Source organism: Haliotis rubra, unplaced genomic scaffold, assembly GCF_003918875.1.
Source record: "Haliotis rubra isolate DU_JTF1 unplaced genomic scaffold, ASM391887v1 Scf118, whole genome shotgun sequence".
Classification (NCBI taxonomy): domain Eukaryota; kingdom Metazoa; phylum Mollusca; class Gastropoda; order Lepetellida; family Haliotidae; genus Haliotis; species Haliotis rubra.
The window spans coordinates 3,301-291,658 of NW_025765092.1; the positions used below are offsets into that span (position 1 = coordinate 3,301).

The following is a 288,358-nucleotide window of genomic DNA, read 5'->3' on the forward strand; positions in this document are numbered from 1 at the left end:
ACAGTTTTCTATACAGAACAGGGTTGAGTGTTGTAAAGACATATGGTTTTCTATGCAGAATACTGGTTTAGTGTTGTAAAGACATACAGTTTTCTATACTGTATACATAACACAGGTTTAGTGTTGTAAAGACATACAGTTTTCCATACAGAACACGGGTTTAGTGTTGTAAAGACATACAGTTTTCTATACTGTATACAGAACACAGGTTTAGTGTTGTAAAGACTTACAGTTTTCTATACAGAATACTGGTTTAGTGTTGTAAAGATATACTGGTTTCTATACTGTATACAGAACACAGGTTTAGTGTTGTAAAGACATACAGTTTTCTATACAGAACACAGGTTGAGTGTTGTAAAGACATACAGTTTTCTATACAGGATACTCGTTTAGTGTTGTAAAGACATATAGTTTTCCAAACAGAATACTGGTTTAGTGTTGTAAAGACGTACAGTTTTCTTGCTGAAAAGATTTCCATACAGAACACGGGTTTAGTGTTGTAAAGACATATAGTTTTCTATACTGTATACAGAACAGAGGTTTTGTTTTGTAATGACATATAGCTTCCAATACAAAACACGGGCTTAATTTGTGCTGTGAGAACATACAGTTTTCTGTGGAAAACATAACTTTTTGGTTTTCAAGACAGTATTTCAGGCAAATCGTTACTAAATCAAATTATATATACGGTAACAATTATAGATAAATTATAAAATTCTGTCAACGAAGGACAGTAAAACTACTAGATTATCACAGATATAAATTTAAAACTAGTACTTAAATCTAAAATCTTTTAACTATACATGACAATACAATATAAAAACAGGCTATAGATTGCCAACAACAGAAGGTAGATCACCATACTAGGGACCATGGGGACTTACAGTACATTTGCTTTCTGCATGGACCCTAGATGGATTTACACCATCCCTTCAGCCGTTAGCAAGGAAGCAAAGCTAGCCAAACATTAAAAGAATACGTATTCTACGATTAAAAAAGTGGAACGTTTAAATTTACTTCGAATGTTTTGGGACTTACGTACCCTCTCAGGAGAACAATAATTTTACAGTTCTTTACCCCCTTTGAGGATACAGCCACTAACAATCTGTGTTACAAATCTATTTACAAATCATTGAACAAATGCAATATTAAAAATGCAATAATTAAATGAGAACTTATATTATTAAAAAGATCCTTCATAGGTCTTAATTTGAAATAGTTATCCCTTGTGATGGAATATTCAACACAGTCAAGCAAAACATGCTTGACCATGATTCTTTCATCACAAGGGATGCAAAACGGAGGATCCTCACCTTTCAATAGGTATTCATGGGTATATCTTGTGTGACCAACACGACATCGTCGTATAATGACCTCTTCAAATCTGGACTGACAACCCAAGCAGGTGTAACCAATATAGGGTTATAAAAACATAGGTTTTGTTGTTAGGACATACAGTTTCCTGTACAAAACACAGGATTTGTGCTGTGAAGACGTTCACTTTCCTATGCAAAATACAGATTTTGTTCTGAAAGGACATACATTTTCCAATACAAAACACAGGTTTTGTGTTGTAAATACAATCAAAGTTTCCTTTACAAAACATAGAGGTTTTTTGCTGCAAATACATGCAGAGTTTCCTGTATAAACCACAGGTTTTGTGCTGTAAAGACGTACAGTTTCCTATCAAAACATAGTTTTTGTAGTGTAAAGACATTCAGTTTCCTATTCAAAACATAGGTTTTGTACAGTTTCCTTACAAAACAGAGGTTTTGTGCTGTGATACCATTCAGTTTCCTATGCAAAACATAGGTTTTGTACTTAAAGACGTTCAGTTTCCTGTCCAAAACATAGGGTTTTTTTACAGTTTTCTATACACAGGACAGGTTTTATGCCGCAAAGACATTCAGATTCCTGTACAAAGCACAGGTTTTGTTTTGTAAATACAATCAAAATTTCCTTTACAAAACTTAGAGGGTTTTTGCTGCAAATACATGCAGAGTTTCCTCTATTAAACACAGGTTTTGTGCTTTAAAGACATACAATTTCCTATACAAAACATAGTTTTTGTAGTGTAAAGACATTCAGTTTCCTATTCAAAAGATCGGTTTTGTACAGTTTCCTTACAAAACAGAGGTTTTGTGCTGTGAAACCATTCAGTTTCCTATGCAAAACATAGGTTTTGTACTTAAAGACGTTCAGTTTCCTGTGCAAACCATGTTTTTTTTAACAGTTTTCTATACACAGCACAGGTTTTATGCCGTAAAGACGTACAGTTTCCTATACAAAACACAGGTTTTGTTCTGTGAAGACATCGAGGTTTTTATGCAAAACACAGGTTTTGTGGCACACTAGAAGTTAAGCCATTCAAAATGCAAGTATATTTTTTTATCATAAGGCGACAGTGTTTAAGTAAAGGCTTTATCACTTCGATGCTGACAATTAGCAAGATAATGATTAATAAAAACCCAACGGTAAATGAAATCAGTCTATGTAAAGACGTAGTTACTAGTATGTTCATCCATTAAATATTACAGATGCAGTTGCAATCCTGGACAAGGGTTTTCCTCCTTACGGAGGATGTCAGCTTACTGTATCACCTTGTGGAACTCAGGATGTGCCGCCAGAATGGAAGAACCCCGCACCGGAACCTCAGGCATGTAAAGGGGCGGTGGAGTAGCCTAGTGGTTAAAGCGTTCGCAAGTCTTGCCGAAGACCCGGGTTCTATTCCCCACATGGGAGCAATGTGTGACAGCATTAAACAAAACCCAAACCAAATACAATGTGTGAAGCCCATTTCTGGTCTACCCCGCCATGATTGCTGGAATATTGCTAAGAGCGGCGTGAAATAATGTATCATTTTTTTCTAATATTCCATTTTTGGTTATATTTCCATTCATTTCAAAACAACAATATATATATGTGTTTATATATGTGCATATACATGTACACAAGATTGGATTTCATTTAAATGTCATATCTAAAACATTACACAGGGTTGCTGAAAAGCATATGTAGAGACGACCATAAGACCAGACGACGAGACATAATATAATGGCGTAAAGCTAAAATCAGTCACTCACTCCTATCAAGTTCTCTGATAGGTATTTGCATGTCTCTGAAACGGCTTCAGGTTCCTCACATGTGGATGTAGCAGAAGCGCTTTCTCAAACTATTCCAGTACTCACAAGCCACGGGCATATTGTACAATCCAATATTAATACAATATAGACAATTCATAGAGTATATACATATTTACATTAAGATCATATCCTTAGTATAACAAACAGTTCATAGAGTATATACATATTTACATTAAATCATATCCTGAGTATAATATACAGTTCATAGAGTATATACATATTTACATTAAATCATATCCTTAGTATAATAAACAGTTCATACAGTATATACATTTTTACATTAAGATCATATCATGAGTATAATATACAGTTCATAGAGTATATACATATTTACATTAAATCATATCCTGAGTATAATAAACAATTCATACAGTATATTACATATTTACATTAAATCATATCCTGAGTATAATAAACAGTTCATAGAGTATATACATATTTACATTAAATCATATCCTGAGTATAATAAAGAATTCATAAAGTATCTTACATATTTACATTAAATCATATCCTGAGTATAATATACAGTTCATAGAGTATATACATATTTTCATTAAATCATATCCTGAGTATAATAAACAATTCATACAGTATATACATATTTACATTAAGATCATATTCTGAGTATAATAAACATTTCATAGAGTATATACATATTTACATTAAATCATATCCTGAGTATAATAGACAATTCTTACAGTATATACATATTTACATTAAGATCATATCCTGAGTATAATAAACAGTTCATAGAGTATATACATATTTACATTAAATCATATCCTCAGTATAATAAACAATTCATACAGTATATTACATATTTACATTAAATCATTTCCTGAGTATAATAAACAGTTCATAGAGTATATACATATTTACATTAAATCATATCCTGAGTATAATAAACAGTTCATAGAGTATGTACATATTTACATTAAATCATATCCTGAGTATAATAAACAATTCATAGAGTATATACATATTTACATTAAATCATATCCTGAGTATTTATTTATTTATTTATTTATCAAATTACAGGTCAAGGTACAGTAAATAAACATTGATAAATCCTTAAGTGTTTTTACATTTGTTTTTGTTAACAATAGTGGAAATGTAGTAGTGTTCGGATAATTATAATAATATGATGGAATATATTTTTCTATACAAGTATAATGGACAACAAGTTAAAAGTGGTGTTCCTCTTCAATTAATTTTAAGTTACATAGTTTGCAAGTTCTTTTTTCTCGGTATATATTTGTATAACGGCCAGTTTCATCAAGGAGATAATGGACAACAAGTTAAGAGTGGTGTTCCTCTTCAATTGATTTTAAGTTACATAGTTTGCAAGTTCTTTTTTCTCGGTTTATATTTGTATAACGGCCAGTTTCATCAAGGAGATAATGGACAACAAGTTAAGAGTGGTGTTCCTCTTCAATTAATTTTAAGTTACATAGTTTGCAAGTTCTTTTTTCTCGGTTTATATTTGTATAACGGCCAGTTTCATCAAGGAGATAATGGACAACAAGTTAAGAGTGGTGTTCCTCTTCAATTAATTTTAAGTTACATTGTTTGCAAGAGCTGAAATTCTGTATGAATGTATGTTACCATAATGCGTTTCATGTCTGTTTATGTCATTAAAATTGGAATTTCAACATGCATGTAGCCATCTTTGATTGATGCATAATTTGAACAGTGAGATAGCCACCTTTTGTAGTAAACGTTTGTTGAAGACAATATATTCGTGATTAAAAACATAGTAAACATCATCTCAGAAAGCCCTAAACCAATGAAGCTGATACTTCAAACAATTTTCCCGTCAATGTTGACACCTGAATGTGTTTACAAATTTCGAATCTGATTTACAAATGGCCACGATGGCTGCTATATTGAAAAACCTATCTATGGCCATTGTCATTTCGCCTCAGTAAGCACTGCGTTAGTGGCTCTGTAAAATTTTCTCCTGAAATTGCCAGAACAGGATCGAAGCAAAACGTTGGCATGCTTTATGTTTTTGGCTATGGTATTACTTGAAGGGCTATGTGTTGCAGTATGTATTGCTTGTTCTGCAAAAATAGAACCACTCTTTAGAGATGACCGTTTTCAAGCATGTATAAGAAGCTAAACCGAAACGTCGCTATTCTGAAATTAAAGAAGTTGATCATCCATAAAGTCTTGTCATCTCTATACCATCATTTTCCAGAATGCCACTCAAACAAAAATCATTCTTGCCGGTTTTGAAACATTGAGGAAATGAAGTTACTTGTTTTCATATTTGTTAATATTGTTTTCATCAGAAGTTCTGTCGATACTGTTCAATACTGACAGCAGCTGTTTTGTAAAGCTATTATCCTTCCTGATATTTTATCTATTGCCAAAATATTGTACTGAGATGCAGCAACATAGCCTATTATTCAGTCAGTATTTCAGTTTATTGATACTGAGAAAATAAACCAATCCAAACACTACCCGTATACGTGAACGACATTGTTTTTTTCGCTAAAAGGTTCTTAATCTGAATGCTTATGTAACTGAAATCCATGTATTTGTTTAGGGTTTTCTTTCAACCAAAGGGCTACTTGTGTTTGCATAGGTGGCTGACAACATTTCAAACACAATTACAAATAAAATGTATAATAATTTAATATATGATATTAATATTATAATAAAATAAATTACAGATGACGATGCATTCTCTGAGTGCAAACAATGGTTCTTCATCCCCTACAGAAAATGATCGGCTTCGTCAGGACATTCCAGAAGAACCGACACATTTTGAGTCGATGAACTACAATGTGGAAAATCCGCAGACGCGGACGAGAGCAGGTATTTCTGAAGAATTCATGTCATTGAACAGGAACTATTCCAGCACAGCCGGAAGTCAACAGACTTCACATGGTTTTCGACCAAGATACCCAAATTATGTTCCTTACAACCATCCAGTATATCATCCGGGCATTCCAGGTCCTGCTCATCCACAACGGCCATTTTATCTTGTCGATCCAAACCAGTTTTACTACCGGCAACATCCTTACCAGTACCCACGTGTTCCTGTTCCAAGCTATCAGGGACAACCACCTCTGCTTGATTCAATTTATCCATATCCGCCACATTTTAGATATGGTCCACCGTCACTGCAACCTCCCCCGCCACCACCACCGCCACCGCAACCTCCCCCGTACAGAATGCCAGCATCGTCCCTCTCCGTCGACCACCCAGCCAGTTCCGCTAATGTGGCAAGACCTCTAGAAAATACCACACAGCATATAGGTGAGAACAATTCAATGAGGTCATCTATGTTTGTTTGCTTTCCGACCCTTAGAACCAAAAAAAGTCGCAAGTTATAAATGTCAAGAAGAGACTGTATGTGACCAACCCTTTGGACAATTTGTTGAGTGCTTTTGTCATTCCAGTGAAGTGACAATAACGTTTTAAAAATCCAATCTTAAATGGCAAAAGGAGAGTGTATGTGACCAATCAATTTGGACAATGTTTTGAGTGCATTTGTCATTCCCGTGAAGTGTAAATTACGTTTTAGAAAACCTAGTCTTAAATGGCAAAAGGAGAGTGTATGTGACCAAACAATGTGGACAATTTGTTGAGTGTTTTTTGTCATTCCAGTGAAGTGTAAATAACGTTTTAAAAATATCACTCCAGTTCACCAACTGAAGTATCCTGACGAAATGAATACAAGAAGAACAATTGAAGTCCATGGGTGTGACTTCGGTTCAGGAAGTTTGGATAAGTACAGGTTCTTTTTTGAAAATGAAAGACGAGGAGGAGGAGATATAGAAAACTTCCAACACGACGAGGAAAACAACATGCTTGTCATTACATTCAAAGACTCTGAAGGTATGTGTTCTTGATTTGATACTTTAATGTCAGCAATGCATGTACATGTAAGTATCGTGTCTATAATTTATAAGAAGCAGAGTTGCGTCCCTAGGGCGTTACTTACATATATGATGGTACTCAATGTCCGTTTTTTTTTGCTTATATAATAAATAACATGACAAGGGGCCTAAACCAAATCATTCAGCCGATTTAAGTGCATTTTAGATCATTCTGAGTGATGTCTCCTTCCTGTTAAGATTAAGGTGAGGTGAAATTGGGTTTTACGTCGTTCTTGAGAATATTGCGCTCATATGACGACGTGCATGCGTGTGTATGTGTAGGTGCGGCTGATTGTACTAGCCCAAACTAAAGCTGGTTTTATAGTGCTAGCCCACTGAGATACCATGCCGCAGTGAAGCACGATTATACCCCACTTCCGGGCTCGTTGCCATCGTTTCCTTTGTTAAAAGTGAAGGTGTATTGACCGGTACACCTGTCAAAAGTGTAGGTGTATCAGTGATACACCTACACTTTTTCATTAGGGTATACCGAAGCAATGAAGACACAACAAACGGCGAAATATAATTTTATTTCAGTGGACTCACATAGAGATTTCGATTGTTTCAAAATCTTCCATATCATCCAGGTCGAAAATGTGACGCTAACGAACTGTCAATTTGAGAAAGAAAATCCTCTGTCCACTCTTCAGCAACCATGGCCGACAAACGTGTGATCTTCAAAATGTGTTCTGTGCCACATGCGAGTCAGAGAACGCATGAGCATTGGTCTGCCCATACAAATGTCAATTATCAGTAATTTTGCGCATATTTTGAAATCATTCTTGCGCCCGAACTGGTTTTTAAATCGTGTGAAATCGTGCAAGCCCGTGCATGCACGTGCAATCGACTGCTTATAGTCTATTTGCAGTGACAACATACCGATGAATATCACATAAAAAAGTAAATCAAATAAAGTGAAACTAAGGTTGCAAATCCCCATAATTTTAACTTGCCTATTGAACATCAGTATCAACAACAACAAAGTGAGTGAGTGAGTTAAGATTTTAAGTCACATCGGCAATATTTTAGCCATATCGTGACTACAAACAAGTTATAATTTTACAATAGATAAAGGTAAATTATAAAAACCTGTCAACAAAGGACAGTAAAACACCTAGTATATCACAGATTTCAATCTAAAACTGGTATTTAACACTAAAATACTTTAACTATAGAGGACAATACAATATAAAACAGGCTATATATTGCCAACAACTGAAGTTAGATCACCATGCTAGGAACCATGGGGACTTAAAAACAACAAAGTCTTATAGGGATGGTGACGTTATTTCCTGTGGGTTTTATAGATGGAAACGACAAAACCGTTACCACTTTCGTTAGAAATTTTGTTAAAAGCAGAGTCGATTTACAATATTGACTATATCATGAGTATGTGTTTGTTTGACGCTGCATTCTGCAACGCGGTCTTCAAAGAATCGAGATTTGACCTGACAATCCAGTGATTGACACACTGATAAATGATGACTGAGCATCTGTTTATGAATCTCTATAAAATAGTGATGTTCGCGACAAGGAGAGTGTACCCTGCCTCGCCCGTGGCACTCATTATACACACACGGAAAAGCGTTTCATCTGTTCACCTGAAATTTGGTACAAGTATGAATTGCATCAGACATCGTTTTTGTCAAATTTGGAATGTTCTCCACATGTCTACCCTAAAACATTTTTAATTTTTACTGAGGCCTTGAATTTTGTTACCTCGATCGAAACAAATTCTGAGCAAGAGTCATATGATGGTCCTTGGAATCATGGAAAAGACATCATGCTCGATTGTACTTCAAAAGTTGTATAAACCGAGTCAGGATCTCTTGGAATATTGCTCAACATGAAAGGAAAGTTGACTATTGCAAGTTCAAAACATCCCAAGGATCTCTTGGAATATTGCTCAACATGAAAGGAAAGTTGACTTTGACAAAACATCCCAAGGATCTCTTGGAATATTGCAACAAGTTCAAAACATCCCAAGGATCTCTTGGAATATTGCTCAACATGAAAGGAAAGTTGACTATTGCAAGTTCAAAACATCCCTTTTGTCATACAGCCTGAATGTTTGGTACTCCCCAAATCCAGGATTTACTTTTACTTTTGTTTGCAGACGATATTGATACGTTTTCATTTATGGTAAACGGTTTGCAGAGACAGCTGAATATTCTTCAAACATTTTGTGACACATGGGGATTAGAGTTGAATATGGATAAATCTAGTATAGTTGTTTTAGAAACGGGGGTATAGTGGCACATTCTGAAAAATCTTCCAGTCGATATTAAATTGGTCCATGGCATGTAGAACCCTCGCAGCACAAGCTAAGAAGGCATTAATTTCTATTTTCAAACTTTTTGAAGTAAATAAGTTTATTTCATTTGATTCTGCTTGCTTACTTTTTGACACTAAAATAGCACCAATTTTGTTATACGGATCAAACTATTCGAGGCCATTAGAAAATGTCTATGCATCCTATTTTAAAAGATTTCTTACAGCAGGTAAATGTGCTTTCAATAAAGCTATACTTGGCGAAATAGGACGTTATATATATAACATGCATATTGAGAGTCAAATGAGAGTTATTAGATACTGGATTAAACTTATAAGAATTCCTGATTATCGCTACCCCCACCAAAGCTATCAACTATTGTTATCACTAGATAATTGTGGAAAGCATTATGGACTTCAGATGTTAGAAATATGTTATTTTCAAGTGGGTTTTCTTATGTTTGGTTTAAGCAAGATGTTGGTGATATAAAAATATTTTTGTCAACATTTAAACAACGAAAACAAGATATTTATGTTCAGAATTCGTACGCATCAGAAAATTTATCCAGTTTTCTTAGTCATTATTCAAAATGTAAATCGATGTTCGGACCTGAAAAATATATCAGTGTTCTTAATGATAAGTCCCTTTTAAGAATTTTTTGTAAATTTAGAATCTCTCTACGTGCCTTAAAAATACAACGTTTTAGAAAAGATAATAATACATTGGAAGATTTATCATGTTCTTATTGTTCTTCTGGTATATCTGAAGACGAACACCATTTATTAGTCTGTGATGCCTTCTCTGCCTGCCGAAAGAAGTATTTAAAATACTCTAATGATACCCCACAAACGATATATGATGTACTTAATTCTAATAGTGCTGATATTATCAAATCTGTTGCCATTTTCATAAAACATTTGATGTCCATCCGTAAATCGCATGTAAAACTATAATTTCATGTCACGTGACCAATAGTTGAAATTGTGCATCTTCAATTGTACTTTGGGCCACTGGGCCTTAACTACTGAATAAAACCTGTCTGTCTGTCTGTCTTTCTGTCTTGTGGAGAGTTTATTGTCACTCTAAATCTGTATGCGTAAATCTAAAATGAAACAGTTGAGGCGGTTTCACTTGCCTCCTTAATTTCAAGTTCAGGATCGTAAATCAGTGGAAGGGAATTGGCTGTTTGATGGTTATTGAATGATATCACGTCATCGCTCTACTTGAAGTGTAATTTAAACTTCTTGGCCAAATTACCTTGGTTTGATTTTGTCAACCTGAGCAGAAATTCTGATTGTATGCACAAAGAAACAGATCCGCAAGGAGGGGAGCACAATTGGTGCCCATGAGGATGCCTACTTCTTGTCGAAATGTTTTGCCCCAACATTTTACAATAAGTTATGGAGAAGTCCAACATTTTACATATTGTTTTATCAGTAAATTACATTTGCTTTAGATTTTGATCAAATGTCCCGCAGCTCTGAAATTAGATATGTAGGTATATCTTGGTTTCAATATGTTTATTTACAAATGCCCCATTAATTAAGGAATGAAGTGTTTCCTTACGTTTGTCATGTCGGATTCACATGGTGATAATTCTGCTTGTCTCAAACACTTTCTGTGATTATCGAGAAAGACCTTCCTTGATAGTATTATGGTTAATCATTGAGAAAAGGATTTGGTGGTAAATATGCTAGACCCAGCAATATATCTCTCGTTAAGATTTCGGTAATAAAGTATTGTCGGAAATAGAAAAAAACCCCGTTTTTAGACTGTTAAACAGTATCCCTAAAAGTTACATAATTGCAAATAGCATATGTCGAAATAACCCACATCGGCCTAACTGGGCATTCAGTGGGATGCGTAATAGGATATCCAGAAAAGCATGTTTACTCGTAAAATCGGGCAAAATTTACGAATAGCTGCTGAAAACAACAGATCAGACTATAGATGCCAATTAGGACAGACTGGTATGACGACGGACCGTCGACTCGACTAGCATGAAATGCATGTGCTTCCTACAGGCACAGTGTCATCTCAAAGATATTTTATGCTTTTTCTTGTGTGTTGAATATGTCTCATCTATTGATTTCCATCTTACGTGTCTTTCTTTCTTAAAGTTTATGTTCAGTTATGTAAAAGGAGTATGATACCCATAGAAAAGCTTAAATCAGCCATCGTATTTAATGTCTCAAAATATATAGGTGGCACGACAATCCGAAGATTTGTAAATTGTTATGACATGCCGTTTACTTCCCCAGTTTAATTCCCCTAAAGGACTATCTTATCTTAGCTGATATATCTATCCCCCGGCCCGACCCCAACCACCGTCTGCGACACCCGTTCTTGTTTTGCTTTTGAGACGAACCTCCTACCTGTTTGTTTTAATAGTGATAGTTTCAGTTTTAAAGTTATTATGTTTTCACGTCACCTATCATTTATGATGAAGCCATGTCTAATTTCAAAATTGGCATATAAAAATTGTCCTTTGTAGTACAATATCATCGCACTCTAATTTGCATAAAGCCATGGTCTGTTTCAATTAAGTCGATTTGGACCGCATTGCTCATTTCTGCACTAATCTCTACTCAGTAAAGTCCTTTTTTTGACGTTTCCCTTCTCCCTACCACTGGGACTATAGTTAGGCCAAACTTAGTTTATCAGAATATTTTACTTACACATATTAACTACATAAATTGTAGATGTAAATGTGAAAAAACCCTCATTTTGTTTTCTATTTCCGACAGTACTCTACGTTTGTTTGAATATTTACAGTCACACAGAGGCTCGTGGAGATGGGCAAAGTTACCATAGCAAATGAAGAAGCGGAAATAAAACCTTATACGCCCTTGCCAGTCTATGTGGACAAAGTTCTTTTGAAGTACCCGGGTGCACACCACGATGAGGGCTCTGAGGTCCTATCCATTTATCTTGAAGCAAGGGCCAGTGTTGAGGTGAAGAGCGTTAGGAAAGGAGCAAAAGATGATGCGTTGTTAGTAACGTTCAACAGCCCTGTTGGTAAGTTCAGTAACGTTCGCTCATAACGAACTGACGGATGTTACGAAATCCCACATATTTTAGTCGAAAAGCGTTTAACGAACTGCGGATACTGGGCATCCTTTTGCGCTGACGTTGAATATGTACGTGTCGACCTCTAGATTGGTCTGTGTTTATGTATATCTTTGTATATTATCATACTTGCTCATACAGCCTCTAACAAACGGGGCGGTGGGGTAGCCAAGTGGTTAAAGCGTTCGCTCGTGACACCGAAGACCCGGGTTCGATTCCCCACGTGGGTAAAATGTGAGAAGCCCATTTCTGGTGTCCCCCGCCGTGATATTGCTTGAATATTGCTAAAAGCGGCGTAAAACCAAACTCACTCACTCACTCACTCTAAGAAACGACATTATGCCCTTCTTTCAGATATACCCAAACTCCAGACAGCCTGTAACCTGAAACCATTCCAAACAAAAGCAGTCACAGTGTTCAAAGTACCTGCCACCAAGGTACTGATAGCTGAGCATGTCCCAGTGTCAATTGCCCCGGAAACCATTTCGGATTACTTCGAAACCCGAAAATGTGGCAATGATATGCAGACGGAAGTAGTCAAAGTTGAGGGATCAGGTCAAGATGGATGCTACCTTGTCCATTTTGCTGACCACAGAGGTGAGGAAAAAGACTGTAATACATAATCTGCTTAAGACCAATGGGGATTAAAGTTTATTCAGTCTTGAATTTAGTATTGATTACTGATATGTCCTGAATCACTGGTGACATGAAAGGCATAGTGATGGCTTCAATAATATTGATATCAATGAACATATAGAAATGAGGTATGAAAGAAACATATTTACCTGTTAAACGTAATTCGTTTGTTTTCTTAGTTGTTGAACAGATAAGCTCAAGAGTGCACACACTTGGAGAAGAAAGTATAAAAGTCCATCTCCATCACAAATGCATAGGACGGCAGTCTCCCGAGTTCACTGACGCTACATTATCCCAGATGTCAGATGGTGTACTTGTTGAAGGTGTTCATCAAGTTGTACCACGATTTCTTAGGAAGTCACCCAAGGTACTGAGAAACATTCAAGAAAAACTATGTGGTTACGGATTGTCACTGGAGTTGAATGAGTCCAACCAAGTGTTCGTTGTCCGGAAAGTTGGGAGTGAGTGTGAATCAAAAGCTGCTGGTGGAATAGATGTTCAGGGTTTGGCCAGGTCAGTCATAAATGAATTTGTTCTTCAGTTTTCGGTTCCAATTCCCAAAGAATTGCGGGACAACGTTGATACAATGGTAAAACAGATCAGTGTTGATGAAACAGAGGCAAAGATGTTCACTGACAAGCAGGTCCTAGCAATTGTTGGTATTCCCTCGAAAGCTAATGAAATCAAAGGAGACGTTGAGAAACACATTGCCGATAGAATATCCTCAAAAGGCCTGAATAAAATCGTAAATGAAGAAGTGTATTCTTTACCACCTCTTCAAGTCAAATTTCTTCGGGAATGTGCTTTTAATAAGGGAATGAAACAATTCTCAGGTGTGAGTGTCAGGTATGATGGAAATGTAATCAATCTGTCTGGTCCAGAGGCCTCTGTGAAAGAAGCAAAGATTCAGTTGTATGAACTTGCACATGGAACGCAAACTTCAGTGATTGAGCATATTTCCCCACAGCAGCTGGCTGTGCTTCAGAAAAAGGCAGTTGAGGAAAGAGTTAGGGAAGAACTGAAGAGAGATGGAATTGAAGCATCATGGCATACAAAAGAGTCATCACTAGAAGTAATTTCAACAAGTGAAGAAAACGTAGGGCAATTTACTGAAATGCTGCTTCGTATTGTGGTGGAAAGAATTGTTCTCCTCGAAGGCAAAATGCAGTTAGTCATGCAATCAGAATCGTGGGCAAGCTTACATAAATCGTTGGTTGATTATTTATCCGACACCTTCAGTATTCACAATGTCCAAGACAAAGGTTATCTTCTCATTGCTGGGTTAAAGGATGATGTGGAAAGTGTGTATGCTGAAGTCACAGAGTTCCTGTCATCCAACACAGTTAAGGAGACATGTCTTAAGTTTCCCAGAGGAGTGCACAGATTCCTTCTGGCCCACAACAAAGATGCGGTGGCAACAATTGCTAAAGATTTGAAGGACTGTCATGTCCGAATAGTATACCAGGAGAATGGAGCGGAATTTACCATTAATGGCTCAAAAGAAGGAATAGACCAAAGCCGAAAGAAACTGACCTCCCTTGCTGATAAAGTCCAAACCCATAAGGAACTACTACAGAAAGCTGGCATGGCCAGAATGCTGAAAACAGAGAAAGGTGGAAGGATTGTCTCTCATGTCGAGAAGATTGAAAGGTGTATGATTGAAGTTATTAATGGGGAGGAGAAGGAGGAGGAAGAAGAAAAACAAACAGGACAAAATACAGCAGCCAGCCCAGAGCCAACATCTACCATAGTGGCTGTCTCCAACATAGCTGGTGGAAGGAAGCTCTATGTAAGAGAAGGAGACATTACCACCACGAAAGTCAGTGCTATTGTCAATGCTGCTAACGAGAGATTGGATCACTGTGGAGGTCTTGCCAAATACATCGTTGACAAAGGTAATATCGAATTTTCAAAAGTAATAAAAAAATGTACAATGTCTAAAATTAGTTGAAGTTTAATTGTTGGTTGTATATTATAAAGAAACGATATTTACAAATGCATACATTGTTAAGCAAGTGTTTAATACGGCAAGGTGGATTTATCAGCCGTATAAAATCTGGCAGGAAAGAAAATGAATTTTGGACTAATTTCAGGTGGACAAGAAATACAAGAGGAGTGTGACAGGCATGTGAATTCCTATGGTCAGGTTCTGGATGGAGATGCTGTGTTGTCGGGTCCAGGAAGACTTAAAGGTAGCTGTGACTTCATTGTGCATGCAGTAGGGCCAAGATGGGAAGGAGGCAAGAAGAAAGAAAAAGAACACTTGCGAGAAGCTGTCACCAGAAGTCTGGAACTTACAGACGGACGTGGGGGTAGTTCCATTGCAGTACCTGCTTTGAGTGCTGGGATCTTTGGATATCCCACAGATGCTGCTACAAAAGTTATAACAACTGCAGTAAGAGACTACCTTCAGAAACATAAATCCAGTACAATCAAAGATGTATATTTCTGCACAGATAAACGCAACACTGTGGACAGCTTTGTAAAATCTCTGCAAAATGTCTTGGGGGAATCAAATGTACTCATTCAACCACGATCACAAGGCGGGGCAGGTGCTCAGATGCAGCGTTCATCCCGCAAATTACCGAAAAGAGTATCTGGTATGTACGCTTGACTATTGCAATTAATAGAAAGAGAGACCTCGGCATCTATTTCTTAATCATTTTAGTTGTATACAGTAACTGATTCATAAAAGGGTATATTTCTGACAAATCATATTTGCACATTTGTTTTATTCGTACTTACATCAATAATAATGTTGGCCAATGACTGCCATGATGAGCCATATTTCTATCAGTGTAATGAGAAGCAAAGTTGAATTTGAAGGCGACGTTCCTTTCATCCTTTGACGTCGCAGCAAGACATGAGTGTATATGTGCATAAAATCTATAGCGCCTCTCATCCCATGTTCTAATTGTATATATTTGTTCATTGTAGCACAAACAGGGATGGAAAGTGGATATAAAGTAAAGTTGGTTGAAGGGGACATTGCTCAACAAAAGGTATAACACTTTTAATTACCCGTATTTATCATCGTCTGAATATAAACTACCTGGCAAAAGAAAGTTATCACCAACTTCACTTGACCCCAAAAAATTAGAAACAAGAACATATGTGAGATTTATGATAATTATTTTTACAAACTTTGACTGAAAATTCATTGTAATGCTGGTCTTGCATTTGTCGTTATTCATTGAGAAAGAGTCATATGGTCAATGGTCAAAACTAAATTTTACACAAAGCAGAGTTCATTCAAAAAGTGCATAGAGAGTCACATAATGAGACAGGACTCAGGGGACACATCATCAAGAGCGAGTCCGACCACCATGGGCATCTATACAGACCAACACACATCTTATTGTCAGTCGGCGGAACACGTCAGCGGGAATCTCGCTCCGTAAGTCCAAGAGAGTCTGTTCCTGTCGGTTCACTGGAGGTGGTACACGCTGTTTCAGCTGTCGATCAAGATGATCCCAGAGAAGTTCAGTGGGGTTCGTGTCTGGAGAACGCATTAGCCAAGGCAATAGATTGACGTTAACGTTGTCAGGGTATTCATGAACAATTCTGGCGGCGTGAGGCCTTGTGTTGTCGTCCTACAAAATGACTCCTCTTGGCTTATGTCGAATATACAGCACCACGAAACACTTAATCCTTGCATCGCTGGGTATTCAGATTTCCTCGGATGATAACCAGTCTTGTTCTCTGGCCACAAATGCCGTCCCATACTATGACGCCTCTTCCGTTGAAAGGATGAAATTCTTGAACGCACTTTCGGTCGCTCTCCTCTACGTTGAAAAACTCAAACTCTGCCATCGTTTCTAAATCGACTTTCATCTGTAAAGATCACTCTCTCGCAGTCACGTCGCTGACACCATCACAGTTCGTGTCCACTGCAGTCTGCGTTGACGGTGTAGACGGGTAAAAGCCATTCCACAGAAGGGGCAGTAAGGCTCGTATTCCAGCCATACCAAGACGTCGAAAAATTAGAGGAGACAGAAACAAGATTAGTATAAACTGAATTTTTACTCTGATAAATACATTGTTCATTGTGTTCTAGGCAGATGTTATTGTCACCACAAGGAGCATAGACATGGAATTACAACATGAAGGGCCAGTGGCGAGGAGACTTATTGAAGTCGGTGGACCAGAATTACAGGCTGCCCGTGGAGACAGAAAGACAATAATTCTGGTCCAATTGTTATCACATCTGGTTACAAGCTGACCTGCAAAAAGGTGTATCATGTTTATTTGAAGCCATTCTCACTTCGAACACAAACGTGGTTTCGTCAGTCGCCGCCAAAGGTATCAAAGGTAAAGCTGTATTGGACAGAAATTAATGTCATTGGTGAAAGGTGTCAACATTGGTGAGCTTCAATAAGGATTGTTGACATTTTCCTGGATAATTAGAATTAAAAAAAGTGTACTGGTGTATGTTTGGTGGAACAGGTTTCCTATCCCTTCAAGTTTTGAGTGACATGTAAAAGGTCACTTTCACTTGAGGTCACGTCATCACATGAGTCTCAAATAACTTGTCTAATTAATTAATTAAAAACAAATCATTTTCCGTGCTCGAAGTACGAACTCATATATCATGGTTGTGCTAAGGTCACTTTGAATTTAATTCCCTCATAAAAAAACTCAAAAGTTGCATTCTGGAAGCAATGGCTGGATGGCAAAACATTGTTTTGCACCACCATAGTTTACCAGGGAAGATATTGTGAAAGGATGACGTTGAATTCAACACCAATTCAACAGTTCTCATCATATTTCATTTTTTTTCTAACTGCACACCTTCAGTTGGGAATAAATACATACGTCGCCATAAAGCGCTGGTGATATTACAAACAGTAAACATGCCATTAGATTTAGCGTTTATTCTGTTGATGACCATAACTGTGCCTGTCCTCACACAATCGTTTTGTGAATTTCAGTTGAACACAACGAATTTATTTTCCAGGATGTCACAGACATAGTGAAGGAATGCTTAACAACTGCTGGCCGACACAACTGTTCAAGCATCGCAATGCCAGCACTTGGTATAGGGAATGCTGGATATCCCCCAGATCTGGTAGCCGAAGCTATGTTAACAACTATAAGCGACTTCTGGGCCCAGAACCCAGGGACATCCCTAACAGACATAAGAGTTATCCTGTACCCTAAGAACAGGAAGATCATACAGGTTTAGTGTATTTCTATTCACATCACAATCTTTGTGTTACACCATAAAATGTTAAAGTCGGTCTTCAGTATTCATCGAAATAGAGTGTTTGTATTCAACGGGTGTATCATATGCTCAATGCACTTGTAGGATTGAGAATATATTAAACAGCCTCATTATATGTAAACGTTACCTTAAACTACCAATGGTTGATCATCAAGGTAACGGCTGATCACCTTATAACAAAACTAGGAAGATTTGTGATATGATAATTTTTTACATACCATCTGACCACATGACCCTTGTGAAAGGTCAACGTTAACTAGAATTCGAAAAGGCAAACGCCACGTAAAATATCTAAAGGAACATCATAGAGTATGACAAAATATATTTCTTGAATATCTCAGTAGCAAATATTTCATGTGGAGAATGACAAATTATGTTTATAGAAATACTTTCGATAATTGTATCATGGCATCGTTATCGTTCTTAGATGAATAATAATACAATTATTTACTATGTCGTAATTACTGGAATGGGAGATAGTTATGGGCACCAATTGTGCTCCCCTCCTTGCGGGTCTGTTTCTTAATGTTTAGCAGATATTTCTTCTGGTTTTGGCGCTTCTCTTTACCATATCGTAATTACTGGAATGGTAAACTATTATTTCAATGAAGCTGAGGGTAAAGTGATAAAATAGGCAAACCCAGGTAATAGCACGGTCTTGGTTTCCATAGTTATGATGCCAATTACACGCAAGAACTTTCACCAACAGCATTCTCACAGCCAGATCTCCAGGTCTCTACACTCACATATCCAAAATGACTATGGCCGACATACATTGTCAATTTCTTATTTTGAACCCATGGCTACCACCAAATTCATGATGCCAGTAAGTAATATAGCATTGTCTACTCACATCAGTGTTGGGTTACTTTGATGAAATGAAGGTCTGAAACCAACATGACATAAGCTAATTTGTTTACGTTTCTGATAGGAATGCTATATGTTGATTACACAGGTGTTTAAGGATAAAGCCCAGAAAATGGAATCGGATGGACAAAGAACTTCACGTGAGTTGTACACGTGTCTCTTTTCGTTTAGTGCCACTGTAGTTTATGTCTCCATAGTATCATGTATAAAGTAGATATCAAACATGTAAATACTGATTATTAGCTTGCATGAAATCCTGGACAGGTTCCCAGCTTCCTGTGATTGGTATTAGACTAAAAATGACATGTGTTGATTACACTATGTGACCATGTTTACCGTTGTGGGACCTTGTGTCATCATTTTTTATTAGTCAGCCACTTAGCGATCTGTCACAAACTCAAGCGCACACAGGCTGATCTAATGCATGAATTCTGATTGCAATCCAACACAAAATCAACCATATTCTAAAGAAAGAAAATTTATGCTTCAGATTCTCGGAGGAGGGTGATCCTTACACGTGGATCAATTACCAGGTTTAAGGTAAAAACACCCAAAACATATTATACAACATGTACACACGTATATATTTTAAGACGATTTGATACATTAATAGGAATACATGTTTTATTTGTAACAACATGTTTTCCCCCTCATACAAATGCACATTTGCAATTTACCACACAGGCAGACGTTATTGTGAATCCAACAGACCGTAAGCTCAATCTGACAAGAGGCAGACTATCAAAGGCTATATCAGATGCTGCGGGTCCGGCTATAGAAACCGAATGTCGAAGAATATACCAAACTGGATTTGAAAGACTGGCAGTGACTTCAGCTGGTCTTCTACAAGCGTCTGAAATCTACCATGTTGTCATACCTCCGTGGGACGCTGTGCAGGGCAGTGAGGTATTTAAATAAGTATGCCATCATATTCAGTATTCCAATTGTCATGTTATCTTTCTCCCAAAACGGCATTTGACTTCGCGTGCAAAAGCAATCAATTATGCAATACACGCTATCTGATTCTGCAATTACACACAGAAACTGAAATTTAACTCATTCTGCAATTACATACTTTACAGAAACTGAAATTTGGAACTCATAAAGACTGCAGTTTACGTTGAACTTGAAAAATATTCTATATCTGACACAATCACAGAAGTATAAATTGCATTTTATAAGGTACTTATTGATTTAAACCTGCAAATGTTTTTGTCACAGTTGAACAAATGTTTTTTGTCACAGTTGAACAATATGCTTGAGAGCAAGAAGTCAGGTAGCTGACACTGATGCAGTTTGTAATTCGCTTCCAACACTTGATATCTTTTGGTTACACTAGAACCTGCACAAGGCTGTTACTCTCTGTCTGGAGGAAGCGAGCAGAAAACAGCACACAAGTTTGTTGTTCCCAACGCTTGGGATAGGATTGTCCGGATATGATAAAGACGTGTCTGCCAGGATAATGTTCCGAGCCACAGACGCCTTCTGGAGATCCCATCCTGACACCAAGCTAACTGATGTCAAGATTGTCATATATGACAAAGACAATGATGTGGCAAAGGTAGGACACATCTGGAATCTAATACAGAAACTATAGCAAGAATCATTGTTAAATATGGCTAAGAATATACGAATGTCTGCTGATAGGAGGCAGTGGGGTTAGCCTAGCGGTTAAAGCGTTCGCTCGTCACAGCCGAAGACCCGGCTTCGATTCCCCACATGGGTACACTGTGTGAAGTCCATTTCTGGTGTCCCCCACCGCGATATTGCTGGAATATTGCAAAGAGCGGCGTAAAATTAAACTCACACACTCACTGTTGATATGATTATGATGATGCGGAGGTATACATAGTTCTTACCAAAATAGATAACAGCCAAATCATTCTATTTCCAAGGCATTTGAAAAAGAGAGCAGATCATTTTACGGCATGCCGACCTCAATCAGGAGGGGTAGACAACTGAAAACAGACAACGTATGCACAGGTTGGCGCTTTTTTCCGATATGTTAGACTCAGTTATACCAACCATAATTTAATCACACTCAACCTTTCTCGTTTATGACAATGTATAGATCATAACTGCCTAGTGTTTGATTTAGCTAAATGTCCTGAATAAAATAGCATAAACAATAAATGATGACATCATCCATATGTGAGTACCATAGATGGTTTTATGGGTATTTACTTGTATTAAATACTTCCTTTGACATATACACATTACAGATGAACCATATGACGTAAGTGGAGGAGTCACATTTGGCAACATCCACTTCATTCTGAAGCATGGAGATTTGTTACAAGAAAAAGTGGACTGTATCATAAATAGTGTGGATTCACAGTTCAATCTTCAGAAAGGTAATTCCGCTTTAACAATTCCATTATTTCCGAAATTTGGTCAATATTATTTTACTATTTGTTTGTATGTAGTTTTGGACCGAACTCAACAATAGCAATAATCCAGCTATATGGCGGCGGTCTGTAATAATCAAGTCTGGACCAGACAATCAAGTGACCAACAGCATGAGCATCGATCTACCATCCGATCCTGTTAGTCGCCTCTTACAAGCCTGGGTTGCTGAAGACCAATTCTAACCCAGGTCCTCAGCGGATTATTACTGATATCTACTACTCGAAAAGAGTTCACGAACATCATAACTCGGGGACTGTGTGTTGCTGTTGCCATTATTCTTCATTAAATACAGTCCTGTGGAAAAGATATATTTCTCGTTAACCTTTTTGGAGAAACATTTATAAAACGGCAACACCAAAGAATTGAGAACAAGTCTTAATTATCCCACGGATTCCATCAGTCATATAAGGCAAAATAGTGGTGAACTTCATGACACCAGTAATTTAAGAAAGGATAAACACTTTTGTCCTACACTTACCATGATTTTGTATGCTTGATGTTCGAAGAAAGTTTCATTATGAACACACACAAAGAACATGATACCAACCCATTTCAGAGCCTATTTTGAAGAAAGTATATTCCTTTAGCCATCTTTGTTGTTTGTTACATTTATATATCAGATGCAGATGTGAGTATAAGGGTTGATTTCATCCACGATTAAAGTGTGGGAGGTATAAATGGATTCAGAAAGTCCAGCGTGGTTTTTCAGAAGTTAAGGGGTTTCGTCACTGTGTGAAAGTGTGAGAACCAGAATACATTTAAGCATTTTTCTAAAACAGAAAATATGTCATCAGGATGGAAGACCATGTAATATTACTATTAAGAAAATTATCCTTTACATAACATATCTACTTTCAGGAATAATTAACCAGGCTCTCTTGCGAAAGTTTCCAGGCGTGGGAACCGATAACCGAACACAAAAGGGTGAGCTGGAAACGCTTCGGCAAGGCTTATGGACATATAGCGTCAATGTATTATAGAGTTGAAGGTTGTTTTCAGGACAGGCTGCTGAGCATAATTGTAGAAACTGATATATCTGACAGTTTTGTGTTGTTGACATCATTCTGCTTGATTGTATATCCCATCATGATTGTCATAGTTCTTCAGAGAACATTATATGGGTCAAATGTGTTGCATGCACAGAACTTTGGCAAATAGTCTTGAATGTCTACTTGTCAATATGTCACGGCCCAGAAAATATAGGATATGTCAAGCACAAGGCTTCCTGAATAATTACATATTCTAGAGAGAACAATAGAAGAGTTGCACTTGAAAATTTATTGCAATATTGTTTGAAAAACAACGGCTGTGAAAACTACATATGGGTTTCACATTCATAGTGATCGGTATATAAGTAGCTAGATTTAATTTCTATCCCATATGTTTTCGACATAAACCAGTGATACCAAAACTAGATATATTTATAAATTGGGTTATTTAAATTACTATCATATCTAGTCCATGTCCTAACAAGCATGATATTTGAACCTAAATTTAATTTTGATTATATACATGTATATTCTCATTACGTTTTCCAACAGAAAAAGATGTCCGTTCAAAAGGTTTAACAGTGTCACAAGTAGCAGGAGCGACATTCAACACTGTTATCCACTTTGAGGGATTTCACTTCGAACATGACGTTAAAAAAATACTGAAAACCTGCATCAAACAGGCAGATAAACTGTGCTGTTCATCTGTGGCTCTGCCAGCCCTTGGACAAGGTAAGCATTGTACATGTAGTATCCATTCTGGAATAGAGGCGTCACGAGTGGACACGTCAATTAAAGCGATGTAAATCTCTGTGCAGACTAACAGACTAACATCCCTTAGACATGATATTGCTGGAATATTGCTAAAAGCGGCGTAAGGCTAAACACACTCACTCACTCACTCCGCTGAAGCCCAAGCCCTAAATCAATTTTTATAAAATATCTTTCAGGGTGAAAATATGGAGATTATAGCTGTTACTTAGTGACTCGAACTAAAACATATTTTGCTGAATCTGTTGCATAAGGGTGTTTTGAAATGGTTATCCATCATTGTACTTCCGAAATACAAGAACAAAATCAGTCAATCGTTTTGGGGAAAATATATACTACTCAAATAAATAAACTGTTTTCAAAATTATTCAATTTGTCTAGGGCCTCGCGGGGGAGTTCCTGAACATCTGCTGATGGACTATCTGTATGATGCTCTGCAAGACATGTCGAACTTGAAGTATGTCACAGAAGTGCGACTCGTTCTTTACGAAGCAGACAGGTATGACCGATTCAAAGAATTTCTGACATCTCTGCTGAACAGACGAGGGATAGCTAAGAAGCCTTTCTTTGGTGACAGGAATAAAGGTATTATGACTGATAATGAAACAGATACATGTCAAATCTCTTTACACCTATATTCGCCTTCTTTCCTACATTTAGGGATAAATATTTCAATGTCAAAACAGTAAAGGACCTTTTTAATAGTGTTAATTATCATTTAATCATTGATTTTTTAAAAGAGATAGATTTGTTAAATGAATTTTGATATATGTTTTGTAAATAGATAAGGTTTTATAATTGGTAGTTTAGATTATCAACTTCGATTGTTAGTGGCTGTACCCTCAAAGGGGGTTGAAGTATTGTAAAATTATTGTCCTCCTGAGGTACGTAAGTCCCAAAACATTTCAAGTAAATTTAAGTATACCAGGTTTTTAATCGTAGTATTTTTGTCATTTTAATGTATGGCTAAATCTCAGTATAAACGCCAATGGCTGAAGGGATGGTGTAAATCCTGCTAGGGTCCATGCAGGTAGCAACGGTACTGTAAGTCCCCATGGTCCCTAGTATGGTGATCTACCTTCAGTTGTTGGCGATCTATAGTCAGTTTTTATATTGTTTTGTCCAGATAGTGCTATTAGTTTTAACTTTCCACACTAGTTTTAGTTGTAATTGTGTTATACTAGTTGTTTTACTGTCCTTCGTAGACAGGTTTTTACCATATACATATATTCCATTTCAATGTGAAATATGTTCTCGTCACGATATGGCTGAGGTATTGCCGATGTGACGTTCAATATTAACTCACTCACTCACTCTTTCCTACATTTCTGTAAATTGTATGACTAGGAGTAATGTTTTTAGCCCAGATATGCTAAATATGGTCCCTGTCCATGTGTTTTTCTTACAATGTTCAACATGACCAACAACTTCCTATTCCCCTGTAGGCCAGGGAGGCGCGAGGCCTAAAACGCAACCCGGATACCCTCAAGCTGGACCCCGACTCCACCATGTCCAGGAACACATTCATCCTGATGGGGTCGTAGTGAAATTCTTCTCCGACAACCGTGAATGTATTCATTCTGCAAAGGAGAAACTTGTAAATGCTTGTAGTGAAGAGTTCGATGACCAGCTTGTTCAGCATGACACAGTCAAGACCTTGGATGAAGAAAAAGTTTGTCACCTCCCGTTTTTTTAGTAAAACTACGAGAAATGTGTTGATTTCTTTCAAGGGCTTTCACAGTGGATTTGTTTGGGAAAAGGTGTTACAGTATTATAGATTGTGACACACTTACCACAACATGAATGCTCTCGGGAAGAATATTTCACTTAACTACAACCTTTTACAAATCATTTATAAAGTTTTCATTATTGAAACCATTTATTAGTATTCAGTTACACATTTGTTTTTGTCTTTTGGATCGGACAGGATTACTGTTAACTATTAGATTCAGTTGATGAAATAGATGACAAACAATGTTGTATCTTATTCAGATCTGCAGGCTACAAGTCATTGCGAAGCAGCGTGGAGTGTCCATAGATATCAATACACGCATTGGTAGAATTAGATTACAGGTAAGTCGTCACTCGGACATCTACATTTACCTTGGCATCTTTTTATGTTAGCTGTGATGTTCAGTAATATAGGTAATTTGAATTAACACTGAATGTCGGGGATGTCATCTTAGGCTTTCTTGGAATTCAGTTTCACATGATGCGTTTCCTAATCCAGGGTCTAAAGGACGACGTTGCTGCAACCCGAACATCTGTGTACGAAATCTGTCTGGAGCAAAAGGATGATGAGCATGCAGAAGCTGTCGGAGCCTGTGTGCAGTGGTTCTACATGGACGTCTTGGACAATGGGGACGAGGAGCTGGTGGAATACGACCAGAATACAAACAAACTCATTGAGAAAAGATTTAGAGGCAGCGAAGAAACCTATGAACTTGAAGATATAGAAGGGATGAAATACATAATAGACTTTAAGGACATGGTGGAATACAGAGACGATGACATGAGCACAAAGGTCACCGTTGTCAGAAAGGATCTCATCCAAGGTATGTTGCAGTGCACACTACTCAACCAGTAGTTGTTGCAGAATGTATGCGCATCCATCAAATATAGTCAAAGGCATTTATGTGGGTGATGGAATTTAGATCCACATTGTGATTCAACGACCGTCAAAATTCTATTATGTGACATATTGTTGCGTAGAAAGACTGAAAGAATATTCTTTAGTTCCCCCATATTTTCGGCATTAATTGAGTGGCACACATGTGTAATTAAATATATAACGTACACATCAGGGTGTAACTAGCACGACATCCTCTTCCCACTGAGACCACCTTCATAGTGCCGAGGAGCGTCTGTCTAGAGTGTTTCAATCCATATACCAAAAGGCGTTCCAAGCTGGTTCTTGGTGTTACCTTGTCAGCCGTTCAACATTAAGGGACTCAGCCCAGAACAGTTCGGTGAGGTGAAATTGGGTTAACGTCGTGCTTGAGAATATTTTGCTCATATGACGACGTGCATGCGTGTGTATGTGTATGTGCGGCTGCTTGTACTAGCCCAGACTGAAGCTGGTTTTATAGTGCTAGCCCACTGAGATACCATGCCGCAGTGAAGCACGAATATCCCACTCAGACACATTATACTGACTCCGAGCCGACCAGTCCTTGTTGTACCCATTAATGCCGACCGCCAGGCAGGGACCAACAAGTACCATATTTTAACGTCTTTTGGTATGACGTGGTCGGGGATCGAACCCGCGACCTTCCGCTCACTGGGCGGACGCTCTAACCACTACACCACGGGGACGGTCAGAACAGTTCGGTTTTGAGTCAGTAAACTGTGACTGAATGGGGTATATATGTAAAACTCTGGTACTTTATGAACAATCTAAATCTGTTCAAGCAGCCACGAACATGCACATGCGATAATCCCAGAACGCGCCTTAAAAACGTATTTTACTTCATCTTCTCCTCCTCTTTCCCCCTTCTCCTTGTTATCCTCAGTTCTCTCTTTCTCCTCCACCTTCTCCTTCCCTTTCCCCTTCTCCATGTTCCTCCCCCTCCTCTTTTTCTCCTCCGCCCTCTTCTTTTTCAGTAAATTATTCATTTTTGTAAATGTTAAGTGTTTTTTGTGGTCAGCTGCGGAGTTCGACCCTCCACACAATTGGGAGCCTATGGGTGCCAGTGAGAATCTAAAGGTCTGCAGGATAGGACACGACAGTGCGGAATACCGAAATATAGCTGGGTCATTTTCCAGCTCAAAGAGAACGATAATAAAAGTGAGTATTACACCACTTTTATACACGCATGTATTAAATTTTAAATCATATTCTTCCTGCTGCATCTGTATCGGTAGGTATGCGATATAAGTCATTGTTTGAAAACTGCAGTTGCCTAATTGTGTTGGGAAGTCCTAGGACAAGAGTACCCCTTTAAGTTACTATATCGAGTACGATCATTTCATTAACAGACAATAGTGTTCAGACACTTGTATTGCATATGTTTGGGATTATTCTCTTCTTACACTTTCATAGCCTAGGTGTTGACATATGACTATGAAGTTGTCGCAATCCATTTGCTTTCTCCCAATTGGTGAACTGAACTCTTGAGGTGTACATTGAGAAATTGGAATTTCTTACCTTTATTATGAATACGTGTGTATTTTTCACCCTGCTGTCAGATCGAGCGTGTCCAGAACAAGTCTCTGTATAAGCAGTACATGGCCAAGAAAGAGGAGTTCAATAAGAGACAATCCGCGACAAAGCAGGAAAGACAACTCTGGCACGGAACAGCTACAGAAGCCATACCTTCCATCAACAGTTACGGCTTCAACAGGAGCTACTGTGGCAAAAATGGTAAACTAATAAGATTTGTGACAATTTTAGTACGATTTGGTGGAAAGACACAAATAATGGTGTATGGCAGTATTTTATAATACTAGAACCAGTGGGTCGTAATGGAAAGGTACAAATGTTGTGAAACCATATGGAACCAAGCTACAACACAACATGTTTAAGATATCGGTCATTTAATAAGCAAATCACTACAAACTGATACCCTTTTAGGCTCTGTACACCACTTCGACCCTTACTTCACCTAGAGGGGTGGTAGAACTGGCCCGGTTCTATCAATTGGCTGGTCACGCCAAGCCCTGTGCATGGCTTTTACATAACTGCACAAAATTTTATTTGGAATTGTTTACATTTTAGTCTTGGCACCCTTTGTTATTGAACAGCATTTGACTTTGTAATATGTATATTATGAACTTTTCCTAGAGTCTTATGCCCAGAAGGCAGTGGCTCATGGGCCAATCTGGTTGAAAAATTAATCGTTTAGTTTTTCTGCTTGAGTATATCATCCGAGTATCCTTGGTGCTGCAAGTCGGAGACCCACTTGTTTTAGCATTGTCCTTGTGATACTCCGTGGTGGGTGGGGAGCTCAGATGATGAAATTTAAAAACTCAACATGGCTTACGAAACCCCACTAAAAAGAGCAAACGTCCTCTTGAAAATGATCCTCCGGAAAACGACTTCAGACTGCCCAAACAAATTGAGTACTGGCCATGTTTTGTTGTTATTGAAACAAAGATGACACCCCACTGAAGTTAAACCCTTTGCTGTGTCTAAGGGTATTCAAGGCATTGCCGGTGATGTAAAGAGCATTAAAAGATTGCGTTCTGGTGCGCTGTTGGTTGAGTGCAGCAAAACAACAGTCAACCAACTTGTTACCACAGATACTTTTGTTGGCATTCCAGTTACCATGACAGCCCATAAAACTCTGAACACGAGAAAGGGAATCGTGCGAGTCCGCGATCGCTTGCTTGCAGACATGTCTGAGCTTGATATAGTTTCTGAGATGAGAGATCAGGGTGTCCTATATGTCAAACGTTTTCAACCCGTAAAACAACACAACCATTAAAACTAATACCTATCTTTTTTCCTTCTCTTCACCCACTGCTCCCAAATCACTTAAGACACACAACAGAAGATTGTGACAGTAATGACAAAAATGCACTAACTGCAAAGGGAACACCCATCAATTCTCTAAAGACTGTCCTGTTTGGAAAGAGCAAATGGCTATCAACCAAAAATATTAGTTTTGCAGACGCAAAGAAACTGGCCCAAAGCTCAGAACAAACACAAAGCTATAAGCTTCCATTGCCAGAACGTCAGTAACACCATCTGCAGTCACCAAATCATCTGCGAGTTGTCAGACTAACTTAACATGGGTGAAAACAGATTCCTCCCAACTTATCTGACTGAGTTTAGTTTTACGCCGCTTTTAGCAATATTCCAGCAATATCACGACGGGGACACCAGAAATGGGCTTCACACATTGTGCCCATGTGGGGAATCGAACCCGGTCTTCGGCGTGGACGAGCCAACGCTTTAACCACTAGGCTACCCCACCGCCCCCAACTTATCGCACCTGCCATATCTACTCAAACAGCAGAACCACTTCCTAGTACTTCCCTGAATCCAATCAGAGACATCCTCTGATCACGAACCATCCTCACAGTCAACAGAAAGGTCTCAACAAATTGCTAAAACCAAAGGTAAAAGCCAGATTCCTTAAAAAGCTAAGTGGCAGAGCTCCAAAGGGGTCAGAAAATAGAATTAACTTGTACACCAAATATGGATCACTTGAGGACATGGACGTGTCCGAAAACGTCCGCCGCCTCTAGGGCACACAGCTTGTCGCCCTCGAAAACGGTGCGGGTAGATCCCCATTAATCCGCCTAAGAGATAGGTCTATCTAAACATATCGTGCAGTGGAACTGTAGAGTGACTACGGACAAATTTGAATGAAATACAGCTATTAATCCAGGATTTAACACCATCAGCATTCTGTCTGCAAGAGACGTATCTGAAACAGACAGATAATTTTAACTTACGTCAGTTTGTACCCGTATCATTATTTTTCCCCTCCAGTTGATAGAGCCACGGGAGGTTCTACTATCCTTATACGACAGGATGTTATTCACAGCCCTGTTACACTTAACACTGATCGCAAAGCTGTTGCAGTTCGACTTACTCTGGGTGTAGCATTTACGTTATGCTCTCTGTATATTCCGCCTTCATCGAACCTTCTTCAACTGACTGATCTTCAATCACTCTATGATCAACTCCCAAAGCCATGTGTTATTATGGGTGACCTAAACGGTCACAACTCCACTCTGGGGCAGTAATTTAATCTAATACTAAAGGCAAAATAATTGAAGATTTCATTTCCAATAATGACCTGTGCATATTTAATGATGATTCAAGCACCTATCTGCATCCTGCAACTGGCACTTATCTTATTCTTCTCTGGATTTGTCTCTTGCAGATTCTAACCTCCTGAATGAATTTGATTGGTCTGTTCATAATGACCTTTGTGGAAGTGACCACTTCCCAACTATCCTTTCTGAAATAACTCCATCTGATTCCCCATCGTATAGAAGATGGAACTTTTCGAAGGCTAACTGGTCTCTTATATCAAACTATATGTAAAATTCGAAACTGCGACCTGAATGTTTCAGTGATATAACAATAATTTAATAACGGGCAAATCTAAAATTGCAGATAAAATTGGCGAAACTCTTGCCCAAAAATTCATCATCGGCAAATTATGTCCCTGAGTTTCAGAGATATCAGAAGCAACAGGAAAAGACAAAACTTAATTTCAAATCACATAACGGTGAAGATTATAATGAAGTGTTTTCATTACATGAGCTACATACTGCTCTTGAGCAACCTCATGACACTGCAGCGGGTGATGACAATATACATTACCAGCTACTGAAACACTTCTACCTGAACCATGTCTGATTACACTTTTAGATATATTTGATCAAACATGGACGTCTGGAGAATTTCCTCTTTCGTGGCGTAATGCCATTGTAGTCCCAATACCAAAACCTGGCAGGGATCATACAGATCCGTCGAATTACAGACCGATATCTCTCACTAGCTGTGTCTGTAAAACCATGGAACGTATGGTGAATAATAGATTAACTTGGTATCTTGAAACCAATGACCTTATAACCAATATTCAACGTGGCTTCAGGAAAAATCGGAGTACCATTGATCATTTGGTACGTTTAGAATCCTTTGTTAAAAATGCTATGGTAAATAAACAACATGCTGTATCAATTTTCTTGGATCTTGAGAAAGCTTATGATACGACCTGGAAGCATGGCATTTTGAAGGATTTACATGCTTTTGGTTTGAGAGGCTGTTTGCCTCTTTTATATCACGGTTTTGAAAAGAAAGGCAATTTCAAGTCCGAGTGGGTTCAACCCTGTCTGATCATTTTAATCAGGATCAGGGTGTCCCACAAGGCAGTATTTTGTCTGTCACACTGTTTAGCATCAAGATCAATAGTTTGTCCAAGGTTTTAAAATGATTCAATTGATGGATCATTATTTATGGATGATTTCAATATTTCTTGTCGTGGTAAAATATATGCATACTATTGAACGGCAACTGCAGTTATGTTTAAACAAAATAAATAAATGGTGTCTTGAAAACGGCTTTAAATTTTCTAAATCAAAAACTAATTGTATCCATTTTTGTAGAAAATATAAGCCTCATAAGGACCCAGAACTATCTTTAAATGGCACTCCTATCAAAGTTGTAAAGAGTCCAAATTCTTGGGCCTAATTTTCGATTCCCATTTAACATTCCTGCCACATATTAAATCCCTTAAAGCTAAATGCCTGAAAGCACTTTTCGGATTTGTTAAAGGTTGTCTCCAATTCAAAGTGGGAGGGATCAAACTACCCTCCTTCACTTATATAGATCATTGGTCCGCTTGAAACTTGATTATGGCTCCATCGTATATGGTGAAGCCTGCAAAAGTGTTCATTCTGTCCATCACCAAGGCCTGAGACTTTGTCTTGGGTCCTTTAAGAACTTCTCTCTTGTTGACAGTCTTTACGTCGAGGCAGATGAACCTTCTCTTAACCAACGCCGTATAAAATTATCTTTACAATATATTACAAAATTATATTCTAACGAGTCTAATCCTGCATTTCACTGTGTCTTTAATCCTCTTTATGAGGATTTGTATAACAAAAACCTTTTCTTGTTCCTCCTCTTGGGCACAGAATTAAGCCATTAATTTCTGCTGCCGGCATTGAGCTGGAAAATATAGCTCCTTCCCGTCTTCTTTCTTCTCCTCCTTGGCAACTGGTGAGGCCTGAAATTGACCTAACTCTGACAAAGTTTAAGAAATCTGAAACTAATGAATTGCAATACAAACAAGAATATAATCAATTAAAAAAATAAATATAATACATACAAATCCTTATTTACAGATGGGTCCAAGGATGGTGGCGCGGTGGCATGTGCCATTGTCATTGGGTCCAGAACAATATCTTCGACTACCAAACAACAGCTCTATTTTTCACAGCAGAGGCTAAGGGCCATATTAACAGCTCTTCAATACATTAATAAACACCGTAAATATAAAGATTACATTATATTTTCCGATTCTCTTTCGTCGTCTCTTCCAGGCTATTAAAAATATTTCTTGTAAACATCCACTTTTATTAGAAATTATTGAATTGTATAATGAGCTTGCTACTGGCCAATGCGACATCGTCTTTGTTGGTTACCCAGCCACGTTGGTATTTCTGGGAATACAATGGCCGATCTTGCTGCAAAGGCAGCACTCAACAAATCTGTGACACCACTTCTATTTCATACTCTGATTACAAAGCTAGCATTAGAACTTACATCCGTGATCTGATGCAGAAGAAGTGGGACACCCAAGTAGGGTATCAATAAATTACATGAAATAAAACCCTATATCGGTTACACGTATTTGGGTTGTCAGTCCAGATTTGAAGAGGTCATCATGCGACGATGTCGTATTGGCCCACACTAGATACACTCATGCATACCTATTGAAAGGTGAGGATCCTCCGTTTTGTATCCCTTGTGATGAGAGAACCACGGTCAAGCATGTCCTGTTTGACTGTGTTGAATTCTCCATCATAAGGGATAAATACTTCAATGTGAAATAAGTTAAAGATCTTTTAACACTGTTAATTTTCATTTAATTATTGGCTTTTTAACCCTTTGTGCGATGTTGCCGAAAAATGGCATCTAAATATGTTTGGGGTCAAATATGACCCCCAGGTTGTTATCTCCATATTTGGGTTAGCAAAAAGCAATATGTTCAAAATGGCTTCGTGTGTGGGCAGCGTTCAAGCTTCGAATTGCTAAAGGAGGAGGCTAATGCCAGTGGCTCATTTCAATGTTGCCGGCTTCTAACACATATTTTGCTTCATCAGTGGCACCTCCAGGAAGGAGGTGTACAAGTATATGTATGGGCAACTAGTGGTATGTATGACACCACGTTTTACAATTCAGTTATAAAATCTGGAAGGGTCGTGGGGCTGCTGATCCTGCCCTTACTAACAATAACATTCTGTATATTGGCAGAATACTGAAAATAAAATAAATGGTGTTATTATTTATAACGTTCTAGTGAATGTAATATTGTTTACACACTTCTGGCCATGCAAAGCGAGCTTCAGTTAGTCGGCTTTGATCACATTCGGTGCAAACAAATCTGACCATGCCATGATTTGGTACTGAGGTTTTCCACCTTTGACAAACCGAACATGTTGGTTCGCTTTGTCATTGCAATTTTGACATCAATGTGGCGTGGGCAGATGTGACAACGCTGCCTCTTTGGTGGGGGCTCTAGTGAGAGGGCGAGCTTTACTTGCTGCAGTTCTACTGCTCTTGGATTCCACATTGGCGAAGTCCAGTCTTAGTGAGCGTCGAGCAGCAATGTTACTGTCAAAGCGCCGCTTTATCTGGTCATAAGCTGAGTTCTTCGCCCAGTTGTTGTAGAAACGAACGACGTCTACTGTTTCGTGTAGAAAACCAGTCTGGCTTCTTCATTATCCAAATGATGTATGCCGCCACACTGGCAACATCCAACATGTTCATCAGATAAACCATGGGCCACCGTTTGTCGCGTTTTTGGTCATATACTCTTGTGAACAAAGTTGATCCAACCGAGTCAACGCTGCCTTTGGTTTCATTATATTGCATAATGATTTCAGGTTTGTTGTGGTGGTTCTCAGGAACAACGTCTCCAGTGCTATTCATTGTGGACACAAGAGTAAGACAGACTTGTTCTTCTTGGGTACCTATGACAGAAGTGTTGATGTCTCCCGGAATCCAAAAAATAGATGATTCGACTTGTCGTGCTCTGTTGGGCAAGAAGTCTTGGGGCACAAACTTCCGGTTCTTCCTCACTGTTCCTTGCGGAGGGTAAGGCTACCTTCCCAAGATCACTGGCAAAGTCGAGTGATGTAAAGAAGTTGTCTGGGTTGTGATGTTTCCGCCCTGACCCTTTATATTTGACGAGATAGATCCTTGACAACAGTTCCTCACCTAGGCGAATCTGAACCTGTCCATTAACTTTACCAAATAAGGATAGCATTGCAGAGGATAAAATGTCTCAGCATCTACTAACCAGAAAAACCTGAGAGTCCGTATTTGTCTGGTTTCGATGGCATGTACCGCTTGAAGCAGCAACGACCTCTGAAGGGAAAAAAGCTGCTCGTCGACTGTGAGAAAAGGCCAGGTGAATAGAACCTCTTTAATTTCTTGTGTTGAATGAGTCAAACAACACTCTAATAGGGGCTAACTTGTCCGTCTGTTGACGTATTTCTTTGTCCCTTTATCGCCGAACCGGAGATACGTCATCAGGATTTGGAAACGTTCCCGTGACATCGCAGCCCGCAAAAAGAGACGTACCATGTTTGGGATTCCATAGTACCTCAGTACTGAGGTTGTTACCATGTGTTACTCCACAAGTGATCAGTACTCCAAGTAGACCAATGATTTCCACACTGTCCGTGTTCACCCATTCCTTACCTGATTGTTTACATACAGCATTTGCATACATGTTTCTGTTGTCTACAAATATACTGATGATGTCCTGTGCAAAATATAGCTTTAATACAGCGGAGATTGTTTTCACACTATCAGGGACATTTGTAATTTTGGGATCCGCTTTGTCTAATAATATTCCTGGGTGGTGTTTTTCGCAGCAGTAAATGGCTTTTTTCTTCCAGATAGTGCCATCCCTAGCAGCAAAGAATCATTTTCGTTCAGTTGAACTTGGTCTGATTCAGACTCTGAATCTGAACTTGAACATTCGCCTGAAGAGCAAGAAGTCGGTTGATAGTCATCATCTTCAGATTCCTCACTTTCTTTAGACTCACTGATCTGAATCTCTCTTCATCATCTAAAAATGTTTCGTTCTCGACGATTCATACTTGTTCAGTGCTGTAGTGAAGGTTGCAAGCTTCAACAACCATGTGCTTACTATTCCAGGAATTGAGAGTTATTCCCCTAAGTTTAGAGTGGGAAATGCGAACAGCGGTTACACTGGGGTCACTGATGACCCCAAACATATTTAGTGTAATATAATGAATATTTAGAGGGTGTGTGCAATAAAACAAATTCATATCATTATCGTATGTATATATCTATGCATTTTGGCAGAAATATTTTCAGAAATGTGTGATTGAGGAATACCAAAAATATCAGAGAAAATATTTTTAATTTGTTAATTATTTTAATGACTATTGAGCCCTGGGGTCATTTTTTTACCCCAAACATCGTACAAGGATTAAAAAGAAATTGATTTAATGAATGAATTTTGAATAATATGTTCTGTACATATATGTCTTTTAATTATTGGTAGATTTGATTAGTAACTTAGATTGTTAGTGGCAGTGCCCTCAAAGGGGTTGAAGTAGCGTAAAATTATTGTCCAACTGAGAAGGTACGTAAGTCCCAAAACATTCAAAGTAAATTTAAACCTACTACTCTTTTAATCGTAGAATATATGTTCGTTTAATTTATGGCTAGATTATCTAACATTGCTAATAGCTGAGGGGATGGTGTAAATCCAGCTAGGGTCCATGCAGGAAGCAAATGTACTGTAAGTCCCCATGGTCCCTAGTATGGTGATCTACCTTCAGTTGTTGGCAATTACTGGCCGATTTTTACATTGTATTGTCTAAAAATAGTTTTTTACTTTTAAAGTTATATGCTAGCTAGTTTTAACTCATTTTGTGATAATCTAGTGGTTTTACTGCCCTTCGTTGACAGGGTTTTATATATTATATGTATGTATTATAAATTTAGAACTAGTTTTAGTCACGATATGGCTGAAATATTGCCGATGTGACTTTAAATTTTAACTCACTCACTCACTCACTCACTGTACGTACACCAGTCTGGTTGCTGACAAAAGCTGTGCAGTTTTAAAAGCAGTTGCCAAAGTATTATTCATTCTGGTTCTGCACATTAATTTTATGCATTTAAAACTTACATTGCTTCCTGTGCCATACTGAACAACACTCATAGTGTGATGGGGTATGCATCGGGGTGTGATGCAAGGGGTCACTGTACATCGGGTTACTGCCCTAACGGTATTCTCACAATTTCTTAGCATTCATTCTGTATTGCCTCATTGTATCCAGTTGCTGTAGGACTGCAGTTGTGTAGTATATAAGACGAACCAGACCTTTCTACATTGTCTACAATGCTTCATGTTGTCTGTATGGGCATAATGTAAGCACATATCATGACATGAAAGCATAGACACTTTCTAAACTGCCTTTGACTTTAGTTTTGGTACACCAGTCCATTTATGGTAAGTTTATGGTAAGTGCAATGCTACTTTTAAAGTGATCATAAGGTATTAAGTGATCAAAATTTAAGGGATTATAAGTCATAATCAAAGAAATGTGATTCGCAGACATGCAAACGTGGCGTTAATTTATAGTTCATTTTCAGCTGTTGCCTATGGCAACGGGGTCTACTTTGCCGTCGACGTCAACTACTCAACACAGGACAAATACTCGCGCCCGACCCTCTCGGCAACAAGTATGTATACCTTGTGGACGTTTTGACAGGGACGTACACTCTGGGCAAGTCTGGGATGAGGGTTCCTCCTCCGTTAGATCCGGCCACTCCAGCAGTTCTCTATGATTCTGTTGTGGAAAACACCCAACAACCAGGAATGTTTGTCATTTTTAATGACACACAAGCATATCCAAAGTACCTAATCACATATAATTGAAAACGGTACAGACATGTAAGTGCTCCTTCAAAAGTAGCTTGCATTCGTCTAGCGAGAGAACTTGCATTCAGTTTTGGAAGTCAGGTTCGTGAAAATAATAGAGAACAAAGTTCAACTATTATTTGACATTGTTTTCGGATTTTATGTGTATTCTGAAATGTTTGAAGTATTTGAATGTGTAACATGTTCCCCTCATCACAAAAAACTAGGCAATCCAGTGCAAGCAATACACCTATATATGCATGGTTTTCTGTTATGTTGTAGCAATGAAATATGCTAGAAGTATTACACAGAGTAGTATGATCGAAGACATGTTTGGTATACCTGATTTTTTCAGTAATGTGGAAATGTACAAGAATGCATGCCATCTCAGGCAGGTTTTAGACATGGATATACGACTACTGACAATATGTTTATATTACAAAGTATTATACAGAGATACCCTCAACATCAAAGGTGGTAAACTCTATACACTTTTCGTTGATTTCTGAAAAAGCATTTGATTCAGTTGATAGACAAAAGCTATGGTCTATTTTTAATACCCATGGTCTAAGTCCTAAAATGAAAAAATGATTCATAATATGTATGAAAATGTTAAAGCTTGTGTTAAGAATAACAATGAATTCTCAGATTCGTTTGAACTACAAATCGGGGGTAAAGACAAGGCTGTATACTTAGCCCATTTTCATTCTCATTTTTCATAAATGAATTAGCAACCCAAATTGAAAACAATTGTGAGTATGGAATACAGTTACACCCTGACCTAGTACATATTTTTCTTCTGTTTTTTGCAGACGATATCGTGCTATTCTCAAGCACTGTTGCAGGTTCACAAAGACTTATACAAGAACTTGAGAATTATTGTGACCAGTACAAATTAGCTGTAAATAGAAATAAAACTAAAGTAGTAGTTTTAAAAGGGGACGTTTATCAAAAACGAGAAATGGTTGTATAAAGGTAAAGAATTAGAATGCACCAGTTCGTACAAATATTTGGGAATGTTCTTAGTAATTGTTTATCTTGGACAACACATGTTAATTACGCTTGTTTGCAAGCACAAAAGGTCATGATAGGTATCTTTAAACAACTAAATGTACTTGGTGACATAAATATAAGTTCATACTTTAAAATATTTGATGCCAAAATTAAGCTAAATTTTATTGTATGGAGCCAAAATATGGGGTTTGAATTATTACAGTGATATTGAAAGAGTTCAATTGATAGCATGTTAAAGATTTCTTGGTGTTAAATCCAATACGATGAATGCAATGGTGTATGGAGAATGTGGTAAATACCCGATGCACTTATTTACAAATATCAGAGTTATAAAAATACTGGTTAAAATTACTGAAGATGCCTTCTTATAGGCTACCAAAGAAATGTTACAATATGATGATGCTATTTGATAAAAATGGACACACAAATTGGGTTTCTGCTGTTAGACATTTTCTATTCTCGAAAGGGTTTGGTTTTGTATGGAACGATCAGTATGTTGATTCTGAGGGTAAGTTTATTTTAGAACTAACAACACAAAGATTAAAAGATATGTATTTGCAAGAATGGTTTGAAAAGATATCACTTTCCAGTAAATGTCTGTATTATAAGATGTTCAAATGTACTTTTGACTCCGAAACTTATCTTTCATATCTAAACGTAAAAAGTATAGGATAGCGTTAAAGCAGATTGAGATGTTCTTCACATGATTTATCTATCGAAAGTGGAAGATTTAAAAATGTCAAAAAGAAAATAGAACTTGCAAACTATGTGATCTTAACCAAATAGAAGATGAATATCATTTCTTTTAATTTGCCCTGCTTATAATTCCATCAGAAAGTTGTATATTAAGAAATATTATTGTGCCCATCCAAACCTTTATAAATTCTGGGCATTGTTGAATAACAAAAAACCATTCTATACTTCAAAACTTGTCCATGTTTGCTTACTATGCCATGTTGTTTAGGACAGAATATATCTCAGAACACAATGTAACCTAAAGTTGATTATTTTCCCTTCTTCATGTATATTATCCGTGCGTGTAAATATTGATTTATAAATGCATTGTACTACAGGCCTGTGGCCTTTCAGTACCGGAAACAAATATATATAGAGAGCATGGAATCACAATTATAAAATTACGAATAACTTCCAACGGCCTGACACTACCATGCAGTGGATTTTTACTACTCGTTAAGTTGTAAAGTTAGGTAAACATTGCAGTAGATATGGAAACAAATGAAGAGTTAATTGGTAGAGCATTGTGAACTTGGCTAAGGGGGTCAGAAAACCTGACGATCTTGTGATCAAACTTGCATTGTGAGAGATGACGTAAAACTACCTTCATACAACAATGCAATTAACAAAAAGGAAATTTGCTGACTCTTACATGTTTGCCAATATTATCATATTTCGAAGCCCTGTAAAAAGTGGTGGTACTTGTGAGCCATAAGCAATATTCCTGCAATATTGGGGTTGGGGACTCACGAAATCGAACCCGGGCTTTCGGCGAAACGAGTGAAAGCTGTAACTACTGACCTACCCATAATCTGTATAGGCTTCATCCTCTAATTTCACAGAATCATAGCATTGGTCATTGCTTAAGTGTACGATTGTATGTCACGGTGTTTGGCGACATTGGTAATCATTTCAGTTTTTACCCTGACGGTCTTCCATGCGAATATATTTGCGTGTATTGGTATGACATAAGTATGACACATGTATTGTCATGTACTTCCATTTGTTGTAAATATGATTCTGAGAACAATAGTCCCAGACGAATGTTTTATGATAGTATTGGTTTGTATAAATTTCGTTATCACGATATGGGAAATATTGCCGATGTGACGTTAATTCTGTGTGTACTCACTAATTTCGTACATGTACGTTGATTGGATGATTACTCAGGTCAGTATTCTTGGGTCGAGTTAGTGAGGTCATTATTAGCTGATATAACGTTCATAGGACCAACTGTGTTTAAAAACAGAAACTTGCTATGCTTGTCCAACGAATTATGGCGCCAGAGTTTCACCCTATTTTCAATATGGACGTTAGGGCAAGTACATTGAAAACAACGCTTTATGACAATTATTTCGTTGTTTTCCTAGATGTTGTTTTTTGTCAGGTATATGTTTTCCTTTACATTGTTTAGCGTATCAACATATTTACTTCTTGTATCTTATATCGGGAATTTGCCTGACTTTTCACTTAAATGTTAATTTTATTCTTAATTCGTGTTATGTGCGCTTCTTTTTATGAAGGTTTTAAGCATGAAATACTTAACAATTACAATGTTAAGTGTATAATAACAACACAGCTTTTAATAATTTGAATTATAAGTATAATATATTGTCAATTTCAAATGTCTTTTTTCGAATACTGTAGCGCCCTCCGGCCTATAGTACTAATACAGATCATAATAATGGCATAAAATCACAATGTTTACCAACGTATTTATTTGTACAAAAAGCATGGCGGATATACATCCCCCACGCAAATTATAATAGCTGTATTCTTAGTAAATTAACATTATTAGGATATATATGGTAATATTGCGGAAGATATATTTTCCTTAATTCAGTGTAGTAAGGACACGCTAACAAAAGTAACACTCATCTTCAATTACATAAAACTTTTCTTTTGGAATATATACTGAACCGCAAAAGAAACGCAAGTTTAAAAAGAAATCTCATGAAAGTAAGCGTTCATGTTTATGGAACGTTCATGATGAACTGGCGTAATGATCCCAGATGAGATGATGTCATGCAACTAGACGTCCATACGAAACACTCATACACACCCACAGTGCAGCAAAACCATAATTTTAGGCACGTGCATCTACGATTCTGGATGGAAAGCATGCATTTCACTCTGAGGTATCCTTTATAAAGGTTTGTGTCAACAACAGTTCGAGTATTGACGCTAGGAGGTGTACACGCCACACAAACGATGCCTAGACTAACGACTGAGCAGAGGGGAATGGCCATTGCAAAGTTGCACGGAGGTAGCTCTGCAACCGCTCTAGCTAGACAATTGGGCTGTCATCTTTCCAGCATTACACAACTTGCTCAACATCATCAGAAAACTGGGGTTGCTGCTGACCGTCCCCGTACCAGACGGCCAAGGGTGACACCTCCTGCGCAAGATCGGTTCATTCGGGTCACTCATCTAAGGAACCGAACTCAAGCAGCAACAATAACAGCAGCCTTAGTTCATGGGTCAAGGGGAGCAGTGTCCAGCGATAGGATTAGGCGTCGTCTTCGGCTGCTGGAATCCACTGCCGACGGCCATATGTTGGGCCAATTTTGACAGGTCAACAACGCCAGCGACGTTTACAGCCCTCACACAGCAAGGGTGTCGATGGATTATCTGGCTCAGAACAACATTAATGTTCTTCCATGGCCGTCTCGTTCCCCGGATATGGCTCCCATTGAACATTCTGGGACGAAATTGGACGTAGGATTGCTGCAGGTAGACTTCCACTCACACTTGCACAGGTGGAACAGAGATTGCTGTTTGAGTGGAACAACTTGCCTCATGCATTCTTTCAGACTCAAGTGGACTCAAGTGGAGGCGACATCGCACGGCCTGTGTGCAAGCTCAATGTGGCTATACGCGCTACTAAAGAGACTGTCACTTTTCGCGTTTCTTTTGCTGTTCAGTATAATATCTACCCCTTTCATAAGGTCATTTGATAAAAAACATCCGAATTTGGATAATGAAACGAATAACATTCTGAGATTGAAATCGTGGATATATTACTCTGTATTAAAAGCATAATTAAGATTACTGTAAAAAGTGGATTGGCTCGTCTGTTCTAAATATGAATTCAATGTCTGAATGTACAAATATTTTAATCTTTGGGTTACGGCATTATAAAAAGATCTTGTGCAAGAAATCGTTTGTGTCACAATTACATCACTAAAATAACAATGATAAAGTAAATCTCTAGCATTCAAAATTTAATTTCTCGGTTAGTGTAATGTAAACACATCATGTTGTATTATTTGATAGGAATTCTTGATAGAGGCACGTCCTAGATCTTTACCCTGTACTTGCTTACTTCTAACTGTGCTTCTAGAGAAAGTAGGAAACGACCCCATTCACCATATATTATCACATTTTGGGTATTTCACTACTAAAACTTTTTCCAATTCTTCCAAACAAGAAATCCACCAAACATCTGCCCCATATAGCAGAATGGGTTTAATTTTAGTATCAATATTTTGAAAAGTATTTTGAAATTTATGTTGCCCAATTGTTTTAAGTTCCTGAATATGCCCATACAAATCTGTAAAGCAGCACTATATATTAGTTACTTTCATGAGCTTACATTTTTTTCAGCATTTGTGTGTTTTTAAAATCAAATTCACATTTATTGTACAACATGTTGTTTTACATTCTCGAGCCAGTAAATACTGCACCTTTTATCAGAACCTGCTTAATATTTGGCAAAGCTGTAGGGTGCATGCTGTCTTAACTGGTCAAACTTGTCAAATAAGAGTTCGGTGCTCTTTGTGATCCTTACTCAGAGCACACAAAACACGGTTGACCAACCCAAAACAATCAACAAAGCTGATCAGCTTAATCACTCATAAGTTAACTTAAACATGCCATTATCCAAAAACGAAATCAATAGGCTTTCAAAAAAAAATATAAAAAAATCCAAAAGTTGCTAAGTAACTACCAAGCTTCAAATTCTAAACTAAAAACTCTACCCCGAAAAAATACAAAAATTAAAACTAAACTTTTTAATAAACTAAAAATCCAAACATATTGACAGGGCGATAACCAAATTACAAATACGTCTCACTAAATTCACACTTACATAAAAATTATAGAAAAGGAACACAAAACGGACACTACAACAAAACAAAAACACCCGAACATGTCCAAGTATACAGAATAAACTACAAACAACACAGAATAGTGCTCCAGAGTTCACTGGACACTAACACACTCCTAACAACACAGAATAGTGCTCAAGAGTTCACTGGACACTTAACACACTCCTAACACTACAAACATCACAGAATAGTGCTCCAGAGTTCACTGGACACTAACACGCTCCTAACAACACAGAATAGTGCTCCAGAGTTCACTGGACACTTAACACACTCCTAACACTACAAACATCACAGAATAGTGCTCCAGAGTTCACTGGACACTAACACACTCCTAACACTACAAACATCACAGAATAGTGCTCCAGAGTTCACTGGACACTAACACACTCCTAACAACACAGAATAGTGCTCCAGAGTTCACTGGACACTTAACACACTCCTAACACTACAAACATCACAGAATAGTGCTCCAGAGTTCACTGGACACTAACACGCTCCTAACAACACAGAATAGAGCTCCAGAGTTCACTGGACACTTAACACACTCCTAACACTACAAACATCACAGAATAGTGCTCCAGAGTTCACTGGACACTAACACACTCCTACACTACAACACAGAATAGTGCTCCAGAGTTCACTGGACACTTAACACACTCCTAGCACTACAAACATCACAGAATAGTGCTCCAGAGTTCAGTAAGTTCACACTGTTAAAATAAAAATCAAATACGACACGGAATAATTGCCATTTTAAAAACTTGGCGTGCAAACGTTATTTGAGCAACGATGTTAGATCAAAAAGCTTAACGGTAAGTTCATAGATTAGTGTTAAAAAGATTAGTGTACCGATCGTTTGTATATTTTAGTTAGATATAATGTATGTTTAGTTGCAGTAGTCATGGATGCATAATAGATATTATGTCCAACGTGGACAACATTTACGTCATGAAGTAACCGGATTGTCAATATGTTTCTATTATCTGCATATATATATATATCTGTCATGTTATTTGTCATATTATTTCACTGGAAATATTCCATGTACCAATATTACATATTTTCTATCGTTGTTTAGAATGCAATTTTGCAACGTAAAACTCTTTCTGTAGCTTACTGCACATAGCGCTTTTCGAGGTAGTGTTTTATGTTGTAGTGTAGTCATAAAAATACAGGCATTTTGGCAACAGTCTCTATAACATCTACAACATTTCCAATTACCAGCAATTCTTTTGTAAACACCTTTCCTCATGTTGTATGTAATTCACTTAAACCTTATTTAATGTTAAAATGTTTAATTATTATCTGTAGTGATTCAATGTTGAATAAGTTTCTTTAATTTTACCTGAAGCTGCTCGACGCTCGCTCAGCCGCACTCGCCATGACGACCGTCTTGAGCTCCCAGGTATTGTGACCGAAGATACCATGATAACAGCAAGTTTACTCTCACTGGAATGTTTACTACAGTGTACGAGCAAAGTATAATTCTTTCAACTTAGATTTTAAATTCAAACTAGGAGAAATGTAAGTTTATGAATGTTCTAAATAAGTTATTAAGTGAATGTAAGAATACGTATTATATTTACTATGCTGAATGTGTATTGCATCATGATAATGCCTGGTTTTGTTGTATTCACTATTATGTATTATGACTTCATGACCAAGAAGAACATTTTGAGGTGATTGTTTATGTTCACGTTTAAAATATAATTGGTTCAAAAACACTGAATGAAGTATGACGTCATTATGATTGTCGATAACAGCTACGTTATATGTGCATAATGTTTTATGTGATCGTTGTAGTGATGACATTGAATCATAATGAGTTATAAAACTAATTATATGTCTTAACATTGAATTATGAATTCAAATCTGTAAATCTTAATTCAAAATGCGTTCATTGTCTTCCCTTTTCGTAATTAATAAAGAGCCTGCTTTGCCTGAGACACTCTCTATTTGTTTTCCAAGATCCCGGAGCCATATCACACAACCCTGTTTCAATGCTGGGCGTCGGGGAGCTTTTGATCACCAAATACAATGTATTTTTGTTTTGCTGTTATACTGACAGAAACGTAAGGAAGTACAAATACATACATGAAACACCAACAGGATGTATACAGCCATCTTAAACTTCCTTGACCATAGAGGAAGTGCCTATAAGTTGATATCTTCCATCATAGGCGATAAGGATGTAGATTGATTAAATATTGTCTGAAGGACGGGGAGTCGTCGATTCGAGTTCGGGACAGAGAGAAACGTTTTAGTCAGGAGCTTAGTCGACAGCAAGAGTGGGAAATATAATATCCCGACTCGGGGCTGTTTCACCATGTGAATGAATGAGCGAACGCGTTTACCTGAAGTCTATCCCACTGCACGGCTCCACCATGTAGGAATGAGTCTGGACCAGACAATACAGTGATCAACAGGGTCAGCATGAGCACAGATTTACACAGTTGGGATACGACACTAAGTCAGCGAGCCTAACCACCTTATCGGGTTAGTCGACAAGCATGGTTACTGAAGACCAATATAACCCGGATCTTCACGTGGAGAATGTATATTCGGACTGCAATACAGTGCCGGCCAGAGACTGCCCCAAAAGAAAAAGAAGTATCAATACCCAAAGTATAGAGAGAACTGTCCAACCTGAAACATAGATGACTTGCGCGTGGAGACATAGATATGTTGTACTATATAAACAGAATATCTCACGGAATGAAGTTAGTTTGAAGTAATGTAATATGAGATGCTTGATGGGCATTTACAAGTTGGAAGGTAACATAACAACGTATGGTATGGATTTACAACTTCTTTAATATTTACAACACGACGTTTCTGGGCTACTTCTTGCCCCTTCATGAGGTGAAGGGACAAGAAGTAGCACAGAATATAGCTAAGATACATAGCGTTCACTGACATGACATTAATTATTTAATTCCTAAATTCTAATAAGTCTTATTAGTAAACTGTGTTTTGTAGGCAAATATTCAGGAGTAGTACAGAGACACCCATGGAACTGTGAAGGTGACAGCAATAATCTAATATTATATGAAGCATTGAAAACTCACCAGCAATTCCTTTGAAAACAGCTGTTGAAAAAGCAGTGGTGGTCAGTCAGTCTAGATTGGAAACGAAAATCTCCATACAATCGTTTTAATTGCCTAAAATGTATGAAAATGTGATGTCAACAAGCAACGCGGTATGGAACACGTGTGTTACTATTTTTGGGAGGGATATCCCCTTCGCGTCACAGGTCACGTGATTCAAAATGGCCCCGCTCATATGTGAGCGATCGACTGAGATGTTTGATGGCTTGTAAATATATATTTTTGGATATTTTGATAACGAAAATAGGGCGCACGTGTAGGTATAAGTCCAAAGAAGTAATTCATATAAGTTTTCGTGCGCAAAAATCGTAACGAGTGCGCGAAAGTGCGACAAAGGATTTCTACCATTGCGGCCTATGGAGATGCTGCATGGCGTTCATGTCAGTGAACGCTATGTATCTTAGCTACCCAGAATAGTGATATTGATAAAATAGTTGAATTGCTACAAAGTAACAATGTCATAATGAAATTGTACATAGAACAGAATATGTATTTGTACTTTGTAATATATTTAATATATTTCATATGATAGGTTACATCTCGTGATTAATTGTGGCGACACCAAATAAATTTAATTCAGGAAATGTCAAATATCAGTTTAGATTTGTTTCATGTCTTTATTTCTTGGCGTTTCAATCATGGCGTTGAAGACAATTTTTCCCCAACCACCACCCCAAGCAAATTGATGTTACCTAAATTCTTATGAATTTGAACAGAAGATAAAGAAAGTGTCTTGAAAATGTTTTCAAAGCGTACATAAAATCGCCACAAAGTTCCCACGATGTAATCCGTGTGTCGCTCACTTGTGAGAGATAAAATTATTTACTTAATATTTTCTCGTACTCTCACAACCTTAATATCGCACGGAGTTGTAAAAAAAAATCTTATTAAATGAACATTAGCAATTATATGCTTATTGCCAAGATACGGTTGTGTATGGAGAAAAACAGTCCGGTCTGTCTAGTAAAGTGACGGGGCGTAATATAGGATATATTATCTAGATTAAGCACAACTGTTGATGGTTAATAGACGTGAATTAGGCGTTCGTTTAAACCCCAAACAGGTCAGTATTGCCTAATGCGTCGGACATCAACAATTAGTAGTAAACAAGCCGTACATGACGCGGGGAGTAAACCTACTTTCGTTTTCGTTTTAAGGCAAGGTACATTTACTGGAATGGCGAGCACAAGCAGTCGCTGTTGGTTGTTGTGCTAGTGTTTAAAGTTCCAGCATAGACAAGGGACGTCCTTAAAAGGTGAGACACTCGTGTAATGGCAGTTATATGCACTCAGACTTCATAATGCAAGTTATAAGAGCATCCGCTTCATATGCCCGGTTGTTAATCGTGAACAGGATTTTTCCTATGGCCGTCATATGAGGATCCTATCTGATGGTATCCGCCTATTGTAACTGGTGATACCAGCTGGAGAATCTGTCATTTTGATTACACGTCTTAGGAGTATTGTGTATGTGAAATGATTGAATTCTATTCAGTTCGTTACTTCCTTGTTTATCATTATGTTGATGCATCTGACGGTAAGTCAGTTGAAGATTTGTATTCCATGCAGATAGCATGTGGCTGATAGGTTTACATGTAGCGTTTGTGATTTTGGGTTTAAGTGGATAGGTTTTTGGGTGGACTTTCTCTACTACTATAAACCATCCACCTTTCACTATAAACCGCTATTTATAGACCAAACGTCAACAAGAGTACACTTTTACTTTCGCTTTGGATTCCGGTTATTAACAGTCAATCCCGGGGAGTTGAGCAGTATTTATTAATTAAATAAATACCATCATTGCTAGATGTGGACGTAAATGAATGAGAGAGAGAGAGAGAGAGAGAGAGAGAGAGAGAGAGAGAGAGAGAGAGAGAGAGAGAGAGAGAGAGAGAGAGAGAGAGAGAGAGAGAGAGAGAGAGAGAGAGAGAGAGAGAGAGAGAGAGAGAGAGCTGTGTTTTTCCCCTTCATCATTGGATGTGAATCTCAACTCCTGGGGATCATACAACTCTTGCAGTCACCAAGTTATTGCGGCTTTCTCATCCTTACGAGGTACCCATTCACAGCTGGGTAGACTGGGACACCAGGGCCATAGTTAACTATTCTTTATAGGGGAGACGGGGTGAAGATGTGGGAGGGGTACTATCCATGTCCGAGTCCGCGAAGCATCCGAGGATCTAGGGGGCCCGGGAAATTTATAAATTTAGATGCTCTCAGATGCAATTCTGAAGGTAAAATGACTCTATATATGTAATTTCCAATGTTGTATGAACTATTTCCTTCCTGCTATGTTTTGACCATTTGTTCATGTTTTTTTGTTCAAATTTGTACCATCTGTACTTGATGTCCTGAACTAAACTTTCTAAATATGTTTAGACATATCTGTATATATGCAAAACAACTGTTTTGTTCAGTTTAATTATCAATATACAATAGTTGTATTTTTAAATCAGTTGACAGTCCAGAAATTACACATGAAATTTACATCATATACATATTTTCAGGTTTGTTCAATATTACTCACACACTCAGTTTACTCATTGCAACTTACCAAGATACGTCAGCCAGAAAGATTGTTTCATCTATGATCAACCATGAAATTAACACATTTACTGTTCCAAGGGAATATATAAAATGACTATACACTTTTAGCTGTATTTGAATTTCCTCCAGTCTGTCTTCCTAGAGTAGATAGTGCATGGACTTGGTATCAAAGGTGTGCAGTTAGATGCTCTGTGCTCATTGTTGCACGTGTCCACAGCTTGTGCCTCGAAGAGAGGAGATGGAAAGACCTTAGACAAGCCACGCTGCCGACTGGTATGGTCATGAACACTGTCAGATCAAGTTACCACATGATCATGGGGATAAGGGAATGGTTCATGATATAGCACAGGTTCATTCGGTTCATAGTTCCAAAAGTAAACAAAGTCGATAGTTTATATAATACTATTCAATTTTTCACCAATCAATGTTTGATTGTGTATTTATTGTTTTGTATGTTATTCTCTATTTTGTCTATCCTGTCTGGAGTCTAACGTATCCTGTAGTCGTGTGGATTGAATGCACGCCTTCTTCTAATTATGTCTTTTGTTCGTTAATTGTCGTTAGGTATTGCACAATATTGTCGTTAGGTATTGCACAATATGCCTTCAGTTCATAGGGTTCTGGGTAGTCTGTGTCATTGCCCTGGATTCCATATTTTATTTATTAATGGTATTGTAATCACATGAAATTAGGTGTATCATTCTGGTACCGATCATCTCGCAGATTGGCTGCCCGCAATCTTTGTGGCATTAATTGAGGTGTGGATTTCGGGGCTGCGGTGAGGGTATATCACTCATTCTCAATTCTCAATAACGGGGTGCAAATGCTTCCGCCGCCATACTTCTCTTAGCAAATGTTATTGTCAGTATGGTTGGATAATGGTACCAAACTGCCCAACATACATCGAGCATACACAGTATAATAACCCCCAAAGTATATTTGTTACAGCTCAGGTAATATGTCATTTTGAAATGTTTGTTTCTGTCGCCTGTAGTTTACCTGACTTTGCAGTTAACTTAACGCAGTTTGGTATATAAATACCTGGTTATTAGCGCATTAGGACATTGATATTGGTCCAAATACAACTTGATTATTTTTTCAATACTTTTGTGAGGTATTTGCATCCTGTGTTTTTTAGAGAGATCGATATGACACTCAAAAGAGTGTTATATCAATACTTTGATGTACCAAACATAATCTGTAAAAAAAATCTAGGGGGCAACTGCTATCGCATGGTGACAATCACTGAACTGTCTGGTCCAGACTCGATTTGTTTACAAACAACATCGTACAACTGTAATACAGCTGACACAAATATATACTCATGATATAGTCACAATTGTACAATCGACTCTGCTTTTAGCAAACATTTCGTAAAGATGTGGAAAGGGTTTTGTCGCTTCTATATAAAACTTACCAATACTGGAGCGGGTCACACAACTAGTAGCAGTGTTTGCCCTTAACCCTGAAAAGCTGCAGGCCTTAAGGGCCCAGAACCATACAGAGTTGTGGGGCCTTATCGGAATGTGTAGGCCCTATATTTTAGCTACAATATAGGTAAATTCCAGCAACTTGTTCGAGGTTAAAAGATAATATCTCAGTAATCTAAATTACTTCCTCGAATATGATATTCGTTTCACTTACAGAGAACAACCGCTGATCGAGATAAAAACTAGAAATTACAGAATGATATTTTCTGAAAAATAATACTTTTAGTTATTGGGGATAAAAAAGGACTGCAGAAAACAAAAGCTGTGGGTCCGAGTGTTTTTCAGTCGGCTTCGGGCCTACAACCGACGTTAATCTCGAACGCTGACCAGTAGCGGTTTACTTGCAGGTAATCCTGTGTGCATTAAACCCTTACTGTCGTTAACTCTACACAACCTACTTTATTGTTTACATCACAGTGTCAGTACAAAGTGATATGAGGTAGTATATCTCAACCCAACAGTTGGACAGAACACTTCAACACTATTGATTTGTCACCAGGTGTTGGCGTGCTATCTGTTTTAACAGGGTCAAACAAGAAGCTGTTCCTACACACGACGTTGTGAGTGAGCAGACGCAGTATAGGCCTTTTGTCAAACCCATTGAACTTGTTGAATACAAACACGCATAAACAGCCCTGATAGCGCTGTCTGGTTCACTGAGCGAGGGTTATGTCAGGTGGGCGTGTCTCTGTATGGAAATGTCAACTGAAGGTGATTTAAGTCGACAGAATGTGCAGTAATGGCTCTTCGTAAACACAAGGGGTGTCCTTACACTGCAATATATGTCGTCCTTATTTACATTTATCATTTGACCAAATATACGCGCAAAACAATAACCAGTGTATCTAGACTATCATCAGAAACATTAGAGTTTTACGCCGCTTTTAGCAATATTTCAGTCAGTGAGTTTGATTTTACGCCGCTTTTAAGCAATATCACGACGGGGGGACACCAGAAATGGGTTTTACACGTTGTACCCATGTGAGGACGAGCGAACACGTTAACCACTTGGCACCCCACCTCCCCTTATATGAATAGGCCTCCTAGTGATGACACCAGGTATTCGAGACAAAGCAATTTTTCATGACATATACCTAAAGCATTCATTTGACCTAAAAGAATGTTGTTCAAACTCAAAAGCAAAATTATGCAAATTAGAGAACTTGAATCCATAGTATTTATCACCGGTGCGCATTAATTAAGAAATACAGTTCGCTCTACCACCATGTATTTAAGAAATACAGTTCGCTCTACCACCATGTATAGTGTAATAAAGCACACTTTCGCCCTGAACTATTATAGTTAAAGCACGAGGACGCTTATTACACTATACATGGTGGTAGAGCGAACTGTATTTCTTTTCTAAGATGCCAAATTTAATACTTTCTAAGGATAATTACGATTAATTTAAGGCAGAAAACAAACGACGGTGTCGGTGACCTAAATTAAGAATCCTCGCACAGGGCTAACAGGCGCGCTGTTCTATTGATGTGTCTGTCCCCCTACGTTAAGACGAACGTTACCAGAAAAAAAAACAAATGATAAAAGTTTGATGACGGTTTACGTTCGGATTAAACCTCTTCTCTAAATTATTTTAATTACATCTGTCATTAACGTAAACCATATTGGGCAATATGAACGTCGCATTTCTACTACCAACGTAAGTTTAGATCAGTACATCCAGATGAAGCTGAGTAGTCAAGCGACATTCCACGATTGCATTGTGGGAATGTAAACATTGCGAATGTTACCGTGTCGCTGAAAACTTGTGAGTCGAATTGACACATTTTAACCGTCGGAAAACATAAACGTAATGTTTCCACCAGTGATGTTAGCTGCGTGAAGCAACTGCAAACCAAGAAACGGGATGCAACGGTGTAGTTTACTGTAGGAGGCTGTACGAGGTGATGACAACTGACATGCATCGTGACGTCGCTTACATTGTGACGTAATTTAAAATGGTTCGATTACGAGGGGGCAGACTAGAATGGCGCAGTGACGCCAATACATTTTTTGTGTGACGTAATGCAAAAAGTGTACATTATCGTCTGATACAGTACTGTCGGCGCCTTTAATCTTTCAACGAAGCATCTTAGAATTTGTGTTTACAGACATTGGAACAAAGTTGCATGAACACAACGGTCTAATAGACTAAAGAGTTGTTCTACAATGTTGACAATGTAAACATATTGCTGTCAAAGGTTACCAGATGTTGACACATCGATGTATCGAATTTGAAGTTTCGGTTATCCAGAGACATTCTAGTAGTCAAAACAATTTGCAAATCACTCCGCGCTTACACAAAAAGTTGAATAAAAACAATGATCCACTGAACTAACACACAGATAACTGATTACAAATTGACAAACAATTCTGTGAATAATTGGCGTGAAACATGATCAACACAAACAAGTATCCCAACAATTTCAGGCAGCATTCTATCGGACATACTGAACACACTTGCATCCGAACTTACACCTGAAAAGTCCGTGTCTCAGTTTAATTGTTGGCATTACCGTTATCGTAGATTCAAATTAGATATGTCACAACAGATCATTCAATTATGTTTTCAAACAAAACTAAAAATTACTTATTTCTCGTTGAATGGATTTTCCTAAAAGACGTTATCGAGTTATATGAAAAATAAATTATATTCACATTTCTTGTTTATATGTGAAGGAATGGATGATAACTGTTTAGGTTTAATGTTCATGTCACCTTTTGTGATCCTTTCATGCACGATAAGTATACTTTAACGTGCATCATGTCACACACACTATACACCGACGCTTATTATCTTACGTTCAAATGTCCGAAAAATGTATGATTGGGAACACAATAACATCTACCACGTTAATAGTTACGATTTACTTTTTGAGATTTTAAAAATGTCAACTGTTGATACCTGCAACAGGTCTCTAGGTCAAGACATCACAATGGACGAGTCTCCCGATGCCAGTCGGAGGAACTCAAGGGCCAATACACCTACTCAATCAGTGGCACCTGGCGGCTTCCAGCAGCAACAGGGGCCACATCAACAACCATTGCATGGAGGTCATGGTCAGATTCCGCCCATCCATCCTCAGGGAATGCCCCCGGGCCAACACACGGGCGGTCCACAGCCTCCACCACCTTACTACCAAGGGTACGGTGGATATCCGCCGACCCCAGGGTCTACTTCCTACCCACAACCTTCCAACATGCCAGCATATCAAGGGCACTATTCCCCAATGCATCCATTTCAACAGAGGCCAGTGGCTCCTCAAGGAGCACCTGGTGCTTTTTCTGGTCACCCGGAAGCTTATGGTAAGGGTCAGCATGCTCCACCCGGGTATTACAACACGCCACCCCAACAGCACCTGTATAGGGGGAATCAGCAAGGACAAGCTCTAGGCCTGTATGACAGAAGATCCTCTGGTGGGTACGCTTCAGTTCAGCAGGGGGAAGGCATCCCGAGGTATGAAGTATCTGATCCAGGAGAGGATCCTGTAGATACAAAAGGTACTGCTCTTTATTACTGACATTGATAAACATTACTCTCTCTCTCTATTTGATTCAAGTGCTACAAATACATATTTTACGAAACTCGTTTTAGAATACACGTGACGTCCTGAGTGAAGTATGCGTTGTATGGGCACCGATGTAACATTTTATTTATCGCCATGTGATTCCAGACTGTATTGGGGCGATGGGGTAGCCTAGTGGTTAAAGCGTTCGTTCGTCACGACGAAGACCCGGGTTCGATTCCCCACATGGATACAAAGCCCATTTGAGGTGTCCCTCGCCGTGATATTGCTGGAATATTGCTAAAAGCGGCCTAAAACTAAACTCACTCATTCACCAAACGGTATATTTCCATATGAAACTGAGTGTCCCATACGAAGACCGATTAGGTTTCCCATATTTGTACCCGTGGAAGTCCGGGTTAGAATTGGTTTTCAGTAACTCATGCTTGTCTTAAGAGGTGGTCAGGCACACTGACTTGGTTGACATGTCCATGTATCCCTATTGCGCAGATCAATGCTCGTGCTGTTGATCACTTGATTGTCCGGTCCAGACTCGATTATTTACAAACCGCCGCCATATAGCTGGAATATTGCTGAGTGCGGCGTAAAACTAAACTCACTCACTCCAGTCCCTGTTTCGTGTTTTATGTCAACGTCAAATTATGGACGAAGCTGTACTAAAATCCATATACCTACGGTGACTTGAACTTTACAGGTTGTATTGTTTGCCTCCAGATCCACCTAAGACTGTATTGGTTGAGGGAATTCACAAGAGCATGTCAAAGGACACCCTGGAAATGTATTTTGAGAGCAAAAAACGGTCAGGTGGAGGTGACATGGAAGATATTCAACTCAACTTAGATGACGGCACAGCACTTCTAATATTCAGAGATCATCAAGGTAGGATGAAGCTTCGACAGTGTGAATGGTATATACATGCAATGAAATAGTCACAGAATAGAATACCAAGAACTACTTCTAAACTGATAATATTTGGATAATCCATTTATCAATATTTATTTTATTAATGTATTAACGATGATTGGTTGGTTTGTTGTTTAACACCGCACTCATCAGTATTCTACCTATGGCGGCGGTCTGTATTAAACAATTTATACTCATCAGTCGATATAATACATATATACACTGTATACAGATGCAGCACAGGTGGCCAGCAGCGATTTATACTCATCAGTCGATATAAGACATATATACACTGTATACAGATGCAGCACGGGTTACAAGCAGCAATTTATACTCATCAGTCGATATAATACATATATACATTGTATACTGATGCAGCACGGGTGGCCAGCAGTATTTTATACTCATCAGTCGATATAATACATATATACACAGTATACAGATACAGCACGGGTTGCCAGCAGCAATTTATACTCATCAGTCGATATAATACATATATACACTGTATACAGATGCAGCACGGGTTACCAGCAGCAATTTATACTCATCAGTCGATATAATACATATATACACTGTATACTGATGCAGCACGGGTTGCCAGCAGCAATTTATACTCATCAGTCGATATAATACATATATACACAGTATACAGTTACAGCTGGGGTTGCCAGCAGCAATTTATACTCATCAGTCGATATAGTACATATATACACTGTATACAGATGCAGCACGGGTTGCCAGCTGCAATTTATACTCATCAGTCGATATAGTACATATATACACTGTATACAGATGCAGCACGAGTTGCCAGCTGCAAGTTATACTCATCATAATATTCAGTTACTACTTATCAGTCGATGTAATACATATATACACTGTATACAGATGCAGCACGGGTTGCCAGCAGTGCGACACACGATCACAGTGGACGCACCTTGAAGGTGTCTCTCTACGACATATCCAAGATCACTGACATCGTGGTGACTGGCCTTGATTCCTCTATCAGTGAGGACACACTGGAAATGTACTTTGAGAGTACCAAGCGGTCAGATGGAGGGGAGATAGGGGGGATGGCGTTAAAGAAGGGCAAGGCACGTATCACCTTCAAAGAAGATGGAGGTAATGGGATTGTAATCACTTCACGTTTTTGAGTTTCCTATTCACATTTGGTTAGTAGTCATACGACCATTACTGGGTTAGCTGATCCACTTTGATGATGACCTCCGGGTTGGAATGAACCTTCAGTAACCCATGCTTGTCGTAAAAGGCGACTAACGGGATCGGTGGTCAGGCTCGCTGGCTTGATTGTCACATGCCATCGGTTCCCAGTTGCGCAGATCGTTGCTCATGCTGTTGATCACTGGATTGTCTGGTCCAGACTCGATTATTTACTGACCACCGCCATATAGCTGGAATATTGCTGAGTCCGGCGTAAAACTAAACTCACTCACTCACTCATTTTGAGGATGTCATGAGAACGACGTCAGGAAACGGGATACTAATTGTTGTTGTTGGTGGTGGTGGTGTTTAACGCCTTACTCAGCAATATCCAGCATTATGATTATAGCGGCTCTCTGTGGATAATCGAGTCTGGACCAGACAATGCAGTGATCAACGGTAAAAGAATCGATCTACACATTTGGGATACGATGACATGTGTCAACCAAGTCAGCGAGCCTGATCATCCGTTGTATACAAGAAAATATAGATCGTTAAAAGACGCATTCGATTCATAGAATGAGGCGATAACATTGCCGTTTACAAGGGTGAGTGAGTGAGTTTAATTTTACGCCGCACTCAGCAATATTCCAGCTATATGTCGGCGGTCTGTAAATAATGGAGCTTGGACCAGACAATCCAGTGATGAACAGCATGAACATCGATCTACGCAATTGGGAACCGATGACATGTGTCAACCGAGTCAGCGAGCCTGACCACCCGATATCGTTAGTCGCCTCTTACGATAAGCATGGGTTACTGAAGACCAATTATGACCCGGGTCTTCATGGGTCCATGCTAATGGTAATGCGTCCCTTAATAGCTGATGATTACAGATTATCAACAAATTTTCATTTATGTTATAATATTGATATTTGCATATTTCGTGAATACTACACAACTTCAATAGTATCTGTGGCAAAGACAAACTGTACATTTGAAAGGTGAATATATAACCTTTAAAGGATATAAAACCTCCTGAGTCAATGTCTCTTCCAGTTGCACAGAGAGTCGCGGCAAGGTCACACACTGTTGCTGGCAGTGAGGTCACGGTGATGCTTGGCAAGCCGAGACAGAAGAAGCCTAGAACCATTGCTGTCACTGGCATTTCCAAACTCGATGTGGATACCGTCGAGATGTACTTTGAATCCAAGAAGAAATCTGGTGGTGGTGAAATAGAGCACAAGGAATTCAACAAAGAAAAAGGCATCGTGTATATCACGCTCAAAACTGAGGAAGGTAGGATGTTTCTTCCGAAAGAAAACATTTCTGTTATCTGGATATTTCAGCACTAATGATAGGACGCCAACAGTAGGTTTCACACATTGTACCACTGTTAGTAATGGAACCCAGAGCTTTACCCTGTAAGCTACCTACAACCCTTATATAACGTGTGTTTGTTAATATTTAACGCCGCTCTCGCCAATATTCCAGCTGTACGACGGCGGTCTGTAATCTAGTCTTGACCAGACAATCAAGTGATTGACACCCTGAGTATCGATCTATACAATAGGGTGATATATTCGGGATAGGATGACATATGTCAACCAAGTCAGCGAGCTTGACCACCCGATCCCGTTAGTCACCTGTTGCTATAAGCACCCAACCGCCCGATCCCGTTAGTCACCTGTTGCTATAAGCACCCAACCACCCGATCCCGTTAGTCACCTGTTGCTATAAGCACCCAACCACTAGATCCCGTTAGTCACCTGTTGCTGTTCAACCACCCGATCCCGTTAGTCACCTGTTGATGTAAGCACCCAACCACCCGATCCCGTTAGTAACCTGTTGCTGTTCAACCACCCGATCCCGTTAGTCACCTGTTGATGTAAGCACCCAACCACCCGATCCCGTTAGTCACCTGTAGCTATAAGCACCCAACCACCCGATCCCGTTAGTCACCTGTTGCTATAAGCACCAAAGATACGTGGACGCACTTTAAATTGTTTCATTTTATTATGTTTGAGCTATTCTTTCCACATCCAAATATTATCAAAGCAATGGCCTGTTTCGTTTGTTGTGTGAAATATACTGGACAAAATAAGTTAGGGATATTGGTATTTTTATGATTGATATTTTATCAGTGTTTCAATGAATAAATAGATCATTATTCATAATTTCAAAATTTACATTTATCCCTAACTTTTTTTGTCCAGTATATTATGAAGTATTACATCCATTTAATCGCTTTTCTTTTGCTCAAAGCTCTGTGGGTCCGGTATATTTAGTCTTATGTTGACAGTTTTTGAGAGGATACTTAAGCGTCCATCACACAGTATCCAGGGGGAGCAGTTGAAAGTTGTAAAAGCCGGGGAGGAGGAGCTTGGGGATTCTACACCCACGAACAGCTCTGACGAAGAGGACACAAAGCCTTCAGCTGCCGTTGAGATCCGTGGGTACTGTAAGACTTCCTCAGACGACGCAATCACTCTGTACTTTGAAAATGGCCGTAAATCTGGTGGAGGATCCCTACAAAGTTTCACGCGTGATGACAAAAAGGGTGTTATCACCCTGACATTTGAAAATCATCAAGGTAAGACTGGAACGTATTTATGTTTTCTAATTTTCTGAGTAAACATTGTACGTAAAATGTACAAAAACATATTTAGCTGCAAAAATGCCTCTCTACAATCTTAGGAAATCTCACAGCATTACAACTAAATCTTAAGCATGCTTTGGTGGATTAATGGATATCAACTGACGAAATTAAGTGATGACTGTATCCTGCTCCATGAATAGCACCCGTCACAAACACATGCAAAGGCACAGCAAGTGTTCGTCTGATGAAACATATATATAACATGGTACGTAAATAAATGTTCAACAAAGCCACTGATACGTATGTATATTTTCATGTTATAGTGGCCGAAAAAGTTGCCGCTCGTCAGCACAAGCTTGGTGGTCAAGAGTTGCAGGTGAAGGTGTCGGTACCGGCAGTGATGTATCGGGACAAAGTCCTTCTCTCTGGAGTCCCTGACGGGGCGTCTGAAGACAAAATCAGAAACTTTGTAGAGGCCAAGACACAGGAAACCGTGCATCAGTTCCTTTATGGGGAAGAAGAAGGGGATATCCTTGTGTTTTTTTCGGAGCCATTCAAAGGTATTTCATCAATACATTAACAAGGTTTGAGATGTATAATGTATTCCTTAACTGCTAGTGCCAAATGACATGTATTGCTCAGTGACATGGAAAATGCTCTTTCAGATTTTACAAGGCTCAGTGAATCAGTCAGGAAAAGGAGTTTATGAGAGCAACTGTACAGGTCAGAGAAGTTCCACAGACTACCAGTATCACAGTAAGAAACATTCCAGAGAATTCAACCGAGGATGCTGTGTCCATGTATTTCGAAAACAGCAAAAGAAGTGGTGGTGGGGAAATAGAGGAGGTGATCTTGAATACACCAGAACGGTCAGCTGTTGTCAGATTCAAGAAAAGTTCAGGTACTACACGTGATGTCATTTAATTTTTGTGGCAGTGGCGACCGCCTCTGTGGTGTAGTGGTTAGAGCTTCCGCCCGGAGAGCGGAAGGTCGCGGGTTCGATCCCCGACCGCGTCATACCAAAAGACTTTAAAATATCATGGTACTTGTTGGTACCTGCCTGGCGCTCGGCAATAATGGGTACAACAAGGACTGGTCGGCTTGGAGTCAGTATAATGTGTCGGAGTGGGGTATTCATGCTTCACTGCGGCATGGTATCTCAGTGGGCTAGCACTATAAAACCAGCTGAAGTCTGGGCTAGTACAAGCAGGTGCACATACACATACACACGCATGCACGTCGTCATATGAGCGAAATGTTCTCATGCACGACGTTAAACCCAATTTCACCTCACCTCACCTTGTGGCAGTGGCGAAGCCTAATGAGTAAAGCGTTCGCTCGTCACTCTGAAGACCCGTGTTCGAATCCCCGCATGGGCACAATGTGTGAAGTTCAATTCTTGTGTCTCCCGCCGTGATATCGCTGAAATGTTGCTAACAGCAGCGTAACAGCCAACTCACTCGCTTATTACATTTTGAGGCTTTTTTTCAAATTATGCTCATTAGGTGTATAGTCATATATTTGTTTATATTTGTTTTCTGAGTTACAATGCTAATTCCAGATGCTGACTCGGTATCAGAGCGTCCTCATACTTTGAGTGGAACAACTGTGGATGTGAGCCTGCATTTTGAGTGTCTTGGAGAGTCAGGTGGCTCCAAAGAACCGCCTTCTACAAAGATTCCAGATCCAGAACACATCAAGGTTGATGTCTACAAGATTAAATATCTTGTAGCAAATAGGTCCAGACTGGAAGAAATCAAAGATGAACTTTCCAAAATACACAGTGACGTTGAAATAGATGTTGGCAAAAAGGAAATCACACTCACCCCAACTTTTACCGCTGAGCAAACCAGAACCATCAGTCGAACTTGGTCAAGAGATGTAGTAACGGCAATGGAGAAACAGCTGGACACAATCGTGGTGCAGATGATTGATGTCAATACTGAAGTGTGGCCCGATGTGGAGTCTAAAGTGAGAGAATTTGAAGGGGGAGATCCGAAAGTTTTTACAGAGGAGTCTGACTGTCGAGTCGTTGCAGTTGGGTCGAAGGAACTGGTAGCTGAAACCATCAGAAAGATGAACGAAGTTGTTAAAGACATACAGGCAGAAAATGAAAGACGTAAAAATCAAGTAACTGAGAGAAAAGGGTAGCTGGACCAAAACTTCGTATTTTAGAAGCAAAAGGTTTTCTGAACAAGTTTACCCAAGAATATATTAGGGTAACCATCGACATTGAAGCAGGCGAGATTGTATTTGTCGGCCCAGCAGAAGAAGTACAGAATGCACAAATGCAGATGTATAGTGAACTAAATGAAATTTCATCACAAACAATAACAAGCTTTTCAGGGAATATGACAGAGCTACTCAAGCGTCCCACTGTACAGGAATACCTCCTACAGAAACTGGAGCAACAGAACATGGCTGCTGAAGGATCCTGGGAGCCTGGAATGGACGGCATCATCATATACTACACCAGCAGTTCAGGTTTGGAGACATTGGTACAGTTCTTGAAAACCTCAGTTAAGGAAGGAACTGTGAAGCTTGACAGTGAGCAAACGCCTCTGCTGACGTCACAAGGTTTTGTTGAAGAAGTTGAAAACCTAAAACGAGATCGACAAGACAGATTGATCATCACTCCTCTGGTGGACAGGAAACGTCTCTGCATAACAACTGTCTGTGAAGATTACAGCTATTCCCAATCGGCAATAACCAACTTCCTTCAAGTTAATACCATCTACACAGAGGAAATGACTTATAGTCAATCCATTCTAAAGTTTCTTTCTATGCACTGCAGAGCGAACTTAGACAGCATCACCCAGGACCTGAAACAGTTCAGTGTCCGCTTCGTTTGCAAGGAAAGTCCACAGTTTTCTGTAACACTGAAGTCTACCCAAAAGGGTGTCACTCAAGCTAAGATGTTTCTCAAGGGTATCACTGACACGATTTCATGTCAAAAGCGTGTTCTGCAACGACCAGGTATATATGACTTCCTTCACTCAGGAGATGTCATACAACAAGTAGAGAAGAATGCAAAATGTGTCATCTCAAGGAGCGGTGCCGATTCTGATGAGGCGACAAATACTCGCCCGTCATCTGATGATGTCTCAGAGATGAAATACGAACTGGCTTTTGATTGTGCTCCATGGCCAGACATGATGAAGAAGATCCATGTTGTGGTTGGCAGTATGGTTCGATTGGCGTCTGATGTTGAGGCAGTGGTGGTTGTGTTGAAGAAAGACCTGAGCCCAGATTCAAAACAAGCTGCAGCTGTCATTGAAAAAGGTATTCTTTTTAGTCACATTTTAATGTATATTTGTCTATTGCTCGGGACGATGGTCTGTAAGTAATCGAGTCTCGGCGAAACAACCCTGAAACTGATACAGAGAGAATACAGAGCTACACAATTAGGACTCCAACAATGTCATTGAGCCTGACCACCCAATCCCTTAGTGGTCTCTTTTGGCAATTATGGGTAGCCGAAAATCAGTTCTAACCTGGAACGTTATGTGTGGTTTATTGCATAATATATATTTACTTTAAACAGATATGATGGCTGTATTTCGCGAGACGCTATTTCCGCATTTGATTGGTAAATGATTATAATGGTTATGTCCGATTTATGTCTTTAGAATTGTGACGAAATGTGGTATTGTGGTAATGTTACAGCTGGAGAAAGTGTAATGGCTACAGTCAGATCCTCCGGAAGATGCAGCATGGAAGGAGATGTAATGGCAACACCAGCCGGGCGACTTCCCTGCAAGCGGCTTATCCATGCAGTTGGTCCTGACACAAACAGCACGTATGATGTGCAGGAAATTATCAAAGCAGTTGTCATTGCTAGTCTGGATGAATCTGATCAGCAACGTTTGACCTCAGTGGCACTCCCTGCTTTCAACACTACAGTCACACACAGGTCAATGTCTTTCGATGAAAGGATCAAGTTCATCTTCGAAGGAATAAGAAGCTTCTACAGCAACAGCAACAATGTCCAGGATGTTTATATTTGTTTGGAAGATTGGACGGATTGTCAGCCGGCATGGAAACAGTCTGTCGCTTTGTTTGGGGAGGAACGTGTTTTTGCAAACCAGAAGGAAGAAGAACATGTGCGAATGCCCTCCCTTCGTGTCCGTAGACGACGAGGACACCCTCTTGGCGGTACGAATCCAATGTCCTGTTTTTTATTACCAAAGGCCAAATTTGCGTGAGCTCTTCATTTTATTGGTTAGATGCGGTGTTAAAGGTGTTCATCTAATATGATAAAAGGTGTATAAATGTTATAACGTCCGCGATGGTTGCTATGAGCAAACATTGTAGTTCATGGTAATATGTTCAAATTCCTCAAAAGAAAATTAGAAAAAAAACCCAGTATGGTTAAGTAATAAATATGATACGATCAGAAAAATAATTGATAAGTGTGTTAAGGTTGAAACACTCCAACGACGTGGCTACATAATGCCAACACGACGTTCGATTTAAACTCACCCATAATATCTCTTTACAGCAAGTCAGTCCCAGCTGAATCTGTCGGCAATGGTTCCACCTGAAAACGAGGAGATACCAGCTGCAGCAGCTGCACCGGTTGCTGAAGCACCTGTTTCCAATATGCCCAAACCTCGAATATTGTTGGTGAAAGCGGATATGGGAGTCGAGGAGGTAAGCATATATGTTTCCTATCTTCTTGGATAGACGTTGTTTATATATGTTTCTCTATTTCCCTCGACCAAGTCAAGAAATAACATTATGAATGATTTACAGTGAATCATGATTCAAAACCTTATTGGTCGTCAGATTCAGTGCTGTTACATTTCAGAAAGATAAAAGGTCGCAGTACACTTATACTGCAATATATTAATTTATAACATAATACACAACAAGGCTGGTGGGGATGTGGGTCGGTGTGTGGATGGATGACTTGTGCAGAGTTGTTTCCCTTGTACCTTACAGAGACCACCATTACTAAGTTTCTAGGTCACGTCAGTAACACACCTTTGTGGGTTTCACTGCAGTGGTAACGTTTAAGACCAACGTTACTTCGGGCTTTCCTCCCATTTCAAACTGACACGCCGTAAAGTAACTGAAATAGTGTACAGATCGGCGTTAAACAAACACTCCCTCGTTAATTTTCAAAGACATTAATGCCTAAAAGTGAATATAATGAGTTTTGACTTCACTTCATTTATTTAAGATAGGAATTTGTGTGTTTTCAGCTAAGAAAATACAAAGTGATAATGATACTGTGTTAACTGTATATCATTCAAGGAATACAGTAAACCACGTTTATAATGAATACGCTTATGGCGAACAGACGGATATAACGAACTGTTTCTTTATCTCGACCAAATGCTGTATATTTTAATGGACTTGCGTACAACCACGGGCAAACTGTAGCGCACAAATAGGGTTGCGCAACAAAGAGAAAGTGACCAGTCTTTCTATATATGCGAGCGAAAGACTGGTCATTTTCTCTCTGTTGCGCAACCCTATTTGCGCTTTAGTTTGCCTGTGGTACAACGAACTACGGTTATAACGAACTAAAACTAGTAGTCCCTTTGAGTTAGTTATAACCGAATTTATTCAAAGTTGTTTTCTTCCAGGCTGACGTCATCGTAAGCTCATCTAACACCAACCTGGATCTTGATCGTGGCATGGTGTCGAAATCACTTCTGAAACATGCAGGTAATGATAAACGATTGTCGTAAAATGTATGCATGATGCCATACTAAAATACCTATGATCTAATTCATTTAATGCTCTTTCCTTTTATGGGAGTGAGTGAGTACGGTAAGCAATATTCCAGCAATATCACGGCTCGGGACACCAGAGTGGGCTTCCCGCAATGTGCCTATGTAGGGAATCGAACCCGGGTCTTCGGCGTAGCGAGCGAAAGCTTTAACCACTGGGCTACGCCACCGCTTCTCCTTCTATGGAGCGTTGGGGTAGCCTAGTGGTTAAAGTGTCGGCTCGTCACGCCAAGGACCTTCGTTCGATTCCCCCACATGGGTACAATGTGTGAAGCCCATTTCTGGTGTCCGTAATATTCCTGCAATTTTGCTGTAATAAAGCGGCGTAAACCCCCACTCACTCACTCACTCACTCACTCACTCACTCACTCACTCTTTCATGTTATGATGAACGAAGAAGTGAAAATGATGAAACTATATACATATAGCTCTGATAGATCGCTGGAAATATTATATATTTTACCTCAGAGTACAAATATCCTGAGGTTGTTAACAATACTGTAAACAAAATATGTATCGTCTTTTTAATTACCTTAACAGGCCCGTCCATTCAAGCTGAGTGCAAAGAGAAGTACCCGGATGGAATACAATTGGGTGACATAGCAGTAACGAAGGGAGGAGACATGCAGTGTGTTGAACAGATTTATCACTGTGTTTTGCCCAACTGGGATGATGGTACAGGGACACAGGTAGGTAAACCAAGAGAGTTTTTGTATGTCCGCCATGCTGATTTGTATGTTGGTCATACAGGGTGTTGTATTTCCAGACACTGATTGACACTTTGAACGCCCTGCTCCTGAAGGTCCACAATGGAGGCTGGAGGTCCATGGCCATACCTGCTCTTGGAACAGGAAATCTTGGCTATGCCAGAACTCTGGTTGCCAAGGTTATGTATGAAACGGTGATCCAGTTTGGGAAGGACAATACCGACACTCCCATCAGAGATGTCCTGTTCATTGTCTACCCTGGAGATAAAGAGAGTTGCAAGGTGAGAGACAAGCACAGAAATGGCGGGTACATGTTTCTTCACGATTAAAGACGTTAGAAGTTGTTCTTGTTGTTTTGGGTGTTTTTCATTGAACTATGACGTAAAAAATCTCTGCTTTATACTAAAATACCTATAACCTGTTTCATTTAACGATGTTTCCTGTTATACGGCGTTGGTGTAGCTTAGTGGTTAAAGCGTTCGCTCAACACGTCCAAGCCCCGGGTTCGGTTCCTCACCTGAATCAGTAAAGTTTCAAGAGTGTCATTTGTTCTGTTAGACACGTATTGTGTGATATTCAGATATCTATATGATGTTTACAGCTCATGTTTCAGTATTTCTTTCTGTTTGTAAATACTACAATGTTTCTGTGTATTTCCAATGTTGATATAAATATTGTTTGATAAAACCATACATTTGTACAGTTTGAATTACCAGTCTCCCTGTTTCGCGGTGATACATTGTTGTGACAAACTCCAAACTAAACCTATCTGAAATACAGCCTCTTTGTTGCTTTTTTTAGGTTTTCGAGGCAGAGAACAAAAAGTATGTGGAATCTCTCGGTGGAAAGGTTGCTGACTCTCAGAATGGTACGAATATTACTTACTCTCACATGTTGGCTGTAACAGAAAGAGTGTCTTTGTGAGTTCTTAAGGGTTTAAAGTGAGTGAGTGAGTTTAGTTGTACGCCGCACTCAGCAATATTCCAGCTAAATGGCGGCGGTCTGTAAATAATCGAGTCTGGACCAGACGATCCAGTGATCAACATCATGAGCATCGATCTGCGCAATGGGGAACCGATGACATGTGTCAAGCAAGCCAGCGAACCTGACCACCCGATCCCGTCAGTCGCCTCTTACGACAAGCATGGCTCGCTGAAGATAATTCTAACCCGGACCTTCACGGGTCTTAAACGACTGAAGCTACAACTACAGTAAAAATGGTCGCCCGACATGTGCGCCTCCATCCCATTGTGCTGCAAAACGAGCATATTTCTTGTATGTTGTTTCTTTTGATTCTTCTTCTTTACTTTACACAGTGGACGTTATATTTCTATTTTCAAGAAATCATGAAATGCGCTCTCGTTTCAACGGATTTTAAGGTTTGTCACATGATTGTCTGGTTAATTTACAGGTTATCGAAAAGGCACTGGATGCTTCTAAGTGTGAATATATTGGTTGATGTTTTTCTCCAGAGATCGATGCCGAGAGAGAGCTTCAAATGGAACTGTACAGGGAGAATCTGAAAGCCAACAAGGAAAAGAGGGATAATCCAACCCAAGCACCTGTATCTGGCAATCCCATATCTGGATTCTTTGGGGGAATTAAAAATTGGTTATCTGGCAAGAAAACCGATGTTCCAGCACATGGTCAACCGCATGAACCAGATTTCAGCTCACACAGCACCTCCAAACCTTCAGACAGCAACTCCAAACCTTCTGAGATGTCTCTCTGGTTCTATACAGATCAACCAACAAATGTTCAAAAAGCTGTTGACATGATATACAGCGAGTTGGATAAGGAAGAACAGTGTAAAGTTATCAAAGAGGCCTCCCTAAAGAAATGGAGTCAAGAGCAGGTATATTTTATCAGTTCTTCACTTGAATGAGTGAGTGAGTGATTTTTGCTTAACCCCGCTTTGAACAGTAACTTTAGACCGTATCAGCCTGATTTGAGATTTAATCCAACGTTGGAAGGGATACAGTAGACGTTTACGCGTAAACCAAACGAGCACATGTATAGTGCTCGCAAATGTACCGTCGGCCAGGTTTTGATTTACGGGTTGTAAACTGAATTATTTATAGGGGTAGAGTAGTTTAATATTATGTTTCCTTGCACGTGCGTTTTAACGGTGTATCTAAAGAGTAACCAGCAGTTACTATTAATAGCCATTGTATTTTTCGTTGTTATATTCTATCGCATCTTTTGTCAGATACTGTATCACACCCCATGTCAGTTTGTTTCAATGTAGACTAACTTCATAATATATATTTCCAACTTATATATGCCTTCTAAGAAGTTAAAACTAGCATCTGATGATGGTTGGAATATAAAATATATACAATGCCAACCATACATTCATCTACTCTTCTTTTCGTTTCAGATTGACAAATTGAACAAACTCCAACATCAGCATGGAGTACAAATGAATGTGAATAGGCATATGGGTCGCATCAGGGTAACCGGCCTTTTGTCCAACGTATCGGATGCGTGTAACTCTATCTACCAGATGATCCGAGAAGTTGACAAGGAAATCAACGAACAACAGTATGCTGAGGAGCTACAGAAGGTGGTCCAGTGGTATTATATTGAGACAGACGAAGAGACGGCAAATAACGTCATGACCAAGTATGACCTTCTGACGAATGCGGTGCTGGAGAAAGCCTTCAAGAAAGGGCAGACGAAGAAAGTTGAACATGATGGTGTCGTGTTCGATTTCAATGACTGGGTTGAATATCCTGTTGACGATGACCAAGACCAAGTGAAGATTATTAGAAAAGATTTTGTGAAAGGTGGGTGTGACGTTTAAAAATGGTTCTCTACAATTTCCTACAGTCACAATGTTGAAAAGGAACCCATACTATATCATTATATGTGATCGTTGTACGTTTGCCTATAAATTGTGTATTGTTGTTTACATGCGGGTGTCATAGAAATAGACGATTGCAATTTCTTGCATATGTCACTTTTTCCTGGGTACATTAAATCACTTCCCGAGAAAACAAGTTGAAAATATTTAACGGTTCTGTGTAATGGGATTCTAACACAAAGTATCTACTGTGGTATCCTGAAGCTACCAACCCAACACTTGTGCTCATGCCCGTGAAGATTCGGGTTAGAATTGGTCTCCAGCAACCTATGTTTCTCGCAGGAAGCGACTGACGGGATCGGGTGGTCAGGCTCGCTGACTTAGTTGACACACGTCATCGTAACCCAGTTGCGTAGATCGATGCTCAGGTTTGCAGGACATTGATGACTCTATCTTTTTTAACTACCACAGGTTCCTCTTCGAAAGTCCCCGACACGTGGGAACAGGCAGGTGATGAAGTTTCGGTCAAACAGGTGGCTGCAGGGACTCCCGAGTATCAGAGCGTTTTGAAAACTATCACAGACTCGTTTGGTGGAGGAACACTCCAGGTCATTAGGGTAAGTCAAATGGACTGGGAGAAAATGAACTTTTCTTCACATGAACGCAAAGATTCTTCATGTATCATAGGTCGCGTATGGTTGGAAAGACCCATGAAGGTCCAGGTTAGAATCAGTCTTCAGTAGCCCATGCTTGTCGTAAGAGGCGACTAACGGGATCGGGTGGTCAGGCTCGCTGACATTGTTGACACATGTCATCGGTTCCCAATTGTGCAGATCGATGTTCATGCTGTTAATCACTTGACTGTCTGGTCCAGGCTCCATTATTTACAGACCGCCGTCATATAGCTGCAATATTTCTGAGAACGGCGTTAATCGACAAGCCATCAAATGGTTGTAATATAAATGCTCTGTAACAGATTTGGTTTGAGAATTGTAATGCTTCCTTTCGGCGCTACAATTAAACCGTGAAATATCTTTAAAGACACATTCCCGGGTTAAGAGATCTAGACTGGCACCACTGTAACAATAAGGCCTCCACATATTGTTGTAGTAGTCGGCATAGCTCCAGATAAGCTGCGTATGTGCGTATGATACGCTGTAGAAAAGTTGAAATAGGCAAGAAAAATACATGCCAGTGTATGAAAAAACACTAAATATTTACGTTTACGCTATTTCAAAATACCAATGCGTATTTACCAAATACATCATAATCATGTTGCGTATCGTATCAATTCAAGCCAATGGAAATAAACTTAAAGATTTTCCATCTCCAAATTTTCGCGATTAAAAGAAGCTTGAATAATTGAAAACGCATTTAAGATGCGCAACACAGATATAATACCAGTCATGGTTTGTTAACCCCTCACTAATTGGCCCATCTATAAATAGCGACCAATCAAATAGCTGTTGTCTTTCTACATGTAATGTAAACAACTGACAATGTCGAGCAAACGTTGTCGAAAGCTTAAATAGTATTGATGTTCGTGTTGTAGATTGACCGAGTCCAGAATAACGTCCTGTACCAGCAGTTCCATGCTAAGAAGAACCAGTTGGAGAACCAGAACCCTAACGTTGTTGTAGAGAGGTATCTATGGCACGGAACCAAGCAGGAACACACAATGAATATCTGCAACTATGGATTTAACAGAAGCCACTGCGACAAGAGCCGTAAGTTCTGTCATATTGTCCTATCACACTCAGGCGCAGTGATGACTTAGCATAACATCACTGCCACAGGCTAATTTGCATATCACGTGACCGGACTTTTCTCTTGTTTGTAAACAAGTGCGCATATTTATAATAAGAAGAGACTTGCCTTACCCAAGCTTTTCGGTGCGCTCTTCACAATGTTTTACATTGTTACATATATATTCTTCTATAACTGCGACAGTCAGGTACATATTTAGATGACAGTACATATTTAGATATCAAACTGGTTCATCGTTTGCTCTCCGTCGGCTTCTATGACAGCACGTGGAGCCGTACAACCTATGTAAACAAAGGATCGCTACGCAAATCGAAATAGTGTTACATGCTTTAGGATATTTTCTCAGGAAAACTAAACCATTTTATCAAAGACGTTTAATTAGATGTGTAGACTCGTCAAAAATATAGGAGTTAAGAAATATGTAGATTATATTGAATGGACGGTGCAAGATGTGACGAATCATCACACCTTTCTGGCCAGTGGCAGAGGTACTATGCTGGCTAGCCGCATGAAACTCTGGGTAGGAGAGTGATTGTCCTATGTTCTTTAATCAAGAAGCTTCTCATTTTGAGGTTGTGAATATCTAGCATTAAAAACCTAAACATGTTGGATATGTAAAGAGCCCTGCATCAGAAACTGTAGCATCAAATGATAATGTTTTCATTTGTCAAAGTAGTTTTGTGGTTGACCAGGCTGCATGTAAGCTTAGAAACCTGAACCCACAGAAGCAGAATTAAAAGCTTCATCTGTTAACAAACCGTGTGTTCCCTGAGATCTGGTTTAGAATAAGTGTCCAGAAGCCAAGCTTGTCATGGTCAGGGTCGCTGACTAGGTTGATACATATAATCGTTACTATGCTCATGATATCAGTCACTGGATATGTTTGTCCGGATTCGTCATAATGGAATGCTAAGTGCGGCGTTAAACAAACAAAGCAAGTAATGCAAAGTGTGATAATCATTGTTTTATACGAATATGTGTTATCACTTGTGTTTGCAGAGCGAGGATTATGTGTTATCACTTGTGTTGGCAGAGATCGAGGATTATGTGTTATCACTTTTGTTGGCAGAGAGCGAGGATTATGTGTTATCCCTTGTGTTGGCAGAGAGCGAGGATTATGTGTTATCACTTGTGTTGGCAGAGAGCGAGGATTGTGTGTTATCACTTGTGTTGGCAGAGAGTGAGGATTATGTGTTATCACTTGTGTTGGCAGAGAGTGAGGATTATGTGTTATCACTTGTGTTGGCAGAGAGCGAGGATTATGTGTTATCACTTGTGTTGGCAGAGAGTGAGGATTATGTGTTATCACTTGTGTTGGCAGAGAGCGAGGATTATGTGTTATCCTTTGTGTTGGCAGAGAGCGAGGATTATGTGTAATCCCTTGTGTTGGCAGAGAGCGAGGATTATGTGTTATCACTTGTGTTGGCAGAGAGGTAGGATTATGTGTTATCACTTTTGTTGGCAGAGAGTGAGGATTATGTGTTATCCCTTGTGTTGGCAGAGAGGGAGGATTATGTGTTATCACTTTTGTTGGCAGAGAGCGAGGATTATGTGTTATCACTTGTGTTGGCAGAGAGTGAGGATTATGTGTTATCACTTGTGTTGGCAGAGAAGCGAGGATTATGTGTTATCACTTGTGTTGGCAGAGAGTGAGGATTATGTGTTATCCCTTGTGTTGGCAGAGAGCGAGGATTATGTGTTATCCTTTGTGTTGGCAGAGAGCGAGGATTATGTGTAATCCCTTGTGTTGGCAGAGAGCGAGGATTATGTGTTATCACTTGTGTTGGCAGAGAGTGAGGATTATGTGTTATCACTTGTGTTGGCAGAGAGCGAGGATTATGTGTTATCGCTTGTGTTGGCAGAGAGTAAGGATTATGTGTTATCACTTGTGTTGGCAGAGAGCGAGGATTATGTGTTATCCTTTGTGTTGACAGAGAGCGAGGATTATGTGTTATCCCTTGTGTTGGCAGAGAGCGAGGATTATGTGTTATCACTTTTGTTGGCAGAGAGTGAGGATTATGTTTTATCACTTATGTTGGCAGGGAGCGAGGATTGTGTGTTATCACTTGTGTTGGCAGAGAGCGAGGATTATGTGTAATCACTTGTGTTGGCAGAGAGCGAGGATTATGTGTTATCACTTGTGTTGGCAGAGAGCGAGGATTATGTGTTATCCTTTGTGTTGGCAGAGAGCGAGGATTATGTGTAATCCCTTGTGTTGGCAGAGAGCGAGGATTATGTGTTATCACTGTGTTGGCAGAGAGCGAGGATGTGTTGGCAGAGAGTGAGGATTATGTGTTATCACTTGTGTTGGCAGAGGAGCGAGGATTATGTGTTATCACTTGTGTTGGCAGAGAGTAAGGATTATGTGTTATCACTTGTGTTGGCAGAGAGCGAGGATTATGTGTTCATCCAGAGAGCGAGGGGATTTGTGTTGGCAGAGAGCGAGGATTATGTGTTATCACCTTGTGTTGGCAGAGAGCGAGGATTATGTGTTATCACTTTTGTTGGCAGAGAGTGAGGATTATGTGTTATCACTTATGTTGGCAGAGAGCGAGGATTATGTGTTATCACTTGTGTTGGCAGAGAGCGAGGATTATGTGTTATCACTTGTGTTGGCAGAGAGCGAGGATTATGTGTTATCACTTGTGTTGGCAGAGAGCGAGGATTATGTGTTATCACTTGTGTTGGCAGAGAGTGAGGATTATGTGTTATCCCTTGTGTTGGGAGATAGCGAGGATTATGTGTTATCACTTGTGTTGGCAGAGAGTGAGGATTATGTGTTATCCCTTGTGTTGGCAGAGAGTGAGGATTATGTGTTATCCCTTGTGTTGGCAGAGAGTGAGAATTATGTGTAATCCCTTCTGTTGGCAGAGAGTGAGAATTATGTGTAATCCCTTGTGTTTGCAGGGAGCGAGAATTATGTGTAATCCCTTGTGTTGGCAGAGAGTGAGGATTATGTGTTATCCCTTGTGTTGGCAGAGAGCGAGGATTATGTGTTATCCCTTGTGTTGGCAGAGAGCGAGGATTATGTGTTATCCCTTCTGTTGGCAGAGAGTGAGAATTATGTGTAATCCCTTGTGTTTGCAGGAAGCGAGAATTATGTGTAATCCCTTCTGTTGGCAGAGAGTGAGGATTATGTGTTATCCCTTGTGTTGGGAGATAGCGAGGATTATGTGTTATCCCTTGTGTTGGCAGAGAGTGAGGATTATGTGTTATCCTTTTGTTGGCAGAGAGTGAGGATTATGTGTTATCACTTGTGTTGGCAGGGAGCGAGGATTATGTGTTATCACTTGTGTTGGCAGAGAGCGAGGATTATGTGTTATCACTTGTGTTGGCAGAGAGCGAGGATTATGTGTTATCACTTGTGTTCACAGAGAGTGAGTATGGGGAGGGAGTCTACTTCACCACTACCGCCCCTGCAGCCGCCCAGGACAGGTATGCCCCTGTAGACGCCAACGGGAAACGGTACCTCTTCCAGAGCAGAGTCCTCACGGGATCCTTCACGACGGGCCAGGCCCAACTGAGAGTCCCACCTCCTCGTGATCCCGCTAAGCCAGAACTCCTGTATGACAGTGTGGTCAACGATCCAGCCGACCCCAAGACCTTTGTCATTTTCAGCGATACCCAAGCGTATCCAGAATACTTCATCACGATCAAATGTTAGCTTTTCATGTCACAGGATGTCAGTCATTGATGTTTTCTCTGGTCTTATACAAATATTAGCAGTGGTTGCAAATATATATTTGTGGCTTAGTTTTAGCTATATAACTTGAACTGTACCTTGTTTTTTGTTGATTTATATGGTAATGCACCTGTCTGTAAAGTATAGTACTGAAAAGGGATTTCTCGTAGAGGCACAAGTGTTTGTGTTCTACCTTTTTTCATAGATTTAGGTATACTATATAACTTGTAATGTGAAATAAGAGGTTGTAATATTGTGAAATAATATTGTTTTATCATGAGTAAATTTTGGTGGCCATAAGTATGTTTTGACACATTATTATATTGACAGATTGTCACATTCTGCCTTTATTCCCATAATAAGCGTCCTTTTCATTCTGCATTTTCTTCTTGTGAGCACAAAAAATCATGTTCCTGTCTAGATGTTGTCTTAATGTACAAATGCGATAATTTATTGCACTACGAACTGTACAATACAACATTAAGGTTTTGATAGGGGAACCTTGTATATTGTATGTTTCATTGTAAACTATATTATAAATTCAACTTACAAACTTTCAACCTTACTTGCCTATTCAATATGGCCTCGATAACGTGTTTGTGTATGGATCTTATTGAAACATATCAGATTTTGTATATGTCCAACTGGGCTGCTGAAGGAGCTTCAAATACGAGGGTCCGTCTAAAAGTACTCGGTCTCACCTAGATATTAACACAAATGCAGCTGTTTTATGTTATATTTTTCTACATGTTATCTGTCAACCTCATGCAAATTAGGTTTTGCTGTGTTCAAGCAGGGAGAATAGAAGACGTGCTGTAGATTATCCCTGGTTCAAGCCTCACGATCCCCATTTTGACTTTTTATCTTGGTACTCCCCAAAACGCAAAATCTGCAATAAATGCATCACTAACTTTAGGAAACAAAATATGCAATAAACATTTTGTGTGTTTGAGGTAGGAAGAAGTCGGCTAGAATCAAACTTAGATATTAAAGTGCATATGCAAACAATTTAAAACTAAAAATGTTTACTGAAAGAGCATGTTTTGGAGACACTACCCACCCCTTTTCAGATGACGTAATCATAAGGACATAACTTCTTTTTTTTCACTTATCCATACATGATGCCAATGGTTCAAACTCAATATTGAATGGCCACACACCTGTCAGCTCTCGATATATTGTAAATAGGGCCGGCTTGAATATCTGGACACAATGTTTTTGAAAGACTAAAATGGGGGTGTCCTTAAAAACAGCCCCGTGTAAATCTAAATTAAGCAATTCAAATATTTGACTGTTGATTATGACGGGAAGTCTTCCAATACTACACTGAGCATATTTTATGATATTATCTGAGGGCATACCATTATCCAAGAGGTGCCAATGACAGATCGTTTTTCATTTTCTGCAATTCTTTAGAAACATATTCCAATGTGTTGTGATGACTAATATCTCGTTAACTGCATTACCCACATAAGTGAAATTTTGGTTATGGCTTTGCTAATGATGCCTTCCAACTAAGGAGGAAGCTTTTCAAACATTGGACATCGAGAATATAGTTAAACCGAGTACTTTTTGACCGACCCACGTACACGGAGACAAGATGTTTCAGATAGTCGGGAAGGTTATCGTTGTAGAGGCAGACATGAGTCAGAATGAGGATTTTGAAGGTAATTCTTGCAGAGCATAAGAATCACAATAATCGAGACAAGGCATTCTCTGATGTTCATGTTTTATGTACTTTTTTCATTTTAGCGAAAGAGCAATGGTGCACCTGTACTGACCTGTAGGCAGTTTGTAACAGTGATTATCATGTGACAAGTTTTAATGAAAGGTCCGCCGTGTTATTGCTGGAATATTGCTAATAGTGTAAAACTACACTCACTCATTCACTTTTAGAAAAGGCCAAGACGTTATATATTTTGAAATACTTCATCATGATCACTAGGATTACAAGTCTAACAACGTGATAGAATAACAATACATAAGCACGACCTTTGCTGACAGTCAGAACATAGAAAATACGAAGTTTAGGAGGAGTATGGCAATACAACACAACTGATGTGTATGACAGTACGGAAGAAAACGTGCTCTTCATCTGTAAGACTTCCTATTATAAGTCTGTCATAAAGTGTAAAATGAATTACAAGGAAATCATTGTTTTCTGGAAATCAGTGCCTCACAACGTTGATTCTCTTATGGGTGAGTGAGTTTAGTTTTACACCTCGTTTAGCAAAATTCCAGCAATATTACAGCGTGGACACCAGAAATGTGCTTCACTGATTGCACCCATGTTGGGAATCGAACCGGGTATTCTGCGTGACGAGCGAACGCTTTAACCCCTAGAGCTACCCCACCGCCCCTGATTCTAGTCTGAGACAGTCAGGATCGGGTTTGATTCCGTTGTAGACGTAAGAACAATGTCTCTTGTTTTTAATTCTTGTTACGCACGTGTAGGTTGCACTGATCACGTGTTGATCACGTGTATTATTACAGACTCAACGTCCCATTGTGACGCTTCTTTGATTAACTCTATCTGTGATATGGGCAACCGTTGGTATCTTCACTTCTGGGCACAGGATATGATAAGGGACCACTTGAAATGATTATTATGATGACACGTAAAGACATTCCTACATTGGTTATGACACACAGCTCGTCTAAACCCAATGTTTCGATTTTTGGACTTCAAGTCGAACCTTTGAAAAATACTTCCTGGACCGTACACATATTTTAACCCCTATTTTGCCTTGTAATGTGCATCACAAAGGTGGGGGTGTTTTAATTTCCATTCATATGAGTACATCAGCTATGATAATGTTGTCTAACTATTTCGATCATGTGTAGATCACGTGGGCCAGGAAGCACCTGTGTCATACCTTGTCTTTAAGACATATTGTATTTTTCCTTATATACAGCGGATTGGTGATGATCGATTACAGTAAATACAATCTGAATCTTATGAATTATAACATTCCTATGCTGACAGATTTTACAGTTATTTTAATCATGTAGGTTGATTGCCTGTTATGTATTTACTGAATGACCTATGTCACCTTTGATAATACGAGGAGAATAGTGATTTTATCCCACAGTATGAAATTGCGTTTAAAATGATATTGTGTTAACATTTGTAAACAGTCTGCGAAAATAGCTTTATTTTGTACATCGTGTATGGTATACATTAAATTTGAATGTAGGTTTATTTGGATATATTTGCATGTCAGACATAAATAACATGGTTATCACGGCCGTGTTATTAGTATGATGATATTAGTAGCGATATTCAAAAGATCTGATTGAAACTTAAGGCCGTATATAAAAATATTCTTGTTTCTTATTACCGCCTGACCCAAACACCCGACCCGACCCTATGATTTTATAATTTCTTTACACCAGAGAAAATGCTTTGACTCTCAAAATGTGCATGACTTTTTCTACACTTCTAAGTTTTGATTTTCTATCGGAGCAAAGGTGTAAATTTCCACAGAAATCAAGGGGTTTTGGACATAAAATAAAATAAAATGTAAAAATAAAATCCGATCATATGTCTTTTTAAAAGTAATGAGAAACAAGTATATTGTTTATGTGGCCCTTTTTTGAAAACAGATGTTCAGGCGAATGACTCTATCTGTGTGTACCTTGATTAAAGAATAAAGGAGAATATGTGTGTCCAGCGTGTGTTCATTTTAGAATATAATCATGATGTGTGAGTGAGTGACCCTGGTTTAACGGCGCTTGGAGCAGTATTCCGGTTATATCCGGGTGTGTCAGCTTGATGCAGGAAAGTATCCCGGGCTGGTTTAATGGTTTGTGGTATATCTGTCTCTTCAAAGACAGAAGCCCATCAGTTGGTCCACAACACTTTATTTGTCAACTAAGTATGTAATTACATGGTAGTGCAGTAACGGCCAGGCAGCATCACAGAGGCGATCGTCAGCCCACCTGCCTAGCCGCTGTCCGAGGGTCAAGTCCCGTTACATTAAGAATTCATTGTCTATATACTACTGACTGTCAGGCTGCCCTGTATCGTATTACGATACATGTATGGTCAACCTGCAGTATCCAGCATGCACCTCATCCACAATGTTATACTTCCGTGGCCAACCGGCCATACTCTAAGGTTCATTAGGGTTAATTACACGCAGGCAGCTTATCTGTACATGGCTGTGCTGATGGTCATGATAATATAAGCTGCGGATATTTCATGTACATGGTCAGCACTGTGATTTAGATTTAGATAACACAACTTTAACTTAACTCAGAGAATATACAAACATGTCTATATTTCCCGATAAAACCCATACCCCATCAAAGTGCCTACGACAAAAGCCTAAACTGACATAGGTCTCTGACGTGTACGACTTTGGGGAAACTCTCAATAACGGCAATGGTGCGGACAATCAGAGATATATAAACGGGATTCGAACCCCAACTATCATTTGCCACCCTTCATAACCACATGCGCATACAGGTCATTTGTTCACCTGCGAAGGAGAAAGGGGACATTTAGTACAAGTCAAAACAGGGAATTTATCAGACATAATGTTGGTAACCGATGTGTCATGATGAGAATGTTTTCAACATGTCCACTAATTACATTTCGTAACTTTATAAAGGTATTCAGTGCTTTCACTCTGATAAACGTTTTGACGCCTTTATTGTCTAATGTCATTCTTTAAAAAATCTTCATGACTTACTGATTTGTTAAAGGAACTAATGCTGAATACAATGTTAGACTGTAATTTGAGTGAGTGAGTTGGGGTTTTAGCAATATTCCAGCAATATCACGGCGGGGGACACCAGATATGGACTTCACATATTGTACCAATCTAGGGAATGGAACCCGGGCCTTCGGCGTGACGAACGAACGCTTTAACCACTGGGCTACCCCACCGCCCCTACTGTAATATGAGAATCTGCTCTCCATGCCTAGTGTTAGTACATATACTGTAATGACGAAGTTTTTTATCTGTTTGTTTGATTGTTGTTTAACGCCACACTCACCAATATCAGAGCTATATGGCGGCGGTGTGAAAATAATCAAATCCGGACCAAACTAAATAAAACATGCATATAGCTACCGAACTGTGGAATATACTAACACTATAAATTGAAAACCCGGATTAAATACAAACTTTTTCAACAGAACACATTAAGTCACACAGACCGCAATTATTTTATAATTTAATGTGCGGGCATCGTGTCCTTACAATGCCAGTTATATGGGTATTGTGTCTTGGGTATAAGTGTTGCTATTTCTATTTGAAGTGAAATCCATCTGTTTCTGGGTAGTGACACTTGGAGAGGTAAGGGAGGCAACTCAAGGCAGTTTCTCATGGTGAGTTACTTCCTGATATCGGCGTGGCTGAGTCATGTACTATTCGCGGTAGCCCAACACATGTAACGGATGAGGACTGTGGCAAATCGACGTTACACATATATTCAATAGGTGATCGAGTGTGGATACGGTGATCATAGTAAGTTGTTGTTCACTCCTTGTTGTTTGGTAATAGGGTACCAAATAGGGAAGAGTGTGTGTCTCATATGTCCCGGAATACTGAATGTTAAATGTCTCTAGAAAATAATTAGTTGTCGTTCAACAAGTAGTATTTCTCTGAATCGAATGTGAAAGACGCCCAGCTTTTCTCAGGGAATTCCCCTTATGTGACGTCACTTCCTTACTAACAATCCACCCTGTACGTGTTATTACCACAGTAACCAAACATGCATACATTCCATGAATACAATGCGCTGGTTATCCAAGGTACGGAAACATAGCTTGGTACACTCAATGGTACACCAGGCAAGTGATATACACTATAGCTGAAATGGCAGTGTCGCCTACAACTAGCGTCGCAATAGATGCTATTTATATTCTAAATGGAATTGAATACGTTTGAACAACAGACCACCAGAGCAGACTTCCGCATACGTCAAGCTTTAAAACGAAATGAGGTAAAAAAGACACATATGTGTTCACGTTGATGAGATAACATAAACGAATGATTCAATTGAATTCAACCATCGAATTGTTATCACCGATGTTAGATAACAAAGCACAAGGCTGTTATTAAATTACTTGGGTAACATAATACTTAGTTCAACGTGAGTCATACATTCCTGTACGTACATAACATAATACTTCAGCTCTCCACCTACCCAATGAGCTGAGTCGGATATAGACGTGGTGGTATACTCATGCCAATAATGGTCGTTCCCCCCCCCCTATAATCATGATGTGTGAGTGAGTGACCTTGGTTAAACAGCGCCTAAAGCAGTTTTCCAGTTACACCAGGGCGTGTCAGCTTGATGTAGGAACATATTCTAAAGTGATGCAGGCCTATAAAACCCTGATAAGCAAGTTGACGCCTTTATTGTCTGATGTCATTCTTTAAAAATTCTTTATGACTTACAGATTGTTTTTAAGAAAACAATCTTGAATACAATGTAACACACTGTAATTTGAGTGAGTTGTGTTTTTACACCGCTTTTAGCAATATTCCAGCAATATCACGGCGGTGGACACCAGATATGGACTTCACATATTGTACCCATGTAGGGAATCGAACCCAGGCCTTCGGCGTGACGAACGAATTCTGTAACTGCTGGACTACCCCACCGCCCCTACTGTAATTTGAGTATCCGATCTCTAGGCCTAGTGTTAGTACATATACTGTAATGACGAAGTATTTTGTCTGTTTGTTTGTTGTTTAACGCCACACTCAGCAATATCACAGCTATTAATAATCGGGTCCGGACCAGACAATCCAGTGATCAATAGCATGACCATCGATCTACGTACATGGGATATATGTCTCACCCAAGACTACCCGATCCCATTATTCGCCTCTTATGACGAGCATGGGTTGCTGAAGACCAATTCTAACCCGAATCATCACGGGTATTATGACGAAGTAGGCATTGCATCGATGTATGATGCCTAAAACAGTTCCTGCCTCGTGGCTTCATCTGCATATTGGTCATGAGACCAGGCTAATATGGATTGGTTTATCGCGTTTATAACACTATCCGTTATATGATAAAAGGAATATGCAGCACTTTGTGGAGAGAGACAGCATCACACACAGTTAAAAATAGAATTATTGCATAATATAATGAAAAGAAATATTTGAAGAGAAATCCATCTGTTTCTGGATAGAGACAAGCAATTCGCTTAGAGAGGTAAGGGAGGTAACTCAAGGCAGTTTCACATCGTGAGTTACTTCCTGATATCGGCGTAGCTGAGTCATGTACTATTCGCGGTAGCCCAACACATGTCAAGGAAGAGGACTGTGGCAAATCGATGTTACACATATATTCGATATACGGACATTCGTGTGATGAATATTACCGCAAGACTAAAGTCTCAGATTTCTTTTACAGTTAGGTGATCGAGTGTGGATGCGGTGATCATAGTAAGTTGTTGTTCACTCCTTGTTGTTTGGCAATAGGGTACCAAATAGGGAAGAGTGTGTGTGTGTCTCATTTGTCCCGGAATATTGAATGTTAAATGTCTCTGGAAAGTAATTAGTTGTCGTTCAACAAGTAGTATTTCTCTGAATCCAATGTGAAAGACGCCAAGCTTTTCTCAGGGAATTCCCCCTTATGTGACGTCACTTCCTTACTAACAATCTACCCTGTACGTTTTATTACCACAGTAACCAAACATGCATACATTCCATGAATACAATGCGCTGGTTATCCAAGGTACGGAAACATAGCTTGGTACACTCAATGGTACACCAGGCTAGTGATATACACTATAACTGAAATGGCAGTGTCGCCTACAAGTAGCGTAGCAATAGATGCTTTTTATATTCTAAATGGAATTGAATACGTGTGAACAACAGATCACCAGAGCAGACTTCCGCATACCTCAAGCTTTAAAACGAAATGAGGTAAAAAAGACACATATGTGTTCACGTTGATGACATAACATAAACGAATGATTCAATTGAATTCAACCATCGAATTGTCATCACCGATGTTAGATAACAAAGCACGAGGCTGTTATTGGGAAACATAATACTTCAGCTCTCCACCAACCCAATGAGCTGAGTCGGATATAGAGGTGGAGGTATTTTAGTTCAAGGTGTGTTATACATTCATGTAAGTGTAGGAGTGTGACAGGTAGTATACACTGTATAGATGCTAAGGTATTTCATTGATAGACAGTCTGTTCATAGACCAACGTGTGTTATACGTTCCTGTAAGTGTAGGAGTGTGACAGGTAGTATACACTGTATAGATGCTAAGGTATTTCATTGATAGACAGTCTGTTCATAGACTAACGTGTGTTATACGTTCCTGTAAGTGTAGGAGTGTGACAGGTAGTATACACTGTATAGATGCTAAGGTATTTCATTGATAGACAGTCTGTTCATAGACTAACGTGTGTTATACATTCCTGTAAGTGTAGGAGTGTGACAGGTAGTATACACTGTATAGATGCTAAGGTATTTCATTGATAGACAGTCTGTTCATAGACTAACGTGTGTTATACGTTCCTGTAAGTGTAGGAGTGTGACAGGTAGTATACACTGTATAGATGCTAAGGTATTTCATTGATAGACAGTCTGTTCATAGACTAACGTGTGTTATACGTTCCTGTAAGTGTAGGAGTGTGACAGGTAGTATACACTGTATAGATGCTAAGGTATTTCATTGATAGACAGTCTGTTCATAGACTAACGTGTGTTATACATTCCTGTAAGTGTAGGAGTGTGACAGGTAGTATACACTGTATAGATGCTAAGGTATTTCATTGATAGACAGTCTGTTCATAGACTAACGTGTGTTATACATTCCTGTAAGTGTAGGAGTGTGACAGGTAGTATACACTGTATAGATGCTAAGGTATTTCATTGATAGACAGTCTGTTCATAGACCAGCGTGTGTTATACGTTCCTGTAAGTGTAGGAGTGTGACAGGTAGTATACACTGTATAGATGCTAAGGTGTTTCATTGATAGACTGTCTGTTCATAGACCAACGTGTGTTATACGTTCCTGTAAGTGTAGGAGTGTGACAGGTAGTATACACTGTATAGATGCTAAGGTGTTTCATTGATAGACTGTAGTCTGTTCATATAGACCTGTTCAACGTGTGTCATACATTCCTGTAAGTGTAGGAGTGTGACAGGTAGTATACACTGTATAGATGCTAAGGTGTTTCATTGATAGACAGTCTGTTCATAGACTAACGTGTGTTATACATTCATGTAAGTGTAGGAGTGTGACAGGTAGTATACACTGTATAGATGCTAAGGTATTTCATTGATAGACAGTCTGTTCATAGACTGACGTGTGTTATACGTTCCTGTAAGTGTAGGAGTGTGACAGGTAGTATGCACTGTATAGATGCAAAGGTATTTCATTGATAGACCGTCTGTTCATAGACTAACGTGTGTTATACATTCCTGTAAGTGTAGGAGTGTGACAGGTAGTATTCACTGTATAGATGCTAAGGTATTTCATTGATAGACAATCTGTTCATAGACCAAAGTGTGTTATACGTTCCTGTAAGTGTAGGAGTGTGACAGGTAGTATACACTGTATAGATGCTAAGGTATTTCATTGATAGACAGTGTGTTCATAGACTAACGTGTGTTATACATTCCTGTAAGTGTAGGAGTGTGACAGGTAGTATACACTGTATAGATGCTAAGGTATTTCATTGATAGACAGTCTGTTCATAGACTAACGTGTGTTATACATTCCTGTAAGTGTAGGAGTGTGACAGGTAGTATACACTGTATAGATGCTAAGGTATTTCATTGATAGACTAACGTGTGTTATACATTCCTGTAAGTGTAGAAATATGCATGTATGGTGAGTTTTAATAGTATCCTGCCAATGCATCGCAAAGAGGTATTTTATGAGCACTTCAAGGTATACCCTAGATTTTTTTTGTGGATTAGAAGATTTTTTAAATATGAAATGTTATATTTGTTTAGAGGTCTACAGTTAAGCTAAATGTCCTGGGAAATTCTTTTCCCAATTATGCAAATAAGCAGTAGTATTCATATAGGGTTTAAACACATTTTTAAGAATTTTTAAGTGAAATGTACGAGTGTAAAACTGACCTTATTTCAGCATTCAGACTAGATTTGTTTTTCAGCAGTTTCCTGTTGGGGGGATATAATCGGATAAGCATGGCGTAGTGTGCCTAATATGTGATATGTAATTAAATATACAGTATACACACTATTAAATGTATTAAATACTGAAATTTTACATTTTGTTTCTTCAGCTCCTACAGTGAATAATGATCTTCCTCTTTCCTATACCATGCTCCTACAGCAACACTTCCTCCAGAACTTTATATTGGTTTAGAAGTACTGCCTCGTTATTAGGGCTGGGGCGATTCACCGATGCATCGCGATACATTTAAGTGTGATACAGGCATCGTATCGTGGACTGGTGTATCGATACAAAACGATACACAAGTTTCATTCAAAACGATATTATCTTAAACATGTTACAGTACTTATTTAGAGAAAAATACTCAAGTATGATGAGTTACTTGTATATTTATTACAATAATGTTATTGTTAAACACAAATACCTTGATATAAATCATTTTAAATCTTGATACCGTGTCATTCTTTCAAGGCGTATGTATCGTGATACGTATCGTATCGCAGGTAAAATATCGCGATATGTATCGTGTCGTGACATAGTGTATCGTCCCAGCCCTACTCGTTATGCCTGGTTTTAATATTGTACACCTATCCTCAGTGGTACCCCTTCCATCTAAACGGTGATGACATCGCCTCATTATATATTCTATGAATCGAATGCATCTTTTAACAATCTATATTTTCCTGTATACAACTAGCTTAAAGGGATTTTATTGGATTTTCGTGATCACTGGAAGGGTGAGTGAGTTTAGTTTACGCAGCTTTTACCAAATTAATATTCCAGCAATATCACGGCAATGACTGAAAGAAGGTTTGGACGCCTGTGGTTCGTGACACAATTATACAGAAGTAGAGGGCCAAGAATCAGAGGAAAACTAAGGCGACAAATTCTTTAAAGAATCGACAGTTCAGACACAATCGCACTCTACGCTGAGAATTATATCTTAGTATTTCACAATCATTTTGAACAAGGATAAACATTAATGTCATCGATGCGCCACAGTTATTTGTTTTATCAAAAATCATCATTGTATAACATGTGACGTTTTAAAATTATTCCGTAGATTGGTCTTTAAATATCAAGTTCACTTCTAATCCCCGTCGTGATATTGCTGGAATATTGCTAAAAGCGTCGTAAAACCGAACTCACTCACTCACTCTGTCATGCTACCTAATCATGACCAATAGCACAGTGTGAAGGGATGATAAAGATCTAATGTGATGAGTAAGTGAGTGAGTTTGTTGTGAACAGTATCCCAGGTATAATATCAGGCTGTGGAGGAAATCTCTAAGTCATGCAGGTCTCAGAGGAGGTATATGGTGCCGACAACCCCAGAAACGTAATGAGGAGGAACCGAGATTTGAATCATACATTTCTGGCGTGTTATAGGGACGGGACTACGTACCTTGGGCGATTGGGCCTTTAATGTTATAGTGAGTGAGTAAGGCTTTACGCCGCTTTTGGCAATATTCCAGTAATATCACGACGGGCGACACCAGAACTGGGCTTCATTCGTTGTACCCATGTGGGGAATCGATCCCGGTGTAGCAGCCCAGAATAACCCCCCACCAGATTATACCCCGGGGTAAACTATAGGCTAGCCCAGTTTATACCCCGGGGGCATATTCTGGACCAGGCCAAAGTATACCCCTCCAGCCCAGACTTAACCCCTAAAAAATATGTTAACAATTCACTCAATATGAGTTTGTGACTCAGGGCAATGGTCTTGGTGTCATTTAAAGGAATTTCTAGGTGCATTTCATTTACATTACTGCATAATACAAATTTTTGAAGCATTTGTTTTGTGTCTCTCTGCGATGTGATATTTTCGACTTTGCGTAACCGAGCCATGCTGATATATCATCAAGGGATGTGGTCGAATTTTGGGCAGTACAATCATAAGCCTCAGTTCTACACCATCCACGGTGTATGTATTAAGCTACAAGACACTGAATATACGTATTGCCTTGTCACTTTCAGATGGATAGTGCCTGCCCATGTTGTAGACGTGTAAAATGTTCCTTCGGGGAGGTATCAAGCGATCCGGTTGTCATTGTGTTTCATACCAGCAGATCTGTGCTTATTGGAAGGAAGAGCAAAGAGAAAGTAAATCTTCTTAAGAAACTAGCGGAAAGAGCAACTGCTCTTAGAAATGTATCAGGCGGTATTCTGCTCGTACATGTTGAAGGCCAAGAGGCCTGGGATAGAGACCTGGAGATATTTGATGAAGCGATTGGGAAAAGGTTTGGAGAACTCATTGAGGATGGTTCCTTATTCACAGACTGCTTCTCCCGTCTATGGCTGTCCGACATTCAAAATTTTGAAAGGGAGACTGACTTTCTTGTATATACAATCGCGGAAACAAAATGTGTATCAACGTTGAATTTCAATACTAAAATACGTAATGACTTCGAAAATGAGAGACCATCCTTTCTCAATATTGTTAGAATGTTGTTAAGAGGTAATGCCGACAAGTACCCATATTTACGAGGATTACAGAGACAACACATGACCCGTGTCCCCAATTCCATTCCTTTGTTTGAAAACAGAGCAATTGAGCTGAAAGCTTTCACTCAACATCAACTCACGAAAAAACCCGTGTCTGTTGACGAAATAACTGACTACATATGGAATGACCTTAAATTGAAAGACAATGTCAGTTCAATGTCTAAACTGCCAGAAGGTGGCTCGTTCTATATTGGAGTGACGGAATCAAGTCATAAAACTGACCAGTACAAAACGAAGATAAGGACGGCAACAGGCTTTAATCCTCTGGTGGACATTGACCAACTTACATGCAGCCTCTACGAGAAAACTCGAAGCGACATGGTAGTCCTCAGTGCAGGCGACAAGGCGTTCCATGAACCACCTCCTGACCTTATAGATGTGTTGGTACACTGTGTAGATGACCAGGGACCACTGTATGTACTTCAAGTGGTCATCAACAGTTTCGATGGTATTGTTTTCCATGACAAACAAGGGCCTGAAGCGTATACCATTACGGATGGTCAGATCAGCATCATGGCAAGGGATGAGTGGCTCAACCGACTGATGAATTGTGAACTTTGGAAGGCATGTGAACGTTTCACCAAAAAAGTGATACCAAAAATGCCGAAACAAGAAATTCAATAATAGAGAATTAATACCATTGACTTGATAACATCTTATAACGTAACAATACAGACAACTGTCTTGTCATTTAACAGCTGAAAAATAAAATGGACGTATGTTAAACATAGCATTTTTACAGAATTCATTCTGGTCGTTAGAAAAAATAATACCGCGACGTTCATAGGCACTGGATTGCCTGGGCAGTTCCCATGGTACTATAAGACACGTGTTGTGAGAATATGCCGTTCCTTCTGTTCATTTAGACACGCGTTGTGACAATATGTCGTTCCCACGTCTCAATAAGACACGTGTTGTGACAATATGTCGTTCCTTCTCTTCATTATGACACGTGCTGTGACAACATGTCGTTAATTGTGAACAATGTAGAGACTGTGACGATATCTTGGGTGACGAGATCTCAAATGATGAAATCTTGAATGCAATTAAGAATCTGAAAAATGGTTAATCTCCCGGGGCAGATGGTATTCCGACAGAGGCCATTAAGGAAACTTGTTTGATATTATTACCTATTTATAAACGTCTTTTCAACGAGATTTTCAACACTGGTAATTTTCCAGATTCTTGGAACCTTGGTCTTATCGTTCCGTTATATAAAGCTGGGGATAGAGAGGATCCCAATAACTACAGGGGTATTGCTCTACTTGATATAATTAGCAAAGTATTCACAAGTATTCTAGATACACGTATAAAACTTTGGGCTTCAACACAGGATATCATTTCCGAGTCGCAAGCAGGGTTTAGAGAAGACTACAGTACTATTGACCAACTATTTGTTCTAAATTCGATTATTCACAAGTACATAAGGAAAAACGTGGAAAATTTTACTGTATTTTTGTTGATTTTAAAAAAGCTTTCGATACCGTTGACAGAAACAAGCTCCTATATATACTTCTCAACAATGGTCTACATGGTAAAATTAGCACTGTTTTACGTTCAATGTATACTCATGCAAAAGCAGCTGTTAGGTGTACGAAGTACAGTATGACTGAAATATTTAACCCAGTGACTGGATTACGACAAGGTTGTATCTTATCTCCAGTCCTATTTATTATGTACATTGATGAACTAGTTAACGACATCATAAACAGCGACTATAGTGGCGCTTTTATTGATGAGACTATAAATGCACTGTCAATTCTTCTGTTTGCGGATGATGTCGCTATATTTGGAGACAGCGTTGTGAACCTACAGAAAAAGATAGATATCTTAGAACAGTATTGTACGAAATGGGGATTGTCAATAAATACAAATAAGACAAAGGTCATAGTTTTTAAAAAAGGTGGTAGAATAGCAGAAAGAGAAAAATGGTCAATTGGAACAGAGAAACTAGAAACTGTCTCCTATTATAAGTATCTTGGATTAACGTTATCTTGTAGAAATGTATTCACAAAAGCTTGTGGTGTTTTGTGTAAGCAAGCAGAGAAAGCCTTATTTCCTATTAAGAAATTCATGTACAGATATAAAACAATTCCGTTCGATATATTTTTCAAAATCTTTGACTGTAAAATCCAACCTATATTATTATATGGAGCAGAAATTTGGGGAACTGTTATCCGCCATGGAATAGAAAAAGTACATTCAAAATTTTGTAAAAACGTTCTAAACGTTGGCTATCGCACATCGAACAAGGCAGTTTTAGCAGAATGTGGGAGATACCCTTTACATGTAAATTATATGACACGAGTTGTTTCGTTCTGGATACGTCTGCTTCGGCAACCAGACACACGTTACTCACGTCGCTCGTATGATATGTTGAAACGTTTAGACGACAATGGAGATATTAACTGGGCTTCGGCAGTACGATCAATATTATTTCAACATGGATTTGCTTATGTATGGATATATCAAAATGTCGGAAACTGGGAATTGTTTTTAAATCTTTTCAAACAACGTTGTAAAGACATGTACTATCAAGAATGGACACAAGATATAAGAAACTCAAAATCACTGCATATGTATTCTGCCTTTAAATCTGATATTGTTCCGGAATTGTATTTGATCGCACTCTCTTCGTTACATCTGCGCAGAGTCTTAACAAAATTCAGATGTGGCTCCACCAATTTAAAAATAGTTTAGTACAGAAGATCTAAAGACAATGACGTTAGTGTAGCTATGTGCGATTATTGTAAAAAATGTACCAGAAGATGAGTATCATGTGTTAATGAAATGTCCTTTATATGCAGCGGAAAGAACTCACTACATACCAAGTATCTATATTTTGAACCCAAATAAACAAAAATTTGTACATCTTCTAAATACTAAGAACCATAACATAATACTCCGTCTAGCAATTTTTGTAAACAAAATCATGTCCATGCGCTCTGTAAAAATTTAATCTAAGTTGTCATTTTGTACTATTGGCCTCATGGCCACATCTATGAAATAAACCTGTCTGTCTGTGCACTGGATTGCCTTGGCAGTTCCCTTGGTACAATAAGACACGTGTTGTGAGAAAAATGCCGTTCCTTCTGTTCATTCAGACACGCGTTGTGACAATATGTCGTTCCCTCGTCTCAATAAGACACGTGTTCTGAGAATATGCCGTTCCTTCTCTTCATTAAGACACGCGTTGTGACAATATGTCGTTCCCTCGTCTCAATAAGACACGTGTTGTGAGAATATGTCGTTCCTTCTCTTCATTAAGACACGTGTTGTGAGAATATGTCGTTCCTTTTCTTCATTACGACACGTGTTGTGACAATATGTCGTTCCTTCTCTTCATTGGGACACGTACTGTGACAACATGTCGTTCCTGCTTTTCATTAGGACACGTGTTGTGACAATATGTCGTTTCTTCTCTTCATTACGACACGTGTTGTGAGAATATGTCGTTCCTTCTCTTCATTAAGACACGTGTTGTGAGAATATGTCGTTCCTTTTCTTCATTACGACACGTGTTGTGACAATATGTCGTTCCTTCTCTTCATTGGGACACGTACTGTGACAACATGTCGTTCCTGCTTTTCATTAGGACACGTGTTGTGACAATATGTCGTTTCTTCTCTTCATTACGACACGTGTTGTGAGAATATGTCGTTCCTTTTGTTCAAGAAGACACGTGTTGTGAGAATATGTCGTTTCTTCTCTTCATTACGACACGTGTTGTGAGAATATGTCGTTCCTTTTGTTCAAGAAGACACGTGTTGTGAGAATATGTCGTTCCTTTCATTCAAGAAGACACGTGTTGTCAAATGATTTCGCATTACACGTAGGTAGTATAAACGTGCTTTATATCAGAAACACACGTGTAATATTAGCCCAGAGGTCAAAGCGTTCTCTCTTCATGCCGATGGCCCGGGTTCGATTCCCCACATGGATACAATGTGTGAAGCCTATTTCTGGTGTGCCCCGCCGTGATATTGCTGAAATATTGCTAAACGAGGCGTAAAACCATACTCACTCACTCAAAGTAAACGCAACACTGGAGCCAATGCTGTACGTGTTTATTCCACCGGTAGGTGATGTCAAGTATGACGGTAAAACAGGTGCATATATTCCCAAATACTAGTGATACAACAGTTTATAGTCTATTTACGGTGAAAACGTACCTATGAATTTCACTCTAAACAAAAAGGTAAATCGAATAAAGTGAAATTAAGATTGCGAACTTGATTTACTTTTTTGTTTAAAGTGAAATCCATCGGTACGTTTTCATTGCAAACAGACTATAGTCATGACTTGATAAAAACATCAACATTGACAGTAACACTTGAAAACATTCATATCACTTCTACTTCACATTATACAATATTCTTCAATGCATCACGGTTTGTGCGTAAAGACAATAATGAACAAAATCATATCTGTCCAAGTCCTTGTGTGGATAAGTCGTTCATTCTGATCCATAAGACGTACGTTGTGAGAATATATCGTTTAGTGCGGTCTATAAGTCCTATGTTGTGAGAACACAGTACTTAGTGGGATCAATAAGGCCTGTGTTTTGAGAAGACATCGTTTAGTTTTGTCCGTAAGTCTTGTGTTGTGAGAATAATGTTGTGGTCCATAAGTCCTGTGTTGTGAGAATAATGTTGTGGTCCATAAGTCCTGTGTTGTGAGAATAATATTGTGGTCCATAAGTCCTGTGTTGTGAGAATACATCGTTCAGCCGTGTCCGTAAGTCCCATGTTGTCACAATACATCATTTAGCGGGGTCCATAAGTTCTATGTTGTGAGAATACATCATTAATCCGTGTCCGTAAGTCCCATGTTGTGACAATACATCATTTAGCGGGGTCCATAAGACCTACGTTGTGAGAATACATCGTTTAGCGGGGTCCATAAGTCCTACGTTGTGAGAATTCATCGTTATGTCGTGTCCGTAAGTCTTATGTTATGAGATTACATCGTTCAACCGGGTCCATAAATCCTATGCTATGAAAATACATACAATACAAGGTCCATAAGATATTTATGTTGTATAAACGTTAGTAATTTAGTAGAATCGTCAACTGATGTATAGCCAATTTTGAACGTCTACATGCAGTATATATGTTGGTAAAATTAAGCTTTGAAATAGAAACAAACCTATCTGGTCATGACATTTGGAACACCATGCTTTCTTGTTTAAGGTTAAAACACTGAATATTATACAATAGTTATTGTTGGTTTTCCAACAACCATACACAGATCATGACAGTACACAGTGTGAGTGAGTGATAGTGTCATGGGCCGCTATAAAAAGTGCTTCAGTTATCACGGTGCGGATGACTGACCATAAGTGCATTACAGGTTGAAGCAGAATTATAAGAAAGCATGTTACATTTCATATCTACAATAAGGCACTTCTTGCAACTGAGATCGTGATAGGAAATACCTGGGGTTTCGCAATCACACAATAATAACATCTTGACAAATATAAACAATTGGTTTGTACACGAAACATACACATACTACCGACATCAGTCATGTAAAGTGTCTCTACACAAAGAAACACTACATGGGAAAGTAGTGTTTGAATACACTGGTAACATGTTTAACACTGCAGCCGTTAAAAAATCATAAAGGAATGTTTGTAAAACATATACTTTGCTCCAGGAAAAGCTAGGAAAATAGTTTTGATTCACTGGACATGCGTAAAGTCTAATCTGTCCGTCTGTGAAGGTACTTACATTTAAATAATACAATATACGATACTTTCATGTCTATAGTGATTTAATCCTATATTAAACGATGTCATTTCAGTAAATCTCAGGGGCGGTGGGGTAGCCTAGTGGTTAAGGCGTTGGCTCGTCACGCCGAAGAAACGGGTTCGATTCCCCGCATGGGTACAATGTGTTAAGCCCATTTCTGGTGTCCCCCGCCGTGATATTGCTGGAATATTGCTAAAAGCGGCGTAAAACCAAACTCACTCACTCAGTAAACCTCATCCTTGAACTTCTTGATATGGTGTCTGGGTTTAACGATTTTACATATTTCCTTGTGCGATTTTGTTCTTATTTCTGACTACATAATCCACATCTGATAGAACAAAAAGACAAAACACAAAAGCTAGACAAAAGATTCCCGTCGACCCAATAGAAATAGCCGAAGGGCGTTCATCCAACACGCTGTAGAAGCGACGTCTGAACTTGGACACGTTTCTCTTGTCCACAGCAAGATTCCTGAGGTCCACCGTGGAGATGACTCTATTGGTCTCGTTGGGGGCCTTGCAGTAGCAGGAACACAGCACGATGATGGAGTTTATCTGGGTGGTAAACCCCTCACTCAACATATCCACGCTCTCAACTGGTTGGATGGTTGAGTAGAAGAAGGCGAGGTCTGAACCGGAAGTGGCCTGGAGCCCTTGGCTGGATGGTTGGATTGTCTGATCGCTTATTAGTGTACTTGGTTCAGTTTTAAGGATCATATCGGTTTTGGGTTCTGCGGATGTAGGTGTTGGGCTGATGATTGGGTCATAGATTGAAGTGGGGTCTGTTATATGAGCTGTGTTTGTTGGTACAGTTGTTGGATATGTTGTCCATGCAGGAACATCAGCCGTAGATGGATCGCCATGTGGAACAGATGCTGTGTTATCTGGAAGCAGAATTGTATCTATAGAAGGAATAATTGATTCAAAGTGGTTTTTGCGTTAGTATAGTTGTTATAGTCTCTGCTGTGAAGTCATTTTGACTGACTGACTGACTGAGTTTAGTTTTACGCCGCTTTTAGCAATATTCCAGCAATATCACGGCGGGGGACACCAGAAATGGGCTTAACACATTGTGCCCATGTGGGGAATCGAACCCGGGTCTTCGGCCTGACGAGCCAACGCTTTAACCACTAGGCTACCCCACCGCCCCTGAAGTCATTTTGTAAAACATTGAACGGTATGGGTTTGTAACACAATGGCTATCCAAAATGTACAATATTATGATATTTGACCGGTGAACATCTGAAGCTCGATTGTTTGTTTGGTGTTTAACGTCGCACTCAAAAATATTCCAGCTATATGCCAGACTAACGACTGATCAACATCATCATCAGGGATCTACGTAATTGACATGTGTCAACCAAGTCAGCGAGCCTGACCACCCGATCCCGTTAGTCGCCTCTTACGACAAGCATGGTTTACTCAAGACCAATTCTAACATAGATCTTACATGACTGACTGACTGAGTTTAGTTTTACGCCGCTTTTAGCAATATTCCAGCAATATCACGGCAGGGGACACCAGAAATGGGCTTCACACATTGTACCCATGTGGGGAATCGAACCCGGGTCTTCGGCTTGACGAGCCAACGCTTTAACCACTAGGCTACCCCACCGCCCAGATCTTACATGAACGATATGTGAAAAGTAATTAAGATCGTGCATTGCAAAACAACAGGACATGTAAGTGTGATGATAAAACACTTTCCTTCAACGATTCTGACAATATCACAAAAATGTGTTAATGAATCTCCATCATTCGATGTCCAGTAATTAAACCCAGCCGGAATATTGCTGGATAATTGCTTAAAGCGGCGTAAAACCATACTCACTCACTCATTAGTTAGACAATTATGTTCCTAACTTACCTGACAGACTATAACTTGGGGACGTCACATAGTCGCCATGTACTGTTGTCGTAGTCTGATTTTCTGATGGAGTTGGTGGTTTGGGATCAGTGTTTGTTTCTGTTGTCGTGGTGGTAGTAGTAGTAGTCGCCGTCGTCGTTGTTGTTGTTTCTGAAGTTGTCAGCGGCGAAGAGTTATTTGAAGATTCTGTTGAAGAGTCATTATGGGAATTATCAGCTGAATTAGTTGCGGTGCTGCTTGATGTTGTTGTCGTTGTCGCAGCTGAATCGGTTTCATTGTTCTTCGGGGTCGTTTCATCGTTCTTGCTGCGGGGTGTTGTCTCATTCACGGTGGTGGTGTTGTTGCCTTGGGTCGTTGTCTCGAGTGTTGTGGTTGCGTTGTTGCCTTGGGTCGTTGTCTCGCGTGTTGTGGTTGCGTTGTTGCCTTGGGTCGTTGTCACGTGTGTTGTGGTTGCGTTGTTCTTTTCAGTCGTTATCTCATGTGTTGTGGTTGCGTTGCTGCTTGGGGTCGTTATCTCATTTGTGGTAGTTGCGTTGTTGCTTTGGGTCGTTGTCTCGTATATAGTGGTTGCGTTGTTACTTGCGGACGTTGTCTCACTGGCAAATGTTGCGTTGTAGCTTGTGTTGGTTGTCGGAGGTGAAGTGGTTTCGTTGTAGCTTGGTGTTGTCCAAGTGTTGTCGGTAGTATCTGTATCCGTGGTTGTCGCTGCATAGGTTACATTGTCAGTTGATGATGTAGTCGTAGTTGTCTGGGCTGTCGTAGTGGGATCTGCAAATAAATACACTACTTCAACACCACGTCGAAATTCACCAGCAAACGTCAACGTTGACCATAACGTCAACGTTCCAGTATAACCAGTATCAATTATTCCTATGCAAGGAAAACTATTTTTGAAAATTATGGGATTGAGTGAGTGTGGTTTTACGCCCCTTCATCAATATTCCAGCAATATCATGGCGGGGGACACCAGAAATGGGCTTCACACATTGTACCCATGTGGGGTATCGAACCCGGGTTTCGGCGTGACGAGCGAACGCTTTAACCACTGGGCTACCCCACCGCCCCTTATGAGAATGAGTAACTGAAAATCATAATGTCATCAGTGTTCCCATGTCCTGTCCTATAGTTACCGGCAGTCCATTCCACTCAAACTATTTGCATAATGAGTGTTTGTAACTTATATAACAAGACTGTCGGTCGGCGGCCTGTTAACAATCGAGTTACCCATAATCCAGTGATTTAATACCGCGTTTTCTAAATGTTTACAACCTTAGATATCTTCACTTACGCCGACCAATATCTAACATCACATAATTACTACTTCGAGAGCAGTAGTAAGCTTTAACCATCGTGGTTAAATCACAATTGCATAAAGAACAACATTTGCGGTTAAGCAGTGTTTGAATGCGCGGGCATAATTATTTAGCACAAAAAGCTGAAAATAATGTCACAAAGAAAATTCTGTAAAATATATCCTTTGTTCCAGGAACATCTAGGAAAATAGTTTGACTCACTGGACATGCTTGATTAACATTGCAACGTTGTGAAGTTTAGACGGTTCTGAAAGGGGCATTAGCGGTGTAAAAGCATACTCACTCACTCACTGAAAAAAACTCACTCATAACCAATATTAGGTATTAAAGATCAGTTGAGTTTTTTACAAAACTCCTATACCAAGCGTCCACCACCTATATAAGGGCTGTACCCGTGATGATCAGGGTACAATTGGGTCTTCAGCAACCCATGTGCACGATAAATTACTGTTATAAATTACCGTGTATCAAAGACTCGTTAATACGAAATTTGTTAATCCGAACGATTACATTGCATATTACAGGATAAACAAGGTTTCAGTGTACATGTTGAAATACCAACCATTATATACCATAACTTGGACGTCACACAGAGTTAATATGCCATCTTTCTTCAGAGCAATTTTAACGTATCTTGCAGTAGTGTTGGCGCCGCAAGTCAGGTAGAAGTGATCCCCCATCTCTGTGCGTTCTCCACATACGTTGTAGCAAACTTGATCAGGCCAACAATCAACCCCGACGTACACTGTGACGTTTTCTAGGGCATGACCTGCAAGAGAGAAGGTTTCTTATGAATTTTACACTCTGCGTTTCGTTCCATATATTCTTCATATTTTAAGATATTGACTGAGCACGATTTAAGGTTTCAAGTTAGTAATAGTGAGTGACTGACTGAGTATGGCTTTACGCCGCTTTTAGCAATATTCCAGCAATATCACGGCGAGAGACACCAGAAATGGGCTTCACACATTGTACCCATGTGAGGAATCGAACCCGGGTCTTTAGCGTGACGAGCGAATGCTTTAACCACTAGGCTACCCCAGCGCCCCAAGTTAGTATAGACCTACTTCTAAAACATACTTATTCTTTCAAAATGTGCACTGGTATAGTAAGGATGTACATTTACACTTCAAACAGAATCAATCTTAAAGTGAAATAATACCAATTTGATTTATGTTGTCTAAACACAGGTTACTGTAATATATAAAACCCTTTTTACTTTTCCAATACAGATGTTCTGTAGGAACATACTCGTTTCACACCAGTAATGAATAGGTATCACAATTACATATGTTTGGACAACTTCTGAAACAATTAAGTAACCAATGTGAGGCTTCGTACCATGAATAGCCAGTAATTCAATCTTTTTCTCCGATTCCAGGTCAACTTGCCACCAGGGGTCGCTAGTGTTCCTGGTTGCGCTGCAATACGACTCGTTCTGGTTATCGTTCCCGTCCACAGCGAGCCAGCCGGCCCTTGAAAATGTCGTGTCCTGCACTGAGCTCTGATGTGTAGCCTGGTTCAAGGCAATGTTGTGCGCCATAGCTGAATTACAAAATAAAAGACAACAATAGCAAGTTCGGAATATTCAGCCTGTAAACATCTTAAGTGATTATCATACGTGAGTGAGTTTAGTTGGGATACGGAGAAAACGGACCACAGTGAAAACGGACTCCCAAAAAATCGAGAAAACGGCCACCGCGCTGGAGAGAACCGCCACCGTTTAGTTTTACGCTGCACCCAGCAATATTCCAGCTCTATTGCGGAGGTGTGTAAAATCGACCAGACAATCTAGTCATCAACAGCATGAGCATCGATCTGCACAGGGGTACACAAGTGACACTACACAAGGAGCTCACCTTACACTGACACTGGACACATACATGCAGTCGACTTCATCCCCACATCAAACTGACATTTGACACATACCTTCAGTGGAATACACCTCCACTTCACACACGGAAAGTCGCCTCTTCAAACTGCCCAATAATCGGATGCGAATCTTTTTAGCATAAGTTCCTCCAGTTGTTCCACCTGTAGGATCACATTGTATCTGGATTGTTTCCCCTGGTGGCACAGTTTTGTTAGTCTGGTAGCAGGGAATGTAATCACAACCACCGTTAAGGCAAGACGTAAATTCCACGACAAAGTCACCAAGGGGGTACTCTGTAACAGATGAAAACCCAATGTTTTATTAGGGCTGAACATTTGCATATTGCATATTTCACGTGTCTTTTAAAAATCTTAGTTTAGATTGGTTGATGATTCGATGATAGGCCAGAGAAACACACATATCCCCGTTGTCTTAAACTCTTGAGGATCTTGAAGATCAACAAAAGTTTCCTGTCTTTGATGTTTCACACAGTCTTTAAGCTACTAAAAGCGATACAGGTTTTTTCATGATTCCGAGTTCGAGATAGAACGTATTTTTGGTCACAAAATAGAGTGTGCTGGGACTGGTGAGTTCCACTGTGTCGGATATTCGACACATCCATTTGGAAACATGTGGGTTGGAATAGTGACATTTAAGATAGAGTTTGCTCGGACTGGTGTGTGCCTGGTATTCGACACATCCGAGTTGAGACAACGCAACACACATTATTGTAACCTGTGTTTGTGAGATGATAATGGTAGCTCCTTACCATATGACGTCGTGATGTTGATGGCGTAGATGGGCTTCTCAGCGTCAAAGGTGACTTTCCAGGAGGAGTTCGTTTCTTCTTTGGTCGTGGAACAATTGTGAATGACCTGTGCCCACTCTGTGTCTCCTCCGTCCACCCCTAGCCCACTGTGGAGCTGAGTGTAGATGGTCATTACCGAACTCTGCGTTGTATTCTTCAGAAGGGCGGCGTTGTACGTATCTAAAGTTAAACAAGTAATATCAGTAAACATTATTGCGCTTCAATCTTGAAGTAAACTAAGTTTTACGCCGCTTTTAGCAATATTCCAGCAATATCACGGCGGGGGACACCAGAAATGGGCTTCACAAATTGTACCCATGTGGGGAATCGAACCCGGGTCTTCGGCGTGACGATCTAACGCTTTAACCACTAGACTACCCCACCACCACTACAATCTTGAAAACTGTAAAGATACCATTTTGTCTCAATGCTATCGCACCATAATTCATTTTCAGTCGTGAATCACAGTGCATAGAGAAATCCCGAAAGCCAGAATCCTAAGATACAGAGAACATACAATACGCCTAGAAAAGTAGGGGATAATATTCATGTTCATACCAAACATCAGAACAAAGATAAGTGTTTATATTGACCAGCTGGATAACCATTTATTTCGTGAGTACGACGTTTTGATACAGATTCTTGTACCGTTGTCATGCAGGAAAGGTAACTGTTGAGAGACATGGAAGGGCGTTTATTTCAGCAAAACGTAAACCCTTAACACATCCGACAGTTTGCACGTTGCGCACACAGTAGCGAACACACACATATAGTTTAGTTTAGCTAATACGTTTTGGGTACCGTCAATCACGCGCGGTTGACGATCGACATTTGACGGTGAATCGGCTGTGCTGTGGGGATGACATCAATAGGACTGAGCAAATCCCTATCCATATCGTGCAAAGACGGGTTACCATACATGCACTGATTGCAAGTCTGGTGACTCTTTTTATTATTTCCGTTAATGCAGATGGAGTTTAATGGCTGTCAATGAAATCATCACCGGTGCACCTCAATGAACTCATGCCATTTGAGGGCACAAGTAACGCTCAACGGTACCCGCTCAACTGATGTTATGAACACAACTACGAAATCCATTAAAATAGAGTTTTAAACAATTATTTAAACATATTGATATTTTATGCTTTTTAGATGTAAAAAGCCTCTAAGCAAATTGTGTTAATCCTCGTACTGGATAAACACGAATCGTACGGAATTAGAATAAATCTATAAATACACGTAGATCCCAGAGTGCGTAGATCAACGCTGTTAATATCAATCACCGGATTGCCTGGTCCAGACTCGAGTATATACAGGCCGCCGTCATATACCTGGGATATTGCCGAGAGCGGCGCTAAACAACAAACTGGGGCTGAGAGATGTTTCACCACAAGAACCCGGAACCATCTGAAGGCGACACATAGCACCTTAGTATTGATCGCCGTTCTAACATGAAGCATTGAATTACTCGTAAAATATGGTCTGAAAGTGTTCACAAGGGATGTGAATGACAACACAATCAGTTTCAGGGTGGGTAGTTTCACGTATTCGATGAACTAAGTTTTCAAGGTCTTTTCTGTGAAGTTTTGACTTTGTTTGTTTTGGTATAGAAGAGTTCACAGGAAACAAGCTCTGTCATAGGTGTTTCAGTGTATCACATATTGATTTCCTCAGCAATCACGATGGTTACAGCGAACACACATTTTGATGATCGATCTATCGATCTGAGCTATAAAGACCGAATTATAAGACAATTTAACCAAGACAATGTTCGTCCTATCAGGGGATGCTGACAACTGTGACAACATTCATATCACTGTTTGTTTGCATAACCGCTATTGGTTGCCATATTCCTATGGGCTCCTATTGTTGACGTTTCCATATCTACAGATAAAGACTTGCACAAGTTCACGGAAAGTAGAACGTTTAAGAGGAGGTGGTAGACAGAGTCCTCTTTTACCTCAAGAAAATGTTTAAGTTGGGGAAATCTTCGATAATGGGGATAATGGTTCGAACATTATCAGAAGTTTCTTTCTATCATTACATCTGGCATGTTCAAGCACACAAGAATAGCTGAACGGAGCAAAAAAAAGGAAGTAGCCTTTGTAATAATGGTTAGAAAATTATCACACATGAGTGAGTATGGTTTAACGCCGCTTTTAGCAATATGCCAGCAATATCACAGCGGGGGACACCAGAAATGGGCTTCACACATTGTACCCATGTGGGGATTCGAACCCGGGTGTTCGCCGTGACGAGCGAACGCTCTAACCACTAGGCTACATGCTAAAATGGTTGATGACTAGCCATTTGTTCCTTCTTACATTAGCAGGGCGGTGGGGCAGCCAAGTGGTTAAGGCGTTCGCTCGTCACGCCGAAGACCCGGGTTCGATTCCCCACATGGGTACAATGTGTGAAGCCCATTTCTGGTGTCCTCCGCCATGATATTGTTGGAATAGTGCTAAAAGCGGCGTAAAACTAAACTCACTCACATACTCACTCTTACTTTAGCTATTCTATTATTTATGGCATGAATGGAGCATAAAAGAAGGAGTAGCCTTGAGGTCAGCCACGCCAAAGGCCCGGGTTCGATTCTCAACATGGGTACAATGAGGGCACAATTCGGTTTGGTGTCTCATGTCGTGGTATTGCTGGAATATTGCTACAAGCGGCATGAACATATGCTTAGATTTTCTCCAAGTTTTACAAAAGAAAGCCTAAGAATGCCTAAGTGAGTAAGTGAGTTTAGTTTTACGCCGCTTTTAGCAATATTCCCGCAATATCACGGCGGGGGACACCAAAAATAGGATTCACACATTGTGCCCATGTGGGGAATCGAACCCGGGTAACGAGCGAACGCCTTATAGGCTACCCCACCTCCCCGAATATGTTAACGAGTATGCACTAACAAATCATGCATGCCTGACATGACCGCCCCTCGAGTTTGCATGTCACGAAACAAAAACATCTGTGTTTGTCGGCTATCAGGCTTCATGATTAGTTCTAGCTACACAATCCACACTCTCGTGGCATTTCATCTGATGTCGCGCTGTCGGCGAGTCAGGTTACTCGAGCGTTGGGTCACAGAGCCATATTTGATGACACCTTGACCCCACGCCCAGCCTCGCTATCGCCCTCCGCCCAACGTTATTTATAAACATGTTATCTGAGCAAGAGAAATTGCACATTTCATGACACGGCAGCGATAGCAGCAATTATTGTTGTAAAAACTTTACAAGAGACTCAGGTTACGTAATTTAAAAATCGGCGGAGTGAGAAGGTGAAGATGGGATCCATGCAGCCGAAATTTGGTTATTTTGGATGCAAAATGTTTTTAAAAGGATCTAGGCGGGCTGGATAGTCTGTGAGAGGTGACAGAACAAGTTGTCAGGCCGACATTTTTAATGTCACAATTTGGTTTCACCTATTGTTCGTTTAACATTTCAAAAATGTATGTTATGTGATTGTTGTCACGTGTTTGCTGCAACATGTTTTTGAGATTGTCCGACCCAGACTGCATTATTTAAGGACGGCTGTCATATCTCCTGCTTGCGGCGTTCAACCATAAAGAAAGAAAACATTTACTTGAAAACTGAAAAATTGTTAACACTTGCTGTGTCATAGAAAGGTGAAGACAGAAGTTTGAAGAGTGATGTATCAACAGAAGAAGGGAAGACGAAGGGTTTATTAACGAAGGCTTTAAGGGCTTTCGAACTCTCAGTTGTATCCAAAGGCTACAAGGATTCACATTCTACACCGTGTCTAATTCTTTGACATATTGGTTTCTGTTTGGTAGGTCTACCAACCAGGCCTCCCCGTGAACATCCGGGTTGGAATTGGTCTTCACGGGTTTGTCGTATATACCATGGGGTCTGACGTCAAATTAACATGTTTTGTTTCTGCATGATAATTTAAATATTAACCACCGTGCAAAATAAACACAAATGGTGGTGGTTAATATGAAACAAGCACGAAAATGTTACACGATGGCGATGTATGTGAAGGATTTAATCAGAGATAGTACAGGCATCACACCCATGCTAACCCCACCAAAGGTCAGCCAAGTGAGGTTTTGATAACGTTGTAACGTTTTGGTGAAATCTAGTTTTCAGTTACGTGCCGTCGAAAGGACGGCGAGTACACATCGTTGAAATCTTACAAACAGTGAGTTACATGATAGTGACTTATACACCGAATAATGCGATACACCGAATGTGATCCTTACAACTGGGGGTTGAAGTAATGGTTTAGTCAATGCATGTTAGTCGTCAAAACACGCTAATGACATGCGTAGGCCTACTGAGCCTTCATACCTGATATGGAAACCAAAACAATCGGTGAAAAAACTCTGAACAATAGATGATGTTCTTCAAAAAGATTTTTGAAACCGTCAAATCAATTTTGCTTCATTGCATAGAGAGATTTGTTTAGTCAAAACAAAGCAAATGATTGGGTTTTTTGTTGCTGTGTTTTTGTTGTTGGATAAAACAAATTATATTTAGAAGATAAAGCGTCTTTGTTTTCAATTTTGCGGTTCTTTATCGTCAATTTAAGACCCCTAGAAACATTTAGCGGTCTCGAAAACACCAAAGATGCTGCCGAGGTAGAAATCGCCGATGTCCGACATGTTTGTTTGCAAACAAAAGGGTCAACGAGTTCATTGTATTCATACGCGGTGAATCGGTCACTTTAATTAGCGGTCTTAAACTGCCATTTAAGTACAGTTTTGATGAGCTCTCAGCCAATCAGAATCGAGTATCACACAATGTCGTGCTAGAATATCAGTTAAAACTCCCCTCCGAGAAAAGTCCATGGAACAAAAACATTTAATGGAATGTATACTTAAAGGTTGACTTGACCTGACGTCATTGCATTTGTCTGCGATGTGGTTTACGACTATTTTAACATGAACCGGTTTTCGAATCATGTATCCCGCCATGATAAATATCAGAACGAGTGATGCTGACAGTGATGACATTACACAACAGGAACTCGGATCTGGAGGGGCTTCTGTGCGTGATACTTTCAATTACCGGAGAGAGCATTAATAGAAGCCCGTCTGAAAGACAACACACCTGGGGAGATGTTCTGAGACTTGTAATTCACGTTGGATGTCGAACACGTTGTTTGTCGTAGTGACGGAGTTTAATGGGTTCATGTATGTCCTTGGCATGTGACATGTTTATATATATATGTTTATTTATATATGTTTCCTGAGATATGCAAACAACAGTGGTACGTTTAGAATAGGCATCACCTTACAACCAGTCGTGATCAGTACAGACACGTTTCCTGCACAACACGTGGATGGTGTTGAAATTCCCCAGCTTCCAGGCATATCACCTGGCTGGGGCTGCTACGTACGTAGTATTGTGTTCAAGTAGTGGCCGCGAATGTACGTATGAGTGAAGACACCTTGCAGGATGTACTCAAGCATTTTACTATTCGGCAAACTACATTAACAACAGTGGGTGAGTGAGTATGTTTTTATATTACACTTTTTGTAATATTGAGTGACATCCCATGGAAACCTAAGAAATGAGCTTCACACATTTCACGCATGTAGGGATTCGAACCCAGGACTCCGGCGTGAAGGGTGTACATATTGAAGACCAGGGTCTCGATCCAGAAAGCATTCATAACGTTACGACATGTCGTAACACTATAGTTTACCATGTCGCAACTCTACGAACTCTTTGTGGATTGGGACCCAGGGCCCCGTTCCAAAAAAAAGCGATCGTAGCGCTAAGGTGATCGTAACTTCCATACTTTAACATAGACTTACGACAGTCGTAGCGCTACGAATCGCTTTGAGGAACGAGGCCCTGGTCTTTAATGTGCACAACATTCCACCGCCGCCCCACAATCACCAAGGAATTTACCAGGCGTAAATGTCTCGTTTGTTACGTCCCCTATAAGTTCATCGCGTTGGATGTTTGGGACTTCTGAAAAATACCCTCTTTTTTTTACTACTTTTGACTATCTGTTCTCTACTATTGTAAAGGTATTCCTTCCCATATCGAAGGCATAGATGGCGATGATTTCGAAGGTTGAGTTTTTCTATATACGTACTACAAATGCCCTTGATTTTATAGGGATTCCGAATAACAAATTGTGTGTGGTCTCACTAATGCAATGCTAAGTGTCCATGTGCAAGTTCATATAGCCAATGGCAACCCTATACCTCCCGAAGCATCCCAATCAAGATCAGTGGGAGTCTGTACCATAGTGCTCCTTACACAGTGGAGTTGCCCTTTGTGGCGTGACTCACTGTTATGATTCATCGTTGAAGCATCATTTCAGTACCTCTGCTTGAGTCTGTTTGGAGGTTTGTGATACGGTTAAATGTTTCTGATACATCATAGTTGGTGTTCTGCAGTCAGAAATCTGTAATTATGTTATGAATCTGGTTGGCTTCTAAAGTGTGCCAGGTTGGATATGAAACCTTAACTCTTCTGAACTAATTTGCACGACAGGTTGAATATCACAACCTCAGTTTGATCTTGCTGTAAAACTTTAAGTGAGCAGTTCTTGTAGGTTTTTAACAGTAACGCCAACTTTTAGTACATGGTAAAGTGCTACACAGTTTCCACGTATATACAATGTCCATGGCATATGTAGTCAATAATGCGGATGTTATTGTATATTTGATGTTGTTTGCCAACAGACCTTATTGTATTCTGGGTATACGGGAAATAAGTGACTTGGATAATTTCCGTGTATGCTGTCAATATTTGATTATAAGATTACATGCTTCAGTTACTAACCTTACTATCAGAAAGCAATTAATGCATTCCTGGAATAAGAACGGCTCCAGTGATTAAGTCAGTACGTGTGAGTCAGTGATTTCAGCAATATTCCAGCAATAACAAGGCAGGGCCACCAGTAATGGGCTTCACATATTCATACCCAGGTAAGGTATCGAGCCCGCTCTTGTTTGTCTCACTTTTAGTCACATTTCATACCTGTAGACTTTCTTTTGCCCGGAGAGATGTCTGACAGTGTACTCCTGACATTTGGGACATTTTGTTTGTCTTGTTTTTAAAATATGAAACGAGCGTCTATTTACCGTTTCCGTCATATCCCAGCACGCTGTTGTAATTTATTCCCCAGACTCGCTCTGAAGATTAAATGACATTTTCGCGAACACGGACGGTGTCATATGAGGACGTGTGGGATGTTGGATGGTTTGAAGAAGTAAAATTAATCCCGTGTGGATTCTCACAGATTAATTCTGAAGATCCAAGGATTTGTGTTATCTTTTGTAATCTCAGAATATACCCTAATTAATTTCTGTAAACTTTATACATCACTAACCAACACGCCAAACGTACGACAATACGTTATACCTTGAGCCATGGGTCAAGTCACAAAACGTGCTGAGCATAGTCACATCTCTATCTCAAAACGGTCAAGAAAACTTGTGAATAATGTAAGCCAATGGCATCTGATGCTAACTTATAAAGCAAATTGTGAAATGCTGGATTTCGTCATTGATAACATCCATGGACATCAGTTCTGCTCACTTCCTTGATAATCTCCTCCTAAAACAAGCAAATTGTTTCGCCAAGAATCTAACAAACGTCAAAAAGCCAGTCCCTTCCACTGAGTTACTCTCCCAAGCTTGAATATTATAGAGATCAGTAAAATCGCCTCTTCTGTTTGACATTTACATCTATGCAAAAGTTGGATAGTGTCAACGTGGAGGACGTTGACTTGGCTTTGCATGCGTTTGTGACAGATGCCACCGGCGGGTCATTATATGCTCATCGTTTCGCTGACACCGGATCTCAGGGATATTTAATAGTGATGCATAAACACATTATACATGATAACACCTCAATCGTGCAATAAGAGATTTAGAAGAGATTCTCAAGACGTTTGTCACAAGTGTTTATCACATAGACCTCCCGTGCGGCTAAAGCTTAATTCCACTTGTTCCACTATTTATCCCGTTCCCATGAAATACAACTTCATCATTCCTTTGTTTATATTCTGTCACTGCATCTCGATCTATTTAAGTCATATCCCGGGATATTGGCGGATGTTACGTCGGGGTGTTCGTGCCTGTCACTGAACAAAGTTTTATCAAGGTTGAAAAAGGTATGTCTTCAGTTATGTGCTGTTCATAGGATTCACACAAGGGGTTGCTGTTAGTCCAGTGATTTATTACAACGAACGTGATTAGTCCATGAATACACACTGTGGTCGTAATTGCTGCACAGGCATAGGCGGATCCAGAGGGGGGTGGGGGGTGCAGGGGTGCGCCCCCCCCCTTTTGTGCTGAACGTTTGTTAAATGACCGTTGAAACTCAGGTGAAAATGAAGTGTGCACCCCTCCTTTTCTCAATAGTGTGCACCCCCCCTTTCTCAAAAAGCTGTATCCGCCTCTGACAGGCATCATCCACATAGATCACCTTTCACGAGGAACTACGATGGCTGAAGAAAGTGAGACAGTCCATCAAGGAGAAGCTCCGAGGTGGAGTTCTTCTTCATCAGGACAACGCTCTAGTCCATACCAGTCGTGTTGCCCTGGTCGCTGTCGAAGAATCTGGATCTGAAATCCTACCTCACCCACCCTATTCTCCACACCTGGCACCAAGTGACTACCTGTTTCCTAATCTGAAGAAGCACCACCGTGGTAGGAGATTCAAGGAAGATCATGAACTCACTACAGCTGTGGAGACGTGGCTATAGGACCAAGAAAAGGACCAAGTGCATCGACTTACAAAGCGATTATGTTGAGAAATAGATGGGGATTGGATCGATGTTTTGCCTCTAAATATTTTAGGTTCCTTGTACAGTCAACGAGTGGCTGAGTGATGGTGTATAGCTACATCATCATTGATGTTGTCTTTCGTTGTAAAGGTCTCGTGTATGACTGATCCCATGTTCTCACCGGAGACATTCTCACCGGCACGTTAAAAGTGATAGGTGAATAAGGGATTAGTGACATAAAAACACCCTTTCCTCCAAATTGCCACAAAGTGCCAGTGTTCAGGTAGCTACACAATAGCACCATGATACTGATTAGAGACACTGATGCACACACACAAGTGGTGAGAGAAATGACACACGATCCAGTAGATGCGTATTGATATTAAAGTTCTTGAAAGGCATTCAGAACTTTGACGAACATGAATACATGACACGTTTTTATGGATAACAACTTCTTTATATTCTTTGTACGACGTTTCAGAGCATATTCTTGCAGAGAATTACCCTGAAACAAAGAATAAAGAGAAGTTGTTATCCATAAAAAAACGTGTCATGTATTCACGTATTGATATTATATGCCCTAAAGCTGAAGTGCGAAAGTGCTGGTTGAACAATGGCAATGGGTATGTTTGAATGCATATATGTTTAATCTAACAAGCATCGTGCTGACATGAGACATGACTGTATACGGTGTACATAACGGGTGTTGATATAACGTTCGCCGTTACTTTGAGTCACATTTGTGTACATATTCCAAATGCGATATTTCAAACCAGCGACATATTGTTCCAGCAGGATCGATGTTTGTATTGTCTTTTAGCAAACTCTTGAGGTTTAATAAGATATACTGAGGTATAATCCAAGGACGAATATGTTTACATTGTTAAAACTATAGATTTAGGACAGTTTACTTTTTGTTATGCTTCGAGAGTTGGTTACGACTTGAGTCGTCTTTCATGCTGCTTTTAATGGAACGAAACTTAACTTCAGTCCCAGAAATGTTCAGTATTTAGAGATGCAAATCTAGCGCCAGGGTATGACTGACTGACTGATTGAGTTTGGTTTTACGCCGCTTTAAGCAATATTCCAGCAACATCACGGCGGGGGACACCAGAAATGGGCTTCACACATTGTACCCATGTGGGGATTCGAACCCGGGTCTTCGGCGTGACGAGCCAACGCTTTAACCACTAGGCTACCCCACCGCCCCGCCAGGGTATGAGATATACAACGCACAAACAAATATCCGGTCATCGTGGTATTAGATTCCAATGGAAAACTAGTTGTGTTTAAAGTGCTTATCCATGCATGTAGGGTTCTGCATGTACCTTGGTAGTTGGCCGAACTTAATGAAGACCACAAACCCACAGAATCTACGCTCTACTGTCCTGGTAAAGAGTCTTGGTCTCGAAGTTCTATTTGTTGCCATTTATGACAGAAAAATATAAGTAATGGATAATTACGGGAAGCATAAATTTCTTCTTTTTATCACTATATTTCTTTATGATGGGTACATAATTGTTGCGTTTGTGGTACATGTAAATATACAAAATACGGACACAGGTGGTAGAGAATCATTTGGTGGTACAAAGCCGGAACACATTTTTATTGTAATTTATGTGAGGTTATGGCAAGATGACCAAAAGGTGAAGAATTTACCGTAGTTACAGTGCGAAAAGGCAGTACATTTGTCGATTTCATGCAGGTTGTGTAGGTAATGTTTTAATCCAACAAGCTCTGGATCATCTAGAACATCTCTTTGCATATATATAGTATTTTGTTGCGATGATAATCAGGTTTAATACATCATTTCGTTTTTCTTTATAACCAAAGATGATATGTTTTGTATCCAGAATTAATCTTGTGCCTGTATCTTGTTCAATCCAGTGCCCCGTTCCTCAAAGCGATCTTAGCGCTACGACAGTCGTAAGTTTATGTGAAAGTATGGAAGTTACGATTATCTTAGCGCTACGGTCGCTTTGAGGGACGGGCCCAGGCTTTTTAGTTGCTGCCACAACGTTTTCACATGTACACATTCACAAAACATGTGAATAATTGATTCGATTAATAACATCAATTTCTTGATAGATGTATTCCAGTAAACTATGGTTAAAACAAACCCAACTACATTTCGTTATAACCGTATTTCTTTATACGCAGTTCTACTAAAATGCACAGAACGTTGTCGAGGCTAAGTTCGTTATATTCATCAGTTATGAGGGTGTTCGATATAACCGTAGTAGGTTGTAATACATTTTAGTATAGGCGACGTTTCGACATAGATTCTAATGTCGTTGTCAAGGAAGAATATATGTCGAAACGTCACCTATATAGAATAAAGAAGTTGTATATCCATAGAAATAGGTGTGGGGTAGTCTAGTGGTTAAAGCGTTGGCTCGTCACGCCGAAGACCCGGGTTCGATTCCCCACATGGGTACAACGTGTGAAGCCCATTTCTGGTGTCCCCCCGCCGTGATGTTGCTGGAATATTGCTAAAAGCTGCCTAAAGCCAAACTCAGTCAGTCAGTCTAAAATGCCCATCAAACAAATTAAAAATCTTGAATCTTTGAATCTTGCATCAAACCTGCTAGGACTGCCAGAAAGTACAGATCTGGGTATGAACACATTGCAGTCATTGTAAGGTAAAACGTATGACGCTTTCCAATCTTTACTGCAGAAAATCGAGACTGATCATTCTCTTGCATTGACGTTTTGAACCACTTGACCTACCTTTTCAGCAGATTATGTTTATGAACAGTGACTGATACCACCAGCTCGTCTCAGTAGCTACAAGTTGACAAAACACATGTTCTGGTTGATTGTACAGGAACCTGTGTTGCATACGTATTCGTGAACACCTGGTGTCATCGCTATTTGATAGTGATTCATAAAAAAACATGCTCCTGGTGCAGTCGGAATCGACTTTATTTTCAGATTTCTTGTGGTTTTGTCGCTTTAATTTACACCTGCTCCCGTTTGTCAAGCGATACTGCATGTAATATTTCTTTTCTGTATAGATTTGTGTAAAAGCTGGGTTGCATGGATCGATTTTGCAGACACAATGTCATATTTGAACAGCGTGACATAAACGACAGATGGCTCCTGTGCCTCCATGGAAAGATTATTACACTGCAACGAAGTTCAAGCTGAATACCTGTGAAGGCTGGAATTAACGCACAAATCACTGCGATAAGACGTCGCAATGAACACAGGTGGTCGCCATCACACCATCAGATGAAGAGATTAGTCATAACATGCACAATGCCCATGCTGTCAGGTAGGACTTGTGTCTATTCCTCCTTGCTTCTTGATAATGGTGTAACTATAGAAAACTGTCCTTGAATAATATCCTGAATGCCCATATTGCTTCGTTTCAACATTGTTGTAACTTCTTTGATTATATAATACTGTGAATATATAGTAATACCGTTAAGTGGTGGTGGTGGTGGAATTGGGTTTAACGTCGTGCTTGAGAATATTTCGCTCATATGACAACGTGCATGCGTGTGTATGTGTATGTGCGGCTGCTTGTACTAGCCCAGACTTAAGCTGGTCTTATAGTGCTAGCCCACTGAGATACCATGCCGCAGTGAAGCATGAATACCCCACTCAGACACATTATGCTGAGTCCGAGCCGACTAGTCCTTGTTGTACCCATTAATGCTGAGCGCCAGACAGGGACCAACAAGTACCATATTTTAACGTCTTTTGGTATGACGCGGTCGGGGATCGAACCCGCGACCTTCCGCACTCCGGGCGGACGCTCTAACCACTACACCACGGAGGCGGTCGTAATACCGTTAAGATTTCACATTTTAGAAAACTCTTTATAAACACTGTTTAGAAAATGATCTTAATAATGAATGAGGTGTGATGACAAGATCGTTATTGATTTTTTGGTTAGTTAATAAGTCGTCTGCAATTGTCTTCTACGTTGATTCATGAATACTGTTCTATATGTTTGAGCTCCTACACGTGTTCATAATCTTCAATCCAAATAAAGTCAAACTAAATGTCACTGCACCCGACCGTTCTTAGATTCATTGCTGACAACTGGCGGTATACATCGTCAGTTGATTACAGTGGTCAGTAGTGTTTTTCTGTATCGTCGTTCATCTCCACTTACTGTTTTACCGAGGTACTGAAGCTCACATTTCAGACAAAGTAAGTTAGACAAATCCTATATATTCTAGTCTATATTCTATATATGTCCTGATCTTGGTACCAGATACTTTGCACTGGATTTTATTTAGATTATTTAGAACTCATATTGTTAGAAATATCCATATACTCTGGACTCGATTGTGCGATTCCGATCATGTTTACTCTAAAATAGTGATGACACCAGGTGTTCGCGAGAGGGGAAGGACTATCCTGCCTCACCCGTGACACCTGTCACAAACACAAGCTAATGTAAGCCACTTGTTCGTCATAAACTTTTGTTCAAGTCAAACTTATTTTGAACAGATTTTGGACATTTTACTCCAAACTGTCCTATTGTTTATGCGGTCGCAACTGACCAGCTATCAAGGTGAAGGTCGACCAACATAACATCGTTAATAAATCATGTAAGGGATACTCGTTTTGTGAAACATTCGAATAAATATTTAACAAGAAGAACTTAGCAACTCGTGTCAACATTCGCCGACCTCACGCACGGCTGAATGTAAAGGGGAGGTAACTTTTACGCCCTCGGTCAAATTCAGAGAATAAATTCGGGGCTCTGTTTGGCTGAATCGCACGTACTTTCAGGTAGCATTCACGCTTGTTGATGGCTAAGCAGTGTTCTCGCTAAATATTATAACCTTTGCTTCCTGTTGACTGTTTGGATCTTATTGTTCAATTATTTTCATTATTTGTAAAGTTGTCCCAAGAACCATGACGTCATTTGAACGGATATCACATACATTTAAAATGATGTCATCAAATGTATACTTTGATGGCGTTCATGACGTCATGCATGAATTGTGCGGTATTTGGGGATTTAGACTATAGACTGACTGAGGTGATGCCCCAATTCGAGGCCAGGAAACAGCCATTCTTGTACGAATATTATGGTTGATGTGTAGGATAACCTAGTAGCATCCCGGGAAAATGGGTTGTCCTGTCCATTGTTACAAACGGTGTCCGTATCTCGCCAAGATTCGCGACTCATCAGTAATTCCTCGTAACATGTTGGTTATTCTCTAAATAATCCTCACGACGAAGTGGTGTGATTCTCATTCATTCATGCAATAAATGCTTGAAAGTTGTTGAAACTGGTTTACAATCACAACCAGTGAAATATTGTGTCCGTGTGATACCCCGAACTAGTTCCTCTCATTATGTCTGCGCAGGGTGGTGGGGTAAAAAGGTTGTTAAAAGTTAAAAGGGTGGTTAAATAGCTAAAAAGGCCTACATATGTACCATGTGTTAAGCCCGCGTACTCCATCATTATATTAGTGGAATATTGCTATAGCCGACGTAAACCCCAACTTACTCACTCACTCACTCACTCACTCACTCACTCCATGAACAACACACGTTTGATCATAGCGAACGCCCACATACCTAGGTGTGTGTTCAACAACCCACCTGGGTGTTCATGTCGGTTTAGACAGATCTCCCGTTCATTTCCACACATGTAACTAAACATTGGATCAAATATCAATGAAGGATAGCCGTAGATATAGTTCAGGCCCAGTCCGTACTGAATTATTCACAGGACTTACTGAGGCTGACGCTGTTGCCAAAACATTCCAATACAAGTATGTGTCAATACCATGGAACACATATCTGGCATACCTCTGGATAACAATTGACATGAAGGACCAGGAATCCTACTGCCATCTGTCAAACCATGTATACAGTCAAATACCATTGTGTCGAATCTGAAGGGATCTACGTACATGCTCGAGTAATCCAGTGTTCTATTCAACCGTAAAATGCAAATGAGGCGACCATGCGTTTGCTTTGAGTCTATCGTAATTTGGACACAACGTCCGAAACAACGGTGTTTGATTGTACGTTTATACAAAATAAGCTACAACAAACTGAGTTTTGCTGGGCGGACCCACTGCCTCTGCTAAGTGAGTGAGTGAGTGAATTTAGTTTAACGCCGCACTCAACAATATTCCAGCTATATGGGGCGGTCTGTAAATAATCGAGTCTGGACCAGACAATCCTGTGATCAAATGCATACGCAAATGGCAACCGATGACATGTGTCAACCAAGTCAGCGAGCCTGACCACCCGATCCCGTTAGTCGCCTCTTACGACAAGCATGGGTTACTGAAGATCAATATTCTAACCCGGATCTTCACGGGTAGCCTCTGCTAAGGCTCAGAGAAGGAAAACATTAATAGTCATCAATATTCTGCTTTGTTACAAAATAATAATGTTGTGCTTCGAAACCAACAAGGCTATCACTCGTTTCCTTGTTACTCACTATTCTGAAACATTGAGTGTATGTTCCTTAGTGCCATGAGGTATAATGACCCGGTCGTTCATCAGAATTCCGTTGACGGAAGTACTCTGAAACCTCTCCTTGCTACTTCTTATCTAGACTGACATGACAGAACTAGCGGACCATGCAGAGTACATTCTTGATTACAGTGGGAAATGGAGTATGGTACTTACTGAAACCACTTCCGCACGTTACAACCGGGATCGAACACAGGCACAGTAGCTGTGTAAGCATTGTTACTGCAGAAGACGCTGTTCATAAAGTCCGTGCACTGTTTCCTACAACATAAAGACATCTTTCAAACAGAGAGTACATGCACACTTAATAGTAGGTTCCTCTATACAAGGCAGATATTGTTCCACTTCAGACGAGTGATTTGCACGTGCCTCGACTATACCGTACACATTCTGGAACTGGTTTGTTATGAACTTAAGGGACGCTCGAAGTATTAACACGAAATTTTAATTTTGATAAGTTATTTCATTCTAAAAAGGAAGATATATGGGGAGTGAGTTTAGTTTTACGCCGCTTGTAGCAATATTCCAGCAATATCACGGAGGGTACACCAGAAATGGATTTCACACATTGTACCCATGTGGGGAATCGAACCCGGGTCTTCGGCGTGACGAGCGAACGCTTTAACCACTAGACTACCCCACCACCCGGAAGATATATAAAGGAATGGTGTAACGGTGTCGTTCCTACGTTTTGCAGTCGGTACAACATATGCTATACTGGTATGCTAACTGGGTGTGATGGCATCATGGTTCTGGACTCCGAAGCAGGTTCCAGCCCGTCTTATTAAGTTTATGATGCGTGTTTGGCCCTTGTAAACATAGGGGAGATACATAAACAACATGGTTTTACAATATATCGGCAAAATGCTGTGTGTTAATTCACGTAGAGGGGCACACATATAACGGTTATGCTTAATATGGAATAAATTTTATGTGTTTACACAAAGGGATTACACTTTACATGAACATAAAGATAGGTACATAAACAACATGATTATGCTTTATATGGCCTAAATGTTATGTGTTTATACACTGGGAGGTACATAAACAACATGATTGTAGATATGGCCTAAATGTTATGTGTTTATACACTGGGAGGTACATAAACAACATGATTGTAGATATGGCCTAAATGTTATGTGTTTATACACTGGGAGGTACATAAACAACATGATTGTTGATATGGCCTAAATGTTATGTGTTTATACACTGGGAGGTACATAAACAACATGATTGTAGATATGGCCTAAATGTTATGCGTTTATACACTGGGAGGTACATAATCAACACGATTGTAGATATGGCCTAATGCTATGCGTTTATACATTGGGCGGTACATAACCAACATGATTGTAGATATGGCCTAAATATTTTGGGTTTATTCACTGGAAGGGGTGTAACATGATTATACTTTACATGGCCTAATGTTATGGGTTTATTCACTGGGAGTGGTATTACATGATTATACTTTACATGGCCTAATGTTATGGGTTTATTCACTGGAAGGGGTATAACATGATTATACATTACATGGCCTAATGTTATGGGTTTATTCACTGGAAGGGGTATAACATGATTATACTTTACATGACCTAATGTTATGTGTTAATTCATTGGAAGGGGTATAACATGATTATACTTTACATGACCTAAAGTTATGGGTTAATTCATTGGGAGTGGTATAACATGATTATACTTTACATGACCTAATGTTATGTGTTAATTCATTGGAAGGGGTATAACATGATTATACTTTACAGGACCTAATGTTATGGGTTTATACACTGGGAGGTACATAAACAACATGATTGTAGATATGGCCTAAATGTTATGTGTTTATACACTGGGAGGTACATAAACAACATGATTGTAGATATGGCCTAAATGTTATGTGTTTATACACCGGGAGGTACATAAACAACATGATTGTAGATATGGCCTAAATGTTATGTGTTTATACACTGGGAGGTACATAATCAACATGATTGTAGATGTGGCCTAAATGTTATGTGTTTATACACTGGGAGGTACATAATCAACATGATTGTAGATATGGCCTAAATGTTATGTGTTTATTCACTGGGAGGTACATAAACAACATGATCATATCTTATATTCACTATATGGCCTAAAGTTATGGTTTTATACACTGGGAGGTACATAATCAACATGATTGTAGATATGGCCTAATGCTATGTGGGGGGCAGTACATAACCAACATGATTGTAGATATGGCCTAAATATTTTGGGTTTATTCACTGGACGGGGTGTAACATGATTATAATTTACATGACCTAATGTTATGGGTTTATTCATTGGAAGGGGTATTACATGATTATACTTTACATGGCCTAATGTTATGGGTTTATTCACTGGGAGGGGTATAACATAGTTATACTTTACATGGCCTAAAGTTATGGGTTTATTCACTGGAAGGGGTATAACATGATTATACACTACATGACCTAATGTTGTGGGTTTATTCACTGGAAGGGGTATAATATGATTATACTTTACATGACCTAAAGTTATGGGTTTATTCACTGGAAGGGGTATAACATGATTATACTTTACATGGCCTAATGTTATGGGTTTATTCACTGGAAGGGGTAAAACATGATTATACTTTACATAGCCTAATGTTATGGGTTTATTCACTGGAAGGGGTATAACATGATTATACATTACATGGCCTAATGTTATTGGTTTATTCACTGGAAGGGGTATAACATGATTATACTTTACATGACCTAATGTTATGTGTTAATTCATTGGAAGGGGTATAACATGATATAACATGATTATACTTTTACATGACCTAAAGTTATAGGTTTATTCACTGGTTTTATACTTTACATGACCTAATGTTATGTGTTTATTCATTGGAAGGGGTTCATGGGTTTATTCACTGGAAGTGGTATAACATGATTATAGTGGTTTAACATGATTATATTCACTGGAAGGGGTACAAACTTTATACATGGCCTAATGTTATGTGTTAATTCATTGGAAGGGGTATAGCATGATTATACTTTACAGGACCTAAAGTTATGGGTTTATTCACTGGGAGTGGTATAACATGATTATACTTTACATGACCTGAAGTTATGGGTTTATTCATTGGAAGGGGTATAACATGATTATACTTTACATGGCCTAATGTTATGGGTTTATTCACTGGAAGGGGTAAAACATGATTATACTTTACATAGCCTAATGTTATGGGTTTATTCACTGGAAGGGGTATAACATGATTATACTTTACATGGCCTAATGTTATGGGTTTTTTCACTGGAAGGGGTATAACATGATTATACTTTACATGGCCTAATGTTATGGGTTTATTCACTGGAAGGGGTAAAACATGATTATACATTACATAGCCTAATGTTATGGGTTTATTCATTGGAAGGGGTATAACATGATTATACTTTACATGACCTAAAGTTATGGGTTTATTCACTGGGAGTGGTATAACATGATTATACTTTACATGACCTGAAGTTATGGGTTTATTCATTGGAAGGGGTATAACATGATTATACTTTACATGGCCTAATGCTATGGGTTTATTCACTGGAAGGGGTATAACTTGATTATGCTTAGTATGTCCTAATTGCTGCGTGTCTACACAGGGAGAGGGGCACAAGTAACAGCATTATTATCACGTGTTTCCTCATGGGTTTGTGTTTACTCTCATGGAGGTACATAAACCACACGATTGTTACTTTACATTGCATAACAGTTATATTTCCCTCACGGGGATGTACATAAACAACTCTCTGTCACTGACTGCCGATCAGGTATGTTCAGGCCTTCGCCCACCTTCCCATAACCAATAATTACCACCTTATTAAAATTAGGTTTCTGGCAATTAATGATATATGATCAGAAACATCTAACTATAATTTGGATAAGACTCGATAAATATTGACAACTGTCTCTTGATTATGCAGGCTATGCAACATTTATCACTTCATCAATAGCCATGTGCAAATTAGCGAGTTATAAAACACGTCGCTCAAGGCAAAACACAGAAGCTACACGAACAAAACACGGAGCAAAACGATGAAGTTCATCTCGATACATCCTGCACAAACAGAAGGACACTGGATGTCGTCATATTCCGGGTGCATGATGATTTCCAAAACACTTATTTGCCAGATAAAACATATATTGGATGTTATTGGTAAACAGAGAAATAAGTCTATAGAAATGTTTCATATCACCGATAATAAAGTATTCTATTTTATTTAGATCAGTCACTGTGCATCATGTAAACAAGGTCACGTAGCGAGAAAATATAAAATACAGCGGAAGAATATTATAACTTACCGACAAAAGTCATAAATAATATATTTGAAAATATGTAGTGCGCAAAAATGTTATTTATCTATCCTGACATATAAACATATGTCAGCATTTGCAGATTCAGCTTTCGTCCTAACTCCCAGACTCTCGTACAACTAAACAGAAAATATGCCATAATATACAGCTTTATAATGCCGTAGAAAGCACGGTATTACCGCTTTCAAACGATACGTATTGCAGTGTTTTTCTCAGAACCGGTATATTGAATAACAAAAAATATATGAAGTTTTGTAATTATCTTTATGGTTTAAGTCCATATCTACAGACTTTCATTCACACTGACGTTTTCCATTGTAATTGACTGACAAAATAGCATACTTTACATACAATACATTTTATAAAAAACGAAATACAATCCCTCAAAATCAAATCTAAATTCGATATTTCTGTTATCACAACCATTAAGTTTATTTTTAAGGCTAGCCTTTAGCATGTTGAAAATAGGCTCTGCATGTACAATCGATGTCACCCACTGTGAAACACTTAGGCTCCCAATATATCGCAATACAGTTATTTTTTAAAATAAAACCAAATGATAAGAGGCCAAATGTTAAATTTTTGGTTTTTAATCCACCACACAACATAGATTTTTGTGTGGGTTTTTGAAGATTAGTATTTTTGTTAAACCTTTCTACTGACCAAACGTATATCAAATGGTCGACTCTTAACCACACGCCCTTTAAAGTATTTTGTAGCCCTGTGGAAATATTCTTTCTTTTATTTCAAGTTTGTGCTCTTTCTGACATTTTCTGGTGATAATCTTTTCCTTGTACTTAATATTGATTCTTGACACTAATGTAAGTGACAGTGTTTTTAATGGAATCAATAACTTTGAAAATATAGATTATCTGATTGCCTTCACAATTGTCAAAACAAGATAATGTGCAAAATTTGCTCAATACTCCTTAATGTGTACTGTTGTTAGGTTCCTTTTGATAATAATCTTTTAGGTTTGCAATTTGTTAGTCATAATTTATTTGGCAAGTATAACTCAGTGATGAAAGTAGAAATTTGTAATAGATTCAACAAAGCTCTTTCCATTATCATAGGAAATCTATGTTAAAAACAAAGTCCACTCGACGATTTGGAATATGTAATAAGGATTGTTTACTTGTCACTGACAGATAGTAATAACATCGTCTTCGTACAAAATGTCACGTATCCTGTCACGACGGCGGTATCCGTCACAAACACACGTAGAGGCAAGTCAAAAGTAATACAGAAACATACAGTATGTCCTTAATCCTTTGTCATAATGAAATTCGCTTTCGTTGGTGTCACCATTGTATAAACTTTTGCGACCTTGTATGACTGGATACTCTCCAACATCAGGCTGATACTGTTCAAAGCTTCAGCATCTCTTCACTCCTTCATTCTCTGACAGACCTGACAATTACGTCTTGTTTTACAACTATAAACATCATAATAATAATAATAAGTGTTCTTGTATAGCGCACAAATCAAACTGCAAGGCAATTTCTCTAGGCGCTAAAAGATAGAGTGATCTGAAGAAAGGATTAAAGTTCATAAGCTTGTTTAAAAAAGGAAAGTTTTCAGTTGGGACTGGAAAGATTCCACGGACGCGGCTTGTCGGATGTGTGAAGAGGCAGTGAGTTCCAGAAAAGGGGAGCTGTGTAAGAGAACTGTCTATGTCCATATGACTTTAATCTGACCTTGGGGACATTCAACTGACAATTAGAACTTGATCTTAAAAGCCGTGGTGGGACATATTCACTGAGGAGATCTTTCAGATAGATTGGAGCTTTGTCATCGAGGCACTTGAAAGCGAGAGTGAGGATTTTATATTCTATTCTCTGTTTCGTGGGCAGCCAATGTAAGCGTATCAGCAATGGTGTAATGTGACTGCGCTTGTTGACTCGGCAAATCAATCGCGCCGCAGAGTTCTGAATCCTCTGGAGCTTGGACAATAGATCTTGGCGGATATTTACAAGAAGACTGCAGCAATAATCCAAACGTGAGAGAACAAGTGAACGAACTAGGTGGTGAGCTGCATCAAATGTCAGAATATCACGAATGGAAGCAATATTTCTGAGATGAAAATAGCATGACTTACAAACAGAGTTTACGTGTGTTTCCATGGATAAATTTGAGTCTAGAAAAACACCAAGGTCTTTCACGGAATCACTGAAAGGAACTTTCTCATTACCCACTACCAACGAAGACACATCCACCTACATCAGTATCTTAAGGGAGCTTGGCATCGTCGGCATTTGGTTTCCAAGCAGTTTGGTTAGAGATGTACACAATGTCTTGTCAACTGTCAAGTCAATAAGATACCATGTTGTGTCAGCCCAGCCTTGAATACAAGATATTCTTGTGTTTACAAATTCTCGTTACGTGTCGATCTTATCGCGAATTATTGATCGGTCAACACAACCTCTGCAGAAAACAAGCAAGAAAACACTCAAAATGTCGAATTAAGATAGTTCTACCCATTCAGGTTAATGCTAAATTCATTTTGGCATTTTTATTTGGTTTTACACATTGGAGATGCAAGTCAAACATGAATCCATTTCCCCATTGTTCCTGGGTATTGCTTGCACTGCATTCATAACGAACTGCTTCTTGTATCGATCTGAAAACATGAACTAAAAGAGGTGTTCAAGTATAACTGTTTAAGTCACGTAGTGTTATAATTTTCAAAAATCTAGAAAACGTTTTATTGAAAAAGAAAACATAGACTCAGTGGGAGAAATTTTCATATATCTGTGAGGACATACCAATAATGTATGTACCTCTTAATGTACTTTGTTGTTGAAAAGATGATATAAGGTTTGATTGGCAATGACTCCTTTCAATTATTAAAATATTCAACATCAGAATATTGATAGGTAATGAATTGTAGTCTTCAGAAACAGGTTTCCAGAGAACTTGATGAAGTCCTCATTTGCCAAATATATATGAATATATATATATATATATATATATATATATATATATATATATATATAGTCCTCATTTGCCAAATATATATATATATATTCATATATATATATATATCATTTGCCATATATATATATATATATATATATATATATATATATATATATATATATATTCATATATATTTGGCAAATGAGGACTATCTTTTCTGTCTCCAAAGAAAGATGCCATCCATCTAAAGGCGATTCGTTTTTTTAACTGAAGGTTAAACTGATAATATATTAAGTTTCTGACGTCATGAAGTTACCTGTGGTCAAATGATTGATGACATTCCGAGCGAACTGTACATGTCATCTTTAATTTTGAATTAATTACATACGGTTTTCCATAGCGTCTACTGCAACCGTTTTGGTGAATTTACGTTCGAGGAAATCGTGCAAAATGTAACATATTAAAACACAGACATGTTTTCTGTAAAACCGCTCTTGATGAGTGAGTGAGTATGTAAACAGGTAGTTAACAGGCAGGTTAAATCTCAACGCTGATTACATAGTAACCATACTGTAAATATAAGCATTAAAAGCAATATATAATATTTTGATTTTAAGCATCCGTGATTAATTAAAACCGGATAATTAAAGTGAGTCAACAACGTTTCAGCTAATTGTTTGATCGGCTTTCCAGAAGTTGGCAACTAACGAAGATAAGATAACAAAGTAAGAATCTACATCGGAAATACGTTGTTATCCATGAAGTCGTCGGCTTGGTAATATTTCAGAGGTATCACGCGTGCTGGAAGATCTGGACCCAACCACCTGATCATTGCTAATCAATCTGTTGGATCCGGAATCCCCAGTGACAGTAAGGTGTTTGTGTATTGCACCAAACATGTATGTACTACATGTAACGGGAGTTCTATAGTAAAGGTTTGGTTCGGGAAACACAGTGTATGTATATGAAGAAAATATTTCGCACTTTACTTGAATGATCCAATACTACGACTTGCATCACCTGGACAGTGCCTCTGTAACTAACCAGGAGACTTGTCAGATTATCCAGACTATATCCGTGACAACCCTGGCCACATAATCCAGTGGGAGGAGGATGAGTGAGTGAGTGAATTAAGTTTTACTCCGCACTCAGCAATAGTCCAGCTATATGGTGGCGGTCTTTAAATGATCGAGTCTGGACCAGACAATCCAGTGATCAACATCATGAGCATCGATCTACGCAAATGGGATACAATGACAAGTGTCAACCAAATCATCGAGCCTGACCACCCGATCACGTTAGTCGCCTCTTACGACAAGCATGGGTTACGGAAGATCAATTCTAACCCGGATCTTCACGGGTATGATGATGACGATGATGTTGATGATTTGGAGATTTAACGTGCGCTCTCCGACATAATGCGTATTTCGCACAAGGTTCCAGTGGGATGAAACCATGTAGACCCAACGACTTAAACACACAAGAAACAATCCTCCAACCGCCAAATAACAGTGATCTACATACCTACTACATACCTCAGCTCACCATCAAACATTCCCTTCAGTCGTTACTCTTCTGCTGTTTCCTTTTGTTTATACGATTGATTTCACCTGCTAGAACATCTTACCTAAAATCAACTGTATTGTGTACTTAACAGGCGTCTTGACTCTATTGTAGCCACGACCCAATCTACTGCCGTTTAATCACTTCCTCATACGTGTATATATGCCACTCAACCATATCGGGATAACGGTGTTCGATCTTACAAATATTTGTAATAAAGGAGTTGTTTATCCATATATCTTAACCTTATTTGTTACTGCATCTTCTACATGCCTCTCAAAGAAGTCTGCCAGCTGAACAATGTAATGTGCCAGCCAATATCACATCACTGGGTTTATGTAGCACGAATCATGCAGCTTCACTGAACAGAATGATACCAATGATATGAATACAGGACTCGAAGCGTGATTTAAACATGAATTAAATCGGATGTCACTTTCTTTGAAGTCCCATTTCCTTTGAATAGGTTCTCTCAACGAAAGATACAATATCATGTCCAGTGTCTTTGTAGTGGATCACTAGAACAAGATATTTCCAGGTACCTAAATTTCGATCTCTCATTTATTAGTGTATTGTATTCGTTAGGCATGTGAATAGATGAATAGGAACTTCTGATTGGCAAAATGACAAGTGAATTTGCCCGGCACATTCAGATATATCGATGGTCTGCTATGGCTCAAAAATGGTCACATAATGATTTACCGATTTGAACTAGAATTAAACGTCACCAGTCAGCTTGTTTCATATATTTCAGATTGAGAGCTATGCATAAATATAGCAAGTAAAAAATCTATCCAGAAAACTGTGGACTGAAGGGTGAATTCAACCTTCCAATAATCAATTTTCACTTTCAGTCGAACAATATTCTATCAATTCCAGCCTTTCACAACCTTTAAGGTACAATAAAGCATGTTCATTCGGGGAAGATTTCAAAGAGTATCACACGACTATTGCACAAAAGGTGTTTGTTCATGATTACACCATTCAAGAACATTTCCAAATTTCAGACACAAAAATAATGCCACATGCAATTCCTCATTTTGACTGTTACCATATGAGCCTATGGTTTTTTCAGTTGAACAAAAATAATGCCCGATACAATTCCTCATTTTGACTGTTACCATATGAGCCTATGGTTTTTTCAGTTGAACAAAAATAATGCCCGATACAATTCCTCATTTTGACTGTTACCATATGAGCCTATGGTTTTTTCAGTTGAACAAAAATAATGCCCGATACAATTCCTCATTTTGACTGTTACCATATGAGCCTATGGTTTTTTCAGTTGAACAACTGACTCGCCTTTGCATGTGTTTCTGTCAGGAAACTTCTACCTATTCGGGTACGCCTGGTGACATCACATTTTGAAAGTGCACTGACACACTCTGGATTGTACAACGGACTCTTTGTTTTGCTCTTTTAAAACGTTCTTATTATTTTTGAATGGATCATGTCGTTATTATATGAGTGAGTGAGTTATTATTAAACGTCACATCGGCAATATTTCAGCCATATCGTGACGACCGTTATTATATAGCTGGGTTTATGAATATATGATACAATGTATGATATGGACAAAACAGCAGGATGCTGACTTTCAGTTACTTTATGGTCAAGACAAGCAAATATTAATAATCTATGGATTCTGGTTCAAAGTGTATGGTACGCTTCCACGCTGTTGGAACACGGTGGCACATAACAGCCATTCACAGTTATAACAACCCTATCCTTGTTCGTCCTCACCGATGACATGAATCCACCTCTTAGAATATCGATGTGACTTTCCACGGGCTCTCAGTGGTATCAGGCACATGAACAAACTGCGAACATACGTTGATTCTTTGTGGCAAGGAAATATATACTACAAACAAAAAGTATGGGAACACCCTAAAATTTGATAGTCATACATAAACTTAAACGTGGTGAGGTCATTTATACTCTAAGGTAAATGCAACTTTTTGTGTGCTTAATGGGCACTTTAAACGACATGTCAGTGAAGCAACTGATTCAATATCCGTTAAGTTTGAGTGAAATGAAATATTGTCAAATACTGCGAAAACCAAGGGTGCTGAAACACACCAACACCATGTTTGATTCAAACGCCCAAACACAAGAGCCTAGTGCAGGTGGAAAAAACAGACTTCCTGTGCAGCTTGCGGCAACTGTGCACTGGCAGTTGTGAATCGGTTCCGAAGGGCTTGGAGCACAACGTATCGGTCATCTGCCCTTGGTGCTTTTTCTGGGTCTTCCAGAGAGAGGTTTGTCTAACAGTGGCCTGGAACCTGTCCCTAAGTCTGTGAATGACAGAGGGAGACACTTGAAGACGGCGAGCAACATTTCTTATGGAATCACCATGCTGTAACCATGCAATGGCTCTGCTTCTGTCGTGGGTGCCAAAATTCTGCGCTGTGGCATGGTGAAGAAGTTGTGAGGCTTCAATACTGTCTGTAGCTTGTTTTAAAGGAAACGTTGCCACAAGCTGCATGGGAAGTCCGTCGTCCATATGCACTTAACTGTTGTGTTTGGGACATGGTGCTGGTGTGTTTAAGCACCCTTGTTTTTCACTGTTGTGACAATATTTCATTTCACTCAAACTAAACAAATATTGAATTAGTTGCTCCACTGAATGTTCCAACATGTCGTTTAAAGTGCCCACTAAGCACACAAAAAGTTGCATTTACCTTAGGCTATAAATGACCTCACCACGTTCACGTTTATGTATGACTATCAAATTTTAGGGTGTTCCCATACTTTTTGTTTGTAGTATATATCCATGTTATGTGTCCCAGAAACTAATCTTTCCACCAAGGCTAAATCGTTGGCAAAATGGAGAAATTTACTCTTTCCGGACAGGGAGATACATGTGACCAGTGGCCAGGAAATGATATCACATGTGGAGACGATACCACTCGACACGACGCGACACGATAAGAACTCGTGTATTGTAAAACACTTAAAACATACTCACGGACATAGGAAAATGTTCCATTTAAGAGACAAACATACTGTGTTGGAAAATCAGAGGTATGTAGTGAAATTATAATAGCTATAAATTTTATTTAAACCCAAACGCGTAGTTTGTTTATCTCCATTCTACCGCGTTATTAAGATTTTTTAAACATACATACTGTGTTGGAAATATATATTGTAACGTGATTGTATAACTCTGAATGACTTTAATTAGCTAATCACAATCCAGTACTTACTGAAGTCATTGTAGAATGAGTGTTACATGCTAACTTGTGGTGGTCAATGTGTGGGAGAAAACCTGACAATAATGCAGTTCGTAGGAAGTTGAATATTTTGTGAGATGCTCGAACCCACTGATGGTACTGACAGAGATTTACTACCAAACTCGGATTGGCTAATACACGGCGATTTGGGAACATGACGTGTCACACAGAGATTGGCGCTGTGAACAAACATGTCCCTTAAACAGTCCATGATTGAATCTCCCGAGTATATAGTTCAATACTATAAAGAAACTTACCAGGGCCACGTATCACAGAGCATTATGACCATGTAGTTCGTTAAAGAATTGTAGTGACGATGAACATATCTAATATAGTATTGCAGAAAGGTTCCAAGGAACTATTCGCTGTTAAAGTAACTGACAAGTTACATTCACGAGCGAGTAAAATTATGTGCTAGGTTAGTGATAGGCGGGATGGAGGTTGTGACGTCACTTTCTAAACGAAGCCACGGGTGCTTGATATTTATCAAAACAAAATGGAGATGCAATGGTGGATAAGCAAGGGTGTTAGAGGTTATGAATATTTCTCATCGATAGTTTGCTTTTTTATACGCAATACTCACATTCCAGCTGTATGGCTACCTCTTACCACAAGCATAGGTTGGACATATCGGTAGTCCATGAGTGAGTGAATCCGTTTAGTTTTACGCCGCTTTTAGCACTATTCCAGTAATCTTACGGAGTGGGACACCGGAAATGGGCTTCACATATTGTACCCATGTGGGGAATCGAACTTGGGTCTTCGGCGTAACGAGCGAACGCTTTAACCACTAGACAGCTCCACCGTCCCGGTAGTCCATAAGGCGTTAAACTGGGCGTTGAGAGGATTTGTAGTTCAAAGTCAATATTTGGAACACGGAAACAAACACGTCCAGTTTTATGGCGAACCATTCTGTTGATACCATAGTGAGTGTGTGAGTTAATATTTAACGTCACATCGGCAATGTTTCAGTCTTATCGTGACGATAATACCATAGTAGTGTGTTTAACATTAACACTGGCGAACCATTCTCTGTGGTGAGGACATTTAACGTCACATAATCAGACGATAATACCATAGTGTGTAACATTAACACTGGCGAACCATTCTGTTAATACCATAGTAGTGTGTTTAACATTAACACTGACACCATATTAAACCTGACATTACATCTGGGAGGACATTTCAAAATAATCAGAGCAATGTTAATTCGCCAAGCACGCTTCCGTTGGTCTTTACGAATTCCAGGGTTTCAATAAAGAGGTAAATATTTGTAACCTAAGCCTATCCGGTTCATCTTACACATTAGGTTGACCAGTGGTGGGAATACGCAAAGATAGCTCAAAGCAGCATTCAAACCAACGTACTCGTTCAAAAATATAATATGTGTTAAATTGATGTCCAATTTTGACGCATCTGTGACAGAAATGATGTCAGACGCAATTTCCTGTTTTGACTTGAACCATGCTTACGGCTTTCTAATAGAATAGGCATGTAAACTATTTCAAAGGGACGAGACTTGAGGTAGTCGGCAGTGTTTCAGTCTTCATGATTTCAAATGATGTAGTGAGGGGAAAAGAAAGTGTACGCCGAATTGTTGTCATTGAAACTTTGAATACAGACCTATTAGTAAGTGGGCAAATGTTATGTACATTATATTTGGGATTAAATTTTCTCACTAAAGTACAGATTCTAGTAGTGTTGGGGTGAGTTGCATCTGGGATTTGAACTTTCCAAATGGTATTGTGTGTTCACAGCGTTCGACTGTGGGAGCCGTGCCAATTTACACTTGTCAGAGGTACGTACGTTAGAAAATAGTTTAGTTTTGAATTGATGTATTACAAGATACATCCTACCTTTTCTCAAGAAAGCATGTTAACGAAACCGTGAGTCAGACAGGGCAACTACAAGTACCATCTTTAAAGTCTTTACGTGGTCATGGGATCAAACTACCGACCTAACGCTCTCCGGCAGACACTCCATTTACTAGGCCACAGGGACTGCGCTATTAATCGGACTCAGACTCTTTATTTCGTGGATGATGGCCTGTGAGGTCTATAGTACAATTACCACCCGTGAAGATCCGGGTTAGAATTGATCTTCAGTAACCTATACTTGTCGTAAGAGGCGACTAACGGGATTGGGTGGTCAGAGCGCGATGCTTATGCTGTTGATCGCTGGATTGTCTGGCCCAGACTCGATTATTTACAGACCGCTGCCATATAGCTGGAATATTGCTGAGTGCGGTGTAAAACTAAACTCACTCACTAGAGAATAATTACATAAATAAATCAAACATAATGGTTTGTTATACAAGCGCAAGGTTTACATTACGGACATTAAACATTTTAGTTACATAGATTGATAGATTTTCAAAAATAGTAGTATCATGGCTGGACAGTAATTGAATGAATTTTTGTTTAGATGGATGCTTATGGTAATGTAGTGGTATATACTTGTCTCTTAGATGTGTGTATAATGGGCACTTTAATAAGGTATGGTATTCATCTACAAGACCATCCCCACAAAACGGGCACATTGCATAGAGTATATTAAACGACCATTAAACGAATCGAATACATTACATTTCTCTCTTTAAAGATCATTTCAAAGAATTACACTGAACGCAGTAATCCAGAGCGTTCAGAGTTCCTAAGAAAGAGAATGTCAGTATGTTCATCAATTGTCAACAACTATCTACACGTGTATACATACCCCTATTTTGCCTGGGACGGGAAGCTACTACAACACGACATATTTCTTCATCATCTCCTGAGTCTCTAGACTGCCGCTGTAGCGTTTCTCTATTAAAATATGTATCTTATAAGTGCTCAGTGGGTTATTACCCATAGCAACATACAAACTAGTTTTGTTGACGGAGAGTCCACTCGTAAGCTGCCAACGGCGCGGGCCTTCGATCCAAGTAGATGTCATAGGGAATAGCGCCAGCCTTAAACTGGGCCTGATAATTTACATGGTGTTTATATTCATGAATCATTTATATTCCGACTGCATCAAATTGTGATTTGTTTATATGTTCCCAGTGATTTCTCGGTTTCTTTGTCACAGTAGCGTTGATACTGCTTTCCATGCAAGCATTGTTTTACATCACAATGACGACTCTCTTCTTTGGCCTCAGTGGATGATCAAAAACACACCTTACCTTTGATCTTTTAGTTCAAAGTACCTTCAGGCTGTTTGTCCTAGTGGAGAAGGTTAAGAACTCGATGTCGAGAGAGTGAAGTTTTCTAATGACCACTCATCACAAGTTGCAAATAATTTTAACATACGACAATTGATAATTGATTGAATGCCTTAAAGTTAACTAAATAAATGACAAAATAGATAAAAGGGAAGCTATTGAATGTATAAGTGGACAAAGATACGTTTTGGTACTAATAATATTTACGAACGTATCGACTCAATAGCTCTACATATGACAATGTGCGTGTTTCTGTCCAAGAGCGTTAGTTTTAGGTGCTCTCTGTTCGTAGATGAGGATGGTAGACGCACGGAAGACAGAATTCAACGGTAGAATTGAGATTTGTATGATAGAGAAAAGGGAAGATGTATTTACAGAGTGCGTGAGTATGGTTTAAGTCAATCTTAGCATTATCACAGCTGTATTATTTCTGGGACATGGTACCCATGCAGGGAATCTAACCTTGGTCGTCGGTGTGACGAGCGAACACAAGGATGTCTCAGAGATAAGTGAGACTGACTGACTGAGTTTTGTTTTACGCCGCTTTTAGCAACATTCCAGCAACATCACGGCGGGGGACACCAGAAATGGGCTTAACACATTGTACCCATGTGGGGATTCGAACCCGGGTCTTCGGCGTGACGAGCCGACGCTTTAACCATTAGGCTACCTCACCGCCCCAGATAAGTGAGAGTGTCAAAGGGATAGACACAAAGTTATAGGAATACATGGCCATATAACCTGACATTAATAAATATGTAAAATGATGTAACAATTATAAATAGATTCATAATCATCAAGATGGAGATCGGGTGGTCAGACTCGCTGACTTGGTTGACACATGTCATCGTATCCCAGTTGTCTAGATCGATGCTCATGATGTTGATCACTGGATTTTCTGGTCCAGACTCGATATTTTACAGACCGCCGTCATATAGCTGGAATATGTGTGTGGAACAGACCAGTAATCAAACCTGCTCCTTTGCCTTGATGAAGTCGGCTGGTCTTAAATGTGAAACTGAGGGCTTTCATTTTTGCTGCTCAGGACCAGTCACTTCCCACTCGCAATCGCCAACAAAATGTGATTCTGAAACAAAATAACAATATGAAACGTCGACTTTGCAATGAATTTACAGAGACTGTCCAACACCTTGTCAGTGGATGCCCTCCCTTGGCACAAACAACATATCTTAAAAGACATGGCTCGTTGCTTCTACTATCGTCTTGGACATGCCTGTGGCTATGGTACGACCCTGAACATGTCCAGGGCGTCATGGAAAACGATGCTTTTAAATTTCTTTATAATAGGCCCATATACAGCCTCAGAAAGATTCCAGCCAACAAACCTGATCTTGTCCTTTTTTGATAAAACTAATGAATTTATTTATATCATTGAATTTTCTGTCCCTTTTGACAGCAATGTGTTTGGCAAGATTCAGGAAAAGCATGCTAAATATGCGGACCTCGCCTTTGAGATTTCTCGCTTCCATCCCAAGTACACTGTCGTCAGGCTCCCCATTGCTCTCGGTGACCTTGGCTTGGTACCTCCTGATCTCTTGACGCAGATCAGGAGAGTGCCCGGATTCTCCACCGGGAGCACAGCCCTTCAGACTCTCTGGGTAATGCAGAAGGCTGCAGTGTTGGGGAGTCTACATATTCTCCGGAAAGTTCTTGGTGGGTTCGACTAGACAGCATTTCCTGGGAGAAGTCCCAATCTCTGTCTGGGCTGCGTGTAGATTGGGCAAGGGCCCCGAGCTGATGATGAGCCTTACCAGCCTGACTGTGCCAGGATCACCCGAACCCTTTCTACTGCATATTTCATTCTTAATCGGTAAAACATAACAATAATGACTCCATTTATAAAGCGCCAAACTCCTCACCAGGTGTGCTTATATCGTAACAATCAAAGCACGGCACATTATTACCCAGGGTAACCTAAGCTGCCTGTTAGGCGCGAGAAAGATATAGTCACATGACTTATCCCACCCGGTACCCATTTTCTCTTAGTGAGCAGAGGCAATTTTGAACAAACTCACTTGCCTAAGGTGAGACCACATGTATCACATATGCATTGTTGTGGGGCAGGACGGAAGTCCTAGAACTCTCAGGGGTCAAGCTGCCAAACACTGTCACCCATCCAAGGACTCTCCGCACCCAACATTGCTTAACTTCAACTGGTTTGTGACCTGAGCTTATGCCAAGGACCACACACTGGGTGCAACGTTAAACAATAAACAAAGAAACAAAAACATCTGTATCAATATATTTCACCATGTCCATGCCTAGAAAGAACGAACACTTCCTAATATAAAACACCTCAGTCAACGAGCAACCAAGGAACTGTGCACCATCCCGTGGCATCTACACCTTCTCCGCGTATATCTAAGTTCAAACCACTGCACTAAGCCCTCAACGTTGAACCCATGTAATATAGGAAGCAATTGCTTCATCGAGGCGTCACGAATCGATGACGACGGATGAAGTACTCTTATAACTTTGTGCAACGTTGTCACCTAAGTATGCTTGTTATCTTCAGAATCTACTGATACTGTCACAGAACATGGTCACTTGTCATGGTTGTCCTGGCAACCAGGATACTCATGCCACTCAACGTAATGACTTAAGTTTGGTTTCCTGTGGTATATTTGATGTGTTGACTGAAATGTGTTTTTGTGGCTGGAGAGATTACAAAGAATGGGCTAGTGACGTCGATGGAGAGATATTTCTAAAACATCAATTTGGAGCTTGTTATAATTTGTTTAATTAACTGTGGGACTTCCAGGCAAACAGAAAACTGTTCGTAACCGAGTTATTTAGACATCGTGAAGGAATTGTAATAACTTATCGAGGGTTGTTAAGAAAACATTTCTTGCTGATCTGAATTTTTGTCCATTTCGCAAAGTTGATTATAACTGCCTAAAATTACATTGACAGTGCAACGAGTATCTGTATGTTCGTTGGAGTGAGTGAGTGAGGTTGCTTTTACGCCGCTTTTAGCAATATCACAGCGGGGAACACCAGAAATGGGCTTCGCACATTGTACCCATGTGGGGAATCGAACCTGGATCTTCCGCGTGACGAGCGAACGCTTTAACCACTAGACTACCCCACCGCCCCGAATGTTTATAGGAATGTCATCATATATGTTGTTGCCCTAGATAGACTTCATAGGTAAAGAAGAAACAACCCAGTCTATGGTCAAGTTTTCTTCAGTCGTATAAACTTATCGGGTTTTCTAAAAGAATATGCAAAAAATGTTTATCTGCAACCGAAAACGTTCACATTTTATTTATGTTTTAGGTATGCTTTTTACGCCAATGGGCGTGGAAGGTCATTGTCAGTCTTGTTTGAATGTTTCCAAGGAAACAGCTTATTGTTCCAGGAACGTTTTGGGCCCGTTCACTGAATATATAGTCTACAATGACTTTGATGGACAATGCACGTCAGTTTCTTAGTACGTCTTCGAAAACATGTTTTCAAACTATTCAATAGTGTACCAGTGAGGAAACGGAAATATCGGTCTCAAGGTGTTCAAGACCCGGAGTAGAATTGATCTTCTGCAACTCATGTTTTTTGTATTTGTTTTTGTATAGGGCAACTAATCAGGTGAAAAGGAACGATTTATATTTTATGGATAGACAACTTCTTTATTACAATGGATGTGTGTAGATGATAACACTATCAAGCAAGTGATATACAATATCAGAAACAAGGAGAATATATACTTGTAGGATATTAGAGTTTATACAATTAACGATGTTGATGTACAGTGTGATGACATTACTAATAGTGATGCTTACTGTGAAAATGAGTGGACCACTGAATTCAGTGAAGACAGGGTTCGCGGAAAGGGTGCGCATGCCCTGCCCTACCAGTTACCGTAGCACCAGCCATTCACACAATTTGCCAGAAGCAGGTAATACAACCAGCCTGGTTCCCTGGGTCTGTTAGCACAGGCGCAACAGACCCAGGGAACCAGGCTGGTAATACAACCTGACGCCTCATCAGTTCTCTTGGCATGCGACGGCGGTCTGACAGCAAGCCAGACAATTAAGTGGTGAATGGGCTAAACAATTCCAACAGGAATCAAAGTGTTTGTGTGTGTTTGTCTGGGATATGTTCACCTTGTGACTATATATGATGAGAACCGATATGGTGAACGTACTTGTTGCAATGGTTCGCAATATTACACTGGACAGCTAGTTGTGTATGGACTCCTTGAAGGGACATTGTCGCGTTGTCGCATTGTCGGGTTGTCGCTCATTTTTAGGCTTTTTTAACACATCTTAGATGGGGCGACAATGCGACAACGCGACATATTTTGACCTTGAAAATTGTCGCTATGTCGCATTGTCGTCCTTTGGATGAATAGAAAAATATTATTCAAAACGCGACAATGCGACAAATGGCCGAAATGTCGCGTTGTCGCATTGTCGCGCTTTGGTGAATTTTGCCTCTTTTTGCTACTTTTTGAGAGGGCGACAATGCGACAACGCGACAATGTCCCTTCTAGGATTCCATAGTTGTGCAATGCAATGTCAACGAAAAAGAGTTACGTCCCTTACACGCCAGTACAGCATAACCCTATCAGTCTCAATCGGTTCCGTCAACATTGGTTCAGTCATCTGAGACTGTACAGAGTTACACCCCTAACAAGCCAAATTCAATTAATCGATAGTTTCAAATCAGTATGAAGATCCTTGTTTTCTGAAAGCAATACCCATTATCTGGGTGTTCAAGGTCTAACATGTATGCTAACACCACGTAACTTCAGGAAACCTTTCCACGCGTCAAACTCACTCACTCACCCACCCACAGATGCTTTTAGTTTTCACTGTAAAAATGGCGATCTCTATTTTAATTTTAAACATAGCACCAATAGCTATATCAGCTACAGTTATACCCCAAAATAGCACATAACTGATATTTACCTCACGTCACAATGTTACTTTCATTTCATCATTTAATTATTAAACCTTCTTCAGGGGCGTCACTACCATTATAAAAAAAACCGGGCTTACACATGATTTTTGCTATAATAGTTGGGCAAAGCCCTCAATACTATGTAAATATAAAGCTTTGCAACCTATCGGGCTTAAACGGGGAAAATGGCTTGATATGCGCCTGTTCTTGGCCCCGGGCTAAAGTAAAAACCTAGATGAATCTTTTCACTGTTTTGACGACGGAAGACAATGTTTGCACCAATAACAATGCAGAGGTTGACATATCTGGTAATTCTTGTTGTACATAGTTCTTCATCTTTCTATCTTCTACTTGTGATGTAAAGTCTTGTATATATATATATGAGTAAGTACATATAAGCGATGACGAAAAGGAAGTACAGATGTCGGATTGTACAGATAAATAATGTCATTGGGACCAGAAAATTGTGTCGGAATTCGGAATGTACAGATATCGGATAATTCAATGTTTAAATGATGATAATATAGAAGAACGCTGCCGGAACCCCAAAAATATGTCGGAATTCACAGATTGTCGGATAATTCAGATGTCGGATTATACAGAGTCCACTGTTTAAAGGTTGCTGAAAACAAACAAGAAATGTTTTTTTCACGGTTATGCATTTGCCACGAGTATCGGTGTTGTTTTCTGGATCTAACGTTTTCAGCGTTTCGGCGAATATTTTCAGCCTGGTGTTTAACTTTTATAATTGTAGGGTCAAATCCAATTTCAAAGTTTAAAATATAGAATTGCGATACCAGATGTTGCAAACATACATATTGCCACAAGACACATTCATCGGATATAGTTATTGACATACACAGTTCATTACAATCAAACATCGTAAATTTAGTAATTGCTGAATGCCATAAATATACAGCAATAAAGCATGTCTTGAAGTAACTGTGTCGAGGTGGACCTTACGTCATTATATACAACATCCAAATGTATTGTTCCAATCAACACATCCAATGTTTATTAGTGATTAATGATCTCGTAAACATACATCCAGCCATCTACAGACATCTTTATAAGGGACTAAACTCCAGCACAGGTATCACAATCTCACCTCTCTTCACCTGCAGGCTAGGCTTCGGAAAGGTACAAAGACAGGTACGTTAAATTTCATTTAAAACATTTACCTTCAAGTCTCTTGAAACCAAGTTCAGTTAAACAATGTTCTATAAGGGTAGATATAGACATGTTCTGTTCAGTTTGCTAATGAGGCACGTGCAGGTTGCGGCATTATTCCTCACGTGATATGCTTCACACATTGAATTGCGAGTAGTGTTGGTTTTGTTCGGATTCGCGGAATATTCAAATAATGCAACGTAATAATAGAGATATTTTCGTCAAAACGTTTTTGTAACGCTATGAAAATGTTTCACAAGGATTAAGATGTCATTGACATGCTTTTATAAATGGTATTCGTGCTACAACATGGGCGAAAATATTTCATAACATGTTGCAATGTTTTTGGGCTTCACGTACTGTACCTCTATGGGGATTCGAACCCAGACACTTGGCGTGGCGAGATAACTCATTACCCCAGATGTCTTTTTGGAATATCATCCTCCACAGCTTTTGGATTAAGGATTAAAAATCGTCCAATTAACCTTAGATATGGCAAGATAGTTACAGTGTACATATAATACATATAGGAGTGAAATTATGTTCCAGATCTGTAAACTTAAAAAGGTTTGTGACTTCATATATCAGTCATGCATCTGAAACACGCCCTCATCCTCCTTGTCGTCGCTGTCGCCGTCGCGAGCGCCTACAGAATGCCCAGCTATAGGTCCACATATCCATACAGCTATGGCTACGACATTGACATGCCAGATATCCCAGACTTCGAATACCCTATGTACATGTTTGGACGTGGTGGTCGACGTGGTGGACGTGGAGGACGCCGGTCACAGAACATCTACAACAGACTCGCCAGACTTGCAAGAATGGAAGCTTACGACTTGATCTAAGGTAGTACAAAACGTTATCCAGAGTCATATCTCTTTGCATTTGGCCTCAATGATCCAGAGTATTATATCTCTATGCGTTTTGGTCTCGATTATCCAGAGTGATATCTCTTTGCATTTGGCCTCAATGATCCAGAGTATTATATCTCTATGCGTTTTGGTCTCGATTATCCAGAGTGATAGCTGTTTGCGTTTTGGCCTCGATTATCCATAGGGTTATATCTATTTGCGTTTTGGCCTCAATTATCCAGATTTTTATATCTCTATGCGTTTTGGTCTCAATTATCTAGAGTTTTATATCTTTATGCGTTCTGGCCTCGATCAAGAGTATCATATCATTGTGCCTTTTGGCCTCGATAATCCAGACTGCTACATCTGTATGCGTATTGGCCTCGATTATCCAGAGTATTACATCTCTGTGCGTTTTGGTCTCCATTGTCCAGAGTGTCAAATCTCTATGCGTTTTCGATTGTCCAGAGTATTATACATCTATGCGTTTTGGCCTCGATTATCCAGAGAATTACATATGTATGGGATTACGATAAATGCCTTGGACAAATGCCACACAAATGTTTCGTTCTGAGTCGCTACCCAATCAAACATACTGAGAAACTTTCCTGTGACCTGCAAGTAGTAGTGAGCCTGTTGTAATGGCCCTTTACATACAAGGTTACTGTGTTGCATAGCTGTGGGAGATAATGCACTGTACCGTATATTAAAACACACCATGTGATAAGATATCAGGGAGACTGCTCAATTTTCCAGTGTCGCCATTGTTAATCGCATACAAGTGAAATAAGTTATATCATAATTCGATTTCCTTTTTATTCAGGGTTCATCTCATGAAGAGTGGATTGAGGAGTCAGGCGCCCATGGGTTTATAGGAAAACCGATAAAAAGATGTTTCATGAACACTAATTATTAAAACTAAAAGTACCAGATGCACGCCTTGTTGTTTGTAGTTGACACCTGACATAACATTATCAGGTACAATGATTTCTGATGTACGGTCAATATACTGTAGAAGAAATTCCTTCCACTCGCTGTTGGGTCGGTGGGGTAGCCGAGTGGTTGAAGCGTTTTGCTCGTCCCGCCTAAGATAGGGGTTCGATTCCCCACATGGGAACAATGTGTGAAGCCTATTTCTGGTGTCCTGCGCCGTGATATAGCTGGAGTATTGTAAAAGCGGCGCAAAACTAAACCCGCTCACTCCACTCATTGTAAGAAAGAACGATGACATGGGTCGCGAATATGTGACCATTTCCTGCACCTCCAGTCGCCATCTTCATGTGACAAGTGGTCAATATCACGCAGCATAATGACTGAGAGCAACGGTATCTTTGGCGCTTTCAAGAAACCGATCTATTACGTTACCCCAAAAATACCCCAAAAAGCATTGGCATACAGCTTTGGCGTAATAATCATAGCTTCTGCAGATTTGGTGTACATAATAATAGTGAGAGTACCTTTATAGCGTCTCATCCACGTCACTCAGGGACATGCTCTCAGCGCATAACATGTATACACTTTCGATGTACAGGAAAGTTGGTGTTCAAAGATATTTCTTGAAAAATGAGTTTTGAGCTTGGACTTTAAGAGTGGCAGCGATGGCGAGGTTCTAAGATCTGATGGTAGAGAGTTCCAGAGAGTGGCAGCAGCTTGAGAAAATGAATTTGCACCAAAGATTTTGAGTTTGTCCACGGGGACAACTAGCAAGAGTTGACCACTGGAGCGGAGAGTTCTTCCAGTTTGTTCTGTGTTGTCACGTCTTAGAGGTAGGCTGGGCTAATGTTATTACGTCTTAGAGGTAGGCTGGACCAATTTGTTCTGTGTTGTCACGTCTTAGAGGTAGGCTGGGCTAATGTTATTACGGACGTCGCATTATTCATATAAAAGTACCATTTAACCATGCATAAAACGTATTGACTGTGTCGACACGACGTGCATAATTAACACTCGGATATGACCTGCATGGAATATATAAACACACTGGGCAGAACAATGACTTGGTCCGGTATATTACCGTAAAACAATAAGCAGGTCATGTATTGGACAACATTAGCGTGGCTTATCTCTTCAAGCCAGTACACGCTTCGGGATTACACTATTTATGGTGATTAATTGACTGGGATGAAGAAGTTATATAAATGACAGGGATTTCTGGTGAGTATGTACACGACTGACGAAGAAATCCAGAGACTAGATCAATGGATGACGTGGAGTAATGACTGACTTGGGTTTCCGGAGACTAGGTCACCGATTGACATACATTTCCAGCGAGCATGCAAATAGTTGACCATGACTAGTGCAGGTAAATAGCTGACAGGGTTTTCCTCTAAGTTCTTCCGGTAACGGTTGCCAGGTACAGTTAATGGAGTGATTATAATCAAAGATTTTGTACATCATGTAAATCTAAAGGCCTTACCTATATTGAAGATTGATTTCATATACTGTTCATTTGTGAATCCTATTCACAACTAAGAGAGAGGTTTATTACAAAATGTGTTAAAAAGCCTTATACTGTATATTCTTTAGCAAATATTTTCAAGAATACTAATGTAGACACTGTAAAATCTGTTGCCTTGTATCTATTTTATGTTAAAGGGATTATTATAAACACACTTGAATGAGCATTGTGCCCCTGACTACACTGGATTTCCTTTTGAATGTATTTTGGGCCTACGGCCTTTTACTGGAAATAAACTCTGTCTGTAAGTCTGTTAATGGAAGCAGCCTTGATATGCCCACCCCCAAGACCGATTGTAGCCGGTTTGGCCTTTGGTTACCACCATAGTATTACTTGGTGTCTCATTGGAGAGCTAAGTATCCCCTTTCCCTGACATTATATTTAATATTTGTTCTTTAACCTTACTTATAGGTGGCACGGACCTGACATTATTCATACATTGATGTGCTTGGAGAAGTCATGCCAGTATTACCTTGGAATTCTTTGGAACCTCATTTCACTTACAGAATTCGAAGAACAGAATGTCTAACTTGTAGGTCACATATGTCCATGTCAGTTTTACTCTAAGCAATACAACGCTCGGACAAAACACATCTGTTTTCCACTAGCATATAAAATAAATAAAATATGTAGCCTTGCTTCAAATCAGTGCTGAATGATAGGTCCATGGATGTAAATTACATTAATGAACTCTATCCCTTAACGAGGCAATCTTGAGAAACAGGCAGTACACGATGGTGTCTTCTGGGGAATTTTTATATATATTTTTTAAATCTAGAAAATATGATCTAAACTAATAGTTATTGCCTTAGATACTTGTGCCGGTCTGAAACGTACATCTATGTTAAACAAATCTAACTGTATTATTAAACTTGTCACTGTACATATCCTTACTTATATTCCAATAGAAGTTGTTTTATGGAAGTGTGCTGTTTGTTTTAGTTTGTTTTCTGAAGTGGTGGCAACTGGCCCATAGTACAGAGAAGATTAGTGAGTGAGTGGTAAATCTTCTTAACAATGCATAATGTACATACATCACGAGAGTTTACTGACGTTCATAATTTGTTAAATTACTAAATATTTAGAAATGTGACAAATACAAATATCTAAATTACTTGTAAGGATGGGGAGAAGATTGCCAAAAGATATAACATTTTCTGTGACAATTTACAAAAATACCAAAACGATAATATAATTCCAGTACCAAAGTACTGGCTTCAGGCTATTTGCTGTCTCAGTTTACTTGGTTGAAATATGAAAACAAGTTAAAAACATGTTGTTTGTGTTCAAGCGATGAATGCTATCAATTTAGGACTTATTATTACCATAGAGATATGTCTGTTTCATATAAAGTATTGATTCCAACAATGTACAATGGTTTAGCGACCGCCACGCATACGGCCCCCTAAGGCACCTCGGCGCAAATAATTGATTCACTTTGACCTCTTGGCGTCTTTTGTGGGTGAAAGTCCTCGGAATGAAGACATCCGGTCATGTTCAAGTGTGCACTCTGGCGGTGTAGTATATAGGTCAGGGGATACATATGTGTGTCTAGCTGGATGGCTCGAATGGCGTGGTTGGGATAACTCCGTTGAGGTGAGTTGACGAGTTGTGAATGTGTGCCGGAGCTCCTATATCTTGACAGAATGGGTGCACATGGTGGAAGTTACGAAATTATCCACTTTCTATGATACCACTGTCCGCTGTGCAGAGTTTTGTCCCTTTTTCCGTATCAGGATCCGTTAATGGATACTATACAAACTGTAGTGCTTAGAAGGCACCGTTGTTTGACACAATAATATCTGATGCAATAAACATTTGATTATTGTATCAGATATTCTCGGTACAATGTCTTCAATGACCGCGCTACCAGTGACTCAATGTGGTTGTCACATATTTGGTTGGATTCCAGTTTTTTCAGTAGAAATCGCGTTCGCGGTTTACATTCAATAGTGCCATGAATAAGTCAACTACATTTATACTCAAATAATACAACACGTCAGTATTAACCTCAGAACCATTTTACTACATCACTACATTAATAAACCATAACGGCTCCGGGCTGTTGTGAAGCAATACCTTGAATCTATTCCCGATGGTAGTTCGGTAGCTACAATAATGACGTCAGTAACCGTTTCCATACCCACAGGAAATCTCTGCTGAAGGCAGGGTCGATTGTACGATGCCGACTATATCATGAGCAGGTGTTCATGAAGCACTAAAATCGTGCACCCGTGAAGATCCGGGTTAGAATTGATCTTCAGTAACCCATGCTTGTCGTAAGAGGTGAGGTGAAATTGGGTTTTACGTCGTGCTTGAGAATATTTCGCTCATATGACGACGTGCATGCGTGTGTATGTGTATGTGCGGCTGCTTGTACTAGCCCAGACTTAAGCTGGTGTTATAGTGCTAGCCCACTGAGATACCATGCCGCAGTGAAGCATGAATACCCCTCTCAGACACATTATACCGACTCCGAGCCGACCAGTCCTTGTTGTACCCATTAATGCCGAGCGCTAGGTATGACGCGGTCGGGGATCGAGCCCGCGACCTTCCGCTCTCCGGGCGGACGCTCTAACCACTACACCACGGAGGCGGTCCTTGTCGTAAGCGGCGACTGCAGTGTGCGACATAGTTTCCAGATTTTGCTAGCCAGTTGGGATAGCTGTGCCTGAAAGTTACTAGCCCACAAAACAATTTCACAAGCCGAAATTTGAATGTAGACACGGGTTTGATCATTAAGCTGCTAATATGATGAACATTTTTATCAGGCCATAATCGTGCATTATTTAAAAGTGTATAATAACTTAACAAGTCGGAGAGAGTGATATATTTACAAAATGACCCCATGACAATGCACTAGCCAGTCGGACCAGTAACTGTGGAGATTTACTAGCCCGACTGGATGTTTACTAGCCACGGGCTTGCGGGCCAGTGGTTATTTCGCCCACTGGGCAACTGACGGAACTAACTTTGTTGACTCATGTCATCGTATCCCAATTGCGTAGATCGATGCTCATGCTGTTGATCACTGGATTGTCTGGTTCAGACTCAATTATTTACAGACCGACGCCATGTTGCTGGAATATTGTTGAGTGTGGCGTAAAACTAAACTCACTCACTCACTACAAAATCGTCCTGAAGATTACAGATCACTCTTGACCCCTAAAACATCTAAATATGGCAACTTCCACAACGCTCCTTACATCAGATAGTAACACATTCCTGACAACTTACTGTTCCTAAATCACAATGCCATGAACTTCTCGTTATTCATGATCTCGTAAACACATATCCATTCATCTACATATGAAACTACAGACCAGGAGCAGTCTCAGTTACTGTAAGGTACAGGTAAGCTACAGGTAAGCTACAGGTAAGCTACATTTCATTTTGAAAACATTTACCTCTGAGACTATTGAAACACTTGTTGAGCTAAACTATACTCTGTCATATTCGATATACAAATGTCCTGTATGATTGCATTTGCAATTGAGTAACGAGAAACTTGTGGCTTTGTTGTTCACATGAAAGAACTCCCTTGTACAGTGAATGGGTCTGGTTTTACGCTGCTTTCACCAATATTATAGCAATATCAGGGCAACAGACACCAGAAATGGGCTTCCCACATCGTACCCATGTGGGGAATCGAACCTGGGTCCACGGCGTAGCGAGTGAAAGCTTTACCACAAGGCTCCCCCGCCACCCCTCCCATCGAATATATATAAAGTACAGTTTTGACATAAACGTTCCCCTGTACATTTACTTTACGCAGTGTGTTGATCTATACGTGCGTGCGTGCGTGCGTGTGTGTGTGTGTTGTGGTATAGCCTAGTGGTTAAAGCTTCCGCTCGTCACGCCTATGGCCCGGGTTTGATTCCCTACATGGGTACATTGTGCAAAGCCCATTTTTGGTGTCCCCGTGGCGTAAAACCATACTCACTCACTCACTCACTCACACTGATCTATACGGGTGCTGAATGTCACAGTTTCCCTTTGACCACGTGTCAGTGGGTCGTCACTATCCGTAATGATGTACTGTGTGACATGCGCATTGTCAGTCTCCACCGGTCACGCAGTTCCAAGGACTGAAACAAAGGCCGTACTGAGTACATCACCCCGTTATAACAACAATTATCATATGCACTTGTAAACTCGGATGCAGACAGTTATTTAAGACACACACTTGTGATCGTGTAATGCATTATGAAAATAAAACTAACCACTTATATGTTAATGTAGTAGACGAAAAAAACAAACGTTAATTAATCTATTGCGCGTTATGATTATTGATTAAATAGTGTAACGTAATAAATAATGCTGCATATATTAACAACTTTGATGCCACCAGATGTGACCATTAATCCAACACATGCTATACATACTTACACATGCGCATAGAGAACAGCATAGAGAACGTGTTCAGGGGTATGCTATGGTTTGTTTTAACTGTATTTCCTGATACACCAACGTAAACAAATTGTGTCAGGTATATTATTTTGTACTATGTTGTAAAGGTAGGAATGATGTATGTTGGTAATTACAAACATGTAATCAATGGACAGATAAACACCATTGTAGCGAAGTAGTGAGTGAGCATGGTTTTACGCCGCTTTTAGCAATATTCCAGCAATATCACATGTCCCAAGCCGTGATATTGCTGGAATATTGCTAAAAGCGGCGTAAAACCACAATCACTCACGCGCGGGTTGTCGCCCTGTTGATGGCTATAAGTTTGTCACCGCCATACCCAGTCTCTCTCACAGATGCTAAAGAATATATACTGAACCGCAAAATAAACGCAACTTACTTTGTGAAAAACATGCGCTTCAAATAAATTTATTATAGGGGAAAAAACTATCCCATGGTGAAACCACTCATTCAAAGATGGTTTTGCCGTTGTTTCCGGTTATTCTTGACCATATCGCCCGAATGCGATTTTTTTTCATGCTTTTGGTGTTTTCTGCACGATGTTTTCACATTTCACACAAAAATGCGTGCATTTCCATCAAGTTGAATCCTTTATAAGGCCGGTCATTCAAAAAATACCATACACCACAAAATCGACTTGAAGAACGCTGAAAAAACATGCCACGTCTAACGCAACAGCAGCGAGGGATCGCCATTGGAATGTTGCTGGCCGGATCAACAGAAACTGCGGTGGCCAGGCACTTCGGGTGTCACGTGACATCAATCACCAGACTCTCCGCAAGGCATCGACATACCGGAAATGTTCAAGACCGGCCACTCTTAGGACGTCCGAGAGTAACAACGCCAGGTCAAGATCGTCACATCCGGGTTACTCATCTGCGTAACCGACAACAGCGAGCATCACAGACGGCTGCAACCATTCAAGGGCCACACCATAACATTTCTGCAGACACCGTTTGTCGTCGACTGAGGGCAGTGGGGATCAGATGTCGCCGTCCTTACGTCGGACCGATACTTACACAACGTCACCGCCACCATCGTTTACAGTGGGCTCGACAACACCAGCGTTGGCGACGTCACCAATGGCAACAAGTTTTGTTTTCTGATGAGTCGAGATTCCACATGTCACACGCCGAAGGCCGATTCCGTGTATGGAGACGACGTAATGAGCGTTACGCCAACTGCTGCGTCCTGGAGGCTGACCGCATGGGAGGAGCTAGCGTCATGGTGTGGGGCGACTTCAGCTTCCACCAGAGAACACCTTTGCACGTGTTGCGTCAACGTGTGGGATGCCATAGTCTATAGAAACGAAATTCTTCAAAACCACGTTGTACCGCTGTTCCAGGCCCAGCCTCAGCTCCAGGTTTTCCAGCAGGACGATGCTCGTCCTCACACAGCACGGGTCTCTATGGACTTACTGAGAGGGAACAACATTGCTGTAGTGCCCTGGTCTTCTCTGTCCCCGGATATGGCACCGATCGAGCATGTGTGGGATGAAATTGAAGACGGATACAGGCAGCTGGTCCACCTCTAAACCTTAGGGATTTGGAAGCCAGATTGGTCAGAGAATGGAATCAAATGCCCCAAGCCTTCTTCCAGACACTTGTTGACTCAATGGGACGACGCTGTACTGCTTGTATTGCAGCCAATGGGGGTCACACCCGCTACTGATGGAGACACTGTTTCATGACATTTTTTGTGTTTGGGGGTGGTGTGGTGACAAGTGCTTTTTCAATAAACATTAGTGTTTTCACCAGAGACCACAACCCATTTCTTCAACGTTTACTTGTCTGTTGTTTATTCATAATGTTCAAATTAGGTGTTCATAAATTAACATTTGTTGGCATTTGCAATTCAATTTGCGTTTCTTTTGCGGTTTAGTATATTGTAAAGGACTCGAGAATGTTTTGGCAGGTCGCGATTGCCTCAGCCCGAAATTAAGGATTGTTCTGGGTTTAATTTGGACATATTTCCATTTAGTAGATACGTATTTTTAAATAAAATATCTTGTTTTCTGGCACTTGATCTCATTCTACACCATACCCTTGTGGTTTAGTTCTAAGACATTCACTAAAGCCATGACTCCCGGTTGTCCTTCCGTACACAGAGGCTGGTAACGCAAAAAAACTAGCATCAGGGTACATACTGTCACTGACGGGGTTTTAACACTATACATGTTACAGTCAGATTGTGAAATCAGTCATTTCGTGAAAAAACTAAAAAATTCAGTCATTTCGTGAAATAACTAAGAGGGTCAGCCATCCAACTATCCCTACTGCTCGTTCTCTTTCTTCCTGGGTTAACCTTGGCATTCTCTCTGTGTGACTTTATGTGCAGTGATATTGCAGTGTTGGACAGGACATTTATACTGATTTTTCGCACTATCTTTCCCAAGTATCCGACTAAGACATGTGTTTCGTGTTTCCGAGAGTCGGGGCCAGAAAATGCGTTTTGGCGATTTGTTTCGTGCATCACGAACATTGGCAATCGTTATCAAGCACATTTGTAACCATCAAAGTAGATGGAAACGTCCAAACCTATTAATATAGCCAATAGAGGAAATGGCTGATCCTCTTAGTCATTTCACGAAATGACTGATTTCATAATCTGACTGTAACATATATAAGGACATGCCCCTGTGCCTTCATATAGTATGGGGACGCCGTCTAATAGCTATTTTTTTACATGCTAATTAATTAACTGCCTCCACCGATGTTTGTACATATTACAATAACCCAAAACCAGGTAAATATAAATTATGAGATACATATTTTGTGTCAACGTGTTTGTGGTATTAACCTGTTTCCAGGGGAACTGATGATGTTAGCTGTAAGTGTTTCCGAACAGTCATACACGGCCATTGTCCCTGAAGTCATTCATTCCGCTCTGGGACGCACTCTTTCCGCTGTCCCGAGTACAGTGTGGAGTCTTGCGGGATATATCGTTAACCCTTTCACTGTGATTGATATGATTTACTCTATCACTGCACATAAATGGATCGTTCTCGTCACTCTTACAATCGCGATTGCGAATGTCAACAACGCTCGACCACTTTCATTCAGCAGTTACTACTGAGTGCTTTTATTTCTTTATCAATAACCGATGTTCTCTGTTGATACACAATGTATGTATGTCAATATATTGGTAGGGATCGGTGAACAACTACAGAATGGGGATAGTCACAAATCGTGTTTTATAATATATAGAATAAGTTCTGTGTCTTGAGTCAGGGATGATTTTATGGTCTGGCGCCCTCTACCGGTGAGTCTCGGCCTCAAGCTGCCGGGCCAGTATACATTCATGGTATTGACGTTAGCATTAGTGACCTTTGGTAGATGGAAACTTCGCCTATGTGTCACAGGGGTAATCGTTATCTGATATAGATTCATCATTACAGGTAAGATGGTGTTTAAACGCTGTGAATGTGTGATTTATAACACGCGTTATGGTGTCATTTTACAGTTCAGCAATGTGGTGTTCGAATACTATGAATGTTTTAATAAATGAACAGTGACATTCGATGCTTCACATTTCACAATATTCAAATATAAAGGTGCAGAAGCAAGAGATAATTGCCTTATTGTCGATGGTTTGTTCACATACGTTGTAGCTCATTCTTTTGCATTCTAAATAGTGACACATGAAGGTCCGGGCTCGAATGAACCCTCAGTAACCCATGCTTGTCGTAAGAGGCGACTAACGGGATCAGGTGGTCAGGCTCGCTGGCTTTGTTGACACATGTTATCGGTTCCCAATTGCAAAGATCGATGCTCATGCTGTTGATCACTAGATTGTCTGTACGAGACTCGATTATTTACAGACCGCCACCATATAGCTGGAATATTGCTGAGTGCGGCGTAAAACTAAACTCACTCACTCTAAATAGTGATGTTGGAGTGGGAATATGGAAACTTGCTTTTGAGTGTGACATTGTGTTAATGATGGACATGTACACATGTGGAAATTTCGTCTCGTCGCTATGTGGCTGAAAAAATGTGAAATATCAAACCTCACCTCACCTCGGAATGTTTTATCTAATATTAGTAGAAACTGAGTTGGCCACTATTCCTATAATCTGATCCTAACCCATATCGAAAGGAACTTCCCCATTGTATAACGGTACTTATACTTGCAAGGTGAAGGATAATATTCCCTACAGTGTGAATTATATCCCCTTAAAGGTAGAGTGAGCGAGTTTAGTTTTACGCCGCTTTAGGCAATATTCCAGCAACATCACGGCGGGGGACACCAGAAATGGGCTTCACAGATTGCACCCATGTGGGGAATCGAACCCGGATCTTCGGCGTGACGATCGAACGCTTTAACCACTAGACTACCCCACCCTCCCTTAAAGGTAGAAGTATGGGAACAATCTATACTTACAATACAGAATCTTCAGGTCAATGCTTTTCGGTTGTGTGCAGTGTGTAAAATGTATACATGCCACTTTTTAAACCATGTCTTATCATATCGATTCCACTGCAAACAGTAGTCATGTTATTCCATGCATATATGCGTATTCAAGCAATTCCAGTATAAAGTAAACCAATGCAAGCTTATGTAGTCTGTAACAGAGATGTATAGACTGTCAGGTGGACAGGCTGCACAACCTGGCGTTCTCCTATCATGGTGGGATCTTCAAGTCACTTCCTTCTCTACATTGTCTAATATGTCAACAGGTGAGAATATGAAGGTATGATTTATAGAATATTATACATAGTTTTCCTTAATTGCATGGGGATAGGCTTAGGGTTGGGATGTTACGTGACAACCCTTCAAGCTCTGAAGATCTGTGTGCGAGTGAGTCATGTGTAACATGTATATAACGCCATGCGTGTTTCACACACCCCATACCACACATCTACAGCTGATAATCTGTAGTGTATCACTGATGACATTCGTAGCTCAAACGGGCGGTGGTGTAACCTAGTGGTTGAAGCGTCCGCTCGTCACACCGAAGACCCGGGTTCAAATCCCCACATGGGTACAATGTGTGAAGCCCATTTCTGGTGTCCACCGCCGTGATATTGCTGGAATATTGCTAAAAGCGACGTAAACCTAAACGCACTCACTCACCCCGAGCTCAACCAAAGAAGTAAAGAATTCCACTTGCAGCACAGCTTCCTGTGGGTGATAGAGTCTGGTCCAGGGTTACCACAGCCCGGGGTTGATAGTTCTTGGTTGATTGCTTGTTGTTTTACGCCGCACTCAGCAATATTCCTGCTGTAGGACGGCGGTCTGTAAATAATCGAACCTGACAATCCAGTGATCAACAGCATAAGCATCGATCTACGCAGTTGGGATACGATGACATGTGTCCGATCCCGTTAGTCACCTCTTACGACAAGCATGGTTACTGAAGATCAATTCTAACCCATTGGTTTCGAGCTCATGCATATGAAGACGTACTCTAAAGTTCCACGGGTAGTATGAATCCTTCGACCTCGTGTCGTACCTTGCCATGCTACCTGGCGAATACCCATGTCTACATTAGTATTGTGACTTGAGACTTCTACTGCCGTCAGCTCGTGTCTGCGACCTATATTGTGAGAGCACCTGTTCAGGGTGTCAGTATAGTACCTAGTGTTAATGCCTTTCAATCGCTGGTTAAATAATCATTAATCGTTTCAGTAGCAATTAAGTTTCATGTATTAAAAACTGTAAGAGTACTTGAAGTACAAAATCTTAATCCTTCGACATATCTAAGATTTAAGCCCCAGCTCCGCCTCATCTGTCCCCTGTAATGAGCAACGATTGAAAACGATGCCCCTCCCAGCTGATATTTGAGTTGGCCTTTAACAGCAAACAAACCTGCTCCCCATAGCAAACACGGCAGTCGAATCGGGAAAAGCGGAGTGGATCTGGACAGCTAATACCACTCCCATCGTGCCCAGAATAATAAACCCAACAGTGCAGCTAAATATAGCGCTTTCTATATATGGATAAAGTTAACAGTGAAAGGTGGAATCCTGGTTGAGTTCATCCTCCTTAACTCCATCACAACAAGCGTTAATTAGGTCGACTTGACACCATAACAATACACCGTAATGATCCCCTGTGGGGTCGACAGTCGCCACAGACGGGTTGGGCTGTGAAGGTAGGTAGTGTGGTTGTAATAGAATGCGTTCAAACTCTGAGTTAATTGGTGGTTGTTAATTAAACAGCTACTGTAACAAATCACAGTTCTTGTGTGTCATAAGAAAACAGCTTTTGGCGAATGTAAGGGGTGTTGCATTCTGAGCTTTTCAAGTGTGTGCGTCAGAGATGTTTTGTGGATTTGTTATCAACGAACGTGTATGGATTAACGAGTGTCCGGATAAACCAGTATGGTTGATGGTGACTTAATTTTTAACTCTAAGCTGACTCTTTTCACACGTGCTGTAAATATGCATTCGGTTATAAATGTTTGTGACACAAATTGCACAACAACAGTGTACATGTAGATCCAGTGTTTTAATACACAGTAAGGTTAGTCGTACTTGTTTGAGACTGTCAGCTCATGCCCATTTTAGGCAGGCGTCCATATACCACATAGCGAAACATGAATTGTAGAACGTGAAACAATGCATATGCGACTTGTTTGCGTTCTACACTTATGTTTCAAATACATTTATACGTCCATGATGGTACATGGCTGAAAAAGAAAGAAATAAGATACTGATTTTCCATGGTGATGTAACATGATACGGGTGTCACAACAGTGTTGGGGACATAAAGCTTGCAGTTTACTTAACGACACTATAAGAAACTGTTCTCATTTTAGTAACTTAATTAATGCATTATTCAACTGACATCGTTCTTATTAGCACAACAGAGTAAAGTTTCCTATGGAATCCTGGAAGGGACATTGTCGCGTTGCCGCCTCTCAAAAACAAGCAAAATGAGGCAAAATTAACCACAAATGCGACAAATGGCCGAAATGTCGCGTTGTCGCGCTTTGGTTATTTTTGCCTCATTTTGCTTGTTTTTGGGAGGGCGACAACGCGACAATGCGCCACGCGACAATGTCCCTTCCAGGATTCCATAGTTTCCTGCACTGATTGATGTTTAACTATATGATGCAAATATAACCCCAGAAAAGGTCGATGTATGAATCTGGGGTTAGGGTTACTTAATATTCTAGACATTGTGATATAAAGTAATACTTATTGTCTTAGAGACTTGTGCAAGTCAAGGTAGTATAAGGACATGAATGCGTTAGTTGAATGCCAAATTTTCATCCAGTACCTATACAGTATGTGCCATGTTTCGTACCTACTTTACTTTATACTTTATACAACCTCAGGTCATCCAAGGGCAGGGGTGGTGCATAGGGTAGCCTAGTGGTTAATGCTGAAGACCCAGGTTCGATTCCCCACATGGGCACAATGTGTGAAGCCCATTTCTGGTGTCCCCCGCCTTGATATTGCTGGAACATTGCTAAAAGCGGCGTAAAACCATACTCACTCACGCATTCTAATGTACGCATATGGGTTGGCGGGACTGCCTATAGTGGTTAAAACATTCGCCTGTTACGTCAAAAGCCAATGTGCGATTCCCCGCGGGGGGAAGATTTGTTGAGCTCAATTTTGGATTCCCTCCATTTGACATACTGCTTAAATATTACTCACTAAACATGATGTTATGTTTAAGTAGAATGGAGATCAAATACCCTGGATATATCGCTCTGTATCCTGTCACATATTGGGTGACGTCATTTGATAGTGTGTGAGTGAATGTTATTTGATGACGCAGTCAGCAAGATCAATGCTATATCAGGGTGGTGGGGTAGCCTAGTGGTTAAAGCGTTCGCTCGACACGTCGAAGACCCGGGTTCGATTTCCAAAATTGGTACAATGTGTGAAGCTCATTTCCGGTGTGCCCCGCCGTGATATTGCTGGAATATTGCTAAAAAGCAGCGAAAACTAAACTCACTCACTAATGCTATGCTATGATGCGCTGAAGACAAATGAGTACGGACCACGCCGACCAGTCACAGAAAGCACGAGCATGCACGTGTACGAGCCCTGTATTTGTGATACGATCAGTTGTCTCCGTGCCAGAACACCCTATCCTCCCGTCGGCTATTGGGGTAAACACCAGTTAACTTTTGGGATCTAGTTTATTAAACTGGTTTTGTTTCAGATATGCATATGCAACTCTGCTGTAGAAATGCTTAAATGTCTTAATAAAGAACTGTCAAACTAAAAGGACTGAACACATCTCCCTAGCCTTGTAAACTCTACACTGGCTTCCAATTCGCTTCAGAATCGAGTACAAAACCCTGCTCCTTGTTTTCAAGTGTTTAAACGGTCTAGCTCCAAAATACCTCTCAGATTTCCTGACACCATATCACCAAACTAGATCACTCCGGGACCAGTCTCACCTTGAAATACCACGAACTAGAATTCAGTCATATGGGGACAGGTCATTCTCTAGAGCAGGACCCTTCCTCTGGAACAATCTACCAGCCACCCTTCGTTCCGAAATCGAACTGTCAAGTTTTAAAAGTGGTGTCAAGACGCACCTATTCACCTCTGCATATGGATAAAATGGACTCAGATAGCGCCTTTGTGCAATTACATTGATAAAAAGCGCTTTATAAATATTGGCATGCATGTACAACGAAGTCTGTTGTTGCTTATTTGCGGTTGTATTATTATGTTCGCAACAGCCGCCCTGATATGTATTATTAAAATAAGGAAAACCTTACAGCTGTACATGAATACTGGGTTTTTATGACGGTTGACATTATCCTGTAACAATAACAGTATTCATATGTATGTTGAAGTCCCGACTTCAAGGCCATGTGGTATAACTACGTATATACACTGTCTAGTCCAGGGCTTATTGTTCATGCTACCCCATTATTCTAAGTGTATATTTATACCATGTAATGATACACCCTGAACAACGAAACACCAACATCGTACAGCTAACGGGAATGGCTCTCTGTCCTCAACAACACAACTCGGTGAGGCTTTAAGTCCGTTTATTATTAACAGTATTGTAGGTTTGTAAACACGCAAATCTGAAATAACATGTATGCTCAACAAAACAGTTAGGACCACCCCAATATTCAATATTTAAGTATTATATGGATCATAATATATATGAACTATTAAATACTCTAATATTGAAAATGGGGGTGGTCCCTTACTTTTGTTGTTGAGTATATATCATTATGTCTATTTTATCAAATCTCATTGCACATTGGTTTGATACTGAATAACAATTGCATGATTGCCACTGAACTATTAAGTTTTGTGATTTCCATTTGTTTTGAGCTTGTTTTATATGTACAGTGGCAATAATAGTGTAAAAAATCTGCCCTTGGCAATCGTCTGGTCGGTGCGCATGTACGGTGTTGATGTCATTGAAAGAAAGGTTCATAGGCTGCGTTCTTTTTCTGTGTGTTTTTTACGAAGACAGACTTTCTCTGTCATTTTGTATGACAGACAAAAACAAGTGGTCGATAGTATAAGTATACGCGCTTGGTCAGGGTATAGAACAAACAAGTACCTATACAGACATGCAGGGTTTGTTGAAACATCACAAACAGCCCTTGGGTGTATTCAATAGTTTTGCAAATGTTCGAGATTTCTTCAGTTTCGGGAACGAAAGCTATTCTCTGGGCTCTGCTAAACATTATTCCCCGTTAACAGAGTTGCTTTTCGGAGACACTAGCCTGACAATCGTAGTGTTACAGCTATTGCAAATCCAATACGTTTGAACAGATTTGCAATAATCGTAACGCTACGACCGTGTGGGGCGTAGCCTACAGAACCAGCTTCATGGAAAGGGGGTTTCTCGTGTTCTCGTTAGACATAATAGTCAAGGCTATTAGCTAAACATAGAACTGGCCCAGCAACCCATATGTTTGTCGTAAGAGGCGACAAACGGGATCGGGTGGTCAGACTCGCTGACTTGGTTGACACGTCATCGTATCCCAATTGCGTAGGTCAATGCTCATGATGTTGATCACTCGATTATTTACGCACCGCCGTCATACTTAGCTGAGTGTGCAATCAAATAAACAAAGCAAGCTAGTAGTACCCGGATGCCTACGTATATTAATGGTAAGCTTCTGTATAAAGGTACGTTTAGGGGATTAAATGTTTGCCAAACAAAGATTGAGGTAAGTTGTTTTTAAAAATTGAAACTGGTTGGATTTATAAAATCTATAAAACCCACACAGATTTGGACTCCAAGATGGGGGGTTCGAATCCCCACATGGGTACAATGTGAAGCCCATTTCTGGTGTTCCCCCGCCGTGATGTAGCTGGAATATTGCTAAAAGCGGCGTAAAACCAAACTCAGTCAGTCTGTCAGTCCAAGATGGGCTCCGAGATTCAAAATGTTGCATACAACTGCTGAGATCAATGTTTCAGTGAAACAGAAATCTGTATAGCACAACACATGTTAGAACAACCATCGGAACCACCGAGATCTGATTAATGCGTTTATATTAATTAAATGCATTTGATTTCGTCGTGTTCAGCTTGGTCAAACATCTGTGTTGCAGCTGGGAGCGCACCGAAAAGGGACGTAACTCAAACCTAACCATAGGTGGCGTTGTTAGTTATGGCGACCAACAGACTACAACATTATTTCAACGGGTCTGAGTTTTGCTGTTATAACTGCTGGTAGGATATGTCTTTAACTTATGTCTATGCACACTAACTTAGTATTCAGCGGGCTCTTCGCAAGGAACGATATAACCCTTATCGCTGAATGTTGCGTCAAAATTATGTAATGTTACAGATGTGCTGTTTTGATTTTTGGTCCTGATCTGAAGATGCATTGTTCGGTAGGTACTCGACTTTGTTGCACGTTACACTGGCACACTGGGGACACAGAAGAAACTTAGTCGACTGAGGTTAATATTTCATTTGTGAATAGATCGGATCTAGTTGCACATCTTGTGCAAAGTTAGTTCACGAAAGAGCTGCGTGTATATTTTCTGGGGCCTCAGGAAGTTTAATATTCATCAGGTGATAAAAACAAGTTTACGCTTTATCTATTTTGAATTGAAACTATTTTAATATGCTGTGATAATATTCAGAATGCGTCTGGTTTGCAAGCACCAATATGTGTGAGTGGCTGGAGCAAGGAGGCCAAGGGTCATTTGAAGGTCTATTAAAAGGATGAACAAACCTCAGGTTCATGTTACAATTCACAATGTGGCATTGGTGCAGTCCATGGGAAACCTCCAGATATATATATATATCCTGAATTAAACATAAATATTTATGGACCTAACATATTCAGACCATTTATATTGAACAAATTGGCAGCAGTCTCCCCAAACCATCAGGTCACTAAATTCTTGCATAGAATTTAATGGCTATGTAAATAATAGACTGCTTTAAATAAATATGAGCAGATCAGTTTTGTTACATATTTATGAAAGACTGTATTTAAAGTGAGAAGTTTTTACCTAGTTGCAGTTCTTATCGTTCAATAGTATGCCTTCCAGAATGATGGGGAACATATAGGCACCTACCATGGATGCATTCATTAGATTTAAATGAACTAATATTCCAGCAGTGACAAATATCATGTTCAAGATTTAAGTTGACATATGCAGTTCTCTGTTCATCTTCAAGATTCTTTTTCTACCATGCATATTTCAGAAGCGGTGATGTTCAAACGAAACCTGATCTGTCAGTGCATAAATTGTGCACCACATACATGATCAGATGGGGTTACCATAGATATAATGGAGTGTGAGGGGGTTGTTAAGCAAAACAAACGTTTATGTGCTAATCATATCATTGATATTACTTGCTAATATCTGCATACCTAGGTAGATTTGGCTTGAATTGAACTTCAGCAGCCCATGCTTCTTGTAAGGGGCAACTAATGGGATCGGTTGACACGTGTTGGAGAGTCCCAGTTGCGAAGGTCAATGCTTGGGATCAATCACTGGATTGTCTGGTCCAGGCTTCATTATTTACAGTTATAATCCTTTTAATATTGTTGAATGCCATTAAAACATTGAAAGAAACAAACCAAAGTTACTTGTTCGTGCTTATGGTGTAAAATTTATACATGTAGTGGGGGAGTTTCGAAATTATAACATTTACTGAACAATAGTGTAGATGTATCACATATAATGAATTAAAAAAAACTACATTCATTAATTTAAACATGGTTAACAGGTTCCTTAAATAATTCTTCAATGAGTGTGACAGAAATCTGGTCAAAAACATAGAAAATGAATGTGTAAACAAGGTTGATCTTGTTAATTGACAGTGTATTGATTCCCAAAGTAATCCCTGGGATTCAGAGAAAAGGGTATTACCAACTTTTGTAAGGATTATGTCATGTATATTGGGAATGTGTTGTAACCCAAACCTTCTGGAAGGATAATCCAGAACATACAGAAATTTGAAATAGCAAAGACCTTGGTTTGGTTTGGAATTTTGGGAAATAAGCCATTACTAAATCATATAATCTTATCTGCTAAAATATAGAGAATACTACACTCGGTCTCATTACATACGAATTATACGAAACGATTGTCCTTCCTATGGTATCTGACCGAGCCAAAGCGAGGTCAGATAACATAGGAAGGTCACGAAGTTTCGTGATAATTCGTATGTAATGAGACCGAGTGTGGTATTTTATTTATTACCCGCGGCCTTTACGTGCATTAAATTGACAAAATAGCGTATTTTTGTTAATATTTTGGTTCCAAACCGAAACCGATTTCATAAAGAGGTTATGAAGAGTTTTGTACTGTAGTACAATATTTGCATGACGCCACACTGTAATGACGCCACTGCCTTGGTAACCGACGCCCGATGCATGTCAGTTGTCATCGCCTTGTACAACCTCCTACAGTAAACTGCCCAGAGCACCCCTCGTTTCTTGGTTTGCAGTTGCTTCATTCGCTAACATCACTGGTGGAAACATTGCGTTTATGTTCTTCGACGGATATAATGTCTCAGTTCGACTCACAATTAAACAGCGACACAGCAACGTTCGCGATGTTTACATTCCCACAATGCATTTAAGTTGAAGAATGAAGGAATTCACGTGTTTGTTATGAATGAAAAAATAGTTACGTCAAAATGTGACCTAATTGAGAGGTCAACGGTTATCCAATCAAATCATTAGAATCTCAGGTCAAGTCGTTACGACACAGGTCAATGCGATACGACACTCGTGTGACGTACAAGATTAGTATGCAACTACCCATACGTTGACCACGTGGGTAATAAATATATATACTTGCACTTTGAAGAAAATATTTCCAAAAGTTAATAATTTCTTAATTTTTTTTAAAGACATTTATACGGTTGAGAATTTCATATCCACGGGAACAATGTTTATAAATGTTCAGACAAATGGTTTCCTTTTTTCTCAATATTTAATTTCTGACTTAATCTTTGATCAAAGGGAAATAACTTTACTGGATTATAATCTCTTTATGCTATCAGTTGATCTAACATTTTTATTGAACCCAATGAACTTTGATCATGTATATGACATTTATTGCTTTACTTTATATGCTTGTATTCAATTATGGGAGCAAATAAAAAGATTTTAAAAAAAAAATTGTAAGGAAGGGGGAAACCAGTTAATGATGAAATGACATTTATCAGTGTCCAACTTGTAAGATAGATGATCTGAACTATTTTTGCATGACCAGGACATTTCTGGTGTCCCCTGCCATGATATTGCTGTAATATTACTAAAAGAAGTTTAATAAACTACACTCAATCACTGCATGCCCAGGAGTACATAATATATTCTATCCCTGCATGATTTTATTGGGCTGTTTTATTTTGTTAAAGAAAAACAGCTGATCATGACATTGTCCATGTTGTGGTATTCTCAGATCATGAAACTGTCACTTATAACACATCTGTCATTCCTAAATTACTCAGTAATTATTTGATGGGTTCTAATGATGAGAGGATTCATTAGTCATGCTAATTGGTGGAATTAACTGTAATCATTGGTAGTTGTAGTTATTGTCAGCTATCAAAACATGGGTTGCCAGCGTTGATGTGTCATATAGTTCAACTTGGATTCGTCATCTGATGTGGGTGCAAATCTCATTTATCATGTTTGTTGATAAACAACTTTTTCATCCACAGTTGACTGATCTCAATAGAAACTGACCTTAATTCACAGATACGAAGATAATAATGATCACAATATTGTTTGGAATTGTGTCTGAAGTGAGATGCCCATGCTCAAAGGTTTTTGACATTTCAAATTATGTGTAGTTGAATGTTAACAGTAAATATCTATTTTTTTATGTTCAGTTGGTTGGTGCTCAGCAGTTTTCGATATTAAGCAGGTTTTTGTGATTTTCGTCTATAGCATTCAAATATATCATGTCGGAGGACCCCCTGTATCTAAAACATTTAACAATTATTCATGACAGCATGATGTTTACAAACCTGTTTGTGATTGATATTCATCACCATCTCTTTCAACCATCAGCATTTGAATTTAGCGGGAGGGGTTTTGAAAACCCATCAAAATAATTCTACTCTTTTCTGAAGGCGACCGCCTCCTTGGTGTAGTGGTTAGAGCGTCCACCCGGAGAGCGGAAGGTCGCTGGTTCGATCCCCGACTGCGTCAAACCAAAAGACGTTAAAATATGGTACTTGTTGGACCCTGCCTGGCTCTCGGCATTAATGGATACAACAAGGACTGGTCGGCTTGGAGTCAGTATAATGTGTCTGAGTGGGTTATTCATGCTTCACTGCGGCATGGTATCTCAGTGGGCTAGCACTATAAAACCTGCTTAAGTCTGGGCTAGTACAAGCAGCCGCACATACACACGCATGCACGTCATATGAGCGAAATATTCTCAAGCACGGCACAAAACCCAATTTCACCTCACCTCACCTTTCTGAAGGCCACAAAAACTTCAAAGCAAATGTCCCTACATAACTGCATTGTTACAGCACAGGCACATGGTCACAACAGCTTATCGAACATATGATGAAATCCATTTCAAAACAATTACAATCAAGCAAAACATACAGGAACCACTCTGTCAGCTTCACACCCGTAACATTTCTTTCACATCATAGTTTGAAATGTCATGAAATTGAAGCTCATAGGTTTATGTTATACAGTGCAGACTCCTCTGCAGCTAGGAATATGACTCAAGAAAAGGCTGTATTTAATGGTTCCATTGGCAATCAGCAGTTTGTACCATCAGTAAATCTACAGGTTGATATTGAACCATGTCATACATAACAAACATAACATTTGGGATTACACTTTCTCAAAATAAAAAGATTCTAGTACTTTGGGGGGGATGTCAGTCCAATCTGGGATTCGAACCCACATTCTCAGAGTCAGGCACCTAATTGCCAGCACACAAAGTCAGTGATCTAACCCACTCAGCCACTGCAGTTTCCACAGTCTGACAACTGGTACTCAGTACTAGTAATGTAGATAATGTACATTTTGTACCTCTCTGACAAACCGCCTCCGTGGTGTAGTGGTTAGAGCGTCCGCCCGGAGAGCGGAAGGTCACGGGTTCGATCCCCGATCGCGTCATACCAAAAGACGTTAAAATATGGTACTTGTTGGTCCCTACCTGGCGCTCGGCATTAATGGGTACAACAAGGACTGGTCGGCTCGGAGTCAGTATCATGTGTCTGAGTGGGTTATTCATGCTTCACTGCGGCATGGTATCTCAGTGAGCTAGCACTATAAAACCTGCTTAAGTCTGGGCTAGTACAAGCAGCCGCACATACACATACACACGCATTACGTCGTCATATGAGCGAAATATTCTCAAGCACAACGTTAAACCCAATTTCACCTCACCTCACCTCTCTGACAAGTGTGACTTGGTCAAAGTCAAAAGGGTTCATGAGCAATAGATGTTTTTTGTAAGGCAGTGTTACTTATATATTCACTTAGGACAAGCTGGTCTTGGGGCTGCTTCTGTTTTTGCATGTCATGAAACACCTTCTTAGTTTACATTACTGGAGTCTCCTATCTTTACAGCTAACATTATCATTTATCATTCCCAAACTGGTTTCGTGTTCAGTGTTGAATTATCATTTTAATAGCGCGTCATGCAGTTCAAGTTTTGATGCAGTGCAGGTATAAGCATCACTAGTTGAGTGATAATCAGGTGAAATGAAAATAGAATCTCCTTCAGGAAAAAATAAGTCTTTTAGGGTTTTACGTGACACAGATACATATGTGCAGTACACACAAATGTTATGACCGGACACAGATAAAATACATATTGCATCCCAAGGGACACACATTTTTATTCACTGTAATATTCTTTTCTTTTTTTTTGTAATTTAAATTTTATTTCTGAATCCCTGTTACAGTCAAAAATAAGCAGCCGGGGACAGCTCAGTCTGAAGATATACAGTAATGTAATGGGATACAGGTGGAATATTTTAGGAAATAAGACAATCCATTCACTCACCATTCACACAAGTACAAGAATATTTTTAATTATAAACATATTAATAATATAATTAATTCAGTCGTCTTTGAATAAGCTAGATATAAGAGCCATTTCGAATAAAATTCGCCGTTACAGCTTTTGTTTAAAAAAAAACATTTTCAATAGAATATCTCAATCTCAACTCACTTCTGAACTGAGCAATATTTGGTAAAACAGAATTGAGCTTGCATTTGTACAAATAATATTTTCCCAATAATATGAACAAGTCAAAAACAGAGTGAGTAAAAACATTTTTCTTACAGCCAAAAATTATCAGTTCCATAGTGAGATTGAGATGATGGATGTGGTCACAACCTTCTGTTAACCATGATAAAAAATTTGACCAAAAGGTTTGCACAAATTCACATTCCCATAACAAGTGACAAATAGATTCCGTTTCTTCATTACAGAATGAACTTGATATTCACTGTAATATTCTTAACAATAAACCTAACACTACAATACACTCACTACTTTATTCCTTTACAACAACCTCATATTTCTTGTAAGAACCCTTGAAATTCGTAAATGGGGGTCCCCTGGAGCCCTAGGTTTGTAGGCGATGGTAAAACACTAATGTTGATCCATAAATCCAACGACTGTAATGTCCTCGAGCATAGTGTCTGACATATCAACATAATCAAGTACTGTTACAGACTTTATAGCTTCAATATCCTGTGTGAATCGAGGGGTTAATCAAACTGTCATGTCTCAGTTGATCTTACAACTATAACAGCACTGTGTTTGTTGTGTCTGTGATGAACACAAATGGCTGTGGGGTATGAGGCCAAAAGTGTATTTTCATATGTTTGTATGTCTGACAGCCTGAAAGACACAACATAATCTAATATAGAATCTATTAAATATGTACACATGTTTAAGTTACTTGTTAAGTTTTCAAAATACATATGTCTGTTTATTTCAGTGTTAATAACCTTATGTCAACACTATCTAGTTGTATACATCTGAGCTATATATGAAGTTACAGTGCTACAAAATATAAATACAATTATATAATGAGCAAACAAAACATACTGTACATATCTCTTAGGGAAAATAGTTTAATTAGCATGATCATAGAGTACATATGGTGCATCTGCTATGGAGTTAGAACTTAGATACTAGATTGGTGAAACCCAAGCTATGACCATATGGACATGCATCTTTGTTACCAATCTCAAAACAGCGCAATGAATATGTATGTATGCAGAAAACAATATATATATGCAACAAGTGATATGATATAAAATAATGTTTAAGGGTGAAAATGCTCTAGTCACTCAAATCAAACATACAATGCTCATGTCATTGACTCCTACACATGCACTTACCCATTATGCTGCAGATATAGAGTTATAGGTGCTAAGTACATAGGTTAGAGTTTACTATTGTATTTGTATAGGTAATCATAACTCACTGAATTGCAGGTTCATCTGCAACAACAAGATATAACATATTTTAAGTAAATCATATCTGAATTGCATTATACATTACATCATGTTTCTAATTATAATGAACTAGAAACTATCCATAAAAACATTTGATACAATATGAACCCACCTCAAGTCCTTGCATGATAGAAATTCAATCTCGATAAATGTTTGAGAACAGTGTGTGTTCTTTCAGAAGAGAGCAAGTGAGTTTAAAAGCTGAACATTGAAGTTAAGCTGTGGCCAGCTTGGCCTATCAGTGGGACAATAGAACTGGACAATAGAGTGTTGTAAGCATGCAGTGTGACAAGTACTGGATGTTAGACTAAGAGTAAAGCTTACTGAGCAGAGTTATGGAATGAATGTTTTAAGGCATAAAATGTTAACTTATAAAAAACATAACTAATATTCTAATACACCAATAAAAATATTCTAACTATTATTCAATTCGTATTATTAATTCTAAGATGCCTATCGGTTAGAACAATCGAAACAAAAATACATTATCAGACAATAAAGGCAAGCGTCCTCATACTTACTGATGTTCTAATTCTTACATTAAAGGTCACATGCAACCAAAAATCAAACATAATTAAAACACAATTATCACTTATTCATGACATATAATATACATTGCTGATTATGAAAAAACATATCAACAAAATTATAAGCCGCATAACAATCTCAAATCAAAAGTGCAAAATTGTGTACTTCGGGTTTACTTCCCAAGAAATGAAGCAGTCGGGATAACGAACCCAGTCAGAGCGGGTGGGTGTGCACTCAAGTGTAACGGCTGGTTCATTTGCAGATGCCTTCACGGCTAATTGTGTGTGTGTGTATATAGAGATGTTGGGTTTTGTAAATACATGCTCATTTTTTGTGTATAACATTTTGCAATCAACAGACATCATAACATGTCATGTGTTCAAGTATCACACCTGCCTGTCTGTGTAATTACATAATGTGACAGAGACCGAACTCGGGCCATAAATCAATGCATTTTGTTTATGGTGTATAGCCTGATTGGTGTTAAGTTCAACTTGCATGTGGTCAGTGATAGCAGCTGTGTATTGAATATTGTCATTAGCAGACAGGCAGGCAGACACACAGGTGTCAATAAAACAAGACATTGAGTTTTGTCTGTGACAACGACATATCTATATCACAGTTAGAAATTCTGTCAACGCTAAATAATTACATTGCTTTTAAGCATCGAACTGAGAAAGTGTCTCCGGTAAGAAGAACGTGTGGTGAAATAGACAAAATGAAATTATATAAACAGTTAATTTACTGTCATAACATATAAAAAGCTCACGCCTGTGAGATATCAACAAAACATTAGCAAAATAGCTCACACCAAAGCCTTCACCGAAAGTATTCACCCGACAACCCGCCTTCCAAGCTACCTATTTACTTTATGCGCGACGTGCTATGAGCACAGCCCAGCTGTTGAAACCCGCTTTCCCCAGAAAAGTCTGGGGAAAATTAGTGAAACGCTTGAACTCCGATTTCGCGCTTTTTCATCGCGTTATTTTTCAACTTTATAAGTTGAATTTGCATTTTGACGATTTGTTTCGGTAAGTCCATACCGAAGGTATCAAAATCTGCAAAGTTGTGTTTTACGTTGCATTTGACCTTTAAAGTGGTGTATGTTGGTTGTTTATCAACTTTATTGCTCAACAATCTGCTGCCTCATGAAAAGATCAATATCCAACAATTGAAACTATAGTGAGCAGATGGCTGAAAGCTGGTTGGTCCAGATGTCACAATATGTCAACTTTATCATTTTGTGTTGTAATTGAATGTTTTGAGCAGAATTTTTAAAATCTATGTTATTATTTTCAACCTGATAAATGACTCACTCCTCATATCCTGCTAGTACTAATCATTTCCATGTTTAATTATTTATGATACTGTTTGCCGTAGTAAGTGCCATAGGTATTCAGAGGCTGACAAGGGGATTGTTTATTGATACCATACACATGTATACTATAATCTGTTTTCAGAAATAAAACAGTATTGAGCATACTTATTTCATTTGTTATGTAACACTGTATCAAGATACCAAAACATGATAATGATTATCATAACAATAATGGGGTGCTCAGTAAGTTCAGACATACAGCAGACCGTGACAGGCTTACATCATTATCATCCAGTGTGTACGTGTCATGATAATGTGTATATGTCATTATCATCCAGTGTATATATGTCATCATCCAATGTATATGTCATTGTCATCCAGTGTGTGCATGTCATTATCATCCAGTGTGTATATGTCATTATCATCCAGTGTGTATATAGAGAATACTACACGAGGTTTCATTACATACGAATTATACGAAACGAGTGTCCTTCCTATGGTATCTGACCGAGCGAAAGCGAGGTCAGAAACCATAGGAAGGTCACGAGTTTCGTATAATTCAAATGTAATGAGACAGAGTGTGGTATTTTATTTATGACCCACGTCTTACATGCATTGATTTGACAAAATAGCGTATTTTGTTATTGTTATGGTTTCAAACCGAAACCGGTTTCATAAAGAGGTTGCGGAAGAATTTTGTTCTGTATTACACTTTGCATGACGTCACACTGTATTGACGTCACTACGCCATTCTCGTCTGTCCCCTTTTCAACCGACGTCACGCTGCATGCCAGTTGTCATCGCCTCTCGTACAGCCTCCTACAGTAAACTACTCCGAAGCACCCCGTTTCTTGGTTTGCAATTGCTTCACTCAGCTAACATCACTGGTGGAAACATTGCGTTTATGTTTTTCGACGGATATAATGTCTCAGTCTGACTTACAAGTTAAACAGCGACACGGCAACGTTCGCAATGTTTACATTCCCACAATACAACAAAGTTGTAGAATGAATGAATTCACGTGTTTGTTATGAATGAACAAGTAGTTCCGTCACAACGTGACCTAACTGAGAGGTCATCGGTTATCCAATCAAATCATTAGAATCTCAGGTCAAGTCGTTACGACACAGATCAATGCGATATGACACTCGTGTGACGTACGAGATTAGTATGCAACTACCCATACGTTCACCACGTGGGTAATAAATGTCATTATCATCCAGTGTGTATATGTCATTATCATCCAGTGTGTATATGTCATTATCATCCCACAAAATCTTTTACTTTGAAGGTGCTAACAATGAAAACAGTGGACAAGTACCCATTTGCATTGTTGTTCAATATTTTCAGATATTGTGTTGATTTGTAGACGATTGTCAGTTTGTCTTACATTTCAGGACTAAGCATCATAAACAAGGACAATTTCTTATGGATCACACCTACTTCTAAATGTCAAGCAATAATTAATGCATACAGGCATCATTGTAGTGGTTTATGGAACAGATTGCATGAACTTTATTACAGTTAATAGTACTACTGGGTCATTATGTGCTTATTTCACTGTTAACAACTGTTAGATGTGACAGCAGTCGCACAACAAAAAGTGTCATCACTGGTAACAGGCATTGCTGCTCAAATGCTTATTACGGATGTTTTATGTGCATTGGTATAAACAATTATTCCTGAAAGCTGTTACAATCTTTCCCTGCATTTCTTTCCTGTTCATGAGATTCATTGCTCATGGGATTATTCATGGCTGTTTCTCCCAGGAGAATGTGTGCTAGAGCAGATCAAATCCTGCTGATTGTGGTTGTGTATCACTGCATTTGATTCCTAGAATATGATATATATATAACTTTATTCAGTAGAAAGGCCACAGGCCCATGTACAATATATATTACAATACAAAAGGCACAATAACTAGAACATATTTTTATATATTCACAATAATAATGCGCTATGTCGCATAAACGCTTCCTTAATATAATTTGCATACATATATAAATAATTGCTATTTTCATTTTGAAGAAGGCAAATGAGAGAATTTCTATCTTTACAGTCAATATTTAACATGTATCCTGTTCTTAAATTATCATATTGTGGGCAAATAAACATAAAATGAACCTCATCTTCTAAAATGTTCTTACAAAATGGACAAAATCTTAATTCTCTTGAGATATTATTTCTTCTGCCTGTATTCTTCATAATATTTAATTCACCAAATCTTAAAAGTGATAAAAATCATCTTAAATATTGATACATCATTATGATGACACTTCTTGTCATTGCAGCTCTGAACGAAAGTATCCAGAGCCAGGAATAACTATATGAACACACTATGTTCATTATTCATTTGTATCAGAGTATAGTTATGGTGTACCGGTGTAGTATTTGAATCAAGAGTTTCCAAAACAATTTTGCTTTTATAAAATTAGTGATGTGACAAGACAATTATAGTGTGATAATATGGCAACACAGTGTTGTTTCCTGGTGTGTATTTGTTTTTTAATGCCATACACAGCAATAATCCAGCTATATGTCAGCGGTGTGTTCATTATCGAGTCTGGACCACACAAGCCTGTGATCAACAGCATGAGCATCGATCTATCAATTTGGATAGTTTCCTGGTTTGCGGTTCTTGATGAAAATCATTGATTTGTTTCTTAATTCAAACTCAGAACAGTGTTAATATGGTACAAAGATCTTTTCTAAACCATTGCATCGCAATAATGATAATAATATGAAGTAGTTGTCATTGATAAACTATCTTGCCTTTAGTGTTAAAATGCCTAAAATATATAATATTATGTAAAATTCCAAATTTTGAACAAAATAACAATCTTTTTCACCAATTCACCTGCCAGATTCACTATAGTTAAGAATCCAAGACAAATTCCTGAACATTGAACACTCTGCAACAGACAACCTTTTAACATTTTGAACTGCTCAGATAAAGTAACTCATGATTACACGAAGCTGTTTTAATTACATAGTATCATGGGATCTTCGATTTTTGCTTACCAATTCCCTTTAGTAAGACAAGTTGCAAGAATTTTTTTTTTTTGTGCAACTGAACTTTATTTTTTAGACCAGTCTGCTTTAACATGATCAAAATTAATGCTTCATCTGTTATAACTTGGGGTGGTGGGGTAGCCTAGTGGTAAAAGCATTGGCTCGTCACGTCGAACACCGGGTTCGATTCCCTACATGGGTACAATGTGTGAAGCCCATTTCTGGTGTCCCCTGCCATGATATTGCTGGAATATTGGTAAAAATGGCATAAAACCATACTCACTCACAAACTGTTATAACATTTATAAAAGGAAGTCTTGATGTCACTTTTATGATTTTAAGTAACTTGCAGGGACCAAAAACTTTCATTGATGCATTAAAAAATTACAATTTAAAAATGTTAGCAGCAGGGGTGGAAATAACCCATTGGCCGACGCCGAGTCCAGTGTTTTTATCTGTCGGGCATGCAAATTTGTATATCACACTGTACTGGTGTCCAGTTGACTTTCCAATATTAATTATGTTGTTTATTTAAAAAATCAACAAGAAAACGGCCTGTATAGTGGAAAAATTATCAGGGCAAGTGATTTTACATGTGCCACTGTACCGGAGTACACTAGCAATTTTAAAGTTATTTCCAGCCCTGTAGCAGCCTTGTTTTGTTTGATTGTTTTAGATATTATTCAAAGCAGAACGCCAGCTTTGTGAGAACATATATTTTCAAGCATATTTTATGAGAAAGGTGTGTTAAACATGGTGATAATCCTGCATCAATCAAGTCAAAGAGCTTAAACACATTTAATTGTTGCATATCCATCATCTGGCATTTCTAACTTGACAAACCAATGGGAATAATGTACATAGTGGTTACGAGGTAAGAGGATTATTCATTGACAAAAAAAACACAGGTTTTCTTGTTGGACATTATCCAATGACGTGTCTGTTTCCTTATCAGTTTCTACTTGTTTTAAAGTGGTGTCTGAGCCATTTAGACTTGTCACAACTGTCGTACCAGAGTGAACATGGTTGGAAGTTTGAGTGAGTGAGGTTAGTTTTACTCTCCTTTTAGCAATATTTCAGCAATATCACAGCAGGGGGACATTAGAAATGGGCTTCACGTATTGTACCCTTGTACTTGTAGGAAAACGAACCCAGGCCTTTAGTATAACGAGCGAACGCTTTAACCACAAGACTACCCAACCGCCATGGAATGAGAGTGAACATTGTTGGAATTTTGAATAGCCTGACTGCATGGTTTTGTTTCAGATGTATGCTGTGATGGAACTGTAGTGGAAGCTGATCTTTGTTCGGAATATAATCATCATTAGCCATGACATCACGCAACACAGCACGCGGGGAAGCTCTACCCCTCTCAACGTTCGGGAAACGGGGCGGGGAGGAAGAGAATACCCACGTTGTGACCAATAGTCTCTATGCGAATCCGTGGAAAAATCCACCAAACCGAAATGGCACACCAGGTGAGAACGATTTTGTAGTTTGGTTTTTATGTCTGTAGATTTTGGTCTCAGTGTATGGTATAGAATAAACTGTTCTTGCTTAAAAAACAGAAGAAATGTATTAGACAATGGATTCAACTAATGAACAAAAATGGCAAAATGATGATGCTGAAAATTGTAGTCATGAAGTTAGCAGTTGCTCTTTTTGAAAAGGCTCTGAAGTTATAACTTGACAAGGTTTTGACATAGATGCCTTGAAAATACATGCCATTAATTTATTGCTTTGACAAGGCTTTAATATATTATTTATCATTTATTTCCAACATCATTGGTAACCTTCATGTGAAATGTATTGACAGCAAATGTAAACATTTCCTTATTTGCCAGTAAATGTAAACGCAATAAACCTCAAAGTAACAATTGTATATATTTTTGCTTCCTGTTACTTGTAATCTCTTAAAATTTAAGCATAATAAGTGTCTTATTGATTTAGCTCTTAGCTGTTAATTTCTGCCTTTACAAGAAGACCCTTGACCTGGTGGTGTAATTGTTAGATGAACTTTGCATGTCCATGTTGAGCAATATATGCTGGAGGCAGATTCATGATTTATTGTGATCCATCAGCTATATTTATTCATAAACTGTACAAACTGACACGAAGATTGTAAATTTATGTTGACATGGTTAAGTGAACAATTAATACTGGAGGCATTTCTGGATGTCAAACATGTAGTCAGTTAACAACTCGTGTATTATATACATACATGATGCTGAAACTTAGAGACCTTTGAATACATGTTTGCCCCATGGCATGTGTGCAAAAAAGCCTACAGTTCTATCCCTGTAAGTACAGACAAGTAGGAAATCATTATGTGTAATAAACTACACTTGATTTCTATACTGAATCCAATTCACAGGGACTTAACAACATTCGGATTGCAAGGAGTCAATAACTTTTTAGAAATCATACCCTCAGCTACCCTGAATGAGTCGATATGTGAAAATTAATTAGATCAGGCATGTGTGAGCTTGGACAACTCTTAAACTATAATAGTTTTCTAGTCAATGTAGACCCACACATTTACAGGCCATTTTGTGATTGATGTCATTTATGTTCAGTCAGTTAGTGTAGATTCAGTTGACAATGTCATCTTGTCCAAGGTCTTTTGTGTAAAGGAAAGGAAAATTAAGGACTTCATGCTACAAACACAACCACACATGAATGATTAAGAAAGAGCTTACTAGACTGAAACCTTGGTGCACTAAGGGGAGGATTCATACCCTGTAACCATGCATTGCTTGTCATCAGGAATATGATGAAAGAGAGACCCTGCATGGAATCTAGGTTAAAATGGGGCTTAATTATCCAAGTATCCCAGTTTCCTGTGCCTGTCATAACAGTTGACTTGGAAAGGATGTCTAGTCCGGCTGTGAACTTGGGTCATTGATTTTTTGTATCATGAAAGAGAGACCCACTCTGGAATCTAGGTCTTCACTATCCCCGTATCCCATACCTGTGATTAAAGTTGACAAGGGCAGGCTGCTTAACTTGGCTCATTGTTGTCATCATTATAGAGATGCTGGGGGGGAATCTGCGTTCGACTAGGTCCTCAGTATCCCAGTATCCCAGATCTGGGTTAGAGTAGGTCTTCAGCAACCCATGCTTGTCTTAAGAGGCGACTGACAAGATTGGATGATCAGGCCTGCTGACTTGGTTGACACATGCCATCATATTCCAGTTGTGTCGATCGGTGCTCATGCTGCTGATCATTGGATTGTCTGGTCCAGACTCGATTATTTACAGACTGCTGCCATATAGCTGGAATATTCATGATTGCTGTGTAAAACAACAAACAAACAGTATCCCAGTATCTCATGCATAGCATGAAACTTAAATAGGTCAAGATGTGTAACTTAGCTCATTGCTAGTCATCATGATGGAGACGCTGTGGGAAATCTGGGTTATAATAATGATAATATGTCCTCAGTATCTCAGTATCCCCAAATCCCAATATCCCAATATTCCATGCCAGTTTTAGCTGTTAATATCGAAGGGATGTATGATCAGGCTGTGTTGCTTGGCTGATAGCTTGTCAGTGTAAACAGCACTGTGGGGATCAAGGTAAATAGGACTGATGAACAGAATGATAATTAATGTCAGATTAAACGAAGAAAATAATGAAAATTTGAAATGTCTTCAGATGGTGGCACTTCGGAGGAGCGGCTTCGTTTCCTTCCGCCACCAGTAAAACTTGACCCAGGTTGGGAGGCAACGGATCGCAACCCTGATGAACTCAACTTCCGCCTTCAGACTAAAGTGGAAGAACTAGAAAAACGGCAGCCATCGGACAGGTAGTTCAGGCTATTCAATTAATTTGTTTGTGCTTGACAGCTTTGCTACGACACAATATGTACAACTGGTCATCAAGTTGTGTTTTACATTTTATATTTTGTGGTTTGTATTGAAAATTTAGACAGTGAACATGAATTCAGAAGGAGAATTATTGTAAGATATTCATATATTCATGTCTTATTTTTTATCAATGTTTATAGATTACCCTGTCATCTAAGACACTGCATATTAGTTGTGTCCCTTAGGCAGATCACATGTGATCATTGGTTCTAGTCCTTGGTCTATCCATAGCAGTGTACATGGGGTTTTCCATGTCGTACATCTGACATCTGCATTACGTCTTTCACTCACTCACTCACTCACTCACTCACTCACTCACTCACTCACTCACTCACTCACTCACTCACTCACTCACTCACTCACTCACTCACTCACTCACTCACTCACTCACTCACTCACTCACTCACTCACTCACTCACTCACTCACTCACTCACTCACTCACTCACTCATACAATGCCAATGTTATGATGTTTAAGTAAATTCTTCCCTGAATCAATCATCTTCCAGAAAATGTTATGATTCATTGTGAATCGACAAAAAAAACTCTAAACCTGGTAAACCCAGTTTATTGGCCATTGGATACTTTGTTTGCCCAGGGCCAACAGACATGTTTTTCATATTGTTGTAACCAGATCTGGGGCGGTGGGGTAGCCTAGTGGTTAAAGCGTTGGCTCGTCACGCCGAAGACCCGGGTTCGATTCCCCACATGGGCACAATGTGTTAAGCCCATTTCTGGTGTCCCCCGCCGTGATATTGCTGAAATATTGCTAAAAGCGGAGTAAAACTAAACTCAGTCAGTCAGTGTAACCAGATCTATATAATCAGCTGACATTTAGTGATGTTAACTACACATGTATTATATATGAACTATATTCTGTTGCAGGTTTTTCCTTGTTTACATTATAATGGTTATTCATGGGTTAGCAATCCTGATGCCTTGGAACATGTTCATAAATGCCAAAGCTGTAAGTGCTGCCAATTGTCACTTGTTTGTTATATGCTCAGATGTACAGTTTGGCTTTTGGTTTTTGGAAACAGCTGAATCTAAGTTTCATTTGCTTTGCAGAAGTTTCATTAGAAACAAACCAAAACAAACACCAAGACTTTGCTAAAATACTGTATTCTTATTTACCATGTTTGCAACATGATTTACCTGCTGTTTGTTCATGAGCTAAAGTGTCTCAGATTAATTCACAAACACTTAGAGTAAAATTGATTTCTCTGTTCCTGTGTTTATATATCATCTTGAATGGATTTTATTGTATTGTTGATCTTAAACAACTGAGCCACACAGACATACGTTTTAATATCTTTTAAATAATGGTCAAATTATGAACATTTCCGAATCAAACATTTCTATTCCAACCTTTCATAATGCACTTTAACTTCATATCACATGTTTAGAGTTGTACTTTTATGAATTATTGTTAAATGTTTCAACAAGTTTATTCCAAACACTATTCCTTCATTAACATGACCGTGAAGATCCGGGTTAGAATTGATCTTCAGTAATGCATGTTTGTTGTAAGAGGCAACTAACAGGATCAGGTGGTCAGGCTCACTGACTTGGTTGGCACATGTCATTGTATCCCAATTGCATAGATCGATGCTTATGCTGTTGATCACTATATTGTCTGGTCCAGACCCGATTATTTACAGACCGCTGCCATATAGCTGGAATATTGCTGAGTGCGGTGTAAAATTAATCTCACTCACTCACTTCATTAACCTGGTTACGATGCCCTCACTATTGTCCACATCATTCACATGGTAATAATCATCAGTTTACAACTTGAGAAGTAGACACGACACTTGCTTTGGAAGTAACAAATAACAAAGAAACATGATACTATACTATACCTGAATGATGTAGTCAGTATATAGTGAGTATAAGGCAAGTTGATGAAAGACAAATACCTACGGGGCGGTGGGGAAACTAGTGGTTAAAGCGTTGGCTCGTCATGCCGAAGACCTGGGTTCGATTCTCCACATGGGTACAATGTGGGAAGCCCATTTTGGTGTCCCCCGCTGTGATGTTGCTGGAATATTGCTAAAAGCGGCATAAAACCAAACTCAGTCAGTTAGTCCGTCAGTCAAATACCTACACTTTCATCCTGTCTATGGTGTGAAACTGATCCACTATTCTGGGTTTATTTTCAGTATTTTGAGAATTACAAGTTAAATTCAACAGATGTCTCAAATGAAAGAGTAGTTGAGTACAGTAAGAACTTCATGAGCTATGTGGGAATCTTCTCCCATGTGCCCAACGTCTTGATGAGTGCGTTCAACCTCTTCTGTCAATGTGGAGGGTAGGTACAGCTGTTGTGCTTCTTTTGCTGATACCAGTTTGTAGGGATGCCCACGATACATCAATGCATCGATACTTTTTCTAAGACGATACAATTATTGATACATTCAAAACTGTATTGATATTTAGCTTTGAAAGAGTTGGTTTGATTATGTTTTATGTATCGTTTACATTTTGCAATTGTATCATGTTTTTTGATGTTATGAGAGTTATAAAATGATTATTTTTCATGCACAAGGACGGTAAATTAGAACTTTTTAATCTCTGAGAATAAGAAATGTTGATGTTTTCATGGGCAATTATGAAATGTTATTAGGTCTTCAGACGAAAGTCTGGAAGAACTACTGTTATTATCCGAATATTATTCTTATTCTTCTTCTTCTTATTATTATTTGTACAATTTTTGTGACAGCTCTCCTGACCTAACCGCTGGGCCGATTTTCATGAAACTTTCAGAGGTGATAGCCTGTGTGCTGAAATTGATACATAGTCGAAAAAATCCAGACTTCCGGCTTCCGGTAAGGGCAGAGAACCCAAAATGTCAAAATATTTCAAACTTTTTCAACGTCTATATCTCCAATACTATTAGAGATAAATTGACCAAATTTTCACTCAATGTAGACAACAACCTTCCCCATGGATTCAAACCATAGCCGAAGTTTCGCGGCAGAATAAATTTTCCGCAATTTTGAAAAAACTGAAATTTTTGCCGATTTCCTCGTTTTGACGGTGCCTGTCTTTAAAAAACTTCTTCTCCAGAACGGCATATAGTACAATCGCGTTCGATATATCATTTTAAAACCCACACTCCGGACTACTTAAACCCTTCAAGGCATATCGATATCTTGAATAGTTTAAGAGTTATCGCCCTTGGAAGTCAGTGAATTTTTTAAGACGCATTTTTATAAGGTTAAGAAAGAGGTCACAACTCTGCGGAAAATCAATGAATTCCATCTTCCATAGTATCAAACTGTAGGTAATTGGATGGGAAACATTTTTGGTTCACATCATGGTTATGAAAAAATCAATAATAACGTCACCATTACGACGCAAACACAGCCTTCGCGATTTCGCAAATTTCTGCACCTTTTTGACGGTGCCTCTGTTTAACAATCCTCTGCTCCTGAACGGCAAATAGTACAATAGTGTTCTATATATCGTTTTAAAGCCCACACTCTGGACTACTTAGGTTGTTCAATGCATATTGATATCTTGAATAGTGTCGGAGTTATTGCCCTTGGAAGTTGGTCAATTTTTGGCCAAACGCATTTTTATAGGGTTCACAGCTCTGCGAAAACACAATGGATTTTCTTTTTGAAGGTACCAAACTGTAGACAGTAAAATGTGGAACAATTTTGCTTCACATTATCATTATGTAAAAGTCAATAGTTACGCCACAATTACGCCACAAACAGTGAGGGACATTAGGATTTCGCATTTTTTCAGTTGTGAGATAGCTGCAGGAAGTGTCGTAAAATCTAGCACCACTGCCCGTGTCCTGGTTTTCCAGTGCCCACAGAAATAGTTCCCTCTTTAACAGGCCGTAACTCTGTTGTTCATAGGTCTACATTCAAAAGAATTAGTGTTCTGGAATTGCCAGGATGTGATCTCTCCAGCAGTCTGCAACATGTACCAGTAATCTCTCTTATAGTATATGTTTTTCTGCAGTTTGTGAATTTTCCGTTTGTGTCAGCAGCATTGAATCAATGCCAAATTAATCTCAGGTTGGAACCCCGGCCTTTAACCGCACCACAGTAATTTTTTTAAAGGTTGGGTTGAGTTGAGTTGGGCTTTACGTCGCTTTATTCCAGCCAGCCATATAGTGATAAGAACAAGTCTGCATTAGTACACATGGTAAGTACAGAGTCAAAATGAGTTTTATTTAAAAAAACATCTATTCATTACGTTGTCATTTAAAAACAGAAAAAGTCATAGCACTAAATTTAAAAGCAGGCAGTTTGTTAGTCACATCACACAGTTGCAATTTATAATACAGATAAACTTCCCTCAGGTGGTTCACTATCAGATGAGCGCTCACGCGGGGAGAACATATATCTCCTATAAAGAGACTACCACTGCAAAGCGTGGTCCACGTGCAGATATGGGAGACGATGTCAATTTCAACGGCAGATGTAATTGACAATGACAAGGAGCTGTCAAATCTGAGTTGGAACGTCATCCAATGCCCAAAGAAATAGCGTTACATCGGCATTATCCTTCACAAGTGCAGTATTTGCACATACGTGTATGCGTCAGATAGCTAGGATCACGGCGATTCCAGAACACTAATCGTTTGGACCGTAGGCCCAAGGACGGCGGAGCTACAGACAGTTAAAGAAAGAACTATACCTTCTGTTGGAACTACTTAAAGGTACATGACCCCGCGACCCGGCTGCATTTCACCGATCCGCTCTCGTGTCAAAAACGTGTTCTGCCTGGGTTTTGAACGCTTTCTAGCCCTTAAATACTCTTCAAACACCCGTAACTCCGAGAGTTAAAATTGACGGTCCAGCTGGCGTCCAAAGAAACGGTACAAGTAAAGGTAGCCACGGGGGGTGTATGGGGGAAGTCTGAAGACCGTCAGTATTGCCCTTGAGGCAATCCTAGTTTTATGTTTGTGTGATTGTCAGCTTTAGTATATTCATAAATATAAATGTGTGTTTGTTTCAGGGCCAGAAGCTTTCTTCTGGATCACTATGGCATCTGTAGCAGTTTTAAACAGTAGGTTGATCTGTATTTGTATTCGTGGTTGGTTTTTGTTTCAATATTCAGGCGTTTTGTATATTTACATGATTGGTGGACCAATTGCTTTGTTCCATTGTTGTAATTTAGATAACTACTGAATCCACTATGATTCTGAATCTGTCATTGAGGGGATATACATTGTGGACAGGCAGCTCATACAAGCGGAGTTTCACCTTAATAATGATTTAAATGATTGTCCATAGGTAGGTATGTGTGTGCGTGCTTGCATGCGTGCGCACACACTCATGGTAAGCTTTCAGATATCAGAATTTTTCACCTGAAAATGAACTGAAATATCCAATGCCCCAAACAGCAACAAGGCTGTGAGAGTTACTCCCCTTTACAAACTTTGTCACCAGTGTTATGGTTTAGTACTTCATTGGTTTTGTCTTCCAGTGGCATGTGGCATATACCAGAACAGCATGTATGGTGTAGCAGCCAATCTGCCCATGAAATTCACAAACGCCATCATCCTTGGAAATGTAAGTGTTGAAAAATTCTCATTTAGATTCACTGAAGTATATTATCAATGGACCATGTTGTCATTAGGGAGAAAGTATGGTGCCAGTGTTAGGATGGACACCATACCTGTATTAGGTTGCAATAAACAGCCTTGAATATTAGATGATTTTTTAAACTTTTCATGATAATAAAAAATGAATGTTGTTGTTTTGCTTAAAACAATTCTATAGCTCAAGTTGGCTTTGCATAATTATTTTTTGTATTTTCTTTTTTTCAGAATGTATCTGGAACTTTAGTTGCTGCCTTCAATATTATATGCATTGTCAGTAAGTACTTCATAGAGGTGCATCTAACTGACTTTATTAAAATATTATTAATATCAAAATATTATTGATATCAAAATATTATCCAGGTTATAGTGAGACATTTCTTGCTCATGTATGTGTGGCTGCTAGAGGTAGCCTTGACATATGTTTGCCCACTGAGATACCATGCTGAAGGTTAGATGGATATGTGACATTGTACAGACTCTGAACTAGCTAGTCCTTGTCTTACCCCTTGTACTGAGCAGCATGTTGGGTAACAGCAGATATCATCTATTTTTCCTTATCCTGACTCATGCTTATTGCTTGTCTCCCTTTCCTTCCGAATGCTAGTGGAACACTTGAATCCCCTTTTGAAGCTCCCTTCAAAAAAGCAAACGTAAAATCACTTACCAGGAGTCACCTCCCTTGCCAGGTTTTGGCGGGAACTGCGCCACCCGTCTCCCATGCTCTTCACTCTCTCCTGATTCGCCCGAGTGGGCGGTTGTGAGAGCACCTGGTCCCCTATACGGCTTTATATCCTTTTATTATTTAGGCTTTTCTTCTAAATTAGCTGTATAAGGCTTTAGTTAACATTTACCTACAATATTGTACGGAATTAATTCTCAAATTTCTCCGTTTTTGTCACGTTTTTACGTGATTATTCACATTGTTTACAATTGATGAAATCTTGTTCTGATTGTAGGTATCGTTTGTCTGATGTTGATCCGCATAACCTATGTCCTAATTGCAAGCCTATATGTTTATCTGACACTCGTTGTCAGTCGTGTTTTCACCTGTCTGATATTGCACTTTACAAATATTCATATTATCTGTCTAGACGTGCGAAGGACAGGTCCAGACGAGAATTTCACGACATGTCTAAACCGGCTGAGCTTGCAGAGGACCGGCAGTTGGTGTCTGCGCAGATACACTATTCCAGTGGTCTACCGGGGTCGTCTACGGAGGAGGTTGCCGCCTTACACAACGCTGGCTCGAGGAAGAGGTCATCTACATCTGAGACACCCTCTTCGTAGTCTAAGAAGACTAGGGCATCGTCTCCCCAGAGGAAGAAGGCAGCTACAGCTAAGACTTCAGCGAAGTCTCCACACGGGGCTAGCAGAGCAGCTGAGATCGTCCCTCTGGAAGAAATAGATGTCTACTATGAGCCGCCCATCCTCATCCCTGAGATCACACCTAAGAAGAAGACGAAGACGTCTTCTACAGTGACCACGCAGGACATCCTATCAATGCAGACGTTAGGCCCTTCGGAAGAAGCCTCATCCGTCTCAGATGCGTCGTCAGTACAACAGACAACGCAGACCTTCAACCCGGACGCCTTTATGCAGCAATTTACCCAACAGATGTTGGATCTGATGGAACAACGGTTCGCACGCGAGAGAGCTGCGACGAAGACAACGTCTGCAATGAACCCGAGTGAAGGTCAACTGAGCAGCACACCACGTCCGCTGGGAACCAACGTCCTGCAGAGCATTCAGGAAGATTCCAGCTCAACTACAGCGTCCGCACGAATACCTGGCAGCCATACCACCAACTACGTCCGACTGAAGGACCAGACGTTCGCCGAATCCACACAGATCATCATCGACGTCAGATACGGACGTTCGTCACGAACCTGCGCACAATGGTTGTTACCAAGGAGAAGAGAATCAACATCCGTACGAAGGCATAGAGATTTGTCACAAGACTTCAACCCTCGACAAAGCCGTTCACCAACACGCAGGTTCGCTCGAAGGCACGCACGGTCATCTCTATCTCCACGCAGGTCCCCACGTAGGATGTCAAGAACACATTCGTATGGTTCACTACAAAGGTCACCAAGCAGGTCGCCTTACAGATCGCCTCGCAGGTCACCACACAGATCGTCTTACAGATCACCTTACAGATCTCCTTGTTCAGACGACAATAGAAGAAATCCATCCTCAGAGCAGGAAGATGACGGCGGAATTATATTTTCAGACTCGGAAGTCACGTCATGGATGGCCAATGGTTTGGAACTCGCATCACCCTCTAAGGAGACCAACGAAGCACTATCATACTTGATGGTGAATGATGATATAGACTCATTCACGATGCCAGCTATCGACCCAGTCTTAGACCTTCCAGACAACCTCAGCACAGCCTTCAAGAAGGCAACTAATACCAGACTCAGAGTATTCCGTCGTTCAACGCTAAGAAGTTCTCTCTACACCACATGGAACCCTTCATGAAGGCCCCAGAGATAGATGAGAATTATAAGATCATCAACGACACTCGGACTAAAGCTTACAAGATAGAAGATAAAAAGCTTGCACAGTTAGACACAGTAACCAGACGGACCTTCTTCGGCCTAGCCAGGTCAAACGCTATCAACGAGACTCTCATCTTGAAGTTTAAGAATTCAACTTCAGAGGAAGATAGAATGATTTATTCAGCTCTACTTACACAGAAAAAGGATCATCAGTTCATGTCTGAACGCCTATCATCCATTTCTGCAGGCTTAACATTATCAAGAAGGCAAGGATTGTTATCTTCATGTACTTGGAGCGAGAAGTTTACCAAGACACTCTACAGAGCCCCTTGGTCAGCACCATCCATTTTTGCAGGAGAAATTGGTGAAGTCGCCAAGGAAGTCGCTAAAGATTCCCGAGAAGTAATGATGATCAAGTCTATCGATACACTGGCCAGTGTAATACGTCAGACCTCCCAACATTATTCCGGCAAATCGAAGATTGCAGAGCGCAAGGGATAAGAAATCAGGCAACGCTAAAGGAAATAAGGATTCTTTTAGTCGCCCATCCGCAGCTCCAAGAGGTAACTACGGAAGAGGTCGGCCCTTTTGAGGCGCCAGAAGTTCCAGACGATGAAATACATGTTCGGAACGACTGGAGTCTTCCACCCTCAGCCGTTCCAGTACAACCCTCACAAGTGGGTGGACGTCTGCAACTCTACTGGAAGAATTGGGGAATTCTTCAAGACGACTTCATATCTCAGATTCTATGCACAGGTTACAGGATACAGCTACAAGCAGTACCACCAGTAACAAATCAACCCTATCGTTCACAACTACGCTGCAGACCAGAAGGGAAATCTACTAGAAGCCATCACATCTCTACTAGAGAAAGAGGCAATAGAAGAGATAAAACACTGCGTCACACCAGGTTTCGACTGCCCAATTGTTCTGGTACCAAAGAAAAATTCAAAAGAAAACTTCCGACTCGTTTACAACATGAGGAAATTCAACAAAGATTACCTCCTACCACCTGCAAAGTTCAAGATGATACATCTTCCACAGCTACGACAGCTCATACGTCCGCTAGACTATCTCGCTAGCATAGATTTACAGGATGCATACTTACACATCCCGATCCATCAGGAGTCAAGGAAATATCTACGATTCCTGTTCAACGGACGTCATTTCCAATAGAAGGTCCTGCCATTTGGAATATCGTCGGCCCCCTGGTTGTTTTCTCGAGTGACAAAGCCCATCAATATATATCTACATCGTCGAGGTCTCACGCGAGTCGTTCTCTACCTAAACGACGGATTCAAGGTCAGCAAAATCCCAGTCAACTCAGACTGCAACTGAACTTCACCATCAGACTTCTCACTCAACTAGGATGGCTAGTAAATCTCCTCAAGTCGGAACTAGAGCCTACTCAGGACTTGCAATTCCTAGGAATACAGCTTATAACAACGAAGAATCACATTCTCGTTCCAGAGGATCGTTGGATCAAGATTCAACAAATGATCTCTCAAGTTCTACTCTCTCTGTTACCACTATGAGAATGGCAGAGCCTATTAGGTCTCCTCACGTCAGCTCAAGACATGACACGCAGAGGGAGACTACAACTGCGTCCACTAAAGAGATTTGTGAACGCCCACTTACACAGTCTGGATCCCTTCGAAATACCAGACAGGCTAAAACCATATCTACTATGGTGGACTCAGAAGTCGAATGTTTGCGGCGGAAATTACTTAATAGAGCTGGAGTGCAACGTCCACCTCTACACAGACGCATCACTGCACGGTTGGGGAGCACACCTCGACAACGAAGTGGTTGCCGGGAAATGGTCGAAACAAGAAATGAATCTGCATATCAACATGCTCGAGATGAAAGCAGTAGTAAATGCCCTACTACATTGGTCCAACTTACTAAGGAACGCAAAATTGATGATCCATACGCACAACTCAACAGTGGCATTCTACATAAACAAACAAGGATCAACAAGATCTTGGAATCTTCTAGACCTCAGCTTTCAACTATTCAACGTAATAGACAATCTCAACATTTATGTGAAAGCATGTCACATTCCGGGAGACAGGAATGTAATAGCAGATGCTTATCTCGACCACATCAACCATCCCCAACAGAATGGATGTTACATCCACAAGCGCTCAGATGCATCATACAGACGATAGGATCTCCACTTCGAGACCTATTCGCCACGCGAGATTCAACAATCAACTGGCAACATTCGGTCCCTCCAATTCCCTATCCGCAAGCATGGGCTTACAGACGCTTCTAAGCATCCCATGGGAAGGGCTAAACGCTGCACGTTCCCTCTGCCACCGTTAATACCACAGGTATTACAGAAAATCAAGCAGACAAACAATATACAACTGATTTTGGTCGCTTTTACTGGCCAGCAAGAACGCGTACCCGCTTCTCTTACAAGAAATCGAAAACCAGCAATGCAACTTCCAGTTTGGTCGAACCAACTAATTCATCCTCACACCAAGCAAGTTCACAAGTATACCAGATTATTCCACCTACACGTATGGGAACGATCACGCAATTGCTTGTCGAAAAGAGGATACTCTGCCAGAGCAGCGAAAGCAGTTACACTAGCTTTACGCAGATCTACTCGTAACTTGTATGACGACAAGTGGCAAAGCTTTGAGAAATATGCATCGAGGAAAGGTTTCACTGCAGTGAAAGCAACACATCCTCAAGTGGCGGAATATCTTTGTCATCTCAGACAAGTGAAGAAATTAAAAGGTTCGACATTATCTACATACCTAGCGGTTCTCAGCTCAGTTATCACTATGAAGACAGGTGTGAAACTGACGAAAGTGCCAGAGTTACTGGCCTTGCTACACTCTTTTAAACTGGAAGACCAACAAAGGGAATTTAAAGCACCGGCTTGGGATCTCAACGTGGTATTACGACCCTCTCACCAGTGATGTGTACAAACCACTAGAAAGAACTTCTTACGAATTTCTTACACAGAAAACGCTATTTCTGATCGCCTTGGCAACAGCGGCGCAGATGTCAGCAATACATGCGCTGGACTTTGAACGGATACGGTTTGACACATGTCACAACATGGTTCATCTAGGATTGAGGTGGGATTTCACAATTCCACATCCCAGCATTATCTACAATCCTTGGTCCGCAGGATGTACAAGATTTATCCTTATGTCCAGTCAGCACGCTGAAAATATATCTACAAAAGTCTAAAACCAGGAGACGAAAATTCAAATGCCTTTTCATCCCAATATCGTCAGCGACACCCACAGAAATCTCACGTACTACGATATCAGTTTGGATGAGAGCATTCATACTACAAACCTACAAGGTAGCAGGACTTGAGCCTCCTCGAGCCTCGAATCCGCACGAAGTTAGAGCACTGGCATCTACACTCGCTCTACATGGAAACTGCTCAATATCCACGATCATGGAAGGGTGTTTTTGGAAATCGGAGACTGTATTTGCTAACCACTACCTCAGAGACATTGCTACGGAGGATGTCGCTGGTATCCACCTGTTTGGACCTCTGGTTGTAGCTCAACAGCTGACGGTCCCTCAAAGGCGCTGAGATGTATCTCGCCCTTTTATCGCATGTCATGCAAAGCTCGTACTCAAAGGAATAGAGCTTATAGTCCATATACACGTCTAGAACAGACTAGCATGAATATTGGACCCTGTACTTGTAAGGAATTACTTGTACATGGATAGGGTCACTACTCCACTTGATACGAACATCAAGAGTTGGAGTTATTTAAATCCACATGTACGGTTACAGAAGAGTTTGATATATTGTGGTCCCCCCAAATTACCAAATTATTTTGACATATGGATCAACAGCAGCAGTGCTATTTAAAGTTCCCATGGGGGTATATAGTACGTAAATTCATCACTAAGGAATCCAGAGGTGGCTTGACCCACCACCTATACCGTCGGATTCTACAAGCAATAAGCATGAGTCAGGATAAGGAAAAATATGTAATTTTCTGAATAAAATTGATATTTTATACTTATCCTGACTCATGAGGTAAGCCCTCCCAACCTCCCCTCAAGTCACTCTGGATTTCCCAGTAAACCAGTGTGTCGGGCTATAAATACAGAGAGAGTGAAGAGCATGGGAGACGGGTGGCGCCATTCCCGCCAAAACCTGGCAAGGGAGGTGACTCCTGGTAAGTGATTTTACGTTTGCTTTTTTGAAGGGAGCTTCAAAGGGGATTCAAGTGTTCCACTAGCATTCGGAAGGAAAGGGAGACATGCAATAAGCATGAGTCAGGATAAGTATAAAATATCAATTTTATTCAGAAAATTAAATGTTTATATCTTACTATATGAAATGACAATAGGATTAAACATGTAGCCTTTTGCGCTATTATTTTAGAAGATAATCAACAGGATAATAACATAATAATGGTGTAAACATTACCTCAGGATTATGGTTGCCTTATTCCTGTGGTTACCACAGACATGAAAATGAAATTTTTATCTCTAAGTCATACCTATCTCAGTATAATAAGATTTTGAAGGCAAATGACTGGAGATTTATATTTTTTTCCATATCAGCTGATATTTAGGCTCACATAGCAACAATTCAATATAGATACTTGATCATGTTATGGGAAAGATGTAATTATCATATTACATGTACCTCTTAAGAATATTTGTGTTGAATATGAACAAGTGTCTGCTGAAGAATAAATTCAGGGAACAAAATTAATGTATTTTAATTGCCAGTGTTCTCTTTTTCTACATACCCGTGAAGATCGGGGTTAGAATATTGATCTTCAGTAACCCATGCTTGTCGTAAGAGTCGACTAACGGGATTGGGTGGTCAGGCTCGTTGACTTGGTTGACACATGTCATTGGTTCCCAAATGCACAGATCAATGCTCATGCTGTTGATCACTGGATTGTCTGGACTCGATTATTTACAGACCACTGCCATATAGCTGGAATATTGCTGAGTGCGACGTAAAACTAAACTCACTGACACTCTCACTCTATTTCTACAGTTGCGCCAAACATCAGGACTTCAGCCATCTACTACTTTGTGACAGCCATAGTGTGTCTCCTCATTGCATTTGATGCATACTACATCTTGCCATTAACTGTAAGTTGACGTGTGTGTGTCATTAACACTTGGCCAGCCACAGCCCCTTATAGCTTGTGTGGCAGGTGATGGTTCTACTGGTGTTGGTAGTCAGGATGAGCTGGATTGTTTGTTCATATACCATATATTACTGTAGATAAGCCAAATTTTGATGACAAAAACCAGTCTGTAGAAGGGCCTCATCTTATCTATGGGTTACACTTTCGTCAGATTTCAGGGGGTAAGAAAACCACATCGTATTGCTTCATGTGAACAAACAAACAAGAGAAGATGACTTTGTCAGTAAAGATGTCAAATTTTCAATTAAACTTCACTGGACAAGATTATTTAACTATTCAGTTCTAAATTGATTTTGCTAGGCATTGTCTTCTATGCAGAGATTAAGCTTACCATGTGTAATTGTCTGATACTCATTCCACTCCAGTTGCTGGAATATAGTCCTAGGCCAAATGCTAGAAATGTCCTCAAAACTCACGAGCCTGAGTTGTTTTTTTATTTATTTCAAGCTTTATATGTAATGTAGCTTAACTGACTTGGATTGTCTTGGAGTGACCCTGTCAGCCAGGTCTTGATTTTGAGTTGAGTTTGAGTTTGTTAGGGTTTTGTGACGTTGGTTGAGTGATTGTTTGCACAAACAAAGATGATCAAAGTCTCACTTATCTTTATAAATTATCTATGTACCCCATCTGTACAGCAACCCTGAACAAAGCACATCATCAGCACATACATGCTGCTTGATCGTGTAGAACTCATGGCACCATTTTATGTGTTGACACAGTGCAATACGAAATAGGTAACAGTAAAACAGTCTGCTCATTTTCTGGCTCCTGCATCTTAACTTCATTTGCTTAAAAGCATAGTATGAACAAAGGTTTCATGGAAGCCTATAAACCAAAACTAATATAGTTCCCGGAACAGTATTGGACAAAATGTGAAATTTTACTTACAAAAAACACAGTGTATACTGAACGCCTGTAATCCTGGGTATGAAAAGCTTGTCTTATGTTAACGATATATGGTATGTAATGCTATAGATGGAACCAGTTGTTGCATTATCCTGAATGCTAGTGCTTACTAGAGTTACAAAAGTGGTAAGCTTGGAAAAAGCAAATTGCAGCCACACAACACACAATTATCATTCAGCTTTGATGGAAACTGCTTTGCTGAATACATTAAAGTCTGTTTTGAGACAAACCCCAGTTTTTTTTCGTATCCAATGATGATCTCTCAGGGGAGATAATCCTGTTCATTTTTGTACGAGGTATGTTCAAGGCCTTCAGGGTTTTTTCGTATCCATTGATGATCTCTCAGGGGAGATAATGCTGTACATTGTTGTACGAGGTATGTTCAAGGCCTTCAGTGGTCAGTGGTCACAAGGGTAAATCTGACCCGAGATCATGCACGTCAAACACCTGCTTACCTCACCTGTCAGACATTACATCAATTGAACACTCACCTGGAATGAGTAGATCAAAACAATCACGAATAAAATAATGATAGTTATATAGGTAATGTTTTTAATTAGGCAATCATCATGACATTAAAAATAGGTTCCTCTTAAGTCACAGAGAAACATGAATGTTCATTTAAACAATTTTACATTGAAACGAATAAAATGAGAGGTTGTTAGGTTGACAGACTATACTTGAATCTAGAAGACCCTTCAGATGTTTAACTTGTAATGTTGGGGTAATGACAAGCACCGTTTGAACTTTCATTTTCCATAATTTCAAACATGGTACAACCATGACAGGAAATTGATAATAAAATCGATGTGTATCCTGCATGTTGGGTTCAGTAAAAATTGTTTTTTTTTTTTAGATTTTACCGTCACTTCAAAACGCTGGTGAAGTTGAAGAAAGAAGCATCTCCTTCTCAGAACCAGAGAGAGTCCTGTGGTCAGACGATCCGTAGATACTGGTCTGTGTTCAAAGAGGTATGTACCATGGTTGAGTCTCTGTGTACAGATGCTGCCATTGCTCATTTGATCTTAAGATGTTAGCATGTATTTATGGTGTTGATGAAGCATTTCCCTTTTCATATACAGTGAAGCCTCGTTAATCTGGACGGTTGCGTTTCTCAGCAAATTCGTCCGGTTTGCGAATAGTCCGGACTACTGAATCAAGACCAAAGTTCAAGCAATAGTTGCTTCCCTTACTATTACAAAAACGACACGAATCTGGATAAAACAAATAAGCATTTAATGTAAAGCTTATAAAACAATGAATAGCAAGCTCAACAATAATATAGTGATAGCAAAAGGGGTCTTTCATTGTTGTTTGTGTTCGTTTAACCTTCCTCATTGAAGTCATCACATCAATAATTTTACCGAGTGGCATCTGCATATTGATCCGACGTGTCTGATCACGTCCTTCCTCAGCACAGGTGAGGTAATGGCTAACAAGCGATCTATTGTAGTATGCCTTGAATGTCCGAATTATTCCTGCATCCATCGGTTGAATATGAGATGTGGTATTTGGTCACATTTCACAAAGTTAGCGAAGCAAAATCACTTTAAGTCCACGGACACCGCATCTGTCTGTCAAAGTACATTAACCAATCACAAAACAGCTCACTTGTCATCCACGTCTTTGTATTGTGGTGTCAATCAAAGTGTAAATGTACAGCATCTTCAGTCGGGAGCTTTTAATGTCTAATTAAAACAACAACCCTTAATAGACATTTCTCAAAAGTTAACAAGAGTTCATCTTGTGAACTCCATGACACCGAGTTTTTATTGTTTATGGCCAGTTAAGTAAACATCGCCGGGGGTGTTGTTATGGTTCGTGAACACGACTTACAGCATCCGGACTGTGAAGCAATTTACTGTTTATTTTACTGATTGGTTACAGCTACTTACCGTCCGGTTCCGGAAACCGAATTTCCGGATTATCGAGGCAAATTAAATAGGCATAGATTGGTAACAAGCTCAAATCGTCTGGGAGCCGAGACATCCGGATTATCGGAGTCCGGACTAACGGGGCTTCACTGTATTGACGTTTTGCTTTTGTTTCAAAAGGATTGTGTTATTCCATCTGATGTAGTTATTGCCATCTCTGGACTGTCAGTGTATTGTTTAGGTAATACAATGAAAACATCATTCAAAGCAGCATAAGCTTCATTAAACATATTACTCAACCAGAAAGGGAATCAGTTGTTTTTGTTCAATGTGCAGACTTAGTCGTGTCACGGTCTGGTGGTTATGGGTGTGTATCCTGGATTCACTTGGTTGTCATGAACGCTCCATGTGCACCTGGTTGTCATGAACTCTCCATATTCGCCTGGTTGTCATGAACGTTCCATGTTCACCTGGTTGTCATGAACTCTCCATATTCGCCTGGTTGTCATGAACGCTCCATGGTCACCTGGTTGTCATGAACGCTCCATGTTCACCTGGTTGTCATGAACTCTCCATGTTCACCTGGTTGTCATGAACTCTCCATGTTCACCTGGTTGTCATGAACACTCCATGTTCACCTGGTTGTCATGAACTCTCCATGTTCACCTGGTTGTCATGAACGCTCCATGTTCACCTGGTTGTCATGAACGCTCCATGTTCACAGTTAGTCATGAACACTCCATATTCACAGTCAGTCATGAACATGTGGGTATGCTTATTGTGGCATTAAACGACAAACACCAGTAGTTGATGTCATGATACATAAAAAGTTTCATGTGTAAAGAATTCAGTGACTACACTTTGTAAGCTGGCATCACACTCCTCTGGACAGTATTTTAGACTCTTTGTAAGTTGTTAAAACATGTACTCATTCCATCCACGTAAACAGAAATCTGTGCATGTGATATTTACAAGAATGAGTGAGTTTAGTTTTGCGCTGCTTTTTGCAATATTCTGTAATATCACGATGGGGGACACCAGAAATGGTCTTCACACATTCTACCCATGTGGGGAATCAAGACCTTGTCTTCAACGTGATGCAGAACACTTGAACTACTAGGCTACGAAGCCACCCCTATATTAACAAGACCATGTGTTTGATGTGTTACAGATCTGGGTGTTGATACTCTGTGTGTGGTTTGTGTTCTACGTGACATTGATACTCTTCCCTGCCATCCAGAGTGACATTGAGAGAATCCACTTCCCCATTTCAGGTGAGAGCTTATATCCTGTCCATGGACAAAACATATTGAATTCATTTCCTTACTGTAGTGGGGACATCTTTGAACATTTAGTCATATGTATTATTAATATCTTTAGATGTTATACTGTTAAATGTACAGTTAGAGTATTATGTCATGACACCGGGGAAAGGGGCAACCTATAAATTACAGTCTTCCTGTTGCTGGCCAAAATGTATGCAACACGGTGACTTTAGCCATGATTATGAAAATACGAAATGGTGAAAAACAATGAAAATTTATTACAATTTACAGTATTAGCAGTATTTGTTGTTCTTTCCCATGATTTATTTAACATAAACTTTTCATTGTCTTTAAATATGATCTTGACCTCTTGAGATCTGCTGACTTTGCTAAGGATGTGAAGTAACATTTTGATCTAATCTACCATCCTTACACAGGGAGCAACCACAGTCAAAAAGGACCTGTCTTACATACCAAGGGCGTGAGACTGATGGAATGGGTACTTGTCTTCAGGGAGGGTGTTGCTGTGTCCTGTGTAGAAGTTTAATTTGTTCGTGTAATCTTATATGAAACATGTTCATGACATGTAGCACAGATTTAAATGATTGGGGATTTCAGGAGAAGTGGTTGGATCTTCTGTCTTTTCTCATGATGGCACTTATGTATTAAGGAGACATGTTTTTGTGTCAGTGCCAAACGTGGACATTGTTTTACATTATCTACTTCCTTTCAGATACCTATTTCAAGCCAATCTTCTGTTTCCTTAACTTCAACTTCTTTGCTTTACTTGGAAACATAACAACTGAAGTGGTCAAAGTGGTAAGCATCGTTGGTCATGAGTTGGGTTCGCTTTGGCAATGTTAGTGGAGATGGTCAAGTTGTTCTGTGACCCATCATATCTTTTCACAATGAACTAAATCAACTGTCTTGAATTTGGCTTGAGGCAACTGATGATGTACCAACTGTCTGTTGTCCTGTATATTTCCAAACTGCCCACATTGTGTAGTGATAAATTGTCTGTCCAGAGAGTGCAAGCAGAGACCATATGTCGGTGGTTACGTCCCTACCTGAGTCTTGCCAGAAGACATTAAAATATGGTATATGGTCTCTGATATCACTATATACAGTCAAATCCCGATGAGTCGAATGCCGGTGTCTCGAATATTATGCATAACTCGAAAAGTACCTGTCGGTCCCGACCATTCCCTGTTATAGTTGTCATCATTTGAATACCGGTTACACGAATTCGTCTCATAAATACACACGATGACTCGAGAAGAAATTTGGACCCATGAGATTCAAACAACAGCAATCTTGTATACATAAGCCGAAGTCAGTCAATGAGAAGTTGATTGGTGTAGCAAACTGATCTAATTAACAAACCAGCCCGGCTCACACCTTTCCGCCATTGACGGGTGAGTTCAAAAGGCAGATTAGTGATTTTACGGAAATCACTGTCTGTGCTAATCAGACAGGAACTGATAAGGTGTCCCTATTAGTGATATGGAAATCATTAGATAAACAAATGCTTAGGCGGAAGAATTAGGACTGGATCATCTTTTTTTCTACCCTCATAGACATACCTATGTCTCGAATACATCGATAAGTCGAATTTGATACTTGGTCCCCAGCGATTCGACTCATCGGGATTTGACTGTATGTGCAATCGTCATGAAACATGATGTTCAAGCCCATCTCTCCCCGCTCAAGATGTATACGTCCTCATCTTGTAAAAGGCAACTAAATACGTTATCAGGCATTCCAGTGCTTCAAAATATCAGTTCACTCCAGAGCTCTAAGCTAAGTTGGCCCTGCCTGATTTACACCTGCTGCTGCCCTTCTCTAGTTCTACACTTTGTAGAATTCTGTCATTTTGGTGCTATGTGGTTACATTTGATGTAACTCACTACAGAATTGCAGTCCCTTTCGCATATGTCATAATTTGATTGATATTTGCCCCAGAAGAATATTCAAGAACCTTATAATTGTTCTGACAAATACTTGTGTATCATTTAGGAGTTTTGTGCAAGTTATCACTGTTTTCACTTTCAGCCTGGACCTCCCGCTTTGTGTGGATTCCAATCCTTATCCGTGGGCTGTTCTTCATCCCATTCTATATGCTGTGTAACTTTCGCCCAGAAGTTCGCACGATCCCTGTCCTCATCAACAATGACTATGTTTACATCATCGGTGCAGCTTTGATGGCATTCACCAGCGGCTACTTCAGCAGCTTGTGTATGATGTATGCACCAAAGTAAGTACAAGGGGTAATAATAATGAGGGTATTTATACTGCACACTACTCCACATCACAAAGGGGCATGCTCAAAGCTCAAACAGCACAACATTATTAGGCGCTAGAAGGTTATAGTCACATGACTTTATCCAACCGGGTACCCATTTTCTGCTGGATGAACAGAGGCAATTTTGAACAAACTCACTTGCCTAAGGTGGGACCATATGTGTTTCATTGTGGGGCAGGACTGAAGTCCTAGAAACTCTCAGGAGTCAAGCCGCCAAACACAATCACCCATCCAAGCACTCTCCGCGTTCAACTTTTGATTAACTTCAACTGATTTGTGACCTGAGCTCTATGCACAGGCAGGGATGGAAATAACCCATTGCCCGACATCCGAGTCCAGTGTTTTTTTCTGTCGGGCAAGCAAATTCGTATATCACACTGTACCGGCGTCAGTTGACTTTCCAATGTTAATTATGTTGTTTATTTAAAAAATTCAACAAGAAAACAGCCGGTATAGTGGAAAAATTATCAGGGCAAGTGATTTCACATGTGCCACTGTACCGGAGTACACTAGCCGTTTTAAAGTTATTTCCACCCCTGCATATGACTTACCCATTTTCTGCTGGATGAACAGAGGCAATTTTGAACAAACTCATTTGCCTAAGGTGAGACCACATTTGTTTCATTGTGGGGCAGGACTGAAGTCCTAGAAACTCTCAGGAGTCAAGCTGCCAAACACAATCACCCATCCAAGGACTCTCCGCGTTCAACTTTGCTTAACTTTAACTGATTTGTGACCTGAGCTCTATGCACAGGACCACATGTTTGGACTATTTTCTCTCATGACTAGAACAACTTTTATGATTAATATCAAACACTGTTTAACCTGTATTAGATACGAGCTTTTGTTTCTCAAGTCTACGTAGCGTTCCGATCAGTAGTGAGTGAGTATGGTTTTACACCACTTTTAACAATGTTCCAGCCATATCATGCGGGGACACCAGAAATGGGCTCCACACATTGTACCCATATGGGGAATTTAACCTTTAACCACTATTCTACCCCACCACTCCTATCAGTAAAGCGATGTTTGTATTATGATGTGTATGAATGTTTTTTTGTCCTGTCATCAACAATATTCCAGCTATATTAGTGATGTATATGACATTCCTTTTGTGATTTTGGGACATATTTCAAAAGGCGAAGATTACTTGGTGCTACTGCTGTTTTTGATTTAGTTAGACTGACTGACTATGAGTATTAGCAATATTCCAGTAATATGTACAAATTGTAACCATGTGGGGAATCGAACCCGGGCCTTCGGCGTGACGAGCGAACGCTTTAACCACTAGGCTACCCCACCACCCTGATTTAGTTAGATATATTTCTTGTTGAAGATAGTCCATACTGACTGGTTATATAAATGGTGTTTTCATTATCTTTCAGACAAGTAGCACCAGAAAATCGCGGGCACTGCTGGAATGATGATGGCATTCTTCTTAGTTCTTGGCATTTCCTGCGGGATCAATTCCTCACTGGGACTTGTCAAACTAGTTGAGATGTTTTAAGTTCAGATCCAAGGAACATCACGGTAATCTGCTGGGTTATCATGTCAGTTTGGAAGCACAATTACCTGCATTAACACTTCATGTGGTAACGGCCCTTCAGTTGTATGTCCAACAGCCATCATATGGGAATCATCGTTCAAAGGGAGATTGACAAACATGGTTTTACTGTATAACAAACTGCTTTGAAAGGTTGTTTAAGGTGTATAAGTCTGGAGTTGGCTTCAGCATCTGTGAGGAGATATACCAGCTGATCTATACAGCATATTGAAACTGCTTAAGAGAAGGGTATGTCCCATGTGTTCATCTCTTTGAAGAAGATGGTGAAATGAGGAGCCGGACTAAATATTTTTTCATTGGACTCATCATTGGTAAGTCCTACAGTGTGGCGTGTGGAGTTCACTCTCATCCTCTCAAATGCATAACATTCCTCACGGATATCATTCACATTATACCGGATGCTACGCATTTTACAAATGAATTATGAACTGTATGTAACAGTTTGTTCTCATATTTTGAGAACTGATAGCAATTAATGATGTATTATGATTCAGTGATTGAGAAACAGAAGTGTACTGAAATATGAATGATTTGAAAAATCAATATCCACCATATTAAATTGGTGAAAAGAAAAGAAAGGTCCTGTACAACATACATTAAAAGAAGACTGAAGAATAACCAGTTGAAACTTTTGGCATTCACAAGTACTGTATCAACAGTTCAGAAAGCAGACAGTGACGTGTATGTGAATAACTCTGCCATGACCTGCTATTATAGTCTGTCATCATCTGCTGTCATGTCATCTCATAAGTGAAAGTTATGAAATCTATCTGTACCAGCGCCAGTACGAGTTCATTATACATTCTTGTCTGTAAACTATTTCCTTAGACTGTTTGGTATGCTGCTGAATCCCGGAAATATACTCAATAGTTTTTGCATGTTTTTTTGGGGGTCATATATTAGTCATTCTCTTTTTGTCAAGGGTAATGTTCTTGACATGCCGCTTGTTTTTAACTGATGGCCAGTATAAAGATGTTTTGCAGTGAAGTAGAATAGTGTAAGAATACATTTGGGTTAGGGTTGCTGGAAAAGTTACTATATATTTCACACACAGCAGGACGATATGGACAGTGTATGAACATGTCTATTCATTTCTAATGATACTGAGAGCCAAGTTAGAATTGGTCTTCAGCAACTCATACTTGTCATAAGGGGCGACATACAAGATTGGGTGGTCAGGCTTGCTGACTTGGTTGACACATGCTATTGTATCCCAACTGTGTAGATTGATGCTCATGTTGTTGATCACTGGATCGTCTGATCTAGAGCCGGTTATTTACAGACGCCATCATATAGCTTGAATATATAGCGGCGTTAAACAACAAACAAACAATGAAAGCTAATGATATTGTCAGATGAAGGGGAGAATGAAGAGAAACAAGCTGAATATGTTCCAGTACAATGATGACCACATTACAGAGTTAGTATTACAAAGTACTGCTGTTGATGTTTTGATGACACTTGATGTTTTAAGATTACAGTGACTACAATAATCTTACCGGACACTTTTTCAAAACCAAACAAACAGCATTTTTGTTTAAAGATTCAAAATATTACACTTCTCTATTCTGCATCTGCTCTTGTTGGACGTTAACAATCAGTGGCCATACCAACTGGGTAATTGAGATGTGTCAATACACTCATATTTTCAACATGTTTGAAATGTTTCAGAGTGCATTTCATTGTCATGTGATTTCATTTGGCATTTTTGAAAATGTTGGCTGAATGTCTTCTGTTAGAGAGTTATGAAGACGGACACAGGATTTTATAATTTATCACATGGATCGTTTATAATTGAAGTTGTTTTTTGCCATGAAGTGTGATAAGTGTTTGTTGAACTTTTTTATGGTGAAATGATTATGTTATATTTTTAGCAAATTCCTGGTGTTTTTGTGTGTATAGAATACACGCAAACTGGAATATTTATGAACTTGTATTGCTAGTCTAAAATTTTAACTGCTTTAAATACACTTAAGTAAAATCAAATCTGTATTTTCTCAAATATATGCTCTCTTAAATATATTTATTCATATATCTGAGATATATCATTGTAGCACATTGTTGACAGATTTCACCGTTTTGAAAATATGTGAAAATGTTTTTACAGTTGTAACACATCACATTATTTAGTAATATAACCACTGTTTATCACAAATGTTCCTAAATTAATATGGAAGATACTTCAACTCAGTTTCAGTTGAAGTAGCCATGACAAGCCATGAGATATGAAATGAAATTAATCTGTGCCAACAACAATGCACCATGAGGGCATTTATGGGTTTTATCTCTTATTTTGTCTGTTACTTTCTTGTTCCTTGTATAATATCAGATGCTTATGCTGTTGATCACTGGATTGTCTGGTCCAGACTGGATTATTTACAGACCGCTGCCATACAGTGTCATTTAACAACAAACAAACCAAAATTATAATGTCATATATCATGTTGGTTGAGTCGAAGGAATGGTGTAACATAGTGTTGTAGGATGATTGGAGATGTTTTGTTTAGAATCGGACTGTCTCTGAGGCATGGACTGCACAGTCATCTGATCTTTGGGCATACTTGAAACATAATTACTTTTCCAAGTTTGCTGTGATTTGTTTGTCACCAACCTGGTGAACAGCTAAGACTGGCATTATGGGTTTTCAAGCTACATCAGTTGACATGCAGGAACATATCTAAATTACTATTTACATGATTAATGGAACATTTAACCCAAAGTCTCTGTTGTGAACTCCAGTAGAGTGATACTGTCACCAGATATAGAAACAACATAAGACGATTTGTCGGCTTTATAATATGTCTGTAAGATTTATACTTGCTACATGTACGTTACTACAGATAAGAACATGGCTGAAGCACACAGAGGGCAACAAGTATTTAAGGTTTTAGTGCAAGTTGAACATCTCACACATGGTTAGAATCAGTATATTCTTCTTTTGGTTCAAAATACACTGCCTTGTTCAAATATTTTCTTGCGTGGTTTGGTTCCAGGTTCTGTACCTGAGAATAATTTTGCCGCAAGACGTTGAATTTACATTGTAGCCTGTTTTGATTTGTGTGCAGGTTTTGGTGGTTGTCATGTATCCTGCCAGGGGCGTAGCCACCATTATGAGAAAAGGCCCAGGCTTACACATGATTGTTGCGGGAAAAGTTCGGCAGGTCCTCAATACTATCTAAATACAAAAAGCTTTGCAACCTATCAGGCTTACACGGAAAATATTGGCTTGCTACGCACCTGCCTACCTTTAAGCCATGCCATTGCTACAGCTTACCTGTTATTAAAGATACTCAGTCTAAGTAAACTTCGGCTCAGTATTATTCGTTACACTGCTATACTGAGTCTAACAAAACCTAGTGAAAGGGCGCGTCAGCTAACCTTTTGGACTGACCAATCAGAACACAGCTTACCAAATCGCAAAAGTTAACATTCGCACATACCGTTTGAACCTTTAGCCCCAAAACGATTCCGAATGCTATTTTCCACACGATTGCTTCCGAGTGATACACGTGAAATGAGTAAACAGTCGCTGAAAATATCGTTTTTGTCGATATTCAAGGATGTTATCTTACTATAATATAATAATAATAATAATATTAATGTAATTAGAAACCCATAAGCATATATATACTACATGGTCAAATATCTGTGTTTTATGTGGATTTTCGTTTGTTGATAGATCAGTGTCAACGACCAGGGAAGAGAAAATTCAAAAAACGTTTTGTAAGTCCCGCCTAACTCTAACAAGTAGTAGTTGTCTGATTGGTTAAATCCGTTCGGCCGTCTCGCCTTTGATTGGATGGTCATAGGTCGCTCAAAGGTTAGCTGACGCGACCTTCTACTAGGTTTTGTTAGACTCAGTTTAGCAGTGTAACGAATAAAACTGAATAAGTTTACTTAGTCTCTACAGATGCTGTGCAGGGTCGTATTTGAGATTCCGGGGTTCTAGTCTGTTAATTCCCAAATTGAAATATGTTATCATTCTTGTATATTCGATCACAGTGCTGTTAAAGTGTCTTACCTCTTTTGACATGTCAACACAAAAAGGCTGATAGTTAGATTTGTCAAGGATTAATACATTTCTTCTAATATTCGGTATTTAAACTTTTACTTTGAAATACAGTATACAAGGCTGATGAAGAAAGACCAGAATCACAGTCAGTCAAGAGCAATCAAAAACTGCATCGAAAACTAGGTTATATTTATCCAGGCTTTGTATATTGAAAGCTTGTGCATGTATGTACTTATCCTTGAAAAGGGCAATACATTGATTGAACACAGGAGATCAAACAAAGTCACAAGTGTCCTGAGTTTTGACTTGCGTGGACTATGAAAACTGCTGTGTCAATCTGTACATAAGGCAACTTTGTTTTGTTTTTCAACTTTTATTTTACACCGATTCTTATATTTATTGACATTTCATTGCTATTTCAGAACAGTTTGTAGAATATGTTTGATATCTGGATTGTTTAAAATATGTGAATGGTTTTCATTACATGAATTGTCCATTTTAACTCTTCCGTTTCAGTGTTTTTAATTTAAGTTTACTGATACCCATTGTCCACTTGACCAAAATGCCATTAGGAGGAACGACCATGAAGTGGATCATGTCTGACTGGGTAGTGTCAGCAAGTGGTTAGCTAAAACTAACATGTACACAGACTACATGCCACCAGTTTATCAGTGTTTATGTTGTGGACCACTAAGGAAAAGGTAGATTTGCCCATGCATGTAACCTGTTGCTGCAACTGTTCACTTGTTTTGAAACTTGTTGTTCTTTCTTACCTAACACCTTGCATATTTTTATATGATTTTATCTTCCAAACATTCTTGCATATCCTATTAACTTGTGGCAGAGTCTATTTTGGAAAATATGATGTATAATGTTCTGTACCAAGGTTTTCAGCATTTTCATATGTCTAATTTCTCTTTTTATAAAAGCTGTGTGTTATCAAGAAACATGGTGTTGGCATATCTTATTGAAACATATAATTTCATAAAATTATGTTGAAATTTGATGTAAAAAGCAACAATCACGAAACCAAAGAGTAAGTAGTACCTTTTGTGGTCATTTTATTGGCTAATTTTCCTTTCATAAACTGTTTCAACTGTCCAAGAGTCTATTTTCCTATGCTATCTAACTATGCACACTGCAATACTTCTTTATACTTCTGCCATTCCCTGGTATCTGGAAGGGTACCATGTGTTTTGTCTTTGTTTCTCTATTTTGTGTGTTGACCTACCATGGCACTGCTGCCATCCCCCAGTTTTCAATTTGAATGAAAACTAAACACAAACACACCATCTACAACATGGTCGTTAGCTTGTGTGACATTGTGTCAGTGAATCATATAGTTCCAGAACAGATTACCACTAGCTATATATATATATGTATACACACTAGTCAAAATAAGTTAAGGAACACCCACAACTGAAAGGCTACGTGATGCAAGACCAATCAGCCATGACAAATTTACTATAGTTATAGGAAAAGATCAGGTGTTTTAAACTAGTTTTGAGTAGTGCATATTGCGAAAGCCATATGATGAACAGTTGTGTGAGTTTGCCAATGATTTGATGAAGTATTGTTACGTCTTATGTCAATCAACCGTCCGGTTCATGTTATATATAATGTCTTCAGCACACACACATCTTAGGTTATTGAATCCCTCTTGCCGTATCTTCCCTAGCATTTCCATGTTAGTAATAGTTTGGTCCAATACAAGGTTGCCCTTTCTGTTTTCCTTACTAATAAGCTAGATGCTATTTCCACACTGACATATTGTTTGTTCATGGTTATACTGCACTTGTGGAATGTCTTTGAGTCTGATACTGTTGTTCTGTACGAGTCATTATTTTGTACAAGAGGTTTTGGTTGTTCGATGGATCAGGACAACAACAAACTTGTTGTGTCGAATTTCTTGTGTATTATTTGTCTGGAGTGATTTTTCCTCTGCACTCTGTCCATATTTGATATTAACATCTGCTCCCTGTGGGAACACTGGTGTATAATATATACCATTAAAAAAAAGTAGGGGATATTGGATTTACAAGATTGAGAAAATGCAAATGATGAAGCCAAGGAGGAAACAGCTGATGAAGAGAAATTATGGGAAAATGTGACAATTTATTCCATTCCTTTGGAAATGTTTCATCTGTATGGATATATATTACTTTTTCTCATATGCATTGGCATTGGCTAGTGGTATGCTCGCTAACTGGAATACCCCCTACCTTTTTTCAATGGTATATAACAGGGCTGATTTTGTTCATGTACAGATATGTTTTTCTCCTTGTCATGACATTAACTAACTTGACATGTTTACTTTAAAAAATCAAACAAACAAGATACCTCTAAAGTATATATTAATAGTGTCCAAATCCCAAAATCATAAATCAAGGTCTTCTACAAACTTTGGGTAGTTTATTTCTAACAGATCAGAAATTGTATACACAATTTTGTCAAATTTGATCACAGACTGTATTTATTCTCGTGAAACAGGTAAAGAGGATTGTTATGATGTGACCCGACTATTCTTTATGTAAGGGTTAATTCTCTAACTTCCTAACAGCATTCCGCCCATCCCTTCTGCAGAGTGTAAATCACTTTGCCTCTTCATGTACTGTGAGGTGATATTTTGTTTGTGAATTTGTTCCTTATATTGATGTGATAGACTAGGAGTTCCTTTATTAGGTGCAAAGATGCAATATATTCACATGTCACCACCTTCTATCACTGGATAGTATGATCTTAGAACAGTAGGCTATTCCCATACTAATGAGTTCCACACATGACGCAACGAGCTGCTAAACTTCTTGAGAAGATGCCATTGATGAGGAACTTGTAGGAAAGACTGTGCAGTTTGACAGTTGATAATTTTAGACATGTTTTTCGTCAGTTTTAGAGAAATTTTGAGAAAATGTAACTACAGATATAGGAGCAAAACCAAGTTCTATGGATAGTCAACTTCTTTATTGTAGTGAATGTGACATTTCGGTGTAGATACTTACTTGCTTGATAACGGTGTTAGTATCTACACTGAAACGCCACATTCATTGCAATAAAGAAGTTGACTATCCATAGAGCTTGGTTTTCCTTCATCTTTACAACTTCTAAAATGCCGCTCAAAGAAACTAAAGATATGGTTAACATGTTATCCAACTTTTTTAAGTGTTTGTTGACTCATGTTTAAGATTGTAATGTGATTCCAATATGCAATGATTATTCTTAGAGATTCCATAATCTAAATTTGACATGTATAAAGTTTGAATACATTCTCTTTTGTATAGGCAATCATAGCAAATTAGTTGATATATCTTCAAACAGTATATTTTCCAAATTTCTTTGAACTATTGTCTGTAATGTAGTTTGTATATTTGATGTTGATAGTATGTTGTTTAACCAATACTGAGCAATAAGATCCTTACACTTAAAATTTATGTACATAATTTGTAATTTGCCAGGTTTTTTAAATGATATGACCTGAAAATGTGTGATATGTTGCTGGTAGATATGAGCAGCCTCACTGTTTTATTACTATTAGGGCAGGTAGGTTTATAGTAATGTTTTGCTTTTCAAGGGCAAAATATATATATCAGCATTTTACAATTCGGTGATTCTCAGGGTTATTTATGATTCTTAAACTTCAGCTTTGCAGTAAAGTAATTTACTGATCAGCGTATTTTGTATTCATTGCTGTTTTGGAATTTGATAACTGTTACGTGGTGATATATTGAGTTAGGATAGTGATAACATTACTGAAGAAAATCAGCAAAATAGCTTGGCACTGATGCAAACAACTTGATCTAACAGCTCATCAAATGTTTTAAGAGGAAAGGTGTCACAGAGGTTAGTGTGTTTGGTATTAATGTAGATATACGGGTTATGTTTCCTCCTTTGGGTTTGGGGCGGTGGGGTAGTCTAAAGGTTAAAGCGTTGGCTCATCACTCCGAAGACCCGGGTTCGAATCCCCACATGGGTAAAATGTGTGAAGCCCATTTCTGGTGTCCCCCGCTGTGATGTTGCTGCAATATTGCTAAAAGCGGCGTAAAACCAAACTCAGTCAGTCAGTCAGTCCTTTGGGTTTTTTGTTTGTGAAATATGTATTAAGGTGTAGTTTGACTCACGTTTGCATTCATGATATAGAAGTTGTTTTACTTCTGCCAGCACATTATGGAGTACGTTGTACATGAAACATGCTTTGGGCAGCACAAACCAATGGAAAATGGATTCCTTAAATGGGTACAAATCTATGAATTTATTAGTGGTTTCATTTTTGTTAACATGCATATCATATCAAGGCCAGATTAATGTTTTCCCTCTTTTTAGTGTATAATATGTCGGAGTCAAAATTATGTAATGTATATTTACATCTTTTGTCCAAGACCTTTTTGCTCAGTTGGATGCTGCATTGCATATTGTCATAGTCAGTATCCAGCAAATCGGGGCGGTGGGGTAGCCTAGTGGTTAAAGCGTTGGCTCGTCACGCCAAAGACCCGGGTTCGATTCCCCACATGGGCACAATGTGTTAAGCCCATTTCTGGTGTCCCCCGCCGTGATATTGCTGGAATATTGCTAAAAGCGGCTCAAAACTAAACTCAGTCAGTCGTCATAGTCAGTATCCAGCAAATCAATGGGGTAGCCTAGTGGTTAAAAGCGTTGTCTCGTCACGCCAAAGACCCGGGTTCGATTCCCCACATGGGCACAATGTGTTAAGCCCATTTCTGGTGTCCCCAGCCGTGATATTGCTGGAATATTGCTAAAAGCGGCGCAAAACTAAACTCAGTCAGTCAGTCCAGCAAATCATTGCTGATCAACCAGCAGAATTTCAATCTAATTCCAGTTTATAATGGCCTCAATGTATTTGCAGTTAAATTTGAAATGATTTAAGACACAAACATCAGACTTTACTTTCAATAAACAAACTTCTGAATAAACAATTATTAAAAAAAGGTGCATTCACACAAAGTCATGAAGTTACATTTGTGCATGCAATCTTGATATATTGTCGTTTGTCAAGGTGCATGTCCTCTTCACTTGAATGATGGTCAGAAAGAACTATATATTTTGTGAGAAAGGTTTAGATTCGGTGTAGTGTGGACTTTATGGTTCCTTTCAAGTGTTTACCCATAGAATAAACTGACCATCCCAATGTGCATTAACTTGTTTGTGTAGCCAAGACCTTTTCCATTGTGGTGTTGACTTGCTGATTCAATATTGTCACTTCAGAGCTCCTGTTATTGGTTATAATAAATCATCACCATATCTTAGGTGTCTTGTGTGCTTCTTTAGAGGCAGTTTTGTGTTAATGGAAAACTGAACATCAAAGTGATTGCCATTTCCTCAAGTCCAACAACTTGCGGGACATGACAAGGGTCAACAAGACCCCTCAAATGAAAACAAAAGAGACAAACAACAAGCACCATCCATTGGCGGATCCAAGGGTAGGGTTCAGGGGGTTCGAACCACCACCACCACCACCCCTTTGAACATGACTAAAGACCACATTGAAGTTAATGTTTCGCATTGGCGGAGCTAAGGGGAAGTTGGCTGAACCCTGAAACAACAACAACAGCAACAACAACAACAACAACACACACACACACACACACACACACAAGTTAATGTTACGCATTGGCGGAGCTAAGGGGAAGTTGGCTGAAACAACAACACACACACAAAACACACACACACACACACACCTCTTTGGAAATTCCTAGATCCACCTATGCCATCATTGTTAACATGTGTGCGTCAGCTGTCAGCTTTCAGCACCAGGATGCCCATGCATTGCCATGTATGTCTGGCCTGGGTCACTTATGGGTTTCTTGCCAAGTGCAGTGAAAGTCTTACCAAACAGATCATACTAATAATAATGTGTGTAGTTCATTTTCACTTACCTCCAAACGTGCATGCTCAAAGCACCAACATTACACCTGTACTTCAAACAATTCAAGTATGTTAAACAGATGAGCTTACTTTCGCCCCAATGTTCTGAGCCACCACCTGAAATAACATTGCCTGACCTTATGTGTTACCTGCAAAACAGGATGACAAATATAGTCACTATTCTACGTATCCTGGTCACTTCAATGCCTTCAGTATCTGAAGTAACAAAACCACATGATCTTAAGAAGTCAATGACTTGCTTAAATGATAAATGTTATTCATTTGACTTTACAGGTTGACAAATGATAGACTTTGGACATGACCTTATAAACATACTGAAAGTTGTCTTTCAGTGGCATTTAGAAGTTGTACATTGATGTCCAAGATATTTTTATGGATTAAACTTCTTTGTAATTTCTCTCACGACGAGACCATTCCAGGTCCCTTCATCCAGTTCACCTGATGAAGGGACCTGGAATGGTCTCGAAAGTGAGAGAAATTACAAAGAAGTTTAATCCATAAAAATATCTTGGATACTGAATATTGTTGGTTTACACCTCTACATAACATACACAGAACCCAGTATTTCTTTATTGGGCACGGTTTGGGGTTTTTCGTGAAAATCCTTGCAGAATGGTGGAAACGTGAAATAAGGTCGTTTCAGTTTCTTCAAAACGGTTGCCGAGTACTTTGCCATTAGAGCAACATTCAAATTGGACACGCGATTTCTTTAAGCAACTAGGAAGTTTACATCCAGCGGAATAAAAAAAACCTGTTTTTCGGATACTATATTGTCCACTGTTATTATTTATGCATTGTCAGAATTGTCTGGTATATATGTGGTAGCCGGCAAGGCTGCGATCCTGAAAAAATATGAGCTGTTCGGGTGTGGTATTTCTTTGTAAGAGATACAGTGCACATAAACCAGTCCTTTTAGCTGTGTATAAATGTATGAGCAAATACAATGACAATACCCAGCAGATGAAGAAAACACATCACATAGTATCTCTCACACCGTGCTTAAACTACAGGTTGGTTAATTGTTTAAGGCCACACTTAGCAACATTACAGGTATATGGTGGCGTCTGTAAATAATCGAGTCTGGCGTCTGTAATCGATCTACGCAATTGGCAATTGGGAACCGATGACGTGTCAACCAAGTCAGCGAGCCTGACCACCCGATCCCGTTAGTCGCCTCTTACGACAAGCATGGTGTGCTGAAGACCAATTCTAACCCGGATCTTCACGGGTAAACTACAGGTTAAGCAAGTTAAAATACTTTTTTCTGGACACTCAAAGTAGTTGGTCCAGTGAAAACTCAAACGATTAACTGGTTATTTTAGGCTAAACTCATACATGTGGAGCTGAACAATTACTGCTCCTACAAACCGCCTAAATATAAAACCAATCTTCACATAAAATGCATGATTTTAAAGAGAAACATGTTGGAAGAAACATTTATAGTTGGTAGAATGCCTCAAGTTATGAACATACATGAATACTAATAATTTGAGACACTACTTTATATTTTAAACTAATTTGCAAGTAAACCTAGAAATTTATCTGATTCATATAACCATATACACAGGCATACACAAGATACAAGACTATTCACACAACACAAACTAACCTTATTTTTCTAAATCCTTTTAGCAACCTTTCGGTTCACAACAACGCAAAACCCAAGTCAACCATAAACTGATAAACAATATTCCAGCAACATACAACTGAACTGGGCTTCCCATGTGGGGATTCGAACCTGGTATCTGACCAACTCGCTTTATCCATTAGGCTAAGCCCTCAACCATAAGACATGTACAACTGAACTGCAAAAGTATCTGACCAACTCGTTTATCAAACAAAGCTGAAACAGAAGAAAAGTGTAATTGCATAATTAGAAAGGCAGAAAAAAGAGAAGCTGTTGTGTTCTTGGTGACTCCATTAGAGTGAAAAATTAAAAAATAAACTCTATTATAGTGGTTGAGTTAATCTATTGATAGTTTTTATGTTGAACAAGTAATATAGCTTGAGACAGAAGCTAGACATTACAAGACTTCATTAGACCTTCAAAGATTTGACTAAAATGTTTACAAACTATTATTTAAATTGGCCACACACTCGCTCCCTCCCAAACAATGACTCCCTCGTCAGTTGATGCTATCAAGAAATTACATAAATGCACTCCACTGGAAGTAAAGTCTTGCAAAGTCCGAGATCTCCCCACCTGTCCTGGTCCGTGACCTAAATGTCACCCAAGAAGGTTAAACTTTCCTGGTTGACCTTCTGGAACACTGCAGTACTTGTGTCAGAGTAGTAGGGTAGAGTACATCCTGCCAGTTGCTGAGCAGGTTAACCAGATGCTTCTAACAATTCCACAGCTGCCAGCTTTTGATTATCAGTTATTCTTGGAGCCCTAGATGTCTTAGATTGCGAGTTCTTGCACAGTTCCATGACCGAATTCTTCATGTGGATTTTCTTTCGCGAAAAATAACAATTATGGCGACTGCTTGTCACCACCAGAAGAAGGTTCCGATGCCACAAGAAAAGTCTTCCATCCTGCCAGCACTTTCACTGTTCATCGCTGTCGAGTCATGATCTTCAGCTGTCTTATGGAATGCCCGAGCAGTCGCTAAATACAATTCTTTCTCCTCTGAATCTTCATCAGAGTCTGATATGTTGTCATCGAATCAAATTGAAAGGTCAAGACACTAGATGGATGTATCAAACCCATGACTTCTTGACTTAAAGAACCTCTCTCGGAAACATTCATATTTTAGACTTACTTACGGAGTCCTGCAGACACCTACAGTATGAGAACTGAAGAAATATGTGCCTTGCTGTGAGGGAAATATTGGTCCAGACAATTTATTGCTAATAGACATGGGCATCAAGGGAATACACAGCATATTTCAATTGGTTGTACATTATTTGGAAAATGCTTGATCCCTTCGTGTTGAATTTTTGTTGATGTATTGTCCATATTAACATGACGGTGAAAGTATTCACAGTCGATAGCTGTAAAAGAAAACATTTTACATTAAGTATGAGATATTGATACCAGTCAAAACAGTGCAGGCGTTTTAATCAAAACGATATTCCTGTCAAATAGTATTTAATAAGACTATTTTAATGCTATTTGACTTTAAATTTATCATTATTTATATTTATGTCTTATCGAAAGCTGACTAACAGCAATACAAATTATTTTGAAGAACGCACAATGTTCTGTCACATTTGAAGAAGTTTGTCCGGTAAAGGTTTGGTCTGTGGGGAGTTTGCTTTCTTGCGACGAGTTCACAACCAACGTAGCACGTGCTTGAACGTTCACTGAGTTTTCTTCTGCACGTACCCCAGTTATGTGTTCTTGAACAAGGTAGTGAGGTGCAAAGCGATCACAGCGCAAAGGTGATTGTAACTCCCATACCTTAACGTAGACTTACCACTTACGACTCACACAGGAACACTTACACCCCTCCCAGGGTTTGTTCCTTCACGGGAAGAGGCAGTCGAAGCGCCAAGATGGTGTGTACGGAACCAGGCGTACATACGCATGGAATGGATTCCCTAAAAACAAGAAATTGTATGTTCTTTGAATCAACACTGATCCCATCTTGTTTTGTCAAAGGTAAGTGGTTCATTTACTTCAGTGGGTGCTGCTGAAAAACGACCATCACATTTTTATTTTTTTTTAACAAATCAATTACAAATGTGTCAAATTATTCCAGTTGAGATGACCAACCCGTCAGCGTTGGATTGGTTCAACATTCCAACTGAGGGATAAAATCTCAAATCGACATGTCTGTTGACGCCAGACCGGCAATAGGTTTATCTAAATTTCTTAGAGCATTACCTTGCAACTTGTTAATATGTGTAATGGCCGTAATTCAGTCTTGGGGACTGTGAGAAGTTTTATCTTTACGTGTGTTTGAACATTTGCCAGGAGTTAAGTTACTGAAGCGTTAGTAAAATCACCATCAATAGGCACTATCCTTTCACATGAAACTGACACACTGTGACATGACGGAAGTCCAGACCGCCTTTGAACCCATTCATCCATTATGATGAGGTCACACCATTGTTGTCGCAGTTTATTCTAAGTCAGCAAATGGCTGATCATTCCTAACCCTGAAACACTGATACAGCTATGGGTCAGTGAGCAAAACTTTTAGAGCATTAATTGTTCAACCAATACATGGTTTAAGTCAGAGAATTTTCTCAAATTTCCCCATTACATCACTCATATGAATATAATTTAACATTTAATATAAAGAGGTACTGATCATTATAATCCAGGCTGCATCAATATTTCTTAAACATGGTGGTATTGTACCCAAGACATTAAGAAATGTCACCGAGACATCTTTACCTTCATTCTCTATTGAATGTGCATGAATTGCCCATTTGTTTACTCATGAAAGATGAACATCTTTACCTTAACTCTCTACTGAATGGCTGCATCAATATTTCTTAAACATGAATTGCCCAATAATGAAAGACCGCCATCTTTACCTTAACTCGCTATTGAATGTGCATGAATTGCCCAATAATGAAAGACAGACATCTTTACCTTAACACTCATTTCATGAATACACATGAATTACCCAATACATTAATGCATGAATTACCAAAGACATAGACATATTTACCATAGGCTTTCTTATCCTACTTCAGCGAATTTTCAAATGCAGGGTTGGACTTGACCTTCAGCAACCCATGCTTCTTGTAAGAGGTGATTAGGGCGGTGGGGTAGTCTAGTGGTTAAAGCGTTGGCTCGTCACCCCGAAGACCCGGGTTCGAATCCCCACATGGGTACAATGAGTGAAGCCCATTTCTGGTGTCCCCCGCCGTGATAATGCTGGAATATTGCTAAAAGCTGCGTAAAACCAAACTCAGGCAGTGTAAGAGGTGATTAACAGGATCAGGTGGTCAGGCTCACTGACTAGGTTGATACATATCACCGTGTCACACTTGTGTAGTCAAATGCTAATGCTGTTGATCACTGAATAGTCAGTTTCAGACTTGATTATTTACAGACCTCCTACATATAGCTGGAAATTTGCTAAATGCAGCAAAAACTAACAAACTATACGGAAGATATAGCATTATTTAAGCAGAGACTATAAGCCTGGATGTTCTGGCCAAGCTTCAATTACATGTATTTACAGTAGTGGTGTTCCGATTAATTTAGATAATCGAAGATTGGTCGCAGTGACCAAACGACCAAGCAATCGATCACATTTTCTCATAATCGAACATAAACGATTTTGGAACTACTGTTTTAGTCTTTGAAATACTTGACAATGGAACATATCGTTGAAGTTGTCAGGGCCTGAAAACATGTTTAATTCTTAGAAAACTCACTTCACTAACTGAAAAACCATGACTGAATATTTCTTGAAGACTCCGGGAAATTCATGTTCATGATATCTTAGTCAACACTTTAAAGTAGCAAGTTGCATCAAGTTATACATATCTGCAATAACAACCTGGATAGGAAAATCTGAAAAATGACGCTAACCAATTTTTGTCGATGATTGTTCATTGGTAATGAAGCAATCATCAATTATGAGATTTCAACCAATTCCTAACACTAATTTACAGATAGTCATCACATAGTGCGGTGTTAATCCACAAACAAGCAATGAGTCTTCAACATGTCAGAAATATTTCATATGTCCTTCAATGTGTATTATGGGGGGCAGTGGGGTAGCCTAGTGGTCAAAGCGTTGGCTTGTCACGCCGAAGACCAGGGTTCGAATCCCCACATGGGTACAATGTGTGAAGCCCATTTCTGGTGTCCTCTGCCATGATGTTGCTGGAATATTGCTAAAAGCGGCATAAAACCAAACTCAGTCAGTCAGTCAGTCAGTCAGTCAGTGTATTATGGGGCTACGCGAGATTTGAAGAGAGGTTAACAAATACTGTCATAGATAATTTTGGCATCTGATGAGTCATTGTATTCATTGTGTTAAGTATATATATTGCAGCAGTATCAAGGTGTCGTGTAAATACTGAAATCTGGACCATAGCTATGGTATACAGTTAACATGTCTGTTAACACGTGTAGTGCCTTATACATGTGTATCTATAAACTGTATTATCTTGTCTAAGACATTCATGATATTTTAAAATTCAACCTATTCAATCTATTATTTTGCAAATGTTTCAGGAAAAACAAATGAACTACAGATCCTCATGCCTCTTACATTTTTATCACCACCTTGAATATTTGAAAAAACATTTATTGAAATTGATTCTCAAGCTTCAGCAAACCAATGCAACAGATCTGTCACCAAACATGCTTGTTTGTGGTCAGTATTTACCTTCCAGACTCAAAATGTTTCATGTAAATTGACAAGTATTTCCATATTGTAAAATACAATATTTTCTATTGTCAGTGAAGCTATTTTTATTGTGAAAATATATATATGAACTTGGACGTCATGTCTTAACACAATGGTTATTCAGGAGTTGTCACAGAATTTTAATTGATGAATGCAACTTCCTTGTATTTCCCATCATGACTTGGCCTATTTTTTTGTTGCTTCAGTGAAGTGCTGAGAATGGTTGGAGACAGTTAGACGGCTTGCTGTTTGTACCCACTGAACAAACCCTTGTTACACATGACAAGCGATACACTTGATAACCTGCACTGGCTTCTGTAAACATTAGCTTGGCAAAGAAAGACGCATGTTTTGGATGGCAAACTTGGATTTAATTTGAACCTTCTCTCAGATAGCAGTTAATCTATAATCTACATTCAATGAATAGAAAACTGTCATTTGTGTAACATGCCTCTTACTCTTAGAGTACTCAGTGCAGAATATGATCAATGCAATTTTGTTGGAATGTTGTTTGGCACTTTTACTGCTTGGGACATAGTTGTATTTGATTTCATTTGATGGTCATGAGGAATAGTTGAACACCAAGCTTGTAGGTTTGCCAGCACCATACCAAGAGACCTACATCACTGAGAACTTTCTTACATTACGCTGGTATGCCAGGATGTATAACTGAAATGCTGTTCAAACCCAACTAATTCATTCATTCATTCATGACCGCCTCCGTGGTGTAGTGGTTAGAGCGTCCGCCCGGAGAGCGGAAGGTTGCGGGTTCGATCCCCGACCGCGTCAAACCAAAAGACGTTAAAATATGGTACTTGTTGGTCCCTGCCTGGCTCTCGGCATTAATGGGTACAACAAGGACTGGTCGGCTTCGGAGTCAGTATAATGTGTCTGAGTGGGGTATTCATGCTTCACTGCGGCATGGTATCTCAGTGGGCTAGCACTATAAAACCAGCTTAAGTCTGGGCTAGTACAAGCAGCCACACATACACATACACACGCATGCACATCATCATATGAGCGAAATATTCTCAAGCACGACGTTAAACCCAATTTCACCTCATTCATTCATTCATTCATGATCAAAAGACATCTCTACAGATTGTACAATTCTGACTATATTTGAAGCATGTTTTTATGAATCACAGTCAAGGTACTAAGTCAGTTGTTCAGCTGTAAAAACACTGGAACATAAGATACCACGCAACCCATGCTTGTCATAAGAAGTGACAAATCGGGTGGTCAGGTTTGCTGACTTGGTTGACACATGTCATTGTATCCCAAATGGGTAGATCGATGCTCATGCTGCTGATCACTGGATTGTCTGGTCCAGACTCGATTATTTACAGACCACCGCCATATAGCTGGAATATTGCCGAGTGTTATGTTTAACAACAAACCAACCAATCAAATCATGGACAAAAATGTTGTTGTGATGCTTCAAATTGGATGTTTTGATTATATAATCGTTTGACTTGCATTGATTACTTCAAATATTGTTTGGCAAGCAATAATTTGGTTAAAGCTGTTGTTAGATCCTGTAGAACACCTGATAACAGCTCTGTAGCTACTACTGGCCTATAGTCCGTCAACTTAACTTTTGGCACCCTGTTTTTTACAATTTACATAAAACTCCTGAATATTTTAAAAACATTACTCTGTTCATATAGCAATTGTATCCCGTGACCTAACAAGATATCGAGTTTAGTCATTTCAAAACGGTTATTAAAGAGTTTGCTTTTAAACCTATCATATAATAATTGTAAAACTGTGGAGAGTTTTACGAGGGGTTAACACACGTGATGAAAAAGCCAACAACATTGTAAAATGTGTGTCAGCGTGAAATGTACATGCACAGGTTTTTACATCAGCACGCTCAAGTGATGTCATAGATCGTCAGCACACAGGTAGAAGAGTAGTAGTGAAAACGATGTTGTCCAAAGATGCCCGGCAAATCATCAAAAGAGTTCACGTGCGAGGCAAAGCGAAGAAAAACTCTTATCTCAATTGAGTGTTTCACCAAAAGAGCAATTAATGCCACCAAGATCTGCAAAAGAACTTTGCAAAGAGTTATCTCCCATGGCACTATTTCAGAGCCTGATGATGACATGGCAGTTAAATCGGGGGCCGTCTCAAAACATGCAAAGAAAAGAAAGCTTATTGATGAATTGTATCGATAGAAGGGTTTTGTGATACTAGTGTTGGGGAATTGGTTGACCTCATATGTCGGTTACACCAATCCAATGAGTCCATGTCGTCAAGTAAATTTGAAGAAAATATTGAAAGAAAATGATGACATCAATGTAACAAAGTATACCACATGCAAGCTGTAAAATGTTTGTGTTCTCAGATTTGGATATAGATACAAGAGATTGAGCAACCAGAAACTGACTCTGTGTGAAAGGGCAGATATCACTATGAGAGCCCATTATCTGAGAAGAATACATCGACAAGAGAATCAAGAGGGACGAGAGATCGTGTGGCTAGATGAGACATGGGTGAATGCAAACCATACTTCCTCTTATCAGTGGCAACATCCAGAAGCAGCCAACAACAGGAAGATTCCATTGGGGAAAGGCGAGAGACTTATCGTTGTTCATGCAGGCTCTCATTTAGGGTTTATTTCTGGTTGTAACCTTGTTTTCCGTTCCAAGGCCACGGATGGACGCGACTACCACTCAGAAATGAACTCAGCTGTGTTTACTGAGTATGTGACAGAGCAGCTTATTCCAACACTACCCGCTAAATCTGTCGTAGTCATGGATAATGCTCCTTACCATAGCTGCAGAGAACCGAACAACAGATGCCCCACCTCTGCATCAAGGAAGGGAGATATGGTGCAATGGTTGGACGGACTTGACATTGAATATCCCCCAAAGGCAACAAAGGTAATACTGTATAAAATCATCCTTGGCAAGAAACCACCGCCAGTGTATCAAATTGACAACTTGCTGAAGCTTCATGGACACGAGGTCATTCGGTTGCCACCTTACCACTGTGATCTAAATCCTATTGAACTTGTGTGGGGACATATAAAAAACAATGTGGCCAAGACAAAATGTTCCTTCTAATTAAGAGATGTGAAGAACATCGTTCATGAAGAAATCAGGGACGTTACACCAGAGTTGTGGAACCGTTGTGTACAGCATGTGCTAGATATTGAACAGCAGTACTGGAAAAAGGATGGTTTGCAAAAGGGGTGTGTTAACCCAGTGATTGTGGATTTGAACTCAGACAGTGACACAGACGTAGAACTAGGTGCATCTGACACTTCAGGATCAGATGGAGAACAGTGACATTCTTCAATCATGTACTCACATGCTTTACCCGGGTCTTTAAAGACTTCAATACATCAACATGTTTAAAATGGATTTGTGATGATTATACAGTCCCTGTAGATTTGCTTGCAGGCGTAACAATGTAAACAAGATGCACGCGTGTCACACCATGTTGTTGGCTGTTCCATCATATCATTTTACTCCCTTGTATAACTACTTCTATTTTTCATATTTTTATATGATGGCTTCTTAAGAAGAAGCTTTAATAATTGACATAAAATTATGAAATTTAAACCTTAGATAAGTCATAAGATATAAAGAGCGTATGCACAAAAACATTTTGAAGGCATTTTTGGTTAAAAGGTAAATTGTGAAAAACAGGGTGCCAAAAGTTCAGTTGACAGACTATAGCAACAGCTAGGGCTGACAGTTTGTTCCAGTTTGTTTTGACTGTATAAGATGAAAATTGTCAGAACATGTCATGTTGTCTGAAACAACCCCAAAAACTCAACAATGTGTGGAATGATGCTACAGATATAGAAAAGTAACATGGACAGTGCCAATTGTCAGTCCATGGTTTTTGACAAGCCAGGGTCAGTTAGTTAAATTCTGTCAACTTTCAGCTCTGGAATAGCGCCAAGTTAGAGCCACCAAAAGAGGATTGGAGGGTGAGGCTCATGACATTTTCTGAATGGGAGCCGACACACTTTGATATGATTGGGATATTGTCTAAAGTGATCTGAACCTCCTTCCCTTCCTTCCTCAGTCGCCCACTAACTCACTCACTTACTCAGTCATTTAGTCTTATCCAACCTAAATGTATCCTGTTCCATGGTATAACTGAAATATATCCTATCCAGTAAGGTAGTTATATTTGGGCAGAAAGTCTGGACTGATTGTTCTCTTGCATTGATGTATTGTGTTTACTGCAACATTGAACAACATTTATTCACTTGCACAGTTTGCATTACTGCAAGGCTCAGCTTGGCCTGAATAGTTATGGAAATCAATTCTAGAGATAAATGGGGAATTAAACTCAATGAATATGCTTAACTGAACACTATGGTGATAGGAGTGTTTAAAGGAATATTAAATTGAGTAGTTTAAACAGAAATGCATCTTTAAATTCATAAAACCCTGATGAGTGCATTTTAGTTATTAAGGATCCTCTAAAGATTGATCAATTACCCAATAATGTTTTGATTAACAGTAAATATCAGTAATCAAATATTGAGAACTATTCATTTCAAATCCAATATTTATTTCTGTTTCTCATACACAAATGGATGCATAAAAATGAACATGTCAGTTGACAAGTAACAAAGGGGTAATGAATATTGTTCTAACATCAAAAATGTTCTTTCGACCAGAGTAAACGGAACATCAGCTGTCCACAGAAAAATGTTTTTGTTTTACAATCAAGCAACATTTTGTAGTGTACGTCATGTCTCTGTTCAGAAAGGGTCGTCATCATGGTTTCAAAACCAGGTTCACCCTGATCATGTTTTTAGTATTTTACCTGTACTCATGGGTTTAACCTTGGTGATGAACTTCTTGACACCTGCATCACTGCAGGTATTCCTCATATCTTACACTAATATACCATGAAACAGCTGGAATACTATTCAAACATTCAACCTGTGAAAATTAGAATTTGTCTTCAGTAACCCATGTATGTCCTAAGAGGCGACTAGCAGGATTGGGTGGTCTGGCTCGATGACTTGGTTGACACAACTGCATAGATCAATGCTCATGCTGTTCATCACTGGATTGTCTGGTCCAGACTCGGTTATAAACAGACTGCTGCCATATAGCTGGAATATTGCTGAGTGTGACGTTAAACAGACACTCAGTTCAGAGAATGAGTTCAGGTATCCTGAGTACATTTTTCCTTCATCTTTGAAAGCCTGTCAAGTAAGTCAATAATCACAAGTCAAAGGCTACACACATTCACACACTGATCTGAAGAAAGTATCTTGGTGATAACTTTGTCAAATGTGTAGGAACTGTAATAGATTCAAATTTAACTTATAAGCGTCATTGACACTCATTGTCAGAGGGGCGGTGGGATAGCCTAGTGGTTAAAGCGTTGGCTCGTCACGCCAAAGACCCGGGTTCGAATCCCCACATGGGTACAATGTGTGAAGCCCATTTCTGGTGTCCCCCGCCGTGACGTTGCTGGAATATTGCTAAAAGCGGCGTAAAACCAAACTCAGTCAGTCAGTCATTGTCAGAGGATCTGTGCTGTTGGCTGCATCTATGAAACCACCATAGGAGATATCCACACAGGTCAGTGAGTAAGGTTTCACGCTGCTTTTAGCAATATTCCAGCAATATCATGGCGGAGGACCCCAGAAATGTGCTTCACATATTGTACCCATGTGGGGATTCAAACCCGGTTAAAGTGATGGCTTTAACCACTTGGCTCCCCCACCACCCCATCCAGACAGGATCTCTGGCTATAGACATATCATATAGGGTTTGTTTGTTGTTTATTGCTACAACCAGCAATATTCCAGCTATGTAAATATTCAAGCAGGCAATCTAGTCAATGACATGTACATAACACATTATATTTGGAATTACTCTTTTTCAGTAAAGTACAGATTCCAGTACTTTTGTTAGGTTGAGTCCCTCCAGGGTTCAAGCCTGTGAACATATGTTACATTTGACCACTTTCTAAATGGCATTTTGGTTTTCAATGACATGATCATTGATTTATGCAACTGGGATACGATGTCATATATCAACCAAGTCCACCTCATCATGTTAATCACCTCTAACATTCGAAATACCTGCCTGCCCGACCGTCTGGGATGGGTTATTTTCAACACAGACTGCCAGATTCTCAAATTCACCTGCCCGACGGTCGGGTTAAAATGTAGCCATGTACTGGTATATGAAGATATTTTGTGGGCAGGTAAGTTTTGGTCAGGGCTGGCAAGTTTTACATCTGACCAGCCCTGTGATCTGGCTGAAATGTTTGGGAGTTTCATACCCTGAACTTATATCTTCATGGGGACATAAGTATTCCTGCTTCATTTTCTATCTGAGCATTGAAGCATATTATGTTGGTCTGTTACCTCTATTCATTCGTTTCCTGAAGACCATTCTGTCAACAATCATTATTGGGGAACCAACATGGGTTGCTGAAGACAGATTCTGAAACTGATTAATATATTTGTGACAATCATTTGATTTATCATTCTTTAGTCAAAAACATACAGTTTATACAAAACATTAACTTGAACTTGAACATTACTGAGTGAGTGAGTGAGTTTAGTTTTACGCGGCACTCAGCAATATTGATAACAATGATGATTGCAAAGGTGATTACTTTGCCCCACAGGTGAGACCAGGTAATGTGAGAACAGTGGGTCAGTAGGAAGACTCACTGAAAACCATCAAAAACAAACAAACGTCAACCTTTACTCATTGAGTAGGAAATTAGAGACATTTGTAAAAGATGGGAACAGAAGGAGACACTTATACATATGCTAACCTTTGATTAATTTTGTCAACAGTATAAATTGTGTAGTACAAGTCTATCTGTGCAAGGTATAATTTTTTTGGGTACAGATTTGTACATGAAACTGACAACAATGGTTCCAGTTGGGTCTGAACAAAAATCAAATTTTGTTTCCTGCCAATGCAAGAGACCATTAATTCTGGAAACAGGAAGTGGCATGTTTTGCCAAAGGTTTTAACGCAGCTGTGTAAGATTGATACTAGTTATTACCATTTTGGATTTATTTTGGTCTTAGTCTAGCCTGGTCTATGATTGTATTGATCACAGTGTACAAGAATGTACAATAGTTTGGATTATTCAGATCAAATATATTGAGAAATGGACAAAAAGATATCTGAAGAAGACGAGATCCATATTGCATGCCATCAGCAATGGCTTTAATGAAAAACCTTCTTTTGCTTGCTCCTAACCTTTGGCGCCTTTTGTGCCTGTAAACTCTCTCATTAGCAGAAGTGGAATAAATCTTATTGATACAGTGCCAGTGGCAACATTGTGTCTAGGACTACTGCACTGAAGTGGGATGATTCTCGACAACTGTCTTTGGCATGACCTTGCAGAAGTCATCAGTAACAACATCTTCTACAGTACTTCAACGGTAGACATGGGAATAAATTGAAGGGAGACAACTTGTAGTGATCTGTTGGTTTTGAAAGCTGTCTTGACGGTATCAAGATGAGGTCACAATATGTTTTGAAGCTCTGCCAACACACAGTGTGTACCGAACTTGTTCAAGAGAACATATGTGGTAGTTATCTATTTGCAGTTAATGCATTTTAGGAAATGTGTGGCCAAATTAGTTAGCATGGAACATATTTGTTTGAATGGCTACTGTCACCATGCCCTTAGGTTCTCTCAGAAAGCATTATGTTGTAATAGTCTTCTTTTAAAACTGCTGGACTGATGAAACAAACTTGGCATGCATGTATATTCCTGTAATGAGACTTCCATTTGTTCAGACTGTTTATGGGTCTACAGGTTCATTAAGGGTTTAGGCATCTTTCAACAACCAAAATACTCAGATGAAACTTATTAAGTGAGTTACAATGCTTGGCCATTTCACATGTTAATTTGAGTTGTCATCAATGCAATAATTTCATTGTGTGTATTTGAATGATTGTCCTCGCACCCCAAACCAATTGTAAGGCATGACAAAGGTGGTATCAGTGATGACCCGGCTGAGGGTCGGGAACTGTGACACAGATCATTATTTCAGCATCAGTTTTGCCTGACCATGGCTTAATTTTTATAGGCTTATCTGACACAGCTGAATGCACCGTAACGTTTACTTACAACCTGTTTTCATTATCTACCTATACTTCTATTTGTAATCCTGCTCAGGTTGGCTTTGATGTCTGCCTTGTGACAACTTGTACCATGTTTTCCATCATTTATCAAATGTCTGTCTGACTGACTGACTGAGTTTTGGTTTTACGCCACTTTTAGCAATATTCCAGCAACATCACGGCAGGGGACACCAGAAATGGGCTTCACACATTGTACCCACGTGGGGATTCGAACCCGGGTCTTCGGCGTGACGAGCCAACTCTTTAACCATTAGGCTACCCCACCGCCCCTTATCAAATGTCTAGCTGGGTTGACATGAATTGTCGCATCGATGTATCGTTTCATTCAGTACCATGACTTGTCTAAATAATGAGTATAAAGCATTACAAATCTCTCTACTGGGACCACTTTGGGTACACTGGGAAAGAATAGGTCCTCAACATGCTTACCGCATGAGACAACTTGATGGAGAGGTTGAGCAGGTTCAGTGACTTGGTTTCACCCAGACAGCATGGATCATTGCTCATGATGTGTCTTGTCCATACAGACTGGATTATTGACAGACTGGCCTCATCAGACTGGAATAATGTTGGAATAATGTGGAATGTGTGTTAAACAACTAGCTAACTAACACTGCGGCAGTTCAATCATTAGCATTGCAATAAGGGGACTTACTTTATAAGGGTGTAACGATGCCTTGAACTATCAACGGATTGCAATTGTTTAGTCTCCGATAGCAATTAATCAATGGTAGAAATGAAAAACTATCGATACATCAATAGTACGTGCGACTATCGATAGTTTAGTAATTGACTTCAATTGATAAATGTGCAGCACAAAATACAGGTAGTACCACATTCGTTCATTTAGAGTTATCCGCTCCTGTTACCTCTTAAACAAACATGGCTCAAACACGGCATGTGTCTCGGAGTTTGAAATTGTGAATCACAATGCTGGATGCAGACTTGCAGCTTCATTCAGTTTATGTTTTAACTGTTTACTTATCTGGGTTTTAATTTTCTGTCAGTTATTAAATGAGACTGAAACTACTTCAACTTGTTTTTATTTCATATAAACTATACAAATGACTGCAAATGAGACAGTTCAAGGAGAACAAAATTATTGCAGTAGTTGGTCACAATAGCTTATCGCTATCGCAATAGTTGTTTCCCTCTCAATAGTCACCCCTTATTGTGTGGAGCACAGTGGTGTAGTGGTTAGCTTGCTGGCCTCTCATGTATGGTTGTGTCCCTGGGCACAAAACTTTGTCCACATTGCACTCAGTCCACCCAGTTGTTTAACATGGGTACCTGAGATGCGGATGTACGGACCTATACGGTGCTCTTAGCGTTCAGTTATTACTATGCAGCTTTGAAAGTACAATTCCATCAGGGTAATAATGTAACGCCAGAGAGCAGCATCGTGTTGGATTCTAGGCACAAAAATTAGCATTATTATTATTATTGCAATTTTATTATAATATTTTATTCAGTGTTTACATTTCACAAAAATAGAACTTAAATCGATTATGCCCTTTTTATTATGATTTCAACAAGCATGATATGACTCATGCTCAGAAATTGTTTAATGACGGTTACAGCATTAAAGGTCTCAGAAAAGCTTTCAGAAGGTTTTATGGTAGACAAGTGGAGGACCTCTCCCAGTTCGACATATCAGTGACAAAAATGATGTTTTTATGCAACTCCCTATTTTGGCTTCGACCAAGTGTGTTCTCATGCTTTTTCAGGTTAACAATTGATTAGCCTTTGTTCTTATGCTTTTTCAGGGGCGGTGGGGTAGCCTAATGGTTAAAGCGTTGGCTCGTCATGCCGAAGACCCGGGTTCGAATCCCCACATGGGTACAATGTGCGAAGCCCATTTCTGGTGTCCCCCGCCGTGATGTTGCTGGAATATTGCTAAAAGCGGCGTAAAACCAAACTCAGTCATTCAGTCAGTCTTATGCTTTTTCAGGTGAACAATTGAGTAGCCTTTGTGTTTTTTTATGATGGGTGCCACCAATGTGGCAGTGTATGTTCACCTTTTCACAAACACTTGGTATCATCACTATTTGATAGTGATTCATAAACACATGCTCATGGTATAGTCGGAAGTGCACCCTACGTTTAGATTTCTTATGGATGTTAAAAGTGTTTTGTGGCTTTTATATTTATATTTCAGTGATGTTTATAAACATATTTTCAAATGTTAACTGTTTTTGTCATAATCTGTATTTACTGTTGATGTTCTTCGTGTGATAGAACTGACACACTTCTGGTGTCCCCTGCCTTAATATTGCTTTAATATTGCTAAAACGGCATAAAAACATACTCACTCACTCATAACTGACATGTATGTTTACACACCTTGACATGGACTGCTTGTATTACACTGAACCTTTGCATGGATGATCTGAGTGTGTAACTTTATAGCTATGATATAACTCTGACTGACATTACTCAAATAAGCTTGCTTGGAGAGATTTTGGCATTGATGGACAATTTAGGAACAGGAAGATGCATCCATTGCTATGATTTTGCTGAAAGGTTGGCAGATTATTTTGTGATGAGTAAAGTCAAGTCAAACAAGATTTCTAGTAGGAATATTTAAAAAATATGTAGCATAATTCAGGTCAATAGCATTCATCTGGGCAGAGTCAACTACAAAAGAAATGTTTGGTCCAAGCAATTAATACTGAACCCCTCTGTGTTGTGAAACAAAGTGTTTTGTAGCAGTTTTCTACGCTTGTAAGCAGTGGTATCTCTGCACTTCTACCAACCTCTTGTAATTCAAAATTAACAACTAGATTTTCTACTAATTCAATCACTTGATTGTGTGGGGCAGCGGGGTAGACGAGTGGTTAAAGTGTTCACTTGTCATGCCGACAGCCAACGTTCGTTTCCCATCTTGTACTTTTGGGGTAAATTGTGTGAATGGCGGACATGCTTTTTTCAGGAACAGCTGTTGTCATCAATTATTGACAGTGGTCCATTCACAAGATTTCAGTTATTTTGCCCTTAAAGCCAAATGGATTCAGTTTCTGAGAATAGTCAAGAGTGGGTGTCATTTGTACTGACACCTTATATTTATGGTTCCATTATACAAGACAAAAATGAAGAAAGAGTATTAAATTTTTGTTTGTGCCCTTTTGGAATATTGAACTAAATTCATGCATCTTGCTCAACTGATGTAACTTCCATGTTGTAAAGTCTTTAGCATTAATTCCATTACTTTAACAAGTCATGAATGTTGGAATTCTGAAACACTTAATGATTGGAAATATTGAAATGTTGCTCTTGTCAATCTTAAAATCTGACAGTTAACATTAATCATTATTGTGTCTTCCAGAAAAACAACAACATAGTTTGAAATTGAAGGAAAATGCTGAAATGTAAGTGTCAGAAATTGCCACATGTTGAAATGATTTGTGATTTGTAATGGCAATTATGTCATTGCTTTAAAAGAGAAACGTCAGGTTAAGCGGTGATAAGCATACCCACGTACATCCATGCTACACACATGCCTGTGACACTCTACATGTTAAATCCATTAAAGCCGCCAACTGCATTGATTTATCCATTAGAGTCATGTGAAAGATTATGTATTGCATGGCAAGATCACAAGCATATCAGCAGTTGGAGAACTCTCTAGGCAAAAGAGAAAGAAACAGAAACCAAACAGGAAGTTGAGGCGGAAAAGCACCACTGCTTTTGCAGGATAGTTGATCACTTTGCTGATTTCATGCATTTCGCGATAAAAAACACAATTTGTTAACAGGTTTGCGACAATCATTGTGCTGGTTGATAGTATCTTTATGGGCAATAAACCCATTTTTTTTGGTTTATTACATCGCTGGTGGCAAATGTTCTGTACTCTATAACTAGGTTGTTTTATAGGTGAATAGGAAAAAATTACTTGATTTGCAGGAATCATAAAATGTCTGCATGCCAAGTTGGAGAAGATGATGCATTCAGAGCAGACTATTAGAGAACATGGATGCGTGTTTATTGTCTGAGGTGTTGGGTCTTGGAAGATGGAATAGAGATGCAAGCCGTGAAACCTACATTCATTCTGGGATTTCTTCAGTAACTGTTTTCTACAGGATGGTAAAAGGTCTGAGTATATGTTACTCTATCTGACAAATTGTTAATAAATCATTCGTGGAAATAATTCCACAGACATAGTAATCTTGATAATGTGAATATCATGTAAATATTTGTTCTGGTAGATTGTCTAAAAGCACACGATAAAAATCTTGGCATTAATTTGTTATTGACACATTGAATATTTGCCAAATCTTTGGGTTAAAGTAGCCACATGAGAGGTCACGCTGTATGTTATATGTCAAATTGAACTTGACATCAGGTCAGTTTTGTTTGAGCCCAGCAGGACATAACAAAGGCCTTGCAGTGCACATAACATTTTGAGGACAAATACATTATATCTCTTACCTATTGTGTATCCGTGAAGATCCGGTTTAGAATTGATCTTCAGTAGCCCATGCTTGTCACAAGAGGCGACAAACAGGATGGTTGGTAAGGCGCGCTGACTTGGTTGACACACGTCATCGTATCCCAATTGCGTAGATCGATGCTCATGCTGTTGATCACTGGATTGTCAGGTCCAGACTCGATTATTTACTGACCTCCACCATATAGCTGGAATATTGCTGAGTGCGGCGTAAAACTAAATCACTCACTCACTCACACCTATTGTTGACATATGTTGATGTACATGTTCCTGCATTGATTATCCAACTCAAATACTTTTCAAAGTGACACCAAACCATCATCATTCATTAAACTGCACTGGACCCATCAAAATCTTAGAGTTGGTCTTCAGCATGCTTGCCGTAAGAAATGACAAACTGGATTGGGTGGTCAGGCGAGATACATGAGCTATATTTTATTTACAAGAATGGAATAGCATGGGGTGGCCACAGAGAGTCGGTACAACCCTCTGGGCTGAGGGCTAGAGCTGACCTGTGTAGGGAGTCTAAACCCTACTGACAAACATTTGATTTTCAAACTATTTATTTAGAAATAAAACTATAAAGAGATTACGACTGATTGACTGGTTGACTGATATAAATAGCCTATAATAGCCAATGAAATACAGAATGGGGTGTGTCCTACAAGAACAACTTAAATGACCAGACACGGGGAGTACTTAATCCTGCTAACTGGCACTAATCTTGTTGGCACATTTACTGTATGCTTGGATGATTACGGTATTACAATAGGATGCTTGGATTACAATAGATGCTCTTACTCTGGGCCATGTCTTAATGAGCCTAAATTGGTGTTTGCTTAATGTTATTGTAGTACAGGTGATGACATGTTTACTTTATCAAAACAGTTTATTAAACCGTCCAGACATAATGAAAGGTTTGTCTAACAGTTGAGTGCTTGATACCTTAGGCTAGGATTTATCTTGAACATCTGTGAAATTGTGCAGTCGTAACTTTAACTTAAACCTTATCATTGGTTGGTTTGGTGTTTAACACCTCACTCTGATATATTCCAGCTATATGGCAGCGGTCTGTAAATAATCGAGTCTGGGTGAGACAATCCGGGATCAACAGCATAAGCTTCGATCTATACAATTGAGATATGATGACATGTGACAACCAAGTCAGCAGGCCTGACAACCCGATCCTGTTATTCGCCTCTTATGACAAGCATGGGTTGCTGAAAACCGATTCTAACTCGGAACTTCACAGATGTTCCTTACCAAGTTGGAGGAGTCTGGTAAAATGCATTTTTGCCACAAACTGTATTCCTTTTTCTATCTGTGTGTTATAGCTGCCAAGAAGTTTTACATAAAGTCATTGGTATTATTTCGCCCTTAGGTAAATGTAATTATTTGAAATGTTTATCTTTGACCTTTTGCTGCAACTCAAGTAAATTGGCATGTATGCTTGAGAAGAGTTCAGCTCCTGATCTTGCCACCTCGTTTACGCAAGTGTTGACACACCCACTTATATCTGGCATGGTCTTGTCTCCTCAAACACTGGGCCATCTTCCTCCATCTTTTTAAACTTGTCCACAATCTACTACACTTTCTGGAAGACAGCTCAACCTTGCTCATTACTGCATTTCAGTTGAAAGTGGTTTCAGTAATTCAAATTTCTTGTACATTCTGAATGGAACCTGGTGGGAAGGAATCATTTGCAGATTTCTTGCCTTGTGGTTGATCTCAAAACCAGTTTGGATATTGAATTTTACCTCACAATATTTGCCTCCCTAGGTATTGAATTTTGCTTGCCTGCATGCCTTGGCTAATTCTTTGTCAGACTAGCTAGGTCCTCTTCATGTGGTCACTGTGACTGATGAGTGAATATTTCTTCAACTGATGACCTTGAGGTAATTTCCACTCAGCCTCGATCTAGCTGCACAAGCTGTCAACCAATGGTTTGCCTCCTCCATGGATGATATAACTGATCATAGAGAACCTAGGTGGCTCAGTTGTCAAAGGCACTGCAATTAGCTTGAGGAGTTACATCCCTTGGTCATGCCAGAATTTTTTTGATGATTGGAGTTTTGAAACCCTTATTCACCCAATTAACCCAATGGTCCTTGGTCTATAAGTCTCCTGATGGTGTGGTGGGGTAACCTACTGGTTAAAGCTTTCGCTCGTGATACCGAAGAGCCAGGTTCGATTCCCCACATGGGTACTATGTGTGAAGCCCATTTATGGTGTCCCCCGCCATGATTTTGCTAGAATATTGCTAAAAGCAGTGTAAAACTACACTCACTCACTCACTACATGCTCAAAATGTCACTAATGAAGAATAACAATTTATGCAGGAAGTAAAGGTTTCATCATTGTGGTGAATTCCTTAGATCTTTAGTACTTTTGGCATTAGGTTGTCAAAGTGACATCAAACCATCATTCATTAGACTGCACTGGACCCATGAATTCTGAGTTAAAATTGGTCTTCAGCATGCTTGATTTAAAAAAACGACTAACAAGACTGGGTGGTCAGGCTTGCCGACTTTGTTGATACATGTCATCCCAGTTGCATAGACTGTTCTATGCCTGTAGGAGCGGTGGGGTAGCCTAGTGGTTAAAGCGTTCGCTCGTCACGCCGAAGGCCCGGGTTCGAATCCCCACATGTGTACAATGTGAAGCCCATTTCTGGTGTCCCCCGCCATGATATTGCTGGAAGATTGCTAAAAGCGGCGTAAAACCATACTCAGTCAGTCTATGCCTGTAATATTGCTGAGGGCAGCATTAAATAATGTTCTTCTATTTCGATTACCAGCTCAACAAAAGGCAAGTGGGTGAGTATAGTTTTATGGTTCTTTTAACAATGTTCCAGCAATATCACAGCAGAAGACACCAGACATTGGTTTCATACATTGTACCCATGTGGGGGAATTGAACCCTCTGGCATGACAAGTGAATGCTTTGACCACAAGGCTACCTCGTCACCTCCACCGCAGTGCTCAATATTGAAAATAACCATACCAGCAGATTATCACAACCAAATAATTTTTATGAGCAAGCCTTGCCTAAAACTATTGATAGCTAGTTTGTCTGTCTCATTACCAGACAGATCTGCTAGACTCTCAAGTTGTCTATAATCCTAGTCCATGGCTCTTCCCCTTAGAATTGGACTATTGTCAGTCGGCCATTATGTATATTCATCATGTGTCATCATTGTACCACACAAACCATGAACTATAAATATGGAATCTGTGGCTAAACAGTCCATGAGAAGCTAATGGATGGTTATATAAATATTTGATAGTAGTATTGAATCATTGTCTGGAGTTATAGCACACAAGACAAAGAGACTGTGCAATATCTGTCATATCAGGATCAGTTTACCAATTCCATGTCTGATTTGGTTTTGGATATTGAATAAATGTTTTGTATTCTGTTGCACCTTTCCTCTGTGTAGTGTGATATGTATTAGGTCACCAGAACTTTGCTTGTTGCAAGTTACTGACATCCATTTTTTGTATTCTGATGAGACAAGGTCCCCAGTATCACTGACTTGTCACAAGACCTGACACCCATTGTGGTTATTTCCATAAGCTGTGGTCCTTAGTATCAGTTGCTTGTCACAAGACCAGACACCCATTGTGGTTATTTCCATAAGCTGTGGTCCTTAGTATCAGTTGCTTGTCACAAGAACTGATACCCAATTTGGGTATTCTCATGAGCTGTGGTGCCCAATATCTCTTACTTATCACAAGAACTGGAAGCCCTTTGAGGTTTTTTTATGAGATAAGGCTGTTTGTAGCAAGAATTGACTCCCATCGTCGGTATTCTGGTGAGCTAAGGTCCACAGTGTCACTTCCTTGTCACAGGAACTGATGCTCATTGCTGGTATTCTGACTGGGTCCTGAGTGTCTCTTGTTGTAACTACTGGCTTAAAGTGAAATAAGGTTTGGGCAAATTAGCAGCTCATCAATTTGATTGAAATTGTTCAGATATGGATATATTTATCTGCTTTGTGAAATTTAGTGGTCAGCTGTATTTAAGGAGGGCACTATTGCTGTCATGACTGATCGAAAAATTGGTCAATCGATCGACCTCGCTTGCTTCAGCAAACATCAATGGGCTCTGGAGACTAATCGATATTCATAAAAATGAAACATCAAATTAAATTTTAGAAATTTTATTTCGTTTTGTTATGTTTGTTAACTCAGGCCATAAACAACCATTATTAATCAGTGCCTGTTTTGTTTGCACAGTGTTATGATCGTGTCTCATTATTGCCAACATGAGTTTTAGCTTGAGGAGCTACATCCTCACAATAACAGTCTAGTCTAACCTATAATCTCATAACGATAACAAATCTCAACAAAACTTCATCAGTAGATAAATTCACATATATTTCAACCCTGTCAGTGCAGAGTGTTTTGCAGTCCTGATCTCTGTGACTCCTACCTCAGTTGTCACCATGGCTTGTAGAAGCAGGACTAAATCTGTTCAAGAAGATGATTGTCCCTTGAAGTATATAGAGAGCCAAAACTTGAATTTGTGAAGATAATTCACAAAGTAAGCTTATGTACATATCAGCATGTTGCTGATTAATTTGTACCTGTTAACTAATTGAAAAGTAATTTGGCATTGTAGCATAAAATATTAAGATCAATTAATAAGTGTGACCTGGACAATGGGACAAAGTTTTCACTGAATGGTTACCATGAAAGTATTTGCCCACTGGATCCACCATTTGTTATCCATTTTTGTCTGTAAATGTTCAAACCTGTATCAAGCCCTCTGTGATATCTCTGAATATTACTGCAATAGTGATCTTAAACCTCATTCAACATTTGCTTGTATATATTTAAAGCTTGTCAGCTTAATGTGGGCCACCCAATTAACCCAGTGGTCCTGGGTCTATAAGTCTCATAATGGTGTGGTGGGGTAGCCTACTGGTTAAAGCTTTCACTCGTGATACCGAAGAGCCAGGTTCGATTCCCCACATGGGTACAATGTGCAAAGCCCATTTCTAGTGTCCCCCGCCATGATATTGCTGGAATATTGCTAAAAGTGGCGTAAAACCTTACTCACTCACTCACTAATGATGGTGACTGGTAACCAGTACAGCAACAGAACAGTTTGACCTAGTTTATCAGATCAGGGCTGCTGTGAATATAGTTCGACATCTTGTTACAACTGTGTCACTGTTTTACACATACATGCAATCTTGGTATAAATTGGCTGCACAGTGGGACACTCGAGACTGATTTCCTAAGGTTGACTGCCTCTCAGTCTTGTAATATTGTGAACAACGGGTGATGAATGCCTCCTGACAACTAGGTGATCAGAAATGATTGATATGCATTGATATTGCAGTTGTCATTAACTGCAGATTGGGGTTTTGGCATGAAGCCTGATTGGAGGAGACATCCCTTACTCAAGAGCTATCCGAAATATTCGGCAGTGGTATTGTAATCAGACCTGCCCGACCCAATGAATGGAATACTGTCTTGTACGCGACAACACTCTCCTGGGGCGCCCTCAAGATGTTTCATACCAGAGAATAATTCTTAACAACTTTGTGTAACAACTCTTCTGATTTGGAATCAATATTCAACATTTTATACAGTTCATCAATATTCCGTGTCAGTATGTGCGGGTCGAATCAGTGAGTTCTACGAGTTTCTATATAAGGGTCAGTGTGTAACTTTTTTCAACTTTACAACTATCCTTGAAGATTCTGGTGCAGAAGGGTCATTTTTTGTTGTCAGAAGTAACTGACGACTGGAAGAAATGGCTGTAGAGTATGGATCATGTTTGGATGAGAATATTCAGAGGTTCCAAGTTGGAATTGGTCCCTAGCAATGCTGGTTGTAAGATGTGACCAAATTGATCAGGTTGTCTGACTCAATGATTTGATTCATCATATGTCATTGCATGTGGAAGGCATTGATTGTTGTTCACAATATTGATCATTGGATTGTCTGGTCCAGACTTGTACAGTTAAAGGCTTCCATCATATAGCTGGGATATTGCTGAGAGCAGCATTAAACAACAAACAAACATTGGTAGAGGTTCCACTACACTAAATCAGTATCACATGCTCACTGCGCGAGACCCGTATGTAAACAAGTGAAGAGAGACAGAGACATGTGACAGCTGTGATTGGATGAAATAAGATGTTTGTTTTTTAAAAGCACATCCAACCAGTAATTAAAATTGACCACAATTTTAAGTATTTAGTGCTGTCATTTTTATCACCATCACTTATGCTTATTGTGTGTACAGATATTTTCCAGTAGGTGACATTTGGTGCGGAACTGGGGTTGATGTGTTCCGCTTCCTCTGCTCGCAAAATGAGCCGAACAAGTTGGCCTGATATTTTGTTTTATGGTAGTTTAAAGGCCAGAGTGTACCCATGTGTACATGGAATGGCTGTTGATAGCCTGGGTATTTAAAAAAAAAAGTCTATGGGAAAACATTTGGTGGTGTGTAACCTAGAGAATAAAACTGTCCATGGCCTAGCTACCGGTAAATTCAGAAGTCTATAACATTGAAATCATGCTCATCTAGATTATGAAGGTTGGGTAGTGCTGAGGATACAGGAACCATTTTGCTAACACCTTTTGAGTACCTGTGGGATGGCATCATCACATGCTTGTGCAGCATGGGGGATGTGTCATCCCATCAATGACATTCTTACCATGTCCGCTTGCTGACAGGGTTAACCTCTTTGGTCATGAGGACAAGATATCTAACTTCAGATCAGAAGGTCTGTGGTTTGAATCCCAGCACAAGACTTGGAAATTTTATTGCTGCTACATTTCCAATATAGTCGGAATCATACAGTAGACTATTATGTTATTATCTCTTTTATTTACTGACGGTGCCTAGACTGACAAATTTTAGGAATTATTATACATAGGTTGTCAGCGCCTTATATATTCAGCAAGGAAGTAAGCTTAACAACTTCATGATTCATTTAAGTGAAATACTGTCCAAAGTAGAGGACCCTGGATTGTCTGGTCCAGACTTGATCATTTACAGCCGTTATATAGCTGGAATATTGCTGAGTGTGGTGTTAAACCCCAACCAACCAAAGCAGAGGAATCCAGACTCACCCATTGCACAGGTCATGTCCCTCCTGACAGACTTGCAGGAGAATAAGAGCAAAAGTAGATATGGCCATATCATAGTTTCTGTTGTCACCATGTCTGAGAATCCAGCAGAGACAGAAATATATATTTATTATCCAATCTAGAATCTATGAGATTCCACATTCATCAGGTAAACACCAAGGGGTTTGTACAATTTGAAGCAGTCGCCACGGTAACAAAGGGGATCTCAGCGTTGGTCCACTTGAGGTGATTTTTGGCAGAGACAGACTTATCTCCCCTCAGCCTGTCTAATCATGGCTATTGATTTGAATGGCAGTCTACCGAATGAATATGGCCACATGATTGAGGGGCATTTCTGATTAACCTGAGATAAAGATTTTCTGATCACCTTTCCCTAACACATGATTTGAGGAAGATAATCTCGCTCATCCCTGTCTGAGCTATTGATGGATTCTGCCACCTGATCCAAACTGGCGCTCTATCTGGTCCAGAATGTCACAAGACGTAGAAAGATATCGCGTTATCATATTCATGATTCAAGCTTATGGGGGCTGTTTGTCTCAAGAGATGACAGATGGGTGCTGTGCTTCTGTGGAAGGCAACAATAAGTGGTTTTCAAATGACTTTAAGAGGGTTTTTTCCTAGATATACATGAAAATGTTTGAATATTGTTTTTAGCTGTTTATCAAATGTTTGATATTACCATGGTGTATGCAATGAAACAGCGGCCGTTGCTACGTAGATTCTTCTTAATTCATTTGAGAGTTTTCTTGACAGTTTTGCGGACAACACATCAATTCAGAATGGCTTTAATTTGAATCCCATCACCGTACTCGGAAATTTTATTGTCTTTTTGATTGGCACCCAACATTGAGTTGAACATCCTTATATTAACTCTGAGCAAATTATGTCTCAGCTCTCAACTATACTGGACAAAAATAGTTAGGGATATATGTACATTTTGAAATTATGAATAATGATCTATCTATTCATTGACACTCTGATAAAATATCAATCATAAAAATTCCAATATCCCTAACTTATTTTGTCCAGTATATATGGATCAGGATATGCTTCCTGTTGACAGGGAAATGTGAAGCAGGATGTGGAGCACTCATATGACATCCTAACCTTAGCATTTTGCTGATTCGGCTAACCTCTTTGTTAATATGGAACAGGTGTCCAACCTCCGATTTGGTTTGCTGTTCAAATCCTATCAGAAGACTCCACAATTTTATGGCAACTATAAATAGAAATACATCAGCTGATTGATGCTCATTCTGGGTTGTTAAAGTCATATTCAATAAGATACTACAAAAATTATATCATCCCATAGGAAATATTGTTTACAGTTTGAGATTTCAGTTTAACAGCCATATCCATCAACAATACACAGTATAACAGCATTGTTGTTGTATATTGCTGTCTAGCTGATATCTTAACTGCCAAGGTCCGGTATTGATCTTCTGTAACCCATGCTTGTCATACGAGGCGACTAACGGGATCGGGTGGTCAGGCTCGTTGACTTGGTTGATACATGTCATCAGTTCCCAATTGTGCAGATCGATGCTCATGCTGTTGATCACTGGATTGTCTGGTCCAAACTCGATTATTTACAGACTGCTGCCATATTGCTGGAATATTGCTGAGTGCGGCATAAAACTAAACTCATTCTCTCACCCAGAGTTACATTATATTTAGGAGTTTGGTAGCTCAGTGGTGGATACATATCCTTCAGAACACCTTCTACACGGGGAACATGCAAAACCCGGACTCTTGGTGTCTTGGGTGTCCGCAGAGTTGCAGTGTTAAACTTCACACACCCATAATACTGGATTGAAGTTGTGTTATCTGTTTTCACATTTCAAGTATAATATTTATGTAAAGTCTTCAAAAGGTTCTACAAGGAAATCAAAGTTTCAGATGTGCAACCGCAACAGATAACAGTTATTTGACAGAACAAATTAGCCCTGAAAATGTTTCCTACACACTCCTCCCTTATCTCTTGGTTTTGATTCAAACATCTTTCTGTGTTTCACAAAAAGGGGTCTCTTGTCTGAACGTATGAAGTGTCTTTATGAAGCCGTCATAGAATCTTTGTGGAAGCTCAAAGTGAACTATGGTAATAATGTGCTAAGCCTCAGTTTCCCTTGAAAATCATGGAGTGATTTCTGTGCTGAACCATAACATGACCGTTAATAGGCCAATGAGATTCCAAGTGTGGAGATGTGTCTGGCAATGGTGATAACGAGTCGCCCTCTGAGAACAAGGTGTTTGTGTTGCAAATAGCTGGGTAGCAAGATTGAATCTGTATCACAAGTTAACAGAGCAAGATTTATCTCTTCACGACCATCATTTAGCTGTCTATATGGCCTAAACGATATCCTCAAATTGCTAATGTCTTGCAAATGGGTGACGTGTGTCCATCAGCAGATAAGATGAATTCATGGAAACCTAGTGTCAGTTAAATATGAACTTTGTGACTGAAAATGAATACCATCTGATATGAAATTAAGTGTCAGACATATGAAGGATTGGTTCTCACCAACATTTAGAACTTGTCCAAAACTCTGACTCTCTGATTTGATGGATGGATGAACAACTGATTAGAATTGAATCGTGTGTGCATGCTGTGTGTGAGCATTTGTTGTTGTTGTTATGGCAGTGTCATAAGTTTACATTTTATTTATTTGTGTAAATACGGTATTGACTTTAAACAGTTTGGTTGTGGTAGTTTTATTAGATTAGGTTTTTATTTGAGTATGTATGGTATTTGTCTCCAGTTTGGACCTGGGCTCTATTGTGGGAGAGCAGGGTGTTCTTTTGTTCATTCATTCAGAGGGCAAGCTAATGCTTGATCTCTTATTGGTCAGTTTAATGTTGTCTACTTTTCTTCACTAACATCAGCACATTTTAAATTAGTCTTCCACCTACAGCTGCACAAGAGGCACCTTAAAACAAAGTTTTGACATTTCGACGGACATCTGAATTCTCCTTTCAGTAATCAGTAATTTTAAAATTTTGAAGAGACCTGATTTCACCCAGCTATCGGAACCATACATCAAACTGGCAATGGGGTGGTGGTGTAGCCTAGTGGTTAAAGTGTTTGCTTCTCACAATGAAGGCCCAGGTTCGATTTCCCACATGGGTACAGTGTGTGAAGCCCATTTCTGGTGTCCCTTGCTGTGATATTGCTGTAATATATTAAAGCATTGTAAAACCATACTCACTCACTCACCTACTTTATGACAACACTCACACAACAGAGTATTCACTTTGAAACTGTCTGAATGGTTCAGTCATGTTACAATCAGTTCCTCAACCAGAGTGTAGCCTGGGGCGCAGGGCTCGATTTAAGCGATGTTAACCCACTTGCACCAGGTGCAACCTAAGATAAAAACCTAGTTGCACCAGTCAAATTCCAGTTGCACAGTTTTTATTGCAATATGTAATATCAGAAATATGCTTTTGAATTATTTAGATGTTTTATTCAGCAGTTTACCCACTCAAAAAGACTAATAACTAGGTTGTACTTTGTAATATTGGGTTGCACCAGTGCAAGTAACAAAGCACTAAATCGAGCCCTGCAGGCGTGTTGCTTTATCATGCCTTAATGGTGTTGATGACTGCTCACTAGCTTCTGCACATGCAATGACCTAAGTAAAACTTTAATAGACTGCCAGGTTTAAATCGTTAAAGGCACAACGTCCGAGTTACAAGGTTTGAAATAATTTTTCGCAGAATTATTTTGTCAGAAACATTTAAAAAAAGGGTTTTCTTTGTTTTGTTTTGTTGTTTTATGCCGCACTCGGCAACACTCCAGAGTGATGTCTGTCTGTAAATAATGTGACTTTCATTTCTAGGCAGTGGGAATTCCCAGAACACAAATTGGCTAAAACTAGATTAACTGGAGGTGTTCATGAAAGGAATACATGACAGTGTGTTGTAGGCTGACCCAGCCAGAAATCAGCACACAAGAAATTGGCTGCATTATAGCTCTTGACTCCTTCATTAGACATAGTCGTGGAATGTATTTAATCAGTACGTTTACCTTGGAAGTTATATCAGTGCACACAAAAATGTTATTTCTGATTTCATGAATATGTTGGGCTTCTTTGACCCACACCCATGTTTGCGAGTTTTTTCTGGATAGTAAACCTTTTTGCAGGAACAATTGGTCCCATGTCTGCTGAGCTCGCCCCCAAAGCCTGCCATGTGTAGTTTAGGTCTCCATCGTGCACTGCTTCCTTACACAGAGTGCAAGCAGCAAGATCCAAAGTAAATTGAATTTGTTCGTGCATATTATTTTTTTATGATGGGGAGAGAATTTTCACCTTTGACATTCTCTATGGCATTCCAAGGATTCACTGTTTTTGCTTTGGTTGCTGTTCATGAAAGGTCACAGTGATTGGTATGATCATTGTAATTTGCCGGGACCCACATGTTGTCTGCAGGTTGTGGCTACGAGAAGCTCTTAGGATCTTATCACATTTTCTGCATCTGCCAACTGCACTAAAACCTTCAATGGGAAAAAGCAGCTGAGTATAATGGTATTTACATTCTGTCAGCTGTTCATTAAAAGCAGTGAGGCACCATGGAAAATCTGATGCACAATCTCTGGCCATGGTATAAACAATGATAACCATGGCTGATTTATTACCAGGGTAAACCATGGGCTCATTAAAAACCATGGTATGCCATAGTGGAAATAACCATGTTGCTATGGTATTCCATGGTGCCATTTCCTGGACATGGTTTGGTTGTTGTTTAACACCACACTCTGCAATATTCCAGCTAGTTGGCAGCAGCCTGTAAATAATTGAAGTTTGGACCAGAAAATCAAGTGATCAACAGCATGAACATGATCCAGCTTAGAATTCATCTTCAGTAACCCATGCTTGTCGTAAAAGGTGACTAACGGGATCGGGTGGTCAGGCTCGCTGACTTGGTTGACACATGCCATCGGGTCCCAATTGTGTAGAACAAGGCTTATGCTGTTGATCACTGGATTATTTACAGACTGCTGCCATATAGCTGGAATATTGCTGAGTGTGGCATAAAACTAAACTCACTCACTCACTTAAAAGGGCCCTCTTGTTTCCTGTAAGGACTCTTGAAATTTATTGTGGGTGGTCCCAAGTGTACCTTGGTTTTGACCTAAGTCAAGGTATAGCTCTTCGTTATACTACTCTGACAGATGTGACATGTAGTGATATACTGCTCTGATACATGGGATGTGTGTACTTGTAATGATATACAACATATTGTTATGATATACAACCCTATATTGAACTGATACGTGGGATATATATAGGCACTTGCCAACATATTGTTATGATATACAACCCTATATTGAACTGATACGTGGGATATATATAGGCACTTGCCAGCATGTAGGTCATGAAAAATGGGCGGTGGGGTAGCCTAGTGGTTAAAGCATTTGCTTGTCACGCCGAAGACCTGGGTTCAATTCCCCACTCAGGTACAATATGTGAAGCCCATTTCTGGTGTCCCGTGACATGATATTGCTAGAATATTGCTGAAAGCAGCGTTAAACTAAACTAACTCACTCATACGAAAAGTGCCAGTGTCCCTCAGTTCCATTATTAAAGTAAGATTAATACTGATTTTCTGTTCAAATAATTGCTCCAGCTTCAGTTTTATTTGTCATTTCATGCTTTTGATTTCAAGAAAGTTAAATCACATAGTACGTGGATGACATTAGCTTCTCCAGAAATCAAGCAAGGTTTTTTTAATTGAACTGTCAATATTATATCATGGAATTCATTTGCTGATTATTTTTTATAGTTCAAAGTAGGACTTTTTTTTATCCATTTCAGAATTCAGATTAGGGGAGGAATCAACACACATTTATTTGCCGAGACACTGATGTCATTAGTTACAGCATCATCCTTTGTAATAGGCACACCTAGCATGAGGCAGACTAGTGTCGGCGGTTCACTGGACTAGCTGAGTATCTGGTTTGAACCCCTGCTAACTCGCAGCTCTTGTGTTTTTCATACTGTGTTTAGTCTGTCTCTCACTCCCTGAGCCTCATTATTATCCCACCCATTAAGTGGGAGGGGGATATAGGTTTGAGCTCCGTCTGTCCGAGATGATGGGGACAGATTTTTTCAAAAACTGTTATAGATAGGGAAACCAAATTTGATATGTGTTTTCAGGACATGAATGCCTTGATGGAGTACAGAAATGGAAATCGTGTTATAATTTGTTACAGAGTTATGGCCCTTGTCATGCGTTTCTTGACTTTGTGCACGGTATCCCCAAAGGGAACAGATTTTCTCAGTAACCGTTATAGATAGGGAAACCAAATGTGGTATGTGTTTTCAGGGCATGAATGTCATGGTGGAGTTAAAAACAGGAACCAAACATTAGCAGAACACTTTGATGGGGGATATTGATGACCATGTCTTCTTGTTTTCTATTCAACCCAGCCCTGTCTGCATGCTGAAGCCCTAAATGAAGCAAGTCTACATTTCCTGAGGTTCAGGATCTTGGTATTGTGTGGTTTCAGTCATGAATCTGCAGGTTCAAACACTCCTGTGAGATTCTCAGGTTTGGTTCATTCATTTGACTAAGGCAGTCTATGAATAAAGATAATGAAGTTCTGGAAAAACTAATAAATTTAATTAATAACCCCTAAAATAAGCACCAAAACCCCAATTCAACAACCATACTTAAGAAAGCACCTTTTCTCAGCTGTGTATTAACTAGGTATATATTTATCCTTAAGTCTAACCCTACACTCCCCTACAAGTAAACTCAAAACAAACTATATCACTGATAAACCTATTATGTAGTTTTCTACTTACATCCTAATCTCTCCCAAACAAGAACCTATTGTAAAACTGAATAAAAGAGTGAGTGAGTTTAGTTTTATGCCGCACTCAGCAATATTCCAGCTATGTGGCGGCGGCCTGTAAATACAGTCTGGACCAGACAATCTAGTGATCAACAGCATGAGCATTGATCTACACAATTGGGATATGATAACGTGTGTCAACGAAGTCAGCGAGCCTGACAACCCCCATCCCGTTAGTCGCCTCTTAAGACAAGCATGGGTTACTGAAGATCAATTCTAATGTAGCAGGGCGTGGAGTCATCCCACAGATGACACCCTTACCTTGTCAGCTTGCTGACGGGGTTAACCTCTTTGGTCATGTGGACAAGGCATCCGACTTCGAACTAGAAGGTCCGATGTTTGAATCCCAGCACTAGACTCGAAAATTTTATGGCCGCTACATTGGCGCCCAACGTGGGGCTGAGCACGTTCATATCAAATTTGAACAAAATAAGTCTCAGTACCCAACTATGCGGCTCGGGACGTGCCTTCTGTTGACGGGGGAGTATGTAGCAGGGCGTGGAGTCATCCCACAGATGACATCCTTACCTTGTCAGCTTGCTGACGGGGTTAACCTCTTTGGTCATGTGGACAAGGCGTCCGACTTCGGATTACAAAGTCTGTGGCTCGAATCCCAGCATGGGAAATTTTATGGCCGCTACAATAGCAACATGCCTTTCCCTGCGATTGAACCTCTGAGCAAACAAGTTTTGATCCATAATGATTACCCAACTGTCCTATAGTGAGATTACTAGAGGTGTAACGCACGCTCTTACCATGGTAGGGTACATGTTGCGATACAAGGCCTTTGGTTTGGTATATGAGAAGTTACTCCCCGATGGAGGCACCTAGGTTCGGGTCCTGAGGTGGGCACAATTGCAGTATCCTTGGACAAGATACTTTAGATCCACATTGTCTCAGTTCATCCAGCTGTAAAATGGGTACCCATGAGGATGTGCTGGCTAGTTTAGTTCATTGCGCCTAACAGGCAGCATGGCTGTATGCTCCTTAGGGAGTTGAAAAAGTATCAGAAAGTATAATAGTGTCCTATGCCCGGGGATAGTAATGTATGTAGCGCAGGCAGGGTGCCTGGATATGAACACCATATAAGCAGACTATTACTATTACTATTCTGGGAAAATATTGTCCGTCTAGCAAAGAAATGCATAGATTTTGACAAAATTATTCCTTTCTAGATATTTTAGAAAATATTTAAAAAGGTTGATAAAATGACGAATTACCGAAAAGACCGAATTTTTGGATTGCATTATGGTATACTGAACTGAAGGCAAAATACCATGGTTCTACTAATACTGCGGTATACCGTTTCACCCCAAGAGATTTAATCTTTAAGCAGTCACATACAAAGACATGATCAACTTTACGGCCTTCTCACTGTCAGACCATCTATTCAAAATACTGACATACTGAAAATTATTTCTGAATTCTTCCCATTCGCAAAACTTTCCACCAAAATTATCAGGTCTAACCTTCTCAAGCAGTGGTATGCAAGAGCTGACAAATAGAAAATCCATCAAGCATGTCAGATCCTAAACTAGAGTCAGAAAGTGAGTTAATATTTGTGTGCCTGGATGGTTTGGGGGTTGATAAATGAGGCCTGATTGTGGACTGGTCACACCGCCTGTGACCTGGAACATGGAAATAATTAGAACAACTTTCTGGCCTACTTCTGTCACAAACCATGACCCATAAACCTTGAAGTACTGGATGCAGGAGGATGAGGCAGAACTGGTCAGAAACGACAACCAGATGATGGAGTCCTCACAGCACCTGATCTATATCCAACACCATCATACCTCTGAGGGACGTCAGGAGTAAATGTCATGTATTTCGTTTGACCCATATCGTCTGTGGACAAATCAATGAGATCAGTGTCCAAATTATCTGGGTTAGTCTCTATGAATTCATTTCTGGAATAGCCAGAGGACCAATAACTCATTTCCATCACCAGAGGTCTTGAGTGATGTAAAACTGTTCCAAATGTTTGAACAAAATAAGCACCAAATTATTCTGTAACTTATGTATGCTCTGATAGATAGCCTTGTACTGTTCCAAATGTTATACCTTTGAATGTTGCTACGCAAATATACAACACCTATCTGAATTCTTCATCCACAGGATGATAACCTAATTGTGGTCTTGGCACCAAATGTCTAATAGATGCTTCAAGCACATGGTGACCACATGACAGCAGAGGTCATTGGACTTGCAGGGCTTTCATTTCAGTTCAGTTCCGACTTGTTGTTGAATAGCGGAAAACACAGAATACCATCACCTAGGAAGATCTGGGCTAGATTGATGTTCAGTAACCCATGCTTGTCGCAAGAGGCTACTAATAGGATTGGGTGGTCAGGCTCGCTGACTTGGTTGACGTGTCATCATATGCCAATTGTGTTAGATCAATGCTCATGCTGTTGATCACTGGATTCTCTGGTCCAGACTCAATTATTTATAGACCACCGCCATATAGCTGTAATATTGCTGAGTTCGGCATGAACCTAAACTCACACACTCACTCACAGAATACCACCAGACAACCCAAAGGAACCCAAGTTAGCAATGGGTTTGAACAAAGTACTCTCCAAGACAAGTTAACTCTGCCTCAGGCCTCCTCATGCCAGGCCCTCCAGTTATACTCTACACATTCAGTAAACTCTATTGCTTGTCAGAGGTTTTACACTTCAATATTAGAGATGTGCGAACGCTTCAACCACTAGGCTACACTGCCACCCCTACAGCAGAAGAAAGATTCATGGATGTTCAAATGGATGAAACATGAAAGTATATTCTTTCTTACCTTTATCTTCAGGTTTAAGTTAGAACACTCAAGTATGTTTGAAATTAGTCTGTCATACAGACCCTGAAACAAATATGCCCAATGCAGCCAATGCAAGTCCAGAATGTGTGGCAAGTCTAGATTACTTCAGTTTTAGGGAATGAAGAAAGTCTCTGGTCTCCTTTTATTTGTCCCCCCCCTGCACGCGAAACGGGGGACTATGTATTCAGCGGCGTCCGTCCTGATTCTTGTTAACACGATATCTCATGAACTGTTGTACCAATGTCTTCAAATTTGTTGACAGTCTACATTGGGGGATTACCCAGACCCCAGTCAATTTTTGTGACCGTGACCCTATTTTCAAGGTCACCACGACACTTTGACCACTTCTGAAACTGTTGTTAACACGATATCTCATGAACTGTTGTACCCAATGTCTCCAGTTTGGTGACAGCTTATATTGAGGGATTACGCAGACACCAGTTTATTTGGGTGACCTTAACCTTATCTTCAAGGTCACCACGACACTTTGAACACTTTTCAAACTGTTGTTAACATGACATCTCATGCACTGTTGTATCCAATGTCTTCAAATTTGGTGACAGCCTACATTGGGGGATTACGCAGACACCAGTCGACTTGGGTGACCTTGACCTTATTCTCAAGGTCACCACGACACTTTGACCACTTTTCAAACTCTTGTTAATGTGATATCTCATGAACTGTTGTACCCAATGTCTTCAAATTTGGTGACAGCCTACATTTGATTACACAGACACCAAGTGATTTGATCCCTTATCTTCTCACCATGACACTTCACTTTTCAAAATTATGTAAACGCGATATCTTATAAATGATTGCACCCAATATCTTCAGTTATGTCAACAGCCTACATTGGGTGATTATGCAGACACCAGTGATTTCAAGCATCTTGTATGTGAGCAAAAAAACTAAAGTAGTAAATATGTTATGAATATTCCATTCTTTATTAGCGGGGGACATTGCCATATTAGTGGCAAACACTTGTATTTTATTTTAATTTTTAAAACAAAATCTTCAGTCAGATACTAGATGCAGTTGTTGAGGTGTATAATGTGTGTACTTAATTGTACATACTGCACCTAAATTGGCTCATATGCTTGTAGTGTATGGAGTTCTTGTATGCTGGTTTTCAAATATCATCAACTGCTGCTCTGGATGCTTATGACATTGGAAAGTGAATTCTTTTACCCAATGTGTCAACAATGTGACTGGGACATATTGTCTAATATCAGCACTCACTTGAGCCTAACTAAGAATGACTGTATGCATGTCTCTACCATACTGTTTTACACATGTTGTACTGCTGGCCTCATGGCCATATATACGTAATAAAGGATGATGATGATAAGAATGACTCTATATTTTCCATGGTGTCAACGACCTACCTGGTCAATGAAATGTCCAGTTCCTTCCAGTTCTTCCTGAAGACAAATTATTGAGCTTCCTTTTTTGTACGTGAAACAAATGTTATGCAACAATGTTAATTCTTTTTTTGAATTTTGACAAATTGATGCTGGGATAACACTGACATCCGAAGACAATTCAGATTGATGAACAACTTTGCTAGGTTCAAATGTGGTTCTGACGTTAGTCTTTTCCTGCAATATGTTTTCATTAAGTGTCTTAAATCATGTTGACAACATGCTTGCAAATCACAAGTATTTTGATCAGTTTTCTCACTGCCAGTTGCACTGATATGTTAACAGACAACATGTCATGTTTTGTAAAATTATTGGTTGTAAAGAAAAACAGTAAAGCAATCTCAGAAACTGCAAAATGGGAACGTTGATGATGTGTTATTTCTATAAACATTCGGAAATTATTTAATTAGGGGAGAGTCATCAAGTAAAGTGTCTTGCAACACAAATGATTAGGACTGTAAGATTTTCAGATTTGTTTCTTTTTAGTGAACAGAATGTTTTTGATGAACTGACAGATATACCAAACTGTAGTTTTGTTGATATCCGTGTACAAACTACAGTTATAACAATATATAATTAGTGGTCTGACTTCATTCTAACCCTAGGTCACTGTACCTGATCAATTGTCAATATATTTTGGGTTTTCAAAACCAAACTGCTGGTTTCAGAGAGTAGTTGAATGGATAGCCCTGTTTGGAAGTGTAACACCTGATAGTTTTCAGGGCTTCAGTATTGCCCCACACTGAAGCACGTGTAGCACCTGTTTGTTGTTTAACGCCGCACCCAGCAATATTCCAGATATATGGCGGCAGTCTGTAAATAATTGAGTCTGGACCAGACAATCCAGTGATCAACATCATGAGCATCAATCTGCACAACTTGGACACAATGACATGTGTCAACCAAGTCAGCGAGCCTGACCACCTGATCCCATAAGTCACCTCTTATGAAAAGCATGGGTTTGCTGAAGACCAATTCTAACCAGGATCTTCACAGGTAGTAGCAAACAGTAGCTTGTTTCCAAGGTGACTGTCTTTAAAATAGGCTCTTGTTCAAAATAACCCAAGTGCTACAACTGGCGTAAGCCTATGTTAAAGCATGGAAGTTATAAAAACGTATGACTGACCTACTTCAAAATTATCTGTGTCCATTTGCACAAAGTTGTCTTAGCGCTAAGGTGATCTTAACTCCCATACTTAGAATCACCTTTAGTATTCTCCCTAGGCATTTTTAGCTGGGCCCTGCTCTTTTCATTTTGCGTCCAGCTCTTTCTTTAAGGCACCTTGCCCTTCTGACTAAGTTGTTGCAGGAAGAACAGAAGAATGTGAAACTTAGATCTTTCAGTGTAACCTTCAAAAGATCTCTGTACAAAGAATACAATCATTGACATCAACACTTGTTTGTTTTTATTTTTTTATTTGGTGTTGAAGTGAAATAGCTGTACTCTTTGAGCCTTTAAAAATCATATGCATTGATAACTTGATCCTTGGAAATCTGTCATTGCTGGCCTCTTTTGAAATAGGGGAGACCCTTTTGAAATGCTGTCGGCTACCCTTTGTGGATCCTAGTCGAAACATTGACCTTATTGCTAAGATTGCTTTGAACAACAGCACACTGATCACCCAGCTATAAATGGGTACCTTGTAGGAGGAGAACAGGCACCATCACTTTGGAAGTGATTTAGAAACAGCCTTAACTCTTTCAACACCAGTCAACCAGAGGCATTTACTGCCATGACACCGAGTTCCCAGAGACTCTGAGGTCATAGATGAAGCCTATGTTTATGAAGGAAATTATAAGCTTGTAAAACGTTATTGCTACTACATCCCATACACCATTTAAAAGATCTAATCCTACTGTTGATAAATATGAAGTTTATTTTTTATAATATTATCCAAATAATACAACTACAACTTAAATAAATGTATTTTTGAATGAAAATGCAAGCTTACATTTATAACGTCCAGATAAACCACGAAAGAAGCAAAAACTATGGCGATTTTTTTCCATTTGTGACATGTCATAACATGCCCGTGCCTTTTTCTTTTATATTTTCATTTTTACGTCATCAGAAAATTATTATAAAAAGATTTCTTAAATAATATGTATGGTCGCCTATTTCCCAATATCTGTGGCTTTCCGCTCGGTAACATGACATAACAACGGAAAATACCTCCGATTTCGAAGCTTCGTATGAATAACATGCAAGGCAAATCATTTGATATCGGGCATCGTTCGAAAGCTCTGAACATCAACAATATCACTGTACCCTTGCCAAGAGTATTTTCACAGTTGTAAGAAGCGATTGTATTGGATAAAGATTGGTTTCTAATGACGCTTTTTCGCCACAGTCTGCTATAAGGGTCGTGATTGGTCAAAATCAGACACGTGACCTAAGGCAGCCAATCGTATTACGGCAATGGATACCATCCTCGTAAACGAAAACTTTTAGATTTAGACAAAAGTTTTGGGTAAAATAATGCTATTCTGAACATATAAAGCAAGAAATCGCTACCTATACGTAAATTATGGAACTTTTTGGACGTATCGTGCTAGGTTATGACCTGTGACAAAAATGCTTCATGTATGTATTTTCACATTAAACATCGTGTCCGAGCGTGAAGATTGAGGCAGCGAGAGCCGAGTTGTCACTTGTCAGTGACTTGACTTACATTACATGATCGCACAAAAAGATGGAAATAGTAATTTTATATGTACCTTTGACAACTTTTATGAATGTTGTTGTTGATTTTATTCATTAGTTTATTCAATTTATTTTATGAATTCCTCGAAACATCGCTACTTTGCTCTTTGACAATGTTATTGTGGACCCGCTGCCGAAGCATGTGTCCGAGAATCGTTGTTTTCAATAACATTGCGAAAAATAGTTTATAATTTTAATTCTGCTAATAATATATGATAAATTGAAATTTAATCAGTGTTTTCAGACATTGTGAAATGTGATAGATTTAATATATGAATCAAAAGTCAGTTAGGGTCCTAAAATTATGTCTCATTTTGACGTGACTACTGCCTGGCCGCTTAATCGGCCTCCGGTGTCTGGGGACTCATAACGTTGTGGCCACTTAAGCGGCCTGCAATGTTGAATGGGTTTATGATATTGTCCAAATTGTGCAATGGAAAGTTTCTTTTGCTTATGAAAATGTATTTTTGCATATATATGTTTACACTACATTTGCTTGAGAAAACATACTGCATGGGGAAACAAGGCAGTGCTTCGACCATTGAGGGTTCTGATCAAATCAGTAATATGTCTTATAAGAATGGCCCATGGTCTTGCTGCAATTTGTCAGGTGGCAGGGTGTGCTCAGAGCTCATGCAACCCCTATGGCACATTGTGGGTGGTGGGGTAGCTTAGTGGTTAAAGTGTTTGCCCGCCATGTCGAAGACCCGGGTTTGATTCCCCACATGGGTACAATGTGTGAAGCCCATTTTTTATGTGCCCATTGTTATATTGCTGGAATATTGCTAAATGGGGCATAAAACCATACTCCCTCACACTTGTAGCTCATTGACTTCCAAGAGTTGTACAAAGCCTTATTTCATTCCCTGATTGAAATACATTCATCACTATCACACAACTTAGCAGCCATATTTATTCACAGGTGAACGAATGCATGAGTGAATTTTTCATGGGGTAACTCCTGAATCTGCTCCAAGAGCTTTGAAGGCAGAGCTTTTTCAAGGAGAAGGTTATATTAAGAACTAAAATGGTTATACACCTATCAGAAACTGACAACTAAAACAATTTTAAGAAGAAAAAAAGTGATAATGGTAAAGAACAAAAATAGCATGTTAATTTCTACAGAAAGAAACCTAACCTCAATTATTTAATTATTTGTCACAACTGAGTTTGGTTTTCATGGAAACTTTTGTCTCTGATCAAGTATTTATGTTTATTTACATAAAGTTACATGAGGTGATAATATGTGTTCAAACCAAGTCAGTAGATGATTAAATAGTTATGACATGGTATACAGGTTATTATAGAACGCCCCCAAGATGAATATAGAAGCAACAACCACAATGTATCTTGATGATCGGAAATAGCAGGTGACATTGCTGCACTGACTACATACTACATCATACTATCGAGAACCATTTGAAAGATGAAAAGCTGCAATATTTTCTCCATGTTGATAGATACATCAACACGAGGCATTCGATGATAAGCCTTGTTAACTTGTAAGAATATTTACAATCTTTCATGGAAGTGATGTGAGTGTTTATGCCTTGCCTCAATCCCATGGGTGAGCCTGGGATAGTTATAACCAGTGGTGGCTGTAATTGGTGGTTCCCTCTGTGGCTGCAATCATCTGATTGGATGACAGGGTGAGCATGTATTCAGAGCATGGGATATATAAATTTATTACACTCTATTACAGGAGCCATATATCTCAGGTGATGAGGCTATCTCAGCATTTTTGCTATATTTTATGTTCAAATTCAGTAATTTGTGAGCAGAAATGTGTACTTTGGATTTGAAATATATTGGTATCCATTTCAAAAGGGGAATTGCATGTTCTATATCAAGCCTTCCTATCAACATTTTAGAGGTGCTGTTGGTTGGTTGCGTTCTCCAAGTATGACTGACACCTGCTTAAACTACAGAAGAATGATTGCAGTTTCACCAGAATAAACTCTGGTCAAATAATGAGCAATCTCTCCAATGGCCTGGAAATATCAATAATTCAAGGAAATTTATTGTTGCAAATATGACTCAAAGGGTTACAAGTATTTTACCATTCAAGTGTCAGTTGGAAATATGTCATGCATGTTGTTCCGCTTCTGTAGGGAAACCTATCTGCCATTCAGTTCTGTAAGAAGCCACCATGAATCATGCCATGTGCAGCAGTGCACGCATTTTAAATTCAACCAGTGGCCCAATAAACACAGATTCTGTGTTTTTGCCAATAACTCAAGTTGAAACACCCTGTTCTTATGCACGTAATTATCTTAAAAGGCAACTAAATTAAGCATTGGCTGTTGAGTTTCAAGGATATTTTATTGGTTTGGGTCTTTTGAAGACTTTACCTTAGCTCTCAGTTATGACCTACCTGGCTGTAATATTTCACTCACCCACTCTATACAATCAGGGTGCGGTGGGGTAGCCTAGTGGTTTCAGTGTCCGCTTGTCTCGCCGATGACCTGGGTTCGATGCCCCACATGGGTACAATGAGTGAAGCCTGTTTCTGGTGTCCCCTGCTGTGATATTGCTGGAATATTGATAAAAGCGGCGTAAAACCATACTTACTCACTCACTCCAATTATTGATTTTTTAGCCAGCCCAACATTTAACCTTGATCGTGATAGCCAGTGAATATCTGACAAGTGCGAACAGGGGATTGATATCTAGAGTGACATCATCAGGATACAATGACACAAACTGAATCAGGTAACACTGTAACCTTCTGAACCTCATCAGTCAGCTCTTACAACAATCATTCCATCATGAAGATCCAGGTTAAAGTTGATCTTCAGCAACCTACTATTGCTGGAATATTGCTCAAAGTGGAGTAAAACCATACTTTCACTCACTCACTCACTCACTCACTCACTCATTTGCAATCATACCACCAGTGATATTATTTGCATCACCCTAGGTTCTTATTTGGTGGTACCATGGGAAGGATGGAGCTCTGTTGTGCCCTGGCTTGTTCAATATGACCTACCTGGTTGTAATATTACACTCACCCACTCTATACAATCAGGGTGCAGTGGGTTAGCCTAGTGGTTTCTGTCTCGCTCGTCTCGCCGATGACCTGGGTTCGATTCCACACATGGGTACAATGCGTGAAGCCCATTTCTGGTGTCCCGCGCTGTGATATTCCTGGAATATTGCTCAAAGCGGACTAAAATCATTCACTCACTCACTCACTCACTCACTCACTCACTCATGTGCAGTCATACCACCAGTGATATTATTTGCATCACCCTAGGTTCTTATCTGGTGGTACCATGGGAAGGATGGAGCTCTGTTGTGCCCTGGCTTGTTCAATATGCTTGCAGTCATATTCCAGTCGTAAACATCCCTTAACCTACCATCTGTATGGTGAAATCCTGCGAATATCCAGGCTGAATTATGTGCAGTTGTACTTCCTTCTTCCATCGCTCGGAGGGTAGTGGGGTAGCCTAGTGGTTAAAACATCCGTCCGTCACACTGATGACCTGGGTTTGATTCCCCACATAGGTACAATATGTGAAGCCCATTTCTCGTGTCCCATGCTATGATACTGGTGAATATTGCTAAAAGCAGCATAAAACCATACTCACTCCCTCACTCCATCACTTGCTCCGTCACTATGCTTGTCGTAAAAGGCGACTAACGGGATCGGGTGGTCAGTTTCGCTGACTTGGTTGACACATGTCATCGGTTCCCAATTACGCAGATCGATGCTCATGCTGTTGATCACTGGATTGTCTGGTCCAGACTCGATTATTTACTGACCGCAGCCATATAGCTGGGATATTGCTGAGTGCGGCGTAAAACTAAACTCACTCACTCACTTGCTCCGTCTTGTGTTTCAAAGGAAGAACATAGCTCAGCTGTGATTGGCTGGGTGCAGTTTTACTCTGGTGACTTTATAAATGCTCTCCTTTATGTCTGGTGGAACCTTGGAGAAAGGTTAACTTGATCATGACCTGAGTTGCTGTTTTTGTGGGCCGCCATAACCAGGTGACATGAGGTCAAGTTTTGTTTTTGTTGTTTTACGCCGCACTCAGCAATATTCCAATTATGCAGTCTGTAAATAATCAGGTGTAGACTAGACAATCCAGTGATCAACATTATGATCATCAATCTGCGAACCTGGGATATGATGACATGTGTCAACCAAGCCAACGAGCCTTACCACCTGATTCTGTTAGTCGCCTCTTATGACAAGCTGGAGACCAATTCTATCCCAGATCTTCACAGTTCTGATGTAAAATTGATGTACTTCATTGTGTTACAAAATATCTTTTGTCCTTTGTTTGGTAATGACGTTCCTGTTCAGATAATGAAGCTCTGTGTTCTGTTCCCTCTCTCAACATGTGGTCATCACCAAGGTTGATTGTGCTATCAGAGGTAGAAATTATTTATTTTCCTCTCACCACGATCTTCGGTTTGTGAATATTACTAACAGTGTGGATGAGGTCCCCTATTGTAATGAGATTTCAAATTGCTGGTGCTGTGTTTGAAGTCATGAAAGACACACAGTCTCTGTGATTCTGAAATAGCCTAGCTCCACGCAGGGTTGTTTGATACCTACCAGTGATGATCAGACTTTGTGTAATGACAGGGGTGGAATTGCAGGTCTGAAATAGTCCAATATCCATACAGAGTTGATGTAGTGACTACCAGAGTAAATGAGACTGTGTAGGTTCTCAGTTAACAGAGGGTCAGACTCCATTGTTAGTAACAGTTTTAGGGGCAGTGGGGTAGCCTAGTGGTTAAAGCGTTCACTTGTCACGCTGAAGACCTGGGTTCGATTCACCACATGGGTACAATGTGTGAAGCCCATTTCTGGTGTCCCCCGCTTTGATATTGCTGGAATATTGCTAAGAGCTGCGTAAAACCATACTCACTCACTCATTCACATGGGATCAGCTCAGTTGTCTAAGTTGGCACCATTGGCTGTGCAGAGTTGCTTCCCTTTGGCATGCCATATACCAAGAGAACCTTTGAACTCTCCTCCCATATTAAACTGACATACTCTGATCTACATGGAATACTTTATGATAGGCACTAACCCAAATCTACTCACTCCATAATGTAAGTAGCCTTCATCTGATACACCATTTTTTGATAAATGGGGGGGTGGGGTAGGCTAGTGGTTAAAGCATTCACTCATGCCGATGACTAGGGTTTGATTCCCCACATGTGCACAATGTGTGAAGCCCATTTCTGGTGTCCTCTACTGTGATATTGCTGGAAAATTGCTAAAAGTGGTGTAAAACTATACTCACTCACTCACTCCGGTCGTCTGTTCAAATCCTAGATTTGTCTAGATTGTGATCATTGGCTTGTCTGCACCTCCACTGTGATATTGCTGGAATATTGCTAAAAGTGGTGTAAAACTATACTCACTCACTCACTCACTCTGGTCGTCTGTTCAAATCCTAGATTTGTCTAGATTGTGATCATTGGCTTGTCTGCACCTCCACTGTGATATTGCTGGAATATTGCTAAAAGTGGTGTAAAACTATACTCACTCACTCACTCACTCTGGTGAAATCAGATTTGTCTAGATTGTGATCATTGGCTTGTCTGCACCTCCACTGTGATATTGCTGGAATATTGCTAAAAGTGGTGTAAAACTATACTTACTCACTCACTCACTCCACTCACTCTGGTCATCTGTTCAAATCCTAGATTTGTCTAGATTGTGATCATTGGCTTGTCTGCACCTCCACTGTGATATTGCTGGAATATTGCTAAAAGTGGTGTAAAACTATACTCACTCACTCACTCTGGTCATCTGTTCAAGTCCTAGATTTGTCTAGATTGTGATCATTGGCTTGTCTGCACCTCCACTGTGATATTGCTGGAATATTCACTCACTCACTCTGGTGGTCTGTTCAAATCGTGAGATTTGTCTAGATTGTGATCATTGGACTTGTCTGCACTCTCCACTGTATATTGGTGGTGGTGTAAAACTATACAAACTCTGGTCGCCTGTTTAAAATCATAGATTTGTCTAGATTGTGATCATTGGCTTGTCTGCACCTCCACTTCTGTTGGTCTGTGATGTTGCTGGAATATTGCTAAAAGTGGTGTAAAAAAGCTACACACCACTCACTCTGGTGGTGGTACTCTGAGTGGTCTGTTCAAATCGTGCCTCCGATTTGTCTAGATTGTGATCATTGGCTTGTCTGCACCTCCACTGGATTGGTGATGTTGCTGGAATATTGCTAAAGGTGGTGTAAAACTATACTCACTCACTCACTCTGGTGGTCTGTTCAAATCGTGGATTTGTCTAGATTGTGATCATTGGCTTGTCTGCACCTCCACTGTGATGTTGCTGGAATATTGCTAAAAAGTGGTGTAAAACTATACTCACTCACTCACTCTGGTCAAATCGAATGGTTCAGATTGTGTCTGTTCAAATCCTGTCCCTCCGATTTGTCTAGATTGTGATCATTGGCTTGTCTGCACCTCCACTGTGATATTGCTGGAATAGTGCTAAAAGTGGTGTAAAACTATACTCACTCACTCACTCCATCTTGTCATCTGTAAAAGTCCTAGATTTGTCTAGATTGTGATCATTGGCTTGTTCAACTCTCCACTGTGAATTGCTGGAATGCTAAAAGTGGTGTAAAACTATACCTCACTCACTCAGGTCATCTGTTCAAGTCCAGTTGATTGTGATCATTGGCTTGTCTGCACCTCCACTGTGATATTGCTGGAATAGTGCTAAAAGTGGTGTGAAACTATGCTCACTCACTCACTCTTGTCATCTGTTGTTCAAGTCCCTAGCTTTGTTTTGTGACAGCTGCACCTCCCCTGTGATATTGAATAGTGCTTTAAAACTGGTCAATAAAAACTATACTCACTCACTCACTCTGGTCATCTTCCTAGATTTGTCTAGATTGTGATCATTTTGTCTGCACCTCCATGTGATATTGCTGGAATATTGCTAAAGTGGTGTAAAACCTTATTCACTCACTTCAAAAATGGCAAAAGAAGAATCGGCAGTTGTTTTCCTCACAGAACAGCTTCATTACAGCTGTGACTCATTTACTTGTTTTGTGTTTGATAGTAAAACATTCACCTGTGATCCCAAAACCTGGGAACTATTCCTCACATGGATTCATTTCAAGCCCATTTCTGGTGTTTCCCTTTGACATTGGAATATTGCCAAAGGACTTTCCTTGGGCATGTTTTAAAAAGATTCCCTTCAATGAGGCTCTTAGTAATGTTCATTTTATATCTCAAGATATTTCCACAAACAAACATGCTTCACTTTTAATTGCATTGGTAAAAGGGTTTGAAGCTTTTTTAAGCATACCTTATCAACATTTGCTTCAGTAATACTCAATTGTCATGCCTCATTCCTACATTAGACCTTTAGTCTGTACCAGTTGGGAGAGAGTGATTGTGACAGCAAAAGTGACAACAAAATAATGATCGGTTGTTAAATAAAAATTTTATTCTGGTGTCCAAAACTATGAGACAAATCATCGGAGTTGGTCTGTTGATATCATGTGACTGTGCAGAGTTTGATTTTGTTGCATTTATTAGATTTTGTGTTAGGGAGCAATTTATGGGTCTCAAATGAAGTCAAACGGACTATAAATATATTATGGTGTTATGACAGCTATGGACCAATTTGTATCTTGTGTCAAATTTGTTTTTCAAAAGATATTTTATATGTCAAACAGTAACAATTATTTCTTACATTATCACGCATGCCACTTTTTAATAGAAATGTTAGGTCATAATTAAATTATCATGTTCATTTAGTTTCACATAAACTTAATTATTCATAAATTAGGCCAGACCAATTTTATGTCTTGTTTTACGGATTTTTGTCCTCAGAAAACCTAAAGTCAGGAGGGACAAAATTAAAAAATAAAAATCACCAGTCAAAGTAATATTCCTTTTAAATACTAAAAGTATTTTATTTTTGGCAATTTATAAAGTGTATATGGGGCAAAAAACAATCAAATTTTGTTGTTGTTGTAAGTTTACATTTTTGACCAATAAAAAACATGAGGATTTTATTTTTTGAGCAGGGAAAATGAAGTTTTATTGTTTTTCTTATTCTTGAAAAATCACGACCGGCAGATCTAGTAAAACAAGAAATAAAATTGGTCTGTCCCTATTCAGCAACATTTCAGCATGGCGGTATCCTCCAGGTATGGGCCTCACACAATGTGTTGGGGGCGGTGTGTTAGCCTAATAGGTTAAAGCGCCTGCTCATCACGCTGAAGATCCGGCTTCAATTCCCCACATGGGTACCATATGTGAAGCCCATTTCTGGTGTTTCCCGCCGTGATGCTGCTGGAATAGTGCTAAAAGCAGCATAAAACCATACTCACTCACTCACAATGGGTGGAGAACTGAAATCTGTACTGACATGACAAGTGCATGCTATAACCACAAGACTAACCCTCACTACCTCAGTAGTTTCAGTTGATCAGCAATCAACCAGCCCTGAAAATGGATTCGCCAGACAATCAGGTTGCACCAATACTTAACCCTTCAAGGCAGTCATGTCGCAATGAAAAGAAAGGCAAAGATCAGGCTTTGAAGATTGGGGCATGGTCCTGAGAAACGCTGCCTTGGTTGAAGATCAGGCTTTGAAGATTGGGGCATGATCCTGAGAAACGCTGCCTTGGGTTGAAGATCGGGCTTTGAAGATTGGGGCATGATCCTGAGAAACGCTGCCTTGGTTGAAGATTGGGCTTTTAGATTGGGGCATAGATCATGAGGTGAAGCTGGGCCTTGGTTGAAGATCAGGCTTTGAAGATTGGGGCATGATCCTGAGAAACTCTGCCTTGGGAAGATCAGGCTTTGAAGATTGGGGCATGATCATGAGGTAGGCTGCCTTGGGTGAAGATCGGGCTTTGAAGATTGGGGCATGATCCTGAGAAACGCTGCCTTGGGTGAAGATTGGGCTTTGAAGATTGGGGTGTGATCCTGAGAAACTCTGCCTTGGGTGAAGATCGGGCTTTGAAGATTGGGGCATGATCCTGAGAAACTCTGCCTTGGGTGAAGATCAGGCTTTGAAGATTGGGGTATGATCCTGAGAAATGCTGCCTTGGGTGAAGATTGGGCTTTGAAGGTTGGGGCATGGTCATGAGGCCTAGAGGCTGAATATTGCTAAAGGTGGTGTAAAACTATACTCACTCACTCACTCTGGTGGTCTGTTCAAATCGTAGATTTGTCTAGATTGTGATCATTGGCTTGTCTGCACCTCCACTGTGATGTTGCTGGAATATTGCTAAAGGTGGTGTAAAACTATACTCACTCACTCACTCTGGTGGTCTGTTCAAATCGTAGATTTGTCTAGATTGTGATCATTGGCTTGTCTGCACCTCCACTGTGATGTTGCTGGAATATTGCTAAAAGTGGTGTAAAACTATACTCACTCACTCACTCTGGTCGTCTGTTCAAGTCCTAGATTTGTCTAGATTGTGATCATTGGCTTGTCTGCACCTCCACTGTGATATTGCTGGAATATTGCTAAAAGTGGTGTAAAACCTTATTCACTCACTTCGAAAATGGCAAAAGAAGAATCGGCAGTTGTTTTCCCAAAGAACAGCTTATTTACAGCTGTGACTCTTCTACTTGTTTTGGATGTTTGATAGTAAAAACATTCACCTGTGATCCCAAAACCTGGGAACTATTCCTCACATGGATTCATGTTTCAAACCCATTTCTGGTGTTTCCCTCTTTGACATTGCTGGAATATTGCCAAAGGACTTCCCTTGGGCATGTTTTAAAAAGATTCCCTTCAATGAGGCTCTTAGTAATGTTCATTTTATATCTCAAGATATTTCCACAAACAAACATGCTTCACTTTTAATTGCATTGGTAAAAGGGTTTGAAGCTTTTTTAAGCATACCTTATCAACATTTGCTTCAGTAATACTCAATTGTCATGCCTCATTCCTACATTAGACGTTTAGTCTGTACCAGTTGGGAGAGAGTGATTGTGACAGCAAAAGTGACAACAAAATAATGATCGGTTGTTAAATAACTTTTTTATTCTGGTGTCCAAAACTATGAGACAAATCATCGGAGTTGGTGTGTTGATATCATGTGACTGTGCAGAGTTTGATTTTGTTGCATTTATTAGATTTTGTGTTAGGGGGCAATTTATGGGTCTCAAAGAAGTCAAACGGACTATAAATATATTATGGTGTTATGACAGCTATGGACCAATTTGTATCTTGTGTCAAATTTGTTTTTCAAAAGATATTTTATATGTCAAACAGTAACAATTATTTCTTACATTGTCACGCATGCCACTTTTTAATAGAAATGTTAGGTCATAATTAAATTATCATGTTCATTTAGTTTCACATAAACTTAATTATTCATAAATTAGGCCAGACCAATTTTATGTCTTGTTTTACGGATTTTTGTCCTCAGAAAACCTAAAGTCAGGAGGGACAAAAATAAAAAATAAAAATCACCAGTCAAAGTAATATTCCTTTTAAATACTAAAAGTATTTTATTTTTGGCAATTTATGAAGTTTATATGGGTGAAAAAAAAACATCAATTTAAATTTTTCGTTGTTGTAAGTTTACATTTTGGCCAATAAAAACATGAGGATTTTATTTTTGAGCAGGGAAAATGAAGTTGTTGTTTTTCCTTATTCTTAAAAAATACGACCAGCGGATCTGTAAAACAAGAACTAAAATTGGTCTGGCCTTATATTAAGAAATAGAAATTCAAAATATCTACAGATGAGTTTTTTCATGATATTGGTAAGCCAGTGCGTATGGTTTTCACTGCCTTTAGCAATGTTCCAGAAATATTTCAGCAACATTTCAGCATGGCGGGATCCTCCAGGTATGGGCCTCACACAATGTGTTGGGGGCGATGTGTTAAGCGTAATAGGTTAAAGCCAGCTCATCATGCTGAAGACCGGCTTCAATTCCCCACATGGGTACAATATGTGAAGCCCATTTCTGGTGTTTCCGCCATTGATGTTGCTGGAATAGTGCTAAAAGCGGCATAAAACCATACTCACTCACTCACAATGGGTGGAGAACTGAAATCTGCACTGACATGACAAGTGAATGCTGTAACCACGAGACTAACCCTCACTACCTCAGTAGTTTCAGTTGATCAGCAATCAACCAGCCCTGAAAATGGATTCGCCAGACCATCAGGTTGCACCAATACTTAACCCTTCACTGACTGACTGAGTTTAGTTTTACGCAGCTTTTAGCAATATTCCAGCAATATCGCGACACCAAGAAATGGCTTAACACATTGTGCCTATGTGAAGATTGAACCGGGCCTTCAGGCATGGTCCCACGCCCCTTAACCCTTCAAGGCAGTCATGTCGCAATGAAAGAAAAGGCAAAGATCTGGCTTTGAAGATTGGGGCATGATCCTGAGAAACGCTGCCTTGGGTGAAGATCGGGGCTTTGAAGATTGGGGCATGATCCTGAGAAACGCTGCCTTGGGTGAAGATGATGATTGTGTTAAGCCTTGGTTTAAAGATTGTGTTAAGCCCATTTCTGGTGTCCTCCGCCATGATATTGCTGTGATATTGCTGGAATATTGCTAAAAGCGGCGTAAAACCATACTCACTCACTCACTCGCTCACTCACATATTGTTATGGCCCTTTGTATTGTCAAGATCCTTCACATGTATAAAGCATGAATCTCGCACATACACTGCCATTTATGACAAAATATAGTATGGACTCTTTCAGATATATACATGGTACAGCGACAATGTCAACCCAAATCTAATGAAATATTCCTTCGACATAATGAGTATGCTTGTATTTGAATCGGACATACTGAATATTTAACAAGCAATGGGATTGAATTGTGAAAAATATTTTTCACTTCCTTGTGATCGTATATACCATGTCAGCAAGTAATCCATTTATTTTACAGCAGGAATCAGGAGGAAATGATGGTTTGATGAACAGGAAGTTGTCAGGGGACCACTTGGACATGTGAGAAGCCTAGCATTGTGGGATATAATACCATGATATTACTTATTGGATGAGTTCATCACGTAAACTGGATGGTGCCTCATGGGTATATGGAGCAAGGGGATAGCTTCTGAAGTTTTTAAGTGGATTCATTCGAGGTTTTCGAAATGCTTGATTTATGACGATATGACTTTATGTCTGATTCAAGGCAGTTTGTGCTCTCTATGATCTTGAATTAGATTAGAAATTGCCATTTCATTTTGCCAGAGCTCTGAATGTCGCCATATTTGTCTTCCTTAGTTGTCTGAAAGAAGTATTAAAAAGCCACTTTGAGAAGAAACCTATTTCATTGGTCATGCTGCGTGAAATTGTTTAGAAATTGAATTTTTTCTTACAGTACGACATATATGTTGGAAATTATTAGTGTGCTATTAATTCTGTAGGTAAAGGCTGATTAAAAAGCCCAATGATTTGGTGTCGGAAGAAAGCTATTTTATGATCAGGCTGTGTGAAATTGTGGAAAAAAGTAGTTTACATATTTTTTTACATGGTTCAGAACACACGTAATCCACTGTTCTCAGAATGGATCTCAGATTCCCCAGTGGGAATTAAGTGATGAATTACTTCTCTCCCCTTCAAACCCCTTAATATTTTTCTCGCTACTTTTAAATTGATAAAACAAAAAATCTGAAGGCAATCTAGCCTCGTGTCAGATTGATTAATATCGCTGACAAAAGAAAATCAGTTTTTCAGACTTCGGCTGTGTTGACAGGAACATGTATTTGCATATATTGGAGGTCAAACATCAGGTTATGGATTACCTTGATACATCAAAGTAGCCTTAAACTGCTGAATTATCATATTTTATAAAGGCACAAGATCCATAACACCATATCAATTTTTTTGTTAGTTTTAATCGCTTTTATGAAACGAATTCCAAAAATATTGCATTATTAGGCCAGACCAATTATATTTCTTGTTTTACGGAGCTTCCTGTCGTAATTTATTTTTTCAAGAATAAGGAAAATGAATAAAAATGAATTTTCCCCGCTCAAAAAATAAAATACTAATGTTTTTATTGGCAAAAAATGTAAACTTACAAGAACATATTATTTTTTTAGATTTTTTTTTGCCCCATATAGATCTACACTTCATAAAATGCCAAAAGTAAAATACTTTGAGTATTTAGAAGGAATATTACTTTGACTGGTCATTTTTTTGTCTTTATTTTTCCCTCCTGCCTTTAGGTTTTCTGAGGACAAAAATCGGTAAACAAGAAATAAAATTGGTCTGGCCTTATCCTGCCTTGTACAGGTATGATGGACTTTAACAGGGGAGGTACTGTGTCATGACAGGGTGTACAGATTCTGGGGACTTGTGAGGGGCAGTGGATATTTTCTGTAGACATGTCATCCAAGAGTTTGCAGACTCGAGGAACTCGTGAGGGATGTTGGATATTTACTGTATATTGTGTCATGTATGGATTTATTGTGAAAAAGTGTAGTGTCTGAAAACATTCCCCATTTTTTCCAAACTAATTTCATATTGAATTCTCCTGTACATCTGTTAACCAAAATGTTGGGTTTTGGTGCCAAAAACAAACATTCAGTGAAATCCTGTTCTTTGATGTGCCAAGACACCAAGTGTTGTTTTTGTCAGATGCAAAAAAGTCGAATCATTTGTGTTGAACCCCAGTTAAAGGGGCACTGATGCAAAGCGATTAATGTTTCCAGCCAAATTACGAAACCTAGCTGCAAACTGGTCAGCAGGGCCCCTGCTCCCTCAACCACGATGGTTACCACAGTGGGACATTAAAAAGGGTGGATGCTCATCAGCTGCCATTATTTGAAAATATCCCTGGTAGATCTAGAGCAATTCTTTTGTCCCCTGGTACTTGATCTCTGGGGTTCAACTGTATTTTATATCTTTTCACTAGATTTATCTGTTAGATGTTATTTTTGCCCTGTCACCCTCCACAGCATTTTGTTGCATGTTCTTATTGCCAAATAGCCTGTCGCGCAGAGTCGAGGGAATAAGTTGAAAAACCAAATCCAACTCAAGACAAGAATGATTCACACCCTAGATTGCCTCTGCTGGGAAATTAGCTTTGTTCTATGCTCCATTTGGATTTTATTTGGCAACATCTATACTCAAATGTAAAAGTTATTGTGACACTCACAGATTTACTGATGAATGTTTACTGCCAATAATGAAATGTTGTATAGGAGTGAGTTTAGTTTTACGCCGCTTTTAGCAATATTCCAGCAATATCACAGCGGGGACACCAGAAATGGGCTTCACACATTGTAGCTATGTGGAGAATCAAACCTGGGTCTTCAAGCGTGACGAGCGAACGCTTTAACCACTAGGCTACCCCACCGCTCAAATGTTGCATGGAAAGACAAATGTTTCAAGGTATGGTGGGGTAGCCTAATGGTTAAGCCGTTTGCTCGTCATGCCGAAAACCCGGGTTTGATTCATCACATGAGCACAATGTGTGAAGCCCATTCTGGTGTCCCCTACCGTGATATTGCTGGAATATTGCTAAAAGCGATGTAAAACTTAACTCACTCAGTTCAAGGTATGGTGTTGATCAACAGTCCAATACAGCAACACACAGGGGCCACAACAAGAGAGAGGGTTCACAAGCAAGTTCACATGGTCTGCAGCCAATGTATCTACCATGTGCCTTGATGGAGGCCTGGAACCTTCACCTCATTGAGGAAGGGAAGATCATTCCAAATGCTTGGAAGGATTTGGCTATAAGTTCTTGCAGCATTGTTGGAGAATTCTGCTGACGTCTGAAATGTCAATTCAATTCATCCCATACATGTTCAATAGGTGACAAATCAAGGAATCTTGAGAGTCAGGTACACATGAACATTGTTCTGATTAAGATACTGCTTTACAATTTCAGGAATGTGTGGTCTACTCCACTAGAGACATCTCAGAATTAGCCATCGGGCAGGAGTGTCTTGTCAGGAGGCAATAGACATTTTGAAACGACTCTCTTAGATACACCTCTGTTGCCAGGTTGGTATAAGCTAAGAAAGGTTGCTGGCCGGAGCATGTGTCGGAAGTTCATGGTTTGAATCCACTGGTCTTGATACATTGGGGATTATGCAGACACCAGTCGAATTGGGTGACCTTGACCTTATTTTCAAGGTCACCACGACACTTTGACCACTTTTCAAACTCTTGTTAACGCGATATCTCATGAACTGTTGCACCCAATGTCTTCAAATTTGGTGACAGCCTACATTGGGTGATTATGCAGACACCAGTCGATTTGGGTGACCTTGACCTTATTTTCAAGGTCACCACGACACTTTGACCACTTTTCAAACTGTTGTTAACGTGATATCTCATGCACTGTTGTACCAAGTGTCTTCAAATTTGGTGACAGCCTACATTGGGGGATTACGCAGACACCAGTTTATTTAGGTGACCTTGACCTTATTTTCGAGGTCTATTTAGGTGAACTTGACCTTATTTTCAAGGTCAACACGACACTTTTCACACTTTTAACTCTTGTTAACTCTTGTTAATGCGATTTCTCATGAACTGTTGCACCCAATGTCTTCAAATTTGGTGACAGCCTACATTAGGGGATTACAAAGACACCAGACGATTTGGGTGACCTTGACCTTATTTTCAAGGTCACCACGACACTGACCACTTTTCAAACTGTTGTTAACGTGATATCTCATGCACTGTTGTGACCAGTGTCTTCAAATTTGGTGACAGCCTACATTGGGGGATTGCGCAGACACCACTGTATTTAGGTGACCTTGACCTTATTTTCAAGGTCACCACGGCACTTTGAACACTTTATAAACTCTTCTTAACACAGCATCTCATCGACTGTTGTACCCAATGTCATCAAATTTGGTGACAGTTTACATTGGGGGATTATGCAGACACCAGTTGATTTTGTGTGACCTTGACCTTATTTTCAAGGTCACCACGATACTTTGACCGCTTTTTAAAGGCGATATCTCATAAAACATTGCACCCAATGTTTTCAAGTATGTTGAGAGCCTACATTGGGTGATTATGCAGACACCAGTCATTTCAGGCATCTTGTATGTGACCCAAAAATAAAAAGTAGTAAATATAGATATTCCATTCTTTAGCGGCGGGGGACATTGCCACATCAGTGGCAAACACTTATTGCTTAATTGTGTTTATTTGACCATTTTAACACACTCTTCCTCTACTCCAAATCCAAAAATTAATTCACAAGATTACCAGTGGAATAATTCCATGTCTCAATAACTTTTGTCTCTGAGTATATTCTCTTAAATAAGATAACCATATTTATTACCCACGAGGTCAACGTATTGGTAGTTGCATACTAATCTCGTACGTCACACGAGTGTCGTGTTGCGTTGACCTGTGTCGTAACGACTCGTGACCTTCCTATGTTATCTGACCTCACTTTCGCTTGGTCCGATACCATAGGAAGGACACTTGTTTCGTATAATTTGTATGTAATGAGACCTCGTGTAGTATTCTCTATTTATGGCACCAACTGTTAGTCTTTGCAGCCTTTCATCCTACCAACACATTGACATTGCCTTATGAATATAATCTGCAATGGATGTATTCTGAAACCATGAAAAAGAGGATTTTCTTTACCTTTTTAGTATTTAACTGAATTTATCAGGGGATGATAGAGACTTCTTAGATTTATTGACTTGTAAATTCAATTACCATGTGGAACAAAAAAGTTATCAATTTACAATTCACTGTACATTTCATAAAGAAAAGCATCTAATGACCCTCACTTCTAGCAATCTTTCAGCATGGAGTCTGTATTCTTGAGGATGGTTTAAAAATGAACACCACCCTTTTACTCCAAGAGATATTTCTTTTGAAATAAGACAATACCTTCACATCGTTTGTAAATTTCACTGATAAGATATTTATCTCTCTTTCTTTAGAGTGTCTAATGGTTTTAAAGTATAAACCAAGTTGTTTCTTTCATGGCGCCAAACTGGTAATGTTTAGACCTTGAGATTAACAGAGAACCGTTTCACCAGCAAATCATAATCGCAGGACAGACATACAGTGTCAGCAGAATATTTGGCAAATTTTATAACTAAATGCCATTTCATTATGTAGAATATTGAAGTTAAGGCTACCTTAATTCAAGATTAAAAGGTTAATTGAATCATTTATTTCTTGTTCAGACAAATGGAGCCAAACACAGAATGAACTGCTGCTGGATTTTAGTTTTCCTGAGGAAATTTGAATATTTGTTGTATTTCTCTGTTCAAAGAAAACTTTATTATTAATTTAATTCTTTATCAAATCAGCCACTGTGAGCTGAGTTAATACCTTATGTACACTAAACTAATAACATTTTTTGTCTTCAGCCCTAGTGGATTCTGTACTAAAATGGTCCCAAAGAGGGATGCAGGGTGACCACAATTATCATTTGGTGCCAGGATGGCTCTAATAGTTAATACCCTAAAGGATTTGGTGGGAAGAAAGTGAGTCAGATAGGGAAGCACTCTGTCTGTCTGGACCCATGAAGATCCGGGGTAGAATAGGTCTTCAGCAGCTATGCTTGTCGTAAGAGGCGACTAACGGGATCGGGTGGTCAGGCTCGCTGACTTGGTTGACACATGTCATCGGTTCCCAATTGCGCAGATCGATGCTCATGTACTTGCTATTACCTGCCTGGTGCTTAGCTTAAAGTGTATAAAAAAGATCCAGTTGGCATGGAATCTGCATACTGATTGGGGCCATCATCTCAAACTGTGGTATGTTATCCCAGTAGACAATTAAAGACTGAAGACTTCGACAACCAGCATGTCACTATTTTCGTGAAATATTCTTGGGCAAAATGTAACTCATCCATCACACTATCATTGAGTGAGTGAGTTAGGTTTAACATCACTTTGAAGAGCATTCAAGCCATACCATGGGTGAGTGAGTGAGTTTAGTTTTACACCGCACTCAGCAATATTCCAGCTATATGGCAGCTGTCTGTAAATAATCGAGTCTGGACCAGACAATCCAGTGATCAACAGCATGAACATTGATCTGCGCAATTGGGAACCGATGACATGTGTCAACCAAGTCAGTGAGCCTGACCACCCGATCCCGTTAGTCGCCTCTCATACTTTTACCTTTTTGTTGACACACCAAGATGCATCATCAGAAGTTTCTGTCTTGCGCAAGGGACACAACTCTGGACAGTGAAAATCCATGATGACCAAAATGTTAATTTCAACAGGGACGGTAGGGTAGTTTAGTGGTAATGTATGGTCGTGGGTTTGATCCTCACATGGGTACAATGTGTGAAAGCCATATCTGGTGTCCCCCACTGTGATTTTGCTTGAATATTGCTTAAAGCAGCTTAAAGCTTGCTCAAACACTCACTCATCTATTCACTCACTCACCCATTACAGTACAACCAAAAATTATTGAGAATTTAAGATTGTAAATATTTTAATTTTGTTCACTCATTACTCACGTATTAAATGTGAATATTAGCAGAACACAACTCCAGATTCAAAGACAGGTGAACAGTTAGTATTTTGTCAAGTCACCATAAGCAGTAATGCAGGCTTCAATGTGGCGGGGCATACTACTGATCAAAGAAGTTAGAAAGTCGTGGTCCATGCTGTCCCAATATTGGACCACCTCTTCTTTCATTTCAGCAATATTTGTCAGATTTTTCTTATTGACACTTACCTTCATAAGTTCCCAAACATTTTCTATTGGATTTAGGTCAGGGCTATAGCTTGGCCAATCTAATAATGTCATATTTTGGGTGAGAAACCAGGCCTGTGAATGCTTTGAACGATGTTTTGGGTCGTTGTCCTGCTGGAAAAATCCAAAATATTTCATAGAACACGTGAGCAGATGGAAGTAAATGTCCCTCGAGAATATCTGTGTACCAATCACTGTTCATATTCCCTTCAAATACACAGAGGGGCGTTGCCCCTAACACAGATATGCCACCCCACACGTTAAATTTCGGACTGTACTTTTGGAGCTGATACAAAGGTTTTTCAGTTTGTTTGGTCCAGAATTTCTGTGTATTAGGAAACAGCCACACAGAACTTTCATCTGAGAAAATCACATTGTCCCAGTTAAAACTTCTATGCTGTAAGCACCAGTTCAACCTTCGCTCCTTTTGTTCAGGTTTCATGATTGGTGATGGAATTCCTTGACTTTTCTGCCAACCCATTGCATGCAGCTCAGTTCTAATTGTCTCCTTACAGACAGCCACAGTTCCACTATCAATCATATCCAGCCTTAAGTTTTCTAAACTCTTCATTTGTTTTTAGATACAAGAATACCAAGCCGCCTCCTGTCACCGACAGTCAAATTTCTGGGCCTACCTGCGCCTCCCTGGTGCTCAATGCCATATCCATTTGCAATATTTTTCAAAACACGATAAACAGTGGACAAAGGGATGCCTGTTCCACTTGAAATCACTTTAGCTGATCTGATGTGCTTGTTATAATACTCTAAAATCAACTTCCTCTTCTGTAAATCATCCATACTGAGGATCACTGAAAATGTCGTCTGCTAGCAAGTAAACAAAGGGGGATAACTCTTCACAAACTAATGAAAAAGAAGTTGTCTCTCTGGAATGAAGCCAAGCACTTGATAGCTGGTCAAGGTTGTTTATACTAGAAATCCAATTAAGCATATTCCTAAAATTCTCAATAATTTCTGGTCATACTATACAACCCGTGAAGATCCGGGGTAGAATAGGTCTTCAGCAACCTATGCTTGCCTCAAAAGGTGACTATGCTGGTCAGACTCTCTGACTTGGTTGACACATGTCATCGTTCCAAACTGCGCAGATCGATGCTCATGCTGTTGATCACTGGATTGTCTGGTCCAGACTAGATAATTTACAGACCGCCGCCATATAGCTGGAATATTGCTGAGTGCGGCGTAAAACTAAACTCACTCACTCACTCACACACAACATCCAGCTCGCTTGTACCTGTTGAACTACAGTACCTTGGTGCTATGTCTCTGTATGCATCATTATGAGGTCAGCACCTGGAAATCTGCAGAGGTAATTAGAATGTCAACCTTTGTTTATGCCTCATTTGTAATGTTTAAAGGAGTTAAATGGTGAATCAGCCATAGCTTCAAAATCACTTTCATATAAATATTACTTCATTTAATAATTAATTGGAGTAACTGATACAATGGACATAAAATGATTCATATTGATCATTTCCTGTTAGGATTTGCAAGTGCGTTATGAAGTCAAGCTACAATAAAAGGGCTCTTTACCATCAGTTCTGAATACCAACACTGACAATGAGATAAAAAAAGAAGTCATTAGTTAATGTCCAATTTAACACCCCTCATTAAGGTTCATGTTTAACTAATTAGTTTCTGGTCTTTTTTACATAACATTCAATCTCAGTTGTTCAATGGAGCTTGTAATTTATTCCATACGTGATATAATGAAATCAGCCTTTAAATAATATCAAATTAAGGATTACCAAAAATATCATTGGTGCCAATTGAGACTGAGGTTATTTTTTCTTGCAACTATTGCCAGACATTAGGAGCCAGTGTATTAGATGTGAGTGTTGAAGACGGGCCTTTGACTGGTTATTATTAAATGATGGTGATGAATCTGCTGGAACGTCTGTTCATGCTAGACTAAAATGTGTATTTATTGGGTAATGTTTGCAACATCCTGAGTACAAGCTTAATTCTCTGAAAACATCGTGATTGATTGTACAATAAAAGCTGTGAAGAATGGTAGCTTGGAACCTTATATAATACTTTCAGAGATAGCTGGCAGTGCTCTGGAAGAAATGTTCCAATTATGCAGAGAACAATGCTGATGGTAGACATGCCAGTTTGAAGAGAAATGTTGGCGTCTGTTGTGTCACAAAATTGTTCATGATACCATAGACCTGTCCAGAAGCTCTTATCTCTGTTTTGACCGCCTCTGTGGTGTAGTGGTTAGAGCGTCCGCCCGGAGAGCGGAAGGTCGCGGGTTCGATCCCCGACCGTGTCATACCAAAAGACGTTAAAATATGGTACTTGTTGGTCCCTGCCTGGCGCTCAGCATTAATGGGTACAACAAGGACTGGTCGGCTCGGATTCAGTCTAATGTGTCTGAGTGGGGTATTCATGCTTCATTGCGGCATGGTATCTCAGTGGGCTAGCACTATAAAACCAGCTTAAGTCTGGGCTAGTACAAGCAGTCGCACATACACATACACACGCATGCACGTCGTCATATGAGTGAAGTATTCTCAAGCACGACGTTAAACCCAATTTCACCTCACCTATATCTGTTTTGTCTGGTTTGGAAGTGTTTGAGACAGATTCACATTTGAATTACATGGATTTAGAACCAGCATATGAAGATACGATCTTATCAATTCATCTTCTTCGGGAGATGTGTTTCTTGATTGGAGACAGGTTTCAAATGCTCATTTTGTTACCCAGTTTCATTGCCAAATGCTTTTGTTGTGCTTCTATATAGTAATCCAAAATCTGTTTGTGAACTGTACATGATTATATGCAATCCTTTTGAATTGTCTGTTGCCTGATGCATGGAAATGCATGATTATAGCACCTGGTCATCGACTGTAGCATTTAAATATTTGCAGGAATCTAAAATTTAGACTTGGTGATTTATACATTTAACACCAGTGATTATTCTTTTCAACACATTATTTTTTTATCACATCCCTGTGACAGATCTGTTTGTCACCATCTTCCATTATGCCATATCCGCACCTTGCCCAGTAAGGTGATCAATAGAACATACTCTCACAAACTTCTTAACTGTGTCTGCTGTAGGAGACTAGACCTGCCCAAGGGACAAATATAATGCAAGCTTTATCGTGATTCCTAGTAAGGATAAAGCCTTGCTATACTTCCTCATTGGCTTAATGCATGCTATGTAAACTCAACTATACAGTCCTTTTAAACCCTTATCGTGAATGTTACCTTGGAGAAAATGCTCATACCTTAAAGTAGCATTGCTTGGGGGGAGTATGTAAAAGGTTCATAATCAGATAGACAGTTAGATTTCTATGGCCTACATTCCAAGTAGTTTGCTATTACTGAATTGTATTTGACTTTTGTGTGCTGAAGTTAACATTAACAATCTTGCCCTATTCATAGATTTGTGTCTCTGGTTTTGTATCAGTGTTGTTTATGCACAGACTACCCCTGGTTCAGAATGGCCTTTATATACCCACATGGGCACAATGTGTGAAGCCCATTTCTGGTGTTCCCCGCAGTGATATTGCTGGAATATTGCTAAAAGCGCCGTAAAACCAAACTCACTCACTCACTCACTCTTACTTCTGTTACGTCACAGTCATATAAATTAAATATAGCCCATTTCTGGTGTCCCCTGCCATTTTTTTGCTGGAATATTGCTAAAAACAGTGTAAAACTGAACTCGCTCACTCAAATACCTGTGTTGGTTGTCATCACAAAACAATCCATTTTTGACAGGTCCTCTTTACCAACAGTATGTCTAAAAGTTTAGAGGTAAACCCTATCCTTTGCTCTGATGCAGCTCCTTTTGCACAAGGTGGGAAAATGTGATATTTCCTGTGTTTTCAAACAAGCAAGCAAAACCTTTTGATCACATCTAAACATGTTTTGTATATTTTTAGAACTGTCACTTCTTGATATGGTCTAAATGACAAGTATACACCAGCTGAGAAGAGAATCACCAAAGATGGATGTTGCAGGAGCATAAGAAGCCTTTCCTTGCCATCCAATGTTTGCCAAAGGCTAAGGTGCAGCCCTGAATGAGCGATCAGAGACAGAGAGACCATAGATGCCAGTCATGCAAGAACTCTCTCCCATGTGCTATTAAAAGCTCTGACAAATTTGACTTAAAACCCACCTTGTCTCAGCATGTTACTTATAATTTCGGCTGTAAATATTCTGTAGCGCTTTGAGTGTGGAATAGGCACATTATAAATATGCATTTATTATTATTATATTATAAGAAGAGTATGTGTTCTCCAAGATACAACTTTTGCAAACACTTAACTGAAGAAAAGTTTGAAAAACCTTTTGTGGCTTGGGGTACTTATTTGAAAACATCTAAAAGATCATCCACAAAAAAGTCAACCATACTAACTAAACTAAGAATGTTGAAGTCAGATAAAGTTGTCTCTGGGGCGGTGGAGGATCCTGGTATTAATGTTGCTGAAAGTGGCATAAAACATCACTGAAGTTGGAAGTCCTTCTTGGATTTCTCTCCTCCACTGAGAGACACTTGGGTGACTAGACTGTGACACAAAGGGGTGCCTTCTTCCGTAGGTTTGGTATATCCTGTCATTTGATGCTGTGTTGTATTGGTGTCTGCACAATGGTGAATCTGGAATATCCTGAGCAACTGAAGGTCAGCTAGGACTAAGGCGTGTTACTGAAGTATTTACAAATAATATCAGTCTTTAATCCAGTCTTAAATAGAAACTAAACAACTTTTTAGGGATGCAATATTAATGCACCAACAGGGCGGTGGGGTAGCCTAGTGATTTGAGTGTTTGCTCGCCACACCGAAGACCCGGATTCGATTCCCCATGGGTACAATGTGTGAAGCCCATTTCTGGTGTCCCTTGCTGGGATATTTGCTGGAATATTGTTAAAAGCAGTGTAAAACTAAACTCACTCTCTCACTAGTGCACCAACAGAGCATATGACATGTTATGCCTATAAACATGATACCAGATCAAGGTCTGAGACTCTGGTCCTACTTTCATTATTACCACTATGTATACCTTTGTGCTATTTTTATTTCTTCTTGAGAAATGGGGGCGGTGGGGTAGCCTAATGGTTAAAGCGTTGGCTCGTCCCGCCGAAGACCCAGGTTCGAATCCCCACATGGGTACAATGTGTGAAGCCCATTTCTGGTGTCCCCCGCCGTGATGTTGCTGGAATATTGCTAAAAGCAGCGTAAAACCAAACTCAGTCATTCAGTCAGTCAATCTTGAGAAATGATGGCTGATTACACATAGTAACATCTTCCTATTTCTTCTCTGTTATTTTGTAATGATGATATCACAAGCACTGCTGATCTGGCAGCTGATGATTTCTTTTCTTTCTTGATGTTTGACATAATAGTGACATGAGTACTCTGTTTATTTCATATTTATGGGCCACGTGGTCATTATCCAATCATGATATATCGTGAGTAGATGTATAACTTGCTGGAAAACACCAAAATTCAATGATATGAGTTTCCAGTCAGTTTGAATTGATCAATTATTTATTAGACGTCTGATTTTATGCTTATATATAAATTTTTATCTGACATATATTGTATTAATTTTGAAAATATTGTCTTTCATGAAATATAGTAAGCTTCAGATTGGTATTCGTGGTGTTTTTGTTGGAAGAAATAGTTTTAGAGTGTTTTAACCTGTGACATTATCCTGTTACTTTGGATAGTGCGACGATTTGCCTGTGCCTTTAATACCAACTTAACAATAAGGCTTGAAATGGAACTTGATTTGCACTCGTAACAACCACCGTTTTGTGAAGCTGATTGCGTTTTTTGAGAAGAACAACTGACAATTTGAACAGTAAGAGTGTGTTGGCCTCTGTTATTTGTCTGGCAATATGTCTATCAGGGATCCTTCGTTACCGCGCCATTGAAATAGCGTTAACACAGTCGTGTCGTCTGCATCCAACAAAAGGTTTGTGAGCATGAGCTCTGAAACCACAAATGAATGTTCTTGTCAGACAGGAAGCTATTGAGTCCTGCAGAGTGTGGCAAGTTTTGAATGCTGTAATCTTGTTATGCCCGGCAACACGTTGACGTTGCTAACATCAAGTTGTCAGTACCAGGACTAATACAGTTATTGGCTATACTTGGTCAAAGAAACCTGATTGATGCAGGGGTTTTTTTTAAAGAAGGAGTGAATTAAAACTTGTCATAGCTTTGCCTTCTTTTCTGATTCCATCTTGTGGTTCCAAGCCCCATCTGGCCATGAGACTAAGGTCATGAAGGCAGATGACCTTGGTACAACAATGGAATGGTTGCTTGAGATTATCTTTCAGTTTGCACTGTTTCGTGTGGCAGTCACCATATTTACACTGATTAGTGAATAGTAAATAATGGTAGCCATTTCACATCACGTTACATTGTCAAGACTACATTGTTCAATAGTCAAGACCACGTTGTTCAATAGTCAAGACCACGTTGTTCAATAGTCAACTATTGTTCAATAGTCAAGGCTACATTGTTATATGGTCAAGGCTACATTGTTATATGGTGAAGATTACACTGTAACATTGTCAAGGCTACATTGTTCAATAGTCAAGGCTACATTGTTCAATAGTCAAGGCTACATTGTTCAATAGTCAAGACCACGTTCAATAGTCAAGGCTACATTGTTCAATGGTCAAGGCTACATTGTTCCATAGTCAAGACCACATTGTTCAATAGTCAAGGCTACATTGTTCAATAGTCAATGCTACATTGTTCCATAGTCAAGACCACATTGTTCAATAGTCAATGCTACATTGTTCCATAGTCAAGACCACATTGTTCAATAGTCAAGACCACATTGTTCAATAGTCAAGACCACATTGTTCAATAGTCAAAGCTACATTGTTCAATAGTCAAGGCTACATTGTTCAATAGTCAAGACCACATTGTTCAATAGTCAAGGCCACATTGTTCAATAGTCAAGGCTACATTGTTCAATAGTCAATGCTACATTGTTCCATAGTCAAGACCACATTGTTCAATAGTCAAGGCTACATTGTTCAATAGTCAAGGCTACATTGTTCCATAGTCAAGGCTACATTGTTCTATAGTCAAGGCTACATTGTTCAATAGTCAAGGCTACATTGTTCAATAGTCAATGCTACATTGTTCCATAGTCAAGACCACATTGTTCAATAGTCAATGCTACATTGTTCCATAGTCAAGACCACATTGTTCAATAGTCAAGACCACATTGTTCAATAGTCAAGACCACATTGTTCAATAGTCAAAGCTACATTGTTCAATAGTCAAGGCTACATTGTTCAATAGTCAAGACCACATTGTTCAATAGTCAAGGCCACATTGTTCAATAGTCAAGGCTACATTGTTCAATAGTCAATGCTACATTGTTCCATAGTCAAGACCACATTGTTCAATAGTCAAGGCTACATTGTTCAATAGTCAAGGCTACATTGTTCTATAGTCAAGGCTACATTGTTCAATAGTCAAGACCACGTTGTTCAATAGTCAAGACCATGTTGTTCAATAATCAAGATCACGTTGTTCCATAGTCAAGACCACGTTGTTCAATAGTCAAGACCACATTGTTCAATAGTCAAGACCACATTGTTCAATAGTCAAGATTACATTGTTATATGGTCAAGATTACCCTGTTACATTGTCAAGACTATACTGTTACATGGTCAAGACCACATTGTTGCATAGTCATGACTACATTGTTCAATAGTCAAGGCTACATTGCTCCATAGTCAAGACCACATTGGTGCATTGTCAAGATTACATTGTTCAATAGTCAAGACCACGTTGTTCTATAGTCAAGATCACGTTGTTCCATAGTCAAGACCACGTTGTTCAATAGTCAAGGCTACATTGTTCAATAGTCAAGACCACATTGTTCAATAGTCAATGCTACATTGTTATATGGTCAAGATTACCCTGTTACATTGTCAAGACTATACTGTTACATGGTCAAGACCACATTGTTCCATAGTCAAGGCTACATTGTTCCATAGTCAAAACTACATTGATGCATTGTCAAGACCACATTGTTACATGGCTACATTGTTCCAATGTCAAGGCTAGATTATTGCAAAGCCAAGCCTACATACAATATTACATAGTCAAGGCTAGATTGTTGCATGGTCAAAACTACAATGTTACATAGTCAAGGTTAAATTGTGACATAGTCAAGACCACACTGTTGCATAGGCATTGTTGGATTGTTATATATACTCAATTCTGCAATCAGTCAGGTTTATTGCTGCTTTGAACGACTACAAACTCAGTTTTGGGTGGTATGGTAGTCTGGTGCTTATTGCATTTGCTCCTCATGCCACAAGCCAGGTCTGATTGGCACATGGATACTACGTTTGAGGTCCATTTCTGGTGTCCCCTGCTGAGACATAATGCCAGTGACCCACTGCAAACTATGTTTGAGCTTGATTTGGGCTGATCAGGAGGCCTTAGATTTTACCACGATGGAAAAGCTACATAGCTCAGGTGCTGACATATCAAAGAATATAATAGGTAGGTGTAATTGGGATTTGAATTCATCAATCTTCATATCTGGGCAGCTTAGGGACCATTCATAATTTATGGCTAAGGGGGTGATGATGATTTTATGGGAGGGTCACCCATTTTGTTCTGGGGAGGTAGGGAGGTCATCAATTTTGTACACATACTAAGGGGGTCATCAATTTTGTACATAAAACATATTACAAAATTATGCCTATATGTGTGTGTGTGTTTGGTGGTGTGTGTATGTGGGGGGTTTAATTGCTTTTGTACATGACATGCAGGGCAAGTCACTTACTTTTGTACACAAAGACACATGATAGTTGTAGCACTAAGTTGGCATTATACAGGTTGGTTTAGATGTCACGGTCTAGACATTTCAACATGTGTATTCTACTTTCATAGGGCCTGCTCACTTAAACATTAAAATATTTCTCTCAATGCCTTCAATTAACCTGATGTAACAGAGACAGCTGTATACAGCAATGAAACTCTTGCTATAAATGTTTCATTGGTTTCTTCTTGTGCTTTCTACTGGATCATGTCTGTATTCTCCTGGACCTAACGTGGAGTTGATTACACAAGGGAGTCTAGTGCCTGGTGACTCACCTTCTTAGTGTCACCTGGCATGCATGTGGAAAGCAGAGGGCAAAAGTTCTGTCGTGAGTGGGACTCCAGTGGTAATTGGCAGGTCAAAATGGCCGATGAATATTAAAGCCATGGACAGTCATGAGGACATCAGTGATAAGGGTTCAGCGAGATTGCATTCTCACATAGTTGACCCACGAGCCTGTGTCCTAACTCTGCTTATCAATGACAAGAGATGCTCAAGACTGCAACAAAAAGTTAGTGTCCAACCAAGTTGTGTCCATACTCTGTATATCAATGTCCAGATAGCTGTCCTTCCAAAGATGCATCCATACTCTGTATATCAATGTCCAGATAGCTGTCCTTCCAAAGATGCATCCATACTCTGTATATCAATGTCCAGATAGCTGCCCTTCCAAAGATGCATCCATACTCTGCTGATAGCCTTCCAAAGATGCATCCATACTCTGTATATCAATGTCCAGATAGCTGTCCTTCCAAAGATGCATCCATACTCTGTATATCAATGTCCAGATAGCTGTCCTTCCAAAGATGCATCCATACTCTGTATATCAATGTCCAGATAGCTGTCCTTCCAAAGATGCATCCATACTCTGTATATCAATGTCCAGATAGCTGTCCTTCCAAAGATATCAATCCATCCAGATCTGTATATCAATGTCCATACTCTGTATATCAATGTCCAGATAGCTGTCCTTCCAAAGATGCATCCATACTCTGTATATCAATGTCCAGATAGCTGTCCTTCCAAAGATGCATCCATACTCTGTATATCAATGTCCAGATAGCTGTCCTTCCAAAGATGCATCCATACTCTGTATATCAATGTCCAGATAGCTGTATATCCAAAGATAGCTGCATCCATAGATGCATCCATCTCTGTATATCAATGTCCAGATAGCTGCCCTTCCAAAGCTGCCCTTCCAAAGATGCATCCATACTCTGTATATCAATGTCCAGATAGCTGTCCTTACCAAGATTAAATCATCCATACTCTGTATATCAATGTCCAGATAGCTGTCCCTTCCAAAGATGCATCCATACTCTGTATATCAATGATAGCTGTCCTTCCAAGATACATCCATATTCTGTATATCAATGTCCAGATAGCTGGCCTCCATCCATCCATACCTCTGTATATCAGTTCCCACCAAAGATGCATCCAGATAGTCCGTGCTCTTGCTGCCCTGTGTCCCATACACCTTCTTCCAAAGGAATACTCTGATAAGTCAACTACAGTATATGGTTATATTCATGATGCCTATATCTCTGCATCCTTCCATAGATGTCCAGATAGCTGCCCTTCCAAAGATGCATCCATACTCTGTATATCAATGTCCAGATAGCTGTCCTTCCAAAGATGCATCCATACTCTGTATATCAATGTCCAGATAGTTGCCCTACCAAAGATGCATCCATACTCTGTATATCAATGACAAGAAAAGGCAAGATTGCAACTACAGTATATGGTTATATTCTCAGATAGGTGCTCACCAAGTTATGCCTATATTCTGCATATCAATGTCCAGATAGTTGCCCTTCCAAAGATGCATCCATACTCTGTATATCAATGACAAGGGTTGGGCAAGACAGCAACTAAACATGTGTATTCCAAGATAGTGGCCCAACCAAGCTGTGTCCATACACCTTCTTGGAAGTAAGTCAAAATCGCGAAGATCAGTAGTTAAAATATACCTGTATCTTTTTCAACAGGGACTAATGAGAATCAAGGAATGTTTGTTTCCCCAGAGTTCCTGGGAAAATGACAGAGCAGAATTTCTGTTATGAGATGACCTAATCACATAAGGGATTAGTTGGTCATGTCACTGTAAGATATTGGTGACAGTTTGTACAGATAACTGGTAGAATCTGTTGACATTGCTGACTCAGGATGTTTTAAAATTTGTCTTAATTATAAGTGAGTGAGTGAATTTAGTTGTTAAAAGCGATATCACACAGGTAACACCAGAAATGGGCTTCACACATTGTACCCATTTGGGGAATCGAACCTGGGTCTTCAGTGTGACGACCGAATGCTTTATCTACTAAGCTACCTCCAGCCCCTGCCTTTATTATGAGTTGCATTTACATTGAAAAAGCTTTTGTAATAATTAAGGAAAAACAGGTCTACTACAACCCCTTTGGAGATCTGGTTTTGAATTGATCTTCAGTAACCCATGATAGTCGAAAGAGGCAACTAATAGGATCTGGTGGTCAGGCTCACTGACTTGGTTGACACATGTCATTGTAACCCATTTGTGTAGATTAATGCTCATGCTGTCAATCACTGGATTGTCTAGTCCCGACTCAGTTATTTTAGTATATTTAGCTGAAATATTGCAGAGTTCACAACAAATGAAAAACATTCCTCAGTAGTTGGGAATACTGACAATAATTATGATCTGTGGTCTACCTACAAAATTATTAAAGAGGTATGATTGTTGTGACACTATTGTGAGATCATGACAGTCATACCATTGGAATCTCTCAGTGAATTGGCCTACAGATGAGTAATGTATGTGTGACTTGGTTGATTGTGTTCATCATACATGGATGATCAGGGCTTATGTGGCCAGCCATTGGTTAACCTGTGCCAGGATATATGGGAATTATTGCCCGCTTGTGTGTAAAATACATTAAGTTATATTCAGTGATAACAATATTGATGGGCATGATGTTGCTGTAGCTGCTGATTATGATGATGGTGATGTGATGAATATGGTTATAATTTTGATGATGGTGATGGTCAAGATCATTATCAAAACATGACGAAAATGATATTATCACATCTCTCTCTATGACCAACAACTATTTTAATACATATTCAATAACACTTAAATAAGACACAGGGTCACCTCGACATTGTGTAAAAAGATATGCGCAAGAGCCAGATTCTTCTTTCAGAGCGGCATGAGAACAACTTTCTACACAAGAGATGATAAATGTGTTATTGACCTTATCCAATAAAGCCAGAACCAAGACTTCCATCGTTATTCATTGGTGACACTTTGGTGGCCAATAACATGTAAAATAACCAATTTATTCAATGGATATACCTAGTAATTAAATAAATTAGAATTAGTTTTTAACAATATTTCTATTTACTGAAAATAATTTGTAATGATTCAAGGGCATCTGCTCTTCCTGCAACAAATTCAATATTGAATTAATGAATAAGTCGAATGGCATAACTGGTATGGGCAAGGCAGGTTTAAATTTCCGGTATATGAAATAACTTTGACTTTGGCTGTACATTCAATTACAGTTCTGATTGAAAACCAGATATAGTTCTGCAAAGAAGACTCCCCAGACTTCTTTTGTCAGTCTGAGAACTTTAAAGGGGAGAGAATCATGCTTAGTCAGGTGATTTGCCCATTGTGTCATCATCAGGAAAATACTTTTGTTTTAGACCAATTCCAAGTTTGTCACTCGCTCATCATCCATTTCCTGTGATTCCAGTTGTGACAGATTCATTACCATATAAACCTCTGTCACAACGTTCCTGAACAATCAATGCACGACTCGTCCAATGCTCATTCAAGACCTAATCAATCAATTGGACTTCCGAAGGTTGCAAGTGGTCGCTTCATCGCAGCACTGCTTCGTGCTTGGGCGATGCTGAAGCCAATCTGGGCAGTGATGAGACGGCCCCCGTGCAAGGGATAACCATACTTTGCGCCTCCTGTGGCTTTTAACTTTGTGTAGACAGTATAACACAAATATTTTCTTTGAATCCCTGGAGCTACGATTTCATGAAACCATCCTTCAGGGACCTTCGTCTCTATGTTGAAGATGGTGAGTACACCTTATTTCTTTTTAATTCCCCTTGACTTGTTTTGGGAAAATATTTGTTTCTCATTTCAAGTTTTCAATGATCTTAATCCTAGTTAAGCAGGTTTGGCTATTTGACAAGTTGGATGAGATGTGTGTCACTGACAGTTGTGTCATGCCAGCATGCGAGGCAAATAGTTTTGCCTTGGAGTATCTTTTTGCCTCAGTAATGTATTTATCAAACGTTTTCAAGTTTATTTCTTTTTCATCTGTTTACAAAAATACACGATTCAACAAAAATAATTGATAACTGTCATTTTTGCTGTGTATTTTGTCAAACTTTTTACTGGAAATTTGGAAGAATTATAGGAATTACACTTTGCTGAAAAATGTAAGTTTTTTAGTGGATGCAATATTTGACTTAGTTATTATTGGCACGGACGTTAACTGACATGCACATGCCAGGGTTGTTATCATTATCGCCATTGAAGCTGTCACGGTGAAACATGACTGTCAACTGACAAAACCCAGAGCTTGTTTATGTCAAGCTTACAGAGGTAGTTAACCATCAAATACCCATTAGGAGATAATACCGATTTCCTGACAACATGGCCTGACTAAGGATACATCAGTGTCAGGAAGTGGTTAATTTTGCCAACTCTTTTTTTTTATGGTTTTGTGACAGAATAAAAACATCAGACCTGAATGGTACCGTGTCCAGGTCCCCTGCCATGTCCATCCTAGATTGCATATCAATTTGGTTTCTTGAATTATTTGTGCAGAAAACAGATTTAAGTCTGTGATTCTTTAGTGATTTTAAATATTAATTCTGAACCAGGATGTCAGGTTGTGATTTCCTTGTTCAAACCAGCTGACCATTTGGTTTCTGCCAGTGCCTTCTGTCCCGTGAGAGATCTCGCATAGAACAGGCCCAATTAGTAGCCTATGCTTCCTGTTAAGGTGGCTGAAATTGGAATCAACTGACCACAAAGCTGGACACAGATAGCTACTTAGATGAGTAGCTGCGGCAAGAAACATCTGTCTGTTGGCACCTGGTTGTGTCAAATGTGTATGTGACTTCTGCTCTGTCCTTGCCACTTTTGTTGCATGTTACTTTCCTCAGAACACATAATTTTGTTTTCCTTAATTACCTGCAGATGTAGAGAATATTTTCTTGTGTTCCTTCTTTATTGGATCTAGGGGCGGTGGGGTAGCCTAGTGGTTAAAGCGTTCACTTGTCACGCCAAAGACCAGGTTCGATCCACACATGGGTACAATGTGTGAAGCTCATTCCTGACGTCCCCTTTTGTAATATTGCTGGAATATTGCTAAAAGCGGCGTAAAACCAAACTCACTCTTTAATGGATCTGTTCTGAAAGGAGAGTTTGATCATCAATCATGTCATACCAAAGAATGTTAGAAGATGATACTTGTTTTCACCCTGCCTGATGCTCCTCATTGATAGAATAAAACATGAACTGGTGGACTTTGTCTGAGTGGACCATCCACATCCACAAACTGTTTCATGATATCACATAGGTACAATGTGTGAGGCCTATTTCTGGTGTCCTCCACCATGATATTGCTGGAATATTAACCAAACCGAAACCTAACCTAAAAATAGCCATTAACTCACACACTCACTCACTCACTCACTAAAAATAGCCATTAACCAGCACTAGTACAAGCAGACACTTGCAGACACACACATCAGTGCAGGTATATATAATAATAACAAGTTTGAATGACATTATACTTTATTTTACCTCACCTCATCTTATAGTGTTCATTCTAAAAAGTGGTTCCATGGCCAACCAGCCCTCAGTTATTTGAGCCATTTAGACAATATTGTAGGTCATGTCAAATTGCTGTGACATCTTAGCCATACAGCACTTAGTAGTTGCTAGTACTGACTTTACTAACTTCTTGTACAGGTAAGGTCAACAATTTGAAGAACAGAAACCAAATCAAGATCTGCTCAACACATTTATTAAACAGTTAACATCTTTATACAATTAATTGAATTTGAAAAAAAAAAATTCAGCCTGAACCTTTTAAAACAATGCAACTGGACACTTCAACAGTCTTACAGTGACTTAGACATGTTTATATGTTTTCAGACAGCTGTGTTTACACTTTCTGTAACAAGGTGGGTTGTGTCAAACAGACATCATAATGCTTGATGACGGTGTGTGTTTAAGAAACCGATGTCTTTCATAACTTAATGACATGGTCTATAAAAGTTTAAAACTACATGACATGAGACGACAGGAAATCTGTTCCAAGCAGCACAGGATCTCACTCACTCACTCACTTACCCACACACTCACTTACTCACTCACTCACACACTCACTTACCCACACACACACTCACTCACCACTTACACACACACACACACACACACACATTCACTCACTCACTCATAATACTTGTTTATTATTGCTAATGTCAAAAAGAAAAAAGAAACATCGACACCTGAGATTTATCTTGGATAAACTCCATTTTGTCATTCAATAATAAAACCATCCAGGACCCGTATTGACTTACACATATTGGTGCAGAAAGGACAGCATTGTCAAACCAAACATGGGCACCATCTGGTTCCTACAGTCTAAGTTGACACGATAATTGATAACATTTATCATGTTGGCATCTGCAGTATGTGCATCCTAATGATGACTACCGCCAGGTTGCAGGTTTTGGCAGTGTACAAATGGTCTATAGTTCACTCAGTCCCAGATCTTATATATAATCTTGTTTATCATAAGGCCACTCCACGCCGCACAGACATGCTCTAAGCGCATACAGCACAATGGACATCATTAACCCCAATAACCCATGCTGCCTGTGAGGCACTAGAAGGTTAACAGTCACATGACTTATCCCACCAGGTACCCATTTTCTGCTTTGAACAAACTCACTTGCTTGAGTTGAGACCACATGTGTTTCGTTGTGCAGGACAGAAGTCTTAGAAACTCAGAGGAGTCAAGCTGCCGAACATGGTCACCCATCCAAAGAGTCTTCATGACAACGCTGCTCAATTTCAACTGATTCATGACCTGGGTTCTGTGCACTAGAACCCGTGAAGGTCCGGGTTAGAATGTACCTTCAGTAATCCATGCTTGTTGTAAGAGGTGACTAACGGGATCGGGTGGTCAGGCTCGCTGACTTGGTTGACACATGTCATTGGTTCCCATTTGCGCATTTCGATGCTCATGCTGTTGATCAATGGATTGTCTGGTCCAGACTCGATTATTTACAGACCGCCACCATATAGCTGGAATATTGCTGAGTGCAGCGTAAAACTTAACTCACTCACTCACTTGTCTTGTTTCCTGAAACATGTTTTGTTTTCACCATATTGGTTAATGTGTAAAATCACTCTCTCACTCACTCACTCACTCACTCACTCACTCACTCACTTTTTGTACTCACATTTTCATCCCAACATAATCAAATAAAGTATAAGCATATATTCTATCATCTCATGAATCTTTACTATATTTTATAAGTATATAACCCACTTTGTAGGAACAACACATACATGCAGAGAATTCTGATAATGTTTTTTGATGGGATGCATGTGGGAGCTGAATCACAGTTATGTAATTCTGAGCACCTGTAAAACATCAGGCATGTGTAAGTTGTCTACGAAATATGTGCAACAAAAAATTAAGAAACATTTGTGAATCTTTAAAAGTGCTTTTCCATCAACAATTAAAGTTTTTTTGTGTCATGGTGTAACAATGTTTAGTACTCCACTGGACTTTAGTTAAATTATTATTTAAATAAAAGATTCCTGAATATAAAATTTCATAAATGGGATAGTTTGTCAACCAGTGATTCATTTTCAGTGGTAAGTTGTCGTCTGGAAGCTAGCATGTAGAATGTCAAGTCCACATCATTGCAGCAGTGGTCTGTTTTCAAAAACACTTTTTTTTAATCAATGTTTTACCATGGAATCATGCCCAAATGGAAGCTTTCAAGAAGTCTTGAATCCAATTGTCCATGCTGATTTCTTCCTGTATTGTCATGCTCTCAAGGACATAATGATCTGATGCGGGGCTGTTTTCTGTTTCCTGTTTTAAGATGACAAACTTTTTTTTTACTGTAGAAGTTAGTTGTTCATGCAGGTGAACAAAAAATGTGTTGAAAATAAGTCTTTTCACAATGTCATGGTGACACAAGTGAACATGCAGCTTTGGAAAAGAATGTGCATTTGCTGCTTGGCCATCACGTTCAGTAGTCCTCTAATTTATAAAAGTGTATCACCAAATGATGTAGTCAATGTGTTCTTATGCTTTGGTATATCCAATCACCAGGGTATTTCCAATGTACTGGTGGCGATGGGGTAGCCTAGTGGTTAAAGCGTTCGCTCAGACCTGGGTTTGATTCCCCACATGGCTACAGTGTATGATGCCCATTTGTGGTGTCCCCCACCTTGATATTGGTGGAATATTGCTAAAAACTGCATAAAACTAAACACTGATTCCGATGTACTGAAATCTGCTTAAAAATGTGGGACGTGGTCCCCATGCCACTAATGGATCCAGTATGGGGATGTGTTTATGCCAGCTTCACCAATGGTTGACAGGGAGAGCAATATCTATGTGACCCTATATTTGTGTTTACAGTTTTTTTTATATTCTCAATAGTTTAGTACTTTTCCTTTCTTTGTTGGTTTTCCAGTATTCCAGATATTGGAGTGGTGGGGTAGCCGAGTGGTCAAAGCGTTCACTCACCATGCTGAAGACCCAGGTTCGATTCCCATGGGTACAATATATGAAGCCCATTTCTGGTGTTTCCCATTGTGATATTGCTGGAATATTGCTAAAATCTGTGTAAAAACTCTGCAATCAGTCCTGACCACCACCTTCTAATTACTTGCCTCGAACACCAAGTACAGGTAACTGGAGATCCAATGACCATTGGGCCTCTTCCTTGTAAAGATCTTAATGAAACAGTAAAACCTTATTCACCTCATTGATAGATTCATCCAAGCTGAGATACCTATTAATTAACTAGCCATGGATTACGGATTACAGAATAACCTCGTGATACATGATTATGTTCAGTCTATAGGAGAACCTTCATACAGTAAGCACAACAGAAGCGATAGAATATTCATGTTATGTCGCTTGACTTTCACAAGCTAAGCTATATCCTCGGAGAGTTGGAGCAATCAACCTTAGCATGAAATCTTGAACAAAGATTTATGTGAAACTTCTTATGGCTAACTTGGTGCTTGCAATCAATAAGAGAAAGTATTTTATACTTAAAGGCTATGGTGACTGTTTTCTTATGTATCAAATTCTGATTGTCGAGATGCATACCCAAGATCTGTTCGTGATTGGTACTATGTGTGAAGCCCATTTCTGGTATCCGTTGCTGTAATATTGCTGGAATATGTCCCAAAGCAGCATTGGATAATACTTACTCAATCGTCATGAGCACTACTCAAAGCTCTCAATTTCTTTGAAGGTTTATTGTGCAGTGGTATTTATTTGAGATGAAGATGAAATCCTCAGGGTGTCTAAAGATTCAAACAAATAAAAAAAATCAATTTCAAAATGTAAAAAAGTCTCTTTGTTCTTTACCCAAGTTATGATGAAATAGCTTATTTTTCATTTGCCCTAAGGAAAAACAAATGATTTAAGTTTACATAAAAATAACATAACAGGGACATTTCCAATTTGTTCTTTTGATCACAGAGGATTCATCAATCTGAAAAGCCATATATTTAATCCATGCATTGACCAAACAGTGGTTTCAATGTCTGTCAATGATGGATGCTTTTAACAAATACAGATTACTTTGCTTTAGGCGTGGTGGGTTAGCCTAATGGTTAAAGCATTCCTTCATCAAGCCAGTGCCAGGGTTTGATTCCCCATATAATAAAATGTGTGAAGTTCTGGTGTCCCCAACCAAGGTATTGCTTTAATACGGTTAAAGGGGGCGGTAGGGTAGCCTAGTGGTTAAAGCGTTGGCTCGTCATGCCGAAGACCCGGGTTCGATTCCCCACATGGGTACAATGTGTGAAGCCCATTTCTGTTGTCCCCCGCTGTGATATTGCTGGAATATTGCTAAAAGCAGCGTAAAAGTAAACTCACTCACTAATATGGTTAAACACGGCTTTAAAACCACCTCACTCACTGAGCTCTGTAAAAACACATAGACGTGACCTTGACATAGTGTTATGATATATGATCACGTGACTACAGTAGGTTGCTGAAGATCAACTTTAACCTGGATCTTCATGATGGAATGATTGTTGTAAGAGCTGACTGATGAGGTTCAGAAGGTTACAGTGTTACCTGATTCAGTTTGTGTCATTGTATCCTGATGATGTCACTCTAGATATCCATCCCCTGTTCGCACTAGTGGTTAAAGCGTTTGCTCGTCACGCCAAAGACCCGGGTTCGATTCCCCACATGGGCACAATGTGTGAAGCCCATTTCTGGTGTCCCCCACCATGATATTGCTGGAATATTGCTAAAAGTGGCGTAAAACTAAACTCACTCACTCACTCACTGTTGCTAATTATGTTATCTTATTACAACATTTACATCATTGTGTAATTCTTAATATACAGGTATACTATGTGCATCAATGACTTAATTGAGCAGTTAATACAGATACCAGAGCCGAATATTTAATTTTGACAAGCAGCTTGTGTTGTTGCATAATGATAGTTTTATACATTTTCAATAAATTTCATAGAGTTCCTATTTTAAAAAGTAAATTCATTTTAAAGAAATCTGGTTTAGCGGAAAAATATTTATGAATAAGCTGGTACATTAAACAACATTCAGTAGATCATGTTGCATTCAGCATACTGTTGTTTCCTTGTTCATGGCCTACTATTGCCACAAATCACAACTATTGCGTCTTCAAATTAAAGATTTAGATGTTGTCAAAATCTGTGTGTAAAGATTATGATTCTGCAAGGAATATGATAGCTGAGTTTACACTTTGTTTGATGTCAACATAAAACTCAGGAGCTGTACTTTCAAATAGTTCAAGTGACAAAGTTTTGAAGGATCTTGTGGAGAAATATGGATTTTTCATCGCACATCTGCAGAAGTTTATCACAAAAAGTTTGAAGATGACAACTGTGACACATGCAGTCTCCGTCTTGACGTTTTTATTCTGACAGTAAGGATACTGGCTATGACAGATATGGCGATCTGATTGCAGCAATGTTTCGTCTGAAGTGTATAGCTGAGAGAAAGATATGGAAGTCTGCCTACATCCTTAGAAATGTTGTCATGACGTCAAGCTAAAGATTTATTGCTTAATATTTTGTGTCCAGAAAGATTATATCATGACTTTGAAATCAATGTGCATGTAAAAACTGAAGGGGTAAAATCAAATTACATGTAGAAAAACTGTTCTTTTTGCAAGTTGATGCATTGATCCATGGAAGCTATATATTCTAGTAATATTGTTGAAGAAAAGATGACAAAGTGTAGATTGAGTGATTTATAAGGTTATCAAGGGACGAAAATGGTGGTTGAAGTGACCCAAGATGTTTTAACAGGACCACAAAGGGGACTGGTAGAGATTATATTCAAAGGTCAAATACCACCAAGCAGTCTTTATATACTCAGCAGCAAAAAAACATCAGGACGAATTCAAAATTAGATAGGCACTGTAATCAAATCACTACAGAAATGGACATAATAAGCGGATCAAAAACATTTTTGTGTACAATATCTTGACACATCAATGAATAACTCAGCACAATTTCAAGACATTACGTGAACGTTTGCAGTCCATTCAGACTCATGACTTCAGTGTCTAGTGTGACCACCACGAGCGGCAATAACTGCAGCACAGCGTCTATGCATGGGGTGCACCAATCGATTGATGAAGGCCATTGGCACCTGGAACCACACTCTGAAAAAGGCCTGGCGCAATATATCGGCTGTGTTCGCCTTGGTATGACATTATTCAGTCTCCTCTGAATTTCATCCCAAAGATGTTCAATTGGGTTTGAATCAGGACTTAGGGCTGGCCACTGCATAATGTTGACACCGTTCTGCTGTAGGAAGTCCCGTGTAGCTCTGGCAGTATGGGCCCGGGCGTTATCATGCTGGAAAATGTTGTTCCAGTGACATGCTAAATGTGGTATGACGTGGGGTCTGAGAGCTTGGTCGATGTAGCGCACCACTGTGATGCCGTCCCCTCTCCCTGGACGAAGGTTCTGGAACACCACAAGACCCACTCTATGGTTCAGGCCTATTCCACCCAATACCATGATGCTTGCACCTCCCCATGAGCCTCTTTCCATAAGACATTGGTCTGAGTAACGCTGTCCACGTCGTCGCCATATTCTTGTTCTGCCATCTGCAGTTGATACGCAGTACCGACTCTCATCACAGAACAGTTCTCTAATGCCTGTATCGCCAGTTTTGGTGTTGTATGGCAAACTGTAGACGTTCACGCCAATGACAAGGGGTGAGGATAGGTCCACGGTAAGGTCTACGGCAATGGAGGTTCCCGCTGTTAAGACATCGGCATACTGTATCAGTAGTGATTGGTCTTCTGTGTGTTCCCACTCTCTGGCGTGCTTTTTCAGATGCCTGCATGAGGGGATTCTGTACATGCTGTCGCACAACATGGCGGTCTTGTCGTCTTGTGGTCACCCTTGGTCTGCCGTACGGGGGTGATCATTTGTGGTGTTGGTGACCCGGAAACGTTGCTGCATCCTGTAGATGGTCCGAACGTGAGATGACATCATCCCCTGTTACTTGTCTGCCATCCTCCATCTGTTACCTGTCTGATGTCAGTCACCTCTTATCTGTTAACTGTGAGATGACGTCATCCCCTGTTACTTGTCTGCCATCCTCCATCTGTTACCTGTCTGATGTCAGTCACCTCTTATCTGTTAACTGTGAGATGACATCATCCCCTGTTACTTGTCTGCCATCCTCCATCTGTTACCTGTCTGATTATGTCAACTTCCGTTATCTGTTAACTGTGAGATGACATCATACCCTGTTACTTGTCTGCCATCCTCCATCTGTTACCTGTCTGATTATGTCAACTTCTGTTATCTGTTAACTGTGAGATGACATCATCCCCTGTTACTTGTCTGCCATCCTCCTTCTGTTACCTGTCTGATGTCAGTCAACTCTTATCTGTTAAATACTACTTTAGCTTCTTCTCTGATGTTATTATATTCTCTTTGTTGAATTTATAAACAAAAAGAACATGCTGCCTCAACCAGAATAGCTAAAGTAACCTTTGAAAATGGTACAGGTCCATATTGTAAGACCTAGAATTCACAATCTTAAAAAAGTTTATTTTCATCATGAATAGGAGGGGTGTGACATAACATGGTTATGTTTGAATTCATTCACTCATGTCATTTTTTCACAGGGGCGGCGGGGTAGCCTAGTGGTTAAAGTGGTTTGATTCCCCACATGGGCACAATGTGTGAAGCCCATTTCTGGTGTCCCCCGCCGTGGTATTGCTGGAATATTGCTAAAAGTAGCATAGAACCATACTCACTCACTCACGAATGTTGGATCATATATAGGAAAATTCTATGCACTCTGTAGGACACACAGAAATAGCAGACGTAAACTATCAGTTCATCTGGACAAACTGACAGCACCTTCCAAAATAATGTGGACCTACAGTTGTAATTATGTAATTTTCTACAATCGCACCTGCAGAACTTGAGAGAGAGAAATTACAGTGTTTGTCGTATGCTGTTACAATGACTGCTGCAGTCAGTAAGAGGGTGACGACAACCACAAGCTATTCCACAAATACAGGCAGGCCTAGCTTGATCTAATAATACAGCATCTCCCATGACCCCTGAACATATAAAATTATTATCAGTCAGCTTATACGCAGGATCTCAGTTTGATCTTTTGATCCAGAGTGGCCCATGGCTATTTTATTTGCTGTCTGTCTGTCACTAGTAATTGTTACTATATAGGTGCAAAGATTGGCTGCAAGTGTCTTGAGACTCCAAGGTCTATCTGCTGGAAGTCTGGTGATTGGGAGATTACAGCACTGGTACTGACAGTTGGCCATGACAGCAAGACATGCCTCATGTTGACTGCCATGGAGTCTGGTGATGGATGATTGGTGGCTCACACCAGCCAGAGGAGACAGATTTAGAGTCGGGGTATAGCTGGAGATTTGAAAGTCCAAGATGTGCCTATGGCTGTTTGAATGTCGGTCCAGTGTCTTTCCAGTGTGGATTCTCAGCATCATCATTATCTTTCATTGCCCATCGCATATGATTTTTACCAGTCTATTTATGATCCAATGGCATGACTGTGTGGTTTGAACATTATATTATTGTTTTGTCTGATATATATAATGGTATATGATTATTGGGTAATCTTGTTTTTGTTTCCAACGGGCTCTATTCCAAGTGTGCATGTCATAATTTTGTATTCAACACTAGGGCATTATTTTGTTTATTGTCCACACCATGCAAGATATGCATTCAACATTAAATCAATACACAACACGCATTAAATAATGATGTCTTGCACTCACAATCTGTTTGTAAAGTTTAATGACATCACAATGGTGATGATGTCACATTGCTGCATTGTTGACCTGCTCACACTGTCTTCTTCTTAACCCAACTTCTTCACTCTTTCAGCTGGTTAAATGACTAATAACAGAGAGACTATTACATGTGTTGGGTGTCCCACTGATCAGAAATACTGTGCCATAAGTCATGTATTCCATTGCTTTTGCTTGCGAAAGTTAATTTCAACTGGTTTTGGAAAATTATCTTAACGCATATTTGTATATTACTCTTTTTTACTCCATTGGCATATGTCATAATTACCATCACCTCCACACTTGAATATTTCAGCATTTTGTAAGTTATTCTTTTTTCAGTTTCATGAAAGCATCCAGTCAGTGTGACATAGACATAAAGTAGTTCTTCATGTGTTACTTTGTTAATATACTGAGACCAATTGATGTTTGGGTTCATATGATCACATCTGACACCTTCATACCTAGGTGACCGTGTTACGATGACGCTAAATACACTGCACAGGTATATTATATCACTTGATATCATCTGCCTAATTAAAACAACAAAACTCTTTCCATATTCCTTAAAAGCGTCTAGGGGTCGAAGGGTAGCCTAGTGGTTAAAGCATTCACTCGTCATGCCGAAGACCTGGGTTCAATTCCCCATATGGGTAAAATGTGTGATGCCCATTTCTGGTGTCCCCCGCTGTGATATTGTTGGAATATTGCTAAAACCGGTGTAAAACTAAACCCACTCACTCACTCACTTTAAAGCGTCCGCTCGTCATGCTAAAGACTTGGGTTCGATTCACCACATGGGTTCCCTGCTGTTATATTGCTGGAATATTGCTTAAAACCATACTCACTCACTCCATATTTATGAGAATCGCTGCTAGATGCAGAGTGGATTGTCCGAGTATAGTTTGAGCATGTGTTTATAAATCAGTATCTAATGGTCATGCCACCTGATGCCACTTTGTGTGATATGCCAATGTTTTCTGCTGTGACCTGAGCCTGCTGTGAAGGCACAAAGATCATTTCTTTCTGTTCCTACGGGAAATTTCACACATTTGTAATTGTCAGTTTGATCGGATGAACCATCGCATGACTGAACCAGTGGCACACAGCTCATTTTACGATCCATCATGGGTACTTTTCATTGTTAAAGCCTTGCCATTCTTATTATACAGTACACTTGTGATGACATCACAAGTACAGGATTACCATGATAGCGTGAAAGTCATTTCCATCTTAAGCTGTTGTCCGCTGAATGTCTCCATCGACTAAATGCAACAATTGTTGATGGATCTGTAAAGCCATAATCAAACAGGCAGATGTCTGACACAGTTCTTGAAGAACTGAATGTCCTTGTTCTGTCTGGACTCGGAGAAATAATGGCAGGTTCCCCAGAGGCTAATCACCTCCCTGTTTCTCAGGAATTGGAACAAACAAGACTATTATCTATATCCACACTGGTTGGCTATGGTGATTCTTCGGTGGTAGCTTAACATGTAATGAATCTATGTCACCATATGCAATTGTCTTGGAGTTCAGCAAGTTCATTCTTAATTCAACAGAATGTTTTGCCAAATGGGCGAGCTGAGGTAGACATTTATTCCTCGTTTTGAAATATCCAGTGTTTGCTTCAGAATGAATATCATAATGTCCAAATTACAGGTGGTTAACCAGTGTATCTTGTTTTATTAGTGAAGTTGCTGAGTAACAAGTTTATGGATTACAACTTCTGTGGTTTTTGATTAACCAACATTTCAATATAGATTTTTGCCTTATTATCTGTCTGGAAAACAAAGTATTACCCATGAACAGACAACCAAGTGGTCATAGATTTAAATCTTTTGTTTCTGCATGTGGTCGTGCGTTCACAGAAAGGTAGCTTGATATTGCCATATAAATCTTCTCAGTAAGTTTAATACCATGTGTTTTCATTTGAGAAATATTACATGATGTTGTTGGTCCATAAGACTAGTAGTGGTATTTAAAAGCAGAAATAAAGTTGCCAAGAAGAGCAGTTTTGCCTGTTGTTTTCTGTGACTTCTTGGAAGTACTTCATTTAGCTGTAAATAGAATTCCATTATCTATTACTAACTTTATCATTCCACAGTGACTTACTTGCCTTCAAGGGGCGGGGGGTAGCCTAGTGGTTAAAGCGCTGGCTCATCATGCCCGAAGACCTGGGTTCAAATCCCCATATGGGTAAAATGTGTGAAGCCCATTTCTGGTGTCCCCCGTCCGTGATATTGCTGGAATATTGCTAAAACTGGTGTAAAACCAAACCCACTCACTCACTCACTTTAAAGCGTCCCGGCTCGTCATGCTAAAGACTTGGGTTCGATTCCCCACATGGGTACAATGTGTGAAGCCCATTTCGTGGGTTCCCTGCCGTTATATTGCTGGAATATTGCTTAAAACCATACTCACTCACTCCATATTTATGAGAATCGCTGCTAGATGCAGAGTGGATTGTCCGAGTATAGTTTGAGCATGTGTTTATAAATCAGTATCTAATGGTCATGCCACCTGATGCCACTTTGTGTGATATGCCAATGTTTTCTGCTGTGACCTGAGCCTGCTGTGAAGGCACAAAGATCATTTCTTTCTGTTCCTACGGGAAATTTCACACATTTGTAATTGTCAGTTTGATCGGATGAACCATCGCATGACTGAACCAGTGGCACACAGCTCATTTTACGATCCATCATGGGTACTTTTCATTGTTAAAGCCTTGCCATTCTTATTATACAGTACACTTGTGATGACATCACAAGTACAGGATTACCATGATAGCGTGAAAGTCATTTCCATCTTAAGCTGTTGTCCGCTGAATGTCTCCATCGACTAAATGCAACAATTGTTGATGGATCTGTAAAGCCATAATCAAACAGGCAGATGTCTGACACAGTTCTTGAAGAACTGAATGTCCTTGTTCTGTCTGGACTCGGAGAAATAATGGCAGGTTCCCCAGAGGCTAATCACCTCCCTGTTTCTCAGGAATTGGAACAAACAAGACTATTATCTATATCCACACTGGTTGGTTATGGTGATTCTTCGGTGGTAGCTTAACATGTAATGAATCTATGTCACCATATGCAATTGTCTTGGAGTTCAGCAAGTTCATTCTTAATTCAACAGAATGTTTTGCCAAATGGGCGAGCTGAGGTAGACATTTATTCCTCGTTTTGAAATATCCAGTGTTTGCTTCAGAATGAATATCATAATGTCCAAATTACAGGTGGTTAACCAGTGTATCTTGTTTTATTAGTGAAGTTGCTGAGTAACAAGTTTATGGATTACAACTTCTGTAGTTTTTGATTAACCAACATTTCAATATAGATTTTTTGCCTTATTATCTGTCTGGAAAACAAAGTATTACCCATGAACAGACAACCAAGTGGTCATAGATTTAAATCTTTTGTTTCTGCATGTGGTCGTGCGTTCACAGAAAGGTAGCTTGATATTGCCATATAAATCTTCTCAGTAAGTTTAATACCATGTGTTTTCATTTGAGAAATATTACATGATGTTGTTGGTCCATAAGACTAGTAGTGGTATTTAAAAGCAGAAATAAAGTTGCCAAGAAGAGCAGTTTTGCCTGTTGTTTTCTGTGACTTCTTGGAAGTACTTCATTTAGCTGTAAATAGAATTCCATTATCTATTACTAACTTTATCATTCCACAGTGACTTACTTGCCTTCAAGGGGCGGTGGGGTAGCCTAGTGGTTAAAGCGTTGGCTCATCACGCCGAAGACCCGGGTTCGAATCCCCACATGGGTACAATGTGTGAAGCCCATTTCTGGTGTCCCCCGTCGTGATGTTGCTGGAATATTGCTAAAAGCGGCGTAAAACCAAACTCAGTCAGTCAGTCAGTACTTGCCTTCAAGTGTACAGTATAAGGTGCACTTGATGTTCATGGGTGCACTTCCTGTTCATGGGTACAAGTTTTGGGGAAAATTTGGATTGATTGTATTGTGCACACATGAAATCTTGATCCTATCACTTGAGGTGATTGAACATATGATAACAATGCTAGTCAATGGAAATGCTAAATTTGCTATTAATATCACTAATTATGATGATTTACAATTACAATTTTATTTTCAGTAAGTTTTTATGTGTAGAGATTAAGATTACCATTTGTATTTGTCTTGTAAACTAAGCAGGAAATAACAATCAGCTGTACACACATTTTCTACCTTATTCTTAGCAGGGATTCATTTATCGCATACCCAGTAATATAACTTTTTGATGTAGTGATCGAAAGAAGTATTATCTGAAACTGTTCTTTGATGAGGAAAGGTCGGTTTTAGTAACATATTATTTTATGATGCAGCTTACTCTATAAATTCAACATGATAATAACTATGAGCATAGCCCTTTGGTAAATTTATAGATATTTCTTTCATGTTCAACAGTCTGACAAATGCCATTTGAAGTTTCCTGTGGTCTTCCCCATAAATGTTCATATGCTAAAGTTAAAGTACAACAGATATATCTATTAATGGGTCCAATTATAGCTTATTTTATTTGTGTATTTGTGTAAATGTTTCTGCCAGTGAAAGTTCATTTCAAGGGCCAATTGTGGTAATCTGATCATGATTGCTGAAAATAATGGTGAGTTGGTGTGATCTATTTGAATGAGTATGGTTTTATGCCGCTTTTAGCAATATTCCAGCAATATCACGGCAGGGGACACCAGAAATGGGCGTCATACATTGTACCCGTTTGGGAAATCGAACCTGGGTCTTCGGTGTGACAAGCAGATGCTTTAACCACTGGGCTACCCCACCGCCCCAAATCATTTAAAATAAAAGTAAACAGTATTGAATTTGAATAATGGTTCACTGACTGGATCCTGGAATTCAGCAAATAAAAAAACTCTAAAGCTAAGTATGTTCAATGATTTTAGCTGCAAAGAATTTTGAAGCTGTTAAATATTTTCGTGTGACTATTGAAATATTACAAGGACCCATGTTTTTAATGACAGGCAATCTGTAGGACTGGTAGATGATAAAAATAAATGCCAACTTGGTAATAAACATCTTGTGGACTTATCTTAGGGAAGTTAAATTATCCTGGAGTTAGAGAAATAGGCTTTGTTGTAACTTGAGTGATCAATAACAGATTCAGACTGATCATACTCACTGGTTCTGGAGCTATCATGATGGTGGAACTTGATGGGTCATTGTGCTGTGATGGATACCACCCTGGAGACAAGAAGCGAGAGATATAAAACACTACTTTGTCATTTTCTGTCATCAGTATAAATTGGTTTGAGAAATGCTAAGGTTATAAATGATGCCAAGGTCAAGAATCGAATTAGTTTTTAACACTGTGAGTTTATAGCAAATGGTTGCATGCTTTGTAGTCTTGTCTTTCAGTGAAATGAATTTACACTATGAAGTAGATTACTGTATAGATATGCAATTAACCTTATAAAGAGTCAGTGCTGTCTTAAGGGAATTCATCTTTGCTGCTCAGCATGAGGGTTTTATGTTTGAATTTGGCTTGAATGAAATAAACCAGTGAGTATAAAAACAAGGGCTAACAAGACGGACACCTTTATGGTAGTAATCTAATTGTTGGGATTGTGGAATTAACTGAGTGAGTTTATGCTGTTTGTTTTTTTAAAGTAGTATTTGACTTAATAGAATCATATTGTGGCCAGACAGTTGATTGGCTGACTGCATACTGACTGATCCACACTGTTTTGGCAAGACAATGTACACACATTTAACTTGTCCAATCATAAACTGGATCAGACAACAAGCAAGGGCTGTATATTCAAAATGCATGAACTTAATTGATTTAAACAAACTGCAAATCAATAAAATCATTCCGTTAAATCATTTTGTGCTTACTGAGATGAAAAAGAATATTTCACCACAAATTTTCTCTTGCTGAAACTCTGAAACTGTAAATAAGAAACGAGAATTACGCTTAATCTTTTCTCATAGAAACCACACAGAACACTAAAGCTGATACACTGTAACAATATTTATGTGACAAAATTAAAACCCATGAATGTCCATGCAACAGATCTCTTATGACTTTCAGAGGTTTGAGATATATGTTCTTCTTCAATCATAGCGTAGTAATTAAAGTACATTAAAGTTTATTGTTCAGCTTGCAGATGTTTCCTTAGATATTATTTAAATGTTACCATTATCAAGTATGTATGGCTAATGAAAGAAATGCCTGACTATAAGGTTTGTATAAGATTGTGTTCAAATTTTGTTGTTTTCTTATCAATACATACAATGGTATCGACCCATGAAGATCCGGGTTAGAATTGATCTTCAGTAACCCATGCTTGTCATAAGAGATCAGGAGACTAACGAGATCGGGTGGTCAGGCTCGCTGACTTGACGCATGGCATCGGTTCCCAATTGGGTAGATCGATGCTCATGCTGTTGATCACTGGATTGTCTGGTCCAGACTTGATTATTTACAGACAGCTGCCATATATTGCTGAGTAAAACTAAACTCACTCACTCACTCACTACAATGACATCACTATGAAGCTGTAATTTCTTAACATTGGGCATGGTATACAGATGGGTACACAACGAACGTGTTGACTACCATTTTGTGGAAGCCATGGTGGTTGAGTGGGTTTGATGGCTGACTTTGTGTGCTGGCAATTAGGTGACCCACTCTGAGAGTATGGGTTCGATTCCCGGATGGGACTCAACCTAACAAAAGTTCTAGAATCTGTACTTTACTGAGAAAGTGTAATCCCAAATATAGCATGTTACATTTGACACGGTTGATTTCCAGTTTGCTTAGTTTCTATTAAGTTGAGCTCTTTTGTATTACCCTGTTTATGCTCAATCTGTTTTTTCATGGCAGATTGAGAGGTCAAAGGCCCCCTAATTCAATAGAATTCAGTTGTAGTGTATATTAAAGAAGATTAGGAAACTAAAGAGTCAGGCTTGACACTAATATATTAATTAGCTGAAGTCATTCTAGGATTTCATTTAGCAAATTTGGACATGAGCAGGATAAACTTTGTGTCACATATTTGTCAGTCAGCTTGCAGGAGCCTTCAAATTAGGTAGGAAACTAGAAAAGATATTTGCCATATATTGCTCCCTGCTCCAATAAGTGAGTTATCTGTTCTAGACCAATCTGTCAGTCATCTTTATAAGCGAGCCTGACTGAGAAGTAACCTATATGTATCCATCCTTATTTTCTTGTGTATATTACAGATATATTTTGATAAAACAGCATCATACACAGGGTATATTATTGCCTGGAAACTACACTACTCCACTTTCAAAAGGGATAATTAAATAATTCCTTTTGTAACAAAACTTAAACAGCAGCAAAGGGATATCACACAAATAACGTATTTGTAATAAATTTGAAAATTAGCTAGTCGCAAGGCAACACTGAATGCTGTTTGTATGACAACTTCTCCCAATCAGTCACATTCAGCCACTACCTTCCTGGTCACTCTAAATATTTCTATTAAAATTTGGACAGTATATTATCAAAATCGCTTAAGTTGCATTTATTGTTTGAACA

At 39.3% G+C, this 288,358-nt stretch overlaps 5 protein-coding genes and 3 long non-coding RNA genes across 11 annotated transcripts in view; 7 read left to right on the plus strand and 1 right to left on the minus strand.

Annotated features, from left to right (window-relative positions):
• The first annotated feature begins 5,821 nt into the window (after positions 1-5,821).
• LOC124259364 (protein mono-ADP-ribosyltransferase PARP14-like) lies at positions 5,822-37,191 on the plus strand. The gene is given in 27 exon segments (XM_046693494.1): positions 5,822-6,410; positions 6,798-6,992; positions 12,081-12,323; positions 12,729-12,971; positions 13,190-14,905; positions 15,104-15,610; positions 15,948-16,012; positions 17,068-17,226; positions 17,229-17,312; positions 17,968-18,189; positions 19,190-19,241; positions 19,592-19,641; positions 19,786-20,007; positions 20,441-20,662; positions 20,997-21,084; positions 21,324-21,455; positions 22,369-22,434; positions 23,052-23,231; positions 23,652-23,855; positions 24,716-24,942; positions 25,263-25,343; positions 25,501-25,825; positions 26,918-27,057; positions 27,459-27,633; positions 36,598-36,663; positions 36,666-36,877; positions 36,961-37,191. Coding segments are annotated over 27 exon segments (6,480 nt in total). The 3' UTR covers positions 36,976-37,191.
• A 21,566-nt stretch (positions 37,192-58,757) lies between these two features.
• On the plus strand, positions 58,758-76,414 carry LOC124259007 (protein mono-ADP-ribosyltransferase PARP14-like). The gene is made up of 13 exons (XM_046693073.1): positions 58,758-58,951; positions 59,612-61,332; positions 61,717-62,205; positions 62,552-62,703; positions 63,645-63,726; positions 64,332-64,480; positions 64,558-64,779; positions 65,300-65,366; positions 65,971-66,353; positions 66,879-67,287; positions 67,776-67,921; positions 68,857-69,031; positions 72,446-76,414. The coding sequence occupies exons 2-13, from the start codon at positions 60,339-60,341 to the stop codon at positions 72,733-72,735; spliced, it is 3,558 nt and encodes a 1,185-aa protein (XP_046549029.1). The 5' UTR covers positions 58,758-58,951; positions 59,612-60,338; the 3' UTR covers positions 72,736-76,414.
• Positions 76,415-78,112: 1,698 nt separating this feature from the next.
• LOC124259021 lies at positions 78,113-96,267 on the plus strand. 4 transcript variants are annotated; one of them, XM_046693115.1, is made up of 2 exons: positions 78,113-78,230; positions 84,875-86,132. In XM_046693115.1, exon 2 carries the CDS (start codon positions 84,875-84,877, stop codon positions 86,024-86,026), a length of 1,152 nt encoding a protein of 383 aa, XP_046549071.1. In that variant the 5' UTR covers positions 78,113-78,230; the 3' UTR covers positions 86,027-86,132. The 4 variants fall into 4 exon arrangements, 3 of the variants coding, with proteins under 3 accessions (XP_046549071.1, XP_046549062.1, XP_046549054.1); XR_006893737.1 differs by lacking the exons at positions 78,113-78,230; positions 84,875-86,132 and adding exons at positions 79,671-80,168; positions 95,716-96,267; XM_046693106.1 differs by lacking the exon at positions 78,113-78,230 and adding an exon at positions 79,962-80,168.
• Positions 91,320-127,048, minus strand: LOC124259015 (serine-rich adhesin for platelets-like). Its single transcript, XM_046693085.1, has 8 exons — positions 126,973-127,048; positions 112,352-112,456; positions 96,977-97,195; positions 96,264-96,500; positions 95,676-95,879; positions 94,897-95,103; positions 93,022-93,789; positions 91,320-92,038 (listed from the first exon to the last, which is right to left on the minus strand). The coding sequence occupies exons 2-8, from the start codon at positions 112,410-112,412 to the stop codon at positions 91,431-91,433; spliced, it is 2,304 nt and encodes a 767-aa protein (XP_046549041.1). The 5' UTR covers positions 112,413-112,456; positions 126,973-127,048; the 3' UTR covers positions 91,320-91,430.
• Positions 110,984-136,955, plus strand: LOC124259051. The gene is made up of 3 exons (XR_006893745.1): positions 110,984-110,994; positions 116,197-116,211; positions 136,775-136,955. It is a non-coding gene; the product is annotated as an uncharacterized LOC124259051 (long non-coding RNA).
• LOC124259044 lies at positions 133,434-135,336 on the plus strand. Its single transcript, XR_006893740.1, has 3 exons — positions 133,434-133,534; positions 134,102-134,401; positions 135,230-135,336. It is a non-coding gene; the product is annotated as an uncharacterized LOC124259044 (long non-coding RNA).
• Positions 136,956-150,196: 13,241 nt separating the features above from the next.
• LOC124259425 (equilibrative nucleoside transporter 1-like) lies at positions 150,197-192,162 on the plus strand. The gene is given in 16 exon segments (XM_046693571.1): positions 150,197-150,248; positions 151,800-151,920; positions 165,300-165,511; positions 167,692-167,842; positions 168,788-168,869; positions 170,065-170,206; positions 172,883-172,933; positions 173,354-173,439; positions 173,697-173,745; positions 180,981-181,077; positions 182,897-183,014; positions 185,089-185,191; positions 185,916-186,001; positions 187,235-187,243; positions 187,246-187,449; positions 188,884-192,162. Coding segments are annotated over 14 exon segments (1,434 nt in total). The 5' UTR covers positions 150,197-150,248; positions 151,800-151,920; positions 165,300-165,363; the 3' UTR covers positions 188,992-192,162.
• Positions 192,163-202,253: 10,091 nt separating this feature from the next.
• LOC124259057 overlaps positions 202,254-288,358 on the plus strand; it is a 170,213-nt gene continuing 84,108 nt past the window's right edge. Inside the window, exon 1 of the long non-coding RNA XR_006893746.1 lies at positions 202,254-202,562. This is a non-coding gene — a long non-coding RNA (uncharacterized LOC124259057). The remainder of the gene's footprint in view (positions 202,563-288,358) is intronic.

Excerpts from the sequence above, each read along its gene's own strand:
- LOC124259007 (XM_046693073.1), top strand. The coding sequence starts at position 60,339 with ATGCAGATGTATAGTGAACTAAATGAAATTTCATCACAAACAATAACA. Across the intron at positions 61,333-61,716 it reads TGCAGCTGTCATTGAAAAAG|CTGGAGAAAGTGTAATGGCT; the intron begins GTATTCTTTTTA and ends GTAATGTTACAG. Across the intron at positions 62,206-62,551 it reads ACGAGGACACCCTCTTGGCG|CAAGTCAGTCCCAGCTGAAT; the intron begins GTACGAATCCAA and ends ATCTCTTTACAG.
- LOC124259021 (XM_046693098.1), top strand. The coding sequence starts at position 80,577 with ATGGAATTGAATACGTGTGAACAACAGATCACCAGAGCAGACTTCCGC. Across the intron at positions 80,652-84,874 it reads AAGCTTTAAAACGAAATGAG|ATGGATAGTGCCTGCCCATG; the intron begins GTAAAAAAGACA and ends TGTCACTTTCAG.
- LOC124259015 (XM_046693085.1), bottom strand. The coding sequence starts at position 112,412 with ATGCTTACACAGCTACTGTGCCTGTGTTCGATCCCGGTTGTAACGTGC. Across the intron at positions 96,501-96,976 it reads CAACATCACGACGTCATATG|AGTACCCCCTTGGTGACTTT; the intron begins GTAAGGAGCTAC and ends CATCTGTTACAG. Across the intron at positions 95,104-95,675 it reads TGAATTACTGGCTATTCATG|GTCATGCCCTAGAAAACGTC; the intron begins GTACGAAGCCTC and ends TCTCTCTTGCAG.